Source organism: Pseudorasbora parva, chromosome 19 (assembly GCF_024679245.1).
Source record: "Pseudorasbora parva isolate DD20220531a chromosome 19, ASM2467924v1, whole genome shotgun sequence".
NCBI classification, from domain to species: domain Eukaryota; kingdom Metazoa; phylum Chordata; class Actinopteri; order Cypriniformes; family Gobionidae; genus Pseudorasbora; species Pseudorasbora parva.
The window spans coordinates 38,743,261-39,031,618 of NC_090190.1; the positions used below are offsets into that span (position 1 = coordinate 38,743,261).

Sequence of the window (288,358 nt, forward strand, 5' to 3'; positions counted from 1 at the left end):
ACATACAGCACAGAACAGAGAGAAAGAACACACGAAGCCTTTCACCAGTGCCAACAGGAAGCATTGATATCAAGATAACACACGGAGGAGTGTGATAACGCAATACACACACAGATTAATGGTTAACTGCTGTGTGTTCAACATCAGTGAACTAGAAGAATCGGTATCAGTTTGAAAAGCAGGATGTAGTCAGTCAACAGGAAAAGATTCAATGAATTAAAAACAATCATTTACGTTTGCCGTCTCGAAAAAGCGTCACTCTCCATCTTTTTCTGAATAATTCCATGGAAACTGGACAGAAAGCACAACAAATGTTTCTATTTATGGCCCATATGATCACCTAATGGTCTTTGGTGATGCTGTCAATCGGGATAAACTCTTTTAATTTATTCAATTCTTATATTAGTATTATGATGTTGAATTATACAGCTGAGCAAACTTGTATGTTTACACATAAGTTATGATTTTATTGAATGAAAAGCACTTTTAATGAAACTAGGAACATAAAGGAGACGTGACTAAATGAACTCTTATGCTTTTATAATGTTCTGTCTTTCTAAAGAGGCCGATGGTGCTCCTGACTCATCCGACACAAACAGTAAGACTTCACTTCTCAAATCTTTCATTACAATTTTATTTTGATGATCCACTTTAAACATTCTACTAAATATAATAACTATCAGAGCTGGGTAATAGTCAGTTACTGTTTACAAATTACACAACAAAAATCGTAGTAGGTAAGTAGGTAGTAAGTAATGTATTCACATTACTCTTAGATTACTAAGAGTTTCTTAAACGTAAAGTTTCAAGCTTTACCTGCATGTCAAGTGACCATTAACCAGCATCAGAAAACCACAAACCTATCATTATTTAATTAATTCATTTTATTATTAACTTAACTTGTTAACTCAAAATCGAAGAGCTTACTTAAAGTAAATATCTTAAGTCAAAGAGGTTCAGCAGACAAAAAAGGTTGAATTATTCCTGCATTGCATGTAAATATAAAATGATTAAATATTTGAATGTTTTTGAAAGACAAAAGCCATCCAAATACAGTAAAAGATGGTTAAATGACTCACTGAATAATTCTCATAATAACTAATGTGTTCATCATGAGTTGATTCGATATGCAATGTTGAGAAAACATTTCACACAAAAAGAAAGAAATTAATTGTGCAAATCCAGTAATCAAATGCTATAGGTCTCAGTTTTCAGTGAATATATATAAAATATTATTACTAGTAATATGCATTGCTAAGGACTTAATTTGGACAAATATAAAGGTAATTGTCTCAATATTTATATATTTTGTACCATCAGAATCCAAATTTTCAAATAGTTCTCAGCCAAATATTGTCCTAACAAACCATACATCAATGGAAAGCTTATTTATTCCGCTTTCAGATTATGTTTATATCTCAATTTCAAAATATGTACCCATATGAATGGTTTTGTTGTCCATGGTCACATTTAAGCTATATACATATTTTATTATAATTCATAAATAATATATTTTAAAGTAAAATGAAAGCTCTGACAGAGCTTCTAAATGTAAATGACCAGTAGACTCTTTTTTTTTTATTTAAGAAAAGAACATTTAAAAGACATTATGAAAAAGTTGCTGCCTTTAAGTACAATTAAGTACAATCAACTTAAATTACATGAAACTGAGTCTTGGATAACTCATAAAAACTTATAACTTATTTTGATTTGTTAAAATAAAAAAAATCTGTAAAATATCCAAAAACCACTAGGCCAGTATTATATACGTTGTTCACTTGAGTACTTACAATATCCCCAATTGCTATTTTAGCCAATGATCCAGGATTTCTGAGGGAGTCGCCTGTTGTTTGCGTCATATCTGCGTTACCCTCAGTTTACAGTTTTCTTTTGCAGAAACGCTTTACTCTCACTGCAGTGTCACAGCAGCTGTTGAGCAAACACACAGAGTAACGTAATTTTCAACACACTCAAAAGTATCTAATGTGATAAACAGAGCTGCGTTACCTCATACTCATGACCGGAAAAGTGGAAATGGTGCTGCGACTGTGGCATAATAAAAGTCCCGCTGTTCACGTGCCGTGTGTTGAGTTCATCTCATTAACTATCTCTCCAGCGGCCTCGCTCAGCTCCTCAACACTCGGTCCTGCTCTGCTTATACAGTAACATTAATAATCACTTCCATGAACATGATTTCTTCCCGAGTCCTATCCCGATTATTTTCCACCGGCTGTGAGGTGAAGACCACATGTCCCAAGATGCTGAGCTCAAACTTGGCATCATCAAACTACGCCTTTATTTTGAATAGGCGCCCTCTAGCAGACGGAAAAGTTGCATAGTGCAGCTTTAATGTAAAGTAAAAACATATGTTGTCAAAACTTATAGATCATAGATTTTTGAGTATTTTAAAATGTAATATAATCTAATAACTACAATTTAATTTTTGGTATCTGATTATGTAGCACCTACCTCTCATTAGAGTATTAGTAGACTGTTAGGTTAGGGTTAGATATTAGTGTTCAGGTCAGGAGAATAAGTTGACTTGTTGTTGCGGTGTTACTTAGTTATTAATGTCTAGCGGACCATCAAAATAAAGTGTTACCAAATCCTTTACTCTGAGCAATGAATCACTCAAATGCACTTCAAACTAACTAACATCTGGACTGATTTCAGATGACACAGGCCTGGATGAAGCCACCAGCGGCCCAGATTCAATAGGTAGAACCGCTTCCTAAACACACAACAACAATGCTGTATGTTGATTTATCAAAAGCATCCCTCACTTCCTTAAAAAACTGTCCAATACAAAAGGACCATGACATTACCTTAAGTATAGGTTATGAGATGAAAACACATAAGATCCAAAGACATTCTGTTCAGATATAGAATTCATAACAATAGTAAAATGCAAAAAATAAATGTATTGGTGGTGTGCAATTATTTATTTATGCGTCTTGATTTAAATGTCTTTATCAGACACAACAGATATTGATGTGGACAAAGACACAGACACAGAGACTAACACAGAAACCGATGCATCGCAGCAGAAGACAGGAGATTCAGGTGGGTGAAAGCCTGATATGTATTACTATTTTTATAAGATACAAAATCCACGTGTGCAAAACCCTTTCCTTTATCTGCTGCAGATGAGAAGAGTGAGAAGCCATCAGCGGAGGACAGCGCAGGTACGAGAGATCACAGAAACACACATGTGAAATCAGATCGTATAAGATGTAATTCAATTTAAATGTGTCGTATAATATTTCAGATGAAAATCAAGTTGATCCAGGTTCAAAAGAAAAGGAATCAGCAGGTAAACAAACACCCAGAATAAAGACAGATTTACCTGTCCGTCCAACTCAATGCTAAAATCACAATATGAAACGCTAAATTAATAACTCACACATAACTGATTGAAAAATAGGAATATGTGTCATACATTTTTTAATTAAAACTAAATTAAAAACTATTAACTATGGTTTTCAGCAATTGAAAAATAAAATAAAATGTAAATATTAGATGAAAAACAAGCCCTTTAAAACATAAAAGAATGAAAACTCATGTCTCATTATTAAACTTCACAGAAACAGACGAGAAGGCAGAGGCCGGTTCAGTAGAGACAGGTACAGATTTCTCTTCTCATGCAGAGCCAGAGCGTGTTCCTGTAGCTGACTCTTGAACAATGTTCTTATCAAGCCACGCTCCCCTCTGGCGGTAGTTAATGGTTATACAGTGAGGAGGAGGACTATGTTTGGTTGCCATGAACATTGTTCAAGCACCAACAAAAGATGTTCCAGGAACACAACACGTCCTATTTGGTACGGTCACTCCTTTCTCACAGCAAATGATTCATTCTTACTGAAACGATCTTGGCATGCTCTGTGCTTTCAGACGGGGATTCTGCCAGTGTGGAGAAGAGCGAGTCTGATGACTCACCTGATGATGCAAACAAAACTTCTACAGGTATTCGAAATTACTGCAGAAATACAGTGTCAAATCAGTGTTATTTTGTATATATATATATATTTTTTAAAAAAATGTATATTTTGAATTGGTTATTATTTTTAAGTTTTCATTTTTCATTTTAGTTTAAAATTTTTATAATTCTGTTAAGTGCTTTTGTCACTTTTATATATATATATATATATATATATATATACATACACAATATATTTATTTAATAATTTAAATATTTGTATTTTAGCTTTCATTTTTTATTTCTGTTTAAGTTTTAGTATATTTTTCAGCTTTACATTTCAGTTACCAAAAACTATTTCTAATAGTTTAAAAGTTAACAAAACTGTGTCAAATTAGTTTCCTTGAGCTTTGAAACATCTTTCACAATAATTCGATTTACTGAACTGAAATAATGAACGTGTGATGGATCCTGAAGTTTGAGGTGTTTTGTGTTTGCTCTGATGCAGAAGGCACAGATGATTCGTCTGACAAGGATTCTTCAGACACAGATGAGCAGCAGGACTCTGATGGTGAGCTTAACAAACACAAAAGAGCAGAAATGTGTCTGGTTTCTATTCTTAACAACCAAACAACAATACGATCTGTGCTCTTCACAATCCCTTCAAAGAATAATCACAATTCTGTACTAACAAAGTGCACTTTTTTTTTTGTATCATCAAAATACTATGATAGTTTTTATTATTTTTCTATTTTATTTTTAATTTGAGAAATGTTGTTGTGTTTTTGTATTTTTTTAACAGCTTTATTGATATTTATTTTGATGTATTTTTAGGACATATATATATAGGAACACCCTGCTATTTTGCAAGTTCTACGTTTCCTACGTAGAAATCATGGAGGGGTCTGAAATTGTCATCATAGGTGCATGTCCACTGTGAGAGACATAATATTTAAAAAAAAATTCCAGAAATCACTATGTAAGATTTTGAACTATTTATTTGATACACCTGAGAAAATCAATGTTAATATTTGGTACAGTAGCCTCTGTTTGCAATCACAGAGGTCAAACGTTTCCTGTAGTTTTTCACCAGGTTTGCACACACTGCAGGAGCGATTTTGGCCCACTCCTCCACACAGATCTTCTCTAGATCAGTCAGGTTTCTGGCCTGTCGCTGAGAAACAGAGTTTGAGCTCCTCCAAAGATTCTCTATTGGGTTTAGCTCTGGAGACTGGCTAGGCCACGCCAGAACCTTGATATGCTTCTTACAGAGCCACTCCTTGGTCATTGTCATGCTGGAAGACCCAGCCTTGACCCATCTCCACTGCTCTAACTGAGGGAAGGAGGTTGTTCCCCAAAATCCCGCAATACATGGCCCCGGTCATCCTCTCCTTAATACAGTGCAGTCGCCCTGTCCCATGTGCAGAAAAACACCCCAAAGCATGATGCTACCACCCCCATGCTTCACAGTAGGGATGGTGTTCTTGGGATGGTACTCATCATTCTTCTTCCTCCAAACACGTTTAGTGTAATTATGACCAAAAAGTTATATTTTGCTCTCATCTGACAACATGACTTTCTCCCATGACTCCTCTGGTTCATCCAAATGGTCATTGGCAAACTTAAGACAGGCCTGGACATGTGCTGGTTTAAGCAGGGGAACCTTCCGTGCCATGCATGATTTCAAACCATGAAGTCTTAGTGTATTACCAACAGTAACCTTGGAAACGGTGGTCCCAGCTGTTTTCAGGTCATTCACCAGCTCCTCCCGTGTAGTTCTGGGCTGATTTCTCACCTTTCTTAGGATCATTGAGACCCCACGAGGTGAGATCTTGCAAGGAGCCCCAGTCTCAGGGAGATTGACAGTCATATTTAGCTTCTATCATTTTCTAAAGATTGGTCCAACAGTGGGCCTTTTTTAACCAACTGCTTAGCAATTTCCCCGTAGCCCTTTCCAGCCTTGTGGAGGTGTACAATTTTGTCTCTAGTGTCTTTGGACAGCTCTTTGGTCTTGGCCATGTTAGTAGTTGGATTCTTACTGATTGTATGGGGTGGACAGGTGTCTTTATGCAGCTAACGACCACAAACAGGTATTTTTTCAGATGATGTTTCTCACAGCGGACATGCATCTGTGATGACAATTTCAGACCCCTCCATGATTTCCAAGTGGGAGAGCTTGCAAAATAGCAAGGTGTTCAAATACAACCCTGGTCAGACCATATTTCATATTTAATTGTGATTAAAATGTAAATTTAATTAAGTGAGGACGAGTCTATTCAGCATGATGTGACAAAATATTTATTGTGTCAAAGCTGATTAGTAAAAATTATTAACATTATAAACTTGTGGAGTGATAGGATTTATAATTTTTATTATTTAAATCTGAATAATTTTTTATTATTAAATCTTTTTAAAGCCTAAATAAAGTGCTTGTTAATTAAACATTTTGGTTGCACTTTATTGTACAGTTTGTGTACTTACTACTTACCCAAGAAAGTACTGGAAAATATAATATAATATAATATAATATAATATAATATAATATAATATAATATAATATAATATAATATAATATAATATAATATAATATAATATAATATAATATAATATAATAATATAGGATTTAAGGTTAGGTTTAGGGGTAGGTTAAGGGTTATTACCCAATTATTGTAATTACTATAATAAGTGCATAGTATGTACATGCTACCAACATTTTTTGTACATGGTTCCATGGTAAATCTATTTTTTTTTTTGCAAATGTACCATGGTAATACCATATTTTATAGCATACAATATGGTTTTCTTTAAAGTGCCTTGGATTGCTATGTGAATAGTGACTGAATAGTACCAGCATTACCACGGTATAAGGCAGTACCATGTTATTCTTGGAAGTGCCTTGAAATATCATGTTGCATCATCTGACAAAATCACAGAGTTTGGGCTTTATTGGTTTATCAAGCCATTTGTTTGTAATAATGACTAATGTCAGTTTGATGATCTATATTACTGAAATTATGGATGCATAATTAAAATCACTTTAAAAAGGAAAAATACAGTTAAAAGCAACATAAAATTACAATGAGAACATCATAATTGTGTGCTTGGGTAATTGGTTTTAATGGCGAGACTTTTGTTTTTGTAATCAGGCTCTCAAAAATTATATAAAATTTGGATTTAGATTTTGCGGCCAACATATTAGTTATCGACTTATAAAATAATTATCAGTATCAACCAACGTGGATGCATCCCTAATTGAAATATTAACTCTTTACATGCAGATTCTGACAAAAACAAAACAGATGAAAAGAGCGATGAGAAAGAAGAGAAAGACGAGAAAGACGAGAAAGATGAGAAAGACTCCAGCAACGACACAGAAGACGAGAGTCCAGAAACCTCTGAGACGCCAGACAAAAGCGACACAGACAGCGACTCGGATACTGATGAGGTGAAAGACTCAGACGATTCCAAAGACCAGGATTCAGATTCAAAAGACACAGACAGTACTGAGAAGAAAGAGAAAGAAAAAGAGAAAGAAAAAGACCAGGACTCTGACAGCGACCAGGACACGGCAGATTCCCCTGATGCAGCCGATGTCAAAGACAGCACTGAGGATAAAGACAAGGACAGCAGCGACTCCAAAGACACAGACGATGATGGAGACAGCGAGAAGGACACCAAAGAAAAGGAGGAGACCAATGACAACAACAGTGACGAGGGAAAAGATAAAGAAGATGAATCCAAACCAGACGAACAGGACAAGGAGGACGCCACCTCGAAAGAAGACGCCACCGACAGTCAGTCTGACGAGAGTCCGCTAGAGGAAATGAAAGAAGACCAGCAGGAAGACAAACCAGATTCTGACAACTCCAGCCTGGACTCAGACTCAGACTCGGACTCAGACTCGGACAGCAAAGATAAAGACCAGGACAAAGGGAAGAGCAGCACAGAGTCCGCAGACACAGAAAGCTCTGACAGTGACAGCAAAGGCGACACGGACAGCTCAGAAACAGGAGGAGAAGGTAACATTACATCCTCTCTGTTTGGCTTTCATCAAACCACAGTATGAATCGATTGATGAATGTGTTTATCCCCACAGACACTGATGAAGACGATGTCTCCAGTGTGGAAAAAGAGAAACCAGGTATTTACTGATATATACACAGGCCCATTTCCACCTCAGAGTGAAAAACACATACATTTAAAATAAGAAATAAAGCCATATTGAGCTGTATGAAGAAGATTGAAAAATTGAAAGTTATATTATAAAACCTAAATTGCATAGTATACAATCATTATGTGTGATATAAAATTACAATTTTAAAGTTAGATTTTAAACATAATAAGATATAAAGATAATTGCAAGATATGAAGTCATTATTGAAGATTTAAAGTATAATTTTGTGAGATATAAAGTCATAAATTAATATTTAGTCATAAATTATGAGGCATAGTCATAAATGTGCGAAGTCATAATTGTCATAATTGTGATATTTATAGACATAATTGTGAAATATAGTCATATTGTGAGATGTAAAGTCATAATTGTGAGATATAAAGTAAGTGTGAGATATTAAGTTATAATTGTGAGATGTAAAGTAATAGTGTGATATATAAAGTCATAATTTTAAGATATAAAGTAATAGTTTGAGATATTAAGTTATAATTGTGAGATATGAAGTAATAGTGTGATATATAGTCATAATTGTGAGATACAAAGTAATAGTTTTGATAAAGTCATAATTGTGACATATAAAGTCAGAGTGTGAGATATAAAGTCATAGTGTGAGATATAAAGTCATAATTGTGATAAAGAAAGTTATAGTGTGAGATATAAAGTCATAATTGTGAGATATAAAGTTATAGTGTGATATATAAAGTCTTAATTTTGATATATAAATATATACATTTACACTGTGAAATAGAAATAAAAAGACAAAAAAATAAAGATAACTTTTTTCTCTAGATATAAACTTGTCTGCAGCCTGTCACTGTTACAGAACAAAGTTGGGAAGGTGTAATATATAAATGTGTAAACCTACAGATTCTCCTGATGGCGCATCAATAGAGACGACTGACTCTGATCCTGATTCCAGCGGTAAGACAAACCACAGCCTTCACTGATCACATGTTCTGGGAAGAGTGAAAATCAGCCTCAATTAAAGCCAACTGAGAACCAAATTCTGATCGGTGATGTGAAATACTTTAAATATAAAAAATATAAAGCAATCAGGCACTGGTTAAGCAATATAAAGAGTTTTACTGTACGTTGCTTGCAAAAAAAAGTGCATTTCGCCAGAATACACGGCTACTTTTGAATGGCCGTCAATGGACAAAAAAGTTGCATCACGGCATTTTTGATTTCAGCATGAACAAACAAATGACCTCACTAAAGCCACGTGTGTAAGATATTGAGAAGTAATAACAGGCAGTAATAATCTTTTTCTTCTTTTAGTTGAACCTGACAATGACTCAACAGATGCCACGACATCACACGGTAAATATGTTCATTAATCAGTATGTAAGAGTGAAGTGATACCTTTGTCATTCAAAAAGTATTAATGCATGTTTCTTAAATTTGTTGTCAACTCCAGAGGAACAGACTGATGAAAACAGCCGAGATGTTTTAGACGGTACGTCTCATGTTTCTAAAGCACTTTATTTTGGGTTTAGTGTTGTTTACCATTTACTAACCCTAACATCGCCACATAACATCCAAATCATGTCAGATATTTTATAAATAATAAATAGTACAAGTAGCAGTTACCTGTTGGAAGAAATCTGAAAGCCTTACTTCCTTGGCATGTTTCTGTTTAGATGACGATGCCCTTGATGAAGTCAGGGTTGAGGATGGCACGGGTAAGTCAACTTTGTTTCGAGATTTTTCTCCCAAAATTCCTTAGGAGACACAAATGAGACAGATGTCGACATAATGTAGGAATGTAGATCTATAAGACTGGCGCTAACATCATAACTAATATGCATGAACTAATAAAATACATTTCCATCAAATATGTTTAAAAAAAAACGCTTAAGTTACGTGGGATAAAAGTGTCTGCCAAATAATAATAAATGTATTCAATTTGTTCATATTGAAAGCATTTGATTGATCCTGTTTACAGATGCTGCTTCTAAAACACCCGATGAACCAGATCACTTTGATGACACAACACAAGGTAATGATGGTGTGAGGAGTCTCTGCTTAAAACACTTACACTTCACACACGCTAAAGTCTGCTCCTGTCTTTCTGAAGGGTCAGATGATGGCAGCAAAACCCCAATGCCAAGCTCCTAGCGACCAGGACTCTACTAAAACATTGTAACAGGTACCATGTGATCACATATCAAAAACTCTGTTCAAACCGATGTAGTGTCTACATAAGCCTTACTTCATAAACTTCCCTTAAAAGTCATGAAACCTTACAAGTGACTACTAAAAAAGTCACATTATGAGATAAAAAGGCATATTCTCCCGGTTTCACAGACAAGACCCCCACAATAATTGGAAATTGCCATAATTTATGAGTGCGTGCATAATATATACTTAGATAAACATTTAATAGTTGTCAACTGTTTAACGATGGATATGATTAACGACACATAGTAACATACAGTATTGCAAACTACTACACTTTTTATGTAATTTCGCCATTTTGTATTGAAAATATGCTATAATTTAAATTATGACATGTTTTTTTTTTTTTTGGGGGGGGGGGGTGACATACTAGATATACAAATATTATTTGCAATGACTATAGATTTTTAGATACAAATTTAATGCAAAAAAATTAAAAACTTGAATGCCCTCTTGAGTCATTTTTAACATTGGGAAGTTCCAGACCCTTCGTTCTTGAAACCCAAGTTCCCAAAATGAGCAGGCCACAATTTTTAAAAAATTCTTTTTTTTATTTCATCACTTTATTTTTATTTATTTATTTATTTTATTTTATTATAAAAAAAATCTTTTTTTTTTTGGTTGGGTAGTGTTTTCCCCAAGTGCTACATCACCTTGTCTTGACTTTAAAGTAGTGCATATTCACGTATATGAATGGTAATTGAAGCATACTGTATGTTTTATACACAGTGAAAATAGCCTGAATTTGAATCATTATGGTTGTCAATAAATGGGCTGCTAAATATAATTTTGGCTTTAATACAATTTTCCCAATTAATAGGCAAAAATAAACCTGGTGACCTCCATGATTCCTGTTCTTTCTGACAACAAAGCACTTGACTACGACTTCAGAACTGGGAAAAGGGACATTTTCAATAGCACGTGAAGGCAGCATTCAAGTCACAATAAACGAGATATAACGTCATTATACCTCATAATGTAGGGTAGTGTCTACATAAGCCTAACTAAATAAACGTCTCTTAAAGTCATGAAACCCTAGTGACTGAATTCAAACATTCAGAAACGTTTGTAATGGTCACTCATGCACATAAGGCAGCTTACATTTATTCTATGATCCTAGGATAACAATGCAAAACACTTATGAACATAAAAATACACAGCAGTTATGTTATGTTGCTAAGCTAACCACAAAAGGTAGCCTATAGAATTGTAATAACTGTTTATGGACATTTCAGCAATACAATCTGACAACATGGTATCATACAAGTATTCACATAACTAAAGCTTCAGGCTGGTCCACGCAGTAAATAATCAAGCATTACCTCTTTCAAAAGGTGATTGGTTCATTTTTACTGAAAGGAGGGGTTTCTATTCGTCTGAGTTCTTCGTCCGCCATCTTGAATGATTTGTTATTGCAATCTGTTGAACAATGAGCATATAATTAAAGGCAATTATAACGTCAGTAAAGCCTATATCAAACAAACAAAAAGAATAAAGCACATAAAAAGGGGAAATCAGCAAACTTGATAAACAATTAACATCCATTTTATGCATTATAAATGTATCAATGGTGTAAATCTATCTATCAAGTAGATTCAACGTCCATTTATATATATATATATTATGAGTAACTTATTACTTATTTTCAATCAAAAAGAGGAAAGACAGCTACCTAAAACATTTACAACAAGATTTAAAGTAACATTATCGCCCCCTGGAGTCCTGGGGGTGTTACTGCCAGAATAACACAAGAACATTCATGACCTCATGGATTTACTCGCATAAACAGTTTAGAATTTGGCACAAAAATGTGTCGAGCACAAGACGCCTTAAAATTCTCTCTAATTAGGCTGTTCACAAGGTTTTGGAACAGAGCTATTGTTAAACAGGGCGGCAGTGGCTCAGTGGTTCATGTAGGTTGTCTACAAACCAGAAGGTTGGTGGTTCAATCCCCGGTTCCACTTGACCAAGTGTCGAAGTGTCCTTGAGCAAGACACCTAACCCCAGCTGCTCCCGATGTGCTGGATGGCGCCTTACATGGCTGACACCGCCGTCGGTGTGTGAATGGGTGAATGTGAGGCAAAAATGTAAAGCGCTTTGGATAAAAGCGTTATATAAATGCAGTCCATTTAAACATATAATAAGAAGACACAGCATGTATCGTAAAACACATGATATATTCACCATATGATTGCTTTTCTTTCTCATTGCAGATGTTTCCTGGAGAGACGTAAAAAGAATCAACTGAGACAGTCAAGATAACCAGAGTTTCACATCCCATTTAAACACATTGACACGTCCCTCTCGTCCTCCCCCTCCCTCTCTCCCTCTCTCTCTCTCATATGGTGAAGGTTCCTTTCTAAGGGTTCTGGGATTCAGATTAAATTATTTGGCTGTTTGGTGTACATTCCATTTTTTAACTTTGTCCTAATTCTAGAGCGTTTGATATATTCATTTTACCGATGTTAGATGCATGATGAGCAATGAGGGTCTGGAACTTCGAACCTCATGAATTTGTGTGTTTGCGTAGTCTAAATATATTTCATTTGAAAGTGACACATTAAACCTAGAGAGTAGAACTAACTGAAGGGATTTTTGAGAAAGCTCCAGAGACCAGATGATTGGGTCATCAAACATGTCCTGGTTTCTTTGGTTTGTCCACACGGTGTCCCCATCCTTAACACTGCAGCTGCTACGAGAGCCTTCTTTTCCTGACTCTCAGATGAACGCCGGCCTGAACTCGCACGCAAAATGAGATCTTTTCATCCAAAAAATGATTTAAGAATGTACAGTCAATTTCTGATAGAATCGCTGATGTCTATGTCTCTGTGGAGGAATACTAACAAACTAGCAATGTAAGAGCACAGATTGTTCTGAAAACTGTTAAAAAATAATGTTGTATAGATTTAAAGTCATTTTAATATGTACACAGGGAGCAAATCTAATAAAGACTGGGTTGTCAGAAAACCGTGAAGTTTGTGTGTGTGTGTGTGTGTGTGTGTGTGTGGGGCATGTTTTTGTGACATATGAGGACACAAATGTGTATAATGACATGTGTATGACATAGGTATTACAAGGAGAGGGTGAAATATGAGGACATTGGCCATGTCCCCACTTTTCAAAAGGCTTATAAATCAGGATACGTTTTTTTAGAAAGTAAAAATGCAGAATGTTTCCTGTGATGGGTAGGTTTAGGGGCAGGGGCAGTGTAAGGGGATAGAAAATACGGTTTGTGCAGTATAAAAACCATTACGCCTATGGAATGTCCCCATATGTCACAAAAACGCGCGTGTGTGTGTGTGTGTGTGTGTGTGCGTGTGTGTGTGTGTGTTTGTGTGTGTGTGTTAAACCCTAGTTAGTTGAAATTGAATAAAATTTACAGTTTGTACAGTATAAAAATCATTATGTCTATGGAAAGTCCCCATAAAACATGGAAACACAACATGTTTGAGTGTGCATGTGTGTAAACTAAAACCAAAGCACAAAGTACTGTTATTCTTATTTTACTTCATTTAATATATATATATATATATATATATATATATATATATATATATATATATATATATATATATATATATATATATATATATATTACATACTTTTGTTCATGAAAACAAAATAATTGAAAAATAAAACATTTCAGTGCCCGAGACAATCCAAATAAAGCAAAATACAATATAGTATAACAAAAATGTCATAATATTTTATATTTTTAATATTTTTATCTTTTCAAAGTACTTTAAATACTTTTGTCAGTTTATTAGGATGCTTAGTTTATCTCAGCACAATTCTTTACTTTATGTTTATTTTGATTTACTTCAAATAAAAAAAGATAGTTATTAAAATGTCAAATTATTACAGACAAAATGTATTATTTACCAAATATACAGATGGATCAAAAACACGTTATTTGTCAAATAAAGGGGGTGTTTCATCAGGTTAACTAGAATTTTTTTCCTTAAATATATCAATATTTGCAAAAATATATAATAAAAATCAATATACACTGATCAGGCATAACATTACGACCACTGACAGTTGAAGTGAATAATACTGAGTATCTCTTCATCACGGCTCCTGTTAGTGGGTGGGATATATTAGGCATCAAATTAACATTTTCCCCTCAAAGTTAATGTGTTAGAAGCAGGAAAAATGGGCAAGCGTAAGGATTTGATTGAGTTTAACAAGGACCAAATTGTGATGGCTAGATGACTGGGTCTGAGCATCTCAACAAAAAAAAAAGTGGTGAAACAGGGGCGGCCAAGGCTCATTGATGCACGTGGATAGTGAAGGCTGGCCCGTGTGAAGTGAACCGATCAAACAGACGAGCAACTGGAGCTCAAATTGCTCAAGAAGGTAATGCTGGTTCTGAAAGGTGTCAGAATACACAGAGCATCGCAGTTTGTTGTGCATGGGGCTGTAGACCAGTCAGGGAACCCATGCTGACCCCCGTCCACTGCCGAAAGCACCAACAGTGGCACGTGAGCATCAGAAATGGACCACGGAGCAATGGAAGAAGGTGGCCTGGTCTGATGAAACACGTTTTCTTTTACATCACGTGGATGGCCGGGTGAGCCGCTTACCTGGGGAACACATGGCCCCAGGATGCACTATGGGAAGAAGGCGAGCCGGTGGAGGCAGTGTGATGCTTTGGGCAATGTTCTGCTGGGAAACCTTGAGTCCTCCATCCATGTGGATGTTATTCTGACACGCACCACCTACCTAAGCATTGTTGCAGACCATGTACACCCTTTTTATGGAAACGGTATTCTGGTGGCTGTGGCTCTTTCAGCAGGATAATGCCCCTGCCACAAAGCAAAAAGGGTTCAGGAATGGTTTGAGGAGCAAAACAACGAGTTTGTTGACTTGGCCTCCAAATTCCCCACATCTCAATCTGTTGAGCATCTGTGGGATGTGCTGAACAGACAAGTCTGATCCATGGAGGCCTCACCTCGCAACTTACAGGACTCAAAAGATCTGCTGCTAACATCTTGGTGCCAGATACCACAGCACACATTCAGGGGTCTAGTGGAGTCCATGCCTCAACGGGTCAGGGCTGCTTTGGCAGCAAAAGGGGGACCAACAGAGGAGGCCATGATTGGATATGATTTCACACGCTAATTCCCACCTCTCGTTTTAGTGCATACATCTGCATATCGTGTGTATGAATAAACGGTGGTGATAATGAAAGACTAATTAAAAACTAAGTAAGCAACTCACTTGCTTAGGGGCTGTAGACAGGATACCGTATTCAAGTAAAACATTAAAGCTTTTATATGTTTTAGCCGTTCATTTACACAACGACAGCTTTTTGGGGGCCTGGAAATGCAAACTGTTGAAAATAGGTTTAAAAGTGCATGTTTTTCAAAACGATACTGTTAACGGGAATTGGTGCAAACTGTGTCAACTTGCGCATGTAAATGTATATAAATGCGTATATGAGTTCAGTCTATAGGTGCGTAGTGTTTCTTCACATCGCCATCTACTGGCCTGGCATGAATACAGCATTTTTAGTAGTTTTTGCAGATCTGTGTGAACAGAGATTGTTTAGACAATGTTGTTGCCTGTACGTAAAAAACGCAAAGGGAAAAACTTTCTGATCTTAGTATATTGTTGTCGTGTAAACGTACCCTTAGATATCACCACTTTATGTCACATCAAAATCAAATGAGAAGGCTTGAAAAAAACATTTTGTAAGTAATAAGTTTGGTAAAATACAAAGTACATCTCTGTGATCAGCGTTTGTACCGAGCTTTGATGTCTGATGATCGAAAAAAAGTTAATAACTGCTGAACATCAGTGTACAAATAAAATATAGTTGTAGTCTGAAATGTCTTCGTTGCATTCTTAAACATTTCAGCAAAGCAAGTAGAGTTTGCACGGCTGCGCACACAGTTAAACATTATCAGATCGTGTGAATGGCCCTCTGAATGTGTCATATTTCAACGGTTTAGTCAAAGAAAGAAAGTCTTATCTAAGCTCTGATGTCTTAATTTTTTTTAAGATTTAACCTGCAGACTAGGTTCCTTGACCCTTACTCAAAGAAAGAGTTAAGTTTCCACGTGTGTCTCCAGAGGCTCTTTGGAGCACGACACAATCTCGCATTACATCTCGGTGGTCTAAACCTGGCCCGAGGGTGAACAAACACGAGGATGAGGAGGAAGAGGAAGGTGTACCCCGGACAAAAGCCACCAAACAGCTCCGAACAAAGCGCTCGCGGCCTGCCTGTCCGAGCGTGACTCACGGGTCTCTGTGTGCAAATGTTCTAGTCACCCCGTACGGGCCTTCTCAAACTTACGGGAGGCCGATGTAACCAAAGGCTGGCTTTCAAAATGGAGACGGCCAGTGAAGCTTGACCCTCGCAGTGCATTAGTTTCCCCCGCGGCCCACTTTCCCAACAGCTTCGAAGGGGGGCGGAAGGACGCGAGAAGACTTTAGAAATATTATACTTTAATTTAAGGCGTAAGAGGGTTTAAACATCCACTCTGATCTAGTGGCTGATATCTGTGAGAAAAGACCTACCTTTTACTGAAAAACAGGCCCTGCTGAACAGCAACACACTCAGCTGATGGGTTTTGCATGTAATAGAAGAATAAAGCGTATTACTGTTTGTCTAATATCCACTAGCAGCTATGACAACCCTTTCAAACTCCAAAGACATATTCATAAGAGTTATCTCACAACTCATTTATCAGCATCTGTTGACAATCCAATTCAAGATTTCAACACTGTGTTTGGCTTCACTGAGGTCAAGACTCAGGGAGTGTGTGATAAGTTCTGTCCACACACTCTTTTCTTTTCATTTATTCAGTTCACTTCTTTGTCAGTCATTCAAATAGTTTTGAAACATTCTTCGAGGAACAAATGAAAATTCTTTCAGTCCACGCCCACACATCCTATTATTGTCCATACAGAACGCAAACATTTCTAAGCAGTTTTTTCCGATAACACTTTAAAATCACCTTAAGGTAAGAAACAGAAAAAGAAACCCAGTATAAGACTGATAAACCCCTCACTAAAACTTATATAGGCATATTGGGGGGGGGGGGATGTCACATCGATGCCATTGGAAAAAAAAAAGAATAAAAAAAGAAAACTACCCCATGATTTACTCACCCTCAAGCCATCCTAGGTGTATATGACATTCATCTCTCAGACGAATACAATCAGAGTTATATTTAAAAAGACCTGACCTAATCCGTATTCAGCTTACCGAAAAAGTGTAGCGTCTATTGCTGTTGTAAATTCTTGCGCTACAATGTGCAATGTTGACAGCCGTAGCGTAAGCATTTTGAACTTTGAGAGGCACTACACTTTTTCATGAGTTGAATACAGAAGCTAATTTACTTTATAAAGTTTTAAATATGGATATTTTTCTTACACAAATGCAATGCTTCGCTTCAGATGGCCTTTATTAACCCCCGGAGCCGGGTGGAGCAGTTATATGACGGATAGATGCACTTTTATGATCTTCAAAAACCGAACAACCATCACTGCATTTATAAAGCTTGGATTAGCCAGGACTTTTAAAATATAACTCAGATTTTATTTGTCTGAAAGAAAAATGTCATATACTCCTTGGATGACCTGAGGGTGAGTAAATCATGAGCTAATTTTTCATTTTTGGGTGAACTAATCCTTTAAAAGAACCATTCTTAATTAGTGTGAAGAACATTGAAAAAAAACTTGTGGAATGTAAAAATTCTATGGATGTTAAAACCTCTTCATTGATGCCACTACAGGACCTTTATTTTGCAAACAGGAAAGCAGGAATTTTGCACCTGTATTTATTGAAATGTTTAGAGTTCTGTTCTGGAATTGTATGCAAATGAGGGCATATCTAATTAGATAATGTTGCGTTTGCATATTTAAACAACAGTTCAGAAAACTTGTAATAAAAACAACTGTCTATAATTTCTTCACCTGTGTAATATGTATTATTCACTATTAATTGCCTATGTGTGAATAGCTTACACAAAGCTGACCTCCTAGGTTGTCTGTGAAAGCCTATAAACTAATTTTTATGCTAAGGACTCTGAACGTTTTTTGCCAGGAAAATCTAAAGTATGTGAGGGTTATGCACGCTCCTGAGAGCCTTTCTTCCATGAAACTAGTGATATAAAATGTTCTAACCCCCCGGAGCCATGTGGAGCAGTTATATGATGGATAGATGCCCTTTTATGGACTTCAAAAATGACCCATTATAAAGATGGGAACAGGCAGGACTTTTTAAATATAACTCAGACTTTATTCGTCCGAAATATGAATGTCATATACACCTAGGGCAGCTTGAGGATGAGTAAATCATGGGGTAATTTTCCTTTTTGGGTGAACTATCCCTTTAAGAAGTAAATGTGGGTCTGTTCCACACATAAAGCTTTCATATCACTCACTTCTGAAATATAGAGCAGGTGCCAACTGAAAACAACTATAAAGTAAATTAAATCACATCACGTTTGGCAATGCAAAAATCATTCTGTAGTTGTTTAATATCGGTTGCGAACATTCATTCGAGACCCCTGGCAGGAAATGAGAACTAGTCTGACCCTCTGATTAAGTTTAACATCCACCTGTCCACACTATTCCTCTGTCCTGCTGTACGACATATTAGATTTGGCCCACGGTGATTAATTACAGAGCGGTTCAGGGACCCAAAACTCCAGTGCCGCAGTAATTTCAGACGGATCGGGTTTCTAAACAGAATGGCTCCTTCAGGACGATCAGAGGTGGCTCGTGACCAGTGAGACAAAAACTCCTAACAGAGCTCTGGATCAAGCGGAAACTTGAGAACAGAACAGGAATCTGTATGAGAAAACACGCAGGTCTGTATGTGCATGTGTGTGTGTGGTTTAATCTGTGTGTTTGTGCTGGACCACAGAGGAACTCACCTCTTGCTTCCTACATGCTCTCCTGTGGTCTGCCATGGTCTCTGAGGATCTGTTTCTCTAAAGTTAATTATAAAAAAAAAAATCTTACCGAAATGTATTTTAAACATATTTAGAACAATATTTTATGCAAGAAAATTGTGGGGAAATATATTTATATATGTATTTTTAAAAATATATATATACTGATTTAAATATATTTATATAAATATGCACTATATATAACAATCACAACAATTTTAAACAATTTTATAATAATTTTAAATTTGACGTGTTCAATGTAACTGACAATATATTAGAAAATGTACTCCAGGATCAAGAAATGTAGCATCCTGTGGTGGTCCATCATTTTCCATATGGTCCGAGCGCACTCACCGTGGACAGCAGCCACTGGACCGCCTGACCCCATCGGCCAAGCTGGACAAATCCAGGACTGGCACTTCTAATCTCGTCACCCAAGGTTGGCTCCAGGAGCGCTATGGTTTCAAGCACCTAACAGAAGGCTTTTGTCTGAGAGCAGACAGGCCTGCAGGAATGAAGGAAGCCACAGGACATGAAGCTGGTCAACAGAAATCTGGCCACATCAGAAAACAAGAACAGCTGATGTGTAATACTACTGCTTTCAATGTGTCTTTTCATTCCACACAGCTACATTGATAGATACTGTACCAGCAGGTGGGCATTTCTGCTAGCAATTGTTAACAGTGGCCACCATACATGCTTATTCTGCTGCATTGGCACAACAATATGCAAGTTTAGCACTGGAAATGCTCACTCACCAGCCACTTTATTAGGTACAACTTGCTAGTAGAGGTTTGAACCCCCTTTTGCCTTCAGAACTGCTGATTGAAGAAGGTGCTGATCTTGCTAAAATATTGACATGATAACTTCACACCGTTGCTGCAGATTTTTGGAGCCATGCTAAAATTCTGACCCTACCAACTGAATGTCGTAGAAGAAATTGAGACTCACCATCCAGGTAACATTTCTAATGTCCAGTTTTGGTGATCCCGTGTGAATTGTAGCATCAGTTAGCTGTTCTCAGCTGACAAAAGTGGCACCAGTGTGTCTTCTACTAGTCAGTCTGCTTCAAGGTTGGATGTGTGGTGCGTTCAGAGATGCTCTTCTGCAGACCTCGGTTGGAGCATGTTCTTATTTGAGTTGCTGTTGCCTTTCTATCAGCTGAATCACTCTGGCCGTTCTCCTCTGACCTCTGGCATCAACAAGATTTTTTCACCCACAGAACTCCCACTCACCGGATATTTTCTCCTTTTCTGCCCAGATCTCTGTAAACCCTAGAGATGGTTGTGTGTGAAAATCCCAGTAGATCAGCAGTTTCTGAAATACTCAGACCAACTGGTCTGGCACCAACGACCATGCCATGTTCAAGATCACTTTCTTCCCCATTCTGATGCTCAATTTGATCGACTTGACCATGACTACATGCCTAAATGCATTTAGTTGCTGCCATCATGTGATTGGCTGATTAGATATTTGTATGGCTGCATGCATTTTGAAAGTTGAAAAATGCTGCCTTTGGACTCTGAGGACGTATTCCAGGTAGGAAGGCGTCAAGGCATGTCTGAATGCAATGTTGGCTTCTCTCCCTGTTTCCTGAGAGACCTTCATCTGATGGATTTTTGAAGGCAGCATAGATGTATCCTTCAAATCCTTCGATATCCCACAATCCTGTGCTTTCCATTCTGTGACAGTTGAGCTTAAAAAAATAAAGATAGCATTTGAAAGTTGGGGTTGGCCATCAGTTTATGGGCAAATGTACATTTTTGACATTTTTGACCAATATATACTAAATACATTTTCGTTTAGCTGTCACCAAACACACAGTATCATTGTAACATTACAGATCAATCAAAATACACACACACAGATCACATTTCACAATACAACAAAGAAAGCTTGTTTAGCTGAAGAGCTCATTAGCTTTTCTACGACACACGTCCATTTAGCTCATCAGGACGAGTTTATCACAGAAATGCATTTCAAGGTCTGCTGGTGTTCGTTACATTGTAAAACAGGCTTGATGTGAACTGGCACGCTCTACAGGAATGCAATCTTCCTGTGAGCTGCCAGCGATTCAGTTACTGCTGTGGGACAGGAGCATTAGCTTATGCAACATACGGATGCAACAGTACCTGAATGAGCCATGCTAATCCATTAACACATCACAAGCCATTCCTTATTCTACTGGCTTTCCCATTCTTTTCTTTCCTTAATGATATGGCAATCACTGGTTTCATTTACTCAAATGTATGGATAAATGCATAAATAAAGCCAGACCAAAGTGGATTGCTAGTCTTAGCTGGCTTTAAAACTGGTCAGTCAGGTTTGATTGTGTTTTTAGAGAGGGTTTGGCCACTTGTCATCTGGTCAAGCTGGGAGATCAAATAACTGACCAGATAACCAGCAAATCACATTTTCACCAGGCAAATGTGAGCACTTTTCCCTCACAAAAAGTACTGTGATATTATCTTGGTTTTGGATTGCATTCAATCAAAGGGCAAAAATTCCAGCCTGTACATCCTTATAAAAAAGTACCATGGCATTACCATGTTTTTTGAAAAAAATGAAGCACAATTTAGAATTCAATCAAATCATTCTAATATGATTTGATGCTCAAGAAACATTTCTTATTATTACCAATGTTGAAAACTGTCGGAAATTGGTGAACCACATTTTTCCAGGATTCTTTAAAGAACCAAAAGTTCAAAATAACAGCATTTATTTGAAATAGAAATTGTTTGTAACATTATAAATGCCTTAACTGTCACATATAATCAACATAACGTGGCCATTTCTCTGTATGTATGGAAACAATTTGCCCAAAAATATGAAGCAGCACAACTTTTTTCAACATTGATAATAACCATAAATACTTCTTAAGCAGAAAATCATCATATAGAATGATTTGTGAAGGATCATGTGACAGTGAAGACTGGAGTAATGATGATAAATTCAGTTTTGATCACAGGAATAAATTAAATTTTACTATATATTCAGATAGAAAGCAGATATTTTAAATTATACAAATATTTCAGAATATTACTGTTTTTACTGTATTTTTTCTCAAATAATTGCAGCCTTGGTGAGCAGAAGAGACCTTTTAAAAAAAAATAAAAGATCGTAATGAAACACTCATCCATCTTTGTATATATGGGCTAATATTTTATTTAAGCGCTAAATCCCAAAATAAGCATGTTCGACCCATCTGGAAACCTCTGATCTTGAACTAGCCGTGTGCAGGACCATGTGCACAGATGAGAAAAAACCTGTAACTTCCTGCCTGAGTTCCTGTGGATGCTGTGATGTTCTGTAGGCTGGCTGTGCCCTCCACTGGCTGAGCTGCCTTACTGAGCTGCCACCGCTGCCTGTTGGCCCAAAAGAATGATGGGACATGCCATAAATAACAACTTTTTTATCTAAAACTTTGGCTTCATCATTATCATCATCATTCAACAGCCAATGTACAGTAGATATTCATTAGCATTTCTGCATGTTGATGCTTGCGGACACTGCAGATCTGATCAGAATATGAATTATGAATCATAAAATGTCACGGTACTCACCTGTGGTTTGATTCTTCAGAGGGAGTAGTTTGAATGGCAGGGGCTGGGGTTAGACATCAAAGTCCTGCCCCTTAACAAGATGGGGGGCTGGAAGGGTATAAAATGTATTTTGGTGCCCAGTCAAGCATAAGGAAGTCAAAAGCACGTTTGCTGGTTGCTTTATGTCTGCTGCACAGTTTCCAACATAGACCTGTGCTAAAGATGCTGTCACGGTAAGTCAATGACGCTTAATTTATTCTTAATTAAATTACTTCATTGATAATAGTGGAACAATTGATAGCTTAATAATCAGCAAAGAGCCGTGGATTGTTTTATTAAGGTGCTTGTATGAGGATTTTTACATTTGTGCATTTGACAGATGCTTTTATCACATTTGTCACATTCCCTGGGAATCAAACCCATGACCTTGGTGTTGCAAGCACCGCAGTGCCATACAAAAATATAATTAGTATCCTTGCAATTTAATGTTATTTGTATATGACTTATATCTGGTTATTTTAAAATCTGCGCTACTCTGGAGTCTTTAGTGATATACTAGTCTGATTATACCTGTGCTTTCTAAATATCACAACACTTTAACATAAAATATGTATTGTGCTAAGTATCGTTTTTAGACTTGTGTTTTTAAAAAACCCAACCATTGAATATACTTTCTAAATTCTGCATTTTTTGATAATATTGTTTTTGAGAATATGCATGTGCAATTGCTCCTTTCTTGTTTAGTAAGTGTGATATATACCCTAAAAAGCATCTACCTTTGTTTTTGGGGTTCATGTTTGCTCACCATGGACTCTTATCTTTCTGCTTTCACAGAAATCTTGTAATTGCTTCAGTGGCTGTTGTGTTTCTGGTGTCCACTGTATCAACGGCTCCTGTTGAAGGTACGAGCTCTTCTCCCAGAGGACTGCATTTAATGACACATTCTTGTGTTTAACATACAGCGCCCGCACTTATTTACACAATCGCCCACTGCTGAATTATTTCTCCGGACAGATAAGGAGCCTGAGGAAAATGACTTCGAGGCTGAAGAAGGGGAAGAAGAACTGTCAGAGGAGGAAGAGGGTAGGAGATGAAGGTCTTTTAGATGTTACTTCTTCAGCGTCCCAATGAGAGCTGATCGTATCACATCAAGAAGCTCATACTGGGGGCAATTTGACAGCATTTGATCCTGCAAAAGGACAAAATAAGAAGTTAATACTATAACATTCATGATAAACAGTTTTAAAAGTGAAATTGAATTGCTTCTGTAAATCCGTTAAGCTTCATAAACCCAATTAAAGTGAGTAAAGCAACATAATCCAAAGTTTCTAGGGGGAAATTAAAAGAGCCTTATTCATTTGAATCCTAAACTCAGTGGACTCGTGTTATATTCTGATAACAGTCAGCAGATCTGTAAAGGGTTCAGGACAGAAAGAGGAGAAGGGCAAAACAAAGGAGCGGTTGTTATAAACTGTATCGATTTTCCCTTTTCTTTACAGATGATGATGACTCCAAAGGTCAGCATATGAAGGGTGGGTGACAAGTTCACAACTTACCACCATTGCAAAACCTCAGTCATCTTTAATAATCACATAATGAGTCATAATTTGCTTAAAAAAATTTGCTTTCTTAATGAGGCTGAGCTATATACATTTGGGCTTTTGCCATTAAACTTACAAAAAAGTACAATGGTATTATTTCTTATAGTATGTGCTTTTGGACCAATTTCAATATCTAGATTTTTGGCCTTGACCCTTATGATTCAAAAGTACCATGTTACATAAATATGGTTGTCATATAGTATCATGGTATATATCAAAGTAGCATGCTACCATATGTTTCTTTTGGACATGATAGCGCATACATATATAGTTCTTCAATCATACCAAAATATGTAATTTGACATAGTATTTACAAAGTTTTCCATTGGATCTAACTGGAATACCATAGTATAACCATCTGACAGCCATGGTACCACAGTACTTTTTTTAAGGTAAATAATATACACTATACCGTTCTAAGGTTTGGGGTCTGTAAGATTTTTTTTTAAGAGTTTCTTCTGCTCACCAAGGCTCTATTTGATCATAAATACTATAACAATTCTGAAATATTATTACGATGTCAAAAAAAACGTTTTCACAATTTTCTATGTGAATATATGCATATAGTAAAATGTAATTTATTCCCGTGATTAAAGCTGAATTGCAAGCATCATTACTCCAGTCTTCAGTCAGTCACATGATCAGAAATCATTCAAATATGATGATTTGCTTTGTTGGAAACAATTTGAAATAGAAATATTTTGTAACATTATAAATGTCTTTACAGTTGCTTTTAATCAGTTTAAGGATTATTTCTTTTAAAAATCTTACTGACCCCAAATATTCCAGTAGTATAAATTACAAATGTAAATAAAGACCAAAAACGGATATTTTACATAATATATAACATGTTTATAAGCGATAAAAACAACTAAAATCATATCTAAAATGTTCATAAAAGCCTATAAAAGCCACTTAAAGTGTATATAACTGACGCAAAGCCCCTTAAGCACATGTTAAAAGAGCATTTGTCCTTTCAGAGGGCCATACACCTGGCCGAAACAGATTGATTGACCTGTGAGAAATGATCTCTGGGAATCTTAAGAATATGTTTCTTGTTCCTCTCCCTCTTTCCCAAAGGAGCCGGATCACAGCAAGCCACTGCAGCACCCAAAGGCTTGGGTAAGGTGAAGCTAATCCTCTTTAGAGCTGGAGGCAGAGAACACTGAACCTCTCAGCACTGGAAAATAGTTCACTGGGTGCACCCTACTCAGTAAGCAAAGTCAATCAGTACATAATCTGGTTTAGGGATCAGGTATGTGGGGATTGTGCCACAGTGGCTGAACGGCATTGCTCGATTTATTAATAAATGTGGAAAGACGAAACATCAGCAGCCGCTTCAGGTGCACGGGCCCGTGGAAAACACAGGCCTAGCGCAGTATGAGGGTATGTTTGTGGGGGCCGACGTTTCGGGACCTTGTTTAGACTGAAGGGCTGTTTTTCTCCAAGGTATGACTCCTGGCAGCGGCGTCGCGGGCGAATCCCCAAACGGTAAGGAAAGTCTACTCGATAAGGCAATAACAAGTTCTTTAAAACCTCCTGTTCAGAGTGCATTAGCCTCTCATGGCCTCTGGTGAAAGGTGAATTTGTTGAAAGTTCAATGGCCACTTTTCAGGCCTCGCTTTTCTGTTTCTGAAGCCCAATACATCTTTTGACAAAACCTTTGCTCTTGTTTCCCAGGTCAGAAACTCAATGGTGGCACTCAAACTGGCCAAGTCTGTAAGTGTGAACCTGATCTAACAGGGGCAAAACTTTCACACAAGTCCTACTTTAGAAAAGCAACACCGACTGACCCTGTGCAGAAAATTCCCCAGCTAACAAAAAAAGAAATTCTTGGTTATGCGAACGTTATGGGAACATTCCATTTTGCAAACTTGATGGGAATGTTACTTTAGAATGTTCAATAATATATCTCTTCAAAATTCACTGTTTATAATCATTTTTGACCACTGAAGAGCACCGTTTGGATCCATTTCTAGACTTGTATTTCTTTAAAATCCCGATCACAAAACTCTCCCGTCCACCGTGGCGTGAATAAAATTACAATCCGAATGCACGAGTTTAAGGTTTTATCCTATGGTTTTATCACTGAGGTGGCCTGCACATTTATTTTGACGGATTTGAGTGAAACAGGCGAAGGGCGCGTAACATACGTCACGACCAAACGTTACCGATTGGTTATGGCAGATCCAGAGAGGCTCAGGGTAGATCCAACAGTTTTAAACCTCAACAGTGTTCCCGCCTTCGCGGAAATAAACGCTTGTCAATGGAGAGTGGCCAGACTCTCTGTACAAATGAAATGTACGAGAGTCTGGTAAGACCAGGCTATATACTGGGGGTGGAACAGTTAAAATGACTCTCGGTTCAGTTTTAGTGTCACAGTTTCAGTATGTGCTATGTTCAAGGGGGGAAAAGTAATACTGTCAAATAAAATTAAAGCAACAGCGCAAATAAATGCAACAACAAAAGATACAAAAATAATATAAATAGTGCTTTTCAGGTTATTTAGGTATCTGACAGTAGTTTTCAGTAACAGAATGTGAATAAAGTCATCAAATGTAAAATACCATTGCGTATAATCTTCAATGTATAAATTTAACAAAGATTCATCAATATTAAATTTACAAAAGCTATTGATTTCCTTGTCTTTTGTTGTTTGATTAACATTAGAAACACAGACAGCAGAAATATTAGGCTGCTGTCACTTTAAGCGTGAATGCACGGATCCAGTACACTGATACTCTAAACATGCGTTGTCTTTCTCGACTGTTTATGTTCACTTAAGACATAACCTACTATGTTTGCTAGGATACTCACCAAGACAGGAATGTTGACATCGTTTTTGTGTAAATTTGCCCGTTAAAATGCAAGACTTTTAGAAAGAACGTTTTAGATGCGAATACGCACACTTCAGATGAGTGCACACACAAATCTTTTCGCAACACGCATACAAATTCTTTAAAGGGGTACTTCAGCGCTGGGAAGATGAATCTGTATTTAAACTGGGTCATCAATGCAGTAGAAATGTGAAATTATTTTTGAATTTGGTGCTTTCTAGACTGAGAAAAGACAGAAAATGTATTTTTGTCCCATGGGGATGAAAGACTACAATTCCCAGAATGCTTCGCTGCCCTGTGAGGCCATTCCCAACACCACCAACTTCATTACTGTGACTGAGTTAGAGACACTACAATTAACGCGAGTTCAGTCTGGCACGCGTTTCAGTTCATGCCTTTGCAAGCTTAACTTTCATAGAAATGAATTTGAGAAGTTAAAAGACTTACATTGCTCACCATAGCTCCGTTTAAATGATCCTGTCTGCAAGCTGAGCTCTCCCTGCCAGCTGAGTGTTATCTCCCATCCTCATGCGCGAGTTCAAAACATGCGGAAATAGCTCTCTCTGCTGGCTGTAGTCTTTAACCTCTGGGCAAACATTCCTCCTATGATGCAAAAATCGTCATTTTGCATCATAGGAGGAATTTTTCCAGAAATAAAATGCATAAATCTCTTGTCTCAGGGAGATATGAGGGGGGAAAGCACAATAATTTGAATATTCTCCAGGGTTTCTACTGATACAAAGGCATATGCTAATCGCTGAAGTAACCCTTTAACATTTTGCACTTGAATATTTAAACTGGCAAGGCTTAAATAAGTTTAAACACAGATAGAAACTGGCAGATTTTGTACTCATTCATTTTAATTACTTTTAACTTGATGATTAATATATTTAACTTAAAATAAACATGCACTCTCAACTTAAATATTTTGTAGTGGAAATTTGGCTAGCTTTAACTACCTTATTCAGTAAATGCTAACTTGCTAATTGGTAACACGAGGCTTTGATAGCCATAGCATAACATAGAAATTACTGAATGAGTATGACAAGTGTGAATAGCAATTATCGCTAAGAAAATATGTTATTTTCAGAATCCAGTTGCTATTTACACCTGGTGACTAACTTTAAACAAACTTCTATTAATATTACTGTAATAATGTTCATTCATAACTTTGAAAGACCCTTGCTAGAACATTCGCCAAAGTTCAGAGAAATTGTCAATATCTATTGTCCATATTTACTGTAGTCTTCTTTTTTATCTATTGCCATGTAATGTGCTAAACATAACAGTAAAGTTGACTTTGATATCTTCTCTCTGATGTCCAATATAAATAGAGAAAGTAAATAGTGTTTTTATCATTACAGCATCAAGCAGCACATCAACAGCTTCAAATGGAGCAAATGGTAACCAGCATTTCAATCAGAATATAATAATGTTTTTGTTGTTCATTTAAGCCACTCACTATCATTGGATTACTGAAGCATTTTTAAGACGTGCAACAGTGTTTTATTACTGTAGAAAGAATGGCTTCTCAGTAATGCGTCTGTGTGTGTTACAGGAAGTAACGGTAGAGATGGGTACTCTCGCCCACCTGGATCAAGTTCTCATGGTACTGATTTCACCTGTGCTTAACATGCTTCTCTTTTCATCCTAACAAGTTTTCCTAATCACTGTATTTATTTCACTTACAGGTGCAAGTTACAATGGACAAGAGGGGTCCAAATCAGAGACAGTTCCTTCAGGTACCCAGTCACTGATTTTGGCCTAAAAAAACAAACACGTAGCAAGTGAAAATTACACACTCTCATATGGCATTGCATAAATACTAGCAATACTAAAATACTAAATAGCTTATTATGCACTATATTCAATACAAATATTACATTTTAGATAATAAAATGTATATAATATAATATTATATAATTACACATAACTAAAATACACTACCGCTCAAAATGTAAGAGGTCATGGTTGAAAGATGTTTTTGAAAGAAGACTTTAATGCTCATCAAGGCTGCATTTATTGGATCAAAATACAGTAAAAACAGTAATATTGTAAAATATTACAATTTAAAATAACCATTTGCTATTTAAATATATTGTATAATTTATATAAATGTAATTTATGTCTGTGATCAAAGCTGAATTTTCAGCATCATTACTCCAATCTTCAGTGTCACATGATCCTTCATGATCAGTCTTTACTTAGGTCATCCTTTCTAAAATAAAGTATTAAATGAAACAATTGCACTGACCCCGAGCTTTTGAACAGTAATAAATAACATGACGAGTGACCAAGAAAACTGTTCTCAGGTGTAGGAGCTGGAGGAGCGGGTGCTAATGGAGGTTCAGGATCAAAAGTCCCTGGTAATGACATTCAGAAACCTGTAAATTATTGTTCGAAATAGGATATTTCAAAGAATTAAGAAACTTACAGCTGTAGAGAAGCCTAATAGATTGAATGTGTTTCAGGCACAGACGGGGGAGTCCATTCAGTGTCCATTTCTGTTGGTAAGAGATTGTTCTGTTTATGTTAAGGCAATCAGGATCTGCATTATATTTCATATTGTTTATATTATGCACACCAGATCATGATATATCCAAAGGCCTGATAATATTGTAATATTCTGTAAAATTTTACTTGAAGCCTTTATATATAATGCATTATACAAGTATTTTAATGCATTAATTATACTTTATCTCATGAATTGCAACCACAGTAATAACAGCCTTAATTACAAAATGTATTTATTGTTACACCTTTAGAAAGTGTAACTGTCATTAAAACACATGGCTATCATGACACATAAAAAAAAGATTTCATGCATTAAAATGTACATTATGCATTCTTTGAATTCTTTGAAAATGCATTATACATAAAGTCCTCAAGTAAAGCATCACTCAATATTCTAGTGCATGTTAAAGTGGTGGTTAATTTTTCACACTCCACATAATGTGATATCTTTGTCAATCTCACAGTGTCATCAGGTCAAGGGTCATCAGGCCACTTAGCAGCAGGTCATGGGTCAACAATGTCATCCAGCCACACGTTTGGCCGACCATCAGCAGGGCAGGCGTCAGGTGGTGTGGGTGTAGTTTCCTCCGAGGTCCAATCACAGCCTGCAGGTATTTAAACCAAAAAGATCAAATGTAAGATTTACATGGTGATCACCTCTTTAAAGAGGACCAATTATGCTTTTTTTTTTTTTCCAGCATTTTTTTTACTGTGTAATGTTGATGTTTCAGCATGAAAAAAGTCTGCAAGTTAGAAAGTCACTCCAGTTACTCTCCATATCAGTGTGCTCTATTTCTCATTTAAGTAATTCCCATTCAAGGCATATGCAAAATAAAGGGGCAAGGCCTGGTTGAGCTAGTTAGTGTTGAAAACTCGCAGTTATGGGAAGGGGCGGGACATTTTCCAAACAAGTTTGAAGCAGTTGACCAATTTCAGAAGGAAGGGCTTCATAGAGACAGGAACTAAACAGAGCCTTGCTGAAATTATTTTTGAACATTCAAGCATGAACACCTATTCTAGCAAACCACAAAAACTTTGTAAAAATATGGCCTCTTTAAAATTATGCATACTAATGTTATAATAATGTTCTGTGCATGTGTCCAGGGTCAGAGGGATTCGCTCCACAATATGAAAATGGTATGTGTATAAGAAGATCTCTCTATGGTACATCATGGAGGTCATTTCTTACTTCTTAAATACTGTACACACTTATGTGAGAACAGATCTTGTCTTTTTGCATCAGGAGAAACGCCGCATGACGGATCTCAAATCGAGTCTCCAGGTGATAAACGTCACAGTTTACATGCACTGTTTATCAAGTGTTTTCTGTTAAATAGTAATTGATGTCATATTGTGTCATTTTTGTCTTATAAATTCAGAAATCCCAGAGATAGAATCTAACGGTGAGTATTGTGTTGTTTTAATGCAAAACAAACAATATTGTGAATTTTAAAAATCAGAATCCGTGATTTAGTCACGTTAATCGGGTTCCTCTCACAGGTAATGGGCACAAACAGCTACTGAATGGAGGAGAAGCAGGATTCACAGGTGAGGAAACAATGTTTTTCATGGACGGACTATTCATACAACAAATTCAGATAACACAAATAATATCTTTGCTATTTTGGTGCAGGTTTGGATCATTTCATGCCAGGCACTTCTCAGATACCAGGAACAGGTATAAAAACCTGATTTTAAACATGAACATGGAAGAACCATCCAAGGTACTTAGTACTTACATGTTTTCAGCTGTGATCTGTTCTCACATGTGTGTCTTTTTGTTTTGTGTACATCTCAGGTGGTTTTGATTCATTTGGCACAAGCCCCCATCTGGAAATTACAGGTAAACATCAGTTCAACTCTTCGGTTCTACAAAAACAAATTATATTTTGTTATGAATCTATCAGTCAGTCAATAATATGAGCATCAGAACATACTGAATATGGTAGGAACTTACATTGCACTTTTCTATTGTAGGCATAATAGACCAAACAAGCCATGACTTCCTTGTTGGCTTAATGGGTGAGCGTCCCTTTATTCTCATTCATTAGTGGAAGGAATATTGAAAGTTGTTTCTCAGTTTGGACTCATAATGTCTCCCTCTTCAGGTGGAATAGGAGAGAGCTTTGGTCCAGACACCCAAACAGACGGTCTAGGTACGCTTTTAGACCTCTTAGACACTCCTCCAGACGTTCCGCCCACATGCCTAGTAACTGACGCTGTCTCAACAGATCACATGGGACTCGCATATCAGGTGGATTCGGCAGGTAAGCATCTACTTCACGCAGTCCATTTTTCACTTAACCAGAGAGGCTTGATGTTTATGGCTTTTGGGCTGCGGACACCAGAATGGCTTTCTGCTGATCTCATTGGCCTTGTAACAAACAGGACGTCCCGCACTAGTTAAATTGACTTGATTTACATTTATGCCCATGCTGTGAAACGGCTCACATACGGCACTGAGAGCCTTTCTCCAATGCGTCCAGCTGTCACGCTGTACTAATTATGGGCTGCGCTGACAGAATAAACCAGCCAGTTTCTGTTCACTACCTAATAATTTATTGAAAGATGACTGGTGTGAATCAAAGCTGTCTTTTTTCTCTCACTGCTTCTCCTTTCCAGCCGCTGGCCTGAGTCCAGGGCACCCGTCCAGTGGCGGCCCGGTTCTAGACGCTCCTCCAGGTAATGGCTGCTGGCTGCCGCTCTGTTCTCCTTTAGGTCCTGTAAATTCAGAGTGCTTTTACCCTAGTAGCCATGGGATTATCCCAGCACACGTCTAATAAACTCTGTCAGACTTACAGTCTTGACATGGGCTCCAAAGGGGGTGTAATGACAACTTTCAGAGACGTTTTTAGAGTCACGAGAGGTCACTGGGGTTTTATGCATCTGTATGGATTACATAGACTGATCACTGAAATCATAACTCAATTTACTGAATGAGTGTAGGAGAGTAGATAGACAGACAGACAGACGGATGGATATATGGAGGAACGGATGTACGGACAGACAGACAGATGGAGGGACGGACATTTTCTAATTTGCTATAGTTTAGAAAATAGTAAATTGTCTGAATCATTTTTGGTTTGACTGTAGATAGGTGTATGAGGTGAATGGGTGGGTGGATGGATGAATGAATAAATTGATGGGTAGGTGGGTGGATGGATGGATGGATGGATGAATGAGTGGGTGGGTGGGATGGTGTAAGGTAGGATGGATGAGTGGATGGATTGATGGTGGGATTGATGGATGGATGGATAAGTGAGTGGGTGCATGGATGGATGGATGGGTGTATTTATGGATTGATGAGAGGGTGAGTGTATGGATGGATGGATGGGTGTATGGATGGATGGGTGGATAGTGGGTGTATGGATAGATGGGTTGGTGGGTGGGTTTGTAGATTTATGGATGGATGGGTGTATAAATGGATGGATGAGTGGTGGGTGTATGTATGGATGGATGAGGCGTGGGTGTATGTATGGATGGATGAGTGGGTGGGTGGGTGTATGGATGGATGGATGAGAGGGTGGGTGTATGGATGGATGGGTGAGTGGGTGGGTGTATGGATGGATGGATGAGAGGGTAGGTGTATAGATGGATGGATGAGAGAGTGCGTGGGTGTATGGATGGATGATGAGTGGGTGGGTGTATGAATGGATGGATGAGTGTGTGTATGTATGGATGGATGAGTGGGTGGGTGGATGGATGAATGGATGGATGAGTGGATGAGTGGTTGGGTGTATAAATGGATGGAAGAGAGGGTGGGTGTATAAATGGATGGGTGAGTGAGTGTATGGATGGATGGATGGATTAAACCATATCGTGTGAATAAAGGCAAATGTATACTTAAATACCGGTAGTCAACATGTCTACTAGTAAACCAATCATGTATCTTGCTAACTATCTCTTGTTCTGTATATCAGACTCCCTGGCTCCAGATTACCTGTCTGCTGACAATGGGAATGGTGATTATACTCACTCAATCAGTAAGTAAAGTATTTGTCTGTTAACTAGCATTAGATTTAAAGAAAAGTATAACAGACAGGGCCGTATCCGGGGCCCCGGTGCAGCAGTGGATCCCCTTGAAATCGAGTTTCGAGGGGCTAAGGCTGGGGCCCCTAAAACGTCAGCACTTTTTCCCCTGCTAGTGACGGCCCTTTAAACAGAGTCTGTTCAATATGTGGTTAAATAATCACTTGTGTCTTCAGGCACGTCTGATAATGGAGCTCAATCAAAATCACCGGCCGACACAACAGGTAAACTGATGTTGAACGACATACTCGCCAACCATCCAGCCTGGTCTGGTGGAGAGCGGCTTGAAACACTGAAACGGAAAGTGTGATGAATCTTAATTCAGAATGATTTTTACAGATTCATCAGTAGTCTTTGACACAATGTCACATCCGGGTCATTCCTTCATAGACTATTCAGGTACTACACCTACTTCAGTAACACTTTACAACAAGGTCTCATTGGTTTACATTAGTGGATGCTTTAACTAACATCATATAAACAAACTAAAAGAAACATATTACAGCATTTACTAACCTTTATCCATGTTTGTTACTAAAAATGCAATAGTTTGTTAGTTCAAAGTGCATTGACTAATGTTAACAGATTTTAAAAATGTATTAGCAAAGGTTAAAACAATGAGAAATACTTCTACATCATTTAACTAATGTAGTGAACTAATGTTAATGGATCCTTATTGTAAAGTGGATTTATTCCCATATAAAAAGTAACCATTAGCAGATATGCTACCCTCTCATCCATCCATCCATACACCCACCCACTCATCCATCCATCCACCCACCCACTCATCCATCCATACACCCACCCACTCATCCATCCATCCATACACCCACCCACTCATCCATCCATACACCCACCCACTCATCCATCCATCCATACACCCACCCACTCATCCATCCATACACCCACCCTCTCATCCATCCATCCATACACCCACCCACTCATCCATCCATCCATACACCCACCCACTCATCCATCCATACACCCACCCTCTCATCCATCCATCCATACACCCACCCTCTCATCCATCCATCCATATGATATTCATCTGTTGTCTTGTTCACAGAAGGTGGAGTAGATCATAATGGTGCAGATTTGCCTGAAACAAACGGTAAGCTCATGTCAACTCACCTTTCCCTTCTGGAAAACAAATGCTTCTTTTGCTTGGTTCAAGCTGGTTTAGACGGTTTTTCCAGCAGGAATATCATCATACGGTATTTTATTGACACATCATTCATTACTGCATTACAGGAAATGGAAATGGAAACGGTCGGCACAAACCTGTGGTAGACATACAAAAAGGTACGTTCATATCTCTATTAAAGCATATAAAACATAAACAAAGATAGAACTGCAGTGTGTGTCTGGATTCGTTCACAGGTGACCTTCCAGCCATTCATCTCGACCTCAGTATGTGTCTAGCAATAAAACACACAACTAATCAACACACAATCACAACATCATGTTATTGACAGATTAATATCCTGGAATCAATGTGAATATTCCCAACCGTATTTCCCAACAGGCGGAACGGGCCATCAGGACGCAGCCACGGAGATGCATCACACAGCTGGTACTATATCAGCCGGCTGCATGACATCACCGAAACTCAATTGATTTGTTAGCCATAATTCATTTTTTATGCGTCTTCTTTTGGCTAGTCTGTCTAAAACCAGTGGGGTTGCGCGGGTTGACCAAATGCTTGTGCGCAACACGGAAAATATTTCTCATGGCAGGTTTAAAGCCGCCATGAAATCCCAATCGAAGTTATGTGGCTTTAGTGTTCAATACTATGCTAGTTTAATCCCAAAATATGAAAATGAGTAAATATACACATTAAAAATGTAAAAACGATTCATGTATAAAAAATATATTAGCCATTAAAAAAGTACAAAAATATGCTAGGACACTATGGTGTCTTTAAGGTAGCCAATATTTAATATCAACCAATTTTGGAACAAGCTATTTAATATTTTCATAGACAACTAAGCTGCGAATAGCAATTTGTTAATGAACAAATTAGGTCAAGACCAAAAATCAATCTGGGTTTTTTCATGCATTGGTCAGTTTTTGTTTTGTTTGTTTTTTTGCTTCGATTCTACTTCTATGACATCTTTTTTATTATTATTAACATGTTATGCCTAAAATATGGTGATTTTGTATGCCTGTTGTGTTGACAGTATTTTCTGATTTATGGAGGGATAGATTAAAAAGAGAGATTCTCTGTAAAAATCTTCAACTAGACACACCTTTGTTGATATGTCAACAAAATGAAACAAAGTGGCTGTATCCCATGTTCAGATTTATTTCTAGAAATGTATGGACATTAGTGCGTGTAAATAGATAATGCTAATTTGCATATATTAAAAGGATTTGTTCACTTTAAAATGAAAATTTCCTGATAATTTACTCACCCCCATCTCATCCAAGATGTTTGTGTCTTTCTTTCTTCAGTGGAAAAGAAATTAAGTTTTTGAGGAAAATATTCCAGGATTTTTCTCCACAGTTGGACTTCAGTGGCAACCAAAACGTTGAAGGTCCAAATCAACGCAGTTTCAAAGAAAGGGCTTCAGAGGCTCTGCACAATCCCAGCTGAGGACTTGGGTCTTATCTAGCCAAACCATTGGTAATTTTCAAGAAAAAATAAACATTTTAACCTAAATTGCTTATCTTGCGCTGCTTTGCGATGTGCCACGGATTACGCAAACACGTCGGATTAGTACCGGCCCAAGCAAATGTGTGAGGACTAATACAAACGGCCTTTACCTAAAAACACTCCAAATTCAAAATCACCCGACATCAATGTTTAACCTTTTTATGCTAAAGGATGCTTGTATTAGTCTTTGCTTGTATTAGCTTTGTAAACACGAGGGCGGGCGACCTTTTCCACACGATTATGTAACATGTGGTGTGTCACAGAACAGTGCAAGATGAGCAATTTAGGTTAAAAATATAATTTTTTTTAAGAATATGACAGATGGTTTGGCTAGATAAGACCCTAGTCCTCAGCTAGGATTGTGCAGAGCCTCTGAAGCCCTTTCTTTGAAATTGCATTAATTTGGACCTTCAACATTTTGGTTGCCACTGAAGTCCATTGTTTGGAGAAAAATCCTGGAATGTTTTCCTCAAAAAAAGACACAAACATCTTGAATAAGATGGGGGTGAGTAAATTATCAGGAATTTTCATTTTGAAGTGAACTAATCCTTTAAACAACATTTCAGAAAACAAAACTTAATTCTCTTAAATATGATTGTACTGGAAAAGAAGGTGGTCTCTATTAGTTAAATGTTTACCATATACACCTTAAATTGTCCTAAACCTAGTGAGCTGTTCCAAAAAGTAGTCTAACGTTACTTTTACTAAAATTATTGTTCTAAGGTATTTGTGGAGAAGATACAAACAAAATGGTGGAGTTGAACTCTATGTTTACCATAACTTGCTTTTATTTCAGTGAATATTGTAGTATTCATTCAATAGTTTCATGCAATTAAAACAGACTAATATTTAAGTGTTTTATTTTATACTCATTAGGCTTCGGTCATTAGCTTAGCATCATGCTAACACCAAACTGCTTACGAAATATTTGACGTTAGTCGCGGCAGCTCTCTAGGTTTTGGAACAGAGATAATAAGTAACACGGTTAAGTTAATTACTTACTTGTCTGTACAGGAGACCCTCATGCCGTCAGCACACATCCAGATGCAGGTGAGTGGCATCACACAATCACTGTTGCGCAAATATTAATCTATTTAGTATCTTTAGAAATGCCATTTTCTTATTTTCAGTTGGCGCGCTTGATCTAGTTGATCACACCCTCAGCCCTTACCCTGACACGACTGGTAAGAAAACATCCATCGTAACAAGTTTAATAGGTTAAATAACAATAGATATAAAAATAATAATCTTTATTTCTTTATTTCTCTCTTTTTGCTTCGTTGTAATTTTATTTATTGTGCATCTGTAGTGATTGTAATGTAAAAAAAAATTAAAAAAAATAAAAAGAATTATGGCAAGTGTTATAGATTAAAACATGTAAATTATGACATAAAAAAGTCTAAGTTTACATGTATAATTAAGAGATAAAAAATCGAATAATTATTATATTGAAGACAAAATCGAAATAATAATTATGATATTAAAAAATACAAATTATGACATGAAACAAAATTATGACATAAGGCATAATTATGACATATTAAATCAAAATCAAGACAGTTATAATTATGATATTAAAAAATCTACTTTTTGAGAATAGAATAAATCTTATGAGATTAAAGTTTAAATTATGATATCAAAAGCTGAATTTATGACTAATAATAATAATGATGCCTTTTAAAGTCATAATTTCAATGTAGGATGTCAGAATTTAAACTTTTTAATGTCAAAATTATGTTTTTTATGTCAGAATATCTACTTACTATCTACTTACTATCTACTATCTTACTATCTACTATAATCTGATTTATTCATAATTATACAAAAACATAATTTTAATTCTTATGTGGCACAAATGGGCTTCTACAGATTGTTTTATGATTATTTTTTTTTAAGTCTTATTATGTATTAGCACTTTGAGTTAGCCTACCATTGTGTATGAAATATGTTGTATAAATAATCTTCGTCTTGCCAACTCAAAGGACATGACCGTATCACCGGTGGAAACTTGCAGACAGATATGGCAGGTATTATCTTTGAAATTTTACCAAACATATTCCAGAAATCCACCATGAGTGATTGTAAGCAGCATTGGTCTGTGCTGTCTTTGTGGTCAGGTGCGGCGGGGGATCCGGTGACTGAAGGACAGACTCAAACAGATGTGACGGGTGAGTACAACACATCACATAAATGAGTGCTTTAAGTAGTAAATATTTAAAACATGCTATTTCCTGTTGTTCAGGGCAGGGACACTTAGCTGTGACTGACGGCATGCCAAATTACACAGGTAAACACGTTTCCCCAGCACATCGAGACACGTGTCAGTCTATCACTCAGGGTAGGGTTTCATGTGTAGTGTGTGTTTCTGAAAAGCAGATTCTGTTCATGCGACTGGGACTGGATTCACAGGTGAGTTACCTTTAGTTTAATACACAAACACACACACACACACACACACACACACACACACACACACCTTGGTCGGTCTGAATACTGTTTATTGCACATGTAGCTCCAGTCAGTTTAATCACTGTCCTGTATTAATGCACTGAAACACACACACACACACACACACACACACACACACACACACACACACACACACACACACACACACACACACACAACAAGGGGTAACATCATAGTTTTTGAAGTAATTCAACTTACTGCTTTATTTTAAATGGCCCACTAAAGTTCCTTGAAATGCACAGCATTATTCAATGCATTGAATTAATTTCCACTGAAACAGTTAGACAGGGAAAGACATATCTAAAATCACCTCCCCTTTTTTAAATCGACAATAGCTTTTAGTTTATATCACAGCTGAGCTTGGTAAAGCCACAGTTTACTCCTAATCTCCTCCATATCGCTTTAAAATATCATTCTTTGCAGAATTCAAACAGGTCTGATACGTTTTCTGGTCTGAGTCGACTCAATCACATGATCCGCTCTGTGCTGTCGTGTCTCTGGACCGACTCGATCACATGATCCGCTCTGTGCTGTCGTGTCTCTGGACCGACTCGATCACATGATCCGCTCTGTGCTGTCGTGTCTCTGGACCGACTCGATCACATGATCCGCTCTGTGCTGTCGTGTCTCTGGACCGACTCGATCACATGATCCGCTCTGTGCTGTCGTGTCTCTGGACCGACTCGATCACATGATCCGCTCTGTGCTGTCGTGACTCTGGACCGACTCGATCACATGATCCGCTCTGCTGTCGTGACTCTGGACCGACTCGATCACATGATCCGCTCTGTGCTGTCGTGACTCTGGACCGACTCGATCACATGATCCGCTCTGTGCTGTCGTGACTCTGGATCGACTCGATCACATGATCCGCTCTGTGCTGTCGTGACTCTGGACCGACTCGATCACATGATCCGCTCTGTGCTGTCGTGACTCTGGGCCGACTCGATCACATGATCCGCTCTGTGCTGTCGTGACTCTGGACCGACTCGATCACATGATCCGCTCTGTGCTGTCGTGACTCTGGTCCGACTCGATCACATGATCCGCTCTGTGCTGTCGTGTCTCTGGACCGACTCGATCACATGATCCGCTCTGCTGTCGTGACTCTGGACCGACTCGATCACATGATCCGCTCTGCTGTCGTGACTCTGGACCGACTCGATCACATGATCCGCTCTGCTGTCGTGTCTCTGGACCGACTCGATCACATGATCCGCTCTGCTGTCGTGACTCTGGACCGACTCGATCACATGATCCGCTCTGCTGTCGTGACTCTGGACCGACTCGATCACATGATCCGCTCTGTGCTGTTGTGACTCTGGACCGACTCGATCACATGATCCGCTCTGTGCTGTCGTGACTCTGGACCGACTCGATCACATGATCCGCTCTGTGCTGTCGTGACTCTGGACCGACTCGATCACATGATCCGCTCTGTGCTGTCGTGACTCTGGACCGACTCAATCACATGATCCGCTCTGTGCTGTCGTGTCTCTGGACCGACTCGATCACATGATCCGCTCTGTGCTGTCGTGACTCTGGACCGACTCGATCACATGATCCGCTCTGCTGTCGTGACTCTGGACCGACTCGATCACATGATCCGCTCTGTGCTGTCATGACTCTGGACCGACTCGATCACATGATCCGCTCTGTGCTGTCGTGTCTCTGGACCGACTCGATCACATGATCCGCTCTGTGCTGTCGAGTCTCTGGACCGACTCGATCACATGATCCGCTCTGTGCTGTCGTGTCTCTGGACCGACTCGATCACATGATCCGCTCTGTGCTGTCGAGTCTCTGGACCGACTCGATCACATGATCCGCTCTGCTGTCGTGACTCTGGACCGACTCGATCACATGATCCGCTCTGCTGTCGTGACTCTGGACCGACTCGATCACATGATCCGCTCTGCTGTCGTGACTCTGGACCGACTCGATCACATGATCCGCTCTGTGCTGTTGTGACTCTGGACCGACTTGATCACATGATCCGCTCTGTGCTGTCGTGACTCTAGACCGACTCGATCACATGATCCGCTCTGTGCTGTCGTGACTCTGGACCGACTCGATCACATGATCCGCTCTGTGCTGTCGTGACTCAGGACCGACTCGATCACATGATCCGCTCTGTGCTGTCGTGACTCTGGACCGACTCGATCACATGATCCGCTCTGTGCTGTCGTGACTCTGGACCGACTCGATCACATGATCCGCTCTGTGCTGTCCTGACTCTGGACCGACTCGATCACATGATCCGCTCTGTGCTGTCGGGTCTCTGGACCGATTCGATCACATGATCCGCTCTGTGCTGTCGTGACTCTGGATCGACTCGATCACATGATCCGGTCTGTGCTGTCGTGACTCTGGGCCGACTCGATCACATGATCCGCTCTGTGCTGTGGTGACTCTGGGCCGACTCGATCACATGATCCGCTCTGTGCAGTCGTGACTCTGGACCGACTCGATCACATGATCCGCTCTGAGCTGTCGTGTCTCTGGGCCGACTCGATCACATGATCCGCTCTGTGCTGTCGTGTCTCTGGGCCGACTCGATCACATGATCCGCTCTGTGCTGTCCTGACTCTGGACCGACTCGATCACATGATCCGCTCTGTGCTGTCGTGTCTCTGGGCCGACTCGATCACATGATCCGCTCTGTGCTGTCCTGACTCTGGACTGACTCGATCACATGATCCGCTCTGTGCAGTCGTGTCTCTGGACCGACTCGTTCACATGATCCGCTCTGTGCTGTCGTGACTCTGGACCGACTCGATCACATGATCCGTTCTGAGCTGTCGTGACTCTGGACCGACTCGTTCACATGATCCGCTCTGTGCAGTCGTGTCTCTGGGCCGACTCGTTCACATGATCCGCTCTGTGCTGTCGTGACTTTGGACCGACTCGATCGCATGATCCACTCTGTGCTGTCGTGACTCTGGAACAGAGCTGTGGCGGTTCACGTGACACAAAAGTCAAACCAGACTTTATTTGCATATTTACAACATCTGAATCGTTCCCTATCCCCTATATAGTGCACCATGTAGAAAATAGTAAATTTGTGAACAAGTGACTGATTTATCAGCGTCTGTTTATAATGTAGGAGGCGGGGATTCCGATTCTAGAGAGCATTTGATTGGACAGAAAATCTGATGAGAGGGGATGGAAGTCTTCCATATTGGTGGAAGTGAAAGACTAAGTTTTGAATGCTTATATCATGGATGCGAATTTTGTCATTGTTTTGTTGCACACTCACTTATAGATAACAGTAAGGCTAACATATACTAAAAGACAAAAACATTAATTTTGATTTCATGGGGACTTTAAGTAGAGACGCTGCACAGACGCAGGTCATTCACACGCACATCTATCTCTCTCACTGGATATTTAATTCAGACGAAGGTCTTTATCACTGTGTCTGATTCAAAGCGGGCAGAATGCTAGATCTGATGAGCCATAACTGATGAAAATAACCGCACTTCCAGTCAAATATCACGCTGCAAACATCAATAACTGCTTTAATTTTTCGATGCGGGATATCGATCCACGGCTAGCTGTGCATTAAACAATTTGCATCGGTGGTTCTTTGCCTCCACGTTGTGCATTAAAATCATTTAATGCACAGCTAGCCATGGATTATCCCTTACATATACACAAGCGTATGTATAAAAGCGTATCCCCCAGTTTCACAGACAAGGCTTAAGCTAGTCCCAAAATGCATGTTTGAGCAGTTTTAACTGAAAGCAACTGGCACTAACAGATCTTTAAAATATGTTACTGTCATTGTTTTGTCTTATGATGCACACTAGTTATTATTTTTTTATTTTTTTAAAGATATGTTTATAAAAGCTACTTAAATTGAATTAAGGCCTAATCCTGGCTTAATCTAAGCCCTGTCTGTGAAGGCAATAAAGAGCTGATTTAACAATCTCTGTATGATTTTTTTTTTTGGCATATCAATGTTCTTGTCAAATTTTCAGATGCCTCAGAGACACATAGTAGCATGGTTCAGACAGACTTACCAGGTAAATTACGTTTGAAAACATCTGTCTCATCAGGTGGACAGACTATCCAGGTAAGCTGCCCTTATAAAAAATATACCATGGTAAACATAGTTTCTGCAGAGAATGACAGAAAGACACTGAAGGCCAGTTTGAAGGAGATTCCATATGATTTTGCAGTACAATAACAATGGTATTTTGGTGGAAACTATGATTACCAAGGTCAATTTTTGCAAGGGTTTGCTTACAAAGCTGAAATTGTTTTACAGCGTTATTAAAAGTTCAAAATAAACCAACCCTTTCTTAAACTCAACTCCAGTCACAGGGGATCCATTCACAGGGGTTTCCTCACAGACAGACGCCATGGGAACAGGTGAGTGACACACAACTAAAACACACACTATAAAGACATATTTTTAATCATCAAGGGCGCATTAAATCAGTAAAGACATGTTTAAGGTTACAAAATATTTTTATTTCAAATTAAAACTTTCTATTCATAAAATAATCCTGAAAAAAAATGATGATAACAATGATACAATGATAACAATAAGAGCCGATTAATAATTGAGAATCAACAATAATCAAGCAGCAAATCATAATATTAGAATGATTTCTGAAGGATCATATGACTGAAGACTGAAAATTCAGCTTTGATCAAAGGAATGAATTACATTTTACAATATATAAAAATAAAATAATATAGTTATTTTAAATTGTAATATTTCTCAATATTACTGTTTTTACTGTATTGTTGATATACTGTATATACACCGATCAGGCATAGCATTATGACGTAATATTGGGTCCCCCTTCTGATGCCAAAGCAGCCCTGACCCGTCGAGGCATGTACTCCATTGGCCCCCTGAAGGTGTGCTGTGGTATCTGGCACCAAGATGTTAGCAACAGATCATTTAAGTCCTGTAAGTTTTGAGGTGGGGCCTCCATGGATCAGACTTGTTTGTTCAGCACATCCCACAGATGCTCGATTCAAAGATCTGGGGAATTTGGAGGCCAAGTCAACACCTCAAACTCGTTGTGCTCATCTAACCATTCCTGAACCGTTTTTGCTTTGTGGCAGGGCAAATAAAATCCTACTGTTGGTGTTTCGGCGGTTAGTGGGTCAGCATGGGCACCCTGACTGATCTGCAGCCCCATACACAACAAACTGAGATGCACTGTGTATTCTGACACCTTTCAGAACCAGCATTAACTTCTTGAGCAGTTTGAGCTCCAGTAGCTCGTCTGTTTGATCGGACCACACGGGCCAGCCTTCGCTCCCCACGTGCATCAATGAGCCTTGGCCGCCCATGACCCTGTGGCCGGTTCTCCACTGTTCCTTCCTTGGAGCACTTTTGATAGATACTGACCACTGCAGACCGGGAACAGCCCACAAGAGCGGCAGTTTTGGAGATGCTCTGACCCAGTCGTCTAGCCATCACAATTTGGCCCTTGTCAAACTCGCTCAAATCCTTACGCTTGCCCATTTTTCCTGCTTCTAACACATTAACTTTGAGGACAAAATGTTCACTTGCTGCCTAACGTATACCACCCACTAACAGGAACCGTGATGAAGAGATAATCAGTGTTATTTACTTCACCTGGTCATAATGTTATGCCTGATCAGTGTGTATGAATATATAAATATATATATATATATAGGAAATATATTCATGTCAAATGTGTTTTAAGTCTCTAAACCTGTTATAACGGTGAATTCCTCAAATCGGTTGTTTTGATCTGAGCATGTCATGTTCTCCTCTAACAGGCCAACCTGGTGCTACGGAACAGACACAGCCAGCTGGTAAGCTTCTTGGGAGTTCACTTTAGTCGCATGAATTATGATTCTCTGATGATCCGTATCTTGCTTTCACCTCCACCGCCATGTCAAATCTGTCAGGGAAGCCTGTCGTCCACAACCTTGTGAAAAAATGAATGTTAATGTCTGATTGAGATGCTGTGATGATGAACAGATGCTCAACAGCTCTTCTCTTTTCTCTGTTTTGCTTGTTCTGTCCAGTATCAGCAGGTGAACAGTACCACACATCTGGTCAGGGTCCTGAAGGTGGGTCTGAAACTCTCCACGCACATCGTCTCGTGCTGAAATATCACATTTATGAACTTCACATATTCAGAAGAGGCATAACAAACGGTCCAAATCATCTCAGAAATAAATCATAAATGATACAGAGGCTTGTTGATAAGGAATTATTGTAAGATACACTACTGTTCAAAAGTGTGGGCTCAGTAAAATGTTTTTGAAAGAAATTGATTAGTTTATTTAGTAAAAGTAAATGCATTTATAAACGATTTCTAAAATAAATGCAATTTGTTATAATGCTATTTATCAAAGACTACTAAAGAAAGATATGTTTCCACAAAATTATGAAGCAGCATGACTGTTTCCAACATTGATAATAACTGAGTATCAAATCATCATATTATAATGATTACTGAAGGATCATGTGATGTCTGCGGTCTGGATAAGACATAAATGCAGCCTTGGTGAGCAGAAGAGACTTCTTTCAAAAACATAAAAAATATCGTACCAACTTTTGAACGCTGGTGTATATGGGACAGAAAGCACATAGTGTACGGAAGAATAGATTAACAGAGGGTTTGCAGATATCCGTCCTTCTTGTGTTTCATGAAAACTGCTCAATGAGTTTGCACACCACACCAAAAGCTTAAAGGGATAGTTCACCAAAAAAAGAAAATTCTTTCATTACTTATTCACCCTCATGTCGACCCGTAAGACTTTCATTCATCTTCGAAACACAAATTAAAATCTTTTTGATGAAATCTGAGAGCTTTCTGTCTCTCCATTGACAGCTACACAACTACCACATTGATGTTTCAAAAAGTTTTAAATCCACATGATTTGAGCGGTTTAGTCCAAATATTCTGAAGAGATTTGATCACTTTATATGATGAACAGATTTAATTAATGCTTTTATTCAAATATATAGATTGATCAGTGAACATAAACAGAAGATCAATGGAACCTGCGTAACACGAGAATGAACCTCATTGGTTCTTGCTGAAGCTCAAACGTGCTGCGTAACACGAGAATGATCCTCATTGGTTCTTACTGAAGCTCAAACGTGATGCGTAACACGAGAATGAACCTCATTGGTTCTTGCTGAAGCTCAAACGTGCTGCGTAACACGAGAATGATCCTCATTGGTTCTTGCTGAAGCTCAAACGTGATGCGTAACACGAGAATGAACCTCATTGGTTCTTGCTGAAGCTCAAACGTGATGCGTAACACGAGAATGAACCTCATTGGTTCTCGCTGAAGCTCAAACGTGATGCGTAACACGAGAATGATCCTCATTGGTTCTTACTGAAGCTCAAACGTGATGCGTAACACGAGAATGAACCTCATTGGTTCTTGCTGAAGCTCAAACGTGATGCGTAACACGAGAATGAACCTCATTGGTTCTTGCTGAAGCTCAAACGTGATGCGTAACACGAGAATGAACCTCATTGGTTCTCGTTGAAGCTCAAACGTGATGCGTAACACGAGAATGATCCTCATTGGTTCTTGTTGAAGCTCAAACGTGGTGTTTTACACGAGCCTCATTGGTTCTCGCATGTCAAGTGAGTTGAATGTTTATGTGAAAAAAGACAATTCAATCTGTTCATCATATAAAGTAATCAAGTCTCTTCTGAAAATTTGGACTACACTGCTCAATTCATATGGAACAGTTTTATGATCTCTTTATGAACATTCTGAAGCGTCAAAGTGGTAGTTGTGTAGCTGTCATTGGAGAGACAAAGTCTTATGGGTTTGAAACGACATGAGGGTAAGTAATTAAAAAAAAATAATAATTTTGTGTGAACTATCCCTTTAAATCTTAAGCGGCACAATTTTCAGCTAGTAAATGTCTGTCCGGCTATCTTGACCTCTGAACTGATCTCTGCGCTTTCTGAAAGGTGCAGAAAATGTGGAACTGGAAGATACCTGCTGACTTCCACATGAAGCCGCGAGTGAGGTTTCTGCGCTACAGATTTCAGTGTACGGACCAGTACGCCTGGCAGAGGAACCGTGAACCCGCCCGCTAGACTTTAGGTCTCCTTTGTGTGTGTGTACGTTTGTTTTATTTTTGACTATTTAAACGTTCTGAGGATACTGTAACTTAACTTTTTATTGTGCCTGTTTATAAAAGTGCCCTGTAAGTGTTTTATTCATTGGTGTGCCGAAACAAAAATCTAACTTTGAAAAAGAAAAGTCACGATTTAAAACATATTTCCAGAGTAAATGCGCTGTGTAAATTCAATGATTGTTTCCCCCCATAAAGTCGTTACTGTATTTTCTTGCCTAGATGTTTGAGCAATATTCTTTACAAATGTCACAATTGTATATTGCCGAATGTATGTCATTTGAAGATAATCTTTACATTAAATTGAACATCTATTTTGAACATCAAATTCAAATATTTGTCATTTTACATGAGAAACATAACTATGAGGAACTCCAGGAACATAGCCGTTTGAAACAACTGGTGGTCCAAGGTGGTCTACTAACTAAACCAGGTCAGCCAAGGTGGTCTACTAACTAAACCAGGTCAGCCAAGGTGGTCTACTAACTAAACCAGGTCAGCCAAGGTGGTCTACCAACTAAACTAGGTCAGCCAAGGTGGTCTACTAACTAAACCAGGTCAACCAAGGTGGTCTACTAACTAAACCAGGTCAGCCAAGGTGGTCTACAAACTAAACCAGGTCAGCCAAGGTGGTCTATCAACCAAACCAGGTTAACCAAGGTGGTCTATCAACTAAACCAGGTCAGCCAAGGTGGTCTACAAACTAAACCAGGTCAGCCAAGGTGGTCTATCAACCAAACCAAGTTAACTAAGGTGGCCTACCAACCAAACCAAGTTAACTAAGGTGGTCTATCAACCAAACCAAGTTAACTAAGGTGGTCTATCAACCAAACCAAGTTAACCAAGGTGGTCTATCAACCAAACCAAGTTAACTAAGGTGGCCTACCAACCAAACCAGGTTAGCCAAGGTGGTCTATCAACCAAACCAAGTTAACCAAGGTGGTCTAACTAACCAAACCAGGTTAACTAAGGTGGCCTACCAACCAAACCAGGTTAGCCAAAGTGGTCTACTAACCAAAACAGGTTTGCCAAGGTGGTCTACCAACCAAACCAGGTTTACTAAGGTGGGCAACCAACCAAATCAAACCACGTTAACCAAGGTGAATTACCAACCAAATCAAACCAGGTTAACCATGGGGATTTACCAAACCAACCAAACTAGGTTAACCAAGGTGATCTACTACTCAAACCAGATTAACCAAGGTGGTCTACCAACAAAACCAGGTTAGCCAAAGTGGTCTAATAACCAAAACAGGTTAACCAAGGTGGTCTACCAACCAAACCATACCAGGTTAGCCAAAGTGGTCTACCAACCAAACCAGGTCAGCCAAAGTGGTCTACTAACCAAACCAGGTTAGCCATGGTGATCTACTAACCAAACTAGATTAAACAGGTCTACCAACCAGGTTAACCAATGAGGTCTACTAACCAAGTCAGGTTAACCAAGGTGGTCTACTTACCAAACCAGGTTTGCCAAGGTGGTCTACCAGGTCCATCAGTAGAAAGCCAATCGACTATCTAGACCAGCTAAAGACCATAAAGTGCCAACTAGAAATCATGAAAAACCAGCTACAGTCAAAAGCTGGTTAGAGCAGGACCTAGCAAGGCAAAATGAAACTCAAACTTCCAAATACTTTCAAAAACATTTTATTTGAAACATACCAATACACAAAGTGTTGTTCACATGCGTAATAAAATAATTTATGCCTAATATCAATGTCTCTCTGGCTATTACAGTCATCCAATGACTAAAATGAGACTGAAAATGATGAGAATCACCAACAATTGATATTCCTCTCCCAGTTCCTCTACAGCGCGGACCATCCAAAAATAAAACAAGTGATGAACGATAGAAGTCTATAGGGCATAGCATGTGTACTAATCACGCCAAAAAATACCATTTCAAATTTGCATTTTGGTTTTCAATTTACACAGGTGAATCTCACAAAATGCTCTGGGTAACATTTCACACAAAATCACAAGAAAATATGTCATTTTATTCTTTCATTTATATTTTGCATAAATAAAATGAAGCCTATTTTTTTAATGTTTTAAATGTTAAAGTACACTTAAAGTGTACATTATATGACGAATAATTTCAAAATAATAGCATTGAAATGGATTTTTATGTTAGTTTTTGGAATTAATGAGAAAATGATCTTAATTGTCATGCAAAACCTTTTTCTTATCCAAATGTTTTCCTTTAGATTTTGAGGTGAAATAAGCCCAGACAAGATTCTCACAAGATTCTCCTATAATATTCTCTACTTCCTTTAGCAAAGCAAACAAAAAAAGATTAAAAAAGAAAGCAGTGGTCGTCAAAGCTGGTTAGGAGTTATTGCACAAATGTTTCAAATCAGATCATCAGGTAATCTGTACACTGGGTGCGCAGACATGTGATCAATGCAAAAAAATGACCTGTCATTATATAATACACCTATCGTGTATTTCAGTCCTGTTGAGTGTGTTTGAGACGCATTGGTTTCATCAGAACAAACACATCATCGATACAGAATCCAAACTATTTAAATATTCAAACATATGTCCTATATACAGCATCATTGGCTGTCTAATTCGAACTTTCAACAGCAAAAGACGGTCGATTTTCCATCTCATTAAAATCTCTTCCGACACTAAAAATAGTCATAATACATACCCATCATCACTAACCGAGATCAGACATTATATGATGAGTAACGGCTATGGCTTTGAACGCAGTTGGCGGGATGCTGGACAAGTTCACATAACATTCATTTTTTATGTTTGTTGCACATTTGTCTGATTTTCTGTTTACAGAAGGTGGGTGACTAGTGTGACATTTCTTTATATTTATATACCGTTTCTTGTTTTAACCTCAATATCCAGGGGATGAAAAAATGCAAAGAAAATCTCCTGGAAACTTGGCGTACTTTACGGGATGAGACCCAGACATCGAATATAACAATCTAAGGTCACTGCAACATAATTAGATGAAGCAGAAAAGCAGGAAACTGCTTGTACAACAAGTTTTTGGAAGTTTCGCAGTGGTGACAGACTGCAAGAGAGACGCTTATTATAGATCTCTGCGTATTGTTACAAATTCAATCCAATCTGGACAATTAAAAGCAGGAAGTGTGTTTGATACATTATATTTAGCACTACACATTTAGTTTGAGGTTCTCTCGCTGCTGGAATAACAAGGAAACTACCAAGCCAACAAATAAAAGCTTGTTTCGATATTGACATTGACTCCATGACGGAAGGAATACTGAATTTCTCTATTGCTTTTAGAGACTTTTCCCCTTCGGACTAATAGTTGAGGGAAATACCAGAGTAATAATCAGATGGCTAGCCCTGACGTGTTAAATAAAAGACCAAAAAAATAAAAAGCAGAGAATCAAATTTAAAAAACCCACACAGACATAAATCCCTTTATAAAAGCATCTCTCTCTATGATAGTTTGGGGTCTTCAGGTATGGTGGACTGGAAGTTAAGAAGGGAGATGGTCGGGTCTTCGGTTGGTTCGGAGTCGAAATACGAGTCGTCCTCCAGCTCCAGAAGGATGGGCAGGTCAGTGCCGCAGGTCTCGGTGCTGACGGCGTCGGGAAGAATCACGGGCTGAGCCGTGTACTGGACCAGTTGCTTGCCTGAAATGACATTTACTTTTTACAATTTCAGCTGGTCATGCTAGTGGCACAAAATTAAACACCTTTAACACCATACAATGTCTGTCTTTGTGCTTAAAGGGGTCATGATGTTCCTTGAGATTCCCTTATAAATGTCAACACAAAAAAACATACGTGTGGAAACACTCATTTTTAAGGCGTGGCTCCTTTAACCCTTAAACAAATACCTTGGGTCTTGGGTGACCTGGGATGTCAAGAATATGTTTGATATCGCAAACATGAGACCGATGCTGAATGTATTTGGAAAATGCGCTCTGACGAGGACATTAATGCGGGTATAAATCTGCTCAATATGAACCAAGCTATAACAAAATAGAGAATGTAACAAAATATGCTTTATTTTAATTTTTTTATTCTTCTGTAATTGTTACTTTTATATTATTATCTCGACAGGTAGAGATCCACTTCCTAGACATGTTCACTTATTTTCTATTTCGTGAGACGTGGAGGAATTTAAATGTAATTGAATCCAACAAACCCGATTCTCACAAACTAACATGGCGCCGCCCATCACACATTATAGATCAACTAACACACATTCACTTCCACATATTTGAAAATCAGAATATCAGATATGTAATGACATAGTTTGTGACTGTTTTAAATAAAACAGAAAAAACTACTGCAAGTGTTATTTAGTGTTACATTAGACCTATTGTAGTTGGGTTAGGTGGCTTAAGATTTATTGTGAATTTGTTAAGTAAATTTGTTGTTTTGTATTTGTTTATATTTCAGTATACTTTTAATACATTGTTCAATTTAAAAATAAAAAAATAATAATAAAAAGCTATTCTTTGATGTCAACCACCATTGTTTTGTGGCTCTTATTTTTATTTTTTTAAAGGGTTAGTTCACCCAAAAAATTATGTCATTAACTCCTCACCCTAATGTCGTTCCACACCCGTAAGACCTCCGTTCATCTTCAGACACAGTTTAAGATATTTTAGATTTAGTCCGAGGGCTTTCAGTCCTTTGAATGTAAGTGTATGCCCACTGGCTGTCCACGTCCAGAAAGTGATGAAAACATCAGAGTAGTCCATACGTGACACCAGTGGGTTAGTTAGACTCTTTTAAAGCATCGACAATACAGTTTGGCCCAAAAATAACAAAAAATACGACTATATTCAGCATTGTCTTCTCTTCCGTGTTCCTCAAATAAAGAATCAAACGGTTGTGATTGATGATTCGGATCGCGTGTCAAACTGGCAAACTGCTGAAATCACGTGACATTGGCGATCCGAATCATGAATCAATTCGCTGATTCATAATCGTTTGATTCTTTATTTGAGGTTTGAAAACAAACACGGAAGAGAAGAATGCTGAATAAAGTCGTAGTTTTTGTTATTTTTGGACCAAAATGTATTGTCAACGCTTCAAAAGAGTCTAACTAACCCACTGATGTCACATATGGACTACTGTGATGATGTTTTTATCACCTTCTGGACGTGGACAGCAGCCTCAGACTAAATCTAAAATATCTTAAACTGTGTCTGAAGATGAACGGAGGTCTTACGGGTGTGGAACGACATTGGGGGGAGTCATTAATGAAAGAAATGTCATTTTTGGGTGAATTTTTGATACCAAACCCTAGTCAAGAGATCAAGGCAAATTGATGATTTCTCATGTCATGACCCCTTTAAACAGCAACACACCCAGAATACCTGAATTTTCAGCGTTCACACTGGATTCGGGTTCTTTCACTGGTTCAGGTGACAGAAGATCCTGGATCTGTACAGAGACCGCAGATACATGATTAAAAGACTAGCAATATTCAGATTTCTGCAGATGAAATGTTAAACAAAGGGTTGGCTGTTTATTTTAGAGAAAATTCTTTCTAGGGAACTGAGAAACAAATTAGCATTGGCTATATTCTCAATGCATACATTTTTTCTAAAGTGAAAGTAAACTGCATGGACCCTGGAGCAATCTTTACTCCTAGCTGATACACATCAACTGTTTGAAAGGACAGCAAATATTTTCTGTCAAACAGAGCAGACAGGTTTGTTTGCAGTCTTTACATTCTGTTTCTTTCAGAGCTGTGCTTCTTACGAAAAGAAAGAAAAAACAAACGTACACTAGCCAGGCTGTCCAGATCCAGATCAGCAGAAGATGCTGATGTGAAAATCTGTGAAACACAAAAACTCAATCAAGAACACAGTGCTGACAATACAACTAACTAATAAACTAATACAATTATTGCTAATGTGTAAATTTGGCCGATATGGATAATTCTTTATATCTGAAATCAGATAACCGATATATGGGTCAGTAAATCTAAATCCAAATTTTTATTTTATTTTTGAGAGCCTGATTATAAATTCAAAAGTCTCACCATTAGACGCCATGACCCAAGCACATGATCATCATTTTATCATTATAATTTTATGTAGCCTATACGACAGACTTGATTCAATAATTTTTCAAGCAATTCAAAACCATCATGGAGAACAGTGCGGATCTAAAGCGTCTCAGCTGAAGGAAATAAAACATTATTTATCGGCTTTAATATATCGGCTACATTTTCTTATTGGGCCGATAACATTAAAAATGAACATACGGATATGCTGTCCGATATATCTTGCATCCCCCATATGTATAAATCTAACTGACCCCACACTTTTGATCATTCCTAAAATTATACTCAAACAATATTTACGTCAAAGAGAGGCGAGGTGTCAAAGTTAATGGACTGAGCATTGAGGATCTGCTGAAGGTTCTCTAATCCATAGTCAATGGTCTCTAGATGATCACTCAGTTCTGTCCTGAAAGAAAGAGGAAAAAAAGACAATCATCTCTCACGTGCGGCACACAGAGCAGACTATTCCACTCTGCAAAAACCAAGCAATCTCATTTAATGTTTAATTTAAAAAAAAGCAGCCAATAAAAATTGTAAAAATTCAGCAATTTCATTTCAGCAATAAAAGGAAGCATTTGAACACACTCCAATGAGAACAGGAGACAGGCCGGTCCCCAGAAAGATCAAAACTGTGATGATGAGGATGATGATGTCATAGGGAGAGGCGGGGCTGCTGACCTCATCACATTAGTATCCAATCAGAGGTAGGAAGGGAACAGGGGTCAAAGGGTGATTGGGTACTTTCAATGGGAGCACAAAACATGCGTCTACGTTCAAATGCCATGCCACACTCCACACTTTCGTGCCGTTACATTTCTCGAATTATGCTCAGGAGCTCCCGAAACACCCTATTCACGCTCTCTACGACCTCACAACACACCTGAGCCCACCAACCGACCAATCAGCATTCAGTGTTTCTCAGGTATACTGGGGCAGAAATGAGCAAATGTTTATGGCAGCCAGAGCTCTGATAGCACAGAGCCTGGGAACACAAGCTAAGTGCGGTTAGCGTCTATCTGATCAAGCACAGCGTCAGACGTTCTGGGGACGGCTCGGCCGACTGTAATGCTGACCCGGGAGGAGGCCTGAGGTGGAGAGCTGAGGTGGAGAAGCTGGAGAAAAGGCGAGAGATCTCAGACATCTGAGGATAACTGAAAAGACAGAAGCACAACATGGTACTGGAGACAGCAGGGGGCGCTACACACATCAACAGGCCTCTGCCACAGTCAAACACGGGGCCGGTTTAGGTGCAGCGGGAACTAGAGCCAATATAGGCGGAGAAGAATTACAGATCGTGCTGAATTGGGTTTTTATGAGTCCAGGTGTTTCGAAGCCACCAGACACTGCCGAATGATTATAAAGGTTGGCGAGGGTTGTTAAACTATATTATTAAAAATATTTCCTCAATGAATGTTCTTGGACAAAGCTCAAAATCTTTTGAAAAAAATTATAGCTCATAATAAGCTCTTAGTTCTTCAAGCCAATCTTTGTGAAGGTGAACCACCAGTACCATTGCCAGAACCAGTTAAGCACATATTAGTTATAATTTTCAAATGAGGCTGATTACATTAGATTTGTACAGCGAATTAAAGCAAATCAGACTCGGTTCATATGGAGCCGAGGGAACCCAATAGCATCATTTTGGCATTTCGTTAATGCTAGATAGAGCTTTTATGTTATGGGTTTCATTCATCTGCAAAACAACAATCAAGTACACATTAGCTTGCACTTTAATTACTTATGAAATAAATCAGGACCCTCAAATGTTGTGTCATATCAGCCATATGATGAACTGACCTTTGGAAATGTGCTGGCTCACATGAATATCTGGAAAAGTATTAGTATTAGTCAGTATGCCAGTCTGCCAGACTAAACCAGGCAGCCAAATGCCACAAATAAGTCCAGCTGAACAGTTAGTTAAGAGCAATGCTTCTGCAGGACCCTTTAAAAAAAACAGCCGCTCATTAGTTTTTCAACTTTGCCCATTTAAAAAATACATTTTTGGTGTGGAAAGAGAGATTACCTAGAAGTGAAAATACTGTCATTAAATACTCAGCCATGTTTTTTAAAACGGACATTTTTGTATTACTCACCCTCGAGCAATACTAGGTGTATATGACTTTCTTTATCTTCCTAACACAATCTGAGTAAAAAAAAGGATTTTGAAAGCAAAAAAGTGCATCCTTCCATCATAAAAGTAATCCATATGGCTCCAGTGGGTTAATAAAGGCCTTCTGAAGCAAAGCCATACGTTTTTGTAAGAAAAACATCAACATTTATAACGTTAGAGACTAGACTTCATTGGCTTCCGTACGCAAGTCTAGTTCCGGCTGAAGAGTGACCTCTGACCCGACGCATGATGTACTGATGAACGCAGAAGCGCAGAGAAAAGAGCAAAACAAGGCACCGATCACGAATTAGAAGTCTAAAGGGAGAATTTTTTAAGAAAAATGTGGGAAGAGCTTGAGTTTGATGCCCAGACCCGTATTTGAACCCAAGCTTACTCTACTCCTACATCATGTGTTGGGTCAGAGGTCACTTCTCCGCTGGAACTAGACTCGCTTACGGCTGTTACTGGAAGCCAGTGATTATAGTTTATTATCTAGTTTATAAAGATAGTTTTCTTAGAAATGGCTTAGCTACAGAAGGCCTTTATTAACCCCCTGAAGTCATATGGATTACTTTTATGATGGATGGATGCGCATTTTTGGGTTTCAAAATCTAAAGGCTTGCTCACACCGGGATGATTATTGCACGCTTATCGCCAATGTTAACGCCTCATGACTAAACAAAGGTTCGGCAATGTGAGCGTGCACATCGACACGGAAAAGTGTAATTTAAAAAAAACCTCAGGCACGTTTTTTTTGTTTGACGCACCATGATGCGCCATGTCCGACCAATGAGATTGGTACTTTTGTTTACATGCCTGGAGCTGCTTAAGTTACAGTAAAACACAACTTGGTGGCACTCAAGCACAAAGCGGTCTTGCCAAACACACATTGATAAGATGACAAAGAAGAAGTAAGTAGATGAAGAAGAGGCAAGATGAATGTAGAGCTGCTGACGCCACAGCAACTACAAAAAATCTCGATAAGAAGTTATGGAGAAGAATTGAAGAATAAATAGGATTCAATGGTGAGTTTCCATTAAATCCTATTTGATCTAAATCAAATCAAAAGCGGCATCTACTGTCGGGGTGTGAATCTGTATGTTCACTCCGCACATCGCCAGTGAAAATCGTTTGGGTATGAACCAAGCCTGCAGTATCCCTCTCAGAAACTGAAGCTTTCGCGCCTCGATCGCCCCCCGGTGACCGGTCCCAGTATAGCCGCCCCTCTGTGTTTTCTAATGGACGCGAGGCAAACTAAATAATAAAATTACACTTCAAATATTTGTTCCCCAAAGTTAGTTTATGTCATTGAAGGCAGTTATCATCACAATGATTTCATTTCAAGTGTTCGTTTTTAAAATAAGTTTAGTTTGAGTTAGTTATCTGATGCTATAAAAACGGGGTGTGTGACGTCATGATTGACAGCTGAGACTGACGGCTTCTCTGAGTGAAGTTGTCACTGAGGCACTAACGGACTTTTTTCTGAATTTTTGGGAGCAGATTGGAGCTTTAGCTTTAATTTCTACATTTCCATAAGTGTTTATTTCACACCAACAAAATTAATTGTTCTGCATCTGCGAGAGTGTGGGCGGGCTTTTGATATCGCAGCTGTACTTCCTGCGCTCTACTGCGCAACTCCGGTCCCGAAATCGCTACTGCGCAGACTCGGTCCCAAGATGTCAGCGCCGTGCAGGCCGCCTGAAAGCTTCAAATATGGCAAGCGGCAATGGATGATGTTGAGTCGTCCATATTTTTTTACGGTCTATGGTATGAACACCAAAAGTCAAAAACCGCTGGTGATAAGCACGTGCGATAATTGTCCCAGTGTGCACGAGGCTTAAGGTACCATTAACTCCCAAGCTTGGAGGAGCCAGGAAATTTGGTTTATATAACTGTCTGCCAGAAAGAAGAAAGTCATGTAGGATAGCTTGAGGGTGAGTAAATCATGCAATCATTTTCATTTTGGGTGAACTAACTCTTTAAGACAGAAATCACAAGATGCCATTTCAATACAATGAAAGTAGATGGTGACCACCAAAAAGCCCCAGTAAGTATCATAATGTAGGCCATTCAATTAATTCAATATATTCCAAGGCTTTTGGAGCCATATACTCATTTTGTGTGAGAAAAGACCAACAATTGTAATTCATAAACAAAACCATGCCTTCGATTTCATCTCATTTGCAATTTGACATAATCAAAACAGCTGTTTGTGGAAAAGAAGTGAGAATTTTGTTTGCATACAGTCAGAAACGCTACACACCCAACAGTGCAGAAGGAAGGAAGGAAGAAACTGCAACCAAACGTTTGATTCTCACATATTTTGTAAAGATGTCAAAAAGTGGTCACCATCTACTTTGACTTTACTGAAGACCGCAACTTCTCTGTGCTCCACAGAAAACGAATTCTAGCAATATGATGGTGAGCGAATGATGACAGGACTTTCATTTTTGAGTGGCCAATCCCAGCTGATCGATGGATCACAACTTGGGGAATAAACGGGTACTAGAAGTCTATGAACTCAAACCGAGCAGGGAAGCAGTAGTTTGCTTCTCCTAGGTAGATGTAAACGTGTTGAAAAAGCTCACTTGTCCAAGCAGGCCACGCTCAAACACTTCTGCTCGCTGGGAGGCGGGGTCGGGGCGTTGACGTGCTCGTTCTCCTGAAGGATGGAGTTGATGAAGGTTGTGGGGGAAAGGGGCGTGTCCACAGGTACACCCATTCCTGCCTCCACTTCCACTTCAACAGGACAAACCTCCTCCACCTCAGGACTGTGGGCGGGGCTAGACGGCTCCTCCTTGATGTGGACCAATGGGCTTGTTCTGTGATGGAAGAGAGGTTTGTTACAATAACAGCAATAAGACTTTCAAAGCAAAGCTCGTTCTATATACTCTGACAAATTCAGAAAACCTTAACAGAAAACATACATATGTAAGACTCTGCATAAAGAAAAGGTTCATTTAGGATTTTTTGGGTTTTGAACAAGTTTTAATAGTTTAAAAAAATAATATGATACAATGTTGTTGTTTTTAAAATAAAATGTTTAAAATACATTTTAGATAATAATAATAATAATAGAAAAATGAGTAATGTGTATGAAATGACAACTTTTTATTTATTGACCTGTAAAAAGTCACAATGCAAAAAAAAATTCTCAGAGATTTAAAAGCAGCAATAATAAAAAAGTACTGTGATACAGTACAGATATAAAAAATATATTATTTTATAGTATAAATACTCAAATACATTTATTTTATTATTTCACAATAATAAAAATTGCAGTAATGAGGATTTTGGAAAAAAATCTGCTTAATTGTCAGACACACGCGCGGACACACGCGCGAAATAAATATATAGCGAATGATATATAATTAACATATCTTTGTGAGATGAACTCATTGCCCCTTTAAGAGAATTTCAAACTTGCCTATCTTCAATCCACTCCTCCGTGGCCACCGGGTTGGACTGTGCCAGTTCAGTGATGTCAGAGATGATTGGCCCAGTCTTCACAGGCGATTCTGAGGTGTAGACACCCGTTCCTGTGAAAGCCGTGCTGGAGGGCTGCACACAAGAAAGCATACATTACACATAACAAATCTGGTAATCATTGGTAAATTCAGCTCCCGGTTTGAGATCGAAGCCTGCAGTACTCACAGAGAGGGCAGGAGACGACTCGAGCGAGTACTGCCGAGAGTATTTGGGCATGGAGTGTGTGGAGCTGCCATCGTTCAACATCAAGGGCCTGTGACCAAACAGAACGAACAAAAGAGAGAGAGAAAAATCCCCCCAAAAAATAAAAAGGCAAGAGGAAAGAGGTGAATACCTTAAAACAGACAACAAATTTCACATACTGCAATACTTCAGTTAAAGAGGACCTATTATGCCCTTTTTGAAAGTGTTGATTTTGTTTTTGGTCTCTATTAGAATAAGCGTTCATGCTTGATTGTTCACCTTATTTTTATATATTGTACATTGTTGCAGCTCCTCTCATCCCAGTCTATCAGTAACGCTCGGTTTAGTTCCGGTCTCTATGAAGCCCCTCCTTCCATAAAGCTCAGTGTGCTCTGATTGGTCTGTCAGACCAGCGCGTTGCGATTGGTCCACCACTCCGAGCGTACATTGGAAATGTTACGCCCCTTGCATAACCTTACGTTTCAACACACTAACAACTAACTTAACCAGGCCTCACCCACTTTATAGCACATGCCTTGGGTGGGGATTATTTAAATGAGGAATAGTGATATATTTGTTCCTGGATGAAAACTCAAGACTATAATCGAGGCATTTAAGGGACTTCAATAACAGTGCACACTGATATACATAATAATTACCTTTGGAGAGACTTTGTGCTTTGCAACTTTGCAGACCCTTTTCATGTTCAAACTGCAACATTACACACTAAAGAAGGTTGAAAATGTTAAAAAGCATAATAGGTCCACTTTAAATAGGACGACAGTCACAGATATAAACGTGGATCAGTCTGAGTGTATTAATCTGAGGTTGACTTGCATCTTTCGTTTTACTCCCAGGACTCTGTTGGACCGTGCAAGTGTGATCAGGAACTGAATGAGCTGTGAAAAAGAAAGAATTACAACTTGAAATGTATTCAACTGACAATAAATATTTCCATATTGTACATAAACATCGCTAAGTTACGAACTCTTCAAATAACGATTGTATGGATTACATCGTTACGCCACCAGGGGGTGGCAAGTAACTGATAAAAATGCATTTGTATCGAATTATTCATTCAAGAGATTTGTCATAAATCATTGAAGTCTTTATGAGGGAGTCATTGAATCATTCACTCAAACTATTAATTTAAATGTCCCATGCCTTTTACATTTTCTACTATGAAATAGTCCGTTAAATAAAGGCTTTTAATCATTTGAAGAAGAGTGCCTTGGATTTGCATTTTTATTTTTTTAAATATTCAATCTAATTAAACATTTTTAACCCTAGTGTGGTGTTCATATTTTTGTTACTCAGCCAGTGTTCGTGGGTATGGTGGACCCGCTGCATTTTTGGGTTTTTAATTCAACTCAATCTAAAATGTTATGTTAAAATACTCAACCGATATTTACTTCATCCCAATTACAAGCAATATAAACAGCATATATGGTTAATATTTTCTCTTTACCTTTGTTAGATCACATATAAGAATTGCAACCTTGTGTGGGAACGGCAGGGGTAGAAACAAAACTCACTCTTGTAGCTACTCTCTCACACTTACACACAATCTCACACACACACGCACGCACGCAAATGTGTTCTGATATATATTCCTCACGGAAAATGAGCCAAGGCCAATGAGTCTCAGTTTGAAAAAATAATTAATCGTATCATTTTTCTTTCGATAAAAAATGAAAACGGGTCCAACAGACCCGAACACCATACAAGGGTTAAATAGACAATAGACAGCCATTCATATTTTGTCAGATCCTTTAGTAATTTACATTATTTTATTTAGCGGTCTGTTCAGAATTATGAGAGAATTGTGATCTCTTATCTCTAAAAAAAAAATCATAACAGCTCTATTATCTCTAATGCTGTTTGCACATTACACTCCTGCACTTCTGTTATCCACGTATTTATTTTTATAGTCTCCAGTTTACTTTATCTCACTTATTTTATTCCACATCTCTTATTTCTTTTACTTGATTTATTCATAATTCTACATATGTATATATATATAGCACCTTATCCTATTCCTATTTTATAATTTATTGTGCTTTTTTTGTTAATTGTTATTTGCTGTCCATGGAGCGGACCTGTTTACATTTCACTACCGGTTGTATTCTGTATAACTGTGTATGTGACAAATAAAACTTTTGAACTTGAACTTGATTATGAAAGTAAAATGGGATTCTTGTCATTTCATGTTTAATTGCTAAAGGCTGCCTGGTTCAGATACTTTGTTGCAAAATACTTTGAGCAACAAAGACTTGTGTCACTCTGAAAGCAGGAAAAGTTCAGTCGAGTTTACCTTATTGACGACTTTCTGCTGTTGAGCGTGTTTCTGTCTCAGAGTGGCCACTTCCCTCCACAGCGCCTCGTTCTCGCTGCGGGGCAGAGACAGACAAGGTTTAATAAAGATTTACATTTAGCATGTGAAATTTTCATTCATCTTCTGGTGTTTCATTCACAATGAACGAGACAGATATGGCACTAATCTTTGTAAATGTCAGTGACTGATGTGTTTTTCAGGGTGATTGAGTAAGGCCTGCTTCTCTTAAACCCGGCTCCCCTGACACTGATAAAATGCCATTTTAAGTGCGCTCACGAGTCCAATATGGCCACAGACACACGGCCTGAACACAGACCAGCACAGAGGACTAAATGGAGTAAATGGAAAAATAACACGACAAATCCAGATAACTCGTATGAATAAAGAGGACGTTTGAAATCTTGAGCAAAAAAAAGTTTAAAAAACACAAAAGCTAAAAATATGATGTGCTAGGGAAGCACAAACTACAAGAAACTTTACCCATATATATGTTTGTTTGATGTTTTATATTTTAGCATCATGCTTGATTATACAGATATATTTATGGCAACAACAAAAAAACGTATGTACATGTAAATCAATAACTAAATTATATTTAAACAACAAATACAATTATAAAAGTATTTTTATTTATCTAAAACTGGCCACACTTCATTTATCAAAAAATAAATAAATAAAAAAACAAATAAAGTGCAAATAGATATATAGATATAGATATATACAAATGATAAAAGCTTAATATAAATATGTATATGATTTTACAATTCATTATATAATAAATCTATGAAATATTATAAACTAATTAAAAATGCTTAGTTTGTATAATTGTAAACTATACATTTGAGAAATATAAAAAGTAGATATATTATGTAAATGGTAGTGTTTGAGTGTTGACGTAAATAAAATGTTTCATAAAAAGGAAACCATTTCAGTTTTTCTACTTCAAAATTTCACATTTAAAATCAATGTGATGCTTGTAATTTTTCTAATTATTTGATGAAATTTAATAAGGGAAAAAATGGGTCTAAAAAATTAAAAAATATTCTGTATAAAATATCTGGGGAATGTGATTGGCGCAGATGATGTCACATCAGAGGTCCGTGGACTCCCTGCGGACGGGTCACTTATATGGAGATTATGAGAGGACTCAGCTGCGTCTGTAAAACAGCAGCGTGCAGGAAGAAGCTCTTTAAGAGTCCCCTCCTCCGATCATGTGTCCAGCCCCCCCGCTCACCCCTCAGCAGATGGGACGGGGGTTTATGGGGGCAGGTGTGGATTCCTGTAAGCAGGAGGATTAGACCTCTCTACATTTACTCCGGAGGACACAAACTGGGGGCAATTTCCTTAAAACCTCCTTCATGCCAAAAACAGACTTTCAAAAAAAGATCAAGAATCCTAATATAATCCGACTTAAAACCAGGGCTCTCTCTTTTTGAAGTTAACCGTGAGTAACTATACATTTTGAAAAACTGAAATCATTGAATTTAGCAATAAATGCATTGTGAATACTATATTTCACTGTTTGATGATATTTCACACTGAACATTAATAGTTGGTTTATGAATGGAGCTGAACGATAAATCATTAAAAGATTGCAAACTCTATTCAAACATTTCTGAATCTTATTCAAGAGATTCGTTCAAAATGCTGATTCATCCAGTGACTCATTGAATCATTCACTCAAACCCATTTAAAAACAAAAAAGTCAAGAATCGTGCAGCTCTATTTATGAATAAACTACAAATTATGATTTTACTATTATTGTTCTGATCAGCATGAGTTTACTTATTAAAAACAGAAACCTGTTCTAATTTATTAGATTTGCTAAAAGACATTTAACAGCGTTAAAGGTGGACTATGTAGTATTTTTGCAGTAAAATATCCAAAAACCACTAGGCCAGTGTTATATATTTTGTTCAGTTGATTACCTACAATATCCCAAATGTTTCCAACTATTTGTAATTTGTGAGAAAATTGCTATTTTAACTCAGGGCAGGGACGTTTCAGCATAGCATTTGAGCGAGTCGCCTGTCAATCGAGTCATATCTGCGCTACCCTCGGTTTCGAGTTTTATTTCGCAGGAGCGCTTTACTCTTAGCAGTGTGAACAACTGAACGCACGGAGTAACGTCATAACATCGTTTTGAACACACTTAAATGTATCTAATATGATAAACAGAGCTGCTTTACCTCATAATCATAACCGGAAGAGCGGATCAGTGCAGGCGCCTGGCGACTGTGTCCCGTCATAATAAAAGTCCCGGTATTCGCGAGGCGGGTATTTTTTTAACAATCGCTCCAGCAGCTGTGCTCAGCTCCACAACACTCGGTCCTGCTCTGCTTTAGACTACAGTAACGTTAATAACCGCATCTATGAACGTGATTTCTGCCCGAGTCGTATTCCCCACCCGCTGTGAGGTGAAGCTCACATGTCCCAAGATGCTGCGCTCAGACATGGCGTCATCAAACTACGCATTTGTTTAGAATAGGCGCCCTCCAGTGGACGGAAAGTTACATAGTGCACCTTTAAATATGCCGTATTAAAACAAGCTCTGTTTACAGCCTCTGTGCCATGTTGTCGATCACCCCAACACACAATCATGGTTATTATTATAGTTAAATAAAACCATTAAAAACATATTTATTACTTGAAATAAAGTTAAATGTTTTTTTATTTAAACATTTCTCATTTTCATTTAGATTAAGTTGATGTACTAAAATTATTAAAACTAAAATAAAAACTATACATATGAAAATTATTAACATTTTCAAATGAAAAAGAAAATATGAAAAAACTAAATTAATAAAATGTTTTATAGTAAAAAAACTATAAAAATGCTTTTATCATCAGCAAAAATGCATTTAAATCACTTCTGAACTCATGACGGAAGCCTAAGGGGCAAACGTACACAAATACATTACTAAAAAAAACTTTCATGCTGACATCATCAGTAATAGTCAGCCTGTCTGTACCAGCTGAGCGCACAAACACGTGACCACACCCCTAGAGACCCGTCCAGCTGTGAGAGGGGAAAGGGACTAAATGCCTTTGGACGAGCTCAGGGCAGCTGCCGAGCCACGTCACACTGGCGTGAGGACGCCCGTCTGTTTTAGAGCCATGACTAACAGGGTTGAAAAAGGTGAAGCATTAATGAGCGGTCACAAAACCGGCAGAGATTAACGCTCATTCACGTCGTAAGCATTATACTTTGAACAGCTATTGATATCAAGCCGAAACACTGGTTAAGCCCTACTGTCAACAAGCCAACTGTTACATCAGTCAGACTTCACCCAGTCGGTTTAGGGGATTCGTTAAAGGGATAGTTCACACCTAAAAACGCTCATCCTTAACTCACCCTCAAACCGTTCCAAACCTGAATGAATTCTTTTGAATTCTTATTCTTCTGAAGAATATGGGTAAGCGAACAGTATGGAAAAAATACTATGAGGTCCATCAACCATTTGGTTTTTCGACAATCTTCAAAATATCTTCTTTTGTCTTCAAATTCATTCAGGTTTGGAACAACTTGAGGTTGAGTAAATGACGACAGAATTTACATTTTTTATGTGAACTATCCCATTAAAGTCAGTTTAGACACCAAACTAATCCAGAATAGAAAGAGGAAGAGGAAGTACAAATATTACGTTTTGGGTGAACCTACTCTACCTGTTAAATGTTTGGAATAATTTAGATTTTCTTTCCTTTTTAATGTAAAAAAAAAAAGTATCTTATGCTCCAAGGCTAAATTTAATTGATAAGAAAATCCGACAAAAACAGTAGCATTGTTTTCTATATGAATACACATATCGGGCATAACATTATGATCACCTTCCTAATATTGTGTTGGTCCCACTTCTGCAACCAAAACCAGTTCTGATGCCCACTGTTGGTGCTTTCAGCGGTGGTCATGGGTCAGCATGGACACCCTGACTGGTCAGTGGCTATGCAGCACCATATGCCAAAAACTGTGAAGCACTGTGTATTCTGACACCTTTCTATCAGAACCAGCATTAACTTCTCTTGAGCAATCTGAGCTACAATAGCTCATCTGTGGCCAGCCTTCGCTCCCCACGTGCATCGATGAGCCTTGGCCGCCCATGACCCTGTGGCCGGTTCTCCGCTGTTCCTTCCTTGGAGCACTTTTGATAGATACTGACCACTGCAGACCGGGAACAGCCCACAAGAGCTGCAGTTTTGGAGATGCTCTGACCCAGTCGTCTAGCCATCACAATTTGGCCCTTGTCAAACTCGCTCAAATCCTTACGCTTGCCCATTTTTCCTGCTTCTAACACATCAACTTTGAGGACTAAATGTTCACTTGCTACCTTACGTATACCACCCACTAACAGGTGCCGTGATGAAGAGATCATCAGTGTTGTTCACTTCACCTGTTATGCCTGATCAGTGTACATTTTAAAATGTAATTTATTTATTTGCTCAAAGCTGAATTTTCAGCATCATTACTCCAGTCTTCAGTGTCACATGATCCTTCAGAAATCATTCTAGTATGATGATTTGTTGCTCAACAAACATTTCTGATAATTATCAATGTTGAAACCATAGAAACCACGATCATTTTTCACTGATGAATAGAAAGTTTAAAAGGTTAAAATAGAAAGTATCAAGAAAATGTATCCAAAATATTTTTTTATTACATTGTTATTGTCTTTACTGTGATATTTGATTAACTGAATGCATCATTGTGGAACACAAATATTAATATAAAAATACATTTTTATTATTTTTTTAATATTTATTTTTTATTTTAAAGCTGCTGTCCGTAACTTTTTTTGGGTTCAAGATTTACAAAAATTATATAATGAGAATGTACAACATGAATCCATTTTCCAAACCATGTTTTAGTCTTACCCTGAATCATTATGATACACTTATAATAAGTATTTATATTGGGACTATTTCAAGCCAGACTGTTAGGTACTGCAGCGGAGGAGCACAGTCCCTGCGTGATTCGCCATAGAAATAAACAGAGAGAAGTAGCTGCAGCTGCAATGTTCTTCCGCAAGATGCATGCAGTTCTGTTTATTAACCGCTAGAGTGCAAAAAGTTACGGACTGCAGCTTTAAATATTTATTTTAAATATTTCATTTTTTACTGTACATTTTATCAAATAAATGCAGCCTTGGTGAGCAGAAGAGACCTTTGAAAAGCATAAAACAAACATCATTATTTCAAACTTTTGCCCGGTAGTGTGCGTGCAGCGTGACTTACTGTTTGAGGGTGCTGATTTTGGAGTCCATCGACTCCTGCTTGCCCTTCATGAGCTGGACATCTGTGATCATTTTAGACACGTCATCAGAGTTGATCTTGATGTCCTCGTGTTTAATATTCGACACCTGCAGATGGACACAATGAAAACGTCAAAGATGGCGATATGAACTGAAGAGTGCGCATGTGATTGGAGGGGTGAGATGAGTCTGTCATGACCCGTTTCTGAACCCTCGCGTAGTGGAAAGCATGTGCTAACGGTTTGATTTCCGCCCTGAGCCGGACATTTGGACAGAGCGGGAGAGGAAAGACTATAAAACGGGAGGGTTGGAAAGTGCCGGCGATCGAGCATCAGTGACGCCAGATTAAGTGCCCCAGAACCTCGGGCCTCTAATCCATACGTCTCCAGCTGGCTTCCTCTCAGACCTGCTGATTATCACAATCTGTCACAGAGCCAACGCGAAAGAGGGACACCGTGGAAACCCGGCAGAGCACATGGAAACCATCGTACACTACTTGATCCGGTTACCCATCACCACTCTGCACAAGGAGAACTGGAAATATCCAAACCAGAGATCTTCCAATACATATGGAGTGGTTTTTTTTTTCAATGGTTTGTTAATTTCACCTTTCCATTTCCTCAAAAATTAGCACAGAAAACAAAAATATCTGCAGACAACAAGTCTCAAAACCAGATTTCTGAACGATAATTAAAAATTAAAATTAGCCCATGATTTACTCACCTTCAAGCCACCCTAGGTGTTTATGACTCTACTTTCTGATCAACACAATCATTATATTAATAAATATCCTGATGTCATCAGGCTTTATAAATGGCAGTGAACGGGTCTCACGAGCTTCGAGCTCAAAAAAGTGCATCCATCCATCATAAACGTACTGGAGCTTCAAACTCGTGAGCCCCATTCACTGGCATTAAAAAGCTTGGAAGATATTTATTATTATAACTCAGATTGTGTTTGTCTGAAAGAACAAAGTCATATACACCTAGGATGGCAAGGATTGAGGGTGAGTGAATTATTGGGTAATTTTCATTTTAAAGTAAACTAATCCTTTAACACATCTAAACTTGATCTCTATCTATAAACTATACTCTATCTATAGTAATGGTGTGTGTGTGTGTGACATATGTGACACACACACACAGTAATAAGCCATATAATTAGTACAGGCTATAAAGTGACTATATAACTATATATATATACACGTCTTATTACCTGCATATTTTTCAATGTTGTTTATTCAAAATGGCAAAGAGATTGCCTACGTCACCGCCTAGACATCTACATTACAAACTACACATAATGCAGGAAAAGCCTCTGCTCTGTAAGAAAATCTCATTTATAATCCCACTTTATTAAGTTTTTCCCTGTGGGAGAATATAATTCTGGTAAATGTTCATTTAGAAGCGAAACACGAGCAGCAGGGAATCCCCAAAAAATCCAGACCAATTGAGACCGCATTAGTGGTCTGACATCATAACTGTGTCCTAAATGAACTTTAGCCCGACTGTAAGCTGCTTTGGATCAAAAAATCCCCTCCGATATAACCACTAATTATAAAAACCTGGAGACCATTCAAAACTCAAGGTCACTGCGGCCCATCTCTCTCTCTCACAAACGCGCCGCTCAGATATTGTTATTTTGAAGAGCTTCAGATGAGTTTCTACTTACCGTTGTTACCTTCCTCTTGATGTTCTCCAGCAGATTCTCCTGTCCGCGGATGAAGTACGGATGCTGAAATTCAGTGTCGTCCTTCTCCGGTTTTACCAGCCCACCCTGCTCGATGTGGACAACTTTCCGAAAACCATCTACAAGAAAGACATTAATGTGTTATCAGCACTAATTCTGTCACGCTACATGTTCTGCTCCAAAAATTAATTAGACGTATAGAGAATAAACTATATATTAACAATGATACAATAACTCTAAACTGCTAAATGTGGACAATTAGGCACGAACATTTTAAAACTACGCAAAACTGCTTTGAAACAAAACATTTGATCAAATACACTGCACACAAAGTGATTATAACCTTAACTTTAAGGATTATTGTGCATAAAACATCATACATACTGTCTATGGCGCAATGCATAATGGCATCATCTGGGTTGGTTGATAATGTCCATTAAATAGTCCAAATGTACAAATGATTAAATAGGTTGATTCTGTTGTCAAGCTGCTCGAACACTTACACATATTGAGCTGGCGAACGAAACTGGCCATGTTATTGTGCTTAAAGTACTTCGGCAGAACTTCTTTGGAAAACCTTCCCTGGTCGAACACATGGAAGCTGGTGCCGTTCTGAAAACACATCAAACATGCTTAAAACAGTGGCCCTCGGTTTCAAAGACAAGACTTAAAGGGTCATTAATTACTCACACTCATGTCATTCCAAACCCATAAGACTTTCGCTAATCAGAACACAAATTCAGATTTTTTTTAATGAAATATGAAAGCTTGAGCTTCAGCAAGAACCAATGAGGATCATTCTCGTGTTACGCATCACGTTTGAGCTTTAGCAAGAACCAATGAGGTTCATTCTCGTGTTACGCATCACGTTTGAGCTTCAGCAAGAACCAATGAGGATCATTCTCGTGTTACGCACCACGTTTGAGCTTCAGCAAGAACCAATGAGGATCATTCTCGTGTTACGCAGCACGTTTGAGCTTCAGCAAGAACCAATGAGGATCATTCTCGTGTTACGCATCACGTTTGAGCTTCAGTAAGAACCAATGAGGTTCATTCTTGTGTTACGCAGCACGTTTGAGCTTCAGCAAGAACCAATGAGGATCATTCTCGTGTTACGCAGCACGTTTGAGCTTCAGCAAGAACCAATGAGGATCATTCTCGTGTTACGCATCACGTTTGAGCTTCAGTAAGAACCAATGAGGTTCATTCTCGTGTTACGCAGCACATTTGAGCTTCAGCGAGAACCAATGAGGTTCATTCTCGTGTTACGCATCACGTTTGAGCTTCAGCAAGAACCAATGAGGATCATTCTCGTGTTACGCAGCACGTTTGAGCTTCAGCAAGAACCAATGAGGTTCATTCTCGTGTTACGCAACACTTTTCACCTTCAAAAAGAACCAATGAGGTTCATTCTCGTGTTACGCAACACTTTTCACCTTCAAAAAGAACCAATGAGGTTCATTCTCGTGTTACGCAACACTTTTCACCTTCAAAAAGAACCAATGAGGTTCATTCTCGTAGGGTCCACAAGTACTGGTACTTCGATACCAAGTCGGTACTGACATTTAAAAAATGTGACGATACCAGCATTTCTGTATTCCGAATCCCGAGTATATCCGGTACCTGCAGCTGCGTTCAGTCGCTTCCGTGTTAATCTAAGCGCAGGGCTCCAGACTGTAGCCGAATATATACTAGCGTCTGTGAATATTAAACTGCAAAATAATATTTAATTATGTCATGTGAATGATGGGCACCGATGTGCGCAAACAAGAACCAATGAGGTTCATTCTCATGTTATGCAGCATGTGTGAGGCTCTGCAAGAACCAATGAGCTTCTGTTTATGTTTGCTGATCAATGTTTATATGTGAATAAAAAAAGCATAAATTAAATCTGTTTATGATATTAAGCGATCATGTCTCTTCATAAAATTTGGACTAAAGTACTCAATTTATTATTAGTTTTGCGATCTCTTTATTAACTTTCTGAAGTGTCAAAGAGATAAGTGCATAGCTCTCAATGGAGAGACTTAAAGCTCTCAGATTTCATCACAAAAAATTATTTAGATTTCAAAGATGAACGAAGGTCTTGAGTGTTTGAAATGACATGAGGGTCAAAAATGAATGACAGGATTTTAATATTTTGGTTAACTATCCCTGTAAAATAATCCCAGACTAAAATGCATGTTAGAGCTGTTTTAACTGAAAGCCACTTGCACTGACATCTCTTAAAATAGTGTTAGTGTCTTAAAATTGTCAGTGCCACCATTTTCTCTCACGATGCACAACAGTAATGTTTTTTTCTAAGACACATTTTTTTTTAAATTGACTAAATGTCCTAAGGTCTTACCCCAGCTTAATCTAAGCCCCGTCTGTGAAACCAGGGACCAATTGCATAAAACTAGGATAGGAGATTAAGCCGGGATATCTTGGTGATCTTGTCATCTGTATGCAAAATGTATTACACCGCTGTCGTGTAAACATACCCTTAAGGCACACGCACACCAAAAACGATAACGAAAGATAACTGTATATTAGCGGATAAATTGAGCCAGGATCACCAAGATATCCCGGCTTAATCCCTTATCCTAGTTGTGTGCAATAGGCCCCTGGCCTAATTATTTAGTAGTAGACGAACACGTCAATAACAGATCTACAAGATGTCAAAAGATTGAGATTAAAACAGTGATCTACAGATCTGTAGTGTGTCCTGACAGTCAGCCTAAAGAAACAAAAGCACCAGGCAAATCCACTTATAAAACTCCTAAACTGGCTCATGTCGATTGAATCTAAACTACAAGACGGATCTGTAAACTGTCTCAGGCCCCTTTAACCCAAGTATCAGCAGGGCCAGTTATAACAGAAGGCAAAACTACAGTAAATTCAGAATCATGTGCTTCATAACAAATGTTATATTAGGACGTGCTGGTTAAGGCCTAAAAATTGCTTATTACAAATTAATCGAAGTGCAATCCAGATCTGTAAACCTTCCCCAAACCACATGAAACCCAAAACAAGAACTCACAGGACTCCAGCAGATTAACGGGTCTGTGTCCGGGTCTTCCACCAGCGTCCAGAGTTTGGTCAGAAACGCAGGTACATTGTTACCCGAGACTATCACCCCTCCGGGCCCCACACTGTGATACTCCATCACAGATAGTTTAGTTATTGTTTCTGACGATGATTGAACCTCTGTATAGAGTCAACGATGAAGAAGAGCTGAGTTACAAACTAAAAGTGTTACTGTACGAACGCAGATTACGCTCTTCAAATACACGAAATTGATTATCTTCCCTCCCCAGAGTATCCGCATTCCATTTAAAGAGCAATATCTAAGATAATTTAACCTAATTTTGTGTTTATAACGATTCAGAAGGAGTGGAAATTTCCATTAAATCCACATCGCGACATAACTGCGTAGAAAACAAGAAGCACTGAGAAGCGTCGCGTTCTGATGACGCAATCGCGACGAGTGTTTAAAAATATCACCATAATTAAAAAATATACATACATAATAAACACGTAAATAAAAACTAATATACTTCTCTTTAATTTTGTTTCATTGCATTTAAACCAATTAATTTGACAAATTAACGGTTTTATACGAACACGTTCACCCATTGACCTTTAACCTTTTGCCCCAGACACGTTTATAATAAAAAGCAATCGAATCGAAAACACTACATTTTATAAAACTGTATTTTTAAAGCAAATGCAAAACTAATGTTATTTTAAACCGTTTTATAAAAAACCAAACCAAACGCGTCGTCGTTTGACCTTTGACGTCACGGATTCAAACCCACATGGTAGCAGTTCCAGCATGCGTCCAACTCACAGCGGCACCATGACTAAGTTAAAGAATAAAAAACGAAATATAGAGGAGAATGAAGATGAACAGGTATGATTTGATACTATATTGCTACAACGTTGGTTTGAAGCAGTCAGACTGTAGTCTTATACAACGCGTTATATAATAGCACATGTGTTTATATGGCGCGAGACTATATTGCAGCGTTCAGACTGAATAAGATAGATAATAATAATACAGTTGAGATTAATAATACATTTAATAATGACTATGAATAGACACTTCACGGAGTACGTGTAACGCTTTTTCTTTTCTTTTTGTTTGCAATGTTTAGTGTTTATACTTTCTACTGTGTATTATATTATATAATAATAGTATATGATTAAAGTTTGAAAGCACGTGGCTAAATAGATATTCCTCATGTCATTGAAAACCTTTTGATCCATGTATCATGTATTTCATTACAAACGTAAAAACAGGTTTATATGTATATGGTTATGCAGTTGAGTTTGCATGATGGTCTGCTGATTCTATCAAACTTACACTAAAATCTATGCATGTTTCTTTCTCAGCTGCCCATCTTTGATAAGGACGGAGGTAAAGATGGTCATCTAGATGATGGTGATGAGGATCAGGCTGATCTGTCAGACAGTGAAGAGAGCATCTTCTCCGGGCTTGAAGAATCAGGGAGTGACAGTGATGATGAAGATGAGGAGGAGGATGATGAGGAGGAGGAGGATGATGAGGAGGAGGAGGAGAAAGAAGAGGATAGCTCTGAAAAAAAGAGCTCTGATGTCGAGGAAGATAAAGCCACCAGCAGTGATGGAGCCGATCGTCTATCTGCCAAAGATGTAACCAAACCTCAGGTAACATGAACCAGCATGTTGACACTGCAAATGTGTTTTCTCTATTGCCCTGCAATTCAAAGTTGCATCTCTGTAGCCTTTTAAGGGCTGAAATCCACCCTAAACTCTAAACATATATATTGGTCAGTACTGATAGTGTGCAGAAGATGATGAATTATGACAGCATTTTAAAGGTCCCGTTCTTCGGGTGTTTTCGAAGCTTTGATTATGTTTACAGTGTGCAGTATAACATGAGTTCATGTTTCGCGTGTAAAAAAACACAGTATTTTTCGCCTGATGATTTCCTTGTTCTATGAAGTCCCTCCTTCAGAAACACGTAACGAGTTCTGATTGGGCCAGTGCTTCCCGTGTTGTGATTGGACAGCAGCTTAGCGCACTTTTCCTGGAAAGGTCCCGCCTCTTACCATAACGGGGCGATGCAAGCGCTGAATGCGCGCTCTTCTCCATGTCCGCCTCCTTTTTTGCGTGTTCTTGTGGGCGGAGGGTTAGTCAACAAATGGTTCTAGTGACGTCATTACATCCCTGCACTTCCTGCTGTAGTCCAAACCGGCCGCTCGCTGTAGGCTTTGAAAGGGAACTTCTGTTAAATAAAATATCACGCTTGGCATTGAACTTTGAGCTTTATAATTGTACAGGTATTATTTATGCTCTAACAGCAACATTACACACTAACTAAAGTTTGAAAGATGGAATCGCGAAGAACAGGACCTTTAATGAGTATTTTTGTCTTATTTTCACTTAAAACACTTGTGTGTATATATTAGGGATATTTAACGTGCTCTGTGTGATAAAATGGTAGTATAAAATTGTGCTTGATTCAAGGATTAATTAAAGAGCCCCTATTATACATTTTTGAAAATATTTCATATAGTGTGTAACTGCTAAGTGAATGAAAACATCCTGCAAAGTTTTAAATCTGACAGCGCAGCATATATAAAGTTATTGACTCTCAAAAGTTTAGTTGTGACATCACAACGAAACATTAGCATATTGCCTGTCCACTGCAGACACCAGGGAACACTTGAACCACCTCAAACACTGCAGCGGATGCTGGACAGCAAGACACTGCTCTACAATGTGTCTATTGTGTTTCATATTGTGTTGGTTTCTGTCTAACTGGCTAACTCATTACTGTCTTACTGAAACACTACTGTAAACCAGCTGTGGGCTACAGTATTACCTAAACTGTATCTATTAATGCAGTATCTATAAATGAACAAAAAAACAATAAATAAAATGGATGGAAACTGCAACGGATGATTGTGTTTTAGGTGCATATTAGGGGTGGCACTGTTCACAAATTCCACGGTTTGGTATCATGGTTTTAGGGTCACAAAACTATTAACAGGATACAGTATTAAAAAAATATATAATCATGCACAAACTGAACTTGACTTGACCATCTCTGAGGAAAGCTAGGTGAGATTTTGAACAGCAAGAGAGAAGACATTGATGACATGCTTTTCATTTATTTGGCAAAAAAAAGGAGAATGTGTATTGCTATTTCTACAGGAGCTTATGTGCCCTTTAGCACACAAAGATTGAACTGAAGAATTAACTTGCATTTATCAAATTGCCAACTTCAGTGTAGCTTTAAGCCTTGGTTATAATCGACGTGTCCGCAGGAGCACGAGGGTACACGCGGCAAAAATGACGTCAACGCGGAGTGTGCGAGACCCCATTTCGCTTGGCGGTGTGCATGTCAAATTTTGCTTCGCTTGGCGAAGAAGCGCGAGTTGATTGCGTAGAGTAGGTGTCTTTTATGGCTGATCAAACTACAGTACAAAAGCAATCCGGTAGTATGTGTTTTTGATTATCTCTTGAAGTGGTCTAAAGTAGACAAGCTCAAAATGCTTTAGACCCTGTTCACACCTGTATTTATCCACGTGTGATCTGATCAACCAAAGTGCATCTTAATGCCAGGTGTAAACTGGGCCTCACTCAGCGGCACCTTCACCTTCTTGTGCAAAGTTTCCAAATCTAAACTGCCTGTGTGATATCCACGGGCCTGCCTTTTGTGTCTCGTTTCACATGTTAGTTTAAAGTATTCTAGCTGAGCCCTCAACAAGAGGTTTTTTTAATACAACTGTTAAGTTATAACGCATCACATTTTTCCATGAGAAGAGCGATGTATGATTTTAGGCCTCAGTTTTATGTAATTTCAGTCCAAGTATATTTTATTTATATATATATATATATATATATATATATATATATATATATATATATATATATATATATATATATATATATATATATATATATATATATAATATAATATATTTACCTGTTTTAGAGGAATATTCACCCAAATTATTTTATTTTACAGTACACTTACCTAAGAAAGTACAGGGTAATATAAGGTAACTACATCAGTTAAGGTTAGGTTTAGGAGGAGGTTCAGGGTAAGTGCCTAGTTATACCCAGTTATTGTTATAACTATTATAACTAAATTGTATTTAGGCCATATGGGGGACATGATTATAAAATAAATTATCAAATGATCTCATAATTTACTCACCCCCTAGATGTATATGTCTTTCTGCTTTCAGCAGAACACAACCACAGTTATATGAAATAACATCCTGGCTCTTGGCTTGAGAGTGAGTAAATTATGGGACAATTTTCATCTTTGGGTGAACTATTCCTTTAAATACTTTTATATGTATCATGTTAATTTATCAATAAATTCTTGAGCTTTGGACTCTAGTTTGTTTACGCTGAAACACAGTCAGGGATTGGTCAGATTTACAAGTATATTTGTCCACTTCTTCCCCCCCAAAAAATGAAAGATTTCAGTGCTGAGAACAGACAGAGAGGGGATGTTATCAGGACTGTAGGGGGTAGTTGGATGTTCTGGTTTGGTCAGACTTGGTCCTTGGCATGAATGATTTAGATCCTCTATTTTTCTGTGCTTTATATACTGCGTTTGCAGCTCTTATACAGATGTGATTTCCATCAGAGCTGTGTTTGTTATTGCCAAATGTTACATTCAGCTGACTGTCTTTCATATGGAGTGTCACATTTCCAGACAGTGTTTTGGAATATAGTACAGTGACTCCAAAGAATATTTGGACACTTCAGTCAGACAAATGTCTGCATGTCATTACATTGTGTAACGCAATATCAAAGCAGCTTGCGTAAAGACGCTAATATTTGCATTTATTCATTTAGCAGATGCTTTTATCCAAATATTTAAAAAGCAATTCATTTTAAAGAGGCATGAACATGAGCATGATAAAAAATACGCTTCAAACATCGTCTAGAACTTTGGTTCTCACTTCTGTGTCCAAGACAATATTCAAAGTACCTAAATATATTTCTGATATTAATAATTTAAATTAAAATAGTTAAATTCTATAATTCTGGGACTTAATGTGTTTCAGGGTTCACGATAAATGTCATTTCCAGTGTTCTGTGATTTGAAGGCTTTGAGAAAAGAGATTGCTGCTTTAGAGTACAGATACTGACGCGTGATGCTTTTGGTCCCTCTTTATATTAGGTGGCTTTAAGTAGGCCGAATGTTTTTGGGCTACTGTTATCTTTCAGTTCAGTGATGAAAGACGCAGTCTCCCTCCGATCCTCACTCTGTAGCGCCCCCTAATGGTGCATCACTGATAGTGTGAATGCCACCGGCTGCGTCTCACCTCTTCACAAACGCTCTGCTTCTGTATTACTGGACGTCTGAGAGAAGGAAGTAGATTGTCAAACTGTCATTCGGTGTGGGTTGATTAGGAATTATAGTCAGAGGATCATGTGATCTTGATAAATGGCCGTTGTCTGGCACAGAAGAAAGTCAATATTTATCTATAGCTGTGCTAATGCTGCTTCAGTCCGCTGGTGAACGCAGAACTCAACAGCTGTCAATCACCCCTGCAGGTCTGCGATGACATCACTTCCCCTAGAGAACTGAGATATACGAGTTTCATCTTATGTTTTATAAACGTCTTCAAATGTTGTTGGCTTTGTGTGCATTGTCAGTTAAAGGGCAATGTCAGAACATGTTTTATTACAGTTGCAAAAGCTCAGAATCTGCAAAGTAAAAAAAAAAAAGAGTCAGTTACAAATATATCAATAGTCTTGTCAACAGCATGTTCTGTCTTCGAGATTACAGCAGTCAGAAGAAAGTAGGTTTTGCCTACACACACACACACACACACACACACACACACACACACACACACACACACACACACACACACACACACACACACACACACACACACACACACACACACACACACACACACACACACACACACACACACACACACACAGACAGACAGACAGACAGACAGACAGAGTACCAGGCAAAAGTGTGGAAACATTACTTTTTTTTATGTTTTTGAAGTCTTTTCTGAACATTAAGGCTGCATTTATTTAATAAAAAAGGCAGCAAGAACTGTAATATTGTGAAATATAATTACAAGTTAAAATTCTATTTTAATATACAATTTATTTTTGTGATGCGAAGCTGAATTTTTAGCGTTATTACTCCAATCTTTAGTGTCACATGATTCTTTTTTGGAAGAAATTATTACTTTTATTCAGCAAGTATGTGTTAAAGTGATAAAAGTGATAGTAAAGATTTATATTGTTAGAAAATGTTTTTATTTTGAATAAAAGCTGTTCTTTACAACTATTTATTCATCAATGGATCTTGAGAAAAATAAATAAATGAATTTGTAGCAAAGTTCGATATGATAAGGAAGGAAGAGGACAAGGGGTCGGCTGGACGGTTGATGCTGTATCTTTATTAAACTCAATATCTTTGCCAACACACACTGTGGTGTGGTATCTCAATGAACAACGATCGCTCAGTCACTTCCGGGTCGGCACTTCCGGCTTCCGGTAACTCAGTCTCTGTAAGGGGGGTTTGGCATCAACCGTCCGGGCTCTCTCTCTCCTCGATCTCCGGTTCCACTGATGTTTTATCCCCTCTCCGCGCTCATTACTAGAACAAGAGACAGGTGTTATTAATCTGCTTCCAACCCACTCACGTACCGCTTGTCCCGCGGCTCTCTCTCCCGCTGCAGACCTCGCTGAACCACGCCCGCCTTGCCACATACCCCCACCGCCCGACTCAGGCCGGGGAGCCGTCCGGCCTGCAGCCCCCCCCCCCCCCCCCCAATTCTGGAGAGGAAGTCGGCCACAGCCATCTGAGCACCCGGCCTGTGGACCACCTGGAACTTAAAAGGCTGAAGAGCTAGATACCAACGAGTGATCCGCGCGTTGGTATCCTTCATGCGGTGGAGCCATTGGAGAGGAGCGTGGTCCGAACAGAGGGTGAACTCCCGCCCCAGAAGGTAGTAGCGGAGGGTGAGAACGGCCCACCTGATGGCAAGGCACTCTTTTTCGATGGTGCTGTACTTAGCCTCTCTCTTCGAGAGCTTACGGCTAATGTACAGCACCGGCCGCTCTCCCCCCTCCACCTCCTGGGCCAGGACTGCGCCCAGCCCCCTGTCCGACGCGTCAGTCTGCAACAGAAAAGGGAGAGAAAAGTCAGGGGAGTGTAACAGCGGCCCGCCACATAGAGCAGCCTTAACTCGGGTGAAGGCCTGCTGGCACGGCTCCGTCCATTGGACCGTATCTGGTAGCCCCTTTTTAGTAAGGTCAGTCAGAGGGCTGGTGAGGTCCGAATAATTTGGAATAAACCGTCTATAATATCCCGCCAGCCCCAAGAACTGCCTTACCTCCTTTTTGGTCTTGGGCCTCGGACAGGTTGCAATTGCGGCGGTCTTATCAATTTGGGGACGCACCTGCCCATGACCCAAGTGGAAGCCCAGATACCTTACCTCCACCCGCCCAATTGCACACTTCTTCGGGTTGGCCGTGAGCCCCGCTCCCCTCAACGACCTCAAGACCGCCCGGACATGCTGCATATGCCGCTGCCAATCGTGACTGTAAATCACGATATCGTCCAGGTAGGCAGCAGCATATGCGGCATGGGGACGCAAAATCCTGTCCATGAGTCGCTGAAAGGTAGCGGGTGCCCCGAACAAGCCGAAGGGAAGCGTGACGAATTGGTGCAATCCGAACGGCGTGGTGAAGGCCGTCTTTTCTTTGGACAATGGAGACAAGGGGATCTGCCAATAGCCCTTCGTTAAGTCCAATGTCGAATAAAATCGAGCCGTGCCCAGCCGATCAAGCAACTCGTCAACCCGCGGCATTGGATACGCGTCGAATTTCGACACTGCGTTCACCTTGCGGTAGTCCACACAGAACCTGACCGAGCCGTCGGTTTTAGGAACTAAAACGATCGGGCTCGCCCAGTCACTGTTGGACTCCTCTATTACTCCCATATCGAGCATTGCCCCTAATTCTTCCTGAACTACTTTTTTCTTGTGTTCAGGTAAGCGATACGGCCGGCTGCGAACTACCACGCCCGGCTCGGTCTCGATATGGTGCTGAATTAAGTCGGTACGTCCCGGTAGGGGCGAGAACACGTCGGCGAATTCCGCCTGTAGCTTTGAGAGATCAGTGAGTTGGGACGGTGAGAGGTGATCTCCCCCAGGGGCCAATGCGACCGATTGTGCTTTGATGCTCGCCTCTGGCCCGAGATCATCCTCTCCCCCGATCACCGTCGCCAACAACACTGATTCCACCTCATTCCATTTTTTCAGGAGGTTGAGGTGATAAATTTGCCGTGCCCCGTTCCTATCGGACCGTATCACTTCATAATCGAGGTCTCCCACCTGTCGTGCGACCTCAAACGGCCCCTGCCACTTCGACATTAATTTAGAGCTCGATGTAGGGAGTAATACGAGCACTTTCTCTCCCGGTGTAAATTTGCGTAGTCTCGTACCCCTGTTATACGACCGGCTTTGGCGGTCCTGGGCTTGCAACAAATTCTCCCTAGATAGCCGCCCCAAGGTGTGGAGTTTTGTTCGCAAGTCCAGCACATATTGAATTTCGTTTTTGGCCAAAGAAGGTCCCTCCTCCCAAGTTTCTCGTAGGACGTCCAGCACCCCCCGGGGCTGTCGTCCGTAGAGAAGCTCGAAGGGGGAAAACCCCGTGGAGGCTTGTGGGACCTCCCGCACAGCGAATAAGAGGGGTTCTAACCACCGATCCCAATTTTTGGCGTCTTCCTGTACGAATTTACGGATCATGGATTTAAGAGTGCGATTAAATCGTTCGACCAAGCCGTCTGTTTGTGGGTGATAGACGCTTGTCCGAATCGATTTGATGCCCAATAACCCGTATAATTCGCTTAGCGTGCGTGACATAAACGCCGTGCCTTGATCAGTGAGGATTTCCTTCGGAATCCCCACTCGGGAGATTAAACGAAACAGTGCGTCCGCAACACTCTTCGCCGAGATGTTGCGGAGAGCCACTGCTTCCGGATATCGCGTTGCGTAGTCCACGATAACTAGCGCAAAACGATGTCCGCGTGCGGATCGCTCTAATGGCCCGATGAGGTCCATCGCAATTCTCTCGAAGGGGACCTGCATTAATGGAAGGGGGCGCAATGGCGCTTTTGGGGAGGCCAGTGGATTCACCAACTGACATTCAGGACAAGACGCGCACCACCTGCGCACATTGTCGTGAATGCCTGGCCAAAAAAATCGGGTCATTAAACGATTCAGCGTGGCCGCCTGTCCCAGGTGGCCCGCCATTGGGTTAGAATGAGCCGCCTGGAAAAGCATTTCCCGGCGGCTCTTTGGTACTAACAACTGGGTTGTATCTACCTTTGTCTGAGCGTCTTGGGTCACTCGATACAACCTGTCCTTAATTATGGCAAAATAAGGATACGTGACGGGCAGGGCGGGTTGAAGGGACTGACCGTCGATAGTGCGGACCTGTTGGAAAGCATGTTTTAGGGTATCGTCCTGAGACTGCTCCAGAGGAAAGTCATCGCGGTCCGAGAGAATCAGTCTCTCGACCCCGCTCGGTTCCTCTGAAGCCGTTTCCGAGGGCCCCGTATCAGTCTCGCCAACCTGCACCCGCACCGCCCCGTTCCTAGCCTGGCTCCCCCAAGCGGCATCCGCGCATATCGACCCCAATAACGCCGGAAAGGCGGGCCAATTCGTCCCCAGAATTAGCGGATGCCGGAGGTGGGGACTAACCGCCACCTCAACACTATGATTTTCTCCCCTGAACTGAATCGTGACTGGTACAAGCGGATATTCCACCACATCCCCGTGCACACACCGCACCTTAACCATGCGGCTTGTATCCAATGCCCCAGGCTGCATCAGGCTTTGATGGATCGAGGTTTGGTTACATCCTGAATCCACCAAGGCCTGATATGTACCCCCCTTGATACTCACAGGAACTTGGTACTCTCCTGCTTGATCAGGGGTGGTCCGCTGGACGTCCGGGACCCGGATCATTGTCCCGATATCCATCATTGGACATCGGTCCACAAAATGGTCCGGGTCACCGCACCGCCAGCAGGCCAGCCCAGGCCTGCCCGCCGCCCCTGCGGCGGGGAGTGGGTTGGAATATGAGCGCGGAGGGGGGGTGGAACCGGAACCGATATCCCCGCCCGACCCCAGCAGCCCCGCCCCCCTGGGCGGGGCCCTCGAACTCCCGTATTGCCCTGGGCCCATTCCACCCCGACCTCTGGGGGGAATACGAGGGGGCCCTGGAGGGCGGGACCTAGGGAGAGGGACAGGAGGAGAAGGAGAGACAGAGGGGGGAGAGAAAGAGGGAGAAGTTAAACGGGGTTCGCCGACCCCTGGGCACGCCACCAGATGGTCCTCCGCCAGGTTGATGGCCGTCGTCAGCGACGTGGGCCGGTGGCACTGGACCCACTCGGCGGTCTTCTTGGGAAGCCGAGCGATGAACTGTTCCAGTACCACCAGATCGACGATGTGGTCCACGTCGCTTCCACCGGCCAATAGCCATTTGCGGCAGGCGTCCCGGAGCTGGTGGGCCATCGCGAAGGGCCGGCCGGTCTCCCCCCACTCAAGCGAGCGGAAACGCTGACGGTGTTGTTCGGGGGTCCGACCGACCCGCTGAATGATGGCCCTCTTCAGATCGTCGTAATCCAGGAGGTTCGCCACCGGCAGTTGTTGGGCGGCCGCCTGGGCTTCTCCGCTGAGCAATGGAATAAGGCGCACCGGCCACTGTGCCCGGGGCCACCCGCAGGCCTCCGCCGCTTTCTGAAAAAGGTCTATGAAGGCCTCGGGATCGTCCTGTGGCCCCATCTTGTGTAGGGGCACGTGGACCGGTGCGCTGGCGAGCCCGGCGGCTTCGGTGTGAACCTCCCGGTCTATCCAGCTCCGGAACCTCTCGCGGTCCTCTTGCTGGCCGCGGACGATGGCCTCGAATCGACGCTCCTGGTCCGCCCGCAGCTCCAGCATGGCCTGATGTTGATTCTGGTGGAGGGCCGCGAGAGAGGTGATAATGTCCGCAAACGGCGTGGCGGAGGGCGTTGGAGTAGTCATGGCGGCGGCGCGGTCCTACTTCCTTCCCGGGTTTCGGCACCACTGTAGCAAAGTTCGATATGATAAGGAAGGAAGAGGACAAGGGGTCGGCTGGACGGTTGATGCTGTATCTTTATTAAACTCAATATCTTTGCCAACACACACTGTGGTGTGGTATCTCAATGAACAACGATCGCTCAGTCACTTCCGGGTCGGCACTTCCGGCTTCCGGTAACTCAGTCTCTGTAAGGGGGGTTTGGCATCAACCGTCCGGGCTCTCTCTCTCCTCGATCTCCGGTTCCACTGATGTTTTATCCCCTCTCCGCGCTCATTACTAGAACAAGAGACAGGTGTTATTAATCTGCTTCCAACCCACTCACGTACCGCTTGTCCCGCGGCTCTCTCTCCCGCTGCAGACCTCGCTGAACCACGCCCGCCTTGCCACAGAATTAAGCACACAACTGTTTCCAACATTGATAATAACTGAGCATCAAATCAGCATATAATGATTTCTGATTTATAAATCGTTATATTTCCCGATATTACTGATCATGTTCTGTGTTTTTGATCAAATAAATGCAGCCTTGATGAGCAGAAGAGACTTTAAAAAGACATTAAAATAGTAATCTTACAGTACCTGTATATGTTTGTGTATATTTTTATATTTTTTTATTAGCTTGTATGTGTGTGTATTGGGCTTTTTCCCTTTATTTTATGGGATAATCAAGTGTTGAGAGGATGGCGAGACTCAAACCCAAGCCTATGTGAGCCGACAGCTCATAAGTCTTGCGGCACAAATGGCTTTCTAAAAATATTTGCAAAATTTCTTTATTGTCCATTGGCAGTCCATATTGAGCTAATGCTTCTGTAAAGGTGACCAAGTGCTCATGATTAACAGCCATGGCTGATAATATTGGTCTTCTGGTCCATCACTAGTGTAATATTGGGCCCCGGCCTCTACATGCGAGCGCGTTTTCTTCATGGAGCAACTCCAGATCTTTCTGCTCTCATTTGTCAGGATCAACAGCACCTCCAGTGTGAGGTTCAGGGCCAAAGAGTTGCGCACCAGCGGATGTGTCTGACTTACAGCGGGACACTATCAAATTCGCAGCTTTGAAATCTCTGTCTGGCGTTGCAGCGGAGACCGTGGGACGCATTGTTCCTGTCTCAGCTTTTTAATCCGCCCCCCGGCGTGTTTTTTCCCTGCACTCTTTTGTTGAGGGTCTTCTGAGAGATGGATCATGACTCTGACTGATGCACACCAGGCAGAAGTTAATGCGGCTGCCGGAGACATTATGATTCCTGCGAGATTCCCCGCCGCCCCTGCAGCCGTGTGTCTGATCCAGCAGCGGCCGCGCTCGCGCCGTGTGAGGGGGTGGGAGAGGACATCGGGACGGGGGAGGAAAAGACCAGAGGGGCTCATCTTACCGCCAAACTTGCTTTTTCGCTAACGCGCGCCCACGCACAGCACGCGTTGCAGACACGGCTGGTCCGCTTCCACTGTGACTCACGTGACGGGCCAGACGGGACACGTTTAATTGAGTAGCCACGCTCTTAATTAAGTATCAGCGTGAATGTTGATGAGTGGCGTTGGATTGTTCCGTCCGCAACTCACTCAATAACTCAACCGCAGTTCAGAGGAAGCAAACTAAATAATGAGCGACTCGAGGCCTTCGGAGCGGAACCTGGGACAGTCTGCCAACAGACATTAAAAACACGTTATTGTGCATTGAATGTGTGCGTGTGATTTTGGAGGCTCAAAACGGATGTGAGGAGACAGGCTCCAAAAGCCTGTCAGTGCATTTATTTTGTTTGATTTGTGCATTCATTGGAATATAATACATTGCTTAAGGAATATATTGTAGTAATGCACATATATTATAGTGTCCACTCCAGTAAAATCTGTAGGTTAATATCTTGCCTTAGCACTATCATTGTGAGAATGCTCATTAAGTCTGCATTTATTTGATCAAATACAGTAAACCAGGAATATTGTGAAATATTACAATTCCAAATAACTTTTTAATCTGAATATACTGTGTATTTAAATGTAATTTCTCTCTGTGATCAAAGCTGAATTTTCATCATCATTCAGTCTAAGTTTCACATCACATGATCCTTCACAAATTATTCTAATATGATGATTTGATGCTCAGTAATTAGCTACTAATAAACTACTATTCAAAGGTATGGAGTATGTCTATGTACAATAAAAAATAACAATAGTTTTATTCAGCAAGGATGCATTTAAATTGACCAAAAGTAATAATGTCACGACATAATTTTACAAAAGATTTCCACTTTATATAAATGCTGTTTTCTTCACCTTTCTTTTCATCAAAGAATCCCTACAAAATGTATCATGTTTCCTCAAAAATATATTACATGCAAAAATGTTTTCTTGCATTAATAAAACCATAAGGATGATTAAAAATAATTGAGCACCAATAATAATTGATGATAACTGAGCAGCAAATCATCTCAATCAAGGATCATGGACACTGAAGACTGGAGTAATGATGATAAATTCAGCTTTAATATCACAGGAATAAATTACATTTGACTATATATTCATATAGAAAACAGTTATTTAAAATTGTAATTTCACTTTTTACTGCATTTTTGATCAGATATATAAAGCCTTGGTGAGCTTAAGAAACTTAACAAAAGGAATAATAAAAAAATTCTCAGTTTCCCAACTTTTGGCCTGTACTGTATATAGTGTGTGTGTGCATATTGGTTTCTCTGTCTGATTCCTGCATCGTCTATCATTTGTAACTTTCAAGACTTTAACTCTCATCGTCATGCTTTTGGTTTGCAACATCTTCAGCCCACGTGGGTTTTGTGGTCGAGCTGGCGTTAGGCCACACGCCGCCAGACGTCCTGAAGAGCTTGTTTTTAATCTGAATACACACCGTGAGCTCTTCTGTTCTGGCCGCTCCGACATCATCTGGTCAAATCATCTGTCAAAAGCTGATTCCTCTGCCCCCACATCCTCCTTTTATTACCGGACTCTAGCAGTCAGAAACAAGTGTTCGTTTCACGTGTGTGAGTTGTATCCCTGTACATGTCTGGCAAATTGGGCCTGGGTGATGTATCGCTGAGTAATGTTATTTTGATCATTTTCAGCTTCATCTGAAAGATGTGATTGTTCTGAAAAAGGGGGGGGGGGGAAAACTATTTTTTTTAACTCATTTCATCTGTTTTTGCAAATTGGTATGAAGTAAAATCTTGTTAAAGCTTGTTAAATATTTTCCACTTTATTAAACTAAATTAATAAAATGGATTAATTATATTAAATTAATAACTAAATAAAAACATGCAAGTATATTTGATTTAATTTAATTTATATACACAAATATTATATTACCCATAAAAATATATGTATCTAAATAAACACTAACAAAGTGTTTTTGAAAGGTTTCTTCTGCTCATGAAGGCTGCATTTATTTGATAAAAAAGTAATATTTTGAAATTATAATGAATATATAGTACAATGTAATTTAATCCAGTGATCGAAGCTGAATTTATCATCATTACTCCAGTCTTCAGTGTCACATGATCCTTCACTAATCATTCTCATATGAGGATTTACTGCTCAAGAAACATTTATGATTATTATCAGTGTTGAAAACAGTTTTTGTGCTTCATATTTTTGTGGAAAGCATCATGCACACATTTTGGTTTTTAATAAAAATATTTCACATTATTTAGGATTCTTTGGTGAATAGAAATTTCGAAAGAACAGCATTTATTTGAAATAGAAATCTTTTGTAACACGTCTTGACTCCAAATATTCATACATTTTATGCATCTTTGCTGAATAAGATATATTTTTTATTTGTTGTGAATCTTACTGACCCTAAACCTTTGAATGATATATGAAAAAAATATATACAGCGGTCGCTGTATTCAATGTAAAAAATAATACATTGAGTGCATGTTTTGAGTGGGGTTTTTTTTTTCCATTACATAATCACAGAAAAGAATAACATTTTAATATTTTCCATTAATCGCCATACACAACAAAATTGACTTGCATGTATACTTACTAAAACATTCACTTGCATCTGAAAAGGATCATGGAAGTCTGAATGTTTGAGTTAGTTCATGGTTTGAATTGATTCATGTACAAACTTCAATGGTGTTTGGTAAAATCAGAGGAAACATGTTTAATGCTTTTGTACTCAATGCAAGAAAGAATCAACTAACACAATGAAGCTGAAATGTGACGAAAGTCTTCATGATATTCATAATTTTGTATTGGCAGCACATTCATTTTGAATATTCGATATGGTTGCTTATCCTAACGGGTCACGTCCTGATTTGGCCTGCGGTTTAATGACTCAGAGCAACCGGTGTCATTCCCCTGACTCTTCCTTTCCAAAACTCTGCTTCAGCTTGTTTTTAGATCTTCAGTGCTAGCGGAAAAATTGGCCGTCCCTCGGGCAGCACGAGGCATTCAGGAACGCGGGGCTCGAGCGTCTTGATGTGGATTTAACTGGGCTTCAGGGAGGAAGTGTTTCACTTAGCTCTGCAGTCCAAGAGATAGCGGGACGTTAAGGAGCCGTAAATCAGCACAGGTTGCTCACCTGCCCCATCTCGGGCTCGTGGGAGACGCGGCGGCTCAAAGCTGCTCTTCCTCTCGACCCTGTTAGGAGATTTTCAGTCCGCTTGGCCTTCTCGTGACTGATGGGCTGTGGTAAATAACAGGCGGTACTGTGAGCTTTCATCCCGCTGTCCCGGTGTCTCGGGCAGGATGTGAGGTTCTGGTGACTGCTTTTCAACGACGCACATGTAAATCACCCACAGGAAGTTTGTGCACAAAATGAAATAAACTGCATATCTGAAACATGTAGACTCTCATGCTGCCATAATAAAGGATCTCTGGAAAATGTGCTACTGAAGTATGTTTTCTACAACAGCAAGAAATAAGTGCACGCTATGAAGACGTCCATTTTGCATAAATAAAATTAAACCTTTTTATGCACAATTATTATTAATGATGCAAATGAAAAGTAAGCACAATGCACTGCACATACCAGTTGCATACCATTGCAATGCCAATAACAAGTGCTTTTTACAATTCGTCGCAATTGTTACGTGAGTTATTCTGTGTTGCACTTTATTTGGTAACACTATTTTAAGGTGATTACATGTACCTACTATAGTGATGACAGCAAATAAAGCATAATTACAAGTAACTGACCCTAAACCGAGCCCTAATCCTGCCCCTAACCCTATAGTAAGTACATGTAGTTGATAAAGTGTAGCACTTTATTTGGTTACACTTTAGTTTAGTGTCCTTGTTCTATAGGTTACATGTACTCACCGTGGTAATGTGTAATAGTGAATTATGCATAATTACATGCAACTTACCCTCATCCAAACCTTATTCCTATCCCTAAGTGCATGTAGTTAATTATTATTACTAAGTTAATTATTATTAAATATATAATTACTCTGTAACAATGACTACTTAAAAATAAAGTATAAAGTTCTTTATTTACGGAAACCAGAAAATTTAACTTGGTCCGATTTAAAAACAAAACAAAATTATGATGGACAGAAGTTTTGGAGGCAGTGTGTAAACGTGATCGACGTGAGGTCGTGTTTGTTTTTTAACACCAAAAATGTGTGCAAGAACCGTAACCCTTTATTTTAAGATGCCCTTCTTACAGCGTAATTATGCACATCATAAAAACATGTACCTTTTTTTAGGTTAAAAAAAGTTTTAGGTTTTTTTTTGTACTAATTTAGGTTAGAGTTAGGGCTTGATTTCAGGTTAGTTGCTTGTAATTATGCATCATTTATTGTTATTACAATACATAACAATACAAATTTTTGCTTGTTTTTAATGCAAATTTTGTCTTGTTCAGTAATTTTGAATACAAAAGTAAAATTACAAAAAGTAAAATCCGCAGTTTTGCGTAAAGACAGAACAACAAATACTATCATGTAGTGTATAAATACATTAATAACAGTAAAGTACAGAAAACAGTTTTTTCATCATTTAATTTTTTCAGATTTAAATCGTCACACAATTTTATTTTATTTTTTTCAAATGTGAATTTAGTATGGAAAAAGAAAAAAATAAATAAATGTGGACAAAAAATGGAAAAAGGAAAAGTATGTGGAAAAAAATATATTTTCTCAAAAAAGCTAAAAAAAAAAAAAAAATGTTATTCCAAGATGTTTTTATAGTCCATTTTATAGAAAATATTTATAAATATTTAAATATTGTATTTTTAGTCCTGTTTATATATATATTTTTAATTTTGATTCAAGCTGAGGTTTCGGTAACAACTAATATGATTTTATTATTTCTACAGAGTGCTGGCCAAAATTCAAAGGAAAAGAAGAAGAAGCAGAAGAAAAAGAAGAAAGCTGCTGGGAAGGAGGGTGGAGAAGAGAGTGTTGTGTCCGACAGAGACAACGGCCTCAAGATTTCCTCACAGGTGGACGAGTATGAGCACGACACGTCGGATGAGGAGGTAAGAATCCGTCCATCATCTGCAGCCCACGACAAGAACAATCAACATCTTTAAAACTGATTTAGTCTGAACGGCCTGCAGACATCGAAAGAAAACACGGCCCTATAAAATACACCGTCTTAAACTCTGGGAATGTGAGATTGGCCAGAAATCAAAAGGAATGAATGATCTGTTTCTTACACTGTTTGAAAAAGATCCTGTATCCATTTTTATGGATGTACAGTAGTAAGTATGCCCTTTTCTGGTGGGAACCACAGTTGCCTTGGTAAAAAAAAAATGAGATTGAGATTTTTTTTCCTTCTGTTTGGTAAGGAAATCAGCAAAGTTTTAGATTTTTAAATATTATATCTTTAAAAGTTGGGATGCACGATATATCCACCTCCATATCGGTATCGGGCAATATATGTAAAAAAAAATTATTGTTATCGGCCAGATAAGAAAAATCGGCCAATTAAACAATGGGTTATTTCCCAAGTTTGCCATGATAATTTTGAATCGTTTGAAATATGATTGGGTTCACTTAAAAAGGAAAATGTGGTTAAGGGCAATATGTTCAGTGCATTTCTGTCATATAGGCTACATAAAATTATAATTAGAACATCATAATTGTGTGCCTGGGACATGGGTTATAATGGTGAGATTTTTGTTTTTGTAATCAGGCTCTCAGAAATTATATGCAAATTTGGATTCAGATTTATCGGCCAATATATCGGTTATGGGCTTTCAAATATTAAAGGGGTACTTCAGCGCTGGGAAGATGAATCTGTATTTAAACTGGGTCATTAATGTAGTAGATGTGTGAAATTATTTTTTAATTTGGTGCCTTCTAGACTGAGAAAAGACAGAAAATTTATTTTTGTCTCATGGGGATGAAAGACTACAATTCCCAAAATGCTTTCCTGCCCTGTGAGGACATTCCCAAAGCCACCGCTACTGGATTACAGACACTACAATTAAATACTGAACGTGTCTGTTCAATATAACGATCGAGTCTCAGCACTAACTCAGATTAGGAGTCAGATTACATCTAACGTCATAATTGAGCTGATGAGCTGATGAGAGAGCTGAGGTAATCACGACCACATTCGCGGCATACATTCACAACGCGAGTTCAGTCTGGCGTGTTTTCATTTCATGCCTTTGGAAGCTTAATTTAGGAATGCAAATTAGAAATTAATTTGCGAAGTAAAAACACTTACATTGCTCAGCATCCGTTTAAATTAATGCCTGCAGCTGAGCTGTGCTGTGAGTGTGATCTCCATCCCTCATGCGCAGATTCAAAACATGTGGAAATGGCTCCCTCTGCTGGCTGTAGTCTTTAGCCTTTGGCCAAACATTCCAAAGATGACGCAAATATCATCAATTTGCGTCACGGGAGGAATTTTTCCAGAAATGCATTAATTTCTTGTCTCGGGGGGATATGAGGGGGGGGAAGCACAATCATTTGAATATACTCCAGTGTTTCTACTGATACAAAGGCATATGCTAACCGCTGAAGTAACCCTTTAAGTGTTATCGGTATCAGCCAAAAAAAATGTTTTTATTGGTGCATCCTTGCTTCAAAGAAAAAAAGATTCTGCACTTTTGAAGCACGAGATGCTCTTTGGATCCTCTCAAATCATACTGAAGAACATGATCTTCAGGTTTTGTTCATATCCGCTTCAGTGGTGCTGTAATTCAAAGCAATGTTTCACTCAAATTGTTATGCAACTTATAACATCAATTGTGATCCAAAAAGAAAAGAAGCAAAATTGAAGCATTTTTACTTGAGGTCTCAGATTATGGGATCCCAATCCCTTTCAGGTGACTAAAAATCCATGAAAATGTGTTTGTGCTCAACTCTTATTTCCTTCAAATTGCAGTTTCCGGTTCAGTGAGTGAATATCACCATTGTGTCCAGGTGTTGTTGGTGCACCTGCATCTGTCGCCATGTGTCCTTTGCATGCCGTCCTCCCCTATCATTTGTTTCCAGATGGCCATTTGACTTTCAACTCTTTTGACTTTTATTTGGATGCATAACAAATGTATCATTTGACTACTTGAGGGAATTTTGGAGTATTTGTGAGCACACTGTATGAAATATATCTTCCCAAAGACTGAAGTGGCGGGGAAATGTCCAGTTTTGCAAATCCCCATTTTCTTCAAATATTCTAGTCTACTGACAGCTGAGGAGAAAGTTATAATTTAGTGTAAACTTTAGTATAAAGGTGAAGAAGAACTAGAAATGTGTTGCTTGATGAGATGATACGGAATAACTGCTGAAAGACAAACGGACTATTGATAAGATGATTTCAGTAAAATCTCATTTTCATTTTAAATATAGCGGTGGCTTTTTATGCTATGCTTGCACAGGCATGATTACTTCATTGTTCCGTAGAGGGGGATCTGGTTAGTTGTGTAATGTTTCATGTAAAGGAAAAAGATTTTTGTCCTGTTCCTTGAGCTGGAAGTGTCTGAACCGCAGTATTTGATACCGCTCCCTTACGCCTGTCAGACGTTACCACATTTCTGTAATGTCTCTGTTGGCTTTTTCAAAGGGAGACCGAGATGCACCTCTGCAGTAAGGAGCTCTATAACGTCTCATATTTACATTTAGGACCATTAAAGAATTCCTCTTCAGCTCTTTAATTTACATGCATCATTGAAAACCGTTGAACCCTGGCACGATGCGGTCTGGATAATTTGCCAGGCCATACAACCTAAACACCGCAGCCATCCAAAACTGTTCTTGGCAATCTGCTACCGGCCAGGAATGTTTTGCAGAAGTGGTATTGTTCTTGGGTAGATACCCGATTTCAGAGTGACTTTTTAATGCCTCTTTATAGTCATTCAGAACGTATCAGAAACCATGAGTGCTGTCATTTATTTAGTTTGTAAGAGTACTTAAATGTTTTACATTTCCGTCATCTTTGGAGGCTTCCTCTAGTTCTTAATTTAACAACAACATGAACAAAGAAATGAAATCAGCTCAACTTTGATTTCATGTCTCTTGTGATATCGTGGAGCATTTATCAGTGTTGAATCAGGGGATGAAATCGTGGCAACATCTTGGAGAGGGTTTTACCATGCTAGATTTTTGGCCCATACGATAATTCTTTATATTTGAAAGCTGATAACCAATATATTGGCCAATAAATTTAAATCCAAATCATTTTTGAGAGCCTGATTACAAAAACGAAAGCCTCACTGTTAAAAGCCATGTCAAAAAGCACACAATTATGATGTTCTTATTATAAGTGTATGTAGTCTATTTGACAGACGTGCGCTACACATGTTGCACTGAACTGTATTTTCTTCATATTCCGATAATATTTTAAACTATTCAAAACCATCGTGGTGAACAGTGCGCATCTGAAAGGTCTCAGTTGAAGGAAATAAATAATAATAATACATCAGCCAAATTTTTTTATCAGGCCGATTAATAATAACAAAAGATTAACAAAATGGGGCGATACCGATGTTTGTGAATGTTTTTACAACAATTAAAAAATATATTTTTTTAAAGTAAATTTGTTAGTAGCTATGTTTTCACATATTTTTTTATTTTGGGATATCGCCAAGAAAAAAAAAAACATGCTGGATGAAAATGCCAAGATGCACATAATTTTTTTTTTTTTATTATCCAATAAGAAGATATGCCTATAGGCATGAACTCTGAGGAAGCACATTTATCAAATTAATTGTGTTCTCAAAAATCAAGTTTGCTGCAACCTTTTTTTCCTACAACCTGATATTTTGTGCCTGTTTCACAGGAAGTGACACTTGTTCTTCCTGAACACATGGGATAGCACTGTGCTTTATTCGCAAATGGTTTATGCGATATTCCAATTTTCTGCTGGTTATATTCACAAATTTGGATGGATGCATAGCTACAGTCTTTCTGAATGTCATCTTACAGCTGCTTTGGTGTTATATTTTTTGTGAAAATCGCTATACAAAAAACATATAATGGAGTATTGCAGGGCTGTCGCATCATGATGTGCAAATATGATGTGTGGTACCAGTTGCCATTGGACTATTAGCACACTAAAACAAAAGTATGTTAAAAAGTTGGCTTTTAAATGCAGTTCAATTGTGTTTTTTGTCCAAAAACTGACCAGACGATTATCATATCATACTGGACCCTTCTCCTATCACACTAAATAAAATAGACATATTTTCCACTCCGCTGCATCAGACATTAAATGCTTTGTTAAAACCGTTTCTTATCTTAAACATGGTGGCTTCTCTCTGATAGATTGTACTCGGTAGTCTGATGAGACGGTTTGAATCTCATTAGCTTGTCAGTCTTGTCTTTTGCCCCTCAGGCAGTGCTCTTTGAAGGATCTTGTGGGTCTGATCTCAGCGGTGTTGTCAGGCGTCTCTGCGTGCGCCTCACAGATCGGCGGTGGTCCTGTGGCCATTTGGCGTACGCTAAATTAGCCCCCCTTGTCTGGGGACGGCAGATTGGGTTGCCTCTCTGTCCCTGCGCAGCTCTCAACACAAGTTGTCTACAAATAAAACTCCAGACTTCTAAATCCCCAGTTTTTCATCCTCACGTCCCCCCTTTGTAATAAAGGGCTATTTCCTGTTAGCCGAGTGGAGAGGGAATACACGAGAGTGCAGCGTCTGTCCGAGACCGAGCCGGCAGGAAGGGGCTTTTCCCCCGCAATGGCTTTTCCATGTGCTCTTCGAGATGAATGAAGACACATTGTGGAATTAAGGGGAAAAGGGGCTCTGGCTCCCGGCCGCAACTTCAGCTTCCTGCCGGCCGAGCAGCTACCACTCTCAAAGACTGAGACCCTGCACAGTAGCCTAGAAAGATGTTTGTGTGTATGTGTGTGTGTTTTAAGGTTGTAACAGGTGGTAAAGTGGGTAATCTGATGGGAGATTTGTGATTAAAACCAGATTGAACTGTATAGTGACATTATTTAAACTGATGTCTTTTAATTAGATGAACTGGATTGGTTTGAACGTTTGGTATCGATGCGTGACCGTATTGGGTCCAACAGTAGTTTGAAGCTTTTAACACTTAAACTTGGGAGTTTCTTTAAATCTTTTTTAAGTCTGACATTTGAGTCTGTTTAAGTTTTGAGCCTGACTAATAGGTTGACTAAAATGTTTATCTAGATCTCGTTCTTGCTTAAATAGTTTAGCAGTAGTGATTTTAAGGGAGGATGAACTACATCTTAAGTCTTTCGGTCTGTCCTGTCTGTCTGTCTGTCTGTCTGTCTGTGTCTGTCTGTCTATCCGTCCATCTAATCTACAAACCCAATTTTTAAAAAAAAATCAAATTGTGAATAAAAAAGAATGAAATAATTTACAAATCTCATAAACTTATATTTTATTCACAATAGAATATAGATAAGATCAAATGTTGAAAGTGAGACATTTTGAAATGTCATGCCAAATATTGGCTCATTTTGGATTTCATGAGATTTACACATTTCAAAATAGTTGGGACAGGTAGCAATAAGAGGCCGGAAAAGTTAAATGTACATATAACGAAAAGCTGGAGGACCAATTTGCGACTTTTTAGGTAAATTGGCAACATGATTGGGAATAAAAAGAGCCTCTCAGAGTGGCAGTGTCTCTCAGAAGTCAAGAGTTTGAGGTTTGAGTCAAGATGGGCAGAGGGTCACCAATTCCCCCAAATACTGTGGCGAAAAATAGTGGAGTAAAATCAGATAGGAGTTTCTCAGAGAAAACTGCAAAGAGTTTGAAGTTTTCATCATCTACAGTGCATAATATCATCCAAAGATTCAGAGAATCTGGAACAATCTCTGTGCAGAAGAGTCCAGGCCGCAAAACCATACTTGATGCCCGTGATCAAAACATGATCCAGAAGCGCAGGCCTTTTCTCTGGGCCAAGGCTCATTTAAAATGGACTGTGGCAAAGTGGAAAACTGTTCTGTGGTCAGACGAATCAAAATTTGAAGTTATTTTTGGAAAACTGGGACGCCATGTCATCCAGACTAAGGAGGACAAGGACAACCCAAGTTCTTATCAGCACTCAGTTCAGAAACCTGCATCTCTGATGGTATGGGGTTGCATGAGTGTGTGTGGCATGGGCAGCTTACACATCGGGAAAGGCACCATCAATGGTGAAAACTATATCCAAGTTCGACAACATATGCCCCCATTCAGACGTCTTCTCTTTAAGGGAAGACAATTTCCAACTTGACAATGCCAGACCATATACTGCATCAATTACTACAACATGGCTGCATAGAAGAAGGATCCGGGTACGGAAATGGCCAGCCTGCAGTCCAGATCTTTCACCCATAGAAAACATTTGGCGCATCATAAAAAGGAAGATGCGACAAAGAAGACCTAAGACAGTTGAGCTACAAGAAGAATGTATTAGACACGAATGGGACAACATTTTTATTCCAAAACTTGAGCAACTTGTCTCCTCAGTCCACAGAGGTTTGCAGACTGTTATATGAAGGGGGGATGCCCAACATGGTAAACATGGCCTTGTCCCAACTTTTTTGAGATTTGTTGAAGCCATGAAATTTAAAATCAACTTATTTTCCCCTTAAAATTATACATTTATCAGTTTACACATTTGATATGTCATCTATGTTGTATTCTGAATACAATACTGAAATTTAAAACTTCCACATCATTACAATCTGTTTTTAATTCACGTTTTATTCACTGTCTCTCCATCTAATCTACTTTCATTCTGTCTGTCTGCCTGTCTGTCCATCTAATCTACTTTCATTCTGTCTGTCTGTCCATCTAATCTACTTTTATTCTGTCTGTCTGTCTGTCTGTCTAGCTGTTCATCTAATCTACTTTAATTCCGTCTGTCTGTCTCTCCATCTAATCTTCTTTCATTCTGTCTATCTGTCTGTCTTCATCTTTCTATCTCCCCATCTATCTATCCATCAAATCTACTTTCATTCTGTCTGTATGTCTTCTCTCCATCTGTCTGTTTATCTGTTTCTCTGTCATATTTCATTCTGTCTGTCATTTTTAAAAATACAATTTAAAAGTAATTCCCAATTCTATTCTGAATGTTGTAAAACCCTCCTTTTAATATTTTCATAGTGGTAATTTTACCTTTTCAGAAAGTCAGTTTGCACTGTACGCGCACATCCCATAGAGGGCGCTGTGTCTGCTGTCTGCTCGACAGGCACACGGCTGAAATCTTATTTCCAGTGTGCGGTAAGCCATGGATGAGTGATTCTCTTTTGAGGTTTTTTAGAACGGCCCTCTCTCTGGGCTCTAACGTAAAGCTCTAGTGACAGGTAGCGGATCGAGGTCACGTCTGCTAATCACATCGACTGACTGATTCCAGATTCCGGTCCAGTGACCCACTGAGGAGCTGTCATGAGCGGAGGAAACTTTACATCCTTTGCAACTTGGTAGAATCAGGCACGTTTGAAAACTTGTGCTGACCTCAGTGGTTGCATGGCGACTGCTTTGTTTTAATTGGGAGGTATTATTTAGGGCCGGATATTTGCATATGTGGTTGGATTTATAATGCGAGACTCTGTGTAGCTGAAGGACATGGGTGAGCATTTGATGGATCTAGTTAGCGATTTCCTCCAGTCCCAAATGATGTCAGGGTAATTACATGTTCAGGAGGTTTTGTGGTGTAGAGAGTTTCTTCAGGTGGTTAAAGCTCACTCAGGAAGGTAAGGACTGGCTTTGTCATTTCCACCCAGAGATTTAAGAAAGATTCCGGCCCACGCTGTCTGAAGAAAAGAGCCCTGTTTGCTTTCCCCGTACAAAGTAAAACAAACACAACCTGTAATGCCGACTGGTCAGGTGTCCAGATTGCTCCAGAGTTACGAGGGAACCCAGCCTCCCCCTCCGGGGATCTGTGCCACCCACTCCTCGGAAAACTGAGACACCGAGTACATATCTCGAGGTGAATTTTATTTGCTTTGCTCTCTAAATTTTGGTAATCCCAAAGTTTAATTTCATGATTGGTCCATTTCCAAACGCTTGCCTGATGAGTTCCAGATGGGATCTCAAATGATTGCGGTCAATCTGATGGCAGGGAAAAAAGCTTGAATTTTAGCAGTTCTGGGCTCTTAGAGGGTAATTTAGGGAAGAAACTCTTATTTCCCAGCCCCATCCTTACTAGGATTGACAGTGTTTCCATGTATCGCTGGATCTATAAGTTGCAGCACAGCATGATTATGACCCAATGGTCCTCAGTTGGGGGGAAACAGCCTACCTTTCCCGGTGTTATTTTCTTTCCCCTTCTCTTTCCATTGGAGGTTCCCACTTTGATGGGTTTAAGTTCTATTTTATATTATTTTAGAAATGGTTAATCTGCAAACACTAAGTAAAGTAGTAAAGTAAGCCTATAATCTATATTTTAGAGTTTTATCCAAAGCAAACTTTAACAACCATATTTAGGTTTTAAAATCGCTATTTTAACGCGTTTCAATTGGCCATGAAACCAACCATTGCCAATTTGATGAGCACTGGAAGGTTTCAAGACTCGTTGGAGGAAGAGATTTTCATCTGAGGCTATCATTACCGCTTTCCCCTTGTCACTGGATACCGTATCCTTTATGTACGTTTGGAGATTGATGCTGCACTCTGGGCTTCAGGATTGAAACGTGTTTGAAAAGCTCCCTGGATGCCCAAAGTTAATCAAAGCCATCAACGCGCTTCTTTTGCATTGTTTCTTTTACTAAGTTTGCCATTCCAAGCAGATGTAGGGGAAGGTCCTGGCAGCAAATTCACATTAATTTATGAAACAGGAACCAAGGGGTTGTGTCCATTCATCCTTGGCATCACACCATTTGGCACCAGCACCATTTGAGGCCTGAGCTCACCTCAACCTTTGACCCTCTGCGTTCTGCAGAGCATTCAGCATATATTATGGCTTCTATGTCTAGGTCTGCTTGCCATACGGCAAGTGAAATGATAACATTGCTTGGTTTATATCCCATCGTTACCTTTCCTTGATTAGTCACTTAGTCACCATCTTTCTAAATTAACCCACAAAGCAAAAAGGTTAAAATGAGCCTTGTATGATGAGTACCATTTCTAGTAGGGCTGCACAATTTATCAAATCATAAAGGCTCAATTAAATTTAATGTATGTGCTGCATGTTTCAGGGTGAAATGCAGCACTGTGTTTGCAACATCTGAGTAGCTAGGTTTGCAGTAAATTACTGCTTTTTGGGTAGATTTAATGTGCATTTGGTAATGCATAATGTTTCAAACATCTTCCTATACTTGACATGAGGGATTGAGTTCAAACTTGCTATGGTGACCGTTCAGACTGACCTCTGTCTATGTGCCAAATTTTATAACTTCCTTGCAGGCGGTTCTTGGGGCTGCCATAGACTTCCTGAGCAGAAGAAGAAGAACACCACCACAGATACAATAGGGGCCTATGCACCTTCGTTGCTTGGTCCCTAATAATAATTATTATTATTATTACAGCCATACTGATATATAATTTTGCAGCCCTACAAACAATCACTGCATTCTTGTAAGGATATTTTAATCACAGCTGTTTTTATCAGTAAAATCACAATTTTAAGCAAGCCCAAAATTGTGCAGTTCAGATTCCAAATCTTGCTTTTATGGTAGTCTCCATCTGAAGTGTTGGAAGTATGGTGCATTTGGCTCACCTCATAGACCTCTGAACTTTTCCAGCATCCATACCTTGTTGGCCCGAGGTGTTTTCTTGCACCCTGCTCCTATTCTGCTCTCGATTCTTATTAAAAGCACCGCCGGCGTCTGTTGTTCATGTAGTTTCTATGCTTCTCTTTGTCTTTCCCCCCAGCACGCCATTCGGTTCAGCGTTTCAGGGAAGAGAATGATTAATATGTTTTGTGCTTCAGCAGACACGGGCATGGATTTTTACAAAAACGTCTGCACTATTAAAATACAAAGAGCGGTTTTGTTCTCTCGGATCCATTGGATCGAGCCGCTCTTTAGATTTATCAAATTAGACTCGAGTGAATGTGGGTGGTGTTCTGTTGCACATGCTGCAAGGTAAAGGGGGGATTTAAGGGCTGTATCCCATTGGGAGCCATTGGTCCCCACACAGTCCTCACACCCACGCCGTACCTTCCAGATCAGAGTCAGGCCAATAATTCCTCCCTCTGGCAGGAGTCAAGCAAACGCGTAAGCTGTTTGGAGCCGTAAACTGAACGAATGTATTCCTGTGTGAGTTTGAGAGGGGAGAAGCGGCTCAAAGCCACTACCTAGAGCTGATGATTGCGCAATATCTTAGGTTTTATCATATTTCTCTATTTTATTGTTGTTTTCATTTATATTCATATACATTTATAGTTCTTTTTGACCTTTGTGTCACTTGTATTTAAATGAACAGTAGAAATAAAACTGGAAGTGATCAGTTTAATAGGAGATTTAAGTGAGCTTGAATGAACACCAGAGCTGAATGAGTTTGTACACATGCACTAACATATATGATACAACTCTGATTTCATTTTTATCACTTTCTTTATCACTTTAATACCTTGAAATAAAATACTAATCTGTCAGTATTGTGGCAACGGCAGCAACATACATTGATAATAGTGTTCTAATTGGAGAAAAACATTTGAAGTGCAAAATTTTGGATGAAAAAATGTTATCAAAATACTTTAGAATATGGTTAGGATTATTGCTCTTCAATTCTAATACGGTCTGACTATATGGCACGCAATCATGAGTTCTTTGAAGTTGCAGAAGTTAAACGTAGACTCACTCGCTGTCAGGATGATCCTTTATTCACTTTTGTGAATTTGTAACATTTACAGGCAAGTATACAACTATAAGATGTAAGCTCTGCGTTGAGGAAAATTAGTCTCAAACGCTTTAAATAACGCACGTCTCTGACCGTATATAGGGCATGGTTTATGATTTATTGTGATGCACTTAATATAAAACACGTCTCATGTTTAAGACAACTTGGAGCGTGTACTTACTCTCCATGCTTCGTTGTTGTTCAGTGTGTTCGCAACATCAAAGTATATCAATAGAAATTATATTGTCATCCTAGGGTTAAAAAAAGTATGTTCTTGATATAGCTCTTTTTTTATTTGATTTTTCTTATTAAAATAATAACAAAGAATCAATTTACAAACAGTAGGACAAATGCAATAGAGAAAATACACAAATTAATGTTTTCAGCTACAGTAGGTTTATTTAACATGTAGTAAGAAATACTATAGATATTAATCAAGTGTATATCTAAAACACTGCATAGTCTTCACTGTACGAATGACATATGAACTGATTCTTATTAAAGATAGAAAAGTGATTCAGTTAAGAGCAGTGAGTGATTATCTGTCTTTTGTTGTTTGATTAACATTAATGAGAGACATCAGTTTATTATGCTGCTGTCCCTTTAAGACGGAATGCACAGATCCAGTTTACTGACGCATCTGGTTTTCATCCAACTGTTTTTTAATTTAGGACATAACTGACTATGTTTAGGTAAATACTCCACACGACAGGTATTTTGACATTATTGTGTGTCTATCTGACCATTCAGGAGTAATAAGACGTGAAAGAGAACGGAGTAAACGAGCGCATGTTGTCTGACAGCACTTTCTGTGCGCATGCTTTGAGTCTGTCAGTCAGTCAGCGTGAGCACCAACCGCATTGAGTTCTTTTTCACAGCTCATTGCACTTAATAACTTAAATATCATACACGTTCATGATTTATGATTTGCATGCAGTCTAAAACAAAATGAATACTTCGGCCGTCCGCATTTCGGGACAGTCTGCACACTGTCCATGTGACATCTTTTTTGTCATCAGGTTTGTGTCTATGTGGACTGTGCACGTATAAGTGCATGTGTGAGTGTTTGAAAACAAAGTCAACAAGGCCGTGCACGAGCCGAATGTGCTTTTTCATTCTCATGGCCAGGAGTATAATGCAGTCCCGATCTTTTTCTCATTCATGCATGTTTCTTTATCACCCTTAATATAACTTTAAGTAGTACTGTGCTATCTGTTTATTTACATACCGTGAAATAAACAATATAATACAATCTTTTAACGGTAGGCACTAGGGGTGTCCATGGTTAACCGATTGACCCATTAACCGTTAAAAATTGCGTAACCGAGTGAAACATTTTGCTCGGTTAAGTGGCGTCAATGACGTGCCTTGAATTTAGTTGTAATATATGTTTGCACCCCTAGAGACCGCCAGAGCGCTCCCAGACATTTGTAGTATCCATAGGGTTAGGGTAGTATCCACAAGAAGAAGTCATGACCAGCTTTCTAAGCGGGGCAAAATGCAAGTATTGCAATGCAGTGGTTACCGCATTTTTCAGGCTATAAGTTGCTCCGGAGTATGAGTCGCATCAGTCAAAATATGCGTCATGAAGAGGAAAATAACATACGTCGCACTGGACTAAAAGTCGCATTAGGGCAGAAGCAGAGCGGGAGCCGCGCGCGCTGTGCATAACGGATCAGAAGAAAGAAAGTTTGAAGTGAGAAACTTGTGAATGACTAGAGAAAAGCAGACGTTACTTTAACTGTAATGAAGAAAACAAAAAAGCTGATCGCGGACTGAAAGCAAGATGGCCAGAGCTGAAGGGACGAGACCACAGATGCTTGAACTCTCTGCCGGGAGAGGCTCATCAGCCGCGCGAGTCAAACGCTGAGTCTGTGTGAATCATTCTCGGCTGCATATTTTACTAACGTTACATGCTCTAATCGTGCAGGCGCCCTCGCGGCCACTCGCATTGCTCGTGAACTGGAGCGCATCTCATCCTATTTTAACGAAACTCAGCGTACGCCTCGCAGACATGAAATAGATCTTAAGAAACTTGAAATGTCTTTTAACAATTTAAAACGAAAAGAAATAGGCTACTCTCTGATTGTGTAATCCATGATGTGCATTTCTCTCTATAGGCGCTTTCACTACGGAGATGGTGGTCGTCAAATTAATAAGTTAAAAATAACCCTGACGCACACTATGGTTAACCGAGTATTAACCGCTAAGGGCCTCGGTTAACGGTTAATGAAAAACTTGAAAACGTGCAGCCCTAGTAGGCACTTTATACTTTGGTCACAATATATTCCGTCATAATGTCCAGGTATAATGACACTACACATTCGGTACAAATATGTGTACTGTGTGTAGCTGTAGAGTTTTATATTTCTCCAACCATTTTAATTTTATTAATTTTAATTATAGGTCTTGAGATTTTTTTCTTCATTTTTTTTCAAGCCATTACTTACACACACAGTTTTGAACTTGTCATTTTGCTTTGATTATCAAATACTTCTTTCTTGTACTCTTTGTTTGTAATGTTATGATCCACTTCGCAGTTGGTTGTTTTGGTTCAGTGCTTGTAACCCTAACAAATCCCAATGGAAAAATACCCCTGGACCGCAGAAAAAGTGGACTGGCGCTGTTCTATTGAGCTTAATTTGCACTGAACCCATAATATTGTTTTAATGTTAGTAACTAGCTACCTGAAGGACACTCTATCACACTCTTTAGCACTGAAGTTGTTACTGCCACAGTGATGCGAGAGTGCCAGTTAAGTGTTTCAAAATACACCACTGGTGTAGAGTTTGTTTTTGGCCATGGTCTTGTAAGTTGTCACAGTATAGACAAAAATGATATCGATCAACAAACGCGCAGCACTCCTCCGGGCTGTTGTCCAAAAACTCCGGGATGGATTGAAACGTCTCAGTTGTCTTCTGAGGATGAAGTGATTTTCAAAGCGTTCTTGTCCAAGGACACAAAGGTCTCCTTTCAGTCCAGCGCGCTCCGCTGAAATCAATAGGCTGATAAAATTGACAGATCGCCGGTAAATTATGTGGAATCTTGGCCTGACACGCCGCTGTCAGCAGGAAATTTCTTTTTAATAGTCTATTTAAGGAGAAGCGGGGATGTGTTTTTCTTAGTCAGGGGGGAATGTTGATCCAGAGGGTTGGGGGTGGAGGGTCAGACGGGGAGGAGGCGCTCTGGTAAATCGCGTGCCGGTCAGACAGAGCAAACGGGACCCCAGGCTGCGGTCTCTTGCAGGTGTGTGGAGGTGGGGGGTAGGCGTTGGAAAGCTGTTTTTTTTTTTCTTCGAGAGCAGCCAAAGTAGCCACCTGTCGTTCCACAGTTTTTAGGACTTCCTTTTCATCCGGTCTTCAGCACAACTCCCAGTTGGGCCAGCATGCATCCTGCCAGAAGACCTGATTGAAACCAACTGCCAGCGGGGGCTGCCTCTGTCTCTGTGAGGACATGAATGGAGATATGGAGAACGCATGCACTGAATGTTTACCTCAGATACAGGAAGGAGATGAGCTAGACTTCATTTGAAAATCCCACGACTACAACTGACTAACACAAACCTACTTATCTGCCTACATTCTCCTGACAGCATCCTAAACGAAACCTCACAGGTGATTGATTGAAACGCTCTACGTAGGCAGCAACCTCGAGATTCACAAAAAACATATGGTGCCGTACACTAATCACTCTTAAAAAGTATGTTTGTTTTTTTTTAATTTAAATTGGCAACTATGGCAGGGTTATTACCATTAACTAAATCCGTAATAAAACATTTTAATTTCTTGACCTTTTTTCAGCTGGTTGCCAAGGAAACATTTCTCATTTAGTTTTGTTTACTTGTTTGATTCCGTCATCGTTTACTTCCTTTTGGGGTTTTTTAGCCAAAATAAAAAGCTCAAAAGTTGAAAATGAAGAAATTAAGAATCCATAAATATTGATATTGTGTTGGTGGCAATAACCTCATTTCCCGATCCTGTCCCCCTCTCTCTCACCTCACTTCCTGTCCACTCTATATTGTCCCACCATAATAAAGGCAAAAATCGCCAAAAAATAAATCTATAAAATAGTAAGTAATGTTACACTTGTACAGTAACATAAGTTACTATAAAATACTTGTTTTATTTTATTTTCCTTTTAAATGTTTATTTTTATTTTTTATGTAGTAGTAGTAGTAGTAATAATCATTAGCAATAATATTTTTTTGTAACACTTTAGAATGGGGGACACACAATCACTATTAACTGCGACTTTTGCCTCAATAAACTCCTAATTTACTACTTACTTAATGGTTAGTAAGGCAGTTTTTGTAGCATTTAAGTTTTGGGTATTGGGTATGTTTAAAGGATGTAGAATAAAGTCATGCAGAATAAGACATTAATATGTGCTTTATAAGTACTAATAAACAGCCAATATCCTAGTACTATGTATGCTTATAAGCAGCTAGTTAATAGTTAATTACTGATCCTTAAAATAGTGTTACCAAGTTTTCTCTTCCAAGTTAATCAGTTAATTTAAATGTTAAAATGCAATTACCCCACAGAAGAAAAAAAAACATCTTTGAGATGTTGAAAACCAAAAGTGCTTTCTTTTTTCCACACAGTGAAAGTCTTTTTATTTGTTGTGTTACGCAGAAGAAAGAAAATGTTTAAAATGACGTGATGACAGAATGTTTATTTGGGTAAACGGAGACAGTAAATGATGCCTTAAAATGCTCACTATCCAGACAGCACACTAGGTTTTGGAACAGAGCTTGTATCTCTCCTATTTTAGCAGAGACATTTTTTCCACATTGTGTTATAGGTATTCGATGCATGTTTTTGTACAACGAAGGTGGAAAAATAACTAAAGGAAAAAAGAAATATGGCCCGTTACCACCTTCGTGTTCGGCATCTCTCCTCTGCTTCTGACGTAGAGGCCTTGAGTCAGACTTTCTCCAGGCTTGTCCTCACATTTTAAAACCAAAATATGCAACCATACAGGCAAACTGCTCATCATGCTTATAGGACAGTGGAAGGAAAAAACACTCACCGGGATGTTTCGGTTAATGATATAAAGGAAAAGTCAAGCGCCTCGCTCTTGTGGCTTTGATTCGATGGCTTTCTCTTCTGTTATACGACCAGAGTCGTCATGCAGAAAAGCTTCAGGGCCTCATTAGATATTTAATTTTCAATAAATAATGACTTTCTGAATGATGTACCGGATGCTCCAGGTGGGAAACCCATTTGAAACCTACGTTGCCAGAACGCAAACTTTCCACATGCGTCCTCCAAGGTTAAAGCCCTGTGTGCGAAGATCTGCAGATTATTTATTTATCGGGCGGCGTGGTGCAGGATGGGTTTTCTTTTTTTTACCATAAGTAATGAGCGCTTAACCTTTTGACGACCTCTTTTGCGGTTTCACTCTTTTAGAAATAATGACGGGATTTATTTTTATGGCCTTTGGTTCAGTATAAGAAGTTGTGAAATTAAAAGTGGGCTCTACAGCGGCAGGTCTGTCAGGTGAGGGAATCCGTTCTTCCGGCCGACAGCATGGCACCGTCCTCGCAGGACAGGAGCGCTCTGATGCTGAACAGACGAGATTCGGGCCGTGCAGCTGTCATCTGTTAGCCATCCTCCAGACGGTCTCGCGGGACCCGGGGGAGGCTGGATTATTACCCCCACGTCCAGCCTTTCATGGAAAGAACAGCGTCTGCTCTGGTCATCGGCCTGCTCTGTTTTTAAACTGTTTAGGACGGTAATGAGGGGGACAATGTGTTTTCAGGTTTCGTTTGCTGTTGCTTCCAATTTGTGATTTGACATTGGTGAAACTCTATCTTTTGTTCCTGTTTTGTAAGTCACTTTGGATAAAAGCATCTGCTAAATGCATAAATGTCTAATATAGAGTTTAAATATGCTCATATCAAGTCGTCACATTTATTTATATAGTGCTTTATAAATTGCAAAAATCATCAATTATGAAACAAATACAGTTTGAGCTGTAAAGCAGTTCTACAGAAGACAACAGTGTCATTATTCAGCTCAATTTAGGGTATGTTTAAACAGTTTTTCCTTTATACTTTTGAAAAGTTTTGCATACAGACAACAACGTCAAAACTATCCCTGTTCTCATGGATAACTTCTAAAATGTATTATTCAATTATTCATGCCAGGCCAGTAGTTGGCGATGTGACTTTTAAGGTAAAGAAACCCTACGCACTTAAAGACTGAACATGTGATACACGTGTGCATGGGTCACAGTTTTCACAAACTTGCGTTCTTGCAGTTTACATAGAGATGATAACGGTATCGGTTTCACAATTTTGCGTTTTCAGTCGCCCAAAACGGCACCATTGGGTGAACGGCCAAAATGTTTTCAGTTTTTACATGAAGTTGTTGTCATGTAAATTCTCCCTTAGTTCAGTGTTGATCCATTTCAGTTTTTGAATTTCAGTCATTATGAAACCCATTCAGTTCTATAAAACTGTAGAAGCAGCAGAAGACAAGATTGTCAGTATTCACCTCAATTTAGTTTGTGTTGATTGGATTTAGTTGTCTGGCTATCACCAGACCAAGCTTTATTTAAGATTGAACATTGGTCTGCGGAGTCTGCTCTGTATTTTCTACTGAATGAGGTGTGATCAACGAGCGTTATTCAAATGACTCTTTACGCAATTGGACAGTCCTTCAACCAATCAGACCACAAGATGCATGATCAACAGGAAACTACTCATCGTTTTTCTGTCCATCATCACGTTAAACCCGCCAATAGCGTGCCAGGTGGATAAGCCAGTTTGTGATTGGTTTCTGCTAAAGTGTAACAGAAGTCATAGAAATGAATGTAAGGGTTTCAGAGTTGCAGGGCGAAATCAAATCACCCGCAGATCAGGCTGGGTTTAGCCAGGCTATGAACTCAGTTCAGTTAAGCCCCTTTCACACTGCAATTCCGGCAAATACACGGATAATGCGACCCAGCATTTGTTCCCGGGCTGCTAGATTTGGTCCATTCACACGGCCAGCGACATACTGTAATATGTGCGCTTTCACACACAACGCTTAACGGTCCCGGGTCGAGCTGACACGTGACATCCTGATGTGACGTATAATGGCGAGCGATCTCGGCTTCAGTGCGGATAGTAAGGAGCTCCGTGGTCTCGACTTGTGTCCAGTTTGCACACATTTCTGCTTGTTTAATTTTAGTTTCTTTTGTATACGAACACTCTCTGCGTTTAAAACACCGACGAGCTCTTCTGGCACTGCAGGGTTGTATTATTGAAAAAACAAGCTCTAGGAGTCGCACGATAACTACGTACACGTTGCGGCCTTAGTTTCGGCTTTTGTTCACACAGCGCTCATCCCGGGTCGAATCCCGCAATATTACTAGGTCCCCGACCCGGGTCGAATTCGGTAATCAATCCCGGGACGTGGTTGCTTTCACGCAAAAGGCGACCCGGCAATGTTCCGGGAATATTGCGGGTCCGACGTGCAGTGTGAAAGGGGCTTAAGTGTCAATGTTGCAAAGTTCATCAATGTATGAGCAAAGTATGAAACAAATTAAATTCTATAAAATTATAAAGCAGTAGAGAAAACTATCATTATTCAGCTTAATTTAGTTTAACAGTAACTGTTAATGTCACAAAGTTTATCAGTTAAGAAACCAAATCGATTCCGCTATAAAGCAGCTCTACTGAAGACAACTGTCATTATCCAGCTCAAGTTTAGTTCTCATTCAATAATGTCTGTGAAGTCAAATTGATAATATTACTGAATATTAAGGGTGTGTTCACTCTTGGCTGGTTTGGTTGGATTAACACAAACTCAGGTGTGATTGCTCTGCTAGTGCGGCTCATTTGAATAAGTGTGAACAAACTCTGGTGCGTACCAAACAAGCGGACCTGAAACCCATCATTCTGGGGTCTAAGCTTATAAACAAGCTCTGGTGCAGTTCGACTGAAATATGAACACAACATGGACCAAAGACATCTAAACAAACCTAAAACAGGATGTGATGTCACAGGATACACTTAAAAAAGACTTCTTTTGATAAGAGCTTTTACCATCACAGTTCGGTGCAGGCATCGTAAATGCCATCTCCTCCCAGCAGATCTCTTTCTGTGTGTGTATCTCATTTACACATTATATAAGCTCTTCGAGTTCTCAGCTGGTCAAAATGCCATCATATGTAGCTACGCTCATACAACGAGCACATTTAGCACACAGCATTGTTTTAAATGTCGCAAAATATACGTCAAAAAATGTTTCACTTCACTGAATATTTGCTAGCTAAGAAATAGATAATTATTACCTTACAATCCATCTGTTTTCAAATCTACTTCATTTGAATATCAGGACATCGATGTCTGTCAAAACATAGCATGCACAATACATGGTAGTATTTAGGAGAAGGTCTAGGGAGTGTCACTCATTCCCAAGAAACCCCATGCTAGTGGATGTTCTGACTACATCATCTCTTGCCGAGAAGAGGGAGAAAATGGCGGCCTGAGCAGCTTCAACATGCTGTCAGAGACCATACCGTGCATAATACATAACACATGCAAGTATACATTTTTACACACACACTTGCTGAAATTGTATATGAATGATCAGGGAAATGCTCAATGCTCGCACTGTATGCTAAAGAGGATAAACACCAGTCCAAATGAAAAACGTCACCGGCCTAGTGAACACTGTTCAACGTGTTGGTTCCTAACGGAAACAGGAAGTTGTATATTATATTTCGACTTTTTTTTTTTTTTTTTTTTTTGCAGGATCTGCGCTTCTGATTCTTTCATTCCTGATTTGAATATTCTGTACTTTTCATATTTTTCTCTATAGATTAACGATTAACTGATGAAGCTTGACAGGTGATTTAAACAAAAGTATGTTCTCCGTTGTTAAGAGAATAAGGCAATTATCAAAGTTTGATAATGTTGTTTTATTTTTCAATTAAAAAAATTGCCTTTGCATATTTTCAGCAATATATCAAATTACAAGTATATACTTATACTTATACTTATACTTTAACTTTAAATTAAATGTATTTTATAATAAACATTTAAATGTATATTACACATAAAAATAAATAGATTTAAATAAATAATACATTTAAATAATAAATAATATTAAATAATACATATTTTTATATATATATATATATATATATATATATATATAGTATTATTTAATATGTTATATCAGTATTTGTCATGTCCACAAAATCTATAATCTTTATTATTATTTTTAATTGTTTTACATATTTCAGGTAGAACTAATTGTTCAAGTTTAATATCTTTTCCATATAGGTGACCATGGTTTGTTTTATTCTTTAGTCCTTGACAGGAGCTCTACTGCGGTTGAAATCCCATGAGTGCCTAGAATGGGTTTTTCTTTTTTTAGAATCAGACGTGTATTTTAAAGCATTGTCAATGCTGAATATTTCCTTTTGTTATTGTTCTGTACGAGTGCTGATGTGTGTAGTGTCTGGATGCGAGGCCTGCGTCAGACACGCAGGTAACCGAGTTCATGTGTGTCGATATGGAGCTGTTCTGTGTGCGCTGGCTGGTGAGATATGAGGGGATGACAGAATGACAGACCGGGGTGAACAGAGGGGTAAGGCTCAGCGGGATGCCGCCCAGTGCTTTTCTTTTCGTCTTGCGTACCTCCACAGCCTCATCAGTGAGGATCGCATACCGCTTCATTGACACCAGACTAGTTTGATTTACTTTTAAACTGAAAACAATCGATAATGTGGTTGAAAAACAATCTCCTCTCAGCTCTCCAATTAATGACACTCCAGAGCTTGTGTGTCTCATCGCTAGTTTTTGCGGCTCTTGCGTCAATCGTGGAGAAACTTCTTAACGGCAGATTTATTTAGAAATGAAATCCAGATGGGGCTTTTAACAAAAGTTAAATAATTAGCTGTTTTTGCAATGGTCGGATTGAAATATTATTGAAGCTCAGTATGAAATATCGCCCATGAGCTGCTCTTTTGTGTGTATATATATATATATATTATTTTTTTCCTTTATGAAAAGTTTTAGGCATTAACTACAAAAACAATCAGAAGAATGCAATTATTATTATATTAATGTAATGTTGAAAGATTAAAATAAAGCTCTCTTCTTTTTTCGATTAGTTTAACAAAGCAGAGTGTCGTTTTAGTTAACTGAGAGGAGAGATGAAGTGATTGTAGTTTGGAGGTTTTGGAAGGTGTAGAAGGTGATATGTGAGCCGAAACTCTCAAGACCAAGACAAAATTTGTCCGAACTTCCTCTCACCCTTTTTCTGGCGCTGTCAGGGGTGAACGCTGCCAGGACCGCTGCCAAAAGCTTTACCTGTGAATCCCATCTGCGCCGCCACACGGAACAGCTGTCTGTCTGACAGGCCTCACTTCCTGTGCCGTTCACCTCTGTTCTGTCGTCTGCTTCGGCTCAGGCTTCCTCCTGTCCTCTGCCACACAAGATCCAGTCCAACCAACACCACTAGGAACAGCAGCGACGCGACCATTCAAATGACATTGCTCTTTGTGGATTAAGAGGGGTTTTTGTTTTTTGTGTCATTTATTTGGCTGCAATCCAAAGATATAAGTTATCCAGGTAAAATGCTTACTTTAGGACCTTGCAGTGAACTAACAAACACTGATCCTACTTTGTCTAATGCTTATTTACCAATTTCTGCCTTTAAGCAAATCAGCATGATGCAATGTGATTAATATTAATGATCTGATTAGGTTTATATTGTGCTTCTTTAAAGCTCTTAAACACCAACAGTGACTGTAGACTAGGAGTTCTCAAACAATTAAATGTTGAATGTTACAAAAAAAATCATTTAAACTTTTAATTTAGAAATGTATTTTATAAATGCAGAAATATATATATATATACACACTAAAGTAAACGCATTAGAGATCCCATAATACTTACTTGATATATGATTTAATGTTACAACTGTAAATCTATTTTATTATATGATATGTTTAATTGCATATTTTTAAATATGATGGTTTTCATTATAGATATGGTGATCTCTTACACCCAACTTTATATATAATATTTATACCATCTCTAATGATTTCATGCCATCAAATGGGAAAGTCTTTTTTGCCCCAAATACCATACTTTTACATATTCTTCCATTTTTGAAAAACGATTGATTTAATTACCTTAAACAAAACTGAAAATCAAAGAAATATATCATTCAAAATATATTCAATAATTTAAGGGATTCTAATTTTCTACTTGACTCTACAACATTTTAAAAAACATAAAATATGAGATCAAATTTGCACAGAATCAACTTGCACTGCTGTCTGCGATCATGTCAAGAATCAGACAAATTTCCACATACATCTTGAAAAGCAGATGTTTTACCCCATGAAGCCTTTAGCCCCCAGTATGGATGTGTGTGTATATGTGTGCATGAATAAGGGGATCTTGCAGGGACAAAATAAGCCAAAACCACAAAAAATGTAGATATTTAATATTAAAGTGTTTAATTTCTAGACCTGGGAAAATCATGTCAATTCTTAAGATCTCCATAGTTATTTTATAATGAATATAGCATTTTTCTAGTTATGCCAAGGTATATATTTTATCAGATTGAAATATTTTGTATAAGTATTTATCCTTAAATCATGACAACTGGAAATATCATGTGACCTTTGAATATTGTGGACAAAAGAGTCCTGGGCTCCAAAGTTTAGAAGAACCATTACTTTAAATCATAAACGACTGTTCTTGCCAGCTATAGTTGCTAATACCATAAAAATCTGAAGTATCTGGTCTTGAGTTTGTGAAATATAAGACAATATGAGTGACCCTAGATGTGTTTGTATTTCTTAGCCTTTGGAAGAATAAACTACGTTCAGATTAAAACCAGAGAGAGAATGTGAAATGAAATATTTAGACTTCGAGGACGCGTGATGAGAGATGATCTGCACAGATGATAAAACGAAAGCGTTGATCTTTATCTGGAGGGACTCTGTTTTTATAGGTGTTGGTCTTAATTACAGCACTGCTTGATGGCAAAGATATCCACACATCTTTGACATGATGTTGAATGCGTGCTAGAAAGAAAAGCAGGTGGTTTTCAGTCCGTTTGTTCAATCATTTTTAATTTAAACAATGAAGAATATATGTAATTTGCCATATTAGACATACAGTATATACTGCATTTATTGGACTTATTGTGTTTTCATAGTCAGGCTAAGTGTCTTTCGTGTTTTTTGTCAGAAATAACGTGTCCCATATCAGTTTGCATCCGTTAATGCCCTCGATATGAGCACGATCCCAGAGTCCTCTTTGATTTTTATTATAGCAGGATGTTCAGTCGTTTTTTTTTTGCTTTGCAAAGTCGGGCTCCGTGCGCTGTGTCTTCTGTGATCATTTGCAGCCTCGTGAGTGCCGTCTTCTTCTTTGGATAGTCTTTGGCGAATAGCTTTACCTCAACTCCCTGTGGTCAAAGATAAACATTTGGTGTAACTCGGTGTGTAAAAGCATGGAAAAGGTGGGAATGGACGAAGTCTGTTGTGGGATGTTCAGCTCTTGCGTAATCAAGTCGCTGCAGTCTGGTCTTTTTCCAGTCATGTGTTTTTTTTTCTCCAATAAAAATGCTCCAGTCCAAAGGCAATTTACAAATAATTAAATATGAATTGATATTTGCATATATACACCATAACATTGCATTTGCAGTCCACAGTTTTTGTACACTGGTGATGCTAATGTTTTGTAAATCCCATGACGTCGTGGCTTAACTCCTCAAGGCTGATTTCCTCTCTCTGTCTTTGCTCTGCAATGAAAGAAAACCATCCATTAGTTACGAAAAATAACAGGTGCAACAGCTTTTTGTTCTCATTTTTAAATTAATATATATTTAAATATTTTATTAAAATGTATTTATTATAAATATTTGCATTTCAGAGTTATTTAAATGTATTATTTATATATTTGTTGCATTTAATTCATTCATTCATCTAACATTTCTCAAATACTTTTATTCATTTTCAGTTTTTCAGAGTTGTTGACTCTTGAGGGTTCATGTCATCGTTTTCCCTGAAGGCCGGTGGTTTGGCATTAACGCGCCTGCTGTTTTTCTCCTATCACCTTTCCGTTTGCGGTAGCACGCGCACACACACCTGGCTCACATTTCCCAGTTTGCTTTGCTTAGAACAGGAGCAGATGGAATGCCATCGTTCCTGCGGCCCCCATCTGATGTAGGCGGAGTTTCTAGTCAAAACACTCAACCTTAACTGATGAAGTCAGACAGAATCCCATTTGAAAATAACCCTGACCCTCAACGTTTTCCTTTCTTTCTTTCCTTCTTTTTTTTTTCTCGCTCCCATTTTTCCCCCCCAGCCTCTCCTTTAAGTTCAGTGCCACTTTAAAGTCACCAGCGCTTTGACTCCAGGGATCACTTACGGCCAAACTAATAGGATTTTGCCTACATTTGCTTTTCATATCCTGTCTAACACGCCGTAAAGAAATTATTATTGCTGGAGCTTACGTCCAAATGCCCAGATTGATCGTTCGCTCCCCTTGGTCTGAAGTCCTTTATAAACACATTATTTCCTAGTACTTTGAGGCAGGAAACAAATCACGGCAAATTCTCAAATATCTTAATATCAATAAATTGGTGTTCACCTCTTTTTTTCCCTTCCCTTCCCTTTAAGCATCTACGGGGCTCTTAACATAAATATTTGGCTTCACCTTAGGTTGACGGGTAACGCTGACAGCTTGCTAAAGATCACAATGAGACGGTGTGTGTGCATGCATGTGTTTAGGCGTGTAACTCTAGCCTCTCGGTGGTGACAGGACAGGGTAGATTATTAAAACCAGTCTTCTGTTTGAGCTAATCCCAATATATGAGTTCTGCACCCTTTGAATGCACCATTTACACACTTTTGATTGTTTTTATAGTGTCCGGGAGTATTTGCACAGACCTTTTTGCTGCTGCCCACAAGCGAAAACACCAGTTTCCCTTCGTTTATGGTTATGAAGCGTACCGCCCCACCTGTGGTAAAGGATGACCCAATTCCAGCCCCAATTTTAATTCATGTGGCTTTACTTTCCAGAAGGTATTGAAGTATTCGCATTTGGCGGTTTTATAAGATCCCGCTTTTGGCCAAATCTTTCAGGATTCATTCGAATAAAACGGCAGTTTACGGAGGAAAAAATGTTGGCTCTTTAGTGTGCGCTGCTAATACTTCTAATAATTTCATATTGTGTCAAATGTTCAGGCTCCCGTTAGAGTGAAGGACTCTAAACTCTTCCATATGCTCGTAATGAGAGAAGTCTTGATAATTATCCAGAAAATATTACCCATGTTACTTCTTATTGGGTTACCATCTCAACAGACGCAATAACTATGAGGAAGACGTCCCATCTGCCCCAAAAAAGTCATTTTCTAAAAAGTAGTAGTACAGTCTGGTTATGCAATCTATCCAAGCCTATATCCTCGTCTGTGAGAAACCAAATGCCCGCCACTAAAAGCTAGTGTGTTTCAGCCAAACAGGCTACATGACACAAATATGGTAAATATCTCACTCTGTCATATTTGTGGTACATCCCTGTGCATGTAGAGATGTAGAAAATACTAGTTACTGTGTGACTGAGTGCGTGTGTGTGCAAATATTGAGATGCGGTCCAAGATGAAAATAAATGCAGATAAAAAAAGCCAGATGAATCAAAATCTGGAAAATGTTTAGGGTAAAATCTATCATTTTTATATAGACACAAATCTGTTGAGTCTTGAGCGTCTTAGCAGGCAAAAGTAGCAGTTTTCTGCCGCACGACTGTCTGCGTTTGATTTAAAAGTCAGTTTCGCCCGTTTGCTGGAGAATCTCGACACAGCTGTCTGTTCTGTGTCAGCTTACAGACGCTTAACTTTGGCGAAAACCCGAACATTTGAATTCAGTTATACCTCTACGTCTTTCCTCGTGTGTGTGTGTGTGTGTGTCCTTTATTTCGTTTTTCTTTAGAAACAATAAAGTCGTGCGTCTTGGCTGAGTGATACTTTCACGGCGTAATGAGCACTAAGTAGGGGTAAAAGAGACGAGTGCGGTTTTGGAGCACACAGACCCACTTCAGAAAGTGCACTACAAAGGCAAGGCCCGGTCTGTTTCAAATATCTGCCTGCCACTGGAATCCCAAAGACATGGGCGTACTTCACGATTGGACTTATAAAGATCTATCATTTCGTTTTGTAGGGATTAAGGTTACTGCCTGAAATGGGAGTGTTGGCCTTTGGCCTGTTGTTGTTCCTAACCGTGTGGTTTCTATGTGATTTTCAACAACAGTTTAACCGCAAACAGTTTAGCAAGTAAAGGAATGGCTATGTTGTGTACATTTGTGTCAGTCTCTTTATATACTTACTGTGTGGTTTTAAGAATTAGATTTGGATACTTAAAGATGCTTGTTGAGTTGCTAATTTGTGGATTTCTAGAGAGCAACAGTGGCCGATTTCCAATGTACTGCCAATATGACTACGTGAATTGGACAGAGCTGAGATATTTTATTGCAGAAAATGGTTAAATAGCAGGTTTGGCTAATATAAATTGGTCTATCGGAACTGCTAAACAGGTTTCACGGGCACTTTCTTCTTCGCTTTATACTAAAAGTGGTTATAAGATAAATCCATCTAAATCTTCACATTTTAATGACCTTAATGCTTTCTGCTCAAATTGATGTGCAAAGACCACTGTGTTCCTTTCAGAAATCGGTGAAAATCCTTCTCTGAAAGATTTATGAAGTTTCAAGCAGGTTGCGTGTCGTGCCTGACAGGGATATTAATTGGGCAGCGAGGAAGAGACTAAGAACAACACAGGATGTTTGAGTGAAACTTTGAGGTTGGTGCACGGCTACTTGGGGGAAAATACCCTGCAGCAGATGTTCCCTAGATTCTCATGGCCTGATATATAGAGCACGGACCATTTACATTTGCATATTTATGCCTCCCATTTGCTCATTTGTCAGAAACGGCCCAAACTAGGTTCGTTGTAATTCACCCGTGCGGTGCCGGGTATCCACTGTGGAATCGATTGCTGCTATTCTTTTAGTGTTTATTTCCTTCGCTACAGACTTTACTTTAAAAGATCCAGAAAAAGAAAATTTAGCTCAATGGCTTCTGGAAGCACTTCAGGTTTTTTTGAGGATTAAACACACGTTGCGGTGGTGAGATACCCTGACCAAAAATGCTCTTGTGTCATGGCGGAGTGTAATTGTCTTGAGCGTGTGTTATATTTCAACCTCTGACAGTTCTTCGCCATGCGAGTTTAAATTACAGTTTTCCCCCTGTTTTTGGTTTGGTGTCATTGTATTCCTCACAGCCAGAGTGTGATTTACGGTTTTATTTTTAATGTGCTGCGGCGTTGGCTCAACGGGCCAAGGTCAGTGCAGTCACGCTCGCCGGGGGAAGAGATGGATGATGTGTTTGTATATTACCTGACAGTCTCTTTGTTGATTGGATATTTTCCGTTGAGGTACATTTAATCCGATCTTTCACTGCATCTGTCTATGAGGTCATGGTAGCAGCGCACTCTGTAACAGAGATATCGCCCTTGATGGAAAAGGACATGTGGATGAAGTCATAACTCAGCTTTAGAGTGCTGAGGATGGTTTTTAGTGTCAACCGTTATCTCGGCGAGGCTGGAATTACGACGCAGATTCACTAAAGGCATAGCTGGCTGTTGTAGGAACATTGATGACAGAGTGTTTAAAACCACTAGTTGCTCATGCTTTGGAAAACATGTACCAAATTATACCTTATCAGCTTTCTGTAGTCTTATACGTTTTTTCAGTGCAAGTTCTAGAAGCGAGGAGGATGGTTTGAGTATTTTAACTGCTTTGTTGTGGCTAAAAGTTGTGGCTAGATTTACAGAAATACTTTAGAAAGAAAACTAACATTTACAACTACTTGTTTGAAAGGTATTCTAAAAAGTGTTAAGTTTATTAACCTTGGCACTCTTGTTAGTTTAACTGCCGTTGTTCTCTAACATTGGACATTAAGGATTTATTTTGATAATGTTTTCTGCATCTCAAGTGTATCCTGACTAACCTTTCCTCAAATCATTGCCCTCAGTGACCTTAAATCAGACCTGCTCTTGTTCCTCCCTGCGGATCAGCTCTATTTCACACCTCTGTCAGTACTTCTTCAGCTTTTTTGTGGATTTGAACATGTCCAGAACATTGCACAACCCTAACGGAGAACACCTGTATGCGTCTTACTCACCAGTTTCCTCTGGTTGCTGAGGCAAAACGTGCAGATCTGTTTGGGCTGCGAGTTCTCCGAGTCCCGGCTGGGTGAGCTGTGGTGGTGGTAGTAGTTTGAGGTCGAGGGCCCTCCGCTGTGGCACGGCTGGCCGTCCCCGCAAGCTTCACCCACCAGGAGAACGTTTCCCAGGTGAGATATGTAACTGGATGCCAACCGTAAGGTCTCGATTTTTGACAGCTTCCGGTCGGCGGGCTCTGTGGGGATGAGAGTCCTCAGTGCAGTGAAGGCCGTATTGACGCTATTGGTGCGGTCCCGCTCCCGTGCGTTGGCTGCGTTGCGTTGACGGCCCTCTGGCAACGGACCTATTATGTTGTTAGAATTGGGTGGCGTCCCAATCAGCCGTCCGCCTCCACTTACTCCAGTTTTTCTCTTTCTTCCGACTTTAATCTCATACCCTGAGCCGTCCAAGCGAAACGAGCGGTCGTCGGAGCCCGAACTCTCGCTGCCGTTTTCGTCGTCCTCCGACATCATTGAGATCTCCGAGTACAGGTATCGGCTGGGAGCCGGTCGCACCATCGCGAAAGACATTGTCAGCAGGTGCTAAAACTTCCAAAAGCTCCACACTAATCTTGAATGTTTCTTGCGAGTCTAGAGTTCGTAATGCATGGGGCTCTGAGCTTTGGAACCAATCCTGCACTTGTTTGCTCTCCGGATAGTCCTCTGGTAAAGTTGCACTCTGGTATTACATTGCTCTGCCACTACAGACCCTTTGAACTGAGTTTTTCTTTACAGTCAGACTCAGAGAATTGATCCTGAAGGGTTGAACTTGTTGTTTGTACTCACTCACATCCCATCAGCGCTTCTCTTCTTGAGCTGAAATCAGCGTCTTGCTTCCTCAAACGCACATGCACACTCTTTCTCCGGCTCTCTGTCCCTGTGCAGCGCTGGCTCTCCCTCTTGTACAGAGACCCACGTGTGGTTTCACTGAGTGTTTCAGTATGGTTGTGCTTTATAGGTTGTGGGAGTGTCTGGTATGATTCCTCCCTCACTCTCTCTCTCTCTCCCTCACTCTGTCCATCCTACTCTTTTACTGCTTATGCAAATATCCCAGCTGGCGGCTCAGGCGGGGAGCAAAGTGGTTCTATACAGCTATCAACATCAGTTTTTTTTTAACTGCCAGTTAATAATAGTCTTTTTTTCTTGCTTGCTTGCTTTGGTGGTTTGAAATCTTTCTTCCTTGCTTTCTTTCTTATTTGCCTATCTAACATCTTTTATCTGTCTTATTTTTCTTCTGCTTGCTTGAAGATTATTATTTTTTTCTTGAGTACCTTCATTCTGTCTTTTTTGCTTGATTTCTCTCTTTTTTTTAATCAACCCTACTTGCTCCCCTGTTCATTATTCCTTCCCTCCTTCAATTGATTTTTCCTCATTCTTGCTTCATGTGCTTTTGTTTCCTTCGTTCCTTGCTTCTTATTTGGATCCAGTTTTAAATTGTTCTTCTTTCCTTTTTTTTATTAGTTTCCTTTACTGGTTTTAAATAGTTCCTACGTCTACTTTTATACTATCTATTTCTTGCTTTCTTTTTCTTTTTTATCTTTCTTGCCTTCTTTTTTGCTTGCTAGCTTTCCTCTGACACCATCTTTATTTTTCCCTCGCTGCTTTCTTTCACACTTCATTTACAGTTATACTGCATCCTAGAGGGACTCTCACACTCCAGGCCTTTCCACTGGAGCTCTATAAAGTTTGGGTCATTCTTTTACCCATTCTGTCTCCTCCCCTTGAACTCTCTAGCCATCAACTTGCCTCAGTGGTGGTTTTACAGGGTCCAGTGTGTCAGAGTAGGACCATCTCAGGGCCAGTCCTTCGCGGTGAGTGTGCATTCTCATGGTTTGTCTTTCCGCTGTGAGTCAGTGAGTGTCTAGTAGCTTGATGGGCCATGTTGTCCGTGAAGATGAGTTGGTTTTCTCACACTTAAACACATTGCCGGTTTGTCTGGCTGGGCCGGTTTAGTCACGGGAAGGAAATCGCAACATAACATCATCCAGCGGGGCTATAACTCAGATCATAGCACCTGTTCCTCTCTCAGTCATTACCAGCAATCGCTTTATGATGAAATGAAGATAAGCCCCCTGAGATACGGATTTTAGTCATGTTGCTTTTTGAGGATAATGTTATAAGACCTTGTTTAGCCTAACTATGGAAGTTTGAAAGTCATCTGAATCTGTTATATGTTCTATCACAGTTGTTTCTTTATAGCTGGAAGTCATAAAAAATGTTCCCTAAACATTATTGAAATGTTCAATTATTGACTTGACTTTACTATCCTTAAAGGTTTCATTGAAGGACAATCACACAAAAACAACATGCTAGTTCTCCCAGAACAGAACATCAAGCATGTGGTTAAACAAGTGTTCATGTGGGAAACGCAGGTCTTTTCTCAATGTAATGTTTTCTTTTAGTTGTATTGGTGAATAAGAGGCACAATGTAAAAAAATAACTAAATGCTTTTCTGTACAACGCAACCACTTGATGGATTTAAAGGGCAGTCCTTCATTATAATTTCAACTCCTATTTACCCTCTGGAAAATATGAAGATATGAATGGCGGCTTGTCATTTCCCCCCCTTCATTTTCTCTAGATTTCATATTTTTGACATTAGCTCAAGGCTAGACTGGCGGCATAATGATGTGGCTTTTGTACCATTTCTCTGCAAATGACTGAGATGATGAAAAAGACGTACTGAGGACGTGGTAAATCCATATTAATGTCGTCTCGTGTTTAGTCTCTTTGAACCGCAGCCTCATTAATAAGCGATGTGAGTTAAAGGCCAGACGGGATATCTGATTTCCGGCGTTTGCTCGTGGTCAAAACCACAAGAGGCGGATCCTCTCAAACACTCGTTGCTGTACTTTTAGGTCTCATTTTTGGGACATTTTTATCTCTTATTTATTATTAATAGTAGTGATACCTACATTTCAAGTTAGACTATACACTCTTTTCCTTTTCAGGAGAATTTATTCATTCATTTATTCCCCGAACAGCCATTTGAAACCCATCGTCGTGAGGAACAGGAACGTAACACTTAACACCTGAAACTTGCTTTCTCTTTAAATTTAAGATGGAAAACGTTCCCAGTCTGTAGGGGGAACGGAGCCTTTGTGTTTCATGTTTTCATTAATGAAAACGGTTTTGTTAATGGCTGCTGCGAGTGAAGAGATTTATATTCCTTTGAGTGGGAGAGCACTCTTTAATTTTATTCTTGTAAAAGGGAATTTTGACCTGGTTTAACTAGCAGCAGTAAATCACTAGTTTAGTTTTTAACACAATTGTATTGAAATAATGTTTTCCGCATGTCGAAACATGTACGATTATCCTGTTCCGAATAGACTTTTCCTCTTCTTTTCTTTTTTAGGGTAATTGGAATAAAACCTTAAAGATGTTTTTTTTTCCCTTCTTGAAACCAATTTTGAAGTAGAATGGCTTTACCAGTCACTAGTCAGACGTATTCTCTCCCCAGACTGAAAAGTATCAGTTGCACGTCTGCAAAGATTGTGTCTTCGTTAAGAGGCGAGCAAGTGCTTCACTGTCGCCATTTTGAAGTCTCCAATATTGTGCATGTGCTTGCTTCTGATACGAACAAATATTTTTTTGTCAGTTTTTCATTCAAACACATTTGCATGGTATTTATAAATCGCTCCTAATTTGTTTAGGAGTCAAACTGTGAGTGAGTGACGTATTCGAAATGTAACGCAAAAAAAATATATGAAAATGAAGTGATATGGAGCTCTGTTTATGTGTAATGAGTTGACTGTAAATTGTTTTATCATTGAAATCAAAATCATTGAAATGATTAGCTATATTCCTCAAGTGCTTACATTATAAATCATATTGCGATCTTGCCAATCTTTTAAAAGACACGTTTTTGCTCTACACCTGATGCCAAGGGTTTTTAGGCTTATATTTGGCTTTACAAAAAGTCCATTTATCATTGTATGCAATGGAAGATGATGCTCATTGCATGAAATATTAATGTCTTTTAGTGTCCCAGTCACGAACGCTGTGACGCAACAATATTTCTTTCCAGACCCCAGCTGCGAACTTTCAGTCATTAAAGGAAAACCTCACCACGGCAGTCCGTATATCCCGAGACGAGCCATTACAGGAACCGGGTCATAACGTGACGACATTCATTAGGGTCGAGCGAGACCGCAGCAGAGATGGAATGTCTCGCTACCTCATAAAGATCGACCTCTGGGGTAACGAATGACAACGCTCGTTATCTCGCCGTCACGCGGGGCCCGGCCTGCTTTAAGACGAGGAACGGCATCCCATCTGACTGCCATTAGCTTCCACTGACCTCCTCTGGAGCTCTGCGACATCTAATCCAGCCCCCCGTCTGGAGAAAAACGCTTTCTGGGCTCTGCTCCGCTCAGGCTGCAGAGTTTTTGGTGTTTGGTTAAACACCCAAGGTGCACCAAACTGCGATGGGCCACTCGGATCCATAAGCTTGTGGGCGGATTTGTCTGGACGGGTTCACGTCCTGGAAAAGAGCCCCTGTATCGCTTTCAGACCAGCACAGGCCGCTTAATCTAAGCCAGACGTGATCTGGCTCACGAAACTGCTGAGGTCACCGCGGTGATGACTTCAGTTAATTTATTCAAAGGAGAAGGCGGGGTTATATGAAGGGAAAAAAGTAAAAGCAATTAGACCAGGCCTTTGTACTAATGTCGAAATTGCTCTTATTGTGACTTTTCCGTTGTTAAAGCGCTCCTGCCCTGTTCTTTTTTTATGACGTGTTTTCTCTCGGGTACATTTACAGTGAGTAAAGCATATAAACAGGCAGAAACTACAGAAACTCTGTGTTTGTTCCATTGTAATATGGAGGCCGGAAGACCTAATTGAGAGCAGTCCATCCACATGTGCAACTTGTACACGTCCACCGACTCAGTTTCTGGACTAAGCTGTATTCATCAAGGTGTGCTGTAGTTTGCTTGGTAGCACTTTATTTTACAGTCCTGTTCCCCATGTACATACTATGTAGTATACTAGTGATTGCAATAACTAGGTAATAACTAGAAACGAACCCTGAACTTGCTCTTAAATCTAACCTTAACCCATGTAGTTACCATAAATAACCATTTACTTTCTTAGGTAAGTACACCTAAGTGCATGTACCAAAAGATACAAGTGCAACCGTTTGCTTTGTAGCCCTAGCCCATCTTAATGCTGTGGTTTGACATGTTTCTGAGTGAATAAGGACCTGATTGGATGGTTGGAAATGGTGTTGTGTAGCAGAATGGAGTCTGAATTTTGATGGAGTTCGGGATCAAAAGGAGGCCCTAACTCTTACTCTGTACAGTGCACTAATTAGCTGTTTAATGTTTTTAGTTTGTTTTTAATTTTGCATGAGTGCTTGTACTTCATCAGTTGTTCCATGTCTTTTTCTGTTTTTCTTTTCGAGGGTGCTTGCTTTTATTGACAATTTAATATGCTTTTTTTACAACTCGAAATGAAGTGAGCAGCAAATGTGAAAAGTGCTGCGTTTTGGAGAGCTCTTTGGGCCTCGCTCACTTTCTCCTATTCCTTACGCAGGATGCTTGGGTTTGGGTATTATTCCATGATCATTTTCCAATTTTGATTTTTCCAGCGAGCTGTTAGCGGTGGATGTTAGCGGCATCCTAATGGCCTGCGCGCAGCTGCCACTCACCCACATTCACGCGCACGGGGATGCGGTGCGCTAACACGTCTGCACGCATTCCTGCTGCAGACGCATGGCCCTGTTTGGATGGACCTCATGGAAAGTGTGGAGGTGGCAGCGTTCCACTGCGGAGTTTGAGTTTACTGGGATTATAAATGATCCCATTAGAGGGAAATGCAAACCTGCATTTGTGGGGAGGAGACGCAGGCTGCTCCGTCTGCGAATGGCTTGCCGCTCAGTGGCCCGTGCCGAGCGGGTAAGCCGTGGAACCGCTTCCATAAATCCCGGTCTTAAGCAGTTCTCTTTCCCGATGCTGTGCCTGCCCATCGACAATGAGCCTCTCCCTGTGTTTAACACCCTCCATCAAATCAACACTGCCACTGGAAAATATTCAGTGCCAGCATGAATTCATAAATCAAGTCACCTAAACGCATTATTGAATTTGAAATGGCCACTTTTTCAATTTCAAGCTAGAATTTCTAAATTGCCCCTGGAGAACTTTACAGATTAATTGATGTTATAAATGCACCAGTCTTGAGTGGTAAGAGCAAAGCAAACAGCAGCAAGGCCCTGCTGATTTGCGAAGAGAGTCAGATCTGCACATAGCTGAAGTAAAATGCATTTTTACAACATTTCTGTTCATTGGATTCCCCTGAGTAGAATAGTTTAGCTCCTGCATGCTCACCAAACTCTTTTCCTCTTTAACTCTCCAAGTGTGTTGCAATTATGTAAAGGAAGTTAAATAAAACTGTCTCTGACAACTTCGCCTTGATTATGGGCCAATTCACACCCTTGCAGTTCAATAGCTCTGTCAGTGCGGTTCATTTGAACAAGTCATCCGAACCCTGGTACGCATCAAACAAGCGGACCGAGACCACTGAAGTGTTGAGTCTCAGTCTGGTGCCAAACGAAGTCCGGTTCAGTTTGGATAAATTTGAACACAACACTGACCAAAGACCTGTAAACGAACCAAAAACAGGACAGGATGTCACAAGATACGACACTAAAAAGGACAGAAGGCTCAAGCATATCTGTTTTTTCTCTCTCGTCAGAGTCATGATATTGCCCATCACAGTTCGGTTCAGGAACCAGAACCGTGTCTCCCCGCAGCAGCACTTGACAAAGGGATTCCTGATGCTGTTTTGACTCCTTTACATATTTTATAAGCTCTTCACGAGTTCTGAGCTGGTCAAAGTACCATCATATGTAGCTACGCTCATAAAGCAAATGCATTGATTTGGAGGTTCTGTTGCGAAATATATGTAAAAAAAACAAAACAGGGTCACCAGGTTGTGAACGTGTATCCCAATGCCTTTAGGTTCGGTGTTAAAATACCACTGTGAATTTTAAGAGGACCAGGACTACTTCTTTTGGGAGGGGGTCAGACCAAGTAAACTGAACTACGTGTGAACACGTTTACATTTTATATTTATGCATTTGGCAGATGCTTGATCCAAAGTGACTTCCATTGCATTCAAGCTGTGCTCTTTTTTTTTAATCAAGCATTTCCTTAGAAATTAAACAAATGGTCTTGGCATTATAATGGCCGTGCTCTACTGTTGGCTTTGCATTAAAGGTATTGCAACCTGTTAATGATGCGGTCTGTCGTTTTTCTTTTGTCTCCGGTTGCATGACTTTGGAGCAGGGCTATCTGTAGTGATTTTCTCTCCCATTAGCAAAACATTGTTTTAAACTCTTTAAACTTTAGTTTGGTGTCATTAATGGTGCAGAAATTAAAACATTCATCTGTTGTCATCAGCATCGATCATGTTTTAGTGCCACATAATAAAAAAAAAAAAAAAAAATCAGGTTTGAGAATAATTTTAATAGAAACCCATACGTTTTCTTTCGAGGTTTTCCAAATCTTCCCCTTGTTTTTCAGGATTGTGTCTGAGCTTTGGTGGTCTGTCAGTCTCAGTAAAAACAAGGGGCTCGTCGTCCCTCTGGGCTTTCACTGCCATCCATCTGACAAACGTGATTTTGGTGGGAGGCGTACAGGTGCTGTATCAGCCGAGATCAGCCTGGTCAACCAGACACATCCATAAACGTCTGAAATATCAAGCACACTTTCCTAATAGACCCTCTCCGCTTGTACAGGGACCAGGGACTCCGACCGCAAAGCCCTGCAGTCAATACGCCACATCCGTAACCCTCCTTCGGCTGTTGAAGGCATTATCAGTGTCTGGATCTAGTATATATATGTTTTTAATAACCGTCCCTTTTTAATGTGTTGATTCACTCTGGCTGTTTACTTTCACTAGCCGTCATGGGAAAGCCAGGCTGCCACCGTATCAGTCATTTCAGAGCCATCGCTGCACTGTTTGTTTGGTATCCATTGACAGGAACTCCTTTGGATGTCGACATGACGTTTTGTCTTTCACCGATCTGAGCGTCTCTGTAGATGAGATCCATGAAAGCCAAGTGGTTTGCGAAATAAAGCAGATGGACTCTCCTTCATGTGTCTGCTCGTGGGCGGCCAAGTGTGCTGCTACAGACGATCATCAAGCATAGTCTGACCGCGGCGTATTCGGTATTACAAAACCTGCTGTGGAGGACACTTGTGTCCACAGAGACTGATAATTACTTACTCATTCATTGATTCATTCATTGTTAGTTAGCACTTATTTTTTCATATTTTAGTTTTTTTTCCACCATTTCTTTAATTTGATCAATTTATTCATTTTATTTATCTATGTTAATAAAGTTAATTAATTGTTCACTGTACTCTTACATTTTACATACATACATTTTACTTACATACATTTTTCGTTTTTTATTAATTAATTTACTTTATTCTTTTGTCCATTTATATATTTATTCTATTGTACTTTATTCAGTTATTTATTTATTTTTTAATTTTTTATTATTTAATTTTTTCCGCCGTTTTTTTTTTTTTTAATATTTAAATTTTATTTATTTATTTACCTATTATTTTATTTATAATTTATTTATTACTTATTCTTTTGATCAGTCATAACTTTAGGCTTTTGAAGTTTTTCATTTATCACTTTTTTGCTCCTTTTTAAATCAATCTTTTACTTTTATTTTCTATTATTCTTTTATTTAAGTTAATGATTTATGTACTTTTTCTTGTATTTGTTAAACTATTTATTATAACCGTTAATATAACATGGGTGATAACTTGTGATTTTCTGCCAGCCAGACTGGCCCCAAACCATTTCGTAAAAGATGAGCTGCAGATGTTTCTGTGCACATAGTGTGACATACTATTGCAGTTGAAAGCAGACTCCTTTTTTAACTCTTTTCGAGAATACGTATATATTTTTTCCCTCGCACTTCCAGGATTGGGTCAGGCAGCCGAGCGGGAATGCTTCATTTCCAGGCATGCAGTTCCCGCTCCAAAAACAACTTCCATTCAGTGCTCCCAAATGACAGCACGCTGGTGGGATGGTGTGCGCTCTGGCTTTGAGCGAAGGAGAAATGCGGAAAGAAGAGTAGAGAAAAAAAGAAAAATGAATGAGTTGCTGTAGCTGCGATTCTGCACCTTCATCAAACGGCTCGGCCTTCTGCCACGATGGATTACGGCTCATCCTGACTCACACACGCAAGCCTGACCTGAATCAGTCTTACTGACACTGGGAGGATGCAACTTTCTCCCATGAGCCCGTGCTGCTCGACTTCAAACAATCCGAGCGTAGGCCTGACTCACTCTGGCAGCGCAGCGATCGGTGACGTAGCATTCTCAGCAAGCGTATAATTTCCATTCTGCGGAAAGACGCCATGTCCCGTGTCATTATTCCAGTGTGTTTTGCTCCCGTTAAGAGATTGGCGATTTCTGTTTTGTGTCAGGAGGCAATTCTCTGCGGCTTGGAGCCGTCGGCTGGAAATGGGCATTGAAGGCTTTGATGGGTTTGGTAGCATTGAGCCGTCTGCTCTTTCCTTCTGTCTAGACGACTTCAGGTTGAGAAAAGTGACTATGAGTCATGTTTTTGTGTTTTTCATTTGAGCAGGAGGCGCGGTTATGAGCCCTTATGTCATAATGACTTGTCAGACAGACCAACGGGATATTTCTTCTGTTTTGTATGCAACGGTTAAATTTAGAAGACATTATTATATTGTATTATACTGTATATTATATTATTTATAGTCTATTCTCATTATGGGTGGATGGATGGATGGATGGATGGATTTATTTTTACGATAGATAGATAGATAGATAGATAGATAGATAGATAGATAGATAGATAGATAGATAGATAGATAGATAGATAGATGGATGGATGGATGGATGGATGGATGGATGGATGGATGGATGGATGGATGGATGGATGGACGGATGGATGGACGGAGAGATGGACGGAGAGATGGAGAGATATATACAGAGAGAGAGAGAGAGAGAGAGAGATGTTAATATTACTTTGAAGATGCAATGCTGTAATTAGAAGTATGTTCCATAAGCCGGTTTTCAGATGTTTTTGGCCAGAATGTTATGACTAGTTTATTTTGAAAGTATTTAAATTATTCACATCTCTTACCATAACACCGTAGTGTTTGAAGGACTTCAGTCTTGATCTGTCTGTGTTGAGGTTCGGTGCAATTTACTGATTAATGGAGCTGTGGACTAGCTTTGGTGTTCATTTGGTTGACATGAGTACGATCCCCTTCTCTTTTTCACTTCTCTTGCATATCCTGTCTTTTTACTCTTCCTGTCAACAAAAGTATCAGGAACTCATAAGCCTCAGCCTCATTTCCATTCATTCCGCTGCATATTTATGCACTATCACACCGTCTTAGACCACACGGATCTGTTTTGCCAAGTCTTGGAAAATACACCATCGCTGTCTGACACGGCATATCTGTTGTGGTTTACCCCTGCATGAGGTAAACTACAGACTCGTTTAAATACACACTCTCCTTTATTTAAACAAACAGTACTTGCGGAATCATTTTGAACGCAGTTTGTTTTGCCATATTTCGATCTCTTGATTTGACCTCGCTACGAAAGATGAAGTCACAACTTTCGCAAATTCCATGCTGCAATTCCAGGGATGTTCCCGCAGCCAAGGAATTCCGCCACCGAGAGGCAAAGGTCAACGGTGTTGAGGAGCGGAAAATGTGAGCGGTACTCCTGAAAGACAGACCTGTGGATTTTCCTTCAGCTCCTCTGACAGCACCTCCAACTTTATTTTTACCCACAGCTCTGGCCGAGCGCATTGCGGATATCACGGAGAGAACTGCCTCTTTTACTCTGTTATTATTGGGGTTTTTGAGGGCTCCTGACCTGTTTTGATGGATGAACCTGTCATGCAACTGCCACCGCGCGTCTTGACGGGCCGATGCCACTTTGGCCTGTGAACCCGAGGAACCCAGCAGAGAGCCGCGTCCTTTCCAAAGGCGGGCCACCTGCTTGAGTCGTCCGTTTAATGATCAGACGCGTTCAATCATTCACCGCTGGAGCTCTCAGCAACCTGCGTCTGCTCGATGACTGACACCAAACTCACTGTTGCTGAGCCTCCCTTAAAGGAATAGTTCATGGAAATGTGCTGGTGCTTCAAAAAGAACAAGAAAAGCTCCATAAACGTAATCCAAATTGCTTGTCTGCAATAACTCTAAATGTAATATTTCAAGTCTTCCACATGGATATAATCATTAACTAAAATAAAAAGGATTTTATACTTTAATAATGGAGACATGTAAAATGAGGTTTAGTCACCAAAGAATGTGGGAATCAAACCCATGATCTTTTGGCAGCAGTCAGACTTTAGTAGCCAGAGCAGTTTTATTAAGTTAAACTACAGAACACACAGCGTTCAGGTGTGCCTCAGCACTTCACAATCATTGGTGCGTTTCCCTCTTTGCGGGCGGTTTAGTGAGCTCTGCTTCTCAGCGAGGTTCACGGCTCTCAGTGTGGCCTAATTCTGCGGCTCTCCGGGGTCTCTCAGGCCCCTTTACGAGTGTCCCTCGTGAAAATCTGGGGGGGTCATGTTCACTCTGTGGCCTGTGAAACGTGTGAAATCAAGGGGCACCTCTGAGAGAGGCGGACCTGCTCTGTTTGATGTTGTCCTGTAAAGAATCCGTTTCATGGGTGAGGCATCCTAGCAGAGACGTCGTAAAGCGCAAAACATTACCTCATCACGATCTGCACTTCCTTTTTTTACTTTAGACTCTATACATGTATACATACAGGACTCCGGACTAGCATTTGAGAGCAGTAGCACTGGTGCCATTAAGTTTTGCAGATGAATTGTGGTGCTGGGGGGAAATTTATCATGAAGTTCATTTAATTGTAAAATTACTATTGTTTGCATTAATACGTGCAGTTACTAATAATATTACATGTTTGTTTATTTGAAAAAAATGACAGTAAAGCAATTAGCTTGAATTGAGATGCAGATAAAATTAACTTTTATTAAAAACCGTAACATGCAAAAAACTGATATTTATAGGAAAAATGTAAATATTCTATTCTAATGTACCTTTTTTATAACATCATACTGAACTGACCGACAGCTTCAGTGATTATAAAAGAAGCACGCTTTACTAAATCAGTAACAATGAAAAAAAAACATTGTCTTTGACTTCTTTCCTGTTTTTCATATAGTAGAGAGTGAAAATGGCTAATAATCTGCTTATAGTTAAAGTCTTTTTCCATGTTTCCCACGAAGTGTTAGTTTTCCTATTTTTTCAAGATTCATCAACTCAGATTGTGAAAGAATGATTGTGAGGGAGCATGAATAATCATTTTCACCTCTGAATCCAGACCTTTAAATTCATTGAAAGTCTTTGGGATGTTCTGGAGGAGACTTTACAGAGTGCTGGACTCTTGCATTGGCAATATAAGATCTGGACCAAACACATCACAACATTTATTTCCATCAAGAGGTGCATCATTGGCCAATGCAAGAGTCCAGCACTCTGTAAAGTCTCCTCCAGCACATCCCTGAGTCAGGTTTTTAAGTGCAAGAACCTTAAAAGTGTTGGAATAAATCAGATGCTACTGATTAGATGGTAACACAGCATGCAGAAGCAAATAGTCATGTATATGGGGTTGATGATTTAAAGAAGCAATTTTATGATAAAGAATTAAAATCCCAGTACTGTTGCACAGCAGACTCTAAAGTATGTCCTTCCCATCAGCAGTGAAGTATATACTCTCAGTGCGTAGGTGAAGTATGTGAATTGAGATTCAGCCAGCGATTTTTTTCAGAGCTGATAAATGTCACGAAGACTGTCCTCTAAAGCTCTGCTCATATATTTCTGGATTGACAGTCTGATTTCTCAGGTGGTTTACAAAGAGGGAATTTTTTCCACTTGTCTCTGGGAGTTTAATGATGTGGTGTGGAAATATCAGGCGTAGAGGTGCAGGCTGCCAGCAGCGAGGTTTCTGACCGTCTTCCCCTCGAAGCTCCTGTCAGGAGCACACACACACACACAATCGGCATTCGATCACCCCTCGCCGTCCCCACCGCAGTCTGAGCAGGAAGCTGATAAGAGCGTGTGGTAAGGGGCAGATTTTCAGCGTTCTGGCCGGGCGGCTGTGGACTGACTGACACTTAATAAAGCCAGCGTTCAGCTGCTCAATTGGAAGCAGGTGAGCTGTGCTTCTGATGTTTTTCCTGTCCAGATCTCTCGGACCGCCCCACTGAGAGAGCCCAGATTGACCCCGTTTACCTTTTTTTTCTGAAATCTATTGCAATCTGTAGTATTCAAAGATGGCATGAAATCAAAATAATTTTTATTTAACTCATTGTGCCTGATTTGTAACTCTAACCCACCATTTTGCGTCAAAGAGCGTCAACGACCGTTGGAAATCTTGATCACGTCACTGCTCATTTGCATAAAGCTGAGCTCTTGAGAAGTGCAATGCAAATGAGCAATGATGCTCCCAGGGGACAGGTGTCTGTGTGAATGAGGTTTAAATAAACCACTTCTCATATTTTTACTGCTGACATAACTAAGACAATCTATAGAGGGGAAAATAAATATAACTTAGTTATATCCCAGACAAAAATATTGCAATCAAATCCCCCCATACAAAAATCCATGTTGGATTTATTGTTATTTTATCATTATATTAATATGCAGTAGTTGCCAGAAGTGATGTCTAGCATAGGGAAATTGACATCTTCAGCCTTTTTGAAATAATAAAAATGTGTTAAATATTTTGTAAGAATTTTGTGGAGATTGTGCTTGGAGTCAATGTTTTAGTTGTGATAACGCAATAAAAAGTGCCATGTTGTGGGGAGTTATGAAGAAGTTATGAACGCATGAAAAAACGAGAAAACCAACAAAATATGCATAACTTCTTTTGTAATCAGTGTATGCTTTTTTTCTGGAGACTTAAAAATGAAACTTGTTGTTTGAATAGTAAAATAAAGCTGTAGTTTTCCTTTTTATGGCAAATACTTTTGTCAGATAAATACCTTAATAAATAAATCAAGTGTTTTTTTTTCTTCCCTCGTGTTAAAAAATATTTGAAAATATAAGTTTCCTCATATTTGTATGGTTTAATCAAACTGTGTGTGTGTGTGTGTGTGTGTGTGTGTGTGTGTGTGTGTGTGTGTGTGTGTGTGTATATGTATGTATGTGTGTGTGTATATATATATATATATATATATATATATATATATATATATATATATATATATATATATATATATATATATATACACATACACATACATACACACACACACACACACACACACACACACACAGACTCACAAAGTTTATATGTGTGTGTGTGTGTATATATATATATATGAATGATTCTTCTCTAGGTAATACTAAATATAAACATTTGTTTTATTGTTTCTCCTCTTTTTTGTGTGTTGATAAGCTTATAGTCCTACACTTAATTTACAACGGTCAGGTACAAATTGTAAAGATGGGCAGCTCAAACAAATGTAAAGTCCTGTTTTAAAGTTGGTTGGTGTTAGTTGATTTTGCCCTGTTTAAATGACCAAAATACTAGTCTCAATGCTAGAAGCACTTTAAGGGTCCCTAATATTTCATCTTTAAAACCGTGTGAAGATTTAGTGACAATCTGTAACGCCTCCACACGGGAAGTATCAGATTAGCAGGACTTCTGTCGTTCTTCCGCTGTCTTGGCACTGAATCCTTCGAGTTGGCAGGGATGCCAGTCGTGCCAGACAGCACAAGCACTTCACTCGGCCAGACACTGAGATTACAGTCAATGAGTCTCATAGACATTTAGATTAAATTACGATCAGAATGTCAGCCAATCAGACGCGAGCCTTTGAAGACGGGCGGTGTGTGGGCGTGGCCTCCGCAGCTGCTGTCGGCTGTGTGTGTGAAAGCGTGACAGCGCTGCCCACTCGGACCTAATTGGATATGGTAGGGGTGTTTTTATTGAAATCACTCACAGGTGTAGGCCTCGCTTTAAAGTGGCGCTCGCAACCTCTGAGAACTTTCAGCTGTCTGCCGTTACCAGTGTGTGTTTGTGTGAGCGAGAGCGTGTGTGCGTCCTTCCCAGACAAAGAAATCTCTATTTTCAGACCAAAGCTCAGTTTGGTTTATTAGCAGGCCTAGTTGTGTGACGTTCTCGTGGCGTACTGTAAGTGGGTGGGTTTGGGTAAGTGGGTTTGAATGCAGGCAGGCGGTTTTCTGCACCTGCAGGACTGACGCAGGGTTTAACCCTGACTGACGGCTGGTCAAGGAGGCAGAGAGGAGACTAGAAAACGAGTCTACTAGGGGTGGGAATCCGCTAACGTACAGTGTTATTGATATCTTTATTGTAAAGTTATTCAAAACTCCCACCTTTTCTTTTTCATCTGCATTCGACTTCACTGCTGTGGTTGGTTATTAGTGTATTGACCTGTGTTTTGTGATATTATATTTGGTATTGTATTTTAAATATAAAATTAAATGTTATTTTATATTTGCTTACAATTCTGCCCTTAACAAACATTCATTTTCATTTTTTCTCTATAATATTTATAACAGTTATATCATATTTACGAGGGATGAATGGGTGGATAGAAAGAATACATTTTTTTTTTTGCATTGTTTAATATAATATTTTATGTATGTTTATTATATTTGCTTGCACTCATCAGTCTAGCTGAATAAATATTTATTTTCCTGTCATATTATATACTTATACTTACCTATATTAATATGTATTATAATATATAAGTAAATATAAAATATAATTATATTTATTACTATGATTCTCTGCTATCTCTAGATTACTAATTGTAAATATTTGTTTTCATAAATATATCTTATAATTGTTTCATGTTTTTCTCTTAGATTCTCTTAGATTGTTTTTATTTTATTATATTTGTTTAATTTCATTGTTACATACAGCTCTGGAAAGAATTAAGAGACCACTTAACTTTGATTTCTTGGGTTAAGTTGTCTCTCAATTTTTTTCAGAGCTGTATAATTGTACATATGAGATATAACTAAGTATATAATATTAAATACTATTTTATAATTGCTAATGATTCTATACTATTTCTAGATCACTATTATAAATATATTTTCTCTATTATATTAATATAATTATTATATGATTTTGTTTTTATTTTTATATTGTTTTAATAGAATGTATATATTAATAGCATTATAATCATAAATAATTATACTTTTTTTAACTTTGATTATTTTCTGTTATCTCTACAAAACCATAACTTTTATCAAAGTTTAATAAAACAATACAAGATTTACAATGTGATAATATTGATATGTGATTAAAAATAACAGGAAATAGCTGTATATGGGCGTATATAACCTGCAGGGTCTTTCTCTGCCGGTTAGATCAACAAAAAAATATTCCCTGGTGATGATCTGGTAGTTCTAGACTCTGGTCTTTACTGTTTTCTCTGTCCATTCACAGGACATCCGTAACACGGTCGGCAACATCCCCATGGAGTGGTACAAGGACTATCCTCACATCGGATATGACCTGGACGGCAAGAAGATCTTTAAACCAATCAGGAACAAAGATGAGCTGGATGAGTTTCTCGACAAGATGGAGAATCCTGATTACTGGTGAGGAGCGTCTGGAACGATCATTTAAAGTCATTCAACCTCTTTAATTAGTTATTCACTCATTCTTCTGTCATTTCTAGGCGTACCGTCCAAGACAAGATGACCGGCACTGATATCCGTCTGTCGGATGAGCAGGTGGACCTCGTGCACCGTCTGCAGCAGGGCAAGTTCGGTGACGTCAACTTCAACGAATACGAGGTATTTCGATCTGGTTTTCCGCTCTGTTGGTGTTGGATTCAACGCAGATCCGACAGTAACAGAATTTGTCACCTCAACATCTGCAGTCTGGTCTGTAAAAACCTCTTAAAACAGGCTTCTAGATAATAACCCCAGCGCACGATGGGGAAAAAATGAAGCTCGTCGAATTACTCCTCTCATTTACGGAGCCCAGCCCGAGTCTGCGCTCACCACCGCCGAATGAAGTAACGAAACATTAACACAAGCACAATTAGTCTTCTTAAGAAAACAGAGCTGCCCGTCTGACCTGCGCAGGAGGTAATGAGTCTGGATGGTGTCATGGCCGTCGTTTAGCAGCTTCACTTTACAAGCATCAGTGCTAATTGCACATCGCCGTCTCTTCTGGCACAAACAGGAAGTGAGTCACTCCACATTTGGGTCAGTCTGTGATCAGTTAGTCGACCTCAGACAGGCTTTAAAGACTGTGAGTGTGAAAAAGCCACCTGTCATCTGACTGGGACTTGTTGCGTTTGGTTGATCGGCCACATGTTCTCATTTTCACGTTGCCAAATTAAACAGAGCACAAATTGTTTGGCTTTGTTAGGTTTTTATATATGTCTATATAATGCATATGACACACACACACACACCTGTCAATGTTGAGAAACATTACTGTTTTTAATGTGTTTAAAGAAGCTTGAGGAGCTCTTCTGCTCCTCAAGCCTGCATTTATTTCATTAAAAACACTGAAAAAAAGCTGTAATTACAATTAAAATAGCTTCTTTCTATGTAAATATATATATTTAAAAAAAAAAAGATTTATTCCTGTGATATTATATCTTGTGAATATTATTTTGGAACCTGTGAGATACTTTTCCCAGGATTTATTGATGAATAAAAAGTTGTGAAGATCAGCTTTCATTCAAAATAGAAATTTTTTCTAACAATATAAATATTTACTATTACTTTTATCAGTTTAACACATTCTTTCTGAATAAAAGTATTAATTTCTTCCAATAGAAAATAAAAATAAAAAACGGAAAAAATGACTGATCCCAATTGTTTGAACGGTAGTGTATATTGAATAAATGATAATTTTTATTTTAAATAAATGCTGTTTTTTATTTTTTTATTAATCAAATAACTTATTTTTAAGAAAAATAAATGATGCTGAAAATTCAGCTATATTTTAAAGTATATTAAAATAGAAAACCATTGTTTTCAATTGTAAAAAATTCAGTTTTTTTATCAAATAAATTAATGTTTACACTGTAAAAGAAAAAAGAACAAAAGAAAGAGTGTTTTATTTCGTCAGCTTTTATAATTATCTTCTAGCCTACCCAACAGTTGAATAGGAATCCATCCTCGTTATACTTAATAAATATATTTGCCGCTTCTATTCTCTGTCTAGAGCGCATATTGGAAGCCCACGCTTGAGCTCGCATTTTGCCTTAAGCTGCAAAATGTTTAATTTTGCCTTAAATTTTGCCTTAACCTTAATGTTGGTTTGACATTGTGGAAAATAGAACAATAGAATCAAAGTGTATTAACCTTTGGACCGTTAGGAATGTGACGGGAGAACATTTTCCCACACCATCACATTACAGTGCTTGTGCGCTGTGCGACCGTGAACGAATGACAGTGTGACCATGCGCATTTTACTTTCGGTTTAGAATTAGCATAGATTCGGCTGCGAGTTGCTTGAATTGTGGGTATATTAGCCTATTATTATTAATGAGAAACACAACAAAACAGTACAATGACAAACTCCTTTAAATTGGCACTTTTACGTTTCGCTTTGCTGTTCGATCATCTTGTCATTCAGCTCCTCACTCTCGTGATAAATGAGATCTGACTCCTGCTGCTGGTCAAAGGCTGTGCTGCGACTCTCGTTCGATTCACGCTGCACGTTCTGTTCTTAATTGTAGTCAATCTGTTCTTTAATTGAACTAAATTATTTTTACTACTATAAAATAAAAAAACGACAGCAAGGTGGTGCCACAGTGGGAAAGTGATGTAGCCGGTGTTAAGCCTGAACACTAACACAGACGCAGGCCTATTACCCATTATTATCAATCTAAATGAATCTACTGTGAAATATAGGAGCTGGTCATTGGGCCGTAACAGACCTGTGTGTTTTGTATCACTAGTGCAGTGTCTGTTCTCTGAGTATATGAGCCCTGCCCGTGTGAGACGCACCACTTCTCCAGTTTCCTGCCTTTATTAGAGAGAAGAATATGTTCAGCCCGCTCCCTCCGAAGCTTCGAATATTCAGCGTCGATTACTACCGAAACTTTGAATCTCAAAAAATAGTATTCAGACCAGCCCTAGTTCATACTAAATCGCACAAGTGAACCGCTATAATGACGTATGATTTGATAAAGGTGTGTGTTTGTGTGCGTTTGACTCATTTTCCTGGCCAGCGTGACTGAAGTACTGTAAGCAGAGAGCTGTAGATCTCATTTCTGCTCTTCTTCAGTGTCGTGCGGTACATTCGCGGCAGATAAGATGCAAGTGTGTTTTCGTACTGAATCTTTTTTAAACAATTTCAATGGTTAAAAAACATAAATATAAGTGAGGTGAGCAACGCTACGCATTTTGCCTTCTCGCTCACAGTCGCTATCAACGGGGTAAACAGCTGCTGCTTTGACACAAAAACACACCGCGCTTTGGACAAAATAATATAATCTGAACACAGTCCAGCAGGGGGCGGCAATCGAACCAAGTGTGAAAACACCCTTCACTGTGCTTCTTTTTCAAATGATTTAATTTCCTCTTTTTAAGTGTAAAACATTCGTTACCACACCTCTAAGCATTATTCAGATAATATTAGTTGTTGTTTTTTACTTTGTCTTAATGTTTTCCTCTTCCTGATTCTCTGTCTAGCCTGCCGTCGACTTCTTCTCCAACGAAGTGATGATCCACCCCGTCACCAACAGGCCTCAGGACAAACGAAGCTTCATTCCTTCACTTATCGAGAAGGAGAAGGTACGTTTGACTGTCCTTATCACACCTTAACGTTTATGTTGAAAGCTTATATTTACTGCGAAAAGGAAACGGCATGAGAATAGTCATGTTTCGTCTCCTAACTGCTCCCAGCTGTGCTGCGTTACCAATAATGATTCCCACATAGTTTTTAAAGTGGAAAGAGGTCTGAAACGCCGGCATAATGGGGATCTGAAATTGGACGCTGAAAAGAAATCAAACCTGCAAACGTTTCGGTAAAAATAAGATTCCCTCTTTAGATGTTCCGGCTGATTCCGGTCACTATATGTAATGTGTTTCCTGCAGTAAACCGGCGACGTGTGCAACGAGTGTTTTGAGTAATGATCGTACACATGTGCTCTCAATCACGTCAATGATGTGTTACTGTGTGTGTGTTTTTCTCTCTACTGTACCGTCACTGCATCCATCTCTCTCTCTCTCTCTCTCTCTCTCTCTCTCTCTCTCTCTCTCTCTCTCTCTCTCTCTCTCTCTCTCTCTCTCTCTCTCTCTCTCTCTCTCTCCTCTCTCCTGTCTCCTCTCTCCTCTCTCCTCTCTCTCCTCTCTCTCTCAGGTTGGGAAGTTGGTCCATGCCATAAAAATGGGTTGGATCAAGCCACGCAGACCCAAGGAAACCACCCCGCAGTACTACGACCTGTGGGCCAAGGAGGACCCCAACAGCATCCTGGGACGCCACAAAATGCACATCCCAGCACCCAAGATGAAACTTCCTGGGCACGAGGAGTCATACAATCCACCTCCAGAATACCTGCTGTCGGAGGAAGAGGTGTGTTTTTAATCTGTTTTGCTTGGTGCTTTTTCGTACATCCTCGGTAAAACAAAACACGCTCCAATGACATCAAACCTGGTGAAACTATTTCTATAATCTGTTCAGTTATATGAATAAAAAAACATAGTAAAGATGACTTTGCAGACCAATACATACAGGTTTAGCAAAAATAACGTAAATAAATTCCTTTATAATGTCACTGGTTTAATGCCCAGATCATTTCACACCTGTGGCTCCGTCTCCATTAGGCCTCTACGATTTGCCTATAAGTCATTTGCGTATGTTTTACATGCTATACTTAACTCTGTGGGAACACGTGCATCCCCTCTGCAAGTTAATCTTTATATACAAGCAAATTTTGACCCCAATTTTGACTGCACCTGTTCTTTAGTCCGGCTTTTGTCAGAGTTGTCATAACGTTTGTTCTGTGTGTTTTGTTCAGCGACTGGCATGGGAACAGCAGGACCCCGAGGACAGGAAGTTGAGTTTCCTGCCGCAGAAGTTCGCCTGCCTGCGGGCCGTTCCGGCCTACTCGCGCTTCATTCATGAGCGCTTCGAGCGCTGCCTCGACCTGTACCTGTGTCCCCGTCAGCGTAAGATGAGGGTGAGACGCCTCTGCATCCTGTCCCGTACAAACAAACTCTACAGTCCATATTTAACAATGTTTGGTGACATCAATGGTACAGAAACGGTGCACTATAGAGTTATGATGAAATAACTCTGAAAAAATGATAGTCTTCATCATTGCTGACCACAGGAATAAATTTATATTCACATAGAAAACAGTTATTTTAAGTAGTAATAATATCTCACAATATTACCGTATTTTTGATTTTTGATCAAATAAATGCACTTTCAAAAACAAAAATACAAAATTTAAAAAAATATATACACACATATACAAATACATGTTTTTATAAATAAATAATTTTTTTTATAAATAATATAAATTAGTATTATGGAAGGTTTTTGTTTTTAATTACATATAAATTGAATAAATGTTAAGATAAATACGTAACTCTTTCATTTTTAATTTTGTCCAATTTCATAATTGTTTTCAAAAGGTTTTGTGTTTGTATATAAGAAACGCACTTCTTTAGGACACAAATTTAACATTATATTTGCTCTTCTAATCAAGCTCTCAGCGTACATGATCAATGCACATTATTGTCTTATAAATGTAAATTAATTACACTTTAAAGTTTTTCATAAATTTCATCAAAATATAATATTTTTTTTAATTACATAAACCGGTTTTAAATATCAACAGGTTAACATTTCACAATCCAATTACACTGATATGATGAGAACTGGGCACTTGCATGTGTTCAATCTGTGTTTTAACTCCAATACTGGCCTGTTTTTATATCTTTGTCCAGGTGAATGTGAACCCAGAAGACCTGATTCCCAAACTTCCCAAACCCAAAGACCTGCAGCCCTTCCCAACCACACAGTCTCTGGTACGGCAGTCTTGAGCTGCACTGGGATCAGTTTTTACAGCCTGATTCTGATGATGGCAGCTTGTAGATCAGAAACTCATGATATTTCTGGACTAGACTTTATAATGGCAGGACAGTGAGCTTTGATTTTATTGAGACAGGAAACCGTATTACTTACTGTACCGCGTGGGTGAAAAAGATCAGAAGATGAATATTTGTGTTGTTGAAACCGTAGCGTTTTCAGACAGCCGTGGCTGTAAAACTGCAGACATTAAACAGGGTTTGTCTGTCATTCTTTTGGACTAGGTTATAGAAGAACAAAAAAATTATAAATCACCCAAGTATGTTAGTTGGTAATGGGCTAATGTTAAATATCAGAGTCCCGAGCGTGTCCTCGGGTGATCTCGCTCTGTCTGCGGTGTCTGTGTGTTGTGTTGACAGGTATGTGTGTGTGTTTGTGTTTGACAGGTGTACCGCGGACACTCTAGTCTGATTCGAAGCATCAGCGTTTCTCCCAGCGGACAGTGGCTTGTATCCGGTGAGTCTCGTCTTTTCCTGTTCGTCACACACCGTGATTTTAGGCAGATATTTTACAGCTGAAACTTGCCGTGATTATCTAGAGATCTTGCTGCTGCCATGGCTCAGGGGTTTCTGCATGTACTCTGACACATGGTGCTTGAATGGGCGATTTCCGCATCTTCTGCCATCAGTGCTGTGCAATATAGATATCTATATATACAGTATATGTATTTAATACAGATATATTTGATTAGTTGGTAGAAATAATTAAATATATCTGTATTAATTGCATCTGTATATTTACATATTTATAGAAATAATACAATGTGTACAATATATTGTATATTTATATATATACGGATGGATGGATGGATGGATGGAGATGCATTTAATACAGATATTATAGATTATAAATATTATAAATGTTATTTCTATGAATATTTTAAATATATTTATATATTATTCATAGTAATATAATAATTTATATATATTATTGTAATTATTATTATTATTAAATGTATTATTGTTATATATATAAAATCAAATATGAAATGCTTCTTTTGCAATGATTCACAATGTAAAAACTTAATTCCTAATATAATATATAAAGATTTTCTATTTCTGTTAATATTTAAATATATCTTATAATTATTGCAATTTGAGTCATTTATAATATTATTATTAAATTACTATAAATATGTATATATTCATAAAAATATGTATATGTATATATTCATAGTAAATTAATAAATTATAAAATGTTACTATTAATATGATTATTTTATGTTTATATATAGATATGCACATAGTTTTATATCATTTTGTAATGTGTTTAATATTTTATAGTTACTGTTTTTAAAGCATTGAGGCACTCAAGTCCAGGCTAGATTGTGAATATAAGTGTGTTTTCGTGTGTGTGTGTGACTTTGTAAAATGATTTATGATTAAATATTTTTGGTCATTTTGACTGCGTGCCCTGCTCAGTATCTGAGGTGTTATTGGAGCATTTGAGGTGAAGTCTGAGCGCTCTTACCTCAGCGGTAGCTAACAAGCTGTTGAAATCATTCCTCACTCACCCGCCATGATGTCATAGCCCTTGGCGGAGCGAGCCGCGCGACCCGTTCAGAGAAGAGCGAGATTAGGGAAGGCCTGCGGGTTCGGGCAGAGCCAGGATGAGCACAGACGCGCCTGAAATGTCCAAATTCACTGGCGCTCCACGGCGCGGATAAATCAATCACGATCCTCTCGTGACAGATCTCTTTTTCCTCCTTCTAGATGGATTTCAGTTGTATTTTTATGGGTTTTGGCAGCTCTGCTTTATCGTTAGCTGCTCCGGGATTTGTTGTCGTGTCCGTCTTGAGTTATTTGTCATTTTGAATGCTTGACAAACACTTTCTAAATCTCCATTTTCCCCATTATCAAGAGAAAATGTGAATGTGATTCCAGTTTGTGAGAATAATGTGTGTCGGTTTCATTCACGATGGAGTGAAGGCCTCTCCTGAGTGCAGTCTGTTGATCATTATCCGTATTTTAGGTTTGAGGTCCTTTAGATACATAAATGCATGCTATAATCCCGAGTGTTCCCTCAGTAGGGCCGCCATCTGACTGCTATTAACTCAAGGGGGATATAAATTACTCGAACGAAGCGAGTAGAAAGCATCATTTTAATAACACAAGCAGTCAATTTCACTCAGGGTTACCGATGGAAGCGGTGCGGCCAAATCCACAGAAACCAAATGATATTTGTACAGTATGAAAATGTGGTTGGATTTGCCCATCTGATTTGAATGAGGTGATCCAGGTAACAATACCAGCCTTTCAGATGCAGAATGGCAATGGGTTCCCAGAATGCACTGCAGCTGCGGCAGATAAGCAGGGGAAAGAGTGTAAAAGTAGTGATAGAAAGCGTGCAGATGGGAGCTGGTTGCAGTTTAGTGGCAATATCTGCTCAGCCGTCCATAACAAAGAACTTCATAAAGCGCATATGCAAAACCACTACAGTGAGGGGTTGCTCTTTTGTCTAGCTATAAAATATATTAAAGCAGTAATAAAATGCCCTTTCCCACAGTAAAAAATGGCAGTTGACAACCTCCCAAGCATCACAACCCTTCTCGCCCTGGGCCGGCCCAACTTTCCTTTGGTTAGTTTGGTGTGTGTGTGTGTGTGTGTGTGTGTGTGTGTGTGTGTGTGTGTGTGTGTGTGTGTGTGTGTGTGTGTGTGTGTGTGTAATAGAGATAATTTCTTCCATATCAATGGGTTGGGCGCTGATGACAAAGCACTGGTGACTCTTTTGTCCCAGGTCTTTGTTCATGCTCTGCTGCATGCTGGGTTTTCCCATTTCACATTTGCTGATTTGGATTTTGCAAGTCGGAAAGTCTTATTGGGAAAAGATTGTACAGCCAATGGTTGTAAACACTTGACTAATTAGTTATAAGTGCCAGCAAATTTCAAGAAACGCCAGCAATTCGTTTTTGTTCTTGTTAGTGGTGTTTACTAGGGCAAGCCTCGCTGATACTTCAGTGTAATTTGGTTCTTTAGGTTTAGTATAAATCAATAACCATACACTAACATTCAAAAGGTTGGGGTTGCTAAGGTTTTTTTTGTTTCGTTTGTTTGTTTTTTCTGCTTACAGAGACTGCAATTATTTGATCAAAAATACAGTAAAATCGTGAAATATTATTCCAATTTAAAATAGCTGTTTTCTATGTGAATATTTTGTTAACTGTAATTTATTCCTGTGGTCAAAGCTGAATTAATCATCATTACTCCAGTCTTCAGTGTCACATGATCCTTCACTAATCATTCTCATATGCTGAGAAACATTTCTGATTATTATCAGTGTTAAAAACAGTTAAGCTTCATTTTTATGGAAACTGTGATGCTTTAATTAAGAATTTGATTAATTGAAAATGCAAAAGACCATTTTATTTGAAATTGAATTATTTTGAGACATTTAGAAAGGTCTTAAATGTAATATTTCCTTGTCACGGAAATGTAAGTATGAAACCTATTTCTAACTTTGGCATGCGACTTGTAACTTTACTAAGTGTTCAGACTCACAATTTTCACCCGATAGCAATAAAACAAGTGGAAATTCCCACATTGAAGAGAACATTTTTAGAAGATGTGAAGATTTGCTCATTTTTTTCTGAAGACTTCAAAAATGCAGCAATGATGAGAATCGCACAAGAATTTAGTTTACAGTCTTGCAAACTGTAAACGTTGCAATTACAGCACGTGAAACCTGCAGTTACAGTTTCTGCGCTACAGTCAGATTGCAGTGTACGGCATGAGAGAATGCGGTGAGGGCGGCCTGAGGTTACTCGACTGTGTACATGTTTACGCTCACGGAGCTCAGATCATGGCCTGAGAGAGCCTCAAACTGGCATTCCTCACTAATGATGTGGCACAACGAAGACGAGCGGTGACATTATAGACTCAAGCTGGACTCTGTCACTCAGGACACCATGAACTCGCTGTGATCCGCAGGGCCAGACCTCGGAGTGTTTTCAACGGATTGATTTATTAATGAAGCGAAAAATACTGTGGCATCAGAGGTTGTGCATAAACGTCATATATTAGGATCTCAAATATTTAGAAGTTGTCTGGAATGAGTGTTTCTGCTTAATGAATGCATTCAATTAATTATTCTTTTTTTCTTATTTAAAACTATTGTAAAATTGGATGCTATATGATATATACTGTTGAAAAGTTTGGGATCTCATTTTAAATGATGAGATTTTTTGAATAATTTTGGGGAAAAGTCTCTAATTCTCACCATTTTAAAAATGAAAAAATAAATAAAAATAAATTATGTATAGTAAAATGTAATTTATTCCTGTAGTCAAAGCTGAATTTTCAGCATCATTACTCCAGTCTTCAGTGTCACAAAATCCTTGAGAAATCATTCTAATATGATGATTTAATGCTCATTTTTTGTTATTATCAATAGCTATGTTTCCTTCCATTACATTTTTAAGCACATTGAGATATCGCATAAAAAATACACTGGATGGACACACTAAGCTGCGCATAATTTCTATACCCCTAAAAACATATGCACTCGTATGTGCAATGTTGGATGATGGAATCACATTTACAGTCACACATTCACGTAACTTTGCCTCAACAGAGGATGTGATTGGATAACTGGACTAACCAGTGGACCAATCTCATCGCACAGCATCTTAATAATAATAATAATAATAATTTATTACATTTATATAGCGCTTTTCTAGACACCCAAAGCGCTTTACATATAGAAGGGGGAATCTCTTCAACCACCACCAATGTGCAGCACCACCTGGATGATGCGACGGCAGCCATATTGCGCCAGAACGCTCACCACACACCAGCAGATTGGTGGAGAGGAGACCGAGTGATGAAGCCAATCAGGATTTGGGGATTATTAGGAGGCCATGATGGACAGGGGTCAGTGGGCAAATTTGTCCAGGATGCCGGGGTTACACCCCTACTCTTTATCGAAGGACATCCTGGGATTTTTAACGACCACAGAGAGTCAGGACCTCGGTTTAACGTCTCATCCGAAGGACGGGAAGTTGCTTGAATGTTGCAACATCTTGGAAGTTGGTTTGGTCATTTTGAGTGGCCTGATCCTGACATCAAAATGACTTGGTTTGATTCTCCCCCAGAACCGTCTCACATGATTGTCTCAAACACCAGCATCTGAACACAAGATAACATGACAGCGTTTATTGTGTTTCATCTGCACGCTCTTAGACGTGCGAGTCATTTATGATGGAGGAAAAAAAGAGGCAGTTTCTTCTCCGATTGCAGCAACTTCCAATTTTATTACAGATATTTTGCTCCAATTTCCCAGGAAGTGTTCTTTTGAACACATGGGATGGAAACGCTGCTTTATTCACATGTTTTATGAGATATTCCAATTTTGTGGATAAGTTTAATTTGCAACTTTGGATGGAAACAGTAAATGTGGAAAACAGTTGAGCTGCTTAATATTTTTGTGGAAACTTTCAGGATTTTTTTTAAGAATAGAAAGTTCAAAAGAACAGCAGTTATTTGAAATCAAAATCATTTGTAACATTAACGTTTTGAATGACACTTTGAATGTCAAGTTTCTGAATGTAAGTTCCTTTCTTTAAGAAAACAAATCTTACACCTGTCTGTAATTAACTGTGAGAAAAAAGGCAGATTGATGAAGAAATGTGAGTATTGAATGTCTGCAGGAACATTGGATGCATTTCATAAAGCAGAAGTTTAAAATAAAATGAATATATTGGGGTGGGTCCAAAAACACAACTACAAATTAACAGAGCGGCTGAAAGAGATCAGAGCCCTGCTTAACCACAGGAAGTGCTTGTGCCTGAGATCCATACGCTCCCAAAAACATGCTGCACAACACACACAACGCTGTGTGAGAAACTCTAGTCATACCGGGGTGTTTCCGGATACAGACTATGGGAAGTAGATCAAAAAGTGGTCATGACATGACCGTTTAAGCTTGTAGCTGTTCAGCCATTATAGACTAAAAATAGCCGTGCAAATATTGTACAAAGTCAACATGAATTTAAAATTATACAGTTTTTCCTAAATACTTTTGATTTTGATCAATTTTGAACCGTTTTAGTAAGATTTCATTCAGGTCGGGCTCCATTCCCACTTTTGACGAGCAATTACTGATAAATTCAAGTCCTGTTTTTTAATAGACTTAATTTTTCCCTTCTTGAATATCCTATTTCACTCAAAAATGTCACGTTATGGAAGTAAAATGGGTTGCAAATGCTGTTTCTTGTTGACTTTAACATCTCATTTCTGTCATCCTTTGGGACACATTACAGTCTCAAAGTGCCATTACTGTCCTGTAAAATGGACTTTTAACATTATTGCTGCTTTTTCCCTCCATAAAGGCAAATATTACCGTCATTCCCATTTATTTATGGTCATAGTCCATGTTTGAGCATGTGCAGGAAAGTATTAGTGTCTCCTGCATCTCTCACACACACACACACACACACACACATCTGTGCGCTCCAGACAGGCCTCTCTGACCGCCAGCGGGTGTCCGCCGCAGAGCCCGTCCCTCCTGCTATATCTGTCGCCATTCAGCTCAATACTTAAAAAGTGATTATGGCTTTTGGAGTTATTACACTCCACCCTCCAGGCTCGGCCCGTTTCCCCCGTGTTGTTTTTTTCCTGCGTTTATGAAGCATGCAGGTATAAAAGTTAAAATGAGATTTTACGGCAGCTTTCGATGTGTGGCCGATACGAGGAGGGGGTTTCCCATCTGTCCTGTGAAACTGAGCCGTTTACTGTTCGATAAGAGGAGGTTTCTTTGAATTTAAAGATAAATAATGTGTCAAGATTGAATAAATTGCATTATGCCGTCCAAAAAAATAAATATATTTTGATGTTATAATTATATGCCTTCATTGTATGGATATGATTATATCCTATGATTATATTTTATAAAGGAAGTTTACGGTTGAAAATAGTGCTTCTTGAAAAACAATTTAACATTGATTTTGCTACAAATGATTTTCAAGTATCAGTTTAAATCATACTTAGATGAGTGACATCTTAATATTATTTGTTTTATGAACAACTGTACTTGCAAACAAGTGATTAAAAAAGAGATTGATGATGAACGACTGATGTTGTTGTAATAATTAATTTCTTTCAAATGGGGAAATATAAGTATTTTGGATACATTTCCTGCTCTGTGCTGCTTAGAGCTTTTAAGGTTAATATTTGTTCGCTTTTCAATTATGACTTGATTACTGTACAAAATAATGTTAACAAAGTTGATTGTTTTAAGAAAAAGGTGTAAAAAGTAGAATTCACTTTCTAGATGGATGTTTGTTTTAATTCATGAAAGTTACGTTGTTTTTGTTAATACATAATTGCTGTATTTTTACATTTGTTTTTTGAAAAGGGGCATATGGTGGGCAATATGACCAGAATCTCCACATACTATCAGCTATTCATTTTTAGACATTTTACTCACACTGTATTGACATAAATGTTTGTTTATTTATTTATTATAATGCAGTAGTGCACACATATTTAAAAAAACCTTCAGTAATGTAGTTTTATTTCTCTTTGCTCATGCCGAAGTGCTGCTGTGTGTGTCGCAGTGGTTGTGTTTGAGCGAGGATGAGTTATCCTCCATGTGTGCCGTCGATCTGACGGAGCGCTTTTGTTGTGCTGGAGACCACAGGGTCTGAGAGATGTCTGCATCCACACATTTACTCTCAACACATTTCATTCCCAAACATTATAGAATGCTGTATAGATCAGTAGTTTGTAGTTTAAGTAAACTTTGACCCCTTGGCCTCAGGCTCTGATGACTGTACGGTGCGGTTCTGGGAGGTCAGTACGGCGCGCTGCCTGAAGACTGTGGAAGTGGGCGGAGCCGTGAAGTGTGTGTCCTGGAATCCCAATCCTTCCGTCTGTTTGGTCGCTGTCAGCTAGTAAGACCCGCCTCCTTTTTCTCCTCTTATCTCCATCTGAAAGTTTATTTGATGTCCATATGTTTTCTGAACTTCATTATGGGCTGTTTATTATTTGACAGCAGGAGTTTGAAAGGTTTACCGCTGCACTTAATTATTTAGTGTTAGCTTAGTCAGCATCAGGATAATAATGATGGACAGATAACCAATAATGGTCATTAGTTAACATGAACTAATAATGAATTGCGCTTATAAAGCATTTATATTTCTAAATATTTGTGTTAATGTTAATCTCAACATTTACTAATGCATTATTAAAATCTTGTTAACATTAGTTAATGCATCAATCAACATGAACAAACCATGAACAGCTGTATATTTATTAACTAATGTTAACAAAAATGAACAAATACAGTAACATATGTACTGCTCATGGTTAGTTCATGTTAGTTACTAATGTTAACTAATGACCAGTATTTTAACATTGTTACCTGAAAATTATAAATGTTCATTAAAAAAATGTAGTAGCACGTTTAAATGTAGGAACATTTATAAGTTTAGTATATAAATTAGTATACATTATTATTTAGCCAGCTTTTGTTCATTTTTTTGTTGCTAGCTTGGTTGATTAGATGGTTAGGCAAGTTAGATAAATAGTGTTTGATACAGTGCATAGATAAACATTATGATGTTAATTGGTTAGTTTAATAGATGTTAGATAAATAGCTTGGATGGATGGATGGATGGGTAGGTAGGTAGAGAGATCGATATATAGAGAGAGATATGTAGAGAGAGAGAGATGATGAGAGATGGTTATATGGTTAGACAGATGAGCAGACGGAGCGATAGATGAGATCTGACAGGATGTTTGTGTGCAGCGATGACACGGTTCTCCTGCTGAACTCTGGTCTGGGCGACCGGCTGCTGTGCTCCGCTACGGATCAGCTGATCTCTTCCTACGAGGAGCCAGAGGAAGCCAAGGATCAGCCTGTTCAGTGGGCCGTCTCAGAGGGCGAAGGTCACGAGCAGGGTCACCGCCTCGTCCTCAAACACCCCAAGGTAATCAAAACACATACAAACAGACCTTACGGTAAAGTGTTGCCATTAAATCTTAAGAATATATTCGCCGGAATGACATCATCACGATAACCATTAGCCAGGCAAATTTCTCCTCTGCTCAATTCTGTATTTTCCAGTTAACAATAGAAATGAAAATGTCTTTCTCTCATGTATCCCCTCTGAGAGCGTCCATCCGTCCCTCACGTGAGCGGCAGCCAGAGGCTTTTAACTATTGGCAGAAGCCGCAAGCCTGTGGTCGTCTTTTTCCTGAGATGGAAAGAAATTTAAGACGCCTCTAGTGTCCAATTAAAACTACTGGAAAAAGCAAAGCAGCGACACGCGTTGGCAGACTGGCAGAGGCCGAGCCGGTGTTAATAACGGCAGTAAATTTAGTCCCAGCATGTCTTTGAGGTTATAATTGGATTAATCGTCTGCGGATTTACCACAGAATGACTTTGACCTCTGACCTCCATCCACCCGGTTTTCTCTCTCTCGTCTCTCTCTGAAGGCCGTGAGGCAGGTGACGTGGCACGGGAAAGGCGATTACCTGGCGTGCGTCATGCCCGACACCAGCAGCAACCTCCAGGTGCTCATCCACCAGGTGAGCAAGCGGCGGACGCAGAACCCCTTCCGCAAGAACAAGGGTCTGGTGCAGTGCGTGTCCTTCCACCCCGTCAGGCCGTACTTCTTCGTGGCCACGCAGCGCTACGTGCGAGTCTACAACCTCATCAAACAGGAGCTCACCAAGAAGCTGATGGCCAACTGCAAATGGATTTCAAGCATGTCTGTTCATCCGGGAGGTGCGTAACCGGCCGTTTCTGAAAGGGTTCATCTACTCGCTCTCGTTTCATTCAGAAATTGGTAACACTTTAGAATAATGGTCGTTAGTTAACATGAACTAATACTGAACTGCACTTATATAGCATTTATTTATCTTTGTTAATGTTAATTTCAACATTTACTGATGCATTATTAAAATCTTGTTAACATTAGTCAATGCACTGAGAACTAACATGAACAAACCATGAACAGCTGTAATTTTATGAACTAACGTTAACCGAGATGAACAAACACAGTAACACATGTACTGCTCATGGTTAGTTCATGTTAACTAATGACCATTATTCTGAAGTGTTACCCTTAAATTCTTTCTTTCTTCAGTAAAACACAAAAGTTGTAGTTTTTGGATGATCTCAGAGCTTCTGTTTTACAGTTTATATTTATCGTGGCTTTGCAAAAATCCAGCCGTTTTAATGGAGATCAGCACAATGATAAATCTGATGCACTTCCTGTGGCAAAGAGATTTACCTATGCAAAATCTAACATTTTAATATTAGAGATTAAACTTCAGTATTATAAAATGATCCGTAAGATAGTTGTTTAGTGTTAGTTTGTATATTTGGATGTTTATTTTAATAAAGACCCTTTCACAGAGCAGTAGTAGATTTTGGCATTTAATATTCTGAGTTTGGAAACTTTATTTCTATTAACATTTGGCTTTAGTTTTAGTTAACAACCCTAATTGGTGTAAAAAAAAAAAAAAAGCAGAAAAGGGAATATAAGTCACTCATGTCCATGACGAGCCTCATGTTTGCGAGCAATTATCAGCAGATGCTTTATATAGGGCTCTATAAAAACAGCTTTTTCCCCCACAAAATGCCTTTTTTTTTCAGATTTTTTTTTTCTTTCTTTTTTGTGCTTCATTTTAATGGTTAAATTATATTTTAGTAATCAAAATGCATGTCTAATTAACTGACACATGAAACTTATACAATTCAACTACTGTTGTGCTGTACTGTACAACAGTATTATATTTCTGTCACAATTTCTTCAAGTTGAACCGAACTTTCGTGTGGTTCTGTGTGTTTATGAGATGACGGTAGTTTTTCCTCAAATGCAACAGTAAAATGCTCATGAAGTGACTCTGGAGATGAAGTTCATGCATTCATGTCCTCATACAGTGACACAGCAGAGGCTGAAAACACGGCGAGCGTCACAGTAATTTACATCTTTATGACTCTATTCCACATTTTCTGCATCGCCGGAAATCATAGCGCTCTATAGCCTGACAAGCCGGACCCACATCAAGATGTTTGGTCTGGAAACTCACCATTGACAGCTCAGTCCGAGGGGCGGATAAACGGTTGTCTTTCAAACTCCCTCTGCACGCGATAGGATAGCGCTACACCAACCAGAGCAACGAAGGTGAAGCAGAGCTCGTTGACAGATTAAACATTCGCCGTATCCGGTCGGCTAAACCCCGAACACATCTTTCCTTTTTAAGAATGACTTCAGTGCCGTTCTTTGTTCTTTTCTCAGAGAAAAGCTTAACTCCAAGTCTTCCAGAGTTGCGGTCAAAGCTGATTCGAAAGACCGCCTTTCGCTAGCTTCTGTGTTTACTAGATGCACGCAAACGCAACTCGGCCGTCGTCTTTATGGCCCCGCCCACCGACTCTATACACGATGTGATTGGCTAGAGTAAGTCGAATACAGCTCAGAAGGGTATTGAGGGTTGCTAGACGACACTCGCGGGCAGATTAGATTTGCTGCCGCTAGGGTGCAGCCAAGATTTCTAGGCTAAGCGCTCTACTTATGTCTGTGTAACATGTTACATTACTTTTTTCTGCATCAAAGAATCTCTTAGTTTACTCACTGCTTACCTCAAGCTTGAATTTTGGACATTTTATTATATCAATCCATCTTTTTTACATTCAAAATGTACATAAAAATGTGACGATTGAAAGTTTGTCAAATGTCATGCATAAAGATTTGAGAGCTTCACGGAGAGGAAGATTTGAGTGAATGCTGATTTAAGTGTCGCTCTGTTCCTGTCATGAAGCTGCCGTTTTACTTCAGATGACTGAGTCTCGTGGATTACTTTAACACCGCTCTTTTCTCCTTTTGGGAGCTTTAGAGATCCAGCATAGGCTTGGAGATTTTTAAAAATACTTTTGTGTGAAAGAAGTAAGATATATGGGTCTGGAATGAGATGACTGAATAAATGAGAAGAAATTCATTTCTGGGTGAACGATTATGAACGGTAACGTTTTACGGTAACCTTTTAAAATGAAAACTGGCACATGCTTACGCCAGTTAGAGTATATTATATAAAAGTGAGTGTTTGGAGCTGACCAGAGGAAAGTTCTGGCTGAATCTGCATCTTGGTTTCTCAAAAATGTCCTTAAAGTGATGTGACATCAGTGACCAGTCTCTGCGAGTCAGATGGGATTAGTTTCTTCTCTCTTCTCTCACCCATTTTCCACAGGTGACAACGTGATATGCGGTAGCTACGACTGTCGTCTGGCCTGGTTCGATCTGGACTTGTCCACGAAACCGTACAAAGTTCTCCGGTGAGTCAGAACAAGCAGGTTTTTATAATTTGGGCAGTCTGGGTCAGGCTCGAGGGAAATTGTTGCTAATGCTGGCACTGTCAGAGGAATGAATGTCTCCTCTCGGGACGTGGAGCGGTTCTGTGTAACGTCCCTCTGCTGACGGGTCTGTCTTGTGTCTCTGTCCACGCAGGCATCACAAGAAGGCTCTGAGGAGCGTGGCCTACCACAACCACTACCCGCTGTTCGCGTCCGGCTCTGACGACGGCAGTGTGATCGTCTGTCATGGGATGGTCTACAAGTGAGTCTGATCGTGTTCCTCATCGGGTTTTGGTTTACGGTTTCTACTGTTGCTCTTTCTTTTTTGATTTTCTAATCTCTCTATTCTATGGCTGTTTTAAATAATACCACCAAACTATTTGTGCTATTGCTTCAGTAGACGGTATGCATACGGTATGCTGTAAGCTAATTTTCTTTATGAATATTATACCTGAATATGTGCCGTATTCAAAAGAGTACATTTCAAGGAATACTGTATCCCACAATGCAATCCTCTTGTCTTGACTTTCCTTTTCCAGTGTGACAAATGAACTGTAATTAATATCAGATGTGATTTTGTGGCTCGTTGTTTTAGCGGTCTGCCAAAACTCTGAAATGAGCTCATGTGACAGTGAAGCGTAATACTGTTAGAAAGGTTCATTGTGTGATAATTCATATCGTTTCAATGAATATATTTTTTAAAACAAAGGCTAATAAGCTAATATTTTATGTTATATAATAGTGTATAGTGTGTGTAGTATGTTTTTCACTGTTTCAATTATATAACATAACAAATATATAAATAAATCACAATTGTATGCCGTTGTAAATACTAAAAACTTAATGTCTGTGTACAGCTGGCATTTTAAAATGTATAAATATAAAGATTTAACTATTTTATAAATCGATATATTATGATTTTATACCATATGCAATGATACATTTTACAAGGTAATGTTTGTGTACTGCCAATTAGTTAAAAAATATCAATATTACTAAATAAATATAATATAATGACATGTATTTAAATGTAGAATAAATATCAAATATAAATATCAAAAATATAGTTTTCAAACTATATCTCATGCTTAATTCAGTGAGTGGCGTCCAGTCATGATCTATGTATTAAGTTCATATTTATTAATATTTAAATGGTGTCTGAAACCCCTTAACAGTCCGATCAGATTCATTATATTCATGTTTAATTTATAGGATGTTATGGAGATTAAGTTGCAATAATAAATCTTAATTTTTTAGAGGTACATTTCTAATTAATCTAATTTTGTGTATAGCATTTTTAAACTACACAGTCAAATTAAATGAGGAAAGAAAATCGTTAAAAAAAATCCGGTTTATTCTTCACAGTGGAATAGGAACGTGCGTTGTGGGAAGCCATATTCTGTAGGTTGTACACTGCATATTTTAGGGTGTATTCAGACCTGTAGATCATTTGCTTTGTTCAGAAACAGGGACATCATTTGTTAAAATGTAGCATATTCTTCATAGTTCAGTTTCCTTGCACAAGGGAACATTTTAAAGCGTACCAAAATATGTTTATGCAAGTCACATGTGAGTAAAGCTGTGCTCTTATATGTCAGAGTTTCCTCTATCCATCAAGATGATTGACAAGTTCACTCTGTGAGCTTATTTTGGCTGTCGGGACACACACAAACACTTCATTCTCGCTCTAACTGATCAGTTCTATATTTATAATTCAGTTTGAGCGGGAATCAAGGCTTTATTGGGACAGCATTCAGTATTCATGGAGAAGATCAATTACTCAGATGAAGAGGCGCTCTTTAGTTTTCAACTGTGATAACTGTAGTGTTCACTCACATAATCAGACACTGCTGCTTTTTTACAACACATTTCCGTTAGTTGGCCCGTTGGGTCAGATTGCTTTCTGATCAGTTAATTTTCAATCGGGCCGAGACCACCTCGTTCAGGCGATCTCGGAGCGTTTGTTTTGGTGTGGATCTGATTGCGCTTGTCATGTTTGCATATGCCTAAACAAACCGAACTACGGTAGAAAACTCACCAGATTCTGAATGATCCAGATGTGAACACGCCCTAAGTGTCTTCCAGATATTCCATGCATATAGAAACCTTTCATACAGTGTACAGTACGTACTGCACGATTAGTGTGGTGATCTCTCTTAACTCTGTGTAGTTGTCTCTTGTTCTTCTGTCTGTCCGTCTGTCGGGCATGTGTCCAGTGTTTCTGCAGGGCTAGACTATCATTCCGGCAGTACGGTCAGGAGCGCTCTTTGAGCGGAGCTAATGATCCGTGTACGGTAGAGGGCAAGCCAGATCTGGATGAAAACCCTTCATCAGCTGGCCTTAATAGATCTCTTTAAACTCAAACTCAGGATGTCATGTTATTTTTCCACTTCTTACTTTCCCCAGTCAAACTGTTGATGCATATACAGCAAAACCATATTTCCAGAATTCACTGTTTTATGGCCTTTATGGCCCTCATACCGGCCAGCAGTTCTCACCACATTTTGTTAGGGGGAAAAAACTATTTCTGTTAGGATGGGACAGGATGGTTGACTAGTCTAAAAATAGAGTAGTTTATGAAGATACAGGATGGCTGACTACTGTAATTCCTCAAATAAAAGCCTGTAGTCAATCAAACGGCGGGCTTCTGATAGTGGTCAGCACGAACAAATAAAGGCTGGTCTTAAATTAAGGCGGGGGGTTGGAATTAATGTGGATAATCTCCTAAATCAAGTGCCTTTCATTTAATCTGCATTCAAGTTCATCGTAATGTACAGTAGTTTTGTGCGATGGACGATGGCCATTGTGATGCCACACCCCCTGTTGTGAGTCTTGCGAGTGCGACTCTAGTCTCTTCTATAGTTAACCAAAAACCTTTGCAGGATTGCTCTGTACATTAAATTGAGAATATAACTGATGCATATATGCTATTTTAAATACTGTAGTGTATGAGAGACGTGACGTGTTAGTCTGTGAAAACGGGCAGGCTACACAAATATTGATCTTCACAATATTAGCCTCTCGTCTTTTTTATGTGTCTTGCTCTGCATTTGACTTAAAATATTTTATTTTGTACAAAAAAAAATGCATAGGCTTTAAAATAAATTGCTATTGAAATATTGTAAAGTGGTCATATGAACTACACAAACGAATGTTTAAAAAACAGTATGCAAAATCAAAACTGATTAGCTCCATAATGGATTGAGAAAAGTGTGCGGCCTGTTGGAAAGTGTGGATGAGTAATTAGTTGGGTTAGAAAAATAACGAAATTATAGTTTTTTGTTTTTTAAGTAGAAAATAATATTTATGTAAAGAGATATATTAAAATAAAAAGGGATTAAAAGTAAAAGCTTTTTTACCCTCACATGCAACCTATAGATAGAGAGCGCAGATGAGTCATTAGTTGGGTTAGAAAAATAACAAAATGATAGTTTAGGATATACATTTAGTAAGTATAAAACATTTTTATGAAAAGAGATATAGTAAAGTAAAAAGTGCTTAAGTGCTAAACTCTTCTTTAGTGGAAACAATAGGCCGAACTTAAGCACAGAATAAACATTTAACATTTTTCAAACTGACACAATGGTGTTTACCGATTAGGATACCGTAATTCTGACCCAAATTTCTTTGTCGCCTTTCTGGCTTTTTTTGTAAATGGTGATATTTTTGCAAATGTTTCTTAAAAAATCAGATATCTGTCCACTGGAACACTATCGCTTTTAACAGTTTATGTAAAACAACTATTTTTCAAACAGATGGAATTAGAAATAAAGGCCTGCCCCTAACAAAAGCCTGCTTTAAATAAGAGCCTGTTACCTCCTACAGTAAAGGTAAATAAAGGCCCCGGGCTTTATTTGAGGAATTACGGTAGTCTAAAAATAGAGTAGTTTACTAAGATACAGGATGGTTGACTAGTCTAAAAATGGACTAGTTTACTAAATTAGATTATATCCTATTCAACCTTTTTATTTTAGCTTTATATTAAATTACTTGAGTGCCATTTTATTCACTATATTTTGCCGTTATGTCTCTGAAACAAGCATACTAACTTCTGAAATCAGTGAATTTTGTTCAGATAGTTGAATTTGTGATGCAAATGACGGATGGAAATTTATATATACTGTTTTGTTTTTGTTTTTGATGTAATCATTTTAAAAGTAAACAGAAAGTATACATAAAAGACAATTAAAGATAAATAAATTAATGTTTTTATATGGTTTTAATATGACCTATAAAAAAATAATCTGTTAGCTTTAATAAAAATGGTTCATAGAAGTGCTCATAGTTGAAGAAATGTCCATTGGCAGAAAATAATTCATATATTCAAGAACCGTTAGTGGAGCCAAACATCATGAAAATCATTATGCCGAACCTGTTCTGAATCATTCTAACCCTTCTAATGTGTGTGTGTGTGTTTATTCTACAGTGACTTGCTGCAGAATCCTCTGATTGTTCCAGTGAAGGTTCTGAAGGGTCACACCATCACTCATGACCTCGGGGTCCTCGACGTGACCTTCCACCCGACTCAACCCTGGGTGTTTTCCTCAGGGGCCGACGGAACAGTCCGTCTTTTCACCTAGAGATCGAAACAAAAACAGCCACAACCTCGAGTTTTCGAACCCAGAAATTACACAGCAGTTACAACTCAATGAGGTTTTTTAGACTCGCTGCTCTCCGAGGACACCGACATGTTGCTGGCAGGAATCAAGTGCCTGATCTGATATTGAACATGTCATTATAATGTGTGTTTGAGCTATGTTTTGCCTTTTTTTTATGTTAGAAGAAAATACATCCAGCCGCTCTTAGATTCCCACTGGACTGGAGTTCACAGTAACTGACGCTGTAAAAAGAGAGACAGGTTTGGTTTCAAACCCAAAACTGAGAGCGCTCGGAAAGGCCCGTTTCCGTATCGGCCTCCGTCGGTGCCCCACAGCAAATCAAGCCCGACCGCTAATCCTTGGACAAGGAAGCTGAATTTGAAATGAAACAAATGTCCGACATTGGGCCGTGCCAAAGGAAACAAGACATGAAACAAAGCTGCAGACGTCTGTCCTTCACTTGCACCTCCTGATGTTTTTTTAAACCCTTTTCCGAAGCGTTTCATCCAGATTTTTTGCTGCCATCGCCACCCACCATTGTAAACCTCTTGATTTTTTTTTTTTCTACCTTAACCTGTTGACTTGTGAAACCTTTACCAGTTGTATTTCAGAGACCAGTTGCCTTTTAATTAAACATGGTGTTTCTTGAAGAGTGTTTGGAGTTTGTTTTCTCTCTCTCCTGGTTTTTCGCCCACAGGTCAGCGAGGGTGATTTTCAGGACTCCTGAATTATATGCAGCGAGAGTCTGGGAATAGGTTTCGTTTCCTCCGCCGAGAGGCCCAGACGCTGCTGATCAGACGCCAGTGTGTGTTATAGATCATATTTCGTGGAGGCCGTCCACCTGCGGGTCCTTCTAGACGTCGTCTCAAGGCTGTGAGTCTCTCCGTGTGGAGGTTTCAAGCCTTTGTTAATTTGCCAGTATCTCCAGGGAATGACGTGTTTGTGGACTTAAACCAGTGTAGATTAGATAATATGATCTCAGATTACAATGCAAAAGTGCTCACCAAGCATGAATACAGTACTTCATTTAATATTTAATGCAGTATTTATGTTGACATTACTCCAATATTCTCATGTAATAATAAATCTTATACCACTATATGAATATTTTTATATTACAGTAATGGTAGATATCATAATATCTCAATATATCATAGTCTCAAATGCAGATATTTAAATGTAAATGAAAGGTGCTTCATCTCAGTTTGACAGTTGTTTCTGCACGTTGCATGAATTTTATATAAAACCAGCAAGTTTAGTGACTTATTGACCTATTATTAGCATATCTACCACAGTATAAAATAATTTTACCAACTCTCGTTTGATCTCGTTCAGCAAAATGAATACATCCTTAGGTAAAAATTATATTTTAATATAATCCCTGTATATGTTCACACACAGTCTTTGAACATATTCCAAATTTGATCCCATTGGGGTAAATGAAGTCTGGTTTCATATGAACTGCCGTGTTCCGTTCCAGAGTCACAACAGCACAGAGCGGATCATGTGATCGAGTCGGTCCAGAGTCAGGACAGCACAGAGCGGATCATGTGATCGAGTCGGTCCAGAGTCAGGACAGCACAGAGCGGATCATGTGATCGAGTCGGTCCAGAGTCACGACAGCACAGAGCGGATCATGTGATCGAGTCGGTCCAGAGTCAGGACAGCACAGAGAGGATCATGTGATCGAGTCGGTCCAGAGTCACGACAGCACAGAGCGGATCATGTGATCGAGTCGGTCCAGAGTCAGGACAGCACAGAGCGGATCATGTGATCGAGTCGGTCCAGAGTCACGACAGCACAGAGCGGATCATGTGATCGAGTCGGTCCAGAGTCAGGACAGCACAGAGCGGATCATGTGATCGAGTCGGTCCAGAGACACGACAGCTCAGAGCGGATCATGTGATCGAGTCGGCCCAGAGTCACGACAGCACAGAGCGGATCATGTGATCGAGTCGGTCCAGAGTCACAACAGCACAGAGCGGATCATGTGATCGAGTCGGTCCAGAGTCACGACAGCACAGAGCGGATCATGTGATCGAGTCGGTCCAGAGTCACGACAGCACAGAGCGGATCATGTGATCGAGTCGGTCCAGAGTCACGACAGCACAGAGAGGATCATGTGATCGAGTCGGTCCAGAGTCACGACAGCACAGAGCGGATCATGTGATTGAGTCGGTCCAGAGTCACGACAGCACAGAGCGGATCATGTGATCGAGTCGGTCCAGAGTCACAACAGCACAGAGCGGATCATGTGATCGAGTCGGTCCAGAGTCACGACAGCACAGAGCGGATCATGTGATCGAGTCGGTCCAGAGTCACGACAGCACAGAGCGGATCATGTGATCGAGTCGGTCCAGAGTCACGACAGCACAGAGCGGATCATGTGATCGAGTCGGTCCAGAGTCACGACAGCACAGAGAGGATCATGTGATCGAGTCGGTCCAGAGACACGACAGCACAGAGCGGATCATGTGATCGAGTCGGTCCAGAGACACGACAGCACAGAGCGGATCATGTGATCGAGTCGGTCCAGAATCACGACAGCACAGAGCGGATCATGTGATCGAGTCGGTCCAGAGACACGACAGCACAGAGCGGATCATGTGATCGAGTCGGTCCAGAGTCACGACAGCACAGAGCGGATCATGTGATCGAGTCGGTCCAGAGTCACGACAGCACAGAGCGGATCATGTGATCGAGTCGGTCCAGAGTCACGACAGCACAGAGCGGATCATGTGATCGAGTCGGTCCAGAGTCACGACAGCACAGAGCGGATCATGTGATTGAGTCGGTCCAGAGACACGACAGCACAGCAGATCATGTGATCGAGTCGGTCCAGAGTCACGACAGCACAGAGCGGATCATGTGATCGAGTCGGATGGATCTCTTTTTTGAGATCCATCGGCGCTGTGCAGGCCGATCAGTGTATGACATCAAAGTACCGCAAGAGAGATTCAAAAGCATAAGCTGTCGTTTGCTCTACAATTGCTCTCGCAGTACTTTGATGTCATATGCTGATCAGTCTGCGCAGCACCAATGGATCTCGAACAAGCCTATAAACTAAACGCTATTGGCTGGGGAAGGAGCTGTTCGATATGTTCTGCCCCCGTTTTTCTGTTTCAGTGGAAAATACATAAACACATTGAATAACGATGTGCATTTTAAGGCACTTCAGACAGAGGGGCTATAAATAATGTTTTTGTGCTTGAGAACATTATTAAAAACCAGATTGCTTTGACCAAACACTTTATTAGTGATACTGGAATGTTTATTCATAACTTTGAGAGAACCTTGTTAGAAGATTTGCCAAAGAGAAAGTTTCTTTAGCTGGGAATTCATTATAATGCAGCCAAAGACAGTATGAGAAACACAAATGATTAGTTCACTTAGTTCACCTCCCGGGTCTTTTGTTCATTTTTCACATAACAGGAATTCTTCATCGACCACCGTGTTATTTTGTCATACCACACATGCCTATTCAGAAAAGCGCTTGTTCTTCTGCGCTGATTCGGCATTAGTTTGGCGGCGAATGACAGATTGCCAAACGAATGACCGGTCAGTGCTGAGTTTATCCGTGGATCGGTTCAGCCAGAGTTGATGCTGGTCACCGTGCCAGGCCAGTGGGGGCAGCGTGTCCGTTTGTCTGGATAGTTTTAGATTATTTATGTGATTAGCATCCACTACGCCAGGCACATTCTGTTTTGGGAAAGTCAGATATCTAAAAATAACTGTAGAAATAGTCATTGTCAGCGCTCCAGTGGTTTTCCCTCAACTCTAGAAAAACATGATTGCGGTAGCAGTAATTCAGCGGAGCGTGACTCTTCTGCTCATGGAAAGACACTGAAGCCTGATACACGAAAAATATGCCTATCTTGGCAAAATTATATTAATGTTGCTAAACAGGAAGCATGGATGACTTTTTGTAAAGTAACTGTGGAAAACTGGCTGATGGTTTTGGAAGCGAGGAAGTCTTTCGTAAGACTACATAGCTACTTCATGACCAGCAGTGGAGAAAGATTATCTTTGTCCTTAGATGGTGTGGTTATCGACCGTAAGGGGTTAACTGAACACTAACTAGCTAGACACTGACCCGTAATGTGGACCCCGGCACGAATTGGCCCGACTGGATAAGTCACCATTAAATCAACATTGACCGTTCTTATGCCGCGTGCACTTAAATGGAAGGATTCTGATTATCATTGGGGTTTAAACATGTTATCTGCACAAAAAAAAAAGACAGTGAATCCAACAATACTGTTCCTCATATTTGGGGTGTGGTCTTGCAACTAGCTAGAATGAATCATGTTTTAGTTACTGTTCTTGGTGAAAATTGGCATGCCAAGTTGTTTTCCTTAGCCATGACCTCGCCCATGTTCTCCTCTTTTCTTAACATAGAAACCACAATTGCCTAAGTGCGATTCACCTTGCTCTGTTTGTTTACCACTAGTTCATTATGATGACATTTTATCCTTCTATACTAACTTGTGTCATAGCTTTATGATTCAATAGGTGTCAGATTTTAGCTTCGGTTATGTGTATGCACATTAATCAAAATGAAAACTGCTGATTTCCTGTGCAAAAAAAACTGCTTCAAATCAATCACATCAGATATCCCTGACTCAAATATTAAAGGGATAGTTCACCCAAAAAATTATTTTTGTCCATAAAATGAGCGTAAATGTGTTGTTTTGGACCCCACTGACTTTCATACGTAAGGCCATTAACGAAAGCCAGTGATTCTAGCTTATGAAGTTATAAATATAGATACAAAAAAAAGCATGCCTCCACTTCAGATGGCCTTTATTAACCCCCCTGGAGACGTATGGATTATTTGTATGATGGATGGATTGACTTTTTGGGGCTTTAAAATCTCGTTACTATTCACTCCCATTATATAACTCTGAAGAGCCAGGATATTTTTTTAATATAACTGTTATATTATGAAGAAAGTCAGATACACCTAGGAAGGCTTGAGGCTGAGTAAATTATGGGATAATCAAAATGTACTAATAACCTTTAAAAGGGATAGTTCACCAAAGATGTCTTTGTCCATACAATGAAAGTAAATGTGTTGATTTGGACCCCACTGACTTCCATTTGTATGAAATATGGAATGGTAACATTCTTCAAGATATCTGTTAAATTGTGCGTTCCACAGAAGCCATTCAGGTTTGGAACAACATGAGGGTGAGTGAATGATGATAAATTTCCATTTTTGGAGTCAAACGTCCCTTTAATAAGGTGAGAGCCGTGTGATCACCATGGCTCATAAAACACACTTCTCCATTTTATGTTTCCACTCCTGAAATTTTTGAAAAAAAATTTGAAGGTCCGTCAACTAAACCACTTTTATCAATTAAAAGCATCAGTAGTCATGGAAACTGCGATAATTGATTGTAGCCTTCAATCCCCGTGCTCTTTTTCCTCTAGGTCATGTTAATCGTTATAGACGAGGAGGAAGCATAAAATTGTTTAATCAACGCAAAGGGATTTTCTCATAATTCGCAATACAAGTACAACCAGAGAGGCCATAAAGACTCTGACTGACAGACCTGCGTGAGGCTGGAGGATTGTGGGGTGTAAAAGAGTGACGTGACGTGCGCACGGTGCCCCCGCTCGTCCAGACCCCAAAAGGGCACGAGACGCATTCCAAGGAAAAACCTCCAGTCTGCGAGATGACATCATAAGTGCTCGGAGGACCGGGGGTGACCTCATAATGACTTCCTCCGGTCGGGCCCCTCTTAGCGGACTTGTCAGACACTCAGCATTGACGAGACATCAGAGAGCGTCTGTCCCGCAGTGAAAAAACCCTGATCTTTTACAAGCTCTGCTAGACAGTGGACAGTGAATGGGGTTTTGTTAAATTCAGGTTATGCACGGAGAGGTTTCATGAAGTGTTCCGTATATATTTTGCATCCCGGCGCTCCATAATTGGAGTATGACTTCAGACGGTGGCATTGAAACCGTCTGGTAAAAAAAAAAGCCCTTCTGAGGCTCTGGATGTCTATCATGGTGTGTCTCGCCCACAAGCCTGTGCGTATGTGTGTGTGTACCTGTGGTTTTCCTGTCGGTGAAACCCAATAACAGTCCCATTGCATCATTTTGAATAGTTTCAGGAGAAAATGGATGCAGTCTTGGCAGTCGGTGAGTGTTTCCATTGCTTTCCCTAAACCGTTTTCCTCCTCTGCTCACCCTCCCCGCAGGGAAAACAGTCAAAACAAACAGCAAATAGTTGGTGTTGAGAGACTTGGGCACTTGGAAGGCCACATTCCAGCATAAGTGGAAAAAATTAGAGTCCCTGCCGGAGTCCTGAAGCTCCCGCAGGCTTTGATTCACCATGTTAATTTGGGATAGCCTCTGAGAGCTGGCGAGGAACGATGTTGTCAGCGGATTTTTCTTCGGAATGCCCCCACGTCAAGAACGTTCTGACCCGAAACCCCAGCAGCCCACCTGAACAGCAGCGCTGCCAGTTTTCCAGATACACCGATGGATTTTGAACTCGAGTAACCCACAAGTTAACCGCCGCCTGAAGCTTCTCACCTAATGAAATAATGCCAGTCGTACTTATGAGATACTTCCGCCAGGTTTTTAATAACTAAAAAAATTAATGTAAATATGGATTTAAATTTGATTAAATAGGGGAATGCCTAAAAGTCTATGATTGGATGATTATTGAAGTGATTATGATGCTTCTAGCATGTTATATGTTTGGCAGCAGTTCTTCTGACCCTCACTGATGGAGTGTGTAGCTTCTCATTTCTTCAACACTCATGTAGGAAGACACATCATGGCCATATTCATAGACACAATGTCAAGATTCATCAACTCAAACTGTGAAAGAATGATTGTGAGGGAGCATGAAGGATCATTTTCACCTCTGAGTCCAGAGCTTAAATTCATTGAAAGTCTTTGGGATGTGCTGGAGGGACTCTTGGCAATACAAGATCTGAACCAAAAAATTGATGCACCTCTTGATGAAAAATCACATTTTTTACAGTCAAGAGGTGCGTAATATTTTGTATGGTGTTTTTTTCCTTTCACTTTTATTTTAAACTAGGGATTCACAATATATCAGCCACCGGTATCAGCCGATATATGTTAATTTTTAAAGTTAACGCTATCGACCCGGTAAGAAAAATTTGGTCGAAATATTAAAGCCGATAAATAATGTATTATTTCCTTCAGATTGCACTGTTCGCCATAATGGTTTAGAAATATTTAAAATATGATTGGAATCACTTCAAAAAGAAACATAGAGTTAAGTGCAAGTCTGTCATATAGACTACAAAAAATTATAAGAACATCATCATAATTGTGTGCTTGGGACATGGCTTCTAATACTGAGACTTGTTTTAGATATATATATATATATATATATATATATATATATATATATATATATATATATATCTTCAAGGTCAAATGCGGTCATTCATTCAGTGCACGCTCTCACATTGCATTATGGGTATTCTCTAGCTGCTGAGCGTACATGAGCACACTTGTTATGGCGGTGCATTGTGGGATTGAACGATGCACTTGATAATGTTCACTATGTTTTCGGACAATCGCTGTCCCCTCAAATAATGCCCTTTTTAAGGGTATGGGGGGTGATATAGGACATAGCCAGCTCCTTTTTTATGCCCTTCCTTCACTAACTTCCTTCTATCTTGTTCATTCGTATGTACGTCATGCATTGTTTGCGTTAGAGCCCACTACTGGTGGAACCCTTGTAATGGGTTTAAATGGAACACCCTTGGAATCGGCTATGGGAGTTGCTGTTGTGATGTCACAATTGTGTTGCATTGTGTTCTATGTTTGAGTGTACATATTGGCCCTGTCCCAAATGGCACCCCCTCACGGTCTTCCTCTGAGTCCGCACTTTCACGATGTAATGGAGGGCGCATGTTGACCTCAAAGGGGACACTCGCAAGCAACCTTCTGAGACCTAAAATTACAAATGGGACACCCTATGCAGTGGCCATTGTAAGTCCACATGAAGTGTGCCGTTTGGGACGGGGTTTGAGTCTGTTAAAATCGAGGGGACTGTCCAAATAAACTTCCCTCGTCTACTTGATGAAGTTGAGCACACTTTAAAATGGATTGGGTACGTTTGCAATCACCATATTCAAACTGATGTTGAACATTATTAATTCAATTCATGTTTATTTGTAAAGCACTTTTACAGCACATAATTTCATAATTTCATGTTTCAAATGTTAATTACCAATAGTTTAAAAGGTAGTTCTAGAATCAGAATGAATCAGATATATTTACTCTTACTTTTTCCCAGAAATGCTGCTGGTTCTCTCACCTCTAACAGAAACGTCCTCTATTTCCACAGACTTCAGAGCCAAATGATGACACAACCTGCGCTCAAACAATCGTGCCACATCACCGTCTTTATTTATGAGTGTTATGAGTTTTGAGGACATTTTAACATCCAAAGTGGTTTGATTCATGAGCCGCTTATGAAGTTACTCAAATATATTATGAATAAAATTCACCACAATCAATTTGCACATGATATTTGTAAACAAACCCATTTTTCATTGGATGGACAGTGAAAACAGTCAAGCTGCTGTAAAACGGGACACGCATGCGAACGGGATGTCCATCAACCAAACATGTTTCATCACCGCACGGCCTGTTTCCATTGTAGACGCTTTCATTGATTGTAATGCAAACAATATAATTTTGTTTAGTCTGGGGAGAGGTGTTGTTGCTGAAAACTTTACTTGGCTACCAGAAAACATTTTCTGGTTCATGACCAGATTGAGCAGCAGAACTAACACCCTGCCTGTGGAAAAGTGGTTATTCCCGTTATATCCATATTTATTAAAACATCCTTAAAGAAAGTGTTTAAATGTTCAAGATCATTTCAGATTAAGTAGTTGATTCGTTGAGAAGATTCTGGTTTTGATTGGGCTAGAAAATAAGGGTACAAGTTAAAGTTTCGGCTTGAATATTTTGAACTCAATCACTTGAGAAGTTTTGAGAAAGATCTCATTTCTATGGGTGGCCATGATACTCCAAAAAAAACAAGACAACATGTATTTGGACCTGTTGCACATGCTCAAACAGTGAATTTTGTCATCTGGAAATGCAGTGTGGATATCAGACCTAAAGACTAACCCACTGTACGAGAAGGGAAGCTCTCCCAGGGCGAGTGAGGTTTGTTACATGGAGTTGTAGCCTGGACGGAGACGGACTTTAGGAGGATTGAGTGTACCAGCAGACCAGTCTGTCAGTTTTATTAAACTGGCTGAATGCTGTGACTCATGTCAAACATCTGATCCTCTGGCTTCGTAAACTAATTATTCACATTCGATGTTGGTGAAGTTCTGCATGTAAATGATACCAATGCTGGATCCCAAAGCCTTAAAGTCAACATGAAATCAAAACTGAACACTCATTGAACGATTCATCAGTGAATGTTACTCCACAAGTGCTTTAAAGTACTCCAGTTGTGCAATTTAAAGGTTCCTAATTGTGTTTTGGAGTCTCCTACACGTATCAAAGGTTGAAAAACAGTTTGATTTTCTCATAATATAGATTGCACACAACCTCATTTTTCAAAGTCTGAAAACGGTTCATTTGAAGATTAAGTCTCTCTAAACCCCTCCTTTCCGGGAACTAATCCGCTCTGATGGCTCAGTCTGTTGTGATGGCTCAGTCCATTACCATATCTGAACTTACTCACACTTCGGCTTTTTTTCACATTTCAGAATGTCAGAGGCCACATTTGAAATGTTATGCAACATTATTGACACCATCAGCGGAAACAGCCAAACAGTTACATGGGTTTAATGTTCGCTACGTCAATTTATTTGGCAAATGTGTTTCCATCTCCCATTATTCACATTCGTTTTTGACCGAAAAAGAGTTATCTCAAGCAAACGTAAAAGTTTTTTGGTTTTTTTTGGGACATTTGGCATTTCCATCACTAAGTTACACTCACCCAAAGGATTATTAGGAACACCATACTAATACTGTGTTTGACCCCCTTTCGCCTTCAGAACTGCCTTAATTCTACGTGGCATTGATTCAACAAGGTGCTGAAAGCATTCTTTAGAAATGTTGGCCCATATTGATAGGATAGCATCGTGCAGATGGAGATTTGTGGGATGCACATCCAGGGCACGAAGCTCCCGTTCCACCACATCCCAAAGATGCTCTATTGGGTTGAGATCTGGTGACCGTGGCGGCCATTTTAGTACAGTCAACTCATTGTCATGTTCAAGAAAACAATTTGAAATGATTCAAGCTTTGTGACATGGTGCATTATCCTGCTGGAAGTAGCCATCAGAGGATGGGTACATGGTGGTCATAAAGGGATGGACATGGTCAGAAACAATGCTCAGGTAGACCGTGGCATTTAAATGATGCCCAATTGGCACTAATGGGCCTAAAGTGTGCCAAGAAAACATCCCCCACACCATTACACCACCACCACCAGCCTGCACAGTGGTAACAAGGCATGATGGATCCATGTTCTCATTCTGTTTACGCTAAATTCTGGCTTCTACTATCTGAATGTCTCAACAGAAATCGAGACTCATCAGACCAGGCAACATTTTTCCAGTCTTCAACTGTCTAATTTTGTTGAGCTCGTGCAAATTGTAGCCTCTTTTTCCTATTTGTAGTGGAGATGAGTGGTACCCGGTGGGGTCTTCTGCTGTTGTAGGGCATACGCCTCAAGGTTGTGTGTGTTGTGGCTTCACAAATGCTTTGCTGCATACCTCGGTTGTAACGAGTGGTTATTTCAGTCAAGTTGCTCTTCTATCAGCTTGAATCAGTCGGCCCATTCTCCTCTGACCTCGAGCATCAACAAGGCATTTTCATCCACAGGACTGCCGCATACTGGATGTTTTTCCCTTTTCACACCATTCTTTGTAAACCCTAGAAATGGTTGTGTGTGAAAATCCCAGTAACTGAGCAGATTGTGTAATTCTCAGACCGGCCCGTCTGGCACCAACAACCATGCCACGCTCAAAATTGCTTAAATCACCTTTCTTTCCCATTCTGACATTCAGTTTGGAGTTCAGGAGATTGTCTTGACCAGGACCACAGCCCTAAATGCATTGAAGCATCAGCCATGTGATTGGTTGATTAGATAATTGCATTAATGAGAAATTGAACAGGTGTTCCTAATAATCCTTTAGGTGAGTATATGATGGGATGCTTCAAAATGTGCATAAAACAGGATGATGGAAACATAGCTACTGAAAACATAGGCTGGCATTATGCAAAATCTGTAACATAATCGTACGTTTGTAACATGAACTCATTTCCACAATTCAGGATAGATTCTTGCTTTAGGAGTAAATAACTTTAATTGTCATGTCAATGGCTACACTATATTGTGAAAAGTTTTGGGACGCCTGCCTTTATATGCACATGAACTTTAAAGCAGGCCAGTCAAGTTCCTCCACACCATACTCGCTCATCCATGTCTTTATGGACCGACACTTTGTGCACTGGAGCGCAGTCATGTTGGAACAGGAAGAGACCATGCCCTAACTGTTCCCACAAAGTTGGGAGCATGAAATTGTCCAAAATGTCTAGGTGTGCATTAAGAGAGGCCATTAAGGCTTGGATGAGCTGCTCGGCCATGGAAACCCATTCCATGAAGTTTTCTACGCACTGTTTTTGCGATCTAATGAAATCCTGATGGATGAAATCTAGTCCCATCCTACATTTTTGTCATTCAATATCCTGTTACATCCAGAAATGCATCACATTATAAAGTAAAATGGGTTGTGATTGCATTTTCTAGTTCAACTATTCAAAACTTTAGGGTAATACTTATCTATAAACTGCACCGGAGCACACCAGCAGTTGAAAAATATCATTCCGTCTGGCTTTTATTGTCAGTAACAGTGATAAAATACTTTACCAGGTGAGCGTCAGTCGTGTCTGGGTCAAACTTTTACCCACGCGAGTGCATTTGGCCCGTCAGCAAGGATTCGGTCGTGAATATGACAGGCTATTTTGTTGCAGGAGTTTCAGGAGGAGAGATGAAGCTTTTACGTGACCAACCGAGAAATCCGAGCCTGAACATTCAGCATGCAAAGCCAAAGATGGATGGACGGTTCTTTTTGCATCTCAGTCGTTGAGTCATTCCAAACGGTAGCAGCCAAACACATTATTGACACAGTGAGGGCACATTAATATTTTCCTAGCATCTCATTTGAGAGAGTTTGTCATTCTTTTTTTGGAGTTCCTCTGCCTCATCATGACCGCAGTGAAGAGACGAGGCCGCATCAGTGGAATCTGGAGGACTGACTCCGGGCCAAGTGGTTTTCGAAGGGGTCTGGTCCTGACGCAGAAATACAACCTGGTTTATTTGAGAAATCAGTGCAGTCACAAGCTTGGTGTTAATGTATAAATAAACCAGTGTAAATCTCTTCCTAACCACACGCCAGCGCTCAGACTGGATTCATGATGTTGTCTTTCAAAAGCCTTTAACTGATGATGCTTTCCATATATGGCTCGATTTACTCTGGAAATAGACTAAACGCTTCTTTAATCAAAGACCCTGAAACGTTCAAATGGTTTTCACAAGCCATAGTACTTCTGTAGTGTGACCTTTTGAGTGAAATAGGATATTCAATATGAAAAATATAGGAAAGGTCCTTTTTTGTTTTATTATAATTTTATGAATGAGTACATTTATTGTTTGTCATTTTATTACAATTTTGTTTTTTAACTTTATATTTAGTTTTATTCATTTTCCTGAATAAAACGTTTGTACAAAGCTTCTTTTTTTAAAGGGGGGGTGAAATGCTGTTTCATGCATACTGATCTTTTTACACTGTTAAAGACTTGGAATCCCATACTAAACATAGACAAAGTTTCAAAAGTTAAGGTGGACGTTTGATGGGAGTATTTCTTTGTCAAAAATACTACTTCCGGTTAGTCATAAGTTTCGGCAAGTTTTTTGCGATCATGCGTCCCCTTTGACGTTAATGGGGGCGGAATTTCCTTGTATGGGCCTTACGGACAATTCTACCGGAAGCGCGTGAGAGAGAGAGAGGGAGAGAGCGAAAGTAACAGGCTACCCCCATCAAAGCGCTGGCTCGTAGGCTGCACTGCACAGGTGATGTGCACAATTAACAATGACATCAAAAAGTGCGTTTTTGGTTGACAGACCAAGACAGTCCTGCACAGATTCCCCAAAAACCCCGCGTTAAGGCAACAGTGGATGTAATTTGCTTTTCCGGATCAGCAACTGAGTTGCGCGAATGTTTATATCTGTTCGCTGCATTTCGGTGCCGACTGTTTCATAAACAAGGCCCAGCTCGACGCCGGATTTTCCCGATCGCCTAATGCTGAAGGATGGAGCAGTCCCAACGATAAAGGTCCCAACGTTAGAACCGCGGGCGGTGAGTTAGACTGCTTCAAATGTCTGTGTTTTTGCCTATGCTCATCAAGTAGCCCAAACATGATCACGTATAGTTAATTGATCAATGGAGCATGCGATGTGTAGTGCGTGTACATTTGTTTAGTTGGCCACTATATGTGTAACTTTATGTTTGTGTATTGTAAAAACACTCCAAACAACAATACACAAAGAGTGGGGAAATATGTTGAACTAAATAAGCGCGGCTCTTCATTCAAATGTGCTACTATTCCATGTCTTTCTATGTAAACACTAGCCTGCTGTGCAAAACCAGTCCGCTTACTAACGTTACAATTGTCTACACAAACCACGCGTAAACACACACACACACACGTGCACAACTGCACTTCTCACATGTACACCTTCAAAGACAAAAATACGACGATATAATTCAAGTATAAATATGTAAATAACACAAGTCGCTAAGCATATTATATAGTTAGTGTATAACTTGTACCACATAGAGACGTCCTGCTCTAGTCGTTTTTGCTGCTGCTCCTGTTCAACTGCAGCCTCTGGGTCTGATTCCGGATCATAGATGTATGGCTGTATCTGATTAAAAGCCATATTTTTATTTTGAATAAAGTTTTTTTCCCGCTGTTAGGGATGACACAGCTTTACGACGCACTCAACACAATAGCAGCGCGCTGCTGCACACGTCATTATTTAGCTCCGCTCACACGACACGCCCCCACCCGCTCGGCTTTTTTCGGAAAGACTCGGAACAGCGCATCTTTCTTATATAATTATTAAAAAAATAAAGACTTTTCGGAGATATGCAGGATGCAATGCTACTCTATAGGTACTCAAGATTGACATGACACTGACTGAAACTGAGTGTTTCACCCCCCCTTTAAAGTTATATTAAACTTTCTGAAAACAAACGGCTCACAACCTGTCTAAATATGTTCACTTTGTATAATCTAAAATCGCATTTTAAGATAAGTCAACATTTGAACCGCTTTAAAGGGTTTTCCACATTTGTATCTTTAGATATTGGAGTAAGTTGGAACCCAGTACTTGTATTCAAAGTGTAATCCGGATTTTCTCGCTCAAATTATTATTATGTTGAAGTAATGCAGATGTCATCGGCACACAATGAATCTTGGGATAGGTGAGGCTGTGAAGAATCCACTCGTTCGATCCTTTGCGGCCCGGGAAGTGAAATCCACATTTGTAGGCCGCATGCGAACGCGCTTTCGTCGTGCTGCTGTGACGCGTTTGGCCGTGGAAGGATGCAGCCGTTGATTGTTCTTCAGTGTGTCGTCTTCAGGAAGGAGGAGGGGATGCTGGGATACGCAGAGCTCATTTACAGCCCAGTATCCTGCAGAGGCTGAACTCCAGATCCCATCCAGGGCCAGACTGTTCTCTCACAGATCTTCAGTCTGTCCACACTGACAATGGAGCCCTTCTTCAGCTATGAAGACTTTGGCAGATGCTGCAAAAAAAGGAAACGCATTCCTGTCCTTTTTTTTTTTTTTTTTTTGGGTTACTAAAACCAAAAAGGATGTGTCCGCATATTTAATATACTGTTAAGAGACTACTATAGATAACCTTTCTGATTTTGCAGCATTATATGCGATTCAGCAGAATTTTTTGAATTTGTTTTTGTGATTATTTATGTTTTTTGGAGCATAAAAAAGCATAACCTTTATTATATTTAATTAATTTGTTTCTTGTATATCTGTGAAGGACATAAGGACTCGTGGGAAAATGAAGGCAAGACTGTAAAAATCAGGCTTTTCTTCAGAACGTTCTTCTGTAACATGCGCTTTGTAATGATGCAAATGCAAACCTGTTATAAAAGAAAGTTACATGTTTTAAACATGCCTGTATTTATTAGACCTTTCATCAAAATGAGTTTTCAGCACTTATGTTTGCACATTATGCACATGAATGACAGTAACTATTTTATGATCAATGCATAAAACTGTCAACAATATAAATTCCCTACCTTATACATTGCATCTTTTTGAATTTTTATAAATGTATCTTTGGGGCAAGATGTAATAGCAAATACAATTGATTAAAAAATACATATATTTTGATGGATGGATGGAAGGATGGATGGACAGGTGGGTGATAGACAGACAGACAGAAAAATAGAGATGGATGGATGGACAAAGATAGATGGATGAGTAGTAGATGGATAGATAGAAAAATGGAGATCGATAGATGGATGGAACATGCAGACAAAGATGATTGACAGATGAATAGATAAACAGACAGAAAAAGAGAGATGGATGGATGGACAGACAGAAAAAGAGATGATAGATAACTATAAATGGATGGGTGAATGGTAGATGGATGGATGGATGGATGGATGGATGGATGGATGGATGGATGGATGGATGGATGGATGGATGGATGGATAGATAGATAGATAGATAGATAGATAGATAGATAGATAGATAGATAGATAGATAGATAGATAGATAGATAGATAGATAGATAGATAGATAGATAGATAGATAGATGGGTGGGAGATGGATAGATAGATAGACAAATAGAGATAGATGGATGGATGTATGGGTAGGTTGTCATGGTCAAACCTCCAAACATCCAGAGAGCAGAGAGGAAATAACGGGAAAAAGAGATCCAGAAATATCTCTAGACGGACTTTCCCACATAAGCAGCGATGCCCAGTGTGCAGTGACTGACCGCCGGGCCCGTCTCTGACCGATAAAGAGCGCTGTAGAGGACCAGCAGAGGGCAGCCAGGTCTGATCCTCCTCCACCCCAATTTGCCGCACCTGCAGAAAGCCAAACGCTGGAGTTTACGGCCGTTTAATTGGAGGGAAAACAGCCCTGTGAACTGCTGGCAGCCGCCTTCATTCAGATCTGTTACAAATTACTGCTAAATAGAGGAACCTTTTTCATTTTCCCCACACATGTGCTTACAACCCCGCGATGACATCATGGCACTCGAGCCGTGCAGACAGTGGTGGAAGCGAAACCGCACCGAAATTGAGTTGCCTGAGCTAATTTAGAGAAAAGTAAAAGGCTGTTCTCTGGTTACTTTAAGCAGCACATTTGATATGAAAGGGGAAGCTTTGAAGGAGAGCCCCGCCGGCGGCAGTCTCTTATTATCTGGACACGCACCGACCCGTAAGTGTGTGTGAGTGTGTGTTTCAACAGAAGCGCCTTGAGACTTTCTCACCTACTCTGGCACGGGTCAGTTTGTTTTTCTGTGATTCTGAGGGGAATTTGCTGATGTTTTTCATTATGTGGTTTCCGTACTTTGACGGTGCAGTTTTGAGCCTCTTCTAACACAATCACTGTAAAGACACCACAACAGATATTAGCTTTCTAAACAAATGTTAAAACTTGTTAAATTTATTGACTAATTATGTTCTAATACTAAGTATGGTCTTAAAGAGATAGTTCACCCAAAAATCCTTTACTCGCCCTCATGTTGTTCCAAACCATGACTTTATTTCTTCCACAGAATGTAAAAGATCCTCCCAGAAGTCGATAACAGTGGATAGTGACTCACTTTCAAGCTCAAAAAGATGCAAAATGTCTCATAATTCACAATACAAGTTTTCCGAAGGTGTTAAGGTTTTGTGCCAAAAAAAAGTAATGCTTTTATTGGAGTAGCCTATAAGTGAAGCATCTTATAATGTATGTACTTTTTTTCTGTGAAGGCACTGCACTTCAGTTGTAGCAAAAACAATGGAAGTTTCCCTATTCTTGCTTTTCTCACTGATCAGCTTCAGAAGACTTTGAATATAAGGCATGAGATCGATGATTTTGCATACTTTTGGAAGCTTAAAAGTGAGCCAGTATCCACTGCCATTGTGTCGGAAAAAGCCTAGATAGTTTTACATGCACCAAATAATTAGTTAGTAATCAGGTTTATGGCTCAATTATGGCAAAATGACTTCATAGAGTCGATCAGATTGAAAGGAGTGGTGTAGACCTGTAATATTCTGAACAACACTGAGCATAAATGCTTAAATCTGACTTGAAAATGATTTGCCAACATGTGCAGTACCGTGAAGCATATGTTTACTTACAAGTCTTCTATGTTGAATTTATTTATTTTTTATAAAAAAAAAATACGTTATGACTTTGGAATACATGTAATGCATATTTGGTTAGTTCCAGTTCTTGATTCTGATTGGGCAATAGCTGTGTCCCTTTACATTCACTCTGTGAGCCTCACTGAAAGGCCAGTTATGAAATCGAGCAGCTCCTATCTCTTTGAACGGGGAAACATCAAATTCTCCAAAACTGTTCACCAAGCCTATGATTAATTTGAAATCACCAATGAAATCTGACAACAACCTTCTTATAAATTTTGTTTCTAAACGTTTGAATCATGACAAAAATGAGCCCTGAAAAGTGAAGCCAAAGCGTCTCGATCGCCCCCAGGTGGCTGGATGCAGTATAGGTCATAAAAAGCCCTCTCTCCGTGTATTCTAATGGGACACAGACATTAGACAAACTAAACAATCAAATTACACTTCAAATGCATTTTCCCCAAAGTTTCTGTCACTTTAGGTTGTTTTTATCACTCTGATGTTAGTTCAAGTGTTCATTCTTTAAATCAGTTTGGTTTTAGTTAGTTATTTGATACTATAAAAATACATAAGTGTGCCGTTATAATATACTGTGATTGGCGGCTTCTCTGAGCGAAGTAGTCACTGAGGAACCAACGGACAATTTTCAGGAACTTCGGGAGGAGATTGGAGCTTTAACTTTAATTTCCATAACTGATTATTTCACTAAAAGTTGATTAGGCGGGAGTGTGGGTGGGACCATATCGCTGCTCCACTTGGGACGCGGGCTCCAACACTGTAAAAAAAAAAAAAAAAGGCAAATTTTGAACTTTTGCAGTACAATCAACTTGGATGTTTAAGTTATTTCAACTTAAATTATGTTATACTGACTTACAAAAATTAGTAAGCCTACATCTTGTATACCTAATAAATTTTTTTTAACATTTCTAAACTTATTTTTATGAGTTAAAACAATGTAAAAACATATGTTGTCATAACTTACTGAACATACAATTTTTTACAGTGAAGTTACTGTGCAGATTCAAGACCCAACATGTCAGAGCCATATTTGGACACTGATGGCTTCACATGATAGAGAGTGAAGGCATCTATCTTTTTTTTTTTTTTACAGTCTGTGGATTGAAATCCAATTTTCAGAATCCCAAATCCAATTGGATTCATTCGGATTGACAAAAATATGCATATGCAAACATAATTTTTCTTTTTGTTTTGCACAAAAAAAGACAGCACTGGATCCAGCTGACTTCACTGAATAAGCGATACACATCTTAGTTTGTGTTCCACAAAAGAAAGTAGTCTAAATCATAGATTTGTAACTACATGAATAAATTATGGCAGACATTTAATTTTGGGGTGAACGGTCCCTTTATGCGAGTACAACATTATGCGAGCCTGCTGTTTATTTAACCTGTAGTGTTCGAGTGCACTCAGGTAATTTGCCTTGTAATTTGAGGTTAGTGAAATTCTCCACACAGATTATGATGGAGAGGCCATCCACAGTAATTGACCATCATTAGCGTTTAGTCACATTCAGCCCCGTGGGTTTGCGTCCGTGTCTGTGCTGTTTTAAATACTGAAATGTCATGCAGTAGTTTAACACAATTTACAATAGCGTTTGTGGCTCTGGCTGAGATTACACATATCCCATGATTCCCTGGCACAGCATTCTCTCTCTAACAGCACTTCTGGGAGTTTTCGTGTGGGGGTTTAAGGATGTTGTACAGATTAATAACTCTCTCTTTTTTTTTGATCGTACCTTAAACACTCTGCCGTGCGGGTTTGTCAGGGGATATGTTGAAGAATAAGCCAGTGGGCGATAAAAATGCCTCAGTGCCCACGTCCTGGCTCTCGAGGCCTGTTTCGGCACCAATTCTTCTGTAAATTGACATCGGCATCTCTCTGAAAACAGGATGTGGGGAGCGAGTTAAGCAGCAGACGGATGACCAGCGCTGGCCCGGCTCCTGTTACCCTGTTTTCTACTCCGTCAGCCTGCTGCTTCACTTATGACGGCCGGCCCGCCTGCAGGGACTGTTATGAAATCCAGCGCGTCTGTCTGTCACAAGCTGTGTGTGTGTGTGTGTGTGTGTGTGTGTGTGTGTGTGTGTGTCTTCCTTACGAAATAGACTTATATTATTGTGTGCTATTAATTTACTTCTAATAAAATAAGAAAGCATACATTGTCTACTTTTATGTACTTCTCAGAAATTTAAGTATAAGTATAAATTAAGTAAACTTGACTTATACTGACAGAAAAGTGCCTGCATCATATCCATCCTAAATAGTATGTGACATTAATAATATTCAATACTATTTAGGGTGAATAGGGTGGATAGTATGCACGTTGAGATGTATGGTAGGTATATTTGGAATATATTGTATTCAGTGTTTTGATCCAAATATACTTAAAAGTATGATTAAGTATTCTAAGTATACGTGGCTTGTAGTTGTGTTTACTCTTTTAATTGAGTAGACTATTAAACACTCATATAAACTTACAGTGTTTAAAAAATATTGATTTATAAAGAAAAACACAAAGTGTACACAGGAATTTTCCTGGCCATTGACTACATTTTTTTGGACTATCCATGTTTTCACTGTGATACAGTAGGAGGCGCTGTTACACATCTTCTGAAAGAGTACAGAATTCCTGGATCAAAACACAAGTGTAGAAGGAGGAGGAATAATAATTGATGGAAGATTGCTTACTCAAATGTAAAATAACGTGATGATTAAACATTAAACAGCATGCCAATCAAAACAGCCTTATGTTACCCAATGAAATGATGACCCCATGAAGAGGAGATGAGTGTGTAACTTTGGGGGTGGTGGTGGACTCAATCTACTCCATCTGTGTCTTCATCATCGTTCTGAATCCCATCCGGACATAGTCTTTGACAAAAACACACGATGCATGAAGCTAGAATAAGATGTTTTTAAAATGGAAAGAAAATGTAAATTCTGTCATGAATTACTCACCTGTCATGTCGCTCCGTAAGACCTTTGTTCATCTTCAGAACACAAATGAAGATATTTCTGATGAAATCCGAGAGCTCTCTGACCCCTCTATAGACAGCTATTTAGTTAACACTTTCAAGGCCCAGAAAGATAAAAACATTGTTAAAATAGTCCATGTGACTACAGTGGTACAGTGGCACGCGTAAAATTACATTTGCATGCACAAGAGGAGCTTCGTAAAGGTGTAAATCGCCTTTCAAGTGTAAGAAATAAATATTTGCAGCATTGTAGTGTTATTTGTGAGTGTAATTCATGTATTGTGAAACTGCAGCTTCATGCTAACGCAAAATAAATATGATCTGTATTCTTCTGACTTCCATTTTTCTGCGCTTACACTTTTTACTTGTTTCTTTTGCCAAAATATGGCCAAAATCATTGCACATCTGTTATAACAGAGTCAGGAACTGCAAAACAGATTGACCGCGTAAAACCAACCTTTGTGTAAAAAAAGAAAATGTCTAAATGACTTGTTGTGTGCGTAAGGCACAAAGTCCCCAAAATAAACTGATTTGTAAAGTTCTGTCTTTGTTTTAGCTACAGTTTTGGCGCGATTCTATCCATAGACTGTAAAAAAATAATTAACATGGGGCTCAATGAGATTCTGCTCCCTTCTGGAGCCTGTCCCTAGATGCCAGTCGAGGAATTGCTTTAATTCACTTAAGTTTACACACTTACCGTATTGGCTTCAACATAAACTGGGGGAGGTTGCCGCTTGATTCTATCACTCAGTGAGTTTAGCAAGTGCAAGCTGCTATGAGGAAGGCCAGAATACCTTCTTCTTTAGCCAATCAAATGAGCCTCTCGTGGACTCTCGATTTTGTTCAATAAACATGGCAGACACCAGAACACATCTTTATCTACGGGTGCTGGTCATATAATTAGAATAGCATCAAATAGTTGATTTATTTCCCTAATTCCATTCAAAAAGTGAAAATTGTATATTATATTCACAGACTGATGTATTTTAAATGTTATTTCTTTTAATTTTGATGATTATAACTGACAACTGTTAAATCCCAAATTCAGTATCTCAGAAAATTTGAATATTACTTAAGACCAATACAAAGAAAGGATTTTTAGGAATCTTGGCCAACTGAAAAATATGAACATGAAAAGTATGAGCATGTATAGTATACCACATACAGCACTCAATACTTAGTTGTGGCTCCTTTAACCTGAATTACTGCAGCGATGCGGCGTGGCGTCGAGTCGATCAGTCTGTGGCTCTGCTCAGGTGTTATGAGAGCCCAGGTTGCTATGATAGTGGCCTTCAGCTCTTCTGAATTGATGGGTCTGGCATATCACATATTCCTCTTCACATTACCCCATAGATTTTCTGTGGGGTTAAGGTCAGGCGTGTTTGCTGACCAATTAAGAACAGGGATACCATGGTCCCTAAACCAGGTACTGGTTGCTTTAGCACTGTGTGTTGGTGCCAAGTCCTGTTGGAAAATGAATTCTGCATCTCCATAAAGTTGGTCAGCAGCAGGAAGCATGAAGTGCTCTATAACTTCCTGGTATACGGCTGCGTTGACCTTGGACCTCAGAAAACACAGTGGACCAACACCAGCAGATGACATGACATCCCAAACCATCACTGACTGTGGAAACTTTACACTGGACCTCAAGCAATGTGGATTGTTGTGCCTCTCCTCTCTTCCTCCAGACTCTGGGACCCTGATGTCCAAAGGAAATGCTAAATTTACTTTCATCAGAGGACATAACTTTGAACCACTCAGCAGTCCTTTTTGTCTTTAGCCCAGGCGAGACGCTTGAGCCGTTTGTTGTTCAAGAGTGGCTTGAAATAAGGAATGCGACAGCTCAAACCCATATCCTGCATACGTCTGTGTGTAGTGGTTCTTAAAGCACTGACTCCAGCTGCAGTCCACTCTTTGTGAATCTCTCCCACATTTTTGAATCCAGTTTTTTTCACAATCCTCTCTAGGGTGTGATTATCCCTACACTGTAAAAAATTTATTGTCAAATTAACAGTAACTTACTGGCAACAATTATCCAGTAGTTGCTGTATTTTATTCAACAGTAAAATTACTGTAATACTAACTACAGTAGTATTAAGCATACCGTAAAATTAAAAACATTATTTTACTGTATTTTTACCATGTTGAAGTACAGTATTACACCGTTGATTTTTATTAATACTGTATAGTAGTATACAGTTATGAAATGTTATTTTTATTTTATTTTATAGTGCTGCTTTGTAACCGGTAGAATATGTAGAAAATCTACTTTTAAAGGCAAATAGAAAAAGAACAATTGAAGCTTTAACTGCACAAGGTTTATTGTTTATTTTGAAACATATTTTTAATACATTAGTAATAATAATGTAATATAATACAACAATTAAAAACAAGATTTATGAAAAATGTATAATTTAACCAGTGAACAACTGGTTACATTTCATCATGTAAAAATGATCCTGAACAGGTAAAAAAAAGAAAAATAGACAGGTTAAGATGAAGGCCAGGTGAGGGAAAAAGTGGGAGCAACAGCACTTCTGATAATCCTGCAACGAAAGATAAGCACAAATCAATCAGTGGCAAGACATACAACTAATAATCAAAAAACCTTTTTAGGGGAAATAATTTTGTGCCATTAATTGCAGCGGAATATCATAAATCAGCATAATTTTGTCTGATATTAACATTTGTCAATGTGTTTTTTATAATTATTTGAAAATTAGAAAAGGATATGTTTGCTGTGCTGGGTTAGTAGTACCTTGGCTGGTTTGTCATGGGTAAATATCACACTAAAACTGCAGTTAGCATCAAATATGTCATGTTGAGTGGTTTATTAACTTATTCATTCAAGTTCAAAACTGCTGATTCTCTTAGAAACAAAGCAAGTGGCGGTTTTAATAATAAATTATTAAATCGTTCACTCAAATGATTCGTTCAAAAACAGATTTATTCAGGAACAAAACACTGCAGTGTCGCTTTAATAAGCTCTGCTCCGGCTTGGTTAAAACGTTTTTTGTAGAAAAAGAGCAAAAACAGACACACTTATGTCTAAAGTGTAATTTATCACTTTATGTAATTTATTAATATTTTTTTTGGACTGTTGTTTAAAATCAATTAAATTATCATCACATTATTGGGGAAAACGTCTCTCTCGCTTTTGTGATATCACGCATTTTAAACTTTCAATGCGTCCCCCACCCCACCCACTTGAGTAACCAAGTCAGAACAACAATTACGATATTATAGCAGACAATAATGTAAATGTCACACCTAGCTTTGTCTTTGGGGGAAAAAAGGACTTTTGAACGCTTCCCTCAGTCCAGATAGACAGTCCAGATAGACTGAGGTAACCTTAAATGAGCGCGCAACTGCACAAGGTCCTGGCAGATCGCCAGTTCAGGTCATTAAAGACGTACAGAATAAAGTTGTGATTTACACGATAATAAGCGCGAATAAATTGATAAGAGCAATCGAAAAAAATTTTTTTAACAATAATCCGAGTCCAAACCTGTGGTATCAGATTTCAGTTTCAATTCCAAACCCTAATGAACGCGCAGGCGCTGGTAAATGGCAAAAAGATTCATGTTAAATTATTCTGACCTTATAAGAGTATGCAATAAATCACATTTAACCTTACTAATCATGTAACGTTAGGCTATAAGCTTTCAACATGAAGGAAATCCGCTCTTGCCTTACATACGTTAATATAGAACATGCCGTGGGCAGTTCCTATTTAAACTAACGGTAACCTGTTACTGATCATTTGATTGCATTAAAAATATATAAAGATTCATCACTAACCAGATATTTATGGCGAACACTTTGCTGACAGAGACAACGACGCGATGCGGCCTGCGCTCTCAAAGTTGCTCAGGGAACTGAAGAGAGTTCTTCTTCATAAAATGGCAGCTTGATGTTATTTTTCGCGGTCATTTCGTACTACTGTATTTAAATGAACAGTATCATGTCCCGAACTACATTGTACACAGCGTATAGCAAAATGTTGAGAAATAAATTCAATATCTAAATCGTGGTCAGCTATTCTAAATAATTTTAAATTATTAGAATCCATATAAATACAAATGCTACTTACCAGACGAAGTTGCAGGTCGGCAGAAAAGACTGATGATGCACTGTCACGACAGAAAATCTTTCAAATGGCCTCTTGTGCACCAGCACCCCCCACTGACATAAATGAAGACTGTTAATAGTCATCCAGTCCTGAAAATGTTTTATTTGTAGGCGATTTTACCTGCAGAATTGTGTGTTGTGTTTTTCGCGGTGCACTGCTGTATTTAGATTTACAGTAGCTGATAATTTCCCAGAATGCACTGGAAATCTACAGTAAAATACTGTGAACTGTGTACACAGTACATAACTGTTGAAAATACAAAATAATACTGTGAAAGCAACAAAATCTACAGTAACATAATGTAAATGTGTTATACAGCAAGACACTGTTGAGAAAACAGTATAATACTGTGAAAACAACAGAAATCATTTACAGTGTATTGCTTTTACACTTTTTTCAACCACATCTTTCCCTTCCCTTCGCTTCTCTATTAAAGGGTTACTTCAGCGATTAGCATATGGGGTTGTATCAGTAGAAACCCTGGAGTATATTCAAATGATTGTGCTTTTGTGCTGATGACCCAGTTTAAATACAGATTCATCTTCCCAGCACTGAAGTACCCCTTTACTGTGCTTGGACACAGAGCTCTCTGAACAGCCAGCCTCTTTTGCAATGACCTTTTGTGCCTTGTGCAAGGTGTCAATGGTGGTCTTTTGGAAAACTGACAAGTCAGCAGCCTTCCCCGTGATTGTGTAGCCTACAGAACTAGACTGAGAGACCATCGAAGGCCTTTACAGGTGTTTTGAGTTCATTAGCTGATTAGTGTGGCACCAGGTGTCTTCAATATTGAACCTTTTCACAATATTCTAATTTTCTGAGATACTGAATTTGGGATTTTCCTTAGTTGTTGTCAGTTATAATCATCAAAATTAAAAGAAATAAACATTTGAAATATATCAGTCTGTGTGTAATGAATGAATATAATATACAAGTTTTAATTTTTGAATGGAATTAGAGAAATAAATAATTGTTTTGATGGTATTCTAATTATATGACCAGCACCTATACAATTGGCTCAGCATCGTTCTTGTTGATGAAATTGCATCATTTTACCCTCATAGAGGTGAATTGTCTTATAAGAGCAACAGCGCTGCATTAAACGCTGTACCAATAATATGTGCAATAATATCAATAGAGCGGTTTTACTTTAGTTTTATTTTGAATTTTGCCGTATGTACCCTATAAATAAATATAGTCAGTACTAGTTCAAAGAGTTCAGTAAAGTTGAAAAATTTGAACTGTTAAAGGTCCCATGGCATGACATTTTTATTTTATGAGGTTTTTCAACATTAACATGAGTTCCCCTAGCCTGAATATTGTCCCCAAGCTAGAAATTTTGATCAGTGTAAACCGAGTTCTGTCTGTCTTTCTCTGCCTTTGAGAGCCCAGATGAGCTGATCTTGAATGTCAGCAATTTATCATAAAGCTTCTCGACAGCACCGCCACAAACAGTGAGTAACAGATTTAATTAATGCCTGATCTGGGGTCAGTGATTTCTGATGTGTAGATAATCATTCAAGTTCACACAGACTTTCTTTCTAAATTGTTTAATACTGTCAGTCCCGCTGCTGGCCGTCTTGGTGCTTTAGTGAATCAAGCCAGTTTTCTTTAATTTCTTTAATCTAATTTCTTTAATTATTTCACTAAATTCAATCAACATCGCGTCATTTCTGTTAGCAGCATGAAACAAATCTGTTATTTAAACGATTAAACTACACAGAGCGATCAAAGAACACTCCTTATAACGTTTGTATCTGTCAATCACATGTATATCTGCAGTGCACACTTGTCCAAACTTCCGTTATAATGAATGATGCTGTTAAGCTGCTCAACAGAAGCTCTTACTGTATTCATGTCCATGTCGTGTTTGTTGTTAGTTGGGGTGAAAGCATCTTGTGAGAGAAATAACGTTGCAAAGTTCATAGAATAAGAGTTGGCGTGACTGGGACTCGTGTTTATTCAGAGCTCTGAGATACATACAAAATAAACTCACGCTCACAGCGCTCTCAACATGTCTCACAGCAGACACGCCTCTTAAAACAGAGCATTCTAGCCAGAGGGCTAATATCAGTATAGAAAAAATGCCTTTTATTTCTAAATTATAAAAAATGTTATAAGTAAAAACCATATTATAATTATTATAAATAAAATCAATACCTTCACTGTTATTAGAAAAAAAGTCAATATCTTAACTGTTAGCCTATACAGGTCCATCTCAAAAAATGAGCATATTGTGATAAAGTTCATTATTTTCCATTTTGTAATGATGAAAATTAAACTTTCATATATTTTAGATTTATTGCACACCAACTGAAATATTTCAGGTCTTTTATTGTTTTAACACTGATGATTTTTGGCATACAGCTCATGAAAACCCAAAATTTTTGCATATTTTTTTGCAAAAAACATTTTTGCATATTTCATCCGACCAATAAAAAAAAAGTGTTTTAATACAAAAAAAGTCAACCTTCAAATAATTAGGTTCAGTTATGCACTAAATACTTGGTCGGGAATCCTGACTGTGGGTACTTGACACTGGACTTCAGGCATTTTGGCATTTCCTTCTCCTCAGTCTTCCTCCAGACTCTGGCACCTTGATTTCCGAATGACATGCAAAATTTGCTTTTATCCGAAAAAAGTACTTTGGACCACTGAGCAACAGTCCAGTGCTGCTTCTCTGTAGCCCTAAGTGGCTTGACCTGGGGAATGCGGCACCTGTAGCCCATTTCCTGCACACACCTGTGCACGGTGGCTCTGGATGTTTCTCCTCCAGACTCAGTCCACTGCTTCCGCAGGTCCCCCAAGGTCTGGAATCGGTCCTTCTCCACAATCTTCCTCAGGGTCCGGTCACCTCTTCTCGTTGTGCAGTGTTTTTTGCCACACTTTTTCCTTCCCACAGACTTCCCACTGAGGTGCCTTGATACAGCACTCTGGGAACAGCCTATTCGTTCAGAAATGTCTTTCTGTGTCTTACCCTCTCGCTTGAGGGTGTCAATGATGGCCTTCTGGACAGCAGTCAGCTCGGCAGTCTTACCCATGATTGCGGTTTTGAGTAATGAACCAGGCTGGGAGTTTTTAAAAGCCTCAGGAATCTTTTGCAGGTGTTTAGAGTTAATTAGTTGATTCAGATGATTAGGTTAATAGCTCGTTTAGAGAACCTTTTCATGATATGCTAATTTTTTGAGATAGGAATTTTGGGTTTTCATGAGCTGTATGCCAAAATCATCAGTATTAAAACAATAAAAGACCTGAAATATTTCAGTTGGTGTGCAATGAATCTAAAATATATGAAAATTTAATTTTGTATCATTACATTATGAAAAAATAATGAACTTGATCACAATATGCTAATTTTTTGAGAAGGACCTGTACAGTGTAATGCCATCAAAATCAGTAAGCAATTATCATACAAAAACTACTGTATTTAAACTGGGTACCTACATAATTTGTGTAAAGAATATGCCTACTTAGCCATGTGCCTATTATTGTTTTTAAGTGCTATTACTTGCCAAATTAGTGTTGTAGTATAACCAGCAGGAGAGTGTGATGTGTGAACTGAATTTGGTGACAGTACAGTGCATTTCTGTAAAGATAGCTGAATATTTTCCTAATAATTATGCAAAAGCAAATTTTATCAAACTATGTAATACAACTATATGAGACCATTGTTAATGACTATTTTTGTAGTAACACTTTTCAGGTTTTGCACTTTGCATATGGTCCCTTTGGACTTGCCTCAGCCGCCTGTTTATATAGACCAATTTATGAGCCATTTGCTTTTCCCAGTGCAGAGTGTACTCACAGTTTTCCTGGGCCACTTCTTTCTATTTTCTCCCAGCAGATCAACAGAGCAATCATCCTGACAGGCTCAGAGATTCAAGCTCAAGTGTGTCATGTTTGAAGAGACTGAAGATGTTTTAAAGGAAGAGCAGCTTTCTGTCATCATTTACTCATCATGTCGTTCTGAACCTGAGGGAATTTCTTCAGTGGATCACAAAATACATTTAGAAATATTTCCTCTTTGGTCCTCTTGTATCGTCTGTATATTAAAGAATGAGATTAAACACAAACAGACACACATGAACCCAACACACTGAATACAGGGACGAATGTAAGTGTGTGAATACAGGAGGAGCTCTGACATCACTGCAGTTCAGAGAGATTCAGAGAAAGTGAAACTAACTTGATCTGCAACAGCATGGACGCCTGAAACGATCAACCTCTTCAGACACCAGAATATTTACTGATCCGCTCAGAGACTCTTGTGGACACATCTGATCCTCACAGGTAATGACAGAAATATAAGAGAGATTGAGCTGAACAGGTTTCTAATGGAAGTGATCTGGTTTAGTGGGTTTATGTCAAACTGGGATAAGTTGAACAGAACCAGGTTTAGTCATGTCAAATACTCGACTACTTTAGTTTACTGCACTGAAATGAAATCAGAATTGTATTAAAAGTATGTCATTTGATTGGTTGCAAAGCAAAGTTTGGTGTTTCTGTCATTTTGTCGCATTACATAAAGACTAAAGAAACAGGAAGTAAAATGAACTGCAGACAGACTTGACAAACCTGTTGAACTGCAGCTGAAAATCACATTTATGTTAAAGATTAAAACTAGACTTTGTCATGCAAGCTTCACCCGGTCATACAATATTTATGTTTATTTAGTGGAGATATATATTTATTCATAGGTGAGTATGTGACCTTTGTACTGTTTCTGATCTAAACAGAAGGTCATAGTTCAGATTGTTCAGTGAGTTTATGAGTTTAAACTTTAATAGAATTTTTTTTTAATGAGAGAATATGAAGTAACCCCAAATCTAAATAGATTTCAAGATTTTAAACTTCAAGATTTCATTTAAACTTCAGTGAACAAATACAGGAGCGAATGAGCTTAGATCGGTCTTATCAGTCTATTGGTCATAATTTATTTATTTTATTTCTTGAAATGGCTTGAAGAAGAAAAGAACAATGGCAGAATCTTCACCAACATCAACAAAAGAAAGAAAAACCAGGAGACACAGTTTTGAATTTAATCCTCCATGTAAGTCAATATCTCAGTAAAGATTGAATTAGTGCATGAATGACTTTAACTCTTCTCATATGGTGATATTTTAAATGTACAGTTCAGGAATATACAGTACTACTTCACATTAAGGCACTGATCAGCTTGTCTGGATTCATTTTGCAGTAACGACCAGATTATTCATGACCTCTTATATATTTGAGAAATCATATTAGATATTTTTTAAAGCTGCTCTTTACCTTCAACCTAATTCATGAGAGGAATCATGGGATTCTTTTTAACTAGTTGATTCTTTTCTTTCTCTATCTGCTCTAATTAAGCCGTATAATAAAATCATCATCATTTCAATATTTTAAATTTAAGCTCTTTAAACTAAAAGTCTCTGCATGAGAAACTTGAATTCTGTTGTTCAAGAGTCTCCAGACTTTAGACTAGTAGTGATTTCTCTTCTTCATTTCTCTCTCCAGCGATGTCTTCCTCCAGCGGTCGACTGACGGACGAGCTTCAGTGCTCTATATGTCTGGACGTGTTCACTGATCCAGTCACCACTCCATGTGGACACAACTTCTGCAAGACCTGTCTGAATAAGTGCTGGGACAACAGCCAGACCTGCAACTGTCCATACTGTAAAGAAACATTCAAGCACAGACCTGATCTCAAGATTAATACCACACTCAGAGAAGTTGTAGATCACTATAAAAAGAAAAGTCCTGAGAAAAAAACTGAAGTTCTGAAAAAACCTGAAGTTGTGTGTGACGTCTGTAAGGACAGAAAGCAGAAAGCCCTGAAGTCGTGTCTGGTGTGTCAGAGCTCTTACTGTGAAACTCACCTGGAGCCTCATTTGAGAGTGGCAGGTTTAAAGAAACACAAACTGATCAATCCTGTGAGGAATCTGGAGGACTATATCTGTCAGAAACATGAGAGACCTCTGGAGCTGTTCTGTAGAGATGATCAGACGTGTGTGTGTCCGATGTGTGACGTGACAGACCACAAGAACCACAACACTGTTCCTCTAGAAGAGGAGAGTGAAGAGAAGAAGGTAGAAGTTACTGACAAATTGATTTTAAAGGCTCTTATCATGAAGAATCACATGCTCTTTATTATAAATGAATCAGTTTTGAAAACATTGTGTTGTTCTGTGTCTATAGACTCAACTGATGAAGACACAGAAAGACGTGCAGCAGATGATCCAGGACAGAATCAAGAAGATTCAAGATGTCAAACACTCAGCAGAAGTCAGAAAAGTGAGTTTAAAATAAAGTCATTATATGAAGATCTCTACACAGATGCAGGAGGAGCCGGTCCTGTCGATCTTCATTATGAGTGTATATAAGCAGCAGTCATTGGGTAGCCTAGAACTCTAGACTCTGGTCAGGCCAATCACATCGTGTATAGAGTCAGTGGGCGGGGCTTAACAGTAGCAGCAGAGTTGCGCTTGTGTGCTACTAGTAATCCCCAAGTGGGTAATCTAGCACTCGGAAAGCGTTCCACCCAAAGGGGCGAGCTCTGCTTCACCTTCGTTGCTCTGGTTGGTGTAGCGCTATTGTCACCTAGTGACCAACGTTAAATAAAATAAATCAGGTCCCAGCCAGAGAAACAAAACAGACAGTCAATGTGTGGGTACAACAAATAGTCTTTATTGGGACAGCAAGCACTACTAGGAACCGTGTTACTTAAAGGAAAAAAAGTCAACTACAATGATGTCTCTGAAGCTGTTTGGGAAGAGGGTAAAGTTCGGTGACTTTGCAGCAGGTCGCTCCAACGATCCTCCCTCCAACAGAAGTCAAGCAGACACGTCCAGAAGATCACGGCAGTCGTCCGACCCACAGGAGAAAGTTATGGCACTCAGCAACAAACCGCAAATGCTGTGGGAGATCCCGGTGTCACCGAGACAGTCTTCACAGCAACACTGGGCCCAGGAGCCCAAGATGGATAATCCAGAGGCTAGAAGAGAGCACCAAGAATGACCACTAACGTCACAGATAGCAGGTCACACTTACACTGTAGTACGATAAAATATAATTACGGCCCTTCAGGCAGCATTAGAGAGCGTTGAGGAAGGTTCAAGGGTTAGAGAGCATTGAGGGAGGATCGAGGATAGCCCCAGTCTTCGGGACAATGCCAGCCACTGGAACTATCAGATAGGTATTGCTGAGGCTAAAAACAAGTGATCATCATGAACACCAACACCACAGAAAATGGACCCCCATTCACAATATGTGGTAATAAAATATAATTACGGCCCTTTAGGCAACATTAGAGAGCGTTGAGAAAGGTTTGAGGCTTTAGAGAGCGTTGTGGGAATTCAGCTGCAGTATACCGGTGGTCAACCAAAGATGCCTGGGAACTTGGGCCTCATGTGCAGAGCAGGAAAGTGCACTCAACACAAAATGGCAGCAGATCAGCAGTCACCAGTGCCCACTCTGTTCCAGAGAACCAGTTTTTATCTCGTTCAAACTAAGCATGGTCGGCTGTTAGACAATTAGTCGCTAATTGCCATTATCAGCAGCCAATGCAGATGCAACAATAAAGTTACTCAGTCACAGGAAGTGTCATCCAAATATGGGCAGAAAGGTGGAGCATGGTGGCAAGTACTTATGAGTGAATTAAGTTGCATTAGCAGGGGAGGAAACACAGTCCAAATATGGGCATAGTAATAAAACAGGAAATAGGTTGCCAGGTTTGTCCATGAATAAATGTCTAAAAAGGGCCAAGCAGGGCAAATTAAGAAATAAAACTCACTACAAATTTGATGCACAGTACATAACCACTACAATTCAGAGTGCCAATATATTAATGCACACAGTAAACACCATCACACAACACTGCACACAATAAGGCCCAAATGTCTCTGATTAAAAACAAACAAAAATACTGAGTCAACCTATGACACTATCCTATCGTGTGCAGAGGGAGTTTGAAAGACAACCGTTTATCCGCCCCTCGGATTGAGCTGTCAATGGTGAGTTTCCAGACCAAACATCTTGATGTGGGTCTGGCTTGTCAGGCTAGTCATTGCGCCGTCACAGCAACAATTCTTCCAGAATACTTCATTTGAGGGGTTTTGCTATAGTATAGTATGAGCAATAGTAACACTGATTCTTGTCTTATCAAACACCACTAATCATTGGTTGATTGTCCTGGTTGAGCAGAGAAACACAGAGGAGGAGAAAGCAGCCCGTGTTGAGCTCTTCACTGATCTCATCCGCTCCATTGAGAGATGTCAGTCTGAACTGCTGGAGATGATGGAGGAGCAGCAGAAAGCTTTGGAGAAACAGGAGGAAGTGCTCATTGAAGAGCTGGAGCAGGAGATCACTGAGCTAAAGATGAGAAACACTGAGCTGGAGCAGCTCTCACACACTGAAGATCACCTCCATCTCCTACAGGTCAGTCAACATCTCTCTGATCAATGATAATGCAGTATATGACACCATAACACTCCCCATGCTGAAGGATTTCTCCTCTCTCCTGCTGTAGATTTACTCATCCCTGTGCAGCTCTAGAAACACCAGGAACTGGTCTGAGATCAGTGTGAAGACTGATGCGAGTCTGGAGACTCTGAGGAGAGCTCTGACTCAACTGCAGGACACTCTACAGGAGAAACTCACACACACTGGTACGACAATATCAAACACACCGCACAGATACAGATATTCATCATCTTTAAACATCAGCAGTGTTGGGGAACGTTACATTTAAAAGTAATGCTTTACAGTATTGGGTTAGTACCTAAAAAAGTAACTAATTGCGTTTCTTAGTTAACTTTTATGGAAAGTAGTGTGTTGCATTACTTTTGTATTGTTAGGGGTTAACAGCTTATGACCCAGGACCAGTAGTGAAGAAATGAAGACAAAGAGTCAGGATTGCAATTAATTAAAAGAAAAATTGAATTAAGAATAGTTTGCAGTTTCAAAAGCAGAAGCCAGGATTCAAGTCTCACAAGAAGTTCGTAGGCTGCGCTCCCTCTCTCACCGTCTCGTTGCCTCGCCCTATCGTACATACAATTTTCCCAACAGTTATACCGTTTTCAAGGTCTATCCATGTCATTCTGATTGGCTCAGAGACAATGCACAGTCATGGTAAATTTCCACTCATGTCAGTTAATCTGATGCACGTTTCCATAGACGTGTCACTTGTTGACGCTTTCACCCCAGAATTAGGCCCGTAGTGACCTTCCAGATCTGGACATTCCAGAACAACAAGTCCACCCATCTCTTAGGGTGCCCATTGTACACCATTCTCAACATTGATCTGTAACGTAGAATATTGCGCACATACACAGATACACAATCTGTCCAAGGTTGGAGCTGATTAAGCTCCAGTTCTAACCAAAACATACTGATAACGTGCTTTCTTTCAGTGAGAGGGACTCACAATAGTACAGGCAATATTCATCTTGACTCTTTAGTGTTTCAGTTAAAGGAAATATAAAAGCAATAAAACATAATAAATTAAATCAAAGACACTTTAGAAAACAAGAAACATAAAGCAAAATCAAAACTGGAAAAAAATCATTATAATAATATAGGAAGATAAATATTGATTAAGGTTTTGATTATGAAGTTAATTAGGATATGTGTACTATATACAGGTACAGTGAAGCGGCAGTGGATTTCAGAATCGCCCCTTCAGTATTATAGTTTGTTGCTTGTTTGTTTGTTTTTAATAACAGAAAAACAGAAGTCCACACTGTAAATGATTTCTGTTGTCTTCACAGTATTATACTGTTTTTCTCAACAGTTTCATGCTAAGAATAACAGTAAATTGCTGTATTCAATTTCACAGGATGCTAAACTCTACTGTAGTTAGTGTTACAGTAATTTTACTGCTGAATGAAATACAGCAACTACTGGATAATTGTTGACAGTAAGTTACTGTTAATTTGACAGTATTTTTTTACAGTGCAGTTTTGGCAAATGTAAAGACCTTTTCACAACAAAAGTGAAATAAAAAGCCTCAGGCTAAAGAAAATTCAAGACTCTTACTTCAACAACAATAATAATAATAATAATAATAATAATAATAATAATAATAATAATAATAATAATAAACACAAATGTGGTTTATCTAAAGTAATTTTGCGTATTAGTGTGGTTGAAATGGATCATCAAAGGTCAGCAGCAGATATATTGGTTAATAAAGAGAGATTAAATACCTCACTTATTTAAATGGGTCATGTAAAGATTTGTGTCTGCATTGTTAGTTATGATGAAAGCATTCGTGAGAGTGCATTAATCGCGCTGCAATGATGAGATCAATGTCACGTCATCTGCTCAACGCTTATCACTGCAACCTTTCATGGGATGGGAATAGATCTAAATATAATCAACACGTAAAAACACAGTCAAAGTATTTGAGAGCATTCAATATGTAATACTTATTTCATACGCAAAGATGTCAGCCAATCACAGCAGTGGGCGTTTAAACTGAAGTCTCACAGCAGCCAATCAGAGCAGTGGGCGTTTACACTGAAGTCTAACAGCAGCCAATCACAGCAGTGGGCGTTTACACTGAAGTCTCACAGCAGCCAATCACAGCAGTGGGTATTAACACTGAAGTCTCACAGCAGCCAATCACAGCAGTGGGCGTTTACACTGAAGTCTCACAGCAGCCAATCACAGCAGTGGGTGTTTACACTGAAGTCTCACAGCAGCCTATCACAGCAGTGGGCGTTTACACTGAAGTCTCACAGCAGCCAATCACAGCAGTGGGCGTTTACACTGAAGTCTCACAGTAGCCAATCACAGCAGTGGGCGTTTACACTGAAGTCTCACAGCAGCCAATCACAGCAGTGGGTGTTGACACTGAGCAGCCAATCACAGCAGTGGGCGTTTACACTGAAGTCTTACAGCAGCCAATCACAGCAGTGGGTTATTTACACTGAAGTCTCACAGCAGCCAATCCCAACAGTGGGCGTTTACACTGAAGTCTCACAGCAGCCAATCACAGCAGTGGGCGTTTACACTGAAGTCTCACAGCAGCCAATCACAGCACTGGGCGTTAACACTGAAGTCTCACAGCAGCCAATCACAGCAGTGGGCGTTTACACTGAAGTCTTACAGCAGCCAATCACAGAAGTTTCTGTTTGATTCTCTGAATATCAGCAGACACACACTTAAATAAAATATAATCTTAAATCTTGTCTATAATTTCACACATAAACATGTCAAAGATCTGATGATGTTTTATTGTCTCTACAGTTCTGAAGAGGATGCAGCAGTATGCAGGTACTGTGTGTGTGTGTGTGTGTGTGTGTGTGTGTGTGTGTGTGTGTATTGAGTTATGATTCATATTCTCTGTTTTCTCAGTGGATGTGACTCTGGATCCTGATACAGCTCATCCTGAACTCATCCTGTCTGATGATGGAAAACAAGTGAGAGATGGAGACATTTGGCAGGAACTCCCAGACACACCAGAGAGATTTGATTACTGTGTAATTGTCCTGGGAAAAGAGGGATTCTCCTCAGGGAGATTTTATTTTGAGGTGCAGGTGAAGGGAAAGACTGAATGGGATTTAGGAGTGGCCAGAGAATCTGTTGATAGGAAGGGAGAGATCACACTGAGTCCCAGTAATGGATACTGGACTGTGGGTCTGATGAATGAGAATGAATATATAGCCTGTGCTGGTCCTGATGTCTCTCTGTCTCTGAGAGTGAAGCCTCAGCGGGTCGGTGTGTTTGTGGATTATGAGGAGGGTCTCGTCTCCTTTTATGATGTGGACTCCAGCTCTCATATCTACTCTTTCACTGCTCAGTCTTTTACTGAGAAACTCTATCCATATTTTAGCCCGTGCTTTAATGAGGAAGGTAAAAACTCAACTCCTCTGATCATCACACCTGTCAAATACAATAAATGAATTTACAGCCCAATATGAAATTAATTATCTTAATAATTATAACTTAAAACATGATTTGTGCTGCTATTTTTTATTTTAATTTGTAAGCAATAATTACATATTTTAAATGTAAAATGCTTGTTCAAAAAAAATGTGATCATAAATATTTTATAGTTTCATGGCATTTGTTTCCTCAAATATTATCATTAAAGTCTAACTCTAGTAACCAGTGTTGCGCAGCACGCTTGAGCTCAATCATTTTACTGTTCTCACACAAAATACACATCAAATATACTTTGAGAAAGAGTAAAATAAGAGTTTTCTGTAAATACACGAAACCTTCACTTAAATTATGCTTGTGTTTAGCATATTTCTTAAAAGCTTAACTAAGAATATATTTATTATACTTTTTAGAAATACATTAAAATGCATAATACTCGAATTTCAAATATAGTTTTAACAATATTTAATATTGTGTCTTCACCTGTAAATTCTTTGAGGTCATCACATCCTCCCACACTAAAAAATAAAAAAGCTCTTCATTCTTCTGCCTGCAAACACCAGTGACACAAACAGCTGGAAATAGCAAACAAAAATATAATAATAATAATAATAATTAAAGCTGCAAGCAGCATTTAGCGGGGTTCAAGCGTTTAAGGCCTTTTAAGCACATAGGCATTAAAGACATTAAGTTTTATTTAGCAAGATTTTAAACACTGAATATAATAGATGGAAAAGTCCATTCACAGCCAATATAGGCAATTTACCATAGGAAATGCATGGTTTTTAAAGCTTTTTAACAGTTAGAGCGCCACCTATAGTCCGATCTCTTTAAAACTTTGCATGCTTCATCAGCATGTCATGCCACATATACCTAACAATTTTCGTGAATTTTTGAGCTTCCCTTTTGGGTTAGCGCCAACTAGTGGCCGATTTCTTTCAAAATTCTTACACACCTCTAGGACCATGAGTCAAACATGTCCACTGAGTTTCGTTCCGATCGACCTCTGTTAATCCCATCTAATAGGTGCTCAAAATTCATTGACTGATGGCGGCCATGTTTTTTGAGATACACCAATGTCCTCATAGACTTATATAGTACCTTGGGCCAAGACACTGCATACCAATTTTCAAGTCAATCGGACTAACGGTCGTTGTTTTTTTCACATTATAGCGCCACCAACTGGTCAAACGTCGCAATTTTTTATCGAGACCAAAAAATGAGCCCATACACATGTGTACCAAGTTTGGTGAAGATATCTCATTTCCTTCTTAAGTTATAGCCTTTTTAGTAAAATAGGCTCCGCCCACAACATTCTTTTTCCACCCCTTAGCAACCGCATTAAAGACATTAAGTTTTATTTAGCAAGATTTTAAACCCTGAAATAATAGATGGAAAAGTCCATTTACAGCCAATATAGGCAATTTACCATAAAAAAATGCATGGTTTTTATAGCTTTTTAACAGTTATAGCGCCACCTATAGTCCGATCTCTTTAAAACTTTTCATGCTTCATCAGCATGTCATGCTACATATACCCAACAATTTTCGTGAATTTTTGAGGTTCCCTTTTGAGTTAGCGCCAACTAGTGGCCGATTTCTTTCAAAAATCTTACAGACCTCTAGGACCATGAGTCAAACATGCCCACCGAGTTTCGTTCCGATCGGCCTCTGTTAACCTTGTCTAACAGGTGCTCAAATTTCATTGGCCGATGGCGGCCATGTTTTTTGAGATACGCCAATGTCTGCATACCAATTTTCAGGTTAATTGGACTAGCGATCGCGTGGTTATAGCCCTTTTCATGTTTTTTTTCACATTATAGCGCCACCAAGTGGCCAATCGTCGCAATATTTTTATCGTGACCTCAAATTGAGCCGATATACATGTGTACCAAGTTTGGTGACGATATCTCATTTCCTTCTTGAGTTATAGCCTTTTTAGTAAAATAGGCTCCGCCCTGAACGTCCATTTTGAAGCCAATTAGCAAAAATGAATTGAAATTTCAACTTTTTTTCGATAACTATTGATAAACAGAGACCAGAGAACATTTTGACACAGGTTTGGTTCCGATCTGTCAAAAAACCAGGGACTAGTTTGCAAAAGTAGGTTTTTAACATAATTGTGAATATTTAATTAATGATTTGATTGACAGCAATGATTCCAGAGGCAAATTTGTTCAGCATGAGGAGATCTATCATATGATATGCATATTTTGTGGATGCGTGAAAAAACACGTGATTTCAGAGCCATAAAACTCGTTAGCGCCAACTAGTGGCCGATTTCTTTCAAAATTCTTACAGACCTCTAGGACCATGAGTCAAACATGCCCATCAAGTTTCGTTCCGATCGGCCTCTGTTAACCCCATCTAATAGGTGCTCAAATTTCATTGGCCGATGGCGGCCATGTTTTTTGAGATACACCAATGTCCTCATAGATGTACATGGGGCCTTGGACCAAGACACTGCATACCAATTTTCAGGTCAATCGGACTAGCGGTCGCGTGGTTACAGCCCTTTTCATGTTTTTTTCGCATTATAGCGCCACCAAGTGGCCAATCATCGCGATTTTTTTTATCGTGACCTCAAATTGAGCCGATATACATGTGTACCAAGTTTGGTGACGATATCTCATTTCCTTCTTGAGTTATAGCCTTTTTAGTAAAATAGGCTCCGCCCTGAACGTCCATTTTGAAGCCAATTAGCATAAATGAATCGAAATTTCAACTTTTTTTTGATAACTATTGATAAACAGAGACCTGAGAACATTTTGACACTGGTTTGGTTCCAATCGGTCAAAAAACCAGGGACTAGTTTGCAAAAGTAGGTTTTCAATAAAATTCAAAATGGCGGAAAAATTTGCATACTGGAAATAAAATCTGAGATATACATTTTGTTCGCCAAGGACTCAGCTTTCCAATGATATATGACACTTGAGTGTGGACCAAACGGTTTAGGAGTTATGAGCCTTTTCTCGCAATTGATTGCTATAGCGCCACCTATGGGCCAATTGGGGTCATAGCTTCTCAGGGTCTCCCCAACATGAGTACTACCATCTGACAAAGTTTCAAATTTCCAGCTCTTACGGTTTGGTCTGCACGATGCGTTTTAGCGGAGAATAATAATAATAATAATAATAATTAAAGCTGCGAGCAGCATTTAGCGGGGTTCAAGCCATTTAAGGTTTTTAAGCATTTGACACCTTTTGCATGAAAGGCTTTTAAGCACTGAATGAATTTGAGAGATATCAGGTGAAATGAAGTGATAAACTGACAAAATGTGATTTTAAATATTATAATAATGACTTTATAAAGTCTAAATATGAATTGATCAGGAGAGTGCAGAGAATCATACTGCTGTGGTTTGGTTCCGATCAGGCAAAAAACCTAGGACTAGTTTGCAAAACGAGGTTTTTAACATAATTGTGAATATTTAAATAAAGATTTGATTGACAGTATTGGTTATAGAGGCAAAGTTGTTCAGTATGAGAAGATCTATCATAATATATGCATATTATGTGGCTGTTTTAACCCCACCTGATTACAGAGATGGAAAATACCATTTACAGGCAATTCACCATAGGGAATACATGGTTTTCAAAGCTTTTTAACACTTATAGCGCCCCCTATACTCCGATCTCCATAAAACATTGCATGTGTCTTCAACATGTTATGCCACATATACCCAACAATTTTCGTGAAGTTTTGAGTTTCCTCTTAGGATTTATAGGCTTTTGAGTGTATTTTGCCACGCCTCTTTTCTAAATGGCCCTGTTATAGCCATCCAAATGCAAGAAATCAACTTTTTTTTGATAATTATTGATCTAGAGAGTCCAGAGAATTGTCCTAGACTGGTTTGGTTCTGATTGCGCAAAAAACCAGGGACTAGTTCGCAAAAGTAGGTTTTTAACATTATTGCAAATATTTATTTAACAATTTGATTGACAGCAATGTTTCTAGAGGCAAAGTTGTTCAACATGAGGAGATCTATCATATGATGTGCATATTTTGCCAATGTGTGCAACACCACGTGATTGCAGAGCCATAAAACTCGTTAGCGCCAACTAGTGGCCAATTTCTTTCAAAATTCTTACAGAACTCTAGGACCATGAGTCAAACAGGCCCACTGAGTTTCGTTTCGATCTACCTCCGTTAACCCTGTCTAATAGGTGCTCAAATTTCATTGGCCGATGGCGGCCATGTTTTTTGAGATACGCCAATGTTCTCATAGACAGACATGGTACCTTGGGCCAAGACATTGCATACCAATTTTCCAGTCAATCGGACTAGCGGTCGCGTGGTTATAGCCCTTTTTGTGTTTTTTCCATGTTATAGCGCCACCAAGTGGCCAATCGTCGCGATTTTTTTATCGTGACCAAAGACTGAGCCCATACACATGTGTACCAAGTTTGGTGAAGATATCTCATTTCTTCCTGTAGTTATAGCCTCTTTAGTAAAATAGGCTCCGCCTTAAATGTACATTTCCACGCCCCTTTTCGTTCATGAGTCAAAATTTCAACTTTTTTTTGATAATTATTGATATTCAGACTAGAGAGAACATTTTGGCACTGGTTTGGTTCTGATATGTCAAAAAACCAGGGACTAGTTCGCAAAAGTAGGTTTTTGACAAAATTCAAAATGGCGGAAAAATTTGCATACCGGAAATGAAATCGGAGATATACGTTTTGTTCGTCATGGTCTCAGCTTTCCAATGATATAAGACACTTGACCCTTAGGATGAACGGTTTAGGAGTTATGAGCCATTTCGCGTTTTTGGTTGCTGTAGCGCCACCTATTGGCCAATCTGGCTCATAATTTGATAACCTCTCCTCGATTTTTGGACTACCTATTGACAAAGTTTGAAGTCTCTAGCATTTACGGTTTGGTCTGCACGATGAGTTTTACGGCAGAATAATAATAATAATAATAATAATAATAATAATAATTAAAGCTGCAAGCAGCATTTGAGCGGGGTTCAAGCATTTAAGGGCGTTTGAGCACTGAGGCATTAAAGACATTAAGTTTTATTTAGCAAGATATTAAACACTGAAATAATAGATGAAAAAGTCAATTTACAGCCATAATAGGCAATTTACCATAGGAAATGCATGGTTTTAAAGCTTTTTAACAGTTATAGCGCCACCTATAGTCCGATCTCTTTAAAACTTTGCATGCTTCATCAGCATGTCATGCCACATATACCCAACAATTTTCATGAATTTTTGAGCTTCCCTTTTGGGTTAGCGCCAACTAGTGGCTGATTTCTTTCAAAATTCTTACAGACCTCCAGGACCATGAGTCAAACATGTCCACTGAGTTTCGTTCCGATCGACCTCCGTTAACCCCATCTAATAGGTGCTCAAAATTCATTGGCTGATGGCGGCCATGTTTTTTGAGATACACCAATGTCCTCATAGACTTATATAGTAACTTGGGCCAAGACACTGCATACCAATTTTCAGGTCAATCGGACTAGCGGTCGTTGTTTTTTTCACATTATAGCGCCACCAACTGGTCAAATGTCGCAATTTTTTTATCCAGACCAAAAAATGAGCCCATACACATGTGTACCAAGTTTGGTGAAGATATCTAATTTCCTTCTTAAGTTATAGCCTTTTTAGTAAAATAGGCTCCGCCCACAACATTCTTTTTCCACCCCTTAGCAACCGTAAATCGAAATTTCAACTTTTTCTCAATGAATATTGATATTCAGACTACAGAGAACATTTTGGCACTGGTTTGGCTCCGATTGGGCAAAAAACCAGGGAATAGTTCGCAAAAGTAGGTATTTAACATAATTGCAAATATTGAATTAATGATTTGACTGACAGCAATGGTTCTAGAGGCAAAGTTGTTCAGTATGAGGAGATCTATCACATGATATGCATATTTTGTGGATGGGTGCCACACCACGTGATTACAGAGCCATACAAATCTTTAGCGCCAACTAGTGGCCGATTTCTTTCAAAATTCTTACAGACCTCTAGGGCCAGGAGTCAAACATGCCCATCAAGTTTTGTTCCGATCAGCCTCCGTTAACCTTGTCTTATAGGTGCTCAAACTTCATTGGCTGATAGCGGCCATGTTTTTTGAGATACGCCGATGTTCTCATAGACGTACATGGGGCCTTCGACCAAGACACTGCTTTCCCATTTTCAAGTCAATAAGACTAACGGTCAGGTGGTTATACCCCTTTTTATGTTTTTTTCATGTTATAGCGCCACCATGTGGCCAATCGTCGCGATCTTTTTATCGTGACCAAGGACTGAGCCCATAAATATGTGTACCAAGTTTGGTGACGATATCTCATTTCTTTCTTGAGTTATAGCCTTATTAGTAAAATAGGCTCCGCCCTGAACATCCATTTTGACGCCCTTTAGCAAACATGAATCGAAATTTCAACTTTTTTTCAATGAATATTGATATTCAGTCTCCAGAGAACATTTCTGCACTGGTTTGGTTCCGATTGGTCAAAAAACCAGGGACTAGTTCGCAAAAGTAGATTTTCGACAAAATTCAAAATGGCGGACAAATTTTCATGACGGAAATGAAATCGGAGATATACGTTTTGTTCGTCATGGTCTCAGCTTTCCAATGATATAAGACACTTGACCCTTAGGACTAACGGTTTAGGAGTTATGAGCCCTTTCGCGCTTTTGGTTGCTATAGCGCCACCTATGGGCCAATCTGGCTCATAATTTGATAACCTCTCCTCGATTTTTGGACTACCTGTTGACAAAGTTTGAAGTCTCTAGCATTTACGGTTTGGTCTGCACGATCGCTTTTACGGCAGAAGAATAATAATAATAATAATAATTAAAGCTGCAAGCAGCATTTAGCGGGGTTCAAGCCTTTAAGGCCTTTTAAGCACATAGGCATTAAAGACATTAAGTTTTATTTAGCAAGCTTTTAAACACTAAAATAATAGATGGAAAAGTCCATTTACAGCCAATATGGGCAATTTACCATAGGAAATGCATGGTTTTTAAAGCTTTTTAACACTTATAGCGCCACCTATACTCCGATCTTTGTAAAACGTTGCATGCTTCATTAGCATGGTATGCCACACATACCCAACAATTTTCGTGAAGTTTTGAGTATTCCCTTAGGATTTATAGGCTTTTGAGTATATTTTGCCACGCCTCTTTTCTAATTGGCCCTGTTATAGCCTTTCAAATGCAAAAGTTCAACTTTTTTTCAATGAATATTTATCTAGAGAGTCTATAGAATTGTACTAGACTGGTTTTGTTCCGGTCGGGCAAAAAACCAGGGACTAGTTCGCAAAAGTAGGTTTTTAACATAATTGCAAATATTTAATTAACGATTTGATTGACAGCACTGGTTCTAGAGGCAAAGTTGTTCAGCATGAGGAGATCTATCAAATGATATGCATATTTTGCCGATGTGTGCAACACCACGTGATTACAGAGCCATAAAACTCGTTAGCGCCAACTAGTGGCCGATTTCTTTCAAAATTCTTACAGACCTCTAGGACCATGAGTCAAACATGCCCACCGAGTTTCGTTCCGATCGGCCTCCGATAACCTTGTCTAATAGGTGCTCAAACTTCATTGGCCGATGGCGGCCATGTTTTTTGAGATACGCCAATATCCTCAGAGACATACATGCTACCTTGGGCCAAGACACTGCATACCAATTTTCAGGTAAATCGGAGTAGCAGTCGCATGGTTATAGCTATTTGCAGGTTTTTTTCACATTATTGCGCCACCAAGTGGCCAATCGTCGCGATTTTTTTATCGTGACCTCACATTGACCCCATACACATGTGTACCAAGTTTGGTGAAGATATCTCATTTCATTATTGAGTTATAGTCTTTTTAGTAAAATAGGCTCCGCCCTGAGCGTCCATTTTGAATCCCCTTATCTTCCGTGAATCGAAATTTCAACTTTTTTTCAATGAATATTGATTTTCAGACTACAGAAAACATTTTGGCACTGGTTTGGTTCCGATTGGTCAAAAAACCAGGGACTAGTTCGCAAAAGTAGTTTTTCGACAAAATTCAAAATGGCGGAAAATTTTTCCAGACGGAAATAAAATCGGAGATATACGTTTTGTTCGCCATGGTCTCAGCTTTCCAATGATATAAGGCACTTGAGTGTGGACTAAACGGTTTAGGAGTTATGAGCCATTTCGCGCTTTTGATTGCTGTAGCGCCCCCTATTGGCCAATCGGGGTCATAATTTGATAAGCTCTCCTCGATTTTTGGGCTACCATGTGGCAAAGTGTCAAGTCTGTAGCCCTTACGGTTTGGTCTGCACGATGCGTTTTAGGGGAGAATAATAATAATAATAAAAACCCTAACAATTACAATAGTGTTTCAGCACTTCGTGCTTGAACCCCTAATAATAATAATTAAAGCTGCAAGCAGCATTTAGCGGGGTTCAAGCCTTTAAGGCCTTTAAAGCACATAGGCATTAAAGACATTAAGTTTTATTTAGCAAGATTTTAAACACTGAAATAATAGATGGAAAAGTCCATTCACAGCCAATATAGGCAATTTACCATAGGAAATGCATGGTTTTTAAAGCTTTTTAACAGTTATAGCGCCACCTATAGTCCGATCTCTTTAAAACTTTGCATGCTTCATCAGCATGTCATGCCACATATACCCAACAATTTTCGTGAATTTTTGAGCTTCCCTTTTGGGTTAGCGCCAACTAGTGGCCGATTTCTTTCAAAATTCTTACAGACCTCTAGGACCATGAGTCAAACATGTCCACTGAGTTTCGTTCCGATCGACCTCCGTTAACCCCATCTAATAGGTGCTCAAAATTCATTGGCTGATGGCGGCCATGTTTTTTGAGATACACCAATGTCCTCATAGACATACATGGGGCCTTGGACCAAGACACTGCATACCAATTTTCAAGTCAATCGGACTAGCGGTCGCGTGGTTATAGCCTTTTTCATGTTTTTGTCACATTATAGCGCCACCAAGTGGCCAATCGTCGCAATTTTTTTATCGTGACGTCAAATTGAGCCGATACATATGTGTACCAAGTTTGGTGACGATATCTCATTTCCTTCTTGAGTTATAGCCTTTTTAGCAAAATAGGCTCCACCCTGAACGTCCATTTTGAAGCCAATTAGCAAAAATGAATCGAAATTTCAACTTTTTTTTGATAACTATTGATAATTAGCCACCAGAGAACATTTTGACACTGGTTTGGTTCCGATCGGTCAAAAAACCAGGGACTAGTTCTCAAAAATAGGTTTCAGACATACTCCAAAATGGCGGACATTTTAAGACGAAACAAAAAAATTCCCGCTTACAGTTTTCTCGTCTTGGCCCAAGGATTTCAAAAGTATAAATCATTTGAGTCTACAACCACCGGTTTATGAGAAAAGCTCACAAATGTAAAATTTTTTGTTTTTTTGCGCTATAGCGCCACCTATTGGCCGATTGGGCTCATATTTTGATAACCTCTCCTCGATTTTTGTACTACCTTCGGGTAAATTTTCAAGTCTCTAGCCCTTACGGTTTGGGCTGCACAACGCGTTTTATCGGAGAATAATAATAATAATTAAAGCTTTTTCACAGTTATAGCGCCACCTATAGTCCGATCTCTTTAAAACATTGCATGCTTCATCAGCATGTTATGCCACATGTACCCAACGATTTTCGTGAAGTTTTGAGTTTCCCCTTAGGATTTATAGGCATTTGAGTGTATTTTGCCACGCCTCTTTTTTAAATGGCCCTGTTATAGCCATGCAAATGCAAAAGTTCAACTTTTTTTTGATAGTTATTGTTTTAGAGAGTCCAGACAACTGTCCTAGACTTGTTTGGTTCTGATCGGGCAAAAAACCAGGGTCAAGTTTACAAAAGTAGGTTTTTAACATAATTACGAATATTTAATTAACGATTTGATTGACAGCAATGGCCCTAGAGGCAAAGTTGTTCAACATGAGGAGATCTATCATATGATATGCATATTTTGCGGATGTATGCAACACCACGTGATTACAGAGCCATAAACATAATAGGTGCTCAAATTTCATTGGCCTATGGCGGCCATTATTTTTGAGATACGCCAATGTCCTCATAGACATACATGGTACCTTGGGCCACGACACCGCATACCAATTTTCAAGTCAATCGGACTAGCGGTTGTGTGGTTATAGCCGTTTTTGTGTTTTTTTCATGTTATAGCGCCACCAAGTGGCCAATTGTCGCCATATTTTTATCGTGACCAAAGACTGAGCCCATACACATGTGTACCAAGTTTGGTGAAGATATCTCATTTCCTTCTTGAGTTATAGCCTTTTTAGTAAAATAGGCTCCGCCCTGAACGTCCATTTTGAAGCCCCTTAGCAAAAATGAATCAAAATTTCAACTTTTTTTGGATAATTATTGATATTCAGACTAGACAGAACATTTTGGCACTGGTTTGGTTCCGATATGTCAAAAAACCAGGGACTAGTTTGCAAAAGTAGGTTTTTGACAAAATTCAAAATGACGGAAAAATTTTCATGACGGAAATGAAATCGGAGATATACGTTTTGTTCGCCAAGGTCTCAGCTTTCCAATGATATAAGACACTTGAGTGTGGACCAAACGGTTTAGGAGTTATGAGCCCTTTCTCGCAATTGATTGCTATAGCGCCACCTATAGGCCAATCTGGCTCATAATTTGATAACCTCTCCTCGATTTTTGGACTACCTTCGGGTAAAGTTTGAAGTCTCTAGCCCTTACGGTTTGGTCTGCACGATGCGTTTTATCGGAGAATAATAATAATAATTAAAGCTGCAAGCAGCATTTAGCGGGGTTCAAGCCTTTAAGGCCTTTTAAGCACATAGGCATTAAAGACATTAAGTTTTATTTAGCAAGATTTTAAACACTGAAATAATAGATGGAAAAGTCCATTCACAGCCAATATAGGCAATTTACCATAGGAAATGCGTGGTTTTTAAAGCTTTTTAACAGTTATAGCGCCACCTATAGTCCAATCTCTATAAAACTTTGCATGCGTCTTTAACATGTTATGCCACATATACCCAACAATTTTCGTGAAGTTTTGAGTTTACCCTTAGGATTTATAGGCTTTTGAGTGTATTTTGCCACGCCTCTTTTCCAAATGGCTCTGTTATAGCCAAGCAAATGCAAAAGTTCAACTTTTTTTGATAATTATTTATCTGCAGAGTCCAGAGAATTGTCCTAGACTGGTTTGGTTCCGGTCGGGCAAAAAACCAGGGACTAGTTCGCAAAAGTAGGTTTTTTACATAATTGCAAATATTTAATTAACGATTTGATTGACAGCAATGGTTCCAGAGGCAATGTTGTTCAGCATGAGGAGATCTATCATATGATATGCATATTTTGTGGATGTGTGCAACACTACGTGATTACAGAGCCATAAAACTCGTTAGCGCCAACTAGTGGCCGATTTCTTTCAAAATTCTTACAGGCCTCTAGGACCATGAGTCAAACATGCCCACCGAGTTTCATTCCGATCAGCCTCCGATAACCTTGTCTAATAGGTGCTCAAACTTCATTGGCCTATGGCGGCCATGTTTTTTGAGATACGCCAATATCCTCATAGACATACATGCTACCTTGGGCCAAGACACTGCATACCAATTTTCAGGTCAATCAGAGTAGCAGTCGCATGGTTATAGCTATTTGCAGGTTTTTTTCACATTATAGCGCCACCAAGTGGCCAATCGTCGCGATTTTTTTATCGTGACCTCAAATTGAGCCCGTACACATGTGTACCAAGTTTGGTGAAGATATCTCATTTCATTATTGAGTTATAGTCTTTTTAGTAAAATAGGCTCCGCCTTCAGTGTACATTTTCACGCCCCTTATCGTCCGTGAATCGAAATTTCAACTTTTTTTCGATAATTATTGATGTTTAGACTACATTGAACATTTTGGCACTGGTTTGGTTCCGATCGGTCAAAAAACCAGGGACTAGTTCGCAAAAGTAGGTTTTCGACAAAATTCAAAATGGCGGAAAAATTTTCATGACGGAAATAAAATCGGAGATATACGTTTTGTTCGGCTTGAGCCAAGGATTCCAATGATGTAAGACACTTGAATGTGCGACAATGGGTTTTCGAGATATAAGCAAAAAAGTATTTTTTTTTTGTTTTTTGCGCTATAGCGCCACCTATTGGCCAATAGGGCTCATACTTTGATAACCTCTCCTCGATTTTTGGACTACCTTTTGGCAAAGTTTCAAGTCTCTAGCACTTACGGTTTGGGCTGCACGATGCGTTTTAGGGGAGAAGAAAAATAATAATAATAAAAATCCTTACAATTACAATAGGTTTTCAAGCACTTCGTGCTTGAACCCCTAATAATAATAATAATAATAATTAAAGCTGCTAGCAGCATTTAGCGGGGTTCAAGCCTTTAAGGCCTTTAAAGCACATAGGCATTAAAGACACTAAGTTTTATTTAGCAAGGTTTTAAACACTAAAATAATAGATGGAAAAGTCCATTTACAGCCAATATAGGCAATTTACCATAGGAAATGCATGGTTTTTATAGCTTTTTCACAGTTATAGCGCCACCTATAGTCCGATCTCTTTAAAACATTGCATGCTTCATCAGCATGTTATGCCACATGTACCCAACGATTTTCGTGAAGTTTTGAGTTTCCCCTTAGGATTTATAGGCATTTGAGTGTATTTTGCCACGCCTCTTTTTTAAATGGCCCTGTTATAGCCATCCAAATGCAAAAGTTCAACTTTTTTTTGATAGTTATTGTTTTAGAGAGTCCAGACAACTGTCCTAGACTTGTTTGGTTCTGATCGGGCAAAAAACCAGGGTCAAGTTCACAAAAGTAGGTTTTTAACATAATTACAAATATTTAATTAACGATTTGATTGACAGCAATGGCCCTAGAGGCAAAGTTGTTCAACATGAGGAGATCTATCATATGATATGCATATTTTGCGGATGTTTGCAACACCACGTGATTACAGAGCCATAAACATAATAGGTGCTCAAATTTCATTGGCCTATGGCGGCCATGTTTTTTGAGATACGCCAATGTCCTCATAGACATACATGGTACCTTGGGCCACGACACCGCATACCAATTTTCAAGTCAATCGGACTAGCGGTCCTGTGGTTATAGCCGTTTTTGTGTTTTTTTCATGTTATAGCGCCACCAAGTGGCCAATTGTCGCGATATTTTTATCCTGACCAAAGACTGAGCCCATACACATGTGTACCAAGTTTGGTGAAGATATCTCATTTCCTTCTTGAGTTATAGCCTTTTTAGTAAAATAGGCTCCGCCCTGAACGTCCATTTTGAAGCCCCTTAGCAAAAATGAATCAAAATTTCAATTTTTTTTGATAAATATTGATAATTAGACACCAGAGAACATTTTGACCTTAGTTTGGTTCCGATCGGTCAAAAAACCAGGGACTAGTTCTCAAAAGTAGATTTTCAACAAAATTCAAAATGGCGGAAAATTTTTCATGACGGAAATAAAATCGGAGATATACGTTTTGTTCGCCAAGGACTCAGCTTTCCAATGATATAAGACACTTGAGTGTGGACCAAACGGTTTAGGAGTTATGAGCCCTTTCTCGCAATTGATCGCTATAGCGCCACCTATAGGCCAATCTGGCTCATAATTTGATAACCTCTCCTCGATTTTTGGACTACCTTCGGGTAAAGTTTCAAGTCTCTAGCCCTTACGGTTTGGTCTGCACGATGCGTTTTATCGGAGAATAATAATAATAATAATAATAATAATAATAATAATAATAAATATAGCTGCGAGCAGCAATTAGCGGGGTTCAAGCGACTTAAGGCATTTAAGCATTTAAGGCATATTGCATTTAAGGCTCTAAAGCAGTAAAATAATTAAATCTGGGAGCTCAGGTGAAATGAAGTGATACATTGACAAAATTCGATTGCAAATGTTAAAATAGTGACTTTATAAAGACTGAATTTGAGTTGTGCTTGCAATGGCAAAACTTGTGGCCCTGTTGCTACCCTACACTGCTGACATGTTTTTAGCAAAATGCTAACACGATTAGCATGTTTTTAACATACTGGTAACACAATTAGCATGCTGAAATAATCGATGGAAAATACCATTTACAGCCAATACAGGCAATTCACCATAGGAATACATGGTTTTCAAAGCTTTTTAACACTTATAGCGCCACCTATACTCCGATCTCCATGAAATGTTGCATCCTTCTTCACATTGTTATGCCACATATACCCATCAATTTTCGTGAAGTTTTGAGTTTTCGCTTAGGATTTATAGGCTTTTGAGTGTATTTTGCCACGCCTCTTTTCTAATTGGCCCTGTTATAGCCATCCAAATGCAAAAGTTCAACTTTTTTTTAATAATTATTGATCTAGAGAGTCCAGAGAATTGTCCTAGACTGGTTTGGTTTCGGTCGTGCAAAAAATCAGGGACTAGTTCGCAAAAGTAGGTTTTTAACATAATTGCGAATATTTAACTAACGATTTGATTGACAGCAATGGTTCCAGAGGCAAAGTTGTTCAGCAGGAGGAGATCTATCATATGATATGCATATTTTGGGGATGTTTGCAACACCACGTGATTGCAGAGCCATAAAGCTCGTTAGCGCCAACTAGTGGCCGATTTCTTTCAAAATTCTTACAGTCCTCTAGGACCATGAGTCAAACAGGCCCACCAAGTTTCGTTCCGATCGGCCTCCGTTAACCCCGTCTAATAGGTGCTCAAATTTCATTGGCTGATGGCGGCCATGTTTTTTGAGATACGCCAATGTCCTCATAGACATACATGGGGCCTTGGGCCAAGACACCGCATACCAATTTTCAAGTCAATCGGACTAGCGGTCGCGTGGTTATAGCCGTTTTAGTGTTTTTTTCATGTTATAGCGCCACCAAGTGGCCAATCGTCGCGATTTTTTTATCGTGACCAAAGAATGAGCCCATAAACAAGTGTACCAAGTTTGGTGAAGATAGCTCATTTCTTTCTGGAGTTATAGCCTTTTTAGTAAAATAGGCTCCGCCCTGAACGTCCATTTTGAATCCCCTTAGCAACCGTGAATCGAAATATCAACATTTTTTCGATAATTATTGATATTCAGCCTACAGAGAACATTTTGGCACTGGTTTGGTTCCGATCGGTCAAAAAACCAGGGACTAGTTCGCAAAAGTAGGTTTTCGACAAAATTCAAAATGGCGGAAAAATTTTCATGACGGAAATGAAATCGGAGATATACGTTTTGTTCGTCATGGTCTCAGCTTTCCAATGATATAAGACACTTGAGTGTGGAGTACACGGTTTAGGAGTTATGAGCCCTTTTGCGCTTTTGGTCGCTGTAGCGCCACCTATAGGCCAATCGGGGTCATAGCTTCTCAGTTTCTCCCCAAATTGAGGACTACCTATTGGCCAAGTTTGAAGTCTCTAGCACTTACGGTTTTGTCTGCACGTTCAGTTTTAGGGGAGAAGAAAAATAATAATAATAATAATAATAATAATTAAAGCTGCAAGCAGCATTTAGCGGGGTTCAAGCCTTTAAGGCCTTTTAAGCACATAGGCATTAAAGACATTTAGTTTTATTTAGCAAGATTTTAAACACTGAAATAATAGATGGAAAAGTCCATTTACAGCCAATATAGGCAATTTACCATAGGAAATGCGTGGTTTTTAAAGCTTTTTAACAGTTATAGCGCCACCTATAGTCCAATCTCTATAAAACTTTGCATGCGTCTTTAACATGTTATGCCACATATACCCAACAATTTTCGTGAAGTTTTGAGCTTACCCTTAGGATTTATAGGCTTTTGAGTGTATTTTGCCACGCCTCTTTTACAAATGGCTCTGTTATAGCCAAGCAAATGCAAAAGTTCAACTTTTTTTTGATAAATATTTATCTGCAGAGTCCAGAGAATTGTCCTAGACTGGTTTGGTTCTGGTCGGGCAAAAAACCAGGGACTAGTTTGCAAAAGTAGGTTTTTTACATAATTGCAAATATTTAATTAACGATTTGATTGACAGCAATGGTTCCAGAGGCAATGTTGTTCAGCATGAGGAGATCTATCAAATGATATGCATATGTTGTGGATGTATGCAACACTACGTGATTACAGAGCCATAAAACTCGTTAGCGCCAACTAGTGGCCGATTTCTTTCAAAATTCTTACAGACCTCTAGGACCATGAGTCAAACATGCCCACCGAGTTTTGTTCTGATCGGCCTCCAATAACCTTGTCTAATAGGTGCTCAAACTTCATTGGCCTATGGCGGCCATGTTTTTTGAGATACGCCAATATCCTCATAGACATACATGCTACCTTGGGCCAAGACACTGCATACCAATTTTCAGGTCAATCAGAGTAGCAGACGCATGGTTATAGCTATTTGCATGTTTTTTTCACATTATAGCGCCACCATGTGGCCAATCGTCGCGATTTTTTTATCGTGACCTCAAATTGAGACCGTACACATGTGTACCAAGTTTGGTGAAGATATCTCATTTCATTATTGAGTTATAGTCTTTTTAGTAAAATAGGCTCCGCCTTCAGTGTACATTTTCACGCCCCTTATCGTCCGTGAATCGAAATTTCAACTTTTTTTCGATAATTATTGATATTTAGACTACATTGAACATTTTGGCACTGGTTTGGTTCCGATCGGTCAAAAAACCAGGGACTAGTTCGCAAAAGTAGGTTTTCGACAAAATTCAAAATGGCGGAAAAATTTTCATGACGGAAATGAAATCGGAGATATACGTTTTGTTTGGCTTGAGCCATGGATTCCAATGATGTAAGACACTTGAATGTGCAACAATGGGTTTTCGAGATATAAGCAAAATAGTATATTTTTTTTGTTTTTTGCGCTATAGCGCCACCTATTGGCCAATCGGGCTCATACTTTGATAACCTCTCCTCGATTTTTGGACTACCTTTTGGCAAAGTTTCAAGTCTCTAGCATTTACGGTTTGGTCTGCACGATGCGTTTTAGGGGAGAAGAAAAATAATAATAATAAAAATCCTTACAATTACAATAGGTTTTCAAGCACTTCGTGCTTGAACCCCTAAAAATCAGTACAAATACAATAGGTGTTCAGCACTTCGTGCTTGAACCCCTACAAATCAGTACAAATACAATAGGTGTTCAGCACTTCGTGCTTGAACCCCTAAAAATCAGTACAAATACAATAGGTGTTCAGCACTTCGTGCTTGAACCCCTAATAACAAGCAGCATTTAGCGGGGTTCAAGCATTTAAGGCCTTTTAAGCACATAGGCATTAAAGACATTAAGTTTTATTTAGCAAGATTATAAACGCTGAAATAATAGATGGAAAAGTCCATTTACAGCCAATATAGGCAATTTACCATAAAAAATACATGGTTTTTATAGCTTTTTAACAGTTATAGCGCCACCTATAGTCCGATCTCTTTAAAACTTTTCATGCTTCATCAGCATGTCATGCTACATATACCCAACAATTTTCGTGAATTTTTGAGCTTCCCTTTTGAGTTAGCGCCAACTAGTGGCCGATTTCTTTCAAAAATCTTACAGACCTCTAGGACCATGAGTCAAACATGCCAACCAAGTTTCGTTCCGATCGGCCTCTGTTAACCTTGTCTAATAGGTGCTCAAATTTCATTGGCCGATGGCGGCCATGTTTTTTGAGATACGCCAATGTCTGCATACCAATTTTCAGGTTAATTGGACTAGCGATCGCGTGGTTATAGCCCTTTTCATGTTTTTTTTCACATTATAGCGCCACCAAGTGGCCAATCGTCGCAATATTTTTATCGTGACCTCAAATTGAGCCGATATACATGTGTACCAAGTTTGGTGACGATATCTCATTTCCTTCTTGAGTTATAGCCTTTTTAGTAAAATAGGCTCCGCCCTGAACGTCCATTTTGAAGGCAATTAGCAAAAATGAATTGAAATTTCAACTTTTTTTCGATAACTATTGATAAACAGAGACCAGAGAACATTTTGACACTGGTTTGGTTCCGATCGGTCAAAAAACCAGGGACTAGTTTGCAAAAGTAGGTTTTTAACATAATTGTGAATATTTAATTAATGATTTGATTGACAGCAATGGTTCTAGAGGCAAATTTGTTCAGAATGAGGAGATCTATCATATGATATGCATATTTTGTGGATGCGTGAAAAAACACGTGAATTCAGAGCCATAAAACTCGTTAGCGCCAACTAGTGGCCGATTTCTTTCAAAATTCTTACAGACCTCTAGGACCATGAGTCAAACATGCCCATCAAGTTTCGTTCCGATCGGCCTCTGTTAACCCCATCTAATAGGTGCTCAAATTTCATTGGCCGATGGCGGCCATGTTTTTTGAGATACGCCAATGTCCTCATAGAAGTACATGGGGCCTTGGACCAAGACACTGCATACCAATTTTCAGGTCAATCGGACTAGCGGTCGCGTGGTTACAGCCCTTTTCATGTTTTTTTCGCATTATAGCGCCACCAAGTGGCCAATCATCGAGATTTTTTTATCGTGGCCTCAAATTGAGCCGATATACATGTGTACCAAGTTTGGTGACGATATCTCATTTCCTTCTTGAGTTATAGCCTTTTTAGTAAAATAGGCTCCGCCCTGAACGTCCATTTTGAAGCCAATTAGCATAAATGAATCGAAATTTCAACTTTTTTTTGATAACTATTGATAAACAGACACCAGAGAACATTTTGACACTGGTTTGGTTCCGATCGGTCAAAAAACCAGGGACTAGTTTGCAAAAGTAGGTTTTCAATAAAATTCAAAATGGCGGAAAAATTTGCATACTGGAAATAAAATCTGAGATATACATTTTGTTCGCCAAGGACTCAGCTTTCCAATGATATATAACACTTGAGTGTGTACCAAACGGTTTAGGAGTTATGAGCCTTTTCTCGCAATTGATTGCTATAGCGCCACCTATGGGCCAATTGGGGTCATAGCTTCTCAGGGTCTCCCCAACATGAGTACTACCATCTGACAAAGTTTCAAATTTCCAGCTCTTACGGTTTGGTCTGCACGATGCGTTTTAGCGGAGAATAATAATAATAATAATAATAATAATAATAATAATAATAATAATAATAATAAAAATCAGTACAATTACAATAGGGTTTCAGCACTTCGTGCTTGAACCCCTAATAATAATAATAATAAAAATCAGCACAAATACAATAGGTGTTCAGCACTTCGTGCTTGAACCCCTAATAAAAATCAGTACAATTACAATAGGGTTTCAGCACTTCGTGCTTGAACCCCTAATAAAAATCTTTACAATTACAATAGGGTTTCAGCACTTCGTGCTTGAACCCCTAATAAAAATCTTTACAATTACAATAGGGTTTCAGCACTTCGTGCTTGAACCCCTAATAAAGCAGTAAAATAATTAAATCTGGGAGCTCAGGTGAAATGAAGTGATACATTGACAAAATGTGATTGCAAATGTTAAAATAGTGACTTTATAAAGACTGAATTTGAGTTGTGCTTGCAATGGCAAAACTTGTGGCCCTGTTGCTACCCTACACTGCTGACATGTTTTTAGCAAAATGCTAACACGATTAGCATGTTTTTAACATACTGGTAACACAATTAGCATGCTGAAATAATCGATGGAAAAGTCCATTTACAGCCAATCCAGGCAATTCACCATAGGGAATACATGGTTTTCAAAGCTTTTTAACACTTATAGCGCCACCTATACTCCGATCTCCATGAAATGTTGCATCCTTCTTCACCATGTTATGCCACATATACCCAACAATTTTCGTGAAGTTTTGAGTTTTCCCTTAGGATTTATAGGCTTTTGAGTGTATTTTGCCATGCCTCTTTTCTAATTGGCCCTGTTATAGCCATCCAAATGCAAAAGTTCAACTTTTTTTTGATAATTATTGATCTAGAGAGTCTAGAGAATTGTCCTAGACTGGTTTGGTTTCGGTCGTGCAAAAAATCAGGGACTAGTTCGCAAAAGTAGGTTTTTAACATAATTGCAAATATTTAACTAACGATTTGATTGACAGCAATGGTTCCAGAGGCAAAGTTGTTCAGCATGAGGAGATCTATCATATGATATGCATATTTTGGGGATGTTTGCAACACCACGTGATTGCAGAGCCATAAAGCTCGTTAGCGCCAACTAGTGGCCGATTTCTTTCAAAATTCTTACAGTCCTCTAGGACCATGAGTCAAACAGGCCCACCAAGTTTCGTTCCGATCGGCCTCCGTTAACCCCGTCTAATAGGTGCTCAAACTTCATTGGCCGATGGCGGCCATGTTTTTTGAGATACGCCAATGTCCTCATAGACATACATGGGGCCTTGGACCAAGACACCGCATACCAATTTTCAAGTCAATCGGACTAGCGGTCGCGTGGTTATAGCCGTTTTAGTGTTTTTTTCATGTTATAGCGCCACCAAGTGGCCAATCGTCGCGATTTTTTTATCGTGACCAAAGAATGAGCCCATAAACATGTGTACCAAGTTTGGTGAAGATAGCTCATTTCTTTCTGGAGTTATAGCCTTTTTAGTAAAATAGGCTCCGCCCTGAACGTCCATTTTGAATCCCCTTAGCAACCGTGAATCGAAATATCAACATTTTTTCAATAATTATTGATATTCAGCCTACAGAGAACATTTTGGCACTGGTTTGGTTCCGATCGGTCAAAAAACCAGGGACTAGTTCGCAAAAGTAGGTTTTCGACAAAATTCAAAATGGCGGAAAATTTTTCATGACGGAAATGAAATCGGAGATATACGTTTTGTTCGTCATGGTCTCAGCTTTCCAATGATATAAGACACTTGAGTGTGGAGTACACGGTTTAGGAGTTATGAGCCCTTTTGCGCTTTTGGTCGCTGTAGCGCCACCTATAGGCCAATCGGGGTCATAGCTTCTCAGGTTCTCCCCAAATTGAGGACTACCTATTGGCCAAGTTTGAAGTCTCTAGCACTTACGGTTTTGTCTGCACGTTCAGTTTTAGGGGAGAAGAAAAATAATAATAATAATAATAATAAAAATCTTTACAATTACAATAGGGTTTCAGCACTTCGTGCTTGAACCCCTAATAAAAATCTTTACAATTACAATAGGGTTTCAGCACTTCGTGCTTGAACCCCTAAAAATCAGTACAATTACAATAGGGTTTCAGCACTTCGTGCTTGAACCCCTAATAATAAAAATCAGTACAATTACAATAGGGTTTCAGCACTTCGTGCTTGAACCCCTAATAATAATAAAAATCAGTACAATTACAATAGGGTTTCAGCACTTCGTGCTTGAACCCCTAAAAATCAGTACAAATACAATAGGTGTTCAGCACTTCGTGCTTGAACCCCTAATAATAAAAATCAGTACAAATACAATAGGTGTTCAGCACTTCGTGCTTGAACCCCTAATAATAAAAATCAGTACAAATACAATAGGTGTTCAGCACTTCGTGCTTGAACCCCTAATAAAAATCAGCACAAATACAATAGGTGTTCAGCACTTCGTGCTTGAACCCCTAAAAATCAGCACAAATACAATAGGTGTTCAGCACTTCGTGCTTGAACCCCTAATAATAATAATAAAAATCAGCACAAATACAATAGGTGTTCAGCACTTCGTGCTTGAACCCCTAATAACGAGCAGCATTTAGCGGGGTTCAAGCCATTTAAGGTCTTTAAGCATTTGACGCCTTTTGCATGGAAGGTTTTTAAGCACTGAATGAATTTGAGAGATATCAGGTGAAATGAAATGATTAACTGACAAAATATGATTATAAATATTATAGTAGTGACTTTATAAAGTCTAAATATGAATTATAGAACAATATTAATCAATTGTATGACAAAATTACTATTTTACTTTGCTAACATGATAAACATGTTGCTAGGTGGTTGCTAGGTTGTTCTTGATGGTTGTTATGGTGTTGCTAGGCAGTTGTTAGCTGTCACAGATGGTTACTATAATGTTTATAGAGTTCTTACTATGTTCTTTGCCTGATTTAACACTTAGCTAATCACTGCTAGCATGTGTAGCATGTTGGAATGGCTGTTTGCTCGAATGACAAACAGACAGACAGACAGACACACACACACACACACACACACACACACACACACACACACACACACCACCTATTTTTGTAAAGTTTTGAGTTTTCGTTCAGGATTAATAGGCTTTTGAGCATGTTTTACCACACCTATTCTCTAAATGATCCTGTTATAGCTACCCAAAGTGTAAAGGTCAACATGTTTTTGATAACTATCGATCAGGAGAGTCCAGAGAATCATACTGCAGTGGCCGATTTCTTTCAAAATTCTTACAAACCTCTAGGACCATGAGTCAAACATGCCAACTGAGTTTCGTTCTGATCAACCTCCATTAACCTTGTCTAATAGGTGCTCAAAATTCATTGGTCTATGACGGCCATGTTTTTTGAGATACACCAATGTCCTCATACACATTCATGGTAGCTTGGGCCAAGACACGGCATACCAATTTTCAGGTCAATCGGACTAGCGGTCGCGTGGTTATAGCTATTATCATGTTTTTTCCACATTATAGCGCCACCAAGTGGTCAATCTTCACGTTTTTTTTATCGTGACCTCAGAATGAGTCCATACATATGTGTACCAAGTTTGGTGAAGATATCTCATTTCCTTCTTGAGTTATAGCCTCTTTAGTAAAATAGGCTCCGCCTTAAATGTACATTTCCATGCCCCTTTTCATTCATGAGTCAAAATTTCAACATATTTTTGATAATTATTGATATTCAGACCAGACAGAACATTTTGGCACTGGTTTGGTTCCGATATGTCAAAAAACCAGGGACTAGTTCGCAAAAGTAGGTTTTTGACAAAATTCAAAATGGCGGAAAAATTTGCATACCGGAAATAAAATACCTCCTATGTTTTTTGTTCGGCTTGAGCCAAGGATTCCAATGATGTAAGACACTTGATTGTGCGACAATGGGTTTTTGAGATATAAGCAAAATAGTGACTTTTTTTTGTTTTTTGCGCTATAGCGCCACCTATTGGCCAATCTGGCTCATAATTTGAGAACCTCTCCTCGATTTTTGGACTACCTATTGACAAAGTTTCAAGTCTCTAGGCCTTACGGTTTGGTCTGCACGATGAGTTTTACGGCAGAATAATAATAATAATTAAAGCTGCGAGCAGCATTTAGCGGGGTTCAAGCCATTTAAGGTCTTTAAGCATTTGACGCCTTTTGCATGAAAGGTTTTTAAGCACTGAATGAATTTGAGAGATATCAGGTGAAATGAAGTGATAAACTGACAAAATATGATTTTAAATATTATAATAGTGACTTTATAAAGTCTAAATATGAATTGATCAGGAGAGTGCAGAGAATCATACTGCTGTGGTTTGGTTCCGATCAGGCAAAAAACCTAGGACTAGTTTAGAGGCAAAGTTGTTCAGTATGAGAAGATCTATCTTAATATATGCATATTATGTGGCTGTTTTAACCCCACCTGATTACAGAGATGGAAAATACCATTTACAGGCAATTCACCATAGGGAATACATGGTTTTCAAAGCTTTTTTACACTTTTAGCGCCCCCTATACTCCGATCTCCATAAAACATTGCATGTGTCTTCAACATGTTATGCCACATATACCCAACAATTTTCGTGAAGTTTTGAGTTTCCTCTTAGGATTTATAGGCTTTTGAGTGTATTTTGCCAAGCCTCTTTTCTAAATGGCTCTGTTATAGCCATCCAAATGCAAGAAATCAACTTTTTTTTGATAATTATTGATCTAGAGAGTCCAGAGAATTGTCCTAGGCTGGTTTGGTTCTGATTGCGCAAAAAACCAGGGACTAGTTCGCAAAAGTAGGTTTTTAACATTATTGCAAATATTTATTTAACAATTTGATTGACCGAAATGGTTCTAGAGGCAAAGTTGTTCAACATGAGGAGATCTATCATATGATATGCATATTTTGCCGATGTGTGCAACACCACGTGATTGCAGAGCCATAAAACTTGTTAGCGCCAACTAGTGGCCGATTTCTTTCAAAATTCTTACAGACCTCTAGGACCATGAGTCAAACATGCCTACTGAGTTTCGTTCCGATCGAACTCCGTTAACCCTGTCTAATAGGTGCTCAAATTTCATTGGCCGATGGCGGCCATGTTTTTTTAGATACGCCAATGTTCTCATAGACAGACATGGTACCTTGGGCCAAGACACTGCTTACCAATTTTCAAGTCAATCGGACTAGCGGTCGCGTGGTTATAGCCCTTTTTGTGTTTTTTCCATGTTATAGCGCCACCAAGTGGCCAATCGTCGCGATTTTTTTATCGTGACCAAAAATTGAGCCCATAAACATGTGTACCAAGTTTGGTGAAGATATCTCATTTCTTGCTGGAGTTATAGCCTCTTTAGTAAAATAGGCTCCGCCTTAAATGTACATTTCCACGCCCCTTTTCGTTCATGAGTCAAAATTTCAACTTTTTTTTAATAATTATTGATACTCAGTCTAGAGAGAACATTGTGGCACTGGTTTGGTTCTGATATGTCAAAAAACCAGGGACTAGTTCGCAAAAGTAGGTTTTTGACAAAATTCAAAATGGCGGAAAAATTTGCATACCGGAAATGAAATCGGAGATATACGTTTTGTTCGCCAAGGTCTCAGCTTTCCAATGGTATAAGACACTTGACACTTAGGATGAACGGTTTAGGAGTTATGAGCCATTTCGCGTTTTTGGTTGCTGTAGCGCCACCTATTGGCCAATCTGGCTCATAATTTGATAACCTCTCCTCGATTTTTGGACTACCTATTGACAAAGTTTGAAGTCTCTAGCATTTACGGTTTGGTCTGCACGATGAGTTTTACGGCAGAATAATAATAATAATAATAATAATAATAATAATAATAATAATTAAAGCTGCGAGCAGCATTTAGCGGGGTTCAAGCCATTTAAGGTTTTTAAGCATTTGACACCTTTTGCATGAAAGGCTTTTAAGCACTGAATGAATTTGAGAGATATCAGGTGAAATGAAGTGATAAACTGCCACATATACCCAACAATTTTCGTGAAGTTTTGAGTTTCCCCTTAGGATTTATAGGCTTTTGAGTGTATTTTGCCACGCCTCTTTTCTAAATGGCCCTTTTATAGCCATCTAAATGCAAAAAATCAACTTTTTTTGATAATTATTGATCTAGAGAGTCCAGAGAATTGTCCTAGACTGGTTTGGTTCTGATTGGGCAAAAAACCAGGGACTAGTTCGCAAAAGTAGGTTTTTAACATAATTGCAAATATTTATTTAATGATTTGATTGACAGCAATGGTTCTAGAGGCAAAGTTGTTCAACATGAGGAGATCTATCATATGATATGCATATTTTGCCGATGTGTGCAACACCACGTGATTGCAGAGCCATAAAACTCGTTAGCGCCAACTAGTGGCCGATTTCTTTCAAAATTCTTACAGACCTCTAAGACCATGAGTCAAACATGCCCACTGAGTTTTGTTCCGATCGACCTCCGTTAACCCTGTCTAATAGGTGCTCAAATTTCATTGGCCGATGGCGGCCATGTTTTTTGAGATACGCCAATGTTCTCATAGACAGACATGGTACCTTGGGCCAAGACACTGCTTACCAATTTTCAAGTCAATCGGACTAGCGGTCGCGTGGTTATAGCCCTTTTTGTGTTTTTTCCATGTTATAGCGCCACCAAGTGGCCAATCGTCGCGATTTTTTTATCGTGACCAAAGACTGAGCCCATACACATGTGTACCAAGTTTGGTGAATATATCTCATTTCTTGCTGGAGTTATAGCCTCTTTAGTAAAATAGGCTCCGCCTTAAATGTACATTTCCACGCCCCTTTTCGTTCATGATTCAAAATTTCAACTTTTTTTTGATAATTATTGATATTCAGACTAGACAGAACATTTTGGCACTGGTTTGGTTCTGATATGTCAAAAAACCAGGGACTAGTTCGCAAAAGTAGGTTTTTGACAAAATTCAAAATGGCGGAAAAATTTTCATGACGGAAATGAAATCGGAGATATACGTTTTGTTCGCCAAGGTCTCAGCTTTCCAATGATATAAGACACTTGAGTGTGGACCAAACGGTTTAGGAGTTATGAGCCCTTTTGCGCAATTGATTGCTATAGCGCCACCTATTGGCCAATCTGGCTCATAATTTGATAACCTTTCCTCGATTTTTGGACTACCTATTGACAAAGTTTCAAGTCTCTAGCCCTTACGGTTTGGTCTGCACGATGAGTTTTACGGCAGAATAATAATAATAATAATAATAATAATAATAAAAATCAGCACAAATACAATAGGTGTTCAGCACTTCGTGCTTGAACCCCTAATAATAATAATAATTAAAGCTGCGAGCAGCATTTAGCGGGGTTCAAGCCATTTAAGGTCTTTAAGCATTTGACGCCTTTTGCATGAAAGGTTTTTAAGCACTGAATGAATTTGAGAGAAATCAGGTGAAATGAAGTGATAAACTGACAAAATGTGATTTTAAATATTATAATAGTGACTTTATAAAGTCTAAATATGAATTGATCAGGAGAGTGCAGAGAATCATACTGCTGTGGTTTGGTTCCGATCAGGCAAAAAACCTAGGACTAGTTTAGAGGCAAAGTTGTTCAGTATGAGAATATCTATCATAATATATGCATATTATGTGGCTGTTTTAACCCCACCTGATTACAGAGATGGAAAATACCATTTACAGGCAATTCACCATAGGGAATACATGGTTTTCAAAGCTTTTTAACACTTATAGCGCCCCCTATACTCCGATCTCCATAAAACATTGCATGTGTCTTCAACATGTTATGCCACATATACCCAACAATTTTCGTGAAGTTTTGAGTTTCCTCTTAGGATTTATAGGCTTTTGAGTGTATTTTGCCACGCCTCTTTTCTAAATGGCTCTGTTATAGCCATCCAAAGGCAAGAAATCAACTTTTTTTGATAATTATTGATCTAGAGAGTCCAGAGAATTGTCCTAGACTGGTTTGGTTCTGATTGCGCAAAAAACCAGGGACTAGTTCGCAAAAGTAGGTTTTTAACATTTTTGCAAATATTTATTTAACAATTTGATTGACCGAAATGATTCTAGAGGCAAAGTTGTTCAACATGAGGAGATCTATCATATGATATGCATATTTTGCCGATGTGTGCAACACCACGTGATTGCAGAGCCATAAAACTCGTTAGCGCCAACTAGTGGCCGATTTCTTTCAAAATTCTTACAGACCTCTAGGACCATGAGTCAAACATGCCTACTGAGTTTCGTTCCGGTCGACCTCCGTTAACCCTGTCTAATAGGTGCTCAAATTTCATTGGCCGATGGCGGCCATGTTTTTTTAGATACGCCAATGTTCTCATAGACAGACATGGTACCTTGGGCCAAGACACTGCTTACCAATTTTCAAGTCAATCGGACTAGCGGTCGCGTGGTTATAGCCCTTTTTGTGTTTTTTCCATGTTATAGCGCCACCAAGTGGCCAATCGTCGCGATTTTTTTATCGTGACCAAAAACTGAGCCCATAAACATGTCTACCAAGTTTGGTGAAGATATCTCATTTCTTGCTGGAGTTATAGCCTCTTTAGTAAAATAGGCTCCGCCTTGAATGTACATTTCCACGCCCCTTTTCGTTCATGAGTCAAAATTTCAACTTTTTTTTTGATAATTATTGATATTCAGACTAGACAGAACATTTTGGCACTGGTTTGGTTCCGATATGTCAAAAAACCAGGGACTAGTTCGCAAAAGTAGGTTTTTGACAAAATTCAAAATGGCGGAAAAATTTTCATGACGGAAATGAAATCGGAGATATACGTTTTGTTCGCCAAGGTCTCAGCTTTCCAATGATATAAGACACTTGAGTGTGGACCAAACGGTTTAGGAGTTATGAGCCCTTTTGCGCAATTGATTGCTATAGCGCCACCTATTGGCCAATCTGGCTCATAATTTGATAACCTTTCCTCGATTTTTGGACTACCTATTGACAAAGTTTCAAGTCTCTAGCCCTTACAGTTTGGTCTGCACGATGAGTTTTACGGCAGAATAATAATAATAATAATAATAATAATAATAATAATTAAAGCTGCGAGCAGCATTTAGCGGGGTTCAAGCCATTTAAGGTCTTTAAGCATTTGACGCCTTTTGCATGAAAGGTTTTTAAGCACTGAATGAATTTGAGAGATATCAGGTGAAATGAAGTGATAAACTGACAAAATATGATTTTAAATATTATAATAGTGACTTTATAAAGTCTAAATATGAATTGATCAGGAGAGTGCAGAGAATCATACTGCTGTGGTTTGGTTCCGATCAGGCAAAAAACCTAGGACTAGTTTAGAGGCAAAGTTGTTCAGTATGAGAAGATCTATCATAATATATGCATATTATGTGGCTGTTTTAACCCCACCTGATTACAGAGATGGAAAATACCATTTACAGGCAATTCACCATAGGGAATACATGGTTTTCAAAGCTTTTTAACACTTATAGCGCCCCCTATACTCCGATCTCCATAAAACATTGCATGTGTCTTCAACATGTTATGCCACATATACCCAACAATTTTCGTGAAGTTTTGAGTTTCCTCTTAGGATTTATAGGCTTTTGAGTGTATTTTGCCACGCCTCTTTTCTAAATGGCCCTGTTATAGCCATCCAAATGCAAAAAATCTACTTTTTTTTGATAATTATTGATCTAGAGAGTCCAGAGAATTGTCCTAGACTGGTTTGGTTCTGATTGGGCAAAAAACCAGGGACTAGTTCGCGAAAGTAGGTTTTTAACATAATTGCAAATATTTATTTAACAATTTGATTGACAGCAATGTTTCTAGAGGCAAAGTTGTTCAACATGAGGAGATCTATCATATGATGTGCATATTTTGCCAATGTGTGCAACACCACGTGATTGCAGAGCCATAAAACTCGTTAGCGCCAACTAGTGGCCAATTTCTTTCAAAATTCTTACAGAACTCTAGGACCATGAGTCAAACAGGCCCACTGAGTTTCGTTTCGATCTACCTCCGTTAACCCTGTCTAATAGGTGCTCAAATTTCATTGGCCGATGGCGGCCATGTTTTTTGAGATACGCCAATGTTCTCATAGACAGACATGGGACCTTGGGCCAAGACACTGCATACCAATTTTCCAGTCAATCGGACTAGCGGTCGCGTGGTTATAGCCTTTTTTGTGTTTTTTCCATGTTATAGCGCCACCCAGTGGCCAATCGTCGCGATTTTTTTATCGTGACCAAAGACTGAGCCCATACACATGTGTACCAAGTTTGATGAAGATATCTCATTTCTTGCTGGAGTTATAGCCTTTTTATTAAAATAGGCTCCGCCTTAAATGTACATTTCCACGCCCCTTTACGTTCATGAGTCAAAATTTCAACTTTTTTTTGATAATTATTGATATTCAGACTAGAGAGAACATTTTGGCACTGGTTTGGTTCTGATATGTCAAAAAACCAGGGACTAGTTCGCAAAAGTAGGTTTTTGACAAAATTCAAAATGGCGGAAAAATTTGCATACCGGAAATGAAATCGGAGATATACGTTTTGTTCGTCATGGTCTCAGCTTTCCAATGATATAAGACACTTGACCCTTAGGACGAACGATTTAAGAGTTATGAGCCATTTTGCGTTTTTGGTTGCTGTAGCGCCACCTATTGGCCAATTTGGCTCATAATTTGATAACCTCTCCTCGATTTTTGGACTACCTATTGACAAAGTTTGAAGTCTGTAGCATTTACGGTTTGGTCTGCACGATGAGTTTTACGGCAGAATAATAATAATAATAATAATAATAATTAAAGCTGCGAGCAGCATTTAGCGGGGTTCAAGCAATTTAAGGTCTTTAAGCATTTGACACCTTTTGCATGAAAGGCTTTTAAGCACTGAATGAATTTGAGAGATATCAGGTGAAATGAAGTGATAAACTGACAAAATGTGATTTTAAATATTATAATAATGACTTTATAAAGTCTAAATATGAATTGATCAGGAGAGTGCAGAGAATCATACTGCTGTGGTTTGGTTCCGATCAAGCAAAAAACCTAGGACTAGTTTAGAGGCAAAGTTGTTCAGTATGAGAAGATCTATCATAATATATGCATATTATGTGGCTGTTTTAACCCCACTTGATTACAGAGATGGAAAATACCATTTACAGGCAATTCACCATAGGGAATACATGGTTTTCAAAGCTTTTTAACACTTATAGCGCCCCCTATACTCCGATCTCCATAAAACATTGCATGTGTCTTCAACATGTTATGCCACATGTACCCAACAATTTTCGTGAAGTTTTGAGTTTCCTCTTAGGATTTATAGGCTTTTGAGTGTATTTTGCCACGCCTCTTTTCTAAATGGCTCTGTTATAGCCATCCAAATGCAAGAAATCAACTTTTTTTTGATAATTATTGATCTAGAGAGTCCAGAGAATTGTCCTAGACTGGTTTGGTTCTGATTGCGCAAAAAACCAGGGACTAGTTCGCAAAAGTAGGTTTTTAACATTATTGCAAATATTTATTTAACAATTTGATTGACCGAAATGGTTCTAGAGGCAAAGTTGTTCAACATGAGGAGATCTATCATATGATATGCATATTTTGCCGATGTGTGCAACACCACGTGATTGCAGAGCCATAAAACTCGTTAGCGCCAACTAGTGGCCGATTTCTTTCAAAATTCTTACAGACCTCTAGGACCATGAGTCAAACATGCCCACTGAGTTTCGTTCTGGTCGACCTCCGTTAACCCTGTCTAATAGGTGCTCAAATTTCATTGGCCGATAGCGGCCATGTTTTTTTAGATACGCCAATGTTCTCATAGACAGACATGGTACCTTGGGCCAAGACACTGCTTACCAATTTTCAAGTCAATCAGACTAGCGGTCGCGTGGTTATAGCCCTTTTTGTGTTTTTTCCATGTTATAGCGCCACCAAGTGGCCAATCGTCGCGATTTTTTTATCGTGACCAAAAACTGAGCCCATAAACATGTGTACCAAGTTTGGTGAAGATATCTCATTTCTTGCTGGAGTTATAGCCTCTTTAGTAAAATAGGCTCCGCCTTAAATGTACATTTCCACGCCCCTTTTCGTTCATGAGTCAAAATTTCAACTTTTTTTGATAATTATTGATATTCAGACTAGAGAGAACATTTTGGCACTGGTTTGGTTCTGATATGTCAAAAAACCAGGGACTAGTTCGCAAAAGTAGGTTTTTGACAAAATTCAAAATGGCGGAAAAATTTGCATACCGGAAATGAAATCGGAGATATACGTTTTGTTCGTCATGGTCTCAGCTTTCCAATGATATAAGACACTTGACCCTTAGGATGAACGGTTTAGGAGTTATGAGCCATTTCGCGTTTTTGGTTGCTGTAGCGCCACCTATTGGCCAATCTGGCTCATAATTTGATAACCTCTCCTCGATTTTTGGACTACCTATTGACAAAGTTTGAAGTCTCTAGCATTTACGGTTTGGTCTGCACGATGAGTTTTACGGCAGAATAATAATAATAATAATAATAATAATAAAAATCAGCACAAATACAATAGGTGTTCAGCACTTCGTGCTTGAACCCCTAATAATAAAAATCAGCACAAATACAATAGGTGTTCAGCACTTCGTGCTTGAACCCCTAATAATAATAAAAATCAGCACAAATACAATAGGTGTTCAGCACTTCGTGCTTGAACCCCTAATAAAAATCAGCACAAATACAATAGGTGTTCAGCACTTCGTGCTTGAACCCCTAATTAAAGACATTAAGTTTTATTTAGCAAGATTTTAAACACTAAAATAATAGATGGAAAAGTCCATTTACAGCCAATATAGGCAATTTACCATAGGAAATGCATGGTTTTTATAGCTTTTTAACAGTTATAGCGCCACCTATAGTCCGATCTCTTTAAAACTTTGCATGCTTCATCAGCTTGTCATGCTACATATACCCAACAATTTTTGTGAATTTTTGAGCTTCCCTTTTGAGTTAGCGCCAACTAGTGGCCGATTTCTTTCAAAATTCTTACAGACCTCTAGGACCATGAGTAAAACATGCCCACCGCGTTTCGTTCCGATCGACCTCTGTTAACCCCATCTAATAGGTGCTTAAAATTCATTGGCCGATGGCGGCCATGTTTTTTTAGATACGCCAATGTCCTCATAGAAATACATGGGGCCTTGGGCCAAGACACTGCATACTAATTTTCAGGTCAATCGGACTAGCGGTCGTGTGGTTATAGCTTTTTTCATGTTTTTTTCACATTATAGCGCCACCAAGTGGCCAATCGTCGCAATTTTTTTATCGTGACCTCAAATTGAGCCGATACACATGTGTACCAAGTTTGGTGACGATATCTCATTTCCTTCTTGAGTTATAGCCTTTTTAGCAAAATAGGCTCCGCCCTGAACGTCCATTTTGAAGCCAATTAGCAAAAATGAATCGAAATTTCAACTTTTTTTCGATAACTATTGATAATTAGCCACCAGAGAACATTTTGACACTGGTTTGGTTCCGATCGGTCTAAAAACCAGGGACTAGTTCTCAAAAATAGGTTTCAGACATACTCCAAAATGGCGGACATTTTAAGACGAAACAAAAAAATTCCCGCTTACAGTTTTTTCGTCTTGGCCCAAGGATTTCAAAAGTATAAATCATTTGAGTCTACGACCACCGGTTTATGAGAAAAGCTCACAAATGTAAAAATTTTTGGTTTTTTGCGCTATAGCGCCACCTATTGGCCGATTGGGCTCATATTTTGATAACCTCTCCTCGATTTTTGGACTACCTTCGGGTAAATTTTCAAGTCTCTAGCCCTTACGGTTTGGGCTGCACAACGCGTTTTATCGGAGAATAATAATAATAATAATAAAAATCAGTACAATTACAATAGGGTTTCAGCACTTCGTGCTTGAACCCCTAAAAATCAGTACAATTACAATAGGGTTTCAGCACTTCGTGCTTGAACCCCTAAAAATCAGTACAATTACAATAGGGTTTCAGCACTTCGTGCTTGAACCCCTAATAATAAAAATCAGCACAAATACAATAGCACAAATACAATAGGTGTTCAGCACTTCGTGCTTGAACCCCTAATAATTAAACACTAAAATGATAGATGGAAAAGTCCATTTACAGTCAATATAGGCAATTTAACATAGGAAATGCATGGTTTTTATAGCTTTTTAAAAGTTATAGCGCCACCTATAGTCCAATCTCTTTAAAACTTTGCATGCTTCATCAGCATGTTATGCCACATATACCCAACAATTTTCATGAATTTTTGAGCTTCCCTTTTGAGTTAGCGCCAACTAGTGGCCGATTTCTTTCAAAATTCTTACAGACCTCTAGGACCATGAGTCAAACATGCCCACCGAGTTTCGTTCCGATCGACCTCTGTTAACCCCATCTAATAGGTGCTCAAACTTCATTGGCCGATGGCGGCCATGTTTTTTTAGATACGGCAATGTCCTCATAGAAATACTTGGTGCCTTGGACCAAGACACTGCATACCAATTTTCAGGTCAATCGGACTAGCGGTCGTGTGGTTATAGCTATTTACATGTTTTTTTCACATTATAGCGCCACCAAGTGGCCAATCGTCGCAATATTTTTATCGTGACCAAAGAATGAGCCCATACACATGTTTACCAAGTTTGGTGAAGATAGCTCATTTCCTTCTTGAGTTATAGCCTTTTTAGTAAAATAGGCTCCGCCCACAACCTTCTTTTTCCACCCCTTAGCAACCGTGAATCGAAATTTCAACTTTTTCTCAATGAATATTGATATTCAGACTACAGAGAACATTTTGCCACTGGTTTGGTTTCGATCGGTCAAAAATCCAGGGACTAGTTCGCAAAAGTAGTTTTTCGACAAAATTCAAAATGGCGGAAAAAATTTCATGACGGAAATGAAATCGGAGATATACGTTTTGTTCGCCAAGGACTCAGCTTTTTAATGATATAAGACACTTCATTGTGGACCAAAGGGTTTAGGAGTTATGCCCCTTTTTGCGCATTTGGTTGCTGTAGCGCCACCTATTGGCCAATCGGGGTCATACTTTCTGAGGTTCTCCCCAAATTGAGGACTACCATCTGACAAAGTTTCAAAGTTCCACGCTTTACGGTTTGGGCTGCACGATGCGTTTTAGCGGAGAATAATAATAACAAGCAATTTAAGGTCTTTAAGCATTTGACGCCTTTTGCATGAAAGGTTTTTAAGCACTGAATGAATTTGAGAGATATCAGGTGAAATGAAGTGAAAAACTGACAAAATGTGATTTTAAATATTATAGTAGTGACTTTATAAAGTCTAAATATGAATTATAGAACAATATTAATCAATAGTACGACAAAATTACTATTTTACTTTGCTAACATGACAAACATGTTGCTAGGTGGTTGCTAGGTTGTTCTTGATGGTTGTTATGGTGTTGCTAGGCAGTTGTTAGTTGTCACAGATGGTTACTATAATGTTTATAGAGTTCTTACTATGTTCTTTGCCTGATTTAACACTTAGCTAATCACTGCTAGCATGTGTAGCATGTTGGAAGTGCTGTTTGCTAGCATGACAGACAGACAGACAGACACACACACACACACACACACACACACACACACACACACACACACACACACACACACACACACACACACACACACACACACACACACACACACACACCACCTATTTTTGTGAAGTTTTGAGTTTTCGTTCAGTATTAATATGCTTTTGAGCATGTTTTACCACACCTTTTCTCCAAATGATCCTGTTATAGTTCAACATGTTTTTGATAACTATTGATCAGGAGAGTCCAGAGAATCATACTGCTGTGGTTTGGTTCCGATCAGGCAAAAAAACCAAGGACTAGTTTGCAAAACGAGGTTTTTAACATAATTGTGAATATTTAAATTAAGATTTGATTGACAGTATTGGTTATAGAGGCAAAGTTGTTCAGTATGAGAAGATCTATCATAATATATGCATATTATGTGGCTGTTTTAACCCCACCTGATTAACGAGATGGAAAATACCATTTACAGCCAATACAGGCAATTCCCCATAGGGAATACATGGTTTCCCAAGCTTTTTAACACTTATAGCGCCCCCTATACTCCGATCTCCATAAAACTTTGCATGTGTCTTCAACATGTTATGCCACATATACCCAATAATTTTCGTGAAGTTTAGAGTTTCCCCTTAGGATTTATAGGCTTTTGAGTGTATTTTGCCACGCCTCTTTTCTAATTGGCCCTGTTATAGCCATCCAAATGCAAAAGTTCAACTTTTTTTCAATAATTATTGACCTAGAGAGTCTATAGAATTGTCCTAGACTGGTTTGGTTCCAATTGGGTAAAAAACCAGGGACTAGTTCGCAAAAGTAGGTTTTTAACCTAATTACGAAAATTTAATTAATGATTTGATTGACAGCAATGGTTCCAGAGGCAAAGTTGTTCATCATGAGGAGATCTATCATATGATATGCATATTTCTTGGATATGTGCAACACCACGTGATTTCAGAGCCATAAAACTTGTTAGCGCCAACTAGTGGCCGATTTCTTTCAAAATTCTTACAGACCTCTAGGACCATGAGTCAAACATGCCCACTGAGTTTCCTTCCGATCAGCCTCCATTAACCTTGTCTAGTAGGTGCTCAAAATTCATTGGTCTATGGCGGCCATGTTTTTTGAGATACACCAATGTCCTCATACACATACATGGTACCTTGGGCCAAGACACTGCATACCAATTTTCAGGTCAATCGGACTAGCGGTCGCGTGGTTATAGCTATTTTCATGTTTTTTCCACATTATAGCGCCACCAAGTGATCAATCTTCACCTCTTTTTTGTCCTGACCTCAGAATGAGCCCATACACATGTGTACCAAGTTTGGTGAAGATATCTCATTTCCTTCTTGAGTTATAGCCTCTTTAGTAAAAAAGGCTCCGCCTTAAATGTACATTTCCACGCCCCTTTTCGTCCATGAGTCAAAATTTCAACTTTTTTTTGATAATTATTGATATTCAGACTAGACAGAACATTTTGGCACTGGTTTGGTTCCGATATGTCAAAAAACCAGGGACTAGTTCGCAAAAGTAGGTTTTTGACAAAATTCAAAATGGCGGAAAACTTTTCATGACGGAAATGAAATCGGAGATATACGTTTTGTTCGTTATGGTCTCAGCTTTCCAATGATATAAGACACTTGAGTGTGGACCAAACGGTTTAGGAGTTATGAGCCCTTTTGCGCAATTGATTGCTACAGCGCCACCTATAGGCCAATCTGGCTCATAATTTGATAACCTCTCCTCGATTTTTGGACTACCTATTGGCCAAGTTTCAAGTCTCTAGCCCTTACGGTTTGGTCTGCACGATGAGTTTTACGGCAGAATAATAATAATAATTAAAGCTGCGAGCAGCATTTAGCGGGGTTCAAGCCATTTAAGGTCTTTAAGCATTTGACGCCTTTTGCATGAAAGGTTTTTAAGCACTGAATGAATTTGAGAGATATCAGGTGAAATGAAGTGAAAAACTGACAAAATGTGATTTTAAATATTATAGTAGTGACTTTATAAAGTCTAAATATGAATTATAGAACAATATTAATCAATAGTATGACAAAATTACTATTTTACTTTGCTAACATGACAAACATGTTGCTAGGTGGTTGCTAGGTTGTTCTTGATGGTTGTTATGGTGTTGCTAGGCAGTTGTTAGTTGTCACAGATGGTTACTATAATGTTTATAGAGTTCTTACTATGTTCTTTTCCTGATTTAACACTTAGCTAATCACTGCTAGCATGTGTAGCATGTTGGAAGTGCTGTTTGCTAGCATGACAGACAGACAGACAGACAGACAGAGACACACACACACACACACACACACACACACACACACACACACACACACACACACCACCTATTTTTGTGAAGTTTTGAGTTTTTGTTCAGGATTAATAGGCTTTTGAGCATGTTTTACCACACCTATTCTCCAAATGATCCTGTTATAGCTCCCCAAAGTGTAAAGTTCAACATGTTTTTGATAACTATTGATCAGGAGAGTCCAGAGAATCATACTGCTGTGGTTTGGTTCCGATCAGGCAAAAAAACCAAGGACTAGTTTGCAAAACGAGGTTTTTAACATAATTGTGAATATTTAAATAAAGATTTGATTGACAGTATTGGTTATAGAGGCAAAGTTGTTCAGTATGAGAAGATCTATCATAATATATGCATATTATGTGGCTGTTTTAACCCCACCTGATTACAGAGATGGAAAATACCATTTACAGGCAATTCACCATAGGAATACATGGTTTTCCAAGCTTTTTAACACTTATAGCGTCCCCTATACTCTGATCTCCATAAAACTTTGCATGTGTCTTCAACATGTTATGCCACATATACCCAACAATTTTCGTGAAGTTTTGAGTTTCCGCTTAGGATTTATAGGCTTTTGAGTGTATTTTGCCACACCTCTTTTCTAAATGGCCCTGTTATAGCCATCCAAATGCAAGAAATCAACTTTTTTTTGATAATTATTGATCTAGTGAGTCCAGAGAATTGTCCTAGACTAGTTTGGTTCTGATTAGGCAAAAAACCAGGGACTAGTTCGCAAAAGTAGGTTTTTAACATTATTGCAAATATTTATTTAACGATTTGATTGACAGAAATGGTTCTAGAGGCAAAGTTGTTCAACATGAGGAGATCTATCATATGATATGCATATTTTGCCAATGTGTGCAACACCACGTGATTGCAGAGCCATAAAACTCGTTAGCGCCAACTAGTGGCCGATTTCTTTCAAAATTCTTACAGACCTCTAGGACCATGAGTCAAACATGCCTACTGAGTTTCGTTCTGATCGACCTCCGTTAACCCTGTCTAATAGGTGCTCAAATTTCATTGGCCGATGACGGCCATGTTTTTTGAGATACGCCAATGTTCTCATAGACAGACATGGTACCTTGGGCCAAGACACTGCTTACCAATTTTCAAGTCAATCGGACTAGCGGTCGCGTGGTTATAGCCCTTTTTGTGTTTTTTCCATGTTATAGCGCCACCAAGTGGCCAATCGTCGCGATTTTTTTATCGTGACCAAAGACTGAGCCCATACACATGTGTACCAAGTTTGGTGAAGATATCTCATTTCTTGCTGGAGTTATAGCCTCTTTAGTAAAATAGGCTCCGCCTTAAATGTACATTTCCACGCCCCTTTTCGTTCATGAGTCAAAATTTCTACTTTTTTTTGATAATTATTGATATTCAGACTAGAGAGAACATTTTGGCACTGGTTTGGTTCCGATATGTTAAAAAACCAGGGACTAGTTCGCAAAAGTAGGTTTTTGACAAAATTCAAAATGGCGGAAAAATTTGCATACCGGAAATGAAATCGGAGATATACGTTTTGTTCGTCATGGTCTCAGCTTTCCAATGATATAAGACACTTGACCCTTAGAAGCAACGGTTTAGGAGTTATGAGCCATTTCGCGTTTTTGGTTGCTGTAGCGCCACCTATTGGCCAATCTGGCTCATAATTTGATAACCTCTCCTCGATTTTTGGACTACCTATTGACAAAGTTTGAAGTCTCTAGCATTTACGGTTTGGTCTGCACGATGAGTTTTACGGCAGAATAATAATAATAATAAAAATCAGTACAATTACAATAGGGTTTCAGCATTTCATGCTTGAACCCCTAACGAGCAGCATTTAGCGGGGTTCAAGCCATTTAAGGTTTTTAAGCATTTGACACCTTTTGCATGAAAGGCTTTTAAGCACTGAATGAATTTGAGAGATATCAGGTGAAATGAAGTGATAAACTGACAAAATGTGATTTTAAATATTATAATAATGACTTTATAAAGTCTAAATATGAATTGATCAGGAGAGTGCAGAGAATCATACTGCTGTGGTTTGGTTCCGATCAGGCAAAAAACCTAGGACTAGTTTGCAAAACGAGGTTTTTAACATAATTGTGAATATTTAAATAAAGATTTGATTGACAGTATTGGTTATAGAGGCAAAGTTGTTCAGTATGAGAAGATCTATCATAATATATGCATATTATGTGGCTGTTTTAACCCCACCTGATTACAGAGATTCACCATAGGGAATACATGGTTTTCAAAGCTTTTTAACACTTATAGCGCCCCCTATACTCCGATCTCCATAAAACATTGCATGTGTCTTCAACATGTTATGCCACATATACCCAACAATTTCCGTGAAGTTTTGAGTTTTCCCTTAGGATTTATAGGCTTTTGAGTGTATTTTGCCACGCCTCTTTTCTAAATGGCTCTGTTATAGCCATCCAAATGCAAGAAATCAACTTTTTTTTGATAATTATTGATCTAGAGAGTCCAGAGAATTGTCCTAGACTGGTTTGGTTCTGATTGCGCAAAAAACCAGGGACTAGTTCGCAAAAGTAGGTTTTTAACATTATTGCAAATATTTATTTAACAATTTGATTGACCGAAATGGTTCTAGAGGCAAAGTTGTTCAACATGAGGAGATCTATCATATGATATGCATATTTTGCCGATGTGTGCAACACCACGTGATTGCAGAGCCATAAAACTCGTTAGCGCCAACTAGTGGCCGATTTCTTTCAAAATTCTTACAGACCTCTAGGACCATGAGTCAAACATGCCTACTGAGTTTCGTTCCGGTCGACCTCCGTTAACCCTGTCTAATAGGTGCTCAAATTTCATTGGCCGATGGCGGCCATGTTTTTTTAGATACGCCAATGTTCTCATAGACAGACATGGTACCTTGGGCCAAGACACTGCATACCAATTTTCAAGTCAATCGGACTAGCGGTCGCGTGGTTATAGCCCTTTTTGTGTTTTTTCCATGTTATAGCGCCACCAAGTGGCCAATCGTCGCGATTTTTTTATCGTGACCAAAAACTGAGCCCATTAACATGTGTACCAAGTTTGGTGAAGATATCTCATTTCTTGCTGGAGTTATAGCCTCTTTAGTAAAATAGGCTCCGCCTTAAATGTACATTTCCACGCCCCTTTTCGTTCATGAGTCAAAATTTCAACTTTTTTTTGATAATTATTGATACTCAGTCTAGAGAGAACATTTTGGCACTGGTTTGGTTCTGATATGTCAAAAAACCAGGGACTAGTTCGCAAAAGTAGGTTTTTGACAAAATTCAAAATGGCGGAAAAATTTGCATACCGGAAATGAAATCGGAGATATACGTTTTGTTCGCCAAGGTCTCAGCTTTCCAATGATATAAAACACTTGACCCTTAGGATGAACGGTTTAGGAGTTATGAGCCATTTCGCGTTTTTGGTTGCTGTAGCGCCACCTATTGGCCAATCTGGCTCATAATTTGATAACCTCTCCTCGATTTTTGGACTACCTATTGACAAAGTTTGAAGTCTCTAGCATTTACGGTTTGGTCTGCACGATGAGTTTTACGGCAGAATAATAATAATAATAATAATAATAATAATAATAATTAAAGCTGCGAGCAGCATTTAGCGGGGTTCAAGCCATTTAAGGTCTTTAAGCATTTGACGCCTTTTGCATGAAAGGTTTTTAAGCACTGAATGAATTTGAGAGATATCAGGTGAAATGAAGTGATAAACTGACAAAATGTGATTTTAAATATTATAATAGTGACTTTATAAAGTCTAAATATGAATTGATCAGGAGAGTGCAGATAATCATACTGCTGTGGTTTGGTTCCAATCAGGCAAAAAACCTAGGACTAGTTTAGAGGCAAAGTTGTTCAGTATGAGAAGATCTATCATAATATATGCATATTATGTGGCTGTTTTAACCCCACCTGATTACAGAGATGGAAAATACCATTTACAGGCAATTCACCATAGGGAATACATGGTTTTCAAAGCTTTTTAACACTTATAGCGCCCCCTATACTCCGATCTCCATAAAACATTGCATGTGTCTTCAACATGTTATGCCACATATACCCAACAATTTTCGTGAAGTTTTGAGTTTCCTCTTAGGATTTATAGGCTTTTGAGTGTATTTTGCCACGCCTCTTTTCTAAATGGCTCTGTTATAGCCATCCAAATGCAAGAAATCAACTTTTTTTTGATAATTATTGATCTAGAGAGTCCAGAGAATTGTCCTAGACTGGTTTGGTTCTGATTGCGCAAAAAACCAGGGACTAGTTCGCAAAAGTAGGTTTTTAACATTATTGCAAATATTTATTTAACAATTTGATTGACTGAAATGGTTCTAGAGGCAAAGTTGTTCAACATGAGGAGATCTATCATATGATATGCATATTTTGCCGATGTGTGCAACACCACGTGATTGCAGAGCCATAAAACTCGTTAGCGCCAACTAGTGGCCGATTTCTTTCAAAATTCTTACAGAACTCTAGGACCATGACTCAAACATGCCTACTGAGTTTCGTTCTGGTCGACCTCCGTTAACCCTGTCTAATAGGTGCTCAAATTTCATTGGCCGATGGCGGCCATGTTTTTTTAGATACGCCAATGTTCTCATAGACAGACATGGTACCTTGGGCCAAGACACTGCTTACCAATTTTCAAGTCAATCGGACTAGCGGTCGCGTGGTTATAGCCCTTTTTGTGTTTTTTCCATGTTATAGCGCCACCAAGTGGCCAATCATCGCGATTTTTTTATCGTGACCAAAAACTGAGCCCATAAACATGTGTACCAAGTTTGTTGAAGATATCTCATTTCTTGCTGGAGTTATAGCCTCTTAAGTAAAATAGGCTCCGCCTTAAATGTACATTTCCACGCCCCTTTTCGTTCATGAGTCAAAATTTCAACTTTTTTTTGATAATTATTGATACTCAGTCTAGAGAGAACATTTTGGCACTGCTTTGGTTCTGATATGTCAAAAAACCAGGGACTAGTTCGCAAAAGTAGAATTTTGACAAAATTCAAAATGGCGGAAAAATTTGCATACCGGAAATGAAATCGGAGATATACGTTTTGTTCGCCAAGGTCTCAGCTTTCCAATGATATAAGACACTTGACCCTTAGGATGAACGGTTTAGGAGTTATGAGCCATTTCGCGTTTTTGGTTGCTATAGCGCCACCTATTGGCCAATCTGGCTCATAATTTGATAACCTCTCCTCGATTTTTGGACTACCTATTGACAAAGTTTGAAGTCTCTAGCATTTACGGTTTGGTCTGCACGATGAGTTTTACGGCAGAATAATAATAATAATTAAAGCTGCGAGCAGCATTTAGCGGGGTTCAAGCCATTTAAGGTCTTTAAGCATTTGACACCTTTTGCATGAAAGGCTTTTAAGCACTGAATGAATTTGAGAGATATCAGGTGAAATGAAGTGATAAACTGACAAAATGTGATTTTAAATATTATAATAGTGACTTTATAAAGTCTAAATATGAATGAAAATACATTAATTTAAAAAAATAAAAAAATAAAAAAATAAAAATACCATTTACAGGCAATTCACCTCAGGGAATACATGGTTTTCAAAGCTTTTTAACACTTATAGCGCCCCCTATACTCTGATCTCCATAAAACTTTGCAAGTGTCTTCAACATGTTATGCCACATATACCCAACAATTTTCGTGAAGTTTTGAGTTTCCCCTTAGGATTTATAGGCTTTTGAGTGTATTTTGCCACGCCTCTTTTCTAAATGGCCCTGTTATAGCCATCCAAATGCAAAAAATCAACTTTTTTTTGATAATTATTGATCTAGAGAGTCCAGAGAATTGTCCTAGACTGGTTTGGTTCTGATTGGGAAAAAAACCAGGGACTAGTTCGCAAAAGTAGGTTTTTAACATTATTGCAAATATTTATTTAACAATTTGATTGACAGCAATGGTTCTAGAGGCAAAGTTGTTCAACATGAGGAGATCTATCATATGATATGCATATTTTGCCAATGTGTGCAACACCACGTGATTGCAAAGCCATAAAACTAGTTAGCGCCAACTAGTGGCCGATTTCTTTCAAAATTCTTACAGACCTCTAGGACCATGAGTCAAACATGTCTACTGAGTTTCGTTCCGATCGACCTCCGTTAACCCTGTCTAATAGGTGCTCAAATTTCATTGGCCGATGGCGGCCATGTTTTTTGAGATACGCCAATGTTCTCATAGACAGACATGGTACCTTGGGCCAAGACACCACATACCAATTTTCAAGTCAATCGGACTAGCGGTCGCGTGGTTATAGCCCTTTTTGTGTTTTTTCCATGTTATAGCGCCACCAAGTGGCCAATCGTCGCGATTTTTTTATAGTGACCAAAGACTGAGCCCATAAACATGTTTACCAAGTTTGGTGATGATATCTCATTTCTTGCTGGAGTTATAGCCTCTTTAGTAAAATAGGCTCCGCCTTAAATGAACATTTCCACGCCCCTTTTCGTTCATGAGTCAAAATTTCAACTTTTTTTTTGATAATTATTGATACTCAGACAAGAGAGAACATTTTGACACTGGTTTGGTTCTGATATGTCAAAAAACCAGGGACTAGTTCGCAAAAGTAGGTTTTTGACAAAATTCAAAATGGCGGAAAAATTTGCATACCGGAAATGAAATCGGAGATATACGTTTTGTTCGCCAAGGTCTCAGCTTTCCAATGATATAAGACACTTGACCCTTAGGACAAAGGGTTTAGGAGTTATGAGCCATTTCGCGTTTTTGGTTGCTGTCGCGCCACCTATTGGCCAATCTGGCTCATAATTTGATAACCTCTCCTCGATTTTTGGACTACCTATTGACAAAGTTTGAAGTCTCTAGCATTTACGGTTTGGTCTGCACGATGAGTTTTACGGCAGAATAATAATAATAATAATAATAATAATAATAATTAAAGCTGCGAGCAGCATTTAGCGGGGTTCAAGCCATTTAAGGTCTTTAAGCATTTGACGCCTTTTGCATGAAAGGTTTTTAAGCACTGAATGAATTTGAGAGAAATCAGGTGAAATGAAGTGATAAACTGACAAAATGTGATTTTAAATATTATAATAGTGACTTTATAAAGTCTAAATATGAATTGATCAGGAGAGTGCAGAGAATCATACTGCTGTGGTTTGGTTCCGATCAGGCAAAAAACCTAGGACTAGTTTAGAGGCAAAGTTGTTCAGTATGAGAAGATCTATCATAATATATGCATATTATGTGGCTGTTTTAACCCCACCTGATTACAGAGATGGAAAATACCATTTACAGGCAATTCACCATAGGGAATACATGGTTTTCAAAGCTTTTTAACACTTATAGCGCCCCCTATACTCCGATCTCCATAAAACATTGCATGTGTCTTCAACATGTTATGCCACATATACCCAACAATTTTCGTGAAGTTTTGAGTTTCCTCTTAGGATTTATAGGCTTTTGAGTGTATTTTGCCACGCCTCTTTTCTAAATGGCTCTGTTATAGCCATCCAAATGCAAGAAATCAACTTTTTTTTGATAATTATTGATCTAGAGAGTCCAGAGAATTGTCCTAGACTGGTTTGGTTCTGATTGCGCAAAAAACCAGGGACTAGTTCGCAAAAGTAGGTTTTTAACATTATTGCAAATATTTATTTAACAATTTGATTGACCGAAATGGTTCTAGAGGCAAAGTTGTTCAACATGAGGAGATCTATCATATGATATGCATATTTTGCCGATGTGTGCAACACCACGTAATTGCAGAGCCATAAAACTCGTTAGCGCCAACTAGTGGCCGATTTCTTTCAAAATTCTTACAGACCTCTAGGACCATGAGTCAAACATGCCTACTGAGTTTCGTTCTGGTCGACCTCCGTTAACCCTGTCTAATAGGTGCTCAAATTTCATTGGCCGATGGCGGCCATGTTTTTTTAGATACGCCAATGTTCTCATAGACAGACATGGTGCCTTGGGCCAAGACACTGCTTACCAATTTTCAAGTCAATCAGACTAGCGGTCGCGTGGTTATAGCCTTTTTTGTGTTTTTTCCATGTTATAGCGCCACCAAGTGGCCAATCGTCGCGATTTTTTTATCGTGACCAAAAACTGAGCCCATAAACATGTGTACCAAGTTTGGTGAAGATATCTCATTTCTTGCTGGAGTTATAGCCTCTTTAGTAAAATAGGCTCCGCCTATAAATGTACATTTCCACGCGCCTTTTCGTTCATGAGTCAAAATTTCAACTTTTTTTTGATAATTATTGATACTCAGTCTAGAGAGAACATTTTGGCACTGGTTTGGTTCTGATATGTCAAAAAACCAGGGACTAGTTCGCAAAAGTAGGTTTTTGACAAAATTCAAAATGGCGGAAAAATTTGCATACCGGAAATGAAATCGGAGATATACGTTTTGTTCGCCAAGGTCTCAGCTTTCCAATGATATAAGACACTTGACCCTTAGGATGAACGGTTTAGGAGTTATGAGCCATTTCGCGTTTTTGGTTGCTGTAGCGCCACCTATTGGCCAATCTGGCTCATAATTTGATAACCTCTCCTCGATTTTTGGACTACCTATTGACAAAGTTTGAAGTCTCTAGCATTTACGGTTTGGTCTGCACGATGAGTTTTACGGCAGAATAATAATAATAATAATAATAATTAAAGCTGCGAGCAGCATTTAGCGGGGTTCAAGCCATTTAAGGTTTTTAAGCATTTGACACCTTTTGCATGAAAGGCTTTTAAGCACTGAATGAATTTGAGAGATATCAGGTGAAATGAAGTGATAAACTGACAAAATGTGATTTTAAATATTATAATAATGACTTTATAAAGTCTAAATATGAATTGATCAGGAGAGTGCAGAGAATCATACTGCTGTGGTTTGGTTCCGATCAGGAAAAAAACCTAGGACTAGTTTGCAAAACGAGGTTTTTAAAATAATTGTGAATATTTAAATAAAGATTTGATTGACAGTATTGGTTATAGAGGCAAAGTTGTTCAGTATGAGAAGATCTATCATAATATATGCATATTATGTGGCTGTTTTAACCCCACCTGATTACACAGATTCACCATAGGGAATACATGGTTTTCAAAGCTTTTTAACACTTATAGCGCCCCCTATACTCCGATCTCCATAAAACTTTGCATGTGTCTTCAACATGTTATGCCACATATACCCAACAATTTCCGTGAAGTTTTGAGTTTTCCCTTAGGATTTATAGGCTTTTGAGTGTATTTTGCCACGCCTCTTTTCTAAATGGCCCTGTTATAGCCATCCAAATGCAAAAAATCAACTTTTTTTTGATAATTATTGATCTAGAGAGTCCAGAGAATTGTCCTAGACTGGTTTGGTTCTGATTGGGCAAAAAACCAGGGACTAGTTCGCAAAAGTAGGTTTATAACATAATTGCAAATATTTATTTAATAATTTGATTGACAGCAATGGTTCTGGAGGCAAAGTTGTTCAACATGAGGAGATCTATCATATGATATGCATATTTTGCCGATGTGTGCAACGCCACGTGATTGCAGAGCCATAAAACTCGTTAGCGCCAGCTAGTGGCCGATTTCTTTCAAAATTCTTACAGACCTCTAGGACCATGAGTTAAACATGCCCACTGAGTTTTGTTCCGATCGACCTCCGTTAACCCTGTCTAATAGGTGCTCAAATTTCATTGGCCGATGGCGGCCATGTTTTTTGAGATACGCCAATGTTCTCATAGACAGACATGGTACCTTGGGCCAAGACATTGCATACCAATTTTCCAGTCAATCGGACTAGCGGTCGCGTGGTTATGGCCCTTTTTGTGTTTTTTCCATGTTATAGCGCCACCAAGTGGCCAATCGTCGCGATTTTTTTATCGTGACCAAAGACTGAGCCCATAAACATGTGTACCAAGTTTGGTGAAGATATCTCATTTCTTGCTGTAGTTATAGCCTCTTTAGTAAAATAGGCTCCGCCTTAAATGTTCATTTCCACGCCCCTTTTCGTTCATGAGTCAAAATTTCAACTTTTTTTTGATAATTATTGATATTCAGACTAGAGAGAACATTTTGGCACTGGTTTGGTTCTGATATGTCAAAAAACCAGGGACTAGTTTGCAAAAGTAGGTTTTTGACAAAATTCAAAATGGCGGAAAAATTTGCATACCGGAAATGAAATCGGAGATATACGTTTTGTTCGTCATGGTCTCAGCTTTCCAATGATATAAGACACTTGACCCTTAGGATGAACGGTTTAGGAGTTATGAGCCATTTCGCGTTTTTGGTTGCTGTAGCGCCACCTATTGGCCAATCTGGCTCATAATTTGATAACCTCTCCTCGATTTTTGGACTACCTATTGACAAAGTTTGAAGTCTCTAGCATTTACGGTTTGGTCTGCACGATGAGTTTTACGGCAGAATAATAATAATAATAATAATAATTAAAGCTGCGAGCAGCATTTAGCGGGGTTCAAGCCATTTAAGGTCTTTAAGCATTTGACACCTTTTGCATGAAAGGTTTTTAAGCACTGAATGAATTTGAGAGATATCAGGTGAAATGAAATGATTAACTGACAAAATATGATTATAAATATTATAGTAGTGACTTTATAAAGTCTAAATATGAATTATAGAACAATATTAATCAATTGTATGACAAAATTACTATTTTACTTAGCTAACATGATAAACATGTTGCTAGGTGGTTGCTAGGTTGTTCTTGATGGTTGTTATGGTGTTGCTAGGCAGTTGTTAGCTGTCACAGATGGTTACTATAATGTTTATAGAGTTCTTACTATGTTATTTGCCTGATTTAACACTTAGCTAATCACTGCTAGCATGTGTAGCATGTTGGAAGTGCTGTTTGCTAGCATGACAAACAGACAGACAGAGACACACACACACACACACACACACACACACACACACACACACACACACACACCACCTATTTTTGTGAAGTTTTGAGTTTTCGTTCAGGATTAATATGCTTTTTAGCATGTTTTACCACACCTATTCTCTAAATGATCCTGTTATATCTACCCAAAGTGTAAAAGTCAACACGTTTTTGATAACTATTGATCTGGAGAGTCCAGAGAATCATACTGCTGTGGTTTGGTTCCGATCAGGCAAGAAAAACCAAGGACTAGTTTGCAAAACGAGGTTTTTAACATAATTGTGAATATTTAAATAAAGATTTGATTGACAGTATTGGTTATAGAGGCAAAGTAGTTCACTATGAGAAGATCTATCATAATATATGCATATTATGTGGCTGTTTTAACCCCACCTGATTACAGAGATGGAAAATACCATTTACAGCCAATACAGGCAATTCACCATAGGAATACATGGTTTTCAAAGCTTTTTAACACTTATAGCGCCCCCTATATTCCGATCTCCATAAAACTTTGCATGTGTCTTCAACATGTTATGCCACATATACCCAAAAATTTCCGTGAAGTTTTGAGTTTTCCCTTAGGATTTATAGGCTTTTGAGTGTATTTTGCCACGCCTCTTTTCTAAATGGCCCTGTTATAGCCATCCAAATGCAAAAGTTCAACTTTTTTTCAATAATTATTGACCTGGAGTGTCTATAGAATTGTCCTAGACTGGTTTGGTTCCAATTGGGTAAAAAACCAGGGACTAGTTCGCAAAAGTAGGTTTTTAAAATAATTACGAAAATTTAATTAATGATTTTATTGACAGCAATGGTTCTAGAGGCAAAGTTGTTCATCATGAGGAGATCTATCATATGATATGCATATTTCATGGATATGTGCAACACCACGTGATTTCAGAGCCATAAAACTCGTTAGCGCCAACTAGTGGCCGATATCTTTCAAAATTCTTACACACCTCTAGAACCATGAGTCAAACATGCCAACTGAGTTTCGTTCTGATCAACCTCCATTAACCTTGTCTAATAGGTGCTCAAAATTCATTGGTCTATGACGGCCATGTTTTTTGAGATACACCAATGTCCTCATATACATACATGGTAGCTTGGGCCAAGACACGGCATACCAATTTTCAGGTCAATCAGACTAGCGGTCGCGTGGTTATAGCTATTATCATGTTTTTTCCACATTATAGCGCCACCAAGTGGTCAATCTTCACGTTTTTTTTTATCGTGACCTCAGAATGAGTCCATACACATGTGTACCAAGTTTGGTGAAGATATCTCATTTCCTTCTTGTGTTATAGCCTCTTTAGTAAAATAGGCTCCGCCTTAAATGTACATTTCCACGCCCCTTTTCGTTCATGAGTCAAAATTTCAACATATTTTTGATAATTATTGATATTCAGACCAGACAGAACATTTTGGCACTGGTTTGGTTCTGATATGTCAAAAAACCAGGGACTAGTTTGCAAAAGTAGGTTTTTGACAAAATTCAAAATGGCGGAAAAATTTGCATACCGGAAATAAAATACCTCCTATGTTTTTTGTTCGGCTTGAGCCAAGGATTCCAATGATGTAAGACACTTGATTGTGCGACAATGGGTTTTTGAGATATAAGCAAAATAGTGACTTTTTTTTGTTTTTTGCGCTATAGCGCCACCTATTGGCCAATCTGGTTCATAATTTGAGAACCTCTCCTCGATTTTTGGACTACCTTTTGACAAAGTTTCAAGTCTCTAGGCCTTACGGTTTGGTCTGCACGATGAGTTTTACGGCAGAATAATAATAATAATAATAAAAATCGGTACAATTACAATAGGGTTTCAGCATTTCATGCTTGAACCCCTAAAAATCAGCACAAATACAATAGGTGTTCAGCACTTCGTGCTTGAACCCCTAAAAATCAGCACAAATACAATAGGTGTTCAGCACTTCGTGCTTGAACCCCTAATAATAATAATAAATATAGCTGCGAGCAGCAATTAGCGGGGTTCAAGCGACTTAAGGCATTTAAGCATTTAAGGCGTATTGCATTTAAGGCTCTAAAGCAGTAAAATAATTAAATCTGGGAGCTCAGGTGAAATGAAGTGATACATTGACAAAATTCGATTGCAAATGTTAAAATAGTGACTTTATAAAGACTGAATTTGAGTTGTGCTTGCAATGGCAAAACTTGTGGCCCTGTTGCTACCCTACACTGCTGACATGTTTTTAGCAAAATGCTAACACGATTAGCATGTTTTTAACATACTGGTAACACAATTAGCATGCTGAAATAATCGATGGAAAATACCATTTACAGCCAATACAGGCAATTCACCATAGGGAATACATGGTTTTCAAAGCTTTTTAACACTTATAGCGCCACCTATACTCCGATCTCCATGAAATGTTGCATCCTTCTTCACATTGTTATGCCACATATACCCATCAATTTTCGTGAAGTTTTGAGTTTTCACTTAGGATTTATAGGCTTTTGAGTGTATTTTGCCACGCCTCTTTTCTAATTGGCCCTGTTATAGCCATCCAAATGCAAAAGTTCACCTTTTTTTTGATAATTATTGATCTAGAGAGTCCAGAGAATTGTCCTAGACTGGTTTGGTTTCGGTCGTGCAAAAAATCAGGGACTAGTTCGCAAAAGTAGGTTTTTAACATAATTTCGAATATTTAACTAACGATTTGATTGACAGCAATGGTTCCAGAGGCAAAGTTGTTCAGCACGAGGAGATCTATCATATGATATGCATATTTTGGGGATGTTTGCAACACCACGTGATTGCAGAGCCATAAAGCTCGTTAGCGCCAACTAGTGGCCGATTTCTTTCAAAATTCGTACAGTCCTCTAGGACCATGAGTCAAACAGGCCCACCAAGTTTCGTTCCGATCGGCCTCCGTTAACCTCGTCTAATAGGTGCTCAAATTTCATTGGCCGATGGCGGCCATGTTTTTTGAGATACGCCAATGTCCTCATAGACATACATGGGGCCTTGGGCCAAGACACCGCATACCAATTTTCAAGTCAATCGGACTAGCGGTCGCGTGGTTATAGCCGTTTTAGTGTTTTTTTCATGTTATAGCGCCACCAAGTGGCCAATCGTCGCGATTTTTTTATCGTGACCAAAGAATGAGCCCATAAACATGTGTACCAAGTTTGGTGAAGATAGCTCATTTCTTTCTGGAGTTATAGCCTTTTTAGTAAAATAGGCTCCGCCCTGAACGTCCATTTTGAATCCCCTTAGCAACCGTGAATCGAAATATCAACATTTTTTCGATAATTATTGATATTCAGCCTACAGAGAACATTTTGGCACTGGTTTGGTTCCGATCGGTCAAAAAACCAGGGACTAGTTCGCAAAAGTAGGTTTTCGACAAAATTCAAAATGGCGGAAAAATTTTCATGACGGAAATGAAATCGGAGATATACGTTTTGTTCGTCATGGTCTCAGCTTTCCAATGATATAAGACACTTGAGTGTGGAGTACACGGTTTAGGAGTTATGAGCCCTTTTGCGCTTTTGGTCGCTGTAGCGCCACCTATAGGCCAATCGGGGTCATAGCTTCTCAGGTTCTCCCCAAATTGAGGACTACCTATTGGCCAAGTTTGAAGTCTCTAGCACTTACGGTTTTGTCTGCACGTTCAGTTTTAGGGGAGAAGAAAAATAATAATAATAAATATAGCTGCGAGCAGCAATTAGCGGGGTTCAAGCGACTTAAGGCATTTAAGCATTTAAGGCATATTGCATTTAAGGCTCTAAAGCAGTAAAATAATTAAATCTGGGAGCTCAGGTGAAATGAAGTGATACATTGACAAAATTCGATTGCAAATGTTAAAATAGTGACTTTATAAAGACTGAATTTGAGTTGTGCTTGCAATGGCAAAACTTGTGGCCCTGTTGCTACCCTACACTGCTGACATGTTTTTAGCAAAATGCTAACACGATTAGCATGTTTTTAACATACTGGTAACACAATTAGCATGCTGAAATAATCGATGGAAAATACCATTTACAGCCAATACAGGCAATTCACCATAGGAATACATGGTTTTCAAAGCTTTTTAACACTTATAGCGCCACCTATACTCCGATCTCCATGAAATGTTGCATCCTTCTTCACATTGTTATGCCACATATACCCATCAATTTTCGTGAAGTTTTGAGTTTTCGCTTAGGATTTATAGGCTTTTGAGTGTATTTTGCCACGCCTCTTTTCTAATTGGCCCTGTTATAGCCATCCAAATGCAAAAGTTCAACTTTTTTTTAATAATTATTGATCTAGAGAGTCCAGAGAATTGTCCTAGACTGGTTTGGTTTCGGTCGTGCAAAAAATCAGGGACTAGTTCGCAAAAGTAGGTTTTTAACATAATTGCGAATATTTAACTAACGATTTGATTGACAGCAATGGTTCCAGAGGCAAAGTTGTTCAGCAGGAGGAGATCTATCATATGATATGCATATTTTGGGGATGTTTGCAACACCACGTGATTGCAGAGCCATAAAGCTCGTTAGCGCCAACTAGTGGCCGATTTCTTTCAAAATTCTTACAGTCCTCTAGGACCATGAGTCAAACAGGCCCACCAAGTTTCGTTCCGATCGGCCTCCGTTAACCCCGTCTAATAGGTGCTCAAATTTCATTGGCTGATGGCGGCCATGTTTTTTGAGATACGCCAATGTCCTCATAGACATACATGGGGCCTTGGGCCAAGACACCGCATACCAATTTTCAAGTCAATCGGACTAGCGGTCGCGTGGTTATAGCCGTTTTAGTGTTTTTTTTCATGTTATAGCGCCACCAAGTGGCCAATCGTCGCGATTTTTTTATCGTGACCAAAGAATGAGCCCATAAACAAGTGTACCAAGTTTGGTGAAGATAGCTCATTTCTTTCTGGAGTTATAGCCTTTTTAGTAAAATAGGCTCCGCCCTGAACGTCCATTTTGAATCCCCTTAGCAACCGTGAATCGAAATATCAACATTTTTTCGATAATTATTGATATTCAGCCTACAGAGAACATTTTGGCACTGGTTTGGTTCCGATCGGTCAAAAAACCAGGGACTAGTTCGCAAAAGTAGGTTTTCGACAAAATTCAAAATGGCGGAAAAATTTTCATGACGGAAATGAAATCGGAGATATACGTTTTGTTCGTCATGGTCTCAGCTTTCCAATGATATAAGACACTTGAGTGTGGAGTACACGGTTTAGGAGTTATGAGCCCTTTTGCGCTTTTGGTCGCTGTAGCGCCACCTATAGGCCAATCGGGGTCATAGCTTCTCAGTTTCTCCCCAAATTGAGGACTACCTATTGGCCAAGTTTGAAGTCTCTAGCACTTACGGTTTTGTCTGCACGTTCAGTTTTAGGGGAGAAGAAAAATAATAATAATAATAATAATAATTAAAGCTGCAAGCAGCATTTAGCGGGGTTCAAGCCTTTAAGGCCTTTTAAGCACATAGGCATTAAAGTCATTAAGTTTTATTTAGCAAGATTTTAAACACTAAAATAATAGATGGAAAAGTCCATTTACAGTCAATATAGGCAATTTAACATAGGAAATGCATGGTTTTTATAGCTTTTTAACAGTTATAGCGCCACCTATAGTCCAATCTCTTTAAAACTTTGCATGCTTCATCAGCATGTTATGCCACATATACCCAACAATTTTCATGAATTTTTGAGCTTCCCTTTTGAGTTAGCGCCAACTAGTGGCCGATTTCTTTCAAAATTCTTACAGACCTCTAGGACGATGTGTCAAACATGCCCACCGAGTTTCGTTCCGATCGACCTCTGTTAACCCCATCTAATAGGTGCTCAAACTTCATTGGCCGATGGCGGCCATGTTTTTTTAGATACGGCAATGTCCTCATAGGAATACATGGGGACTTGGACCAAGACACTGCATACCAATTTTCAGGTCAATCGGACTAGCGGTCGTGTGGTTATAGCTATTTACATGTTTTTTTCACATTTTAGCGCCACCAAGTGGCCAATCGTCGCAATATTTTTATCGTGACCAAAGAATGAGCCCATACACATGTTTACCAAGTTTGGTGAAGATAGCTCATTTCCTTCTTGAGTTATAGCCTTTTTAGTAAAATAGGCTCCGCCCACAACATTCTTTTTCCACCCCTTAGCAACCGTGAATCGAAATTTCAACTTTTTCTCAATGAATATTGATATTCAGACTACAGAGAACATTTTGCCACTGGTTTGGTTTCAATCGGTCAAAAAACCAGGGACTAGTTCGCAAAAGTAGTTTTTCGACAAAATTCAAAATGGCGGAAAAATTTTCATGACGGAAATGAAATCGGAGATATACGTTTTGTTCACCAAGGACTCAGCTTTCCAATGATATAAGACACTTGATTGTGGACCAAAGGGTTTAGGAGTTATGACCCATTTCGCGCTTTTGGTTGCTGTAGCGCCACCTATTGGCCAATCGGGGTCATACTTTCTGAGGTTCTCCCCAAATTGAGGACTACCTTCGGGTAAAGTTTCAAAGTTCCACGCTTTACGGTTTGGTCTGCACGATGCGTTTTAGCGGAGAATAATAATAATAAATATAGCTGCGAGCAGCAATTAGCGGGGTTCAAGCGACTTAAGGCATTTAAGCATTTAAGGCGTATTGTATTTAAGGCTCTAAAGCAGTAAAATAATTAAATCTGGGAGCTCAGGTGAAATGAAGTGATACATTGACAAAATTCGATTGCAAATGTTAAAATAGTGACTTTATAAAGACTGAATTTGAGTTGTGCTTGCAATGGCAAAACTTGTGGCCCTGTTGCTACCCTACACTGCTGACATGTTTTTAGCAAAATGCTAACACGATTAGCATGTTTTTAACATACTGGTAACACAATTAGCATGCTGAAATAATCGATGGAAAATACCATTTACAGCCAATACAGGCAATTCACCATAGGAATACATGGTTTTCAAAGCTTTTTAACACTTATAGCGCCACCTATACTCCAATCTCCATGAAATGTTGCATCCTTCTTCACATTGTTATGCCACATATACCCATCAATTTTCGTGAAGTTTTGAGTTTTCGCTTAGGATTTATAGGCTTTTGAGTGTATTTTGCCACGCCTCTTTTCTAATTGGCCCTGTTATAGCCATCCAAATGCAAAAGTTCAACTTTTTTTTGATAATTATTGATCTAGAGAGTCCAGAGAATTGTCCTAGACTGGTTTGGTTTCGGTCGTGCAAAAAATCAGGGACTAGTTCGCAAAAGTAGGTTTTTAACATAATTGCGAATATTTAACTAACGATTTGATTGACAGCCATGGTTCCAGAGGCAAAGTTGTTCAGCACGAGGAGGTCTATCATATGATATGCATATTTTGGGGATGTTTGCAACACCACGTGATTGCAGAGCCATAAAGCTCGTTAGCGCCAACTAGTGGCCGATTTCTTTCAAAATTCTTACAGTCCTCTAGGACCATGAGTCAAACAGGCCCACCAAGTTTCGTTCCGATCAGCCTCCGTTAACCCCGTCTAATAGGTGCTCAAATTTCATTGGCCGATGGCGGCCATGTTTTTTGAGATACGCCAATGTCCTCATAGACATACATGGGGCTTTGGGCCAAGACACCGCATACCAATTTTCAAGTCAATCGGACTAGCGGTCGCGTGGTTATAGCCGTTTTAGTGTTTTTTTCATGTTATAGCGCCACCAAGTGGCCAATCGTCGCGATTTTTTTATCGTGACCAAAGAATGAGCCCATAAACATGTGTACCAAGTTTGGTGAAGATAGCTCATTTCTTTCTGGAGTTATAGCCTTTTTAGTAAAATAGGCTCCGCCCTGAACGTCCATTTTGAATCCCCTTAGCAACCGTAAATCGAAATATCAACATTTTTTCGATAATTATTGATATTCAGCCTACAGAGAACATTTTGGCACTGGTTTGGTTCCAATCGGTCAAAAAACCAGGGACTAGTTCGCAAAAGTAGGTTTTCGACAAAATTCAAAATGGCGGAAAAATTTTCATGACGGAAATGAAATCGGAGATATACGTTTTGTTCGTCATGGTCTCAGCTTTCCAATGATATAAGACACTTGAGTGTGGATTACACGGTTTAGGAGTTATGAGCCCTTTTGCGCTTTTGGTCGCTGTAGCGCCACCTATAAGCCAATCGGGGTCATAGCTTCTCAGGTTCTCCCCAAATTGAGGACTACCTATTGGCCAAGTTTGAAGTCTCTAGCACTTACGGTTTTGTCTGCACGTTCAGTTTTAGGGGAGAAGAAAAATAATAATAATAATAATAATAAAAATCTTTACAATTACAATAGGGTTTCAGCACTTCGTGCTTGAACCCCTAAATATAGCTGCGAGCAGCAATTAGCGGGGTTCAAGCGACTTAAGGCATTTAAGCATTTAAGGCGTATTGCATTTAAGGCTCTAAAGCAGTAAAATAATTAAATCTGGGAGCTCAGGTGAAATGAAGTGATACATTGACAAAATTCGATTGCAAATGTTAAAATAGTGACTTTATAAAGACTGAATTTGAGTTGTGCTTGCAATGGCAAAACTTGTGGCCCTGTTGCTACCCTACACTGCTGACATGTTTTTAGCAAAATGCTAACACGATTAGCATGTTTTTAACATACTGGTAACACAATTAGCATGCTGATATAATCGATGGAAAATACCATTTACAGCCAATACAGGCAATTCACCATAGGAATACATGGTTTTCAAAGCTTTTTAACACTTATAGCGCCACCTATACTCCGATCTCCATGAAATGTTGCATCCTTCTTCACATTGTTATGCCACATATACCCATCAATTTTCGTGAAGTTTTGAGTTTTCGCTTAGGATTTATAGGCTTTTGAGTGTATTTTGCCACGCCTCTTTTCTAATTGGCCCTGTTATAGCCATCCAAATGCAAAAGTTCAACTTTTTTTTGATAATTATTGATCTAGAGAGTCCAGAGAATTGTCCTAGACTGGTTTGGTTTCGGTCGTGCAAAAAATCAGGGACTAGTTCGCAAAAGTAGGTTTTTAACATAATTGTGAATATTTAACTAACGATTTGATTGACAGCAATGGTTCCAGAGGCAAAGTTGTTCAGCACGAGGAGGTCTATCATATGATATGCATATTTTGGGGATGTTTGCAACACCACGTGATTGCAGAGCCATAAAGCTCGTTAGCGCCAACTAGTGGCCGATTTCTTTCAAAATTCTTACAGTCCTCTAGGACCATGAGTCAAACAGGCCCACCAAGTTTCGTTCCGATCGGCCTCCGTTAACCCCGTCTAATAGGTGCTCAAATTTCATTGGCCGATGGCGGCCATGTTTTTTGAGATACGCCAATGTCCTCATAGACATACATGGGGCCTTAGGTCAAGACACCACATACCAATTTTCAAGTCAATCGGACTAGCGGTCGCGTGGTTATAGCCGTTTTAGTGTTTTTTTCATGTTATAGCGCCACCAAGTGGCCAATCGTCGCGATTTTTTTATCGTGTTCAAAGAATGAGCCCATAAACATGTGTACCAAGTTTGGTGAAGATAGCTCATTTCTTTCTGGAGTTATAGCCTTTTTAGTAAAATAGGCTCCGCCCTGAACGTCCATTTTGAATCCCCTTAGCAACCGTGAATCGAAATATCAACATTTTTTCGATAATTATTGATATTCAGCCTACAGAGAACATTTTGGCACTGGTTTGGTTCCGATCGGTCAAAAAACCAGGGACTAGTTCGCAAAAGTAGGTTTTCGACAAAATTCAAAATGGCGGAAAAATTTTCATGACGGAAATGAAATCGGAGATATACGTTTTGTTCGTCATGGTCTCAGCTTTCTAATGATATAAGACACTTGAGTGTGGAGTACACGGTTTAGGAGTTATGAGCCCTTTTGCGCTTTTGGTCGCTGTAGCGCCACCTATAGGCCAATCGGGGTCATAGCTTCTCAGGTTCTCCCCAAATTGAGGACTACCTATTGGCCAAGTTTGAAGTCTCTAGCACTTACGGTTTTGTCTGCACGTTCAGTTTTAGGGGAGAAGAAAAATAATAATAATAATAATAATAATAAATATAGCTGCGAGCAGCAATTAGCGGGGTTCAAGCGACTTAAGGCATTTAAGCATTTAAGGCATATTGCATTTAAGGCTCTAAAGCAGTAAAATAATTAAATCTGGGAGCTCAGGTGAAATGAAGTGATACATTGACAAAATTCGATTGCAAATGTTAAAATAGTGACTTTATAAAGACTGAATTTGAGTTGTGCTTGCAATGGCAAAACTTGTGGCCCTGTTGCTACCCTACACTGCTGACATGTTTTTAGCAAAATGCTAACACGATTAGCATGTTTTTAACATACTGGTAACACAATTAGCATGCTGAAATAATCGATGGAAAATACCATTTACAGCCAATACAGGCAATTCACCATAGGAATACATGGTTTTCAAAGCTTTTTAACACTTATAGCGCCACCTATACTCCGATCTCCATGAAATGTTGCATCCTTCTTCACATTGTTATGCCACATATACCCATCAATTTTCGTGAAGTTTTGAGTTTTCGCTTAGGATTTATAGGCTTTTGAGTGTATTTTGCCACGCCTCTTTTCTAATTGGCCCTGTTATAGCCATCCAAATGCAAAAGTTCAACTTTTTTTTAATAATTATTGATCTAGAGAGTCCAGAGAATTGTCCTAGACTGGTTTGGTTTCGGTCGTGCAAAAAATCAGGGACTAGTTCGCAAAAGTAGGTTTTTAACATAATTGCGAATATTTAACTAACGATTTGATTGACAGCAATGGTTCCAGAGGCAAAGTTGTTCAGCAGGAGGAGATCTATCATATGATATGCATATTTTGGGGATGTTTGCAACACCACGTGATTGCAGAGCCATAAAGCTCGTTAGCGCCAACTAGTGGCCGATTTCTTTCAAAATTCTTACAGTCCTCTAGGACCATGAGTCAAACAGGCCCACCAAGTTTCGTTCCGATCGGCCTCCGTTAACCCCGTCTAATAGGTGCTCAAATTTCATTGGCTGATGGCGGCCATGTTTTTTGAGATACGCCAATGTCCTCATAGACATACATGGGGCCTTGGGCCAAGACACCGCATACCAATTTTCAAGTCAATCGGACTAGCGGTCGCGTGGTTATAGCCGTTTTAGTGTTTTTTTCATGTTATAGCGCCACCAAGTGGCCAATCGTCGCGATTTTTTTATCGTGACCAAAGAATGAGCCCATAAACAAGTGTACCAAGTTTGGTGAAGATAGCTCATTTCTTTCTGGAGTTATAGCCTTTTTAGTAAAATAGGCTCCGCCCTGAACGTCCATTTTGAATCCCCTTAGCAACCGTGAATCGAAATATCAACATTTTTTCGATAATTATTGATATTCAGCCTACAGAGAACATTTTGGCACTGGTTTGGTTCCGATCGGTCAAAAAACCAGGGACTAGTTCGCAAAAGTAGGTTTTCGACAAAATTCAAAATGGCGGAAAAATTTTCATGACGGAAATGAAATCGGAGATATACGTTTTGTTCGTCATGGTCTCAGCTTTCCAATGATATAAGACACTTGAGTGTGGAGTACACGGTTTAGGAGTTATGAGCCCTTTTGCGCTTTTGGTCGCTGTAGCGCCACCTATAGGCCAATCGGGGTCATAGCTTCTCAGTTTCTCCCCAAATTGAGGACTACCTATTGGCCAAGTTTGAAGTCTCTAGCACTTACGGTTTTGTCTGCACGTTCAGTTTTAGGGGAGAAGAAAAATAATAATAATAATAATAATAATTAAAGCTGCAAGCAGCATTTAGCGGGGTTCAAGCCTTTAAGGCCTTTTAAGCACATAGGCATTAAAGTCATTAAGTTTTATTTAGCAAGATTTTAAACACTAAAATAATAGATGGAAAAGTCCATTTACAGTCAATATAGGCAATTTAACATAGGAAATGCATGGTTTTTATAGCTTTTTAACAGTTATAGCGCCACCTATAGTCCAATCTCTTTAAAACTTTGCATGCTTCATCAGCATGTTATGCCACATATACCCAACAATTTTCATGAATTTTTGAGCTTCCCTTTTGAGTTAGCGCCAACTAGTGGCCGATTTCTTTCAAAATTCTTACAGACCTCTAGGACGATGTGTCAAACATGCCCACCGAGTTTCGTTCCGATCGACCTCTGTTAACCCCATCTAATAGGTGCTCAAACTTCATTGGCCGATGGCGGCCATGTTTTTTTAGATACGGCAATGTCCTCATAGGAATACATGGGGACTTGGACCAAGACACTGCATACCAATTTTCAGGTCAATCGGACTAGCGGTCGTGTGGTTATAGCTATTTACATGTTTTTTTCACATTTTAGCGCCACCAAGTGGCCAATCGTCGCAATATTTTTATCGTGACCAAAGAATGAGCCCATACACATGTTTACCAAGTTTGGTGAAGATAGCTCATTTCCTTCTTGAGTTATAGCCTTTTTAGTAAAATAGGCTCCGCCCACAACATTCTTTTTCCACCCCTTAGCAACCGTGAATCGAAATTTCAACTTTTTCTCAATGAATATTGATATTCAGACTACAGAGAACATTTTGCCACTGGTTTGGTTTCAATCGGTCAAAAAACCAGGGACTAGTTCGCAAAAGTAGTTTTTCGACAAAATTCAAAATGGCGGAAAAATTTTCATGACGGAAATGAAATCGGAGATATACGTTTTGTTCACCAAGGACTCAGCTTTCCAATGATATAAGACACTTGATTGTGGACCAAAGGGTTTAGGAGTTATGACCCATTTCGCGCTTTTGGTTGCTGTAGCGCCACCTATTGGCCAATCGGGGTCATACTTTCTGAGGTTCTCCCCAAATTGAGGACTACCTTCGGGTAAAGTTTCAAAGTTCCACGCTTTACGGTTTGGTCTGCACGATGCGTTTTAGCGGAGAATAATAATAATAAATATAGCTGCGAGCAGCAATTAGCGGGGTTCAAGCGACTTAAGGCATTTAAGCATTTAAGGCGTATTGCATTTAAGGCTCTAAAGCAGTAAAATAATTAAATCTGGGAGCTCAGGTGAAATGAAGTGATACATTGACAAAATTCGATTGCAAATGTTAAAATAGTGACTTTATAAAGACTGAATTTGAGTTGTGCTTGCAATGGCAAAACTTGTGGCCCTGTTGCTACCCTACACTGCTGACATGTTTTTAGCAAAATGCTAACACGATTAGCATGTTTTTAACATACTGGTAACACAATTAGCATGCTGATATAATCGATGGAAAATACCATTTACAGCCAATACAGGCAATTCACCATAGGAATACATGGTTTTCAAAGCTTTTTAACACTTATAGCGCCACCTATACTCCGATCTCCATGAAATGTTGCATCCTTCTTCACATTGTTATGCCACATATACCCATCAATTTTCGTGAAGTTTTGAGTTTTCGCTTAGGATTTATAGGCTTTTGAGTGTATTTTGCCACGCCTCTTTTCTAATTGGCCCTGTTATAGCCATCCAAATGCAAAAGTTCAACTTTTTTTTGATAATTATTGATCTAGAGAGTCCAGAGAATTGTCCTAGACTGGTTTGGTTTCGGTCGTGCAAAAAATCAGGGACTAGTTCGCAAAAGTAGGTTTTTAACATAATTGTGAATATTTAACTAACGATTTGATTGACAGCAATGGTTCCAGAGGCAAAGTTGTTCAGCACGAGGAGGTCTATCATATGATATGCATATTTTGGGGATGTTTGCAACACCACGTGATTGCAGAGCCATAAAGCTCGTTAGCGCCAACTAGTGGCCGATTTCTTTCAAAATTCTTACAGTCCTCTAGGACCATGAGTCAAACAGGCCCACCAAGTTTCGTTCCGATCGGCCTCCGTTAACCCCGTCTAATAGGTGCTCAAATTTCATTGGCCGATGGCGGCCATGTTTTTTGAGATACGCCAATGTCCTCATAGACATACATGGGGCCTTAGGTCAAGACACCACATACCAATTTTCAAGTCAATCGGACTAGCGGTCGCGTGGTTATAGCCGTTTTAGTGTTTTTTTCATGTTATAGCGCCACCAAGTGGCCAATCGTCGCGATTTTTTTATCGTGTTCAAAGAATGAGCCCATAAACATGTGTACCAAGTTTGGTGAAGATAGCTCATTTCTTTCTGGAGTTATAGCCTTTTTAGTAAAATAGGCTCCGCCCTGAACGTCCATTTTGAATCCCCTTAGCAACCGTGAATCGAAATATCAACATTTTTTCGATAATTATTGATATTCAGCCTACAGAGAACATTTTGGCACTGGTTTGGTTCCGATCGGTCAAAAAACCAGGGACTAGTTCGCAAAAGTAGGTTTTCGACAAAATTCAAAATGGCGGAAAAATTTTCATGACGGAAATGAAATCGGAGATATACGTTTTGTTCGTCATGGTCTCAGCTTTCTAATGATATAAGACACTTGAGTGTGGAGTACACGGTTTAGGAGTTATGAGCCCTTTTGCGCTTTTGGTCGCTGTAGCGCCACCTATAGGCCAATCGGGGTCATAGCTTCTCAGGTTCTCCCCAAATTGAGGACTACCTATTGGCCAAGTTTGAAGTCTCTAGCACTTACGGTTTTGTCTGCACGTTCAGTTTTAGGGGAGAAGAAAAATAATAATAATAATAATAATAATAAATATAGCTGCGAGCAGCAATTAGCGGGGTTCAAGCGACTTAAGGCATTTAAGCATTTAAGGCATATTGCATTTAAGGCTCTAAAGCAGTAAAATAATTAAATCTGGGAGCTCAGGTGAAATGAAGTGATACATTGACAAAATTCGATTGCAAATGTTAAAATAGTGACTTTATAAAGACTGAATTTGAGTTGTGCTTGCAATGGCAAAACTTGTGGCCCTGTTGCTACCCTACACTGCTGACATGTTTTTAGCAAAATGCTAACACGATTAGCATGTTTTTAACATACTGGTAACACAATTAGCATGCTGAAATAATCGATGGAAAATACCATTTACAGCCAATACAGGCAATTCACCATAGGAATACATGGTTTTCAAAGCTTTTTAACACTTATAGCGCCACCTATACTCCGATCTCCATGAAATGTTGCATCCTTCTTCACATTGTTATGCCACATATACCCATCAATTTTCGTGAAGTTTTGAGTTTTCGCTTAGGATTTATAGGCTTTTGAGTGTATTTTGCCACGCCTCTTTTCTAATTGGCCCTGTTATAGCCATCCAAATGCAAAAGTTCAACTTTTTTTTAATAATTATTGATCTAGAGAGTCCAGAGAATTGTCCTAGACTGGTTTGGTTTCGGTCGTGCAAAAAATCAGGGACTAGTTCGCAAAAGTAGGTTTTTAACATAATTGCGAATATTTAACTAACGATTTGATTGACAGCAATGGTTCCAGAGGCAAAGTTGTTCAGCAGGAGGAGATCTATCATATGATATGCATATTTTGGGGATGTTTGCAACACCACGTGATTGCAGAGCCATAAAGCTCGTTAGCGCCAACTAGTGGCCGATTTCTTTCAAAATTCTTACAGTCCTCTAGGACCATGAGTCAAACAGGCCCACCAAGTTTCGTTCCGATCGGCCTCCGTTAACCCCGTCTAATAGGTGCTCAAATTTCATTGGCTGATGGCGGCCATGTTTTTTGAGATACGCCAATGTCCTCATAGACATACATGGGGCCTTGGGCCAAGACACCGCATACCAATTTTCAAGTCAATCGGACTAGCGGTCGCGTGGTTATAGCCGTTTTAGTGTTTTTTTCATGTTATAGCGCCACCAAGTGGCCAATCGTCGCGATTTTTTTATCGTGACCAAAGAATGAGCCCATAAACAAGTGTACCAAGTTTGGTGAAGATAGCTCATTTCTTTCTGGAGTTATAGCCTTTTTAGTAAAATAGGCTCCGCCCTGAACGTCCATTTTGAATCCCCTTAGCAACCGTGAATCGAAATATCAACATTTTTTCGATAATTATTGATATTCAGCCTACAGAGAACATTTTGGCACTGGTTTGGTTCCGATCGGTCAAAAAACCAGGGACTAGTTCGCAAAAGTAGGTTTTCGACAAAATTCAAAATGGCGGAAAAATTTTCATGACGGAAATGAAATCGGAGATATACGTTTTGTTCGTCATGGTCTCAGCTTTCCAATGATATAAGACACTTGAGTGTGGAGTACACGGTTTAGGAGTTATGAGCCCTTTTGCGCTTTTGGTCGCTGTAGCGCCACCTATAGGCCAATCGGGGTCATAGCTTCTCAGTTTCTCCCCAAATTGAGGACTACCTATTGGCCAAGTTTGAAGTCTCTAGCACTTACGGTTTTGTCTGCACGTTCAGTTTTAGGGGAGAAGAAAAATAATAATAATAATAATAATAATAATAAAAATCTTTACAATTACAATAGGGTTTCAGCACTTCGTGCTTGAACCCCTAAAAATCTTTACAATTACAATAGGGTTTCAGCACTTCGTGCTTGAACCCCTAATAATAATAAAAATCTTTACAATTACAATAGGGTTTCAGCACTTCGTGCTTGAACCCCTAATAATAAAAATCAGCACAAATACAATAGGTGTTCAGCACTTCGTGCTTGAACCCCTAATAAAAATCAGCACAAATACAATAGGTGTTCAGCACTTCGTGCTTGAACCCCTAATAATAAAAATCAGTACAATTACAATAGGGTTTCAGCACTTCGTGCTTGAACCCCTAATTAAAGCTGCAAGCAGCATTTAGCGGGGTTCAAGCATTTAAGGCCTTTTAACCACATAGGCATTAAAGACATTAAGTTTTATTTAGCAAGATTTTAAACACTGAAATAATAGATGGAAAAGTCCATTTACAGCCAATATAGGCAATTTACCATAAAAAATGCATGGTTTTTATAGCTTTTTAACAGTTATAGCGCCACCTATAGTCCGATCTCTTTAAAACTTTTCATGCTTCATCAGCATGTCATGCTACATATACCCAACAATTTTCGTGAATTTTTGAGCTTCCCTTTTGAGTTAGCGCCAACTAGTGGCCGATTTCTTTCAAAAATCTTACAGACCTCTAGGACCATGAGTCAAACATGCCCACCAAGTTTCGTTCCGATCGGCCTCTGTTAACCTTGTCTAATAGGTGCTCAAATTTCATTGGCCGATGGCGGCCATGTTTTTTGAGATACGCCAATGTCTGCATACCAATTTTCAGGTTAATTGGACTAGCGATCGCGTGGTTATAGCCCTTTTCATGTTTTTTTTCATATTATAGCGCCACCAAGTGGCCAATCGTCGCAATATTTTTATCGTGACCTCAAATTGAGCCGATATACATGTGTACCAAGTTTGGTGACGGTATCTCATTTCCTTCTTGAGTTATAGCCTTTTTAGTAAAATAGGCTCCACCCTGAATGTCCATTTTGAAGCCAATTAGCAAAAATGAATTGAAATTTCAACTTTTTTTCGATAACTATTGATAAACAGAGACCAGAGAACATTTTGACACTGGTTTGGTTCCGATCGGTCAAAAAACCAGGGACTAGTTTGCAAAAGTAGGTTTTTAACATAATTGTGAATATTTAATTAATGATTTGATTGACAGCAATGGTTTTAGAGGCAAATTTGTTCAGCATGAGGAGATCTATCATATGATATGCATATTTTGGGGATGCGTGAAAAAACACGTGATTTCAGAGCCATAAAACTCGTTAGCGCCAACTAGTGGCCGATTTCTTTCAAAATTCTTACAGACCTCTAGGACCATGAGTCAAACATGCCCATCAAGTTTCGTTCCGATCGGCCTCTGTTAACCCCATCTAATAGGTGCTCAAATTTCATTGGCCGATGGCGGCCATGTTTTTTGAGATACGCCAATGTCCTCATAGACGTACATGGGGCCTTGGACCAAGACACTGCATACCAATTTTCAGGTCAATCGGACTAGCGGTCGCGTGGTTACAGCCCTTTTTGTGTTTTTTTCGCATTATAGCGCCACCAAGTGGCCAATCATCGCGATTTTTTTATCGTGACCTCAAATTGAGCCGATATACATGTGTACCAAGTTTGGTGACGATATCTCATTTCCTTCTTGAGTTATAGCCTTTTTAGTAAAATAGGCTCCGCCCTGAACGTCCATTTTGAAGCCAATTAGCATAAATGAATCGAAATTTCAACTTTTTTTTGATAACTATTGATAAACAGAGACCAGAGAACATTTTGACACTGGTTTGGTTCCGATCGGTCAAAAAACCAGGGACTAGTTTGCAAAAGTAGGTTTTCAATAAAATTCAAAATGGCGGAAAAATGTGCATACTGGAAATAAAATCTGAGATATACATTTTGTTCGCCAAGGACTCAGCTTTCCAATGATATATGACACTTGAGAGTGGACCAAACGGTTTAGGAGTTATGAGCCTTTTCTCGCAATTGATTGCTATAGCGCCACCTATGGGCCAATTGGGGTCATAGCTTCTCAGGGTCTCCCCAACATGAGTACTACCATCTGACAAAGTTTCAAATTTCCAGCTCTTACGGTTTGGTCTGCACGATGCGTTTTAGCGGAGAATAATAATAATAATAATAATAATTAAAGCTGCGAGCAGCATTTAGCGGGGTTCAAGCCATTTAAGGTCTTTAAGCATTTGACGCCTTTTGCATGAAAGGCTTTTAAGCACTGAATGAATTTGAGAGATATCAGGTGAAATGAAGTGATAAACTGACAAAATGTGATTTTAAATATTATAATAGTGACTTTATAAAGTCTAAATATGAATTGATCAGGAGAGTGCAGAGAATCATACTGCTGTGGTTTGGTTCCGATCAGGCAAAAAACCTAGGACTAGTTTAGAGGCAAAGTTGTTCAGTATGAGAAGATCTATCATAATATATGCATATTATGTGGCTGTTTTAACCCCACCTGATTACAGAGATGGAAAATACCATTTACAGGCAATTCACCATAGGGAATACATGGTTTTCAAAGCTTTTTAACACTTATAGCGCCCCCTATACTCCGATCTCCATGAAACATTGCTTGTGTCTTCAACATGTTATGCCACATATACCCAACAATTTTCGTGAAGTTTTGAGTTTCCTCTTAGGATTTATAGGCTTTTGAGTGTATTTTGCCACGCCTCTTTTCTAAATGGCTCTGTTATAGCCATCCAAATGCAAGAAATCAACTTTTTTTTGATAATTATTGATCTAGAGAGTCCAGAGAATTGTCCTAGACTGGTTTGGTTCTGATTGCGCAAAAAAACAGGGACTAGTTCGCAAAAGTAGGTTTTTAACATTATTGCAAATATTTATTTAACAATTTGATTGACCGAAATGGTTTTAGAGGCAAAGTTGTTCAACATGAGGAGATCTATCATATGATATGCATATTTTGCCGATGTGTGCAACACCACGTGATTGCAGAGCCATAAAACTCGTTAGCGCCAACTAGTGGCCGATTTCTTTCAAAATTCTTACAGACCTCTAGGACCATGAGTCAAACATGCCTACTGAGTTTCGTTCCGGTCGACCTCCGTTAACCCTGTCTAATAGGTGCTCAAATTTTATTGGCCGATGGCGGCCATGTTTTTTTAGATACGCCAATGTTCTCATAGACAGACATGGTACCTTGGGCCAAGACACTGCATACCAATTTTCAAGTCAATCGGACTAGCGGTCGCGTGGTTATAGCCCTTTTTGTGTTTTTTCCATGTTATAGCGCCACCAAGTGGCCAATCGTCGCGATTTTTTTATCGTGACCAAAAACTGAGCCCATTAACATGTGTACCAAGTTTGGTGAAGATATCTCATTTCTTGCTGGAGTTATAGCCTCTTTAGTAAAATAGGCTCCGCCTTAAATGTACATTTCCACGCCCCTTTTCGTTCATGAGTCAAAATTTCAACTTTTTTTTGATAATTATTGATACTCAGTCTAGAGAGAACATTTTGGCACTGGTTTGGTTCTGATATGTCAAAAAACCAGGGACTAGTTTGCAAAAGTAGGTTTTTGACAAAATTCAAAATGGTGGAAAAATTTGCATACCGGAAATGAAATCGGAGATATACGTTTTGTTCGCCAAGGTCTCAGCTTTCCAATGATATAAGACACTTGACCCTTAGGATGAACGGTTTAGGAGTTATGAGCCATTTCGCGTTTTTGGTTGCTGTAGCGCCACCTATTGGCCAATCTGGCTCATAATTTGATAACCTCTCCTCGATTTTTGGACTACCTATTGACAAAGTTTGAAGTCTCTAGCATTTACGGTTTGGTCTGCACGATGAGTTTTACGGCAGAATAATAATAATAATAATAATTAAAGCTGCAAGCAGCATTTAGCGGGGTTCAAGCATTTAAGGCCTTTTAACCACATAGGCATTAAAGACATTAAGTTTTATTTAGCAAGATTTTAAACACTGAAATAATAGATGGAAAAGTCCATTTACAGCCAATATAGGCAATTTACCATAAAAAATGCATGGTTTTTATAGCTTTTTAACAGTTATAGCGCCACCTATAGTCCGATCTCTTTAAAACTTTTCATGCTTCATCAGCATGTCATGCTACATATACCCAACAATTTTCGTGAATTTTTGAGCTTCCCTTTTGAGTTAGCGCCAACTAGTGGCCGATTTCTTTCAAAAATCTTACAGACCTCTAGGACCATGAGTCAAACATGCCCACCAAGTTTCGTTCCGATCGGCCTCTGTTAACCTTGTCTAATAGGTGCTCAAATTTCATTGGCCGATGGTGGCCATGTTTTTTGAGATGCGCCAATGTCTGCATACCAATTTTCAGGTTAATTGGACTAGCGATCGCGTGGTTATAGCCCTTTTCATGTTTTTTTTCACATTATAGCGCCACCAAGTGGCCAATCGTCGCAACATTTTTATCGTGTTCTCAAATTGAGCCGATATACATGTGTACCAAGTTTGGTGACGGTATCTCATTTCCTTCTTGAGTTATAGCCTTTTTAGTAAAATAGGCTCCGCCCTGAATGTCCATTTTGAAGCCAATTAGCAAAAATCAATTGAAATTTCAACTTTTTTTCGATAACTATTGATAAACAGAGACCAGAGAACATTTTGACACTGGTTTGGTTCCGATCGGTCAAAAAACCAGGGACTAGTTTGCAAAAGTAGGTTTTTAACATAATTGTGAATATTTAATTAATGATTTGATTGACAGCAATGGTTTTAGAGGCAAATTTGTTCAGCATGAGGAGATCTATCATATGATATGCATATTTTGTGGATGCGTGAAAAAACATGTGATTTCAGAGCCATAAAACTCGTTAGCGCCAACTAGTGGCCGATTTCTTTCAAAATTCTTACAGACCTCTAGGACCATGAGTCAAACATGCCCATCAAGTTTCATTCCGATCGGCCTCTGTTAACCCCATCTAATAGGTGCTCAAATTTCATTGGCCGATGGCGGCCATGTTTTTTGAGATACGCCAATGTCCTCATAGACGTACATGGGGCCTTGGACCAAGACACTGCATACCAATTTTCAGGTCAATCGGACTAGCGGTCGCGTGGTTACAGCCCTTTTCATGTTTTTTTCGCATTATAGCGCCACCAAGTGGCCAATCATCGCGATTTTTTTATCGTGACCTCAAATTGAGCCGATATACATGTGTACCAAGTTTGGTGACGATATCTCATTTCCTTCTTGAGTTATAGCCTTTTTAGTAAAATAGGCTCCGCCCTGAACGTCCATTTTGAAGCCAATTAGCATAAATGAATCGAAATTTCAACTTTTTTTTGATAACTATTGATAAACAGAGACCAGAGAACATTTTGACACTGGTTTGGTTCCGATCGGTCAAAAAACCAGGGACTAGTTTGCAAAAGTAGGTTTTCAATAAAATTCAAAATGGCGGAAAAATTTGCATACTGGAAATAAAATCTGAGATATACATTTTGTTCGCCAAGGACTCAGCTTTCCAATGATATATGACACTTGAGTGTGGACTAAACGGTTTAGGAGTTATGAGCCTTTTCTCGCAATTGATTGCTATAGCGCCACCTATGGGCCAATTGGGGTCATAGCTTTTCAGGGTCTCCCCAACATGAGTACTACCATCTGACAAAGTTTCAAATTTCCAGCTCTTACGGTTTGGTCTGCACGATGCGTTTTAGCGGAGAATAATAATAATAATAATAATAATAATTAAAGCTGCGAGCAGCATTTAGCGGGGTTCAAGCCATTTAAGGTTTTTAAGCATTTGACACCTTTTGCATGAAAGGCTTTTAAGCACTGAATGAATTTGAGAGATATCAGGTGAAATGAAGTGATAAACTGACAAAATGTGATTTTAAATATTATAATAATGACTTTATAAAGTCTAAATATGAATTGATCAGGAGAGTGCAGAGAATCATACTGCTGTGGTTTGGTTCCGATCAGGAAAAAAACCTAGGACTAGTTTGCAAAACGAGGTTTTTAAAATAATTGTGAATATTTAAATAAAGATTTGATTGACAGTATTGGTTATAGAGGCAAAGTTGTTCAGTATGAGAAGATCTATCATAATATATGCATATTATGTGGCTGTTTTAACCCCACCTGATTACACAGATTCACCATAGGGAATACATGGTTTTCAAAGCTTTTTAACACTTATAGCGCCCCCTATACTCCGATCTCCATAAAACTTTGCATGTGTCTTCAACATGTTATGCCACATATACCCAACAATTTCCGTGAAGTTTTGAGTTTTCCCTTAGGATTTATAGGCTTTTGAGTGTATTTTGCCACGCCTCTTTTCTAAATGGCCCTGTTATAGCCATCCAAATGCAAAAAATCAACTTTTTTTTGATAATTATTGATCTAGAGAGTCCAGAGAATTGTCCTAGACTGGTTTGGTTCTGATTGGGCAAAAAACCAGGGACTAGTTCGCAAAAGTAGGTTTATAACATAATTGCAAATATTTATTTAATAATTTGATTGACAGCAATGGTTCTGGAGGCAAAGTTGTTCAACATGAGGAGATCTATCATATGATATGCATATTTTGCCGATGTGTGCAACGCCACGTGATTGCAGAGCCATAAAACTCATTAGCGCCAGCTAGTGGCCGATTTCTTTCAAAATTCTTACAGACCTCTAGGACCATGAGTTAAACATGCCCACTGAGTTTTGTTCCGATCGACCTCCGTTAACCCTGTCTAATAGGTGCTCAAATTTCATTGGCCGATGGCGGCCATGTTTTTTGAGATACGCCAATGTTCTCATAGACAGACATGGTACCTTGGGCCAAGACATTGCATACCAATTTTCCAGTCAATCGGACTAGCGGTCGCGTGGTTATGGCCCTTTTTGTGTTTTTTCCATGTTATAGCGCCACCAAGTGGCCAATCGTCGCGATTTTTTTATCGTGACCAAAGACTGAGCCCATAAACATGTGTACCAAGTTTGGTGAAGATATCTCATTTCTTGCTGTAGTTATAGCCTCTTTAGTAAAATAGGCTCCGCCTTAAATGTTCATTTCCACGCCCCTTTTCGTTCATGAGTCAAAATTTCAACTTTTTTTTGATAATTATTGATATTCAGACTAGAGAGAACATTTTGGCACTGGTTTGGTTCTGATATGTCAAAAAACCAGGGACTAGTTTGCAAAAGTAGGTTTTTGACAAAATTCAAAATGGCGGAAAAATTTGCATACCGGAAATGAAATCGGAGATATACGTTTTGTTCGTCATGGTCTCAGCTTTCCAATGATATAAGACACTTGACCCTTAGGATGAACGGTTTAGGAGTTATGAGCCATTTCGCGTTTTTGGTTGCTGTAGCGCCACCTATTGGCCAATCTGGCTCATAATTTGATAACCTCTCCTCGATTTTTGGACTACCTATTGACAAAGTTTGAAGTCTCTAGCATTTACGGTTTGGTCTGCACGATGAGTTTTACGGCAGAATAATAATAATAATAATAATTAAAGCTGCGAGCAGCATTTAGCGGGGTTCAAGCCAATTAAGGTCTTTAGGCATTTGACGCCTTTTGCATGAAAGGTTTTTAAGCACTGAATGAATTTGAGAGATATCAGGTGAAATGAAGTGATAAACTGACAAAATGTGATTTTAAATATTATAATAGTGACTTTATAAAGTCTAAATATGAATTATAGAACAATATTAATCAATAGTATGACAAAATTACTATTTTACTTTGCTTACATGATAAACATGTTGCTAGGTGGTTGCTAGGTTGTTCTTGATGGTTGTTATGGTGTTGCTAGGCAGTTGTTAGCTGTCACAGATGGTCACTATAATGTTTATAGAGTTCTTACTATGTTCTTTGCCTGATTTAACACTTAACTAATCACTGCTAGCATGTGTAGCATGTTGGAAGTGCTGTTTGCTAGCATGACAGACAGACAGACAGACAGAGAGAGACACACACACACACACACACACACACACACACACACACACCACCTATTTTTGTGAAGTTTTGAGTTTTCGTTCAGGATTAATAGGCTTTTGAGCATGTTTTATCACACCTATTCTCTAAATAATCCTGTTATAGCTACCCAAAGTGTAAAGTTCAACATGTTTTTGATAACTATTGATCAGGAGAGTCCAGAGAATCATACTGCTGTGGTTTGGTTCCGATCAGGCAAAAAAAACGAGGTTTTTAACATAATTGTGAATATTTAAATAAAGATTTGATTGACAGTATTGGTTATAGAGGCAAAGTTGTTCAGTATGAGAAGATCTATCATAATATATGCATATTATGTGGCTGTTTTAACCCGACCTGATTACAGAGATGGAAAATACAATTTACAGCCAATACAGGCAATTCACCATAGGGAATACATGGTTTTCAAAGCTTTTTAACACTTATAGCGCCACCTATACTCCGATCTCCATAAAACTTTGCATGTGTCTTCAACATGTTATGCCACATATACCCAATAATTTTTGTGAAGTTTTGAGTTTCCCCTTAGGATTTATAGGCTTTTGAGTGTATTTTGCCACGCCTCTTTTCTAAATGGCCCTGTTATAGCCATCCAAATGCAAAAAATCCACTTTTTTTTTTATAATTATTGATCTAGAGAGTCCAGAGAATTATCCTAGACTGGTTTGGTTCTGATTGGGCAAAAAACCAGGGACTAGTTTGCAAAAGTAGGTTTTTAACATAATTACGAAAATTTAATTAATGATTTGATTGACAGCAATGGTTCCAGAGGCAAAGTTGTTCAGCATGAGGAGATCTATCATATGATATGCATATTTCATGGATATGTGAAACACCACGTGATTTCAGAGCCATAAAACTCGTTAGCGCCAACTAGTGGCCGATTTCTTTCAAAATTCTTACAAACCTCTAAGACCATGAGTCAAACATGCCCATTGAGTTTCATTCCGATCAGCCTCCATTAACCTTGTCTAATAGGTGCTCAAAATTTTTTGGTCTATGGCGGCCATGTTTTTTGAGATACACCAATGTCCTCATACACATACATGGTACCTTGGGCCAAGACACTGCTTACCAATTTTCAGGTCAATCGGACTAGCGGTTGCGTGGTTATAGCTATTTTCATGTTTTTTCCACATTATAGCGCCACCAAGTGGTCAATCTTCACATTTTTTTATATCCTGACCTCAGAATGAGCCCATACACATGTGTACCAAGTTTGGTGAAGATATCTCATTTCTTGCTGGAGTTATAGCCTCTTAAGTAAAAAAGGCTCCGCCTTAAATGTACATTTCCACGCCCCTTTTCGTCCATGAGACAAAATTTCAACTTTTTTTTAATAATTATTGATATTCAGACTAGAGAGAACATTTTGGCATTGGTTTGGTTCCGATATGTCAAAAAACCAGGGACTAGTTCGCAAAAGTAGGTTTTTGACAAAATTCAAAATGGCGGAAAAATTTGCATACCGGAAATGAAATCAGAGATATACGTTTTGTTCGCCAAGGTCTCAGTTTTCCAATGATATAAGACACTTGAGTGTGGACCAAACGGTTTAGGAGTTATGAGCCCTTTCGCGGTTTTGGTTGCTGTAGCGCCACCTATTGGCCAATCTGGCTCATAATTTGATAACCTCTCCTCGATTTTTGGACTACCTATTGACAAAGTTTGAAGTCTCTAGCCCTTACGGTTTGGTCTGCACGATGAGTTTTACGGCAGAATAATAATAATAAAAACCAGCACAAATACAATAGGTGTTCAGCACTTCGTGCTTGAACCCCTAATAAAAATCAGCACAAATACAATAGGTGTTCAGCACTTCGTGCTTGAACCCCTAACAAGATTTTAAACACTGAAATAATAGATGGAAAAGTCCATTTACAGCCAATATAGGCAATTTACCATAAAAAATGCATGGTTTTTATAGCTTTTTAACAGTTATAGCGCCACCTATAGTCCGATCTCTTTAAAACTTTTCATGCTTCATCAGCATGTCATGCTACATATACCCAACAATTTTCGTGAATTTTTGAGCTTCCCTTTTGAGTTAGCGCCAACTAGTGGCCGATTTCTTTCAAAAATCTTACAGACCTCTAGGACCATGAGTCAAACATGCCCACCAAGTTTCGTTCCGATCGGCCTCTGTTAACCTTGTCTAATAGGTGCTCAAATTTCATTGGCCGATGGCGGCCATGTTTTTTGAGATACGCCAATGTCTGCATACCAATTTTCAGGTTAATTGGACTAGCGATCGCGTGGTTATAGCCCTTTTCATGTTTTTTTTCACATTATAGCGCCACCAAGTGGCCAATCGTCGCAATATTTTTATCGTGACCTCAAATTGAGCCGATATACATGTGTACTAAGTTTGGTGACGATATCTCATTTCCTTCTTGAGTTATAGCCTTTTTAGTAAAATAGGCTCCGCCCTGAACGTCCATTTTGAAGCCAATTAGCAAAAATGAATTGAAATTTTAACTTTTTTTCGATAACTATTGATAAACAGAGACCAGAGAACATTTTGACACTGGTTTGGTTCCGATCGGTCAAAAAACCAGGGACTAGTTTGCAAAAGTAGGTTTTTAACATAATTGTGAATATTTAATTAATGATTTGATTGACAGCAATGGTTCTAGAGGCAAATTTGTTCAGCATGAGGAGATCTATCATATGATATGCATATTTTGTGGATGCGTGAAAAAACACGTGATTTCAGAGCCATAAAACTCGTTAGCGCCAACTAGTGGCCGATTTCTTTCAAAATTCTTACAGACCTCTAGGACCATGAGTCAAACATGCCCATCAAGTTTCGTTCCGATCGGCCTCTGTTAACCCCATCTAATAGGTGCTCAAATTTCATTGGCCGATGGCGGCCATGTTTTTTGAGATACGCCAATGTCCTCATAGACGTACATGGGGCCTTGGACCAAGACACTGCATACCAATTTTCAGGTCAATCGGACTAGCGGTCGTGTGGTTACAGCCCTTTTCATGTTTTTTTCGCATTATAGCGCCACCAAGTGGCCAATCATCGCGATTTTTTTATCGTGACCTCAAATTGAGCCGATATACATGTGTACCAAGTTTGGTGACGATATCTCATTTCCTTCTTGAGTTATAGCCTTTTTAGTAAAATAGGCTCCGCCCTGAACATCCATTTTGAAGCCAATTAGCATAAATGAATCGAAATTTCAACTTTTTTTTGATAACTATTGATAAACAGAGACCAGAGAACATTTTGACACTGGTTTGGTTCCGATCGGTCAAAAAACCAGGGACTAGTTTGCAAAAGTAGGTTTTCAATAAAATTCAAAATGGCGGAAAAATTTGCATACTGGAAATAAAATCTGAGATATACATTTTGTTCGCCAAGGACTCAGCTTTCCAATGATATATGACACTTGAGTGTGGACCAAACGGTTTAGGAGTTATGAGCCTTTTCTCGCAATTGATTGCTATAGCGCCACCTATGGGCCAATTGGGGTCATAGCTTCTCAGGGTCTCCCCAACATGAGTACTACCATCTGACAAAGTTTCAAATTTCCAGCTCTTACGGTTTGGTCTGCACGATGCGTTTTAGCGGAGAATAATAATAATAATAATAATAATAATAAAAATCAGTACAATTACAATAGGGTTTCAGCACTTCGTGCTTGAACCCCTAAAAATCAGTACAATTACAATAGGGTTTCAGCACTTCGTGCTTGAACCCCTAACGAGCAGCATTTAGCGGGGTTCAAGCCATTTAAGGTCTTTAAGCATTTGACACCTTTTGCATGAAAGGCTTTTAAGCACTGAATGAATTTGAGAGATATCAGGTGAAATGAAGTGATAAAATGACAAAATGTGATTTTAAATATTATAATAGTGACTGTATAAAGTCTAAATATGAATTGATCAGGAGAGTGCAGAGAATCATACTGCTGTGGTTTGGTTCCGATCAGGCAAAAAACCTAGGACTAGTTTAGAGGCAAAGTTGTTCAGTATGAGAAGATCTATCATAATATATGCATATTATGTGGCTGTTTTAACCCCACCTGATTACAGAGATGGAAAATACCATTTACAGGCAATTCACCATAGGGAATACATGGTTTTCAAAGCTTTTTAACACTTATAGCGCCCCCTATACTCAGATCTCCATAAAACTTTGCATGTGTCTTCAACATGTTATGCCACATATACCCAACAATTTTCGTGAAGTTTTGAGATTCCCCTTAGGATTTATAGGCTTTTGAGTGTATTTTGCCACGCCTCTTTTCTAATTGGCCCTGTTATAGCCATCCAAATATAAAAAATCAACTTTTTTTGATAATTATTGATCTAGAGAGTCCAGAGAATTGTCCTAGACTGGTTTGGTTCTGATTGGGCAAAAAACCAGAGACTAGTTTGCAAAAGTAGGTTTTTAACATAATTGCAAATATTTATTTAACAATTTGATTGACAGAAATGGTTCTAGAGGCAAAGTTGTTCAGCATGAGGAGATCTATGATATGATATGCATATTTTGACGATGTGTGCAACACCACGTGATTGCAGAGCCATAAAACTCGTTAGCGCCAACTAGTGGCCGATTTCTTTCAAAATTCTTACAGACCTCTAGGACCATGAGTCAAACATGCCTACTGAGTTTCGTTCCGATCGACCTCCGTTAACCCTGTCTAATAGGGTCTCAAACTTCATTGGCCGATGGCGGCCATGTTTTTTGAGATACGCCAATGTTCTCATAGACAGACATGGTACCTTGGGCCAAGACACCACATACCAATTTTCAGGTCAATCGGACAAGTGGTCGCGTGGTTATAGCCCTTTTTGTGTTTTTTCCATGTTATAGCGCCACCAAGTGGCCAATCGTCGCGATTTTTTTATAGTGACCAAAGACTGAGCCCATTAACATGTGTACCAAGTTTGGTGATGATATCTCATTTCTTGCTGGAGTTATAGCCTCTTTAGTAAAATAGGCTCCGCCTTAAATGTACATTTCCACGCCCTTTTTCGTTCATGAGTCAAAATTTCAACTTTTTTTTGATAATTATTGATACTCAGTCTAGAGAGAACATTTTGGCACTGGTTTGGTTCTGATATGTCAAAAAACCAGGGACTAGTTCGCAAAAGTAGGTTTTTGACAAAATTCAAAATGGCGGAAAAATTTGCATACCGGAAATGAAATCGGAGATATACGTTTTGTTCGCCAAGGTCTCAGCTTTCCAATGATATAAGACACTTGACCCTTAGGATGAACGGTTTAGGAGTTATGAGCCATTTCGCGTTTTTGGTTGCTGTAGCGCCACCTATTGGCCAATCTGGCTCATAATTTGATAACCTCTCCTCGATTTTTGGACTACCTATTGACAAAGTTTGAAGTCTCTAGCATTTACGGTTTGGTCTGCACAATGAGTTTTACGGCAGAATAATAATAATAATAATAATAATAATAATAATTAAAGCTGCAAGCAGCATTTAGCGGGGTTCAAGCCTTTAAGGCCTTTAAAGCACATAGGCATTAAAGACATTAAGTTTTATTTAGCAAGATTTTAAACACTGAAATAATAGATGGAAAAGTCCATTCACAGCCAATATAGGCAATTTACCATAGGAAATGCATGGTTTTTAAAGCTTTTTAACAGTTATAGCGCCACCTATAGTCCGATCTCTTTAAAACTTTGCATGCTTCATCAGCATGTCATGCCACATATACCCAACAATTTTCGTGAATTTTTGAGCTTCCCTTTTGGGTTAGCGCCAACTAGTGGCCTATTTCTTTCAAAATTCTTACAGACCTCTAGGACCATGAGTCAAACATGTCCAATGAGTTTCGTTCCGATCGACCTCTGTTAACCCCATCTAATAGGTGCTCAAAATTCATTGGCTGATGGCGGCCATGTTTTTTGAGATACACCAATGTCCTCATAGACATACATGGGGCCTTGGACCAAGACACTGCATACCAATTTTCAAGTCAATCGGACTAGCGGTCGCGTGGTTATAGCCCTTTTCATGTTTTTGTCACATTATAGCGCCACCAAGAGGCCAATCGTCGCAATTTTTTTATCGTGACCTCAAACTGAGCCGATACACATGTGGACCAAGTTTGGTGACGATATCTCATTTCCTTCTTGAGTTATAGCCTTTTTAGCAAAATAGGCTCCGCCCTGAACGTCCATTTTGAAGCCAATTAGCAAAAATGAATCGAAATTTCAACTTTTTTTCGATAACTATTGATAATACGCCACCAGAGAACATTTTGACACTGGTTTGGTTCCAATCGGTCAAGAAACCAGGGACTAGTTCTCAAAAATAGGTTTCAGACATACTCCAAAATGGCGGACATTTTAAGACGAAACAAAAAAATTCCCGCTTACAGTTTTTTCGTCTTGGCCCAAGGATTTCAAAAGTATAAATCATTTGAGTCTACAACCACCGGTTTATGAGAAAAGCTCACAAATGTAAAAATTTTTGGTTTTTTGCGCTATAGCGCCACCTATTGGCCGATTGGGCTCATATTTTGATAACCTCTCCTCGATTTTTGGACTACCTTCGGGTAAATTTTCAAGTCTCTAGCCCTTACGGTTTGGGCTGCACAATGCGTTTTATCGGAGAATAATAATAATAATAATAAAAATCAGTACAATTACAATAGGGTTTCAGCACTTCGTGCTTGAACCCCTAATAATAATAATAATAATAAAAATCAGCACAAATACAATAGGTGTTCAGCACTTCGTGCTTGAACCCCTAATAATAAAAATCAGCACAAATACAATAGGTGTTCAGCACTTCGTGCTTGAACCCCTAATAATAATAAAAATCAGCACAAATACAATAGGTGTTCAGCACTTCGTGCTTGAACCCCTAATAAAAATCAGCACAAATACAATAGGTGTTCAGCACTTCGTGCTTGAACCCCTAATAAAAATCAGCACAAATACAATAGGGTTTCAGCACTTCGTGCTTGAACCCCTAATTAAAGCTGCGAGCAGCATTTAGCGGGGTTCAAGCAATTTAAGGTCTTTAAGCATTTGACGCCTTTTGCATGAAAGGTTTTTAAGCACTGAATGAATTTGAGAGATATCAGGTGAAATGAAGTGATAAACTGACAAAATGTGATTTTAAATATTATAGTAGTGACTTTATAAAGTCTAAATATGAATTATAGAACAATATTAATCAATAGTACGACAAAATTACTATTTTACTTTGCTAACATGATAAACATGTTGCTAGGTGGTTGCTAGGTTGTTCTTGATGGTTGTTATGGTGTTGCTAGGCAGTTGTTAGTTGTCACAGATGGTTACTATAATGTTTATAGAGTTCTTACTATGTTCTTTAGCTGATTTAACACTTAGCTAATCACTGCTAGCATGTGTAGCATGTTGGAAGTGCTGTTTGCTCGAATTACAAACAGACAGACAGAGACACACACACACACACACACACACACACACACACACACACACACACACACACACACACACACACACACACACACACACACACACACACACACACCACCTATTTTTGTGAAGTTTTGAATTTTCGTTCAGGATTAATAGGCTTTTGAGCATGTTTTACCACACCTATTCTCTAAATGATCCTGTTATAGCTACCCAAAGTGTAAAGGTCAACATGTTTTTGATAACTATTGATCAGGAGAGTCCAGAGAATCATACTGCTGTGGTTTGGTTCCGATCAGGCAAGAAAAACCAAGGACTAGTTTGCAAAACGAGGTTTTTAACATAATTGTGAATATTTAAATAAAGATTTGATTGACAGTATTGGTTATAGAGGCAAAGTTGTTCAGTATGAGAAGATCTATCATAATATATGCATATTATGTGGCTGTTTTAACCCCACCTGATTAACAAGATGGAAAACCATTTACAGCCAATACAGGCAATTCACCATAGGGAATACATGGTTTTCAAAGCTTTTTAACACTTATAGCGCCCCCTATACTCCGATCTCCATAAAACTTTGCATGTGTCTTCAACATGTTATGCCACATATACCCAATAATTTTCGTGAAGTTTTGAGTTTCCCCTTAGGATTTATAGGCTTTTGAGTGTATTTTGCCACGCCTCTTTTCTAAATGGCCCTGTTATAGCCATCCAAATGCAAAAGTTCAACTTTTTTTCAATAATTATTGACCTGGAATGTCTATAGAATTGTCCTAGACTGGTTTGGTTCCAATTGTATAAAAAACCAGGGACTAGTTCGCAAAAGTAGGTTTTTAACATAATTACGAAAATTTAATTAATGATTTTATTGACAGCAATGGTTCTAGAGGCAAAGTTGTTCATCATGAGGAGATCTATCATATGATATGCATATTTCATGGATATGTGCAACACCACGTGATTTCAGAGCCATAAAACTCGTTAGCGCCAACTAGTGGCCGATTTCTTTCAAAATTCTTACAAACCTCTAGGACCATGAGTCAAACATGCCAACTGAGTTTCGTTCTGATCAACCTCCATTAACCTTCTCTAATAGGTGCTCAAAATTCATTGGCCGATGGCGGCCATGTTTTTTGAGATACGCCAATGTTCTCATAGACAGACATGGTACCTTGGGCCAAGACACTGCTTACCAATTTTCAAGTCAATCGGACTAGCGGTCGCGTGGTTATAGCCCTTTTTGTGTTTTTTCCATGTTATAGCGCCACCAAGTGGCCAATCGTCGCGATTTTTTAATCGTGACCAAAGACTGAGCCCATAAACATGTGTACCAAGTTTGGTGAAGATATCTCATTTCTTGCTGGAGTTATAGCCGCTTTAGTAAAATAGGCTCCGCCTTAAATGTACATTTCCACGCCCCTTTTCGTTCATGAGTCAAAATTTTACCTTTTTTTTTGATAATTATTGATATTCAGACTAGAGAGAACATTTTGGCACTGGTTTGGTTCTGATTTGTCAAAAAACCAGGGACTAGTTCGCAAAAGTAGGTTTTTGACAAAATTCAAAATGGCGGAAAAATTTGCATACCGGAAATGAAATCGGAGATATACGTTTTGTTCGTCATGGTCTCAGCTTTCCAATGATATAAGACACTTGACCCTTAGGATGAACGGTTTAAGAGTTATGAGCCATTTCGCGTTTTTGGTTGCTGTAGCGCCACCTATTGGCCAATCTGGCTCATAATTTGATAACCTCTCCTCGATTTTTGGACTACCTATTGACAAAGTTTGAAGTCTCTAGCATTTACGGTTTGGTCTGCACGATGAGTTTTACGGCAGAATAATAATAATAATAAAAATCAGTACAATTACAATAGGGTTTCAGCATTTCATGCTTGAACCCCTAATAATAAAAATCAGCACAAATACAATAGGTGTTCAGCACTTCGTGCTTGAACCCCTAATAATAATAATAAAAAAAATCAGCACAAATACAATAGGTGTTCAGCACTTCGTGCTTGAACCCCTAATAATAATAATAAAAATCAGCACAAATACAATAGGTGTTCAGCACTTCGTGCTTGAACCCCTAATAAAAATCAGTACAAATACAATAGGTGTTCAGCACTTCGTGCTTGAACCCCTAATAATTAAAACTTTGCATGCTTCATCAGCATGTTATGCCACATATACCCAACAATTTTCATGAATTTTTGAGCTTCCCTTTTGAGTTAGCGCCAACTAGTGGCCGATTTCTTTCAAAATTCTTACAGACCTCTAGGACCATGAGTCAAACATGCCCACCGAGTTTCGTTCCGATCGACCTCTGTTAACCCCATCTAATAGGTGCTCAAACTTCATTGGCCGATGGCGGCCATGTTTTTTTAGATACGCCAATGTCCTCATAGAAATACATGGTGCCTTGGACCAAGACACTGCATACCAATTTTCAGGTCAATCGGACTAGCGGTCGTGTGGTTATAGCTATTTACATGTTTTTTTCACATTATAGCGCCACCAAGTGGCCAATCGTCGCAATATTTTTATCGTGACCAAAGAATGAGCCCATACACATATTTACCAAGTTTGGTGAAGATAGCTCATTTCCTTCTTGAGTTATAGCCTTTTTAATAAAATAGGCTCCGCCCACAACATTCTTTTTCCACCCCTTAGCAACCGTGAATCGAAATTTCAACTTTTTCTCAATGAATATTGATATTCAGACTACAGAGAACATTTTGGCACTGGTTTGGTTTCGATCGGTCAAAAATCCAGGGACTAGTTCGCAAAAGTAGTTTTTCGACAAAATTCAAAATGGCGGAAAAATTTTCATGACGGAAATGAAATCGGAGATATACGTTTTGTTCACCAAGGACTCAGCTTTCCAATGATATAAGACACTTGATTGTGGACCAAAGGGTTTAGGAGTTATGACCCATTTCGCACTTTTGGTTGCTGTAGCGCCACCTATTGGCCAATCGGGGTCATACTTTCTGAGGTTCTCCCCAAATTGAGGACTACCTTCGGGTAAAGTTTCAAAGTTCCACGCTTTATGGTTTGGTCTGCACGATGCGTTTTAGCGGAGAATAATAATAATAATTAAAGCTGCAAGCAGCATTTAGCGGGGTTCAAGCCTTTAAGGCCTTTAAAGTACATAGGCATTAAAGACATTAAGTTTTATTTAGCAAGATTTTGAACACTAAAATAATAGATGGAAAAGTCCATTTACAGTCAATATAGGCAATTTACCATAGGAAATGCATGGTTTTTATAGCTTTTTAACAGTTATAGCGCCACCTATAGTCCAATCTCTTTAAAACTTTGCATGCTTCATCAGCATGTTATGCCACATATACCCAACAATTTTCGTGAATTTTTGAGCTTCCCTTTTGAGTTAGCGCCAACTAGTGGCCGATTTCTTTCAAAATTCTTACAGACCTCTAGGACCATGAGTCAAACATGCCCACCGAGTTTCGTTCCGATCGACCTCTGTTAACCCCATCTAATAGGTGCTCAAACTTCATTGGCCGATGGCGGCCATGTTTTTTTAGATACACCAATGTCCTCATAGACATACATGGTACATTGGACCCAGACACTGCCTACCAATTTTCAAGTCAATCGGACTAGTGGTCACGTGGTTATAGCCCTTTTCATGTTTTTTTAACATTATAGCGCCACCAAGTGGTCAATCGTCGCGATTTTTTTATCGAGACCAAAGAATGAGCCCATACACATGTGTACCAAGTTTGATGAAGATATCTCATTTCCTTCTTGAGTTATAGCCTTTTTAGTAAAATAGGCTCCGCCCACAACATTCTTTTTCCACCCCTTAGCAACCGTGAATCGAAATTTCAACTTTTTCTCAATGAATATTGATATTCAGACTACAGAGAACATTTTGCCACTGGTTTGGTTTCGATCGGTCAAAAATCCAGGGACTAGTTCGCAAAAGTAGTTTTTCAACAAAATTCAAAATGGCGGAAAAATTTTCATGACGGAAATGAAATCGGAGATATACGTTTTGTTCGCCAAGGACTCAGCTTTCCAATGATATAAGACACTTGATTGTGGACCAAAGGGTTTAGGAGTTATGACCCATTTCGCGCTTTTGGTTGCTGTAGCGCCACCTATTGGCCAATCGGGGTCATACTTTCTGAGGTTCTCCCCAAATTGAGGACTACCTTCGGGTAAAGTTTCAAAGTTCCACGCTTTACGGTTTGGTCTGCACGATGCGTTTTAGCGGAGAATAATAATAATAATAATAATAAAAATCAGTACAATTACAATAGGTGTTCAGCACTTCGTGCTTGAACCCCTAATAATAAAAATCAGTACAATTACAATAGGTGTTCAGCACTTCGTGCTTGAACCCCTAATAATTAAAGCTGCAAGCAGCATTTGAGCGGGGTTCAAGCATTTAATGGCGTTTAAGCACTGAGGCATTAAAGACATTAAGTTTTATTTAGCAAGATTTTAAACACTGAAATAATAGATGGAAAAGTCAATTCACAGCCAATATAGGCAATTTACCATAGGAAATGCATGGTTTTTAAAGCTTTTTAACAGTTATAGCGCCACCTATAGTCCGATCTCTTTAAAACTTTGCATGCTTCATCAGCATGTCATGCCACATATACCCAACAATTTTCGTGAATTTTTGAGCTTCCCTTTTGGGTTAGCGCCAACTAGTGGCCGATTTCTTTCAAAATTCTTACAGACCTCTAGGACCATGAGTCAAACATGTCCACTGAGTTTCGTTCCGATCGACCTCCGTTAACCCCATCTAATAGGTGCTCAAAATTCATTGGCTGATGGCGGCCATGTTTTTTGAGATACACCAATGTCCTCATAGACTTATAAAGTACCTTGGGCCAAGACACTGCATACCAATTTTCAGGTCAATCGGACTAGCGGTCGTTGTTTTTTTCACATTATAGCGCCACCAACTGGTCAAACGTCGCGATTTTTTTATCTAGACCAAAAAATGAGCCCATACACATGTGTTCCAAGTTTGGTGAAGATATCTCATTTCCTTCTTGAGTTATAGCCTTTTTAGTAAAATAGGCTCCGCCCACAACTTTCTTTTTCCACCCCTTAGCAACCGTAAATTGAAATTTCCACTTTTTCTCAATGAATATTGATATTCAGACTACAGAGAACATTTTGGCACTGGTTTGGTTCCGATTGGGCAAAAAACCAGGGACTAGTTCGCAAAAGTACGTTTTTAACATAATTGCAAATATTGAATTAATGATTTGACTGACAGCAATGGTTCTAGAGGCAAAGTTGTTCAGTATGAGGAGATCTATCACATGATATGCATATTTTGTGGATGGGTGCCACACCACGTGATTACAAAGCCATACAAATCTTTAGCGCCAACTAGTGGCCGATTTCTTTAAAAATTCTTACAGACCTCTAGGGCCATGAGTCAAACATGCCCATCAAGTTTTGTTCCGATCAGCCTCCGTTAACCTTGTCTTATAGGTGCTCAAACTTCATTGGCCGATAGCGGCCATGTTTTTTGAGATACGCCAATGTTCTCATAGACATACATGGGGCCTTGGACCAAGACACTGCTTTCCCATTTTCAAGTCAATAAGACTAACGGTCAGGTGGTTATACCCTTTTTTATGTTTTTTTCATGTTATAGCGCCACCATGTGGCCAATCGTCGCGATCTTTTTAACGTGACCAAGGACTGAGCTCATAAATATGTATACCAAGTTTGGTAAAGATATCTCATTTCCTTCTTGAGTTATAGCCTTATTAGTAAAATAGGCTCCGCCCTGAACGTCCATTTTGACGCCCTTTAGCAAACATGAATCGAAATTTCAACTTTTTTTCAATGAATATTGATATTCAGTCTCCAGAGAACATTTCTGCACTGGTTTGGTTCCGATTGGTCAAAAAACCAGGGACTAGTTCGCAAAAGTAGATTTTCGACAAAATTCAAAATGGCGGAAAAATTTTCATGACGGAAATGAAATCGGAGATATACGTTTTGTTCGTCATGGTCTCAGCTTTCCAATGATATAAGACACTTGAGTGTGGACCAAACGGTTTAGGAGTTATGAGCCCTTTCGCGCTTTTGGTTGCTATAGCGCCACCTATGGGCCAATCTGGCTCATAATTTGATAACCTCTCCTCGATTTTTGGACTACCTGTTGACAAAGTTTGAAGTCTCTAGCATTTACGGTTTGGTCTGCACGATCGCTTTTACGGCAGAAGAATAATAATAATAATAATAATTAAAGCTGCGAGCAGCATTTAGCGGGGTTCAAGCCATTTAAGGTCTTTAAGCATTTGACGCCTTTTGCATGGAAGGCTTTTAAGCACTGAATGAATTTGAGAGATATCAGGTGAAATGAAGTGATAAACTGACAAAATGTGATTTTAAATATTATAATAGTGACTTTATAAAGTCTAAATGTGAATTGATCAGGAGAGTGCAGAGAATCATACTGCTGTGGTTTGGTTCCGATCAGGCAAAAAACCTAGGACTAGTTTAGAGGCAAAGTTGTTCAGTATGAGAAGATCTATCATAATATATGCATATTATGTGGCTGTTTTAACCCCACCTGATTACAGAGATTCACCATAGGGAATACATGGTTTTCAAAGCTTTTTAACACTTATAGCGCCCCCTATACTCCGATCTCCATAAAACTTTGCATGTGTCTTCAACATGTTATGCCACATATACCCAACAATTTTCGTGAAGTTTTGAGTTTCCTCTTAGGATTTATAGGCTTTTGAGTGTATTTTGCCACGCCTCTTTTCTAAATGGCTCTGTTATAGCCATCCAAATGCAAGAAATCAACTTTTTTTTGATAATTATTGATCTAGAGAGTCCAGAGAATTGTCCTAGACTGGTTTGGTTCTGATTGCGCAAAAAAACAGGGACTAGTTCGCAAAAGTAGGTTTTTAACATTATTGCAAATATTTATTTAACAATTTGATTGACCGAAATGGTTCTAGAGGCAAAGTTGTTCAACATGAGGAGATCTATCATATGATATGCATATTTTGCCGATGTGTGCAACACCACGTGATTGCAGAGCCATAAAACTCGTTAGCGCCAACTAGTGGCCGATTTCTTTCAAAATTCTTACAGACCTCTAGGACCATGAGTCAAACATGCCTACTGAGTTTCGTTCTGGTCGACCTCCGTTAACCCTGTCTAATAGGTGCTCAAATTTCATTGGCCGATGGCGGCCATGTTTTTTTAGATACGCCAATGTTCTCATAGACATACATGGTACCTTGGGCCAAGACACTGCTTACCAATTTTCAAGTCAATCGGACTAGCGGTCGCGTGGTTATAGCCCTTTTTGTGTTTTTTCCATGTTATAGCGCCACCAAGTGGCCAATCGTCGCGATTTTTTTATCATGTCCAAAAACTGAGCCCATAAACATGTGTACCAAGTTTGGTGAAGATATCTCATTTCTTGCTGGAGTTATAGTCTCTTAAGTAAAATAGGCTCCGCCTTAAATGTACATTTCCACGCCCCTTTTCGTTCATGAGTCAAAATTTCAACTTTTTTTTGATAATTATTGATATTCAGTCTAGAGAGAACATTTTGGCACTGGTTTGGTTCTGATATGTCAAAAAACCAGGGACTAGTTCGCAAAAGTAGAATTTTGACAAAATTCAAAATGGCGGAAAAATTTGCATACCGGAAATGAAATCGGAGATATACGTTTTGTTCGCCAAGGTCTCAGCTTTCCAATGATATAAGACACTTGACCCTTAGGATGAACGGTTTAGGAGTTATGAGCCATTTCGCGTTTTTGGTTGCTGTAGCGCCACCTATTGGCCAATCTGGCTCATAATTTGATAACCTCTCCTCGATTTTTGGACTACCTATTGACAAAGTTTGAAGTCTCTAGCATTTACGGTTTGGTCTGCACGATGAGTTTTACGGCAGAATAATAATAATAATAATAATAATTAAAGCTGCGAGCAGCATTTAGCGGGGTTCAAGCCATTTAAGGTTTTTAAGCATTTGACACCTTTTGCATGAAAGGCTTTTAAGCACTGAATGAATTTGAGAGATATCAGGTGAAATGAAGTGATAAACTGACAAAATGTGATTTTAAATATTATAATAATGACTTTATAAAGTCTAAATATGAATTGATCAGGAGAGTGCAGAGAATCATACTGCTGTGGTTTGGTTCCGATCAGGCAAAAAACCTAGGACTAGTTTGCAAAACGAGGTTTTTAACATAATTGTGAATATTTAAATAAAGATTTGATTGACAGTATTGGTTATAGAGGCAAAGTTGTTCAGTATGAGAAGATCTATCATAATATATGCATATTATGTGGCTGTTTTAACCCCACCTGATTACAGAGATTCACCATAGGGAATACATGGTTTTTAAAGCTTTTTAACACTTATAGCGCCCCCTATACTCCGATCTCCATAAAACTTTGCATGTGTCTTCAACATGTTATGCCACATATACCCAACAATTTCCGTGAAGTTTTGAGTTTTCCCTTAGGATTTATAGGCTTTTGAGTGTATTTTGCCACGCCTCTTTTCTAAATGGCCCTGTTATAGCCATCCAAATGCAAAAAATCTACTTTTTTTGATAATTATTGATCTAGAGAGTCCAGAGAATTGTCCTAGACTGGTTTGGTTCTGATTGGGCAAAAAACCAGGGACTAGTTCGCAAAAGTAGGTTTTTAACATAATTGCAAATATTTATTTAATGATTTGATTGACAGCAATGGTTCTGGAGGCAAAGTTGTTCAACATGAGGAGGTCTATCATATGATATGCATATTTTGCCGATGTGTGCAACGCCACGTGATTGCAGAGCCATAAAACTCGTTAGCGCCAGCTAGTGGCCGATTTATTTCAAAATTCTTACAGACCTCTAGGACCATGAGTTAAACATGCCTACTGAGTTTAGTTCCGATCGACCTCCGTTAACCCTGTCTAATAGGTGCTCAAATTTCATTGGCCGATGGCGGCCATGTTTTTTGAGATACGCCAATGTTCTCATAGACAGACATGGTACCTTGGGCCAAGACATTGCATACCAATTTTCCAGTCAATCGGACTAGCGGTCGTGTGGTTATAGCCCTTTTTGTGTTTTTCCCATGTTATAGCGCCACCAAGTGGCCAATCGTCGCGATTTTTTTATCGTGACCAAAGACTGAGCCCATACACATGTGTACCAAGTTTGGTGAAGATATCTCATTTCTTGCTGTAGTTATAGCCTCTTTAGTAAAATAGGCTCCGCCTTAAATGTACATTTCCACGCCCCTTTTCGTTCATGAGTCAAAATTTCAACTTTTTTTTGATAATTATTGATATTCAGACTAGAGAGAACATTTTGGCACTGGTTTGGTTCTGATATGTCAAAAAACCAGGGACTAGTTCGCAAAAGTAGGTTTTTGACAAAATTCAAAATGGCGGAAAAATTTGCATACCGGAAATGAAATCGGAGATATACGTTTTGTTCGTCATGGTCTCAGCTTTCCAATGATATAAGACACTTGACCCTTAGGACAAACGGTTTAGGAGTTATGAGCCATTTCGCGTTTTTGGTTGCTGTAGCGCCACCTATTGGCCAATCTGGCTCATAATTTGATAACCTCTCCTCGATTTTTGGACTACCTATTGACAAAGTTTGAAGTCTCTAGCATTTACGGTTTGGTCTGCACGATGAGTTTTACGGCAGAATAATAATAATAATAATAAATATAGCTGCGAGCAGCAATTAGCGGGGTTCAAGCGACTTAAGGCATTTAAGCATTTAAGGCATATTGCATTTAAGGCTCTAAAGCAGTAAAATAATTAAATCTGGGAGCTCAGGTGAAATGAAGTGATACATTGACAAAATTCGATTGCAAATGTTAAAATAGTGACTTTATAAAGACTGAATTTGAGTTGTGCTTGCAATGGCAAAACTTGTGGCCCTGTTGCTACCCTACACTGCTGACATGTTTTTAGCAAAATGCTAACACGATTAGCATGTTTTTAACATACTGGTAACACAATTAGCATGCTGAAATAATCGATGGAAAATACCATTTACAGCCAATACAGGCAATTCACCATAGGAATACATGGTTTTCAAAGCTTTTTAACACTTATAGCGCCACCTATACTCCGATCTCCATGAAATGTTGCATCCTTCTTCACATTGTTATGCCACATATACCCATCAATTTTCGTGAAGTTTTGAGTTTTCGCTTAGGATTTATAGGCTTTTGAGTGTATTTTGCCACGCCTCTTTTCTAATTGGCCCTGTTATAGCCATCCAAATGCAAAAGTTCAACTTTTTTTTAATAATTATTGATCTAGAGAGTCCAGAGAATTGTCCTAGACTGGTTTGGTTTCGGTCGTGCAAAAAATCAGGGACTAGTTCGCAAAAGTAGGTTTTTAACATAATTGCGAATATTTAACTAACGATTTGATTGACAGCAATGGTTCCAGAGGCAAAGTTGTTCAGCACGAGGAGATCTATCATATGATATGCATATTTTGGGGATGTTTGCAACACCACGTGATTGCAGAGCCATAAAGCTCGTTAGCGCCAACTAGTGGCCGATTTCTTTCAAAATTCTTACAGTCCTCTAGGACCATGAGTCAAACAGGCCCACCAAGTTTCGTTCCGATCGGCCTCCGTTAACCCCGTCTAATAGGTGCTCAAATTTCATTGGCTGATGGCGGCCATGTTTTTTGAGATACGCCAATGTCCTCATAGACATACATGGGGCCTTGGGCCAAGACACCGCATACCAATTTTCAAGTCAATCGGACTAGCGGTCGCGTGGTTATAGCCGTTTTAGTGTTTTTTTCATGTTATAGCGCCACCAAGTGGCCAATCGTCGCGATTTTTTTATCGTGACCAAAGAATGAGCCCATAAACAAGTGTACCAAGTTTGGTGAAGATAGCTCATTTCTTTCTGGAGTTATAGCCTTTTTAGTAAAATAGGCTCCGCCCTGAACGTCCATTTTGAATCCCCTTAGCAACCGTGAATCGAAATATCAACATTTTTTCGATAATTATTGATATTCAGCCTACAGAGAACATTTTGGCACTGGTTTGGTTCCGATCGGTCAAAAAACCAGGGACTAGTTCGCAAAAGTAGGTTTTCGACAAAATTCAAAATGGCGGAAAAATTTTCATGACGGAAATGAAATCGGAGATAAACGTTTTGTTCGTCATGGTCTCAGCTTTCCAATGATATAAGACACTTGAGTGTGGAGTACACGGTTTAGGAGTTATGAGCCCTTTTGCGCTTTTGGTCGCTGTAGCGCCACCTATAGGCCAATCGGGGTCATAGCTTCTCAGTTTCTCCCCAAATTGAGGACTACCTATTGGCCAAGTTTGAAGTCTCTAGCACTTACGGTTTTGTCTGCACGTTCAGTTTTAGGGGAGAAGAAAAATAATAATAATAATAATAAATATAGCTGCGAGCAGCAATTAGCGGGGTTCAAGCGACTTAAGGCATTTAAGCATTTAAGGCATATTGCATTTAAGGCTCTAAAGCAGTAAAATAATTAAATCTGGGAGCTCAGGTGAAATGAAGTGATACATTGACAAAATTCGATTGCAAATGTTAAAATAGTGACTTTATAAAGACTGAATTTGAGTTGTGCTTGCAATGGCAAAACTTGTGGCCCTGTTGCTACCCTACACTGCTGACATGTTTTTAGCAAAATGCTAACACGATTAGCATGTTTTTAACATACTGGTAACACAATTAGCATGCTGAAATAATCGATGGAAAATACCATTTACAGCCAATACAGGCAATTCACCATAGGAATACATGGTTTTCAAAGCTTTTTAACACTTATAGCGCCACCTATACTCCGATCTCCATGAAATGTTGCATCCTTCTTCACATTGTTATGCCACATATACCCATCAATTTTCGTGAAGTTTTGAGTTTTCGCTTAGGATTTATAGGCTTTTGAGTGTATTTTGCCACGCCTCTTTTCTAATTGGCCCTGTTATAGCCATCCAAATGCAAAAGTTCAACTTTTTTTTAATAATTATTGATCTAGAGAGTCCAGAGAATTGTCCTAGACTGGTTTGGTTTCGGTCGTGCAAAAAATCAGGGACTAGTTCGCAAAAGTAGGTTTTTAACATAATTGCGAATATTTAACTAACGATTTGATTGACAGCAATGGTTCCAGAGGCAAAGTTGTTCAGCAGGAGGAGATCTATCATATGATATGCATATTTTGGGGATGTTTGCAACACCACGTGATTGCAGAGCCATAAAGCTCGTTAGCGCCAACTAGTGGCCGATTTCTTTCAAAATTCTTACAGTCCTCTAGGACCATGAGTCAAACAGGCCCACCAAGTTTCGTTCCGATCGGCCTCCGTTAACCCCGTCTAATAGGTGCTCAAATTTCATTGGCCGATGGCGGCCATGTTTTTTGAGATACGCCAATGTCCTCATAGACATACATGGGGCCTTGGGCCAAGACACCGCATACCAATTTTCAAGTCAATCGGACTAGCGGTCGCGTGGTTATAGCCGTTTTAGTGTTTTTTTCATGTTATAGCGCCACCAAGTGGCCAATCGTCGCGATTTTTTTATCGTGACCAAAGAATGAGCCCATAAACAAGTGTACCAAGTTTGGTGAAGATAGCTCATTTCTTTCTGGAGTTATAGCCTTTTTAGTAAAATAGGCTCCGCCCTGAACGTCCATTTTGAATCCCCTTAGCAACCGTGAATCGAAATATCAACATTTTTTCGATAATTATTGATATTCAGCCTACAGAGAACATTTTGGCACTGGTTTGGTTCCGATCGGTCAAAAAACCAGGGACTAGTTCGCAAAAGTAGGTTTTCGACAAAATTCAAAATGGCGGAAAAATTTTCATGACGGAAATGAAATCGGAGATATACGTTTTGTTCGTCATGGTCTCAGCTTTCCAATGATATAAGACACTTGAGTGTGGAGTACACGGTTTAGGAGTTATGAGCCCTTTTGCGCTTTTGGTCGCTGTAGCGCCACCTATAGGCCAATCGGGGTCATAGCTTCTCAGTTTCTCCCCAAATTGAGGACTACCTATTGGCCAAGTTTGAAGTCTCTAGCACTTACGGTTTTGTCTGCACGTTCAGTTTTAGGGGAGAAGAAAAATAATAATAATAATAAATATAGCTGCGAGCAGCAATTAGCGGGGTTCAAGCGACTTAAGGCATTTAAGCATTTAAGGCGTATTGCATTTAAGGCTCTAAAGCAGTAAAATAATTAAATCTGGGAGCTCAGGTGAAATGAAGTGATACATTGACAAAATTCGATTGCAAATGTTAAAATAGTGACTTTATAAAGACTGAATTTGAGTTGTGCTTGCAATGGCAAAACTTGTGGCCCTGTTGCTACCCTACACTGCTGACATGTTTTTAGCAAAATGCTAACACGATTAGCATGTTTTTAACATACTGGTAACACAATTAGCATGCTGAAATAATCGATGGAAAATACCATTTACAGCCAATACAGGCAATTCACCATAGGGAATACATGGTTTTCAAAGCTTTTTAACACTTATAGCGCCACCTATACTCCGATCTCCATGAAATGTTGCATCCTTCTTCACATTGTTATGCCACATATACCCATCAATTTTCGTGAAGTTTTGAGTTTTCACTTAGGATTTATAGGCTTTTGAGTGTATTTTGCCACGCCTCTTTTCTAATTGGCCCTGTTATAGCCATCCAAATGCAAAAGTTCACCTTTTTTTTGATAATTATTGATCTAGAGAGTCCAGAGAATTGTCCTAGACTGGTTTGGTTTCGGTCGTGCAAAAAATCAGGGACTAGTTCGCAAAAGTAGGTTTTTAACATAATTTCGAATATTTAACTAACGATTTGATTGACAGCAATGGTTCCAGAGGCAAAGTTGTTCAGCACGAGGAGATCTATCATATGATATGCATATTTTGGGGATGTTTGCAACACCACGTGATTGCAGAGCCATAAAGCTCGTTAGCGCCAACTAGTGGCCGATTTCTTTCAAAATTCGTACAGTCCTCTAGGACCATGAGTCAAACAGGCCCACCAAGTTTCGTTCCGATCGGCCTCCGTTAACCTCGTCTAATAGGTGCTCAAATTTCATTGGCCGATGGCGGCCATGTTTTTTGAGATACGCCAATGTCCTCATAGACATACATGGGGCCTTGGGCCAAGACACCGCATACCAATTTTCAAGTCAATCGGACTAGCGGTCGCGTGGTTATAGCCGTTTTAGTGTTTTTTTCATGTTATAGCGCCACCAAGTGGCCAATCGTCGCGATTTTTTTATCGTGACCAAAGAATGAGCCCATAAACATGTGTACCAAGTTTGGTGAAGATAGCTCATTTCTTTCTGGAGTTATAGCCTTTTTAGTAAAATAGGCTCCGCCCTGAACGTCCATTTTGAATCCCCTTAGCAACCGTGAATCGAAATATCAACATTTTTTCGATAATTATTGATATTCAGCCTACAGAGAACATTTTGGCACTGGTTTGGTTCCGATCGGTCAAAAAACCAGGGACTAGTTCGCAAAAGTAGGTTTTCGACAAAATTCAAAATGGCGGAAAAATTTTCATGACGGAAATGAAATCGGAGATATACGTTTTGTTCGTCATGGTGTCAGCTTTCCAATGATATAAGACACTTGAGTGTGGAGTACACGGTTTAGGAGTTATGAGCCCTTTTGCGCTTTTGGTCGCTGTAGCGCCACCTATAGGCCAATCGGGGTCATAGCTTCTCAGGTTCTCCCCAAATTGAGGACTACCTATTGGCCAAGTTTGAAGTCTCTAGCACTTACGGTTTTGTCTGCACGTTCAGTTTTAGGGGAGAAGAAAAATAATAATAATAATAATAATAAAAATCTTTACAATTACAATAGGGTTTCAGCACTTCGTGCTTGAACCCCTAATAATAAAAATCTTTACAATTACAATAGGGTTTCAGCACTTCGTGCTTGAACCCCTAATAATAATAATAATAATAATAATAATAATTAAAGCTGCGAGCAGCATTTAGCGGGGTTCAAGCCATTTAAGGTCTTTAAGCATTTGACACCTTTTGCATGAAAGGTTTTTAAGCACTGAATGAATTTGAGAGATATCAGGTGAAATGAAGTGATAAACTGACAAAATGTGATTTTAAATAATATAGTAGTGACTTTATAAAGTCTAAATATGAATTGATCAGGAGAGTGCAGAGAATCATACTGCTGTGGTTTGGTTCCGATCAGGCAAAAAACCTTGGACTAGTTTGCAAAACGAGGTTTTTAACATAATTGTGAATATTTAAATAAAGATTTTATTGACAGTATTGGTTATAGAGGCAAAGTTGTTCAGTATGAGAAGATCTATCATAATATATGCATATTATGTGGCTGTTTTAACCCCACCTGATTACAGAGATGGAAAATACAATTTACAGGCAATTCACCATAGGGAATACATGGTTTTCAAAGCTTTTTAACACTTATAGCGCCCCCTATACTCCGATCTCCATAAAACTTTGCATGTGTCTTCAACATGTTATGCCACATATACCCAACAATTTTCGTGAAGTTTTGAGTTTCCCCTTAGGATTTATAGGCTTTTGAGTGTATTTTGCCACGCCTCTTTTCTAAATGGCCCTGTTATAGCCATTCAAATGCAAGAAATCAACTTTTTTTTGATAATTATTGATCTAGAGAGTCCAGAGAATTGTCCTAGACTGGTTTGGTTCTGATTGGGCAAAAAACCAGGGACTAGTTCGCAAAAGTAGGTTTTTAACATTATTGCAAATATTTATTTAACGATTTGATTGACAGAAATAGTTCTAGAGGCAAAGTTGTTCAACATGAGGAGATCTATCATATGATATGCATATTTTGCCGATGTGTGCAACACCACGTGATTGCAGAGCCATAAAACTCGTTAGCGCCAACTAGTGGCCGATTTCTTTCAAAATTCTTACTGACCTCTAGGACCATGAGTCAAACATGCCTACTGAGTTTCGTTCCGATCGACCTCCGTTAACCCTGTCTAATAGGTGCTCAAATTTCATTGGCCGATGGCGGCCATGTTTTTTGAGATACGCCAATGTTCTCATAGACAGACATGGTACCTTGGGCCAAGACACTGCATACCAATTTTCAAGTCAATCGGACTAGCGGTCGCGTGGTTATAGCCCTTTTTGTGTTTTTTCCATGTTATAGCGCCACCAAGTGGCCAATCGTCGCGATTTTTTTATCGTGACCAAAGACTGAGCCCATACACATGTGTACCAAGTTTGGTGAAGATATCTCATTTATTGCTGGAGTTATAGCCTCTTTAGTAAAATAGGCTCCGCCTTAAATGTACATTTCCACGCCCCTTTTCGTTCATGAGTCAAAATTTCAACTTTTTTTTGATAATTATTGATATTCAGACTAGAGAGAACATTTTGGCACTGGTTTGGTTCTGATATGTCAAAAAACCAGGGACTAGTTCGCAAAAGTAGGTTTTTGACAAAATTCAAAATGGCGGGAAAATTTGCATACCGGAAATGAAATCGGAGATATACGTTTTGTTCGCCAAGGTCTCAGCTTTCCAATGATATAAGACACTTGACCCTTAGGAGCAACGGTTTAGGAGTTATGAGCCATTTCGCGTTTTTGGTTGCTGTAGCGCCACCTATTGGCCAATCTGGTTCATAATTTGATAACCTCTCCTCGATTTTTGGACTACCTATTGACAAAGTTTGAAGTCTCTAGCATTTACGGTTTGGTCTGCACGATGAGTTTTACGGCAGAATAATAATAATAATAATAATAATTAAAGCTGCAAGCAGCATTTAGCGGGGTTCAAGCCTTTAAGGCCTTTTAAGCACATAGGCATTAAAGACATTAAGTTTTATTTAGCAAGCTTTTAAACACTAAAATAATAGATGGAAAAGTCCATTTACAGCCAATATGGGCAATTTACCA

The 288,358-nt window shown here is 39.0% G+C and overlaps 7 protein-coding genes and 2 long non-coding RNA genes across 22 annotated transcripts in view; 4 read left to right on the plus strand and 5 right to left on the minus strand.

Moving 5' to 3' along the window:
• The window catches only part of stm (starmaker), a 17,251-nt gene extending 4,014 nt beyond the window's left edge, over positions 1–13,237 (plus strand). The window contains exons 8-24 of one of the 2 annotated variants that reach the window (XM_067425707.1): positions 563–598; positions 2,674–2,718; positions 2,977–3,063; positions 3,147–3,185; positions 3,269–3,313; positions 3,585–3,623; positions 3,892–3,963; positions 4,425–4,487; positions 7,195–7,935; positions 8,013–8,057; positions 8,958–9,011; positions 9,369–9,410; positions 9,508–9,546; positions 9,731–9,772; positions 10,036–10,089; positions 10,168–10,239; positions 12,482–13,237. In XM_067425707.1, coding sequence (XP_067281808.1) covers positions 563–598; positions 2,674–2,718; positions 2,977–3,063; positions 3,147–3,185; positions 3,269–3,313; positions 3,585–3,623; positions 3,892–3,963; positions 4,425–4,487; positions 7,195–7,935; positions 8,013–8,057; positions 8,958–9,011; positions 9,369–9,410; positions 9,508–9,546; positions 9,731–9,772; positions 10,036–10,089; positions 10,168–10,208 — 1,484 coding nt within the window. In that variant the 3' untranslated portion in view covers positions 10,209–10,239; positions 12,482–13,237. The remainder of the gene's footprint in view (positions 1–562; positions 599–2,673; positions 2,719–2,976; positions 3,064–3,146; positions 3,186–3,268; positions 3,314–3,584; positions 3,624–3,891; positions 3,964–4,424; positions 4,488–7,194; positions 7,936–8,012; positions 8,058–8,957; positions 9,012–9,368; positions 9,411–9,507; positions 9,547–9,730; positions 9,773–10,035; positions 10,090–10,167; positions 10,240–12,481) is intronic. The other variant, XM_067425708.1, reaches the window with a different exon arrangement.
• Positions 13,238–22,882: 9,645 nt separating this feature from the next.
• Positions 22,883–47,263, plus strand: si:ch211-80h18.1 (uncharacterized protein LOC555593 homolog). 11 transcript variants are annotated; one of them, XM_067426298.1, is made up of 41 exons: positions 22,883–22,952; positions 23,554–23,621; positions 23,734–23,802; positions 24,219–24,251; positions 25,401–25,442; positions 25,770–25,811; positions 26,001–26,039; positions 28,522–28,560; positions 28,716–28,766; positions 28,849–28,899; positions 29,470–29,523; positions 29,629–29,667; positions 30,136–30,282; positions 30,776–30,808; positions 30,915–30,953; positions 31,051–31,074; positions 31,172–31,219; positions 31,305–31,349; positions 31,470–31,514; positions 31,649–31,693; positions 31,780–31,827; positions 31,903–31,938; positions 32,294–32,353; positions 33,592–33,654; positions 33,877–33,924; positions 34,040–34,099; positions 34,767–34,811; positions 34,952–35,002; positions 35,081–35,110; positions 35,226–35,273; positions 37,371–37,406; positions 37,487–37,540; positions 38,339–38,383; positions 38,474–38,524; positions 38,599–38,643; positions 38,730–38,765; positions 42,809–42,853; positions 43,149–43,202; positions 44,598–44,633; positions 44,850–44,894; positions 46,769–47,263. In XM_067426298.1, the coding sequence occupies exons 1-41, from the start codon at positions 22,942–22,944 to the stop codon at positions 46,801–46,803; spliced, it is 1,935 nt and encodes a 644-aa protein (XP_067282399.1). In that variant the 5' UTR covers positions 22,883–22,941; the 3' UTR covers positions 46,804–47,263. The 11 variants fall into 11 exon arrangements, with proteins under 11 accessions (XP_067282399.1, XP_067282391.1, XP_067282392.1 ...); XM_067426290.1 differs by having other exon boundaries at positions 31,780–31,938; XM_067426291.1 differs by having other exon boundaries at positions 31,780–31,938; positions 38,733–38,765.
• On the minus strand, positions 29,526–31,503 carry LOC137048234 (uncharacterized). Its single transcript, XR_010899348.1, has 3 exons — positions 31,411–31,503; positions 30,134–30,276; positions 29,526–29,661 (listed from the first exon to the last, which is right to left on the minus strand). It is a non-coding gene; the product is annotated as an uncharacterized lncRNA (long non-coding RNA).
• LOC137048233 (uncharacterized) lies at positions 33,864–37,492 on the minus strand. Its single transcript, XR_010899347.1, has 3 exons — positions 37,359–37,492; positions 34,832–34,981; positions 33,864–33,992 (listed from the first exon to the last, which is right to left on the minus strand). It is a non-coding gene; the product is annotated as an uncharacterized lncRNA (long non-coding RNA).
• Positions 47,264–48,566: 1,303 nt separating the features above from the next.
• hsf1 (heat shock transcription factor 1) lies at positions 48,567–71,455 on the minus strand. Of its 2 annotated transcripts, XM_067424875.1 has the most exons (14): positions 71,031–71,455; positions 68,512–68,620; positions 67,991–68,127; positions 66,303–66,427; positions 61,053–61,128; positions 59,576–59,637; positions 58,721–58,808; positions 58,494–58,627; positions 57,655–57,888; positions 54,030–54,107; positions 53,257–53,362; positions 52,675–52,725; positions 52,262–52,328; positions 48,567–50,561 (listed from the first exon to the last, which is right to left on the minus strand). In XM_067424875.1, the coding sequence occupies exons 1-14, from the start codon at positions 71,154–71,156 to the stop codon at positions 50,365–50,367; spliced, it is 1,590 nt and encodes a 529-aa protein (XP_067280976.1). In that variant the 5' UTR covers positions 71,157–71,455; the 3' UTR covers positions 48,567–50,364. The 2 variants fall into 2 exon arrangements, with proteins under 2 accessions (XP_067280976.1, XP_067280977.1); XM_067424876.1 differs by lacking the exon at positions 54,030–54,107.
• A 323-nt stretch (positions 71,456–71,778) lies between these two features.
• bop1 (BOP1 ribosomal biogenesis factor) lies at positions 71,779–156,133 on the plus strand. Its single transcript, XM_067425225.1, has 16 exons — positions 71,779–71,903; positions 72,386–72,679; positions 88,383–88,544; positions 132,967–133,121; positions 133,202–133,319; positions 136,185–136,286; positions 136,855–137,067; positions 137,513–137,674; positions 138,450–138,530; positions 138,978–139,047; positions 146,347–146,479; positions 147,337–147,517; positions 148,026–148,317; positions 150,783–150,867; positions 151,040–151,147; positions 155,312–156,133. Exons 1-16 carry the CDS (start codon positions 71,826–71,828, stop codon positions 155,463–155,465), a joined length of 2,388 nt encoding a protein of 795 aa, XP_067281326.1. The 5' UTR covers positions 71,779–71,825; the 3' UTR covers positions 155,466–156,133.
• Positions 77,414–82,477, minus strand: LOC137047494 (uncharacterized). Its single transcript, XM_067425226.1, has 2 exons — positions 80,950–82,477; positions 77,414–77,633 (listed from the first exon to the last, which is right to left on the minus strand). Exons 1-2 carry the CDS (start codon positions 82,069–82,071, stop codon positions 77,631–77,633), a joined length of 1,125 nt encoding a protein of 374 aa, XP_067281327.1. The 5' UTR covers positions 82,072–82,477; the 3' UTR covers positions 77,414–77,630.
• scxa (scleraxis bHLH transcription factor a) lies at positions 111,337–117,404 on the minus strand. The gene is made up of 2 exons (XM_067425850.1): positions 116,462–117,404; positions 111,337–112,024 (listed from the first exon to the last, which is right to left on the minus strand). Exons 1-2 carry the CDS (start codon positions 117,029–117,031, stop codon positions 111,986–111,988), a joined length of 609 nt encoding a protein of 202 aa, XP_067281951.1. The 5' UTR covers positions 117,032–117,404; the 3' UTR covers positions 111,337–111,985.
• Positions 156,134–184,209: 28,076 nt separating the features above from the next.
• Positions 184,210–191,969, plus strand: LOC137047627 (E3 ubiquitin-protein ligase TRIM39-like). 2 transcript variants are annotated; one of them, XM_067425422.1, is made up of 7 exons: positions 184,210–184,324; positions 185,534–186,105; positions 186,215–186,310; positions 188,219–188,452; positions 188,544–188,682; positions 191,267–191,293; positions 191,375–191,969. In XM_067425422.1, the coding sequence occupies exons 2-7, from the start codon at positions 185,536–185,538 to the stop codon at positions 191,920–191,922; spliced, it is 1,614 nt and encodes a 537-aa protein (XP_067281523.1). In that variant the 5' UTR covers positions 184,210–184,324; positions 185,534–185,535; the 3' UTR covers positions 191,923–191,969. The 2 variants fall into 2 exon arrangements, with proteins under 2 accessions (XP_067281523.1, XP_067281522.1); XM_067425421.1 differs by lacking the exon at positions 184,210–184,324 and adding an exon at positions 184,998–185,084.
• Positions 191,970–288,358: the final 96,389 nt, after the last annotated feature.

Bases quoted from the DNA above. Each gene is read 5' to 3' on its own strand.
- scxa (XM_067425850.1), bottom strand. From the start codon at position 117,031: ATGTCTTTCGCGATGGTGCGACCGGCTCCCAGCCGATACCTGTACTCG. The intron at 112,025-116,461 runs GTGAGTAAGACG...CTTTCATTGCAG, and splicing joins TCAGCAACCAGAGGAAACTG to AGCAAAGACAGAGAGAGGAA.
- hsf1 (XM_067424875.1), bottom strand. From the start codon at position 71,156: ATGGAGTATCACAGTGTGGGGCCCGGAGGGGTGATAGTCTCGGGTAAC. The intron at 68,128-68,511 runs GTAAGTGTTCGA...TCTTTCTTGTAG, and splicing joins CGTTCGCCAGCTCAATATGT to ATGGTTTTCGGAAAGTTGTC. The intron at 61,129-66,302 runs GTAAGTCACGCT...TCTGCCCCGCAG, and splicing joins AAAATCAGCACCCTCAAACA to CGAGAACGAGGCGCTGTGGA.
- LOC137047494 (XM_067425226.1), bottom strand. From the start codon at position 82,071: ATGACTACTCCAACGCCCTCCGCCACGCCGTTTGCGGACATTATCACC.
- LOC137047627 (XM_067425421.1), top strand. From the start codon at position 185,012: ATGGCAGAATCTTCACCAACATCAACAAAAGAAAGAAAAACCAGGAGA. The intron at 186,106-186,214 runs GTAGAAGTTACT...CTGTGTCTATAG, and splicing joins AGGAGAGTGAAGAGAAGAAG to ACTCAACTGATGAAGACACA. The intron at 188,683-191,266 runs GTACGACAATAT...TTGTCTCTACAG, and splicing joins GGAGAAACTCACACACACTG to TTCTGAAGAGGATGCAGCAG.
- bop1 (XM_067425225.1), top strand. From the start codon at position 71,826: ATGCGTCCAACTCACAGCGGCACCATGACTAAGTTAAAGAATAAAAAA. The intron at 137,675-138,449 runs GTGAGACGCCTC...ATCTTTGTCCAG, and splicing joins CCCGTCAGCGTAAGATGAGG to GTGAATGTGAACCCAGAAGA. The intron at 151,148-155,311 runs GTGAGTCTGATC...TTTATTCTACAG, and splicing joins TGTCATGGGATGGTCTACAA to TGACTTGCTGCAGAATCCTC.
- si:ch211-80h18.1 (XM_067426290.1), top strand. The intron at 31,939-32,293 runs GTAAGCATCTAC...TCTCCTTTCCAG, and splicing joins ATATCAGGTGGATTCGGCAG to CCGCTGGCCTGAGTCCAGGG. The intron at 38,525-38,598 runs GTGAGTACAACA...CCTGTTGTTCAG, and splicing joins GACTCAAACAGATGTGACGG to GGCAGGGACACTTAGCTGTG.